Here is a 204,525-nt window from a genome sequence, read left to right as displayed (position 1 = left end):
TTCTTCCAAAGAAAGCAGTCGGGCTTGGGAAACACCAGTCACTCCTGACCAAGTGCCAGTGCTGACCAGTAGGACATTCTACTGAAGGGGATCTATGTTGCTCAGGATTCTACAGCTTTATCCAGAGGTCAGGAGTGCTGGGATCAACTGGTGATGTCTGCTTGGCACTCAGGACGGAGTGGGCAGACCAGGTGCCACCTACCCAAGTTACAACCTACCTGCCACCAATGATCAGAGAATCCACGTGTCTACAAGATGCTCTAACACTGGATTCTGTGAAATGTCATGAAACAGAAGTTACCAACGGGAAACTTGAGAACTCTTCAATAGAAAGCTGATCCAGGGGAACAAGTCGCCTCCCCTAAAGGATGGAAAACAGGAAGAGGACTTTGGGTCCCAGTCATGCCAGTGAGGGTAAATTTTAAGATGAGAGACGTTCTAGATATTCAGAGCTTTTGAGGTGACCTCAATACCCAGAATCATCAAAGGACCACTGGATGCAGCCATTCCCTTTCCTGTGACATAGCAGCCATTGTGTAAGGCTGCCTCATCTGGAGCAAGAATCCAAAAGGAAAGGAGCAGGTTCAGCCTCCAGCATCTATACCAGAAGATGCATGTGGGATGGAAGCCCTGGTAGGTGCTGCCTCAGGGTGAGGCCTGCTTTCCTCTTCCAGTTGATCTGTTTACTTGATGCCCCTCTCACACATCCCACTGCCCTAGGTGTACCTCTCCTACACTGCAAACCCATGGTTCCCTTCTAAGGTCCCTTTCTCTGTTGATCCCTCTTATATCCCATGCCAACAATTCTTTCCTCTGTTATTCTATTGTAGTGTCCTCCACTCTCCTTTCCTTTCAAATCAACCCCCTGCCTCAGCCTGGGCTCTCTCCCTCCCCCTGCAGATGGTCCCAATGACAAGAAAGCCAGAGAGAGGGAAAGAGCCTTCTTGAGAACTTGAGAAGAGTTACTTTGTAAAATTGACCCATCTCTCCTACTTCTCAGCCCCGCCCTAAACTCATCAAAGATGCAAACCGGGTTAGGTGACCCCAGGGTGAGGAAACAGGGTTCAGGGGTTCCAGAGCAACTTGGCCAGTACCAGGCTGTCCAACTGCGCCCTTCATGTACCTCTGGGCATATCCCTAAGGATAAGGACTTCAAGATGGACATCGTACCAGGTGTGACCGCACACTTGTGTGATCCCAACACTTAGGAGACAGAGGCAGGAGGACCACTGCAAAGTTTGAGGCCAGCCTGGCCTACATGGCAACTTCCAGCCCAGCCAACAGAACCCTATCTTAAACAAAACTGAAGTAAAACCTAAAACCAGGAAACAGTTCAATTTGTTATGAAAGTAATTTTAAATCTATAAGTTGATCTTAATAGTATCCCATGACTCAGCAACCGGGACAGTGTTCAGAGTTTCAGCTAAACCCCTTCTTTTCTCAGTCTCATTTCACTCAGGTGGCCTCTGACTCCCTGTGTAGCCAAGGATGACTTTGAAATTCTGATCTTCTGCCTTCCCCTCTCAAGCTCTAGGATTACAGGTATGTATCACCACATCTGGTTTTTTTTTGTTTTGTTTTGTTTTAAGATTTATTTATTTCATGTATGTGGGTACACTGTAGCTCTCTTCAGGCATACCAGAAGAGGGCATCAGATCCAATCACAGATGGTTGAATTGAACTCAAGACCTCTTGGAGAGCAGTCAGTGCTCTTAACTGCTGAGCCATCTCTCCAACCTCTCCCCCACAATCCTCCAGCCCCCCCCCCATATACTTTTATTCTAAATAAATTTACTCTTTATTTGGGAGGGTTATTATTTGTTGTCTGTTTTTGCCTTTTTACTGGAAGAAGGGCAGACAGGGACTCACTACATAGCTCAGGCTAACTCAAAACTTACTATGGAGCCCAGGCTGGTCACAAACTCCTACCTTAGCCTCCCTAAAGCTAGGATCACAAACCACAAACCGAGGTTCTTTCCTTGTTTGGTTGTTCGCTTGTCTTGAGAAAGGGTCTTATACAATCAAAGCTGGCCTCAAACGGGCTTTGTAGTCAAGGCTGGCCTTGAACTCCTGATCCTCCAGACTCCCTCTCCCAACCATTAATCATCCACACCACAGCTGATTCGTGTGGTGTAAGAGATGGAGCTCACTGAGTCCTAGGCCAGCACTGCACTAACTGAGCTGCACTGCCAGTCCCACACGACTCCCTTTAACTTCACTCAGTATCCACTCCCCGTTTGAGTTTCCTTGATTCTGAAATTCCTTTAAAAGGCTACAATGGAGCCCAATGGCACAGTGCTTGACAGCATGTGTGAGGCCTGGGGCTTGAGCCCCAGTGCTGAAAATAAAGCAAAGTGGTTTTTTAACCATTCAAATTGTGAGTTGGGCTCTAGAGTATGCCCATATCTACAACATGTTTGCTGGTTCCTAAGACATTTTGTAGATAAGTCTCCATTTTATGCCACTTCAGAGATGATCTATGGTTAAGAGCACTGGCTGTTCTTGCAGAGAAACCAGGTTCAATTCCCAGCACCCACGTGGTGGCTCACAGATGTCTGTAACTCCAATTCTCAGGGGTCCAACACTCTCTCTGGCTTCCATAGGCACCAGGTATATACATGGTACATAGACATACATATAGGCAAAACACCCATATATATATAAAATAATAATATAACATTTTTTAAAGTGTCTAGTGTGAGTGGGGCTGAGCAGATGGCTCAATGGTTAATTGTGCCTGTGGATCTTACAGAAGACCCCAGCATCAATACTGAGTGGCTCACGGCCACTTGTAACTTCAGCTTTGGGAGAGCCAACACTCTTTTCTGGCATCCACCCACATGAATCTACCCACACATAAATACGTGAACAAGCACACATGCACACACACAGACACACACACACACACACACACACACACACACACGCCTAAATTTTTTAAGTTTTGGGGGACAGTAAGATGATGATGGCTCAGCAGGAAACAACATTTCCTGCTAAATCCTCATCCTGTCTCCAGGACCCACATAGTGGAAAGAGAGAATGAGCTTCCACTGTGACTTCCATACAACCCTGCCCTTCCATGCAACATATACCTACATACGTAAATAGTATAATTCTTAAAACGTGTGCCTAGAGGCTGGAGATGTGACTTGGTTAGCAGAGTATACGGAGCATGCTCGGAGCCCTGGGCTCCATCCCCTGCAATACTCTGCATAAACCCGGCAAGGTGACTCACACTCAAAACCCAAGCACTCAGGGGACAGAGGCAGGAAGATCAGAATTTCAAAGCACACTGGGTATATACCAAGGCCAGCCAGGGATAGAGGAGATGCTGCCTCAAAAATAAAAGGTATTTGGACCACCAAAATCCAGAGTATCAATGGAAGCACATTTGTCATGGCAAGGACCTGGGACCACAATGGCTCTCATTAGTGACTAGCAATGGATAGATTAGCATAGCTACTTGGGAAGATGGCTTGACAGGTCAAAGTGCAAAAGGGAGGCATAAGAGGTGGGGCTCCAATTCCACAACTCCACCTACCACCCAAGTCGTGAGGTCAGACCACACTGTCACTGTTGACTCCTGTGGGGAGAAGAGTATTATTCTGTAGTCTATGCTGTAGTGCCAGTTTAAGGAGGTAAACATGTGTCTCCTAGGCCAAAGGCTCCCAGGGGTGTTTTTCTGACAAGATGATTAAAAAGAATATTTATTTGCATGTCTGGATGGGCAGACCAACCTGGGTCCTATCAGGGGAGCTGTAATAGGTGCTCATCACGTGGGAATTTTGTTTGAAGTCATTGCTTTGTCTCACCTGCAGGCTGCCTCAGATTCCACAGCTAGGCTCAGCCCAGACTGCACCATGCTCTAGATGTCAGCCCACAGCCATATGCGAGTTCTCCATAACTCTCTCCAACTGGATATAAGTCAGGGTTCCTGAGAGCCCTCCTTCAGTTTGGATCATTTGTTTGAGTGGCTCAGAGCTTGGGGGAACATTTCCATTGTGTGTGTTCACTCATTTGCTGTGGGGGCCATGGGGGTGGGGATGGGGGTGGGTTGGAGAGATGGCTCAGCTGTTCCCAGCACTGGCTGCTCTTCTAGAGGTACTGGGTTCAATTCTGAGCAACCACATGGTGGCTCACAACCATCTTTAATGGGATGGGGGTGGGGGGAAACACCCTTGGAGGCCAGAAGAGTGCACTGGATCCCCTGGAATTGGAGGGCTTCCAGGTCTGCAGCACTATAGGGACCCGCATCAGTTGGTAAGTTCCCCGTCCCCAAACTCTGTCCATTTGCTTTTCTTTTTTTTTTTTTTTTTTTTTTTTTTTTTTTTTTTTTTTTTTTCCGGAGCTGGGGACCAAACCCAGGGCCTTGCGCTTGCTAGGCAAGCGCTCTTCCACTGAGCTAAATCCCCAACCCCCCATTTGCTTTTCTAAGGAGACTTTGTCACAGCTTCCTCAACAAGAACGTCAAAATGTGGCAGAACAGAAAGGGTAAAAGCTAAGGTTAACAGATTCTGCGTGGTGTCCTGCTGTACCCTCTAGGATGAAGAGTGTCTTCCCACTTGCAGGGAGGGGCTTAGGAGCCAGGGACAGTTTGTGAAGTACCTGCATCATAATATCCGAGCTGCTAACATTTAAAGAGCAGGAATTTCACATAAAAAAAAAAATCCAGGCTTTGACTTCTCTCGAAAATGTGGCCAATTTGGCACCATGGCTTCCTTCCAGCCTGGCATTGGCAAGTCAGAGCTGGCTCGAGACTGCCTCCTTGTGGTAAGACAATGTAGCACCATGCCCACCATGGCCACCCAGACTACCCACTTTGCCTCCTAGGTCCTGAGCAGGCCCATCTTGCCCCAGATTGAAAAGTCCATGAAGGCAGGGACTAACTGCCTATCTGTTGGTTTCTGAAGAAAAATAAAATGTTTAAAAGTCTTCCATTTATCATGGATACATTTTTACATTTACTGATCTATTTGTGTGTTTGTTTTATGTGGGTGGGTGGGTGCCTCTGAACTACCACGGAGGTGTATGGAGGTTAAAAATTGCTTAAACAAGTCAGTTCTATCTTCCCACCACGTGGGCCCTGGATAGCAAACTCAGGTTGTCAGACCAGGCCTTCTGTACCTCCCAGTAACCCACTCTCTAATGAGGACAGCAGAGTACACTTCACAGGCCACTTAGTAACTGGTGGGATCTGACCAGCAGAGAGGCACCTAGCACTTACCTTTGTCACTTTATCCACAGGGTCTTTATCACCAAGATAGCAGGCGTCTCCCCACTCTGTAAAATCAGGTGACTTGGTGCTACGTTCACAACCACAAAAACTCCCTAGATTCTGAGAAAGTTTAGCCCTTTACTCTCCTGACCAGGGTAAAGATGTTATCGGGGAGGTTTGCATTTCTTATCAGGCCCCATTAGTGGCCCTCCAGGGTCTGATTAGAGCAGGCCAGACGTACTTAATAAGCAGTTCTCCACACAGCTTCAGGCCCAGAGCTTCTCCCTAGCACCTTAGCCTGGGAAAGGATCATGAAATGGCTTTGGGTCCTCGGGCTTGTGGCCCTCTCAGAGTGCTTGGTCAAGTAAGTATAAACTGAGTGCTATCAGCCTGGCCTCTTTCTCACTCCTGTAAAACTGTCTGACCCTCTTATCCCATGCCTATCCTACAGTGAAGAAGGAAATGAAATCCCCCGCTGGCCTTCATAACCTTCAGATGTCCATTCATCAGTGATAGTTTGCCAGGAACACCGGAAGGCCCAGAAGTCTTGGGGCAGGCATACAGGGTCACCCAACTCCAAGAGCACAAGTCACATCATGGTCTGTGTGACGTCTCTCACCAAAATCCTTCAGTGCAGCTTTAGGGGTATAGCTTCTATGTTGTCTTTTAGACCTCTCTCAGCATGTCTGTCTGTCCATCCATCCATCTGTCCACCACCACCTCTCTGAGAGTCTCTGTGTCCACAGACCTCTCTCTCTCTCTCTCTCTCTCTCTCTCTCTCTCTCTCTCTCTCTCTCTCTCTTTGGGCTCAGGCCTCATCATTTCTCACTTTAGCTCCCTGGCATTTCCCATTTTTCTCTCATCCCTCACCTCTGATTGAAACAAGGTGGGTTTGAGGGCTGCTTCCACCTGCGTGCAGTGGTATCTGCTTGTAATGTCAGCTTTTGAAAGATAGAGACCAGATGATAAGAAGTGTAAGGTCATCCTCAGTTATATATCAAGTCTGATGCTGCCCAGAATACATAAGACCCTGTCTCAAAATGAAAAGTCAAAAGGGGGTGGGGCTTCTTCCTAGGCGTAGCTTTGATTGGTAACCATCATGGTGACCAAAGCTGAGTCACAAGGAAAGGGGCTTTGGGGTAGAAATGTCCCATCTTCCACCCTTCCTCTCTGGCTACTTTGAGAAAGACAATACTGGGAAGAGTGTTAGGACAGATGGTAGATGTTCCATCACCGGCGGTCCATCACCGCCACCCTGAGCAGTCAACGTGAAGCGAGTTATTTTCCCATCTTCTTTACAGAAAGGGAAGCTGAAAGGTTCAGAACGGCCCCGTGGCCGGCTCGAAAGCGAATACCAGAGCCTGGAAACCAGGCACCCTGCCATTGTCTTCTCACTGTGATCTATCTTCTTTGGAAAACCCACTGTGCAGTTGCAATGCAAGGTGTGGTCCCCCGGAGTCGCCTCTTGGCGCCCCACGGCTCCTTGATCTCTCACTTAATTTCCTTCCGGATGCTCATTTAAAGAATCCCTCTGATGAAGATTAAGTCCATGCGAGAAAACCTGCGGGAAAGCCACATGCTGAAGGATTACCTGGAGAAGTACCCTCGCAGCCGTGCCCACGTGCTTCTTGAGCAGCGCAGGAACCCATCAGTAACTTATGAGCCTATGAGGAACTACCTAGACGTAAGTGTGACGGGAACTGGAGCTCCCGAGCGCCCCCTAGGGCTTTTGCCTAGCACTGTGGCCCCTCTGAGGAATCCTGAATTGGGGCTGAGGTTCCTAAAGTCAGAAAGGGTAGAGAGCAGGGGCTGAGGTGGCTCAGCAGCTAAGAGCACCTGCTGCTCAAGTGTGAGGACCTCAGTTCAAATCCCTAACATTCACATAAAAATCACATAAAATACGAACTGGATGTAGACACACACACACACACACACACACACACACACACACACACACACACACACACCCCTCTGTGTCACCTGCTGTGGGAGCAGAAACAGGAGAGTAGCTGGGGTTTGTAGCCTGCCAGCCTAGCTCCATGCTCAGTGAGAGAGCCTATCCCAAAAGAATAAGGTGGAGAGTCACAGATCAGGATGCCCAGTGTCCTCCTCTGGCCTCTATTTGCACCTGCACATACACAACACAGACACACACACACACACACACACACACACACACACACACACACACACGAAAGGAAAATGGGTGAGGAACAGGGACCTGTGTCCCCCACCGTTCCTCATCCCTACTCCATCTGGAGCTGTGCTGACAGGTTGAACCCAGCAATGACCAGTTACTACCACACAGACATCCTGTCCTGTTCTATGCCAAAGGAAGTCACTGAGTACCTGGACTATTATTGTGTTTTGTTTTTTTTTCTGAGATGAATCCCTAGGCCCCAAGCAAGGATGAGCTGTATCTAACCCAAGACCAGCAAATCCAATTGCAAGTCAAGTTAGGTATCCCACTGGCAGACTCAGATTTCAACCAATGAGCAGAGTGAGTTCTGAGATGGGCTGGACGCTGGGCCAACCAGCAAGATGCTGTCATGTCTGACGAGCAGAACCTAGTTTCTTTCTTTCTTTGGGTTTTTTTTTTTTTTCAAGGCTGTGTAACTCTAGCTGGCCTGGAATTTGCTATGTGGCTGTCCTCCCACTCACAGAGATCCACCCGCTCTACCTCCTGCATGCCTGTATCAGAAGTGTGCACTACCACACCTGACTAAGCCTAGCTTCTTACAGCAAGCCAGAGAAACAGGCAAAGAGCAAATGTCCGCTGGGCATGGTAGTGCAAGCCAATAATCCAAGCAATCAGAAGACTGAGGCAGGAGAATCATGAGTTTGAGGCTAGCCCGAGCTACATAGTGAGACCTATCAAAAAGAAAGGGGGGAGAAAAGGCAATAGGTGGGGAAGTGTAAACAAATGCCCAATGAAAGGACTGACGGGCTGGAGAGATGTCTCAGGGGTTAAGAGCACTGACTGCTCTTCCAGAGGTCCTGAGTTCAATTCCCAGCAACCACATAGTGGCTCATAACCATCTATAAAGGGCTCCTGTGTTTATATAAATAAAATAAATGTATCTTTATTTTAAAAAAAAAAGGACTGAGTGGTCTTGATAGTAACTATTTTGACTTTGTAGAAAGCAAAGAGCACAGGGGCCTGGAGTGACCCAGAAGGGCTGCCTGGTGGAGGCACTCAAGCTGGACTCTCACAGGTGGAAAGAATTTAAGACGTTTGGGAGAGGATGAAGTGTTCCTAAAAGGTTTGAGCAGAGGCTTAGCAGTGCGGAGAATGCTCTGGAGACAGGCACCCCAGAATCCAGGAGACAGGCAAAGCAGCTAGGCTGGCCTGGCCCTAGCCGCAGCCCTTTTTCCTGCAGCTGGTCTACATCGGCACCATCAGCATTGGCACGCCCCCTCAGGAGTTCAAGGTTGTCTTGGATACTGGTTCTTCAGACCTGTGGGTACCATCCATCTACTGCTCCAGCCCAGCCTGCGGTGAGCACTCTGATCTGACCTCCCCCACCCATGCCCTGCCTTCGGTCACCTCATATCCCAGCATGCCTAAGGGTCCCCTCCTGTCCATGTCCTGCAGCTCATCACAAAGTCTTCAACCCTCTTCAGTCTTCCACTTTCCTGGTCTCAGGCCGACCTGTGAATGTTGCCTATGGCTCAGGAGAGATGTCTGGATTTCTTGCCTATGACACTGTCAAGGTAAGCCGGGAAGCAGAGGCTGCCATGCGGCTGGCTCTGGGAGAGAACACTGCTGAAGGGTCAGCTGGGAGGACCCTTCTGCTCCATCTGGCCACACACCTGGTGGATCCTCCACAAGTGAATCCTTCCAGCTACACAGGTGTCCGAGGCTCCCAAAGAGGAGTACAAGTTGATCCTGCCAGTAGCAAGGAGAAAGAGTTGTGTAAAAAATAATGCACATTCTTCAAAATAACTCCATTAGTCTTCCCAATAAGCCCAAGGCAGATATTGCTAGAGCTTCATTCCACAGGCAAGTGAACAGAGGGAGCCAATGCCTTGTCCAAGGTCACACAGCTGGTCATCCAAAGAGCTGGAAAGTGACTTAGAATAAGTAGGCAGGTGGGAAGTGCTCTCAGGGGACAGCCAGTGGTTTAGGCCTCTGGGAGCAACCAACGGGCCTTGAGCTCCCAAGCAGAAAAAGCAGAGCACAGATTCAGGAGAGCCATGTTCCATCAAAAGACAGTTACCTGAGAGGCCTTGGAGGCTTTTGAGAATGAACACACATGTGTGTGCGCACACACACACACACACACACACACACACACACACACACACACACACATTTTCCCAGTCCGAATATTTCTAAGAACCCTGGTAGCTTAATCAGGCATAGTGGCACAGGCCTTTAATGCTAGCATTCCAAAAGGCAGAGGCAGGCAGAGCTCTGTGAATTTAAAGCCAGCCTGGTCCACATAGCAAGTTCCAGGCCAGCTAAGGACACTTAGTGATCCCAGTTCTGCCTGGGATTCATATTCAAGCAGCCTCAGGCAGGGCCAGGACTCAGTCATACCTGTCAGGTCAGACCATCTTCCCACCCCAAGCCCAGCCATACTATAGCTCCGGTCTCAGAGCCTTATCTGAGGACACCCTCTTCTCTCACAGATTGGAGACCTCACGGTTGTGGCCCAGGCATTTGGCCTGAGCCTGGAAGAACCTGGCCGTTTCATGGAACATGCTGTCTTTGATGGTATCCTGGGACTGGGATACCCCAACCTTGGTCTTCAGGGAGTCACACCTGTCTTTGACAACCTATGGATACAAGGCCTCATCCCCCAGAATCTCTTTGCCTTCTACTTGAGCAGGTGAGCCTGTGCCAGATCAGCCCTTTTTCTAGCCCAATTTCTAAACATTGTTGACCCTCAGATCTGAAGGTTCTTTAGACATAGTCTAGTCTAGGTGTCTGCTTGCTATGGCCTGGACACCAAATCTGGCCCATCATCTGTTTCTGTAAATAAAGTTTCATTGGCGCATTTGTTTCCATCTTGCCTGAGGCTGCTTTTGCACAGTAGCAGTGGCATTTAGCCATCAGTAAAGAGAATGTCTCCCAGTGTGCACAGCCTCCAGTGCTGACTGCCAGACCCTCTAAGGAGAACTTGCTGACTCCTTTAGTCCCATCCCTTCAGTCAGAGATAAAGAAACCAAGACTCTGAGAAGGGCTTTGCCCAAGATGACCCAGTCTAGTGCTGAGAGAAGCAGACTCAAGTTCAGCCTTCAGGATTCTTCCCCATGATGGTCATCGGTCCATCATCTCTTCGCTACACTGAATCGCTGAGGGACTGAGGATCTGGAAGACAAGGGGGAAGGCAAAACACAGGAGACAGGGTCCTGTTGATACTTGTCTCTTCCCCACCAAAAATGGGAGTTGATCCCACATGTGAGAATGGGATCTGTCTGTGTCTGTGTCTGTGTCTGTGTCTGTGTCTGTGTCTGTGTCTGTGTCTGTGTCTGTGTCTGTCTGTGTCTGTGTCTGTGTCTGTGTCTGTGCCTGTGCCTGTGCCTGTGCCTGTGCCTGTGCCTGTGTCTGTGTCTGTGTCTGTGTCTGTGTCTGTGTCTGTGCCTGTGCCTGTGCCTGTGCCTGTGTCTGTGTCTGTGCCTGTGCCTGTGCCTGTGCCTGTGCCTGTGCCTGTGCCTGTGCCTGTGCCTGTGCCTGTGCCTGTGCCTGTGCCTGTGCCTGTGCCTGTGTCTGTGTCTGTGTCTGTGCCTGTGCCTGTGCCTGTGCCTGTGCCTGTGTCTGTCTGTGTCTGTGCCTGTGCCTGTGCCTGTGCCTGTGCCTGTGCCTGTGCCTGTGCCTGTGCCTGTGCCTGTGTCTGTGTCTGTGTCTGTGTCTGTGTCTGTGTCTGTGTCTGTGCCTGTGCCTGTGCCTGTGTCTGTGTCTGTGCCTGTCTATGACTATGTCTATGTCTATATCTGTGTCTATGTCTGTGTCTGTCTGTATATGTTTATGGCTCTGGGCTCTTCAGGAACCTGAGTCCTAGGAATCCCAGCACTCTAGCATGACTAAACAGCTCTAGCATTAAGCAAGTGGGTCAGTCTTTCTCTGGCCCTTGGGAACACTTGAGTCTGCTCCACAATGATTCCTTCAACTATTTCTTACTAAACAGCTGTTAAGCCCTGAGTGCCACTCTGTATACAGTTTGTGGGAGGATACACAAAAAGGGGTGTGTGTATACAGAAGACAAGAAGGTAGTAAACAAAGGAAAAGAGACTTCAGCTAGTAATTGTGTCTGTGACAGCAATGTATCAGGCAGAGAGAACCAACAGGCCTGAGGTGGGGGCAGGGCTCGCTGAGATGAGGCTAGCCCAGAGTGAGCTGGAAAGCACATCCTTAGGTACCCTAGGCCTCAGTATTCTGGAAAAATAACAACCTAGACAAGTGGAATCCACACCCTTCTGGGCGCAATCATAAAGTCGCTCTAGTTTCCAGGGCGCCCGAGCCTGAGTGTTCCACAGAATGGTTGGGTATCCAGAGTTCAACTCTGTAGCCAATTATCCACATTGGGACCTTGACTTTGCCACTCATGAGCTGTGTAACATGGTCCTTCTTCCCTCACTTTCCCTGTCCATGAATAATGGAGCACCTGAGGAGGGCTGCTGGGCGGGGCTGTGTGGGTGTGGCCGGGCACACCAGGAATGCCAAGCAGTGACAGCAGCAGCAGGTGTGTTGATCTGTCTCCATCGGGTGGTAAGCCTTCCTCCTCCTCTTCCCTCCAGCAAGGATGAAAAGGGCAGCGTGCTGATGCTAGGTGGGGTGGACCCCTCCTATTACCATGGAGAGCTTCACTGGGTACCAGTGTCCAAGCCCAGCTACTGGCAGTTAGCTGTGGACAGGTAAGCACATGCCTGATTCCTGCCCCTGGAGGCTACCTCCAACATGTACACACACACACACACACACAGAGAGAGAGAGAGAGAGAGAGAGAGAGAGAGAGAGAGTGAGAGACAGAGAGAGAGACAGAGAAAGAGACAGAGACAGAGACAGAGACAGAGACAGACAGACAGAGAGAGAAACAGAGACAGAGACACAGAAACAGAAACATAGACCCATGTCCATATATGACAGCATCTACACATATAATCACACACAAGGTCTCTGACATGTACTGACACATGGAATTACAAGACAGTCACACAGAAACACACCTGCACATGACATGTAGACACACAGACATCCATTCTCTGACACCATAGATATAGCCTTGGAAGCCACACTTGTAACCCGTCAAGGTCACCTCAGCAGAATCGCCACCAGAGCAGGTCAGGCCTGGGTCTCCAGTGCTAATTGAAGGGCAGGGAATTTACAGACCTGGATGGTCAGGAATCTCTGGAAAAGGCCTGTGTAGAGTGGGATGGGTGGGAAGTGTGGTCTGAAAACCCTAAAGTGAGACTGGGGCCAGGGGTTGGTGTTCTAAGACTGAACAGAGGCAGCAGAGTGAGCACCACCGTGGTTTGCCCAGGACTTGAGGCTTCCTGTCCAAAGCAGGTGAAGTCCTGGGCCCACAGTAAGTTATCACACCAGAGAACAGACAGAAGCAGACGCAAGCCCCCCATCTGCTGATCTGAAAGCCACGAGTACATGTCTTAGCCAAGCAGCAGGCGAGTACCTGGGGACCTGGCGTACCTGAACACGTGAGGGTAAAAACTGAACAGACTCTTACAGAGTCACCAGATGGAAGCTTAAACGTCCTTCAAGGACATCAGCAGCCTGTCCATCCGCGTGGGCTTCCTGGGGTGCTGCCTGGACAGAAGCATCAACATCGAGACAGTCTGCTAGAGAGATGGCCTCTTCTGCAGCAAATGGCTGCTCTTCTCCTTGCTGCAGTGTCTGATGCCCACAGGCACCTACCCTCATTCCAAAGCTGTGGAGTCGGTCAGGCACAAATGTCCCTTGTTGTCCCTTGTTCATTTCATTCCTCAATTAATTAATTCATTCATTCACACGTTTCTTGAGGATCATTGTACGACGTGCCTGAGGGAGGCACTCAGTGACCACACCGTCCAGTAGTGCGTGTGTGGATACATAACCAGGGAGTCCAATAGTGAGTCACCACCCCACTGCTTGCTAGAAATGAGTATAGGAACCAAGAGAGGGACTGAATTGAATCTGCAGCTGGAAAAGGTGATAATTCGGCTGGAACTTAGGAGATGATAAGAAACCAGCCAAGCAAAGGACAATACACAAAGGCCCTGAGGCTAGAAACAGCCCAGTTCATTCGATTACTGAAAGGATGGCACTGGGGACACAGCGCAGCCCATAGGCTGCTTGACTAGTATGTGGGAGACCCTGGGTTTGACCTCCAGCATCCAATAAACAGGTGTGTATGATGGGGCCTCCCCTCTAATCCCAGCACCTGAGAAGCAAAGGTCATCCTTCACTAGAAATGAGTTTGACGCCAGCCTGGACTACGTAAGACCTTGTCTCAAAACAGACAGACAAACAGACAAACAAGCAGAAAGGAAAGCTAAATGTGGTGGTATCCAGCTGCAGTCCCAGCAATTAGGGAGGCTGAAACAGAGGAGTCATCTGAGCTCAGACATTGGAGATCAGCTCAGAAAACCTGCTAGGAACCTTTGGTCTAAACAAATAAATCAGAAAGGGTAAAGCGGCCATGCGAGAGGGTGGGTGTGGAGAAGGTGGCCGGCTGTTTGGAAGTCAGGGAAGGGGAGAGTGTTACTTCGTGGTGGTGATCCTGCTGTTTATTTTGGCCCCTGCCTCTCAGCATCTCCATGAACGGGGAGATCATTGCCTGTGATGGTGGCTGCCAAGGTATCATGGATACAGGGACCTCCTTGGTGACCGGCCCACGAAGCTCAATCCTTAACATCCAGAACCTCATTGGTGCCAAGGCTTCTGGTGATGGCGAGGTAAAGAAAGGGTCATATGAGAAGGCCACTCTGGGTTTTCCCCACAGTACTAACCAGCAGCCAACCCCTCTTTGACAGTACTTCCTCAAGTGTGACACCATCAACACCCTACCTGACATTGTCTTCACCATCGACAGTGTGACCTACCCAGTGCCAGCCAGTGCCTACATCCGGAAGGTGAGGAGTCCTGTAGTGGGGATGTTCTTTACCAGGTTTGGCTTCTGTGGGAGAGGAAGGTGCACCCTGGTGGTGAGGATGTGCAATTTCAGGTGCTGCTGATTCCCACCAACTGGGCAAGCCAGGCCCACACAACCATCTTCGAAATCCAGAGTGGTGTTTCTTCCTCCTCCCATAAACATCGAGGGATCAGCAAGGCACCACTGTTTCCCAGGTTGCAGTGGAAAGATGAGGGTAGCTTGAATTACAGGGTGGTCTGGTAAATAGGACCTGATGGCCCATGCAGAGACAGCTAGATGGATCTGCAGATAAGGGACATGGAGGAGGGTGTGCCAGCAGGCAAATGGATGGAACTAGAAAATATCATCCTGAGTGAATAACCCAGACGTAAAAGGACATGCATGGAATGTTCTCACTTATAAGTGGACATTAGCCATAAAGTACAGGATAACCATGATATAACCCACAGACCCAAAGAGGCTAAATAACAAGGAGGATCTAAGGGTGGGTTCTTGACTCTCACTGAGAAAGGGAAATAATCGGAGGTGGATGGAGGGAGGAAAAGGTGGGAGAGGGTGGGGAGAGGCATGGGTTGGCATGGAGATCAGGCACGGTAAAAGCTGGGCAGAGAGGCCTGAAGAGAATGAATGGAAGTCAGTGGCTGTGTGGGATGGGGTTCTCTAGGATGTGCCAGAGACCTGGGATGGGGCAGGCTCCAGGGAGTCTATGAGGGTGACTCTAGCAGAGACTCTAGCAGTAGGGGCAACAGTAGTTCTTATCCAGGCCATATAAGCCACTTCTGCAGCAGCCGAAAGAGCCATGAAAGGAGGACCACAGCTAAGTGGCAGGACTGGGAGTGCAGCTCAGCCGGTAGAATGCTTGCCTGGAATATAGGAAACCCTGAGGTCAGTCCCCAACACTACATAAACCGTTGGGAGGCCGAGGTAGAAAGATTAGAAATTCAAGGTCATCCTCAGCTCCAGCTCAAAAGGGAAAAAGGAAGAAGCTGGACAGCAGGGGCTGAGTTCATCTGTTGCCCTTCTTTTCTAGGATCATTCACACAATTGCCGAAGCAACTTTGAAGAAAGCACAGATGACCCGTCAGACCCTGAGTTGTGGGTGCTGGGGGATGTTTTCCTGAGGCTGTACTTCACCGTGTTCGATCGGGCAAATAACAGGATTGGTCTGGCTTCTGCTGCATGAGTGCTGGGCCTCCTTCAGGGAATGGCCAGGCACACCCCTCAACACGGAATTGAGTATGGGTCATTTCATCCAGGAAGCTGACCCCAGGCTAGGAGGAGCTCTGCAAGACCCTGTTCTGTGTAAGAAATAAAGATTGCATTCGCAAAGCCATTGATACTAATGTCTCTCTCTCTCTCTCTCTCTCTCTCTCTCTCTCTCTCTCTCTCTCTGGGTTAATGAGATATGTTGGAATTAGTTTTTGAGTCAGGGTCTCTCACTCTGTAGCTCAGGCTAGCCTAGAACTCACTACTGATCTAGGTAGATCTCAAACTTTCAGCATGCTTCCTGCCTCAGTCTTCAGAATGTTAGGAAGCATGACTCCACCATGAAGTATCCATGGTGAGAGAAGCCGGCATGAATGAAGAGAGAGCCTTTAGGACTGATTCAAGGAAGGTGCAGAAGAGAACAGAGAATAGCCAGAGGCCTGAAAGCCAACGTATATGTGCCCTCCTCTCTTCCCCTTTGATTCTCTGCCTCCCGGCTTCCTTCTGTTGTGCTTTGAGGTCATTGAGTACCAGGATTCCACATCCAAAGGATTCTGATCAGGAAAGACACAGGTGACTTTAAAAAAAATTCCTAGCATAGCAAGAGGACTCTTGGTTGGTCCACCTGGAGTGGTGTATCCATCCTGGACCAAATATCTTGGGCAGTGGAGAAAGAGATTCTGTGATTGGCTCTGCTTGGTCAGATGGTCTCATCTATGACCTGGAAGTAGATTGACAGTGTTCTTTAGAGCCATGGGTCTGGGATAAAGAGTAATCACAGATAAAAGTGGTACCCAACTGTGCTTCCCAGGTTGCAGAGGAAAGATGAGAGTAGCTTGAATTGTAGGGTGGTCTAGATGACCTCACGTAAATAGGACCTGGCAGCCCATGCAGGGACAGCTAAATGGATCTGCAGATAAGGGACATGGAGGAGAATGTGCCAGCAGGCAAATGGATGGAACTAGAAAATATCATCCTGAGTGAGTAACCCAGACGTAAAAGGACATGCATGGAATGTTCTCACTTATAAGTGGACATTAGCCATAAAGTATGAGATGTTCTAGACAGATAAGAGGATTTGAACTGACTCTTCCTCTATCCCCCTCCTTGCTCAGAAAGATGGTTAAAGTATAATTAAAAACAGGTTCTGGATGTTGGGCCTGGTGGCACAGGCCAGGCACCTGGAGATGCTGAGGCAGGAGAATACACAAGCTGAAGGCCTGCCTGGGCTACATAGCGAGTTCAAGACCTGCATGGGTAACCTAGTGATAACCTGTCTCCAGGTAAGAGGTAAAAGAGAAGCTGGAGAGATGGCTCAGCTTACTGTTCTGTCAGAGGACCAGAATTCAGATCCCAGCACACAAACAACTGAATTCCACCTCCAAGGGATCTGATATCTGCACATACACACACACACATACACACACACACACACACACACACACACACACACTCACAGAAATAAAACCTTTAAAGACAAGGGTAAAAGGAGGACTGGGGCTGGGACTTTGGCTGGGATAAGCAAACCACCAGGTTCAATCCCCAGTCCTTACCCCAAATAAAGAAAAAGGTTGTTAGTTTCTTGGGGGCACGGCTATTAGAACTGTTGATTTGGACCATCAACTTTTGGCATAAGTATATGGGCTGGAGAGCAATTAAAAGCCCCTGTTGCTCTTACAGAGGACCTGGGTTTGGTTCCCAGCACCCACATGGTAGCTCACAACCATCTGTAACTCTAATTCCTGAGGCTCCAATATCTTCCTCTGACCTCTGTAGGCACCACGTACGTACACCATGTGTACACACACAGACAAAACACTTAAGTAGATCTTGTAAAATTCTTTTTTAAAACAAAAGAGGATATGTTTGGTTTGGGATAGCTTTTCCCACAAGCCCAGAATGGGCAGAGAACAGAAGGAGCAAGAAGAGTAAAGTCACAATCAGAGCCCATTTCATCACACTGCAAAAGCAGCTGCTCATACAGCCCAGAGGCACTGGCCATCTACACGTCAAGCCTGTGGTGCACCCTGGGTAGAGGCACCCTGGGTAGAGCTTGCCTATGAGTCACAGAGACAGATCAAGGAACAGGTACAGGGGAGACTAAACAAAACCAAGAGGGATGTTACTGGAAGATACCGAGGCAGGGAAGGGCTTCCAGGCCACACACAGTGTGCATAAAGGCTACAAGTTCTGAAAGGACAATCCAAGAGGGTCACCTGGTCCCATGTCCTGCCTCCCTATGATGGTCCCAGAGATCACCTGTCCTTTGCCCCTATTTCCCACTTCCAGTGTCGTGACAGCAGGTGGCCATCACAGGAACAGAGTTGTCATCCTCTATGCTGTCATCCTCTATGCTTATGTGAAGACCGTGAATTAATCATATACGACCTTCAGAACACAGCCTGTCAGGTAGCATGAACTATTGCTATTTAAAACCAGCACCTGGAGGAGACAGGAGACTGAGAGAGGGGTTGAGAAGCCATGGCAGGACAAGATGGCAGGTGATGTTAAGATTCTGCTCTGTGTATTTACAGGTTGTTATCAATGTTCCTAAGGGATGGATGGTACTGGGCTTTGTATGTTTAAGTGGGCAATTATATCTTACCAATTGGGTCAAAAAAAAAAAACAAAACAGCACCGGACAGAAGCTAGACGGGCAGTGACTCTCAGTGTACAGCAGGGGTTCCAGAGAAGACAGTTCTCCTGGGGACTTTTATTCTACTTTTCTTAGTCATCATGAAACCCCACCCGTACTACCCCCAACTCCTGTTCCCCCCTCCAATGGCCAAGGCTAAGATAATGGGGGAAGTTAAACATCTATGCTTGGCTTTGGGTGTTGTTTTGGGGGAGGGGTGTTTGTTTCTTGGGGTAGGTTTGTTTGTTTGTTGGTTGTTGAGGGGATTGGTGTTGTTTTCGAGACAGGACCCTGGCTCTCTTGGAACTCACTATGTAGACAAGGCTGGCCTAGTACTCATAGAGACCCACCTGCTACTACCTCCCAAACTAGGCATTTAAGGTATATATCATTGACACTCAGTCTTGTTTTTTATTTTCTAGATATCATATAGCCTAGGACAGCCTTGAACTCCTGATCATCCACCCTCAGCATCCTCAGTTCTGCAATTACAGGTATGAACCACCATGCCCTAAGTTACATTACTTTACAAAAGCTAAAGACCTCTCATAAAAAGGAGGGAGATCTTACTACCTTTGCTGAACTCTTTCTGGATTGAATTGCTCTGCATACAGACAGCCACAGGTGTGGCTCAGCTGAGTGCTGACACCTGCTGGCCACTGTGGGTGCTACACACAGACACTTGTGTAGTTACCACTCTATCTTATCTTACCCACTTCTGCTTGAGTAGTTACTTAGCAACACAAAGCTATTATCCTATAGCCTCCCTGCCTTTAGACCTATTAATCCCACGGCAACAAATACATTTATTTACTCATTTATTAGCTATAAATTATTTGACTGTAATGATTTTCCCAGGGAATCTAATATAACAATCCCTATCCCCACCCAGATTCTAAAAGTAGGGAATTAGAAAGGAGAAGGCATCTACTGCTGTAAAAATGGTAAGGGTAAGCTCTGGCCCTCCCTCACCCGTCCCTGCCCCCACCTTCACTGGCCTCTGACATCCCGACCTCACGCTCAAAAGTGCACTTGTCTTCTGAGCACCTGTCCCTCGCCCTGGGCTGTGAACTTGTGAGGAGTGAGGTTTTAGCAGCCCAGTGTTTAAATTAGAGATGGGGGATATAACACATGCTCTGAACACATCTTGAGGTGAGTATTACATGAAGTCAGTGTTGAAAATAAAGCACAATGACAGACAACAGACCCTCCAAAAACATTTCTAGGATAGATGTTATATGACGTCAATGTCAAGAGTATGCACTGACAGGCTCACCCTAGGCATAGCTCTGTCTGAGTGAGGGTGGGCACTGTTATTGGCTTAGTATGCCAGGGCCACTGGAATCAACACAGACAAGGACGGGGGCCAAATGGAAATTTATGTTCTCACAATTCTGGAGACTAAAAGTCCAAAGCCAGGGTTGGGGATTTAGCTCAGTGGTAGAGCGCTTGCCTAGGAAGCGCAAGGCCCTGGGTTCGGTCCCCAGCTCTGAAAAAAAAAAAAGAACCAAAAAAAAAAAAAAAAGTCCAAATCCAGGGGTGGGTTATTTCTTCTGGTGCCTCTCTCTTTGACTTATAATGGAATATCTTATTCTAATGTCTTCTCTGCACACCCCACCAATTTTACCCCTGTGACCATGCACATACTAGGCCATCAGCAGAGACCTCTATCTGGCATGTCCCAGACATTGTGATACACTCAGATGGTAGATTCCTCCTCCTTCAAGGTGTCTGCTGTGGACTGTTGGGGAACAGGGTTAGGGGTGTCCAGGAGAGTTGCAGAGAGTCTTTGAGGCCTCGAGGAGGTGGCAAGGGTCTCTGAGAGGTCAGTGTCAGTCACTGAAGGTGTTTCTGCCTCAGTCAAGCGGGTGGTAGACAGAGGCCACTGAAATGCTGTCCGAACCCTGAAGGTTGAAGAAGAGCTTTCTGGAGTGACAGTTGATGAGGGAGTCCCCAGAATGGCTGGAGGTAGAGTGGGCAGTCCAGGAGAGACAGGTGCCCCTCCTGAGGGCTCACTGGGCCGGGAGGCTCCAGGCTTCCCAAGGACTGTGCCCTGTGGATCCAGCAGGAGTGAGGATGAGGCCTGGGCTACTGGAGGGCCTGGGGATGCAGACTGAACATTAGACAGGTTTGTTCTTAAGAGCAGCTTCAGGAGCTGGGACGTGGGCCTTGCAGGTGATGCTGATGGGGGCCCTGGGCAGGAGCTACAATTGACAGGGACTTCAGTGTCTCCACGGGGGTTCCGTGCAGCTTTGGCAAGATCTCCATGAGGGGAGGGTTGCTGCTTTTCTTCTTGAGGAAACAGGGAATCTGGGGAGAGGTGGGAAAGCAGGGTCACAAGGGTTCCCCTAGTTGAAAGGAGCCATTCCAGGGATAGACACCATTCTCTATTCTCAGAGGAGACTCAGCACCTAGTGAGGACCATTGTAAGCTGCCTCCAACCTCCATGGACAGAAGGCTGTGAAGAGACCATGAATGGAAGAGGGCAGTTCACCAAAGCAGCCCTCCCAGAAACTTGTAGTGTGACTTTTGGAAAGCACATGGCTCAGCATGTCTCCTCTTTGGGTCTTAGTTTCCCCCACACAGGAGTGCCAGGGAGCAAAGGATACAGAAAGAGTATATTGCTAGGACTCTGTTTTCCCACTTGCAAAATGGGCATCCCAACAGACTGAGGGCCAGAAGCAAGACTACACAGGATGGTTTAGCCTAAACCTCTGGCCAGCAGGCATCGATGACAGGTCACTATGGGTGCACCAATAACCACACGTGTATGTCACTGCACTGTGGCTAGTGGGAGAAATGGAATCAGAAAACAGAGGAACGCTGTATGTTCCATTCAATTTTACTATAAGCCTAACACTATCTAAAAAATTGGTATTCCATATGATTTATTGACTTGTTTGTTTGCCTGTTTGCTTGTTTTGTAGACACGATCTCTCTATGTAACCTTGGCTGTCCTAGAACTTGAAAGGAAAATTATTGGCTCAGGATCCCAAGACCAAGTTCTCAGCACAAAGGAAATTTATTTGCCCAAGAGGAACAGTGGGCAGGCAATAAGAGACAAAGACAGGAGATAGAGAATGAGGGAGAGGGGGAGTGAACTAGGGAGAGGGAAAAGAGGTATTTGTCTTAGAGGAGAAAGGACTGACTCTGGTAGAAAAGAGACAAACTTGGCATATAGGGAAATGGATGTTTATAACGGTAAAAGGGGAAACTCCATGTCAGGATGAGCTGTTTAACTTTAATTGACATCTTAGTTAGGGCAGCCAAAGGGGACTTTTGATTGCTGGACTTCACTACTTTGATAGCTCGACCTTGGTGGTCAGCCTCAGGAGGAGGAATTGGCCAAATAAGGGACTAGACCTTGGTGGCTATAAGGAATGTAATCTAATGGTTTTCAGCAAAACAGAGGAAATTAAGGAGAAAAAGGAGGCCTGCCACACTCAAGCTTGCCAGAGTCCCTTCAGAACTTAGTATGTTGTTCAGGCTGGCCTTGAATTCACAGAGCTCTGCTTGCCTCCTGGGATTAAAGGTGTGTGCCTCCTAGCCCAGTAGACTTGAACTTTTAGATCCTCCTGCTCTGGGACTATAGGCAAGTACGACTACACTTAATTTATGTGATGCTGGGGACTGATCCAGGCTTCATGCCCACAAGACAAGTGCAGTGAACTAGGGGCTATCCACCAGTGCCAAATGAATAACAGCCCCAGCCCACCACCTCTCACACTGTAAGGGTGTGCTTCACAGAGGGAAAGGAAGCTAAGCACAAAGAGAAGAGCTGGTGGACAGCAAAGGAGAAATGAACATTAGGAAAGGGTCACCTGAGGAAGGTCGATACAGCTGTGCCCACCGGAAGGCTTTGAAAGTCCTCCAGAGGACAGCTGCACATAGCTAAAAGTCAGTAAGGCACATGTTTAAGTATGTGAACCGGGTGGTATGTGAATTGTGTCTGAAGAAATTATTTTTATTACACTGCATGTGCGTGTACCTGTGTGTGTGTGCGTGTGCATGTGTGTGTCGCAACATACTTGTGGAAATCAGAGGACAAATTTCAAGATACCAGAGGGGAGGGCATCGACCTCCTTTGGGTGAGCCTTTCTTTTTTTTCTTTTCTTTTCTTTTTTTCAGAGCTGGGAATCGAACCCAGGGCCTTGCGCTTCCTAGGCAAGCGCTCTACCACTGAGCTAAATCCCCAACCCCTGGGTGAGCCTTTCATTCTGTTCATTTCTCCTTTGCTGTCCTCCAGCTCTTTCCTTTGCTCTTATCTTCCTTTCCCCCTGTGAACCACACCCTTACGTATGTTCTGGAGACCAAACTTGTATCATCAAGCTCTGAAGCAAGTGCCTTATCTCCCCTGTCCCTTCTGGGTTTTGGTGATGGTGTGTTTTTGAGTTTGGCATTAACGGATTCACCATCACCACCACCGCCATTGCCACCGCCATCGCCACCACCACCACCACCACCACCACCACCACCACCACCACCCAGCTTCTTTGTATTATTTTTAAGTCTTCAGATGAAAGCAAGTCCCATTCTCTTTGGATGAAGTGGTGGTATTCTGTAGGATGATGTCATTATGCAGCAAGGCAGGTCCAGGATAAGGCAAAGCCTAACGTTGGATGAGAAGGAAGGGCAGGCAAGGGTGGGGAGTCTAGGAAGGAGGGGGAGAAGTGGCAGAAATCGAGATGGAGCAGGCTGACCCAGATCAGGTGGACCAGGTCAATTTTGCCATGTCTAGGTGGGCGGTTTCTATCTTTATTAACTGGCAGTGAATTGATTCTGTGGATGTATTGTAGATTGAGAATTTAACTTATAAATCTGATTGCTGCGTTGCAGTTTGTTGAGTCTTGATTTTACTGGGTAGCTGGGACCAGAGTTCCTGGCTGGCCAGGGCTGGCCAGGGCAACTAGCAATGGGAGCAGAGAGACCGCTGGGGCTAGAAGATAGCTAGGCTAATGTGGCATGGCGCCACACTGGAACCAGCCGCCGCTGAGATAAACTAAGGTTAGTTTTATATGGCCCTAGGGTGCCAGTACTAACACCAGGGAGTCCGAGAGTACCAGGGGCCCAGCATGAAGCAGAGATGAGAGGAAACCAGTTGTGTCCCTTTTTTATTTTTACCGAAACAGTATTCCATTTAGTTACTTATTTGTTTAATGTATAAGTGATCGATCTGCATATAGGCCAGCATGCCAGAAGATGGCATCAGATCCTATTTAGATGGTTGTGAGCCGCTGTGTGGTTGCTAGGAATTGAACTCAGGACTTCTGATAGAGCATCCAGTGCTCTTAACCACTGAGTCATCTCTCTAGCCTGGTGGTATTCCTTTTACAGAGAGCTATGTGTTGGGGGAACAGGGTGGGGTGAGCCGAGCTGAGACAATGTCCGGAAAAGAGGTTGGCTCAGCATGCGTCCACTTTGGGTCTCGGTTTTTGCACACAGAGGAATGCCGGAGAGCAAAGGATAAAGAAAGAAAGGGAACTCCCTTCCCCCAGGCTCTACAACCCCCTCTGGAAAGCAGAGCTAACACCCTTGAGGTGAAGCACTCTGGCAGGGTCCCTCAATGAGTGTTTCCAGCAAATTCTTAGTAGCTGTCAAGTGTGCTGGCAACAGAGTTTCTGGAAACCTGAGGGCATAGTATCTGTCCATTGTAGAGGAGACTGTGGTGGATAAGTCCCCAGAGGTTCCCAGCACTGTTCCCAGTCCTGTACTTTCCCAGAGCAGACCAGATCTTGGAAAACAGACACTTCCCAGGAAGCAGTGTTGGCCATAAGACAGTGGGGAAATCCAACATCTTTCTAAATGTTGAAAGCATAAAAAAAAAATCTGTGCACCAAGTAAACTGGAAACATTAGAACTGTGAAGTTTTGGAGACTGTCCTGACACAGCCCACAAGATTTGAAAAAATAGAAGTTGCCCCAGGATTTTCCACAGGAGGTGCACTACAGGTGTGTGGAAGGAAGGGAAAGAGACACAAAGAAAGAGAAGAAAGGGGGCCCATGGAGATAGGAATACCCGGAAGAAAGAAGAGAGGAATGGAGGGATATAGGGAGGGAGCTTGAGGTAGGAAAATGTGCCCTAGGGAATAGGGTGGTTCCCCCTTAACCGACATTTTGTTTTCTGCCACTTCAGTTACAGTGATCAATTGCTGTTTTCAGAAGTAAACAACTCATATGTTGATTGTGTGCCTTTGTGAGTAGCATGGTGGCATACACCATCCCACCCTGTCCTGCGCAGGCTGCAACTCACGCTCTGTCCAGTGCATCCGTATGTCTGTGTTACCAGTCAGTCAGTCACCTAGGAACCTCTCTGTCGTTGCTCTGACAGTGCTATCATACAGGGGTCCGTTCTACCCACAAGTTGAGACACATCTGAGGTCTCACAGATAAAGGGCAGCTTTCCTGGATAACCAGCTGTGGTCCACATCGAGACTTCAGAGCTATACCACAGATCACTGCGTCCTGTCTAACTGTGCAATAAAGAACCACGTGGTCTAGCCAAGTCTGGTGGCACGTGATTGCAGTCTCAGCACTTGCAAGGCTGAAGCAGGAGGACGGCTTATATCAAGAGTTTAAGGGCAGCCTTGGCAACAAAGAACTCCTATCTCAAAAGGGGGCTGAGGAAGGGCTGAGGCTAGGGATGATCACTCAGGGCCTAGCCTTTGGTACTGAACTTGATCCATAGCACCACACACAAAGAAGAAGGGGGATGGATAGAGTTGCCAGGCAACACAACACATTGTGTTATTTCCTAATAAACAGCTCAGAACTAGCAGCCCACCACACCTGTGTGACCTTCAGCAACTCTGTCTGAGCCTGGGCTCCCCGGCACGGCCTATGTTTCTGACAAGTTTTGCAGTGGAAGACAAAAAGGGAAGCTCAGGCTCAAGGCTTGCTTACCTGGGCAGGAGGAGTCAGTACAGACTGGCTGGCAAGGGACCGTCTCGCAGCTCACCTCTCCCAGCTGAAGATGCAGAAAGACACAGGTGAGGAAACCCAGAGTATCCCAACAACCAGTAGTAGAGCTCTCTGGGGCCTCTTGTGCCAGTAGTGGGGCACGCAGAAAAGTGTTGTTGGGGAGAGGCCCAAATACCTGGGCCCTGCTCTGGATGACACACAATGCCAGCCAGCAAGACACCTGCATCTGAACTTCCAAAGAGGGATGGGTGACCAGAGACAAAGGAACTTTGACAGCTCATGAAACGTGAACAGCAGAAAGATGGGCAGGTCGGCTTGGGGTCCCATGTACAACATGCAGGCCTGACAGGCAGCCCCAGGCCCTCAGGCCAGCTCACCTGGCAGACACACCGGGTACAAGGCTCATCATCCAAGGTAAACACCTGACCATTCACCACCTTTCTCCCCTCGAAGTTACAGTCTACAGAGGCAGAGACGGGACAATGAGACCCAGGTCCACCTGGGAGACTTGGGCACAGATGGCTTCTCCCACTCACCGTGGCATACAGGGCAGCACTCGCCATCCGGGTGGAAGGGGTAGGTACAGGTGATGGGACAGTCCACAGGTGAGCAGGCCACCGAGCCCAGCTGTAGGACACAGAGCACACATGGCCCCTCACTCAGGACAGCTAATCCAAGGCTAGGTAAGGCACGAGACACAGAGCAAAGCAGACCCATCTAGAGAGCAGCATCGGCCATCCATGGTGGGATGGGGATACAGGGGTGACGCTTTCTTAGTTAGGGTCCTTCCTAACCTCTCAGGAACAAGGCTGAGTTATCCAAGAGCTCACGTGACAGTAGTGACCCATTGACCAGAAAAGCTCAGCAGCATAAAATGAGGGAGAGAGCTGCGGTGCTGCTCTGGAGTGCACCCCCCTAGGCTCCATCTCCAGAATCATTAAAAAAAGAAGGAAGGAAGGAAGGAAGGAAGGAAAGGAGGGAGGGAGGGAGGGAGGGAGGGAGGGAGGGAGGGAGGGAGGAAGGAAGGAAACAAAGGAAGAAACAAACAAACAAAGAAACAAAAAAAAAGAAGAAACCAAGGAGAAAGGACGTAGAAGCAACATTTCCCAAAGCACGTGACGGAGAATATACAGGGCCAGTGGGCAACAGGTCACTCAGAGGCCAAAGAAATGTTTACCCTGCATTTCTCAATCCATGTGTTCACACATGACTGGGGCTGAGGCTCACTGACACCCCAAGGGCATACTGCCACCATACACAGGAGCTCCCACCACGCAGTAACTGTATCAGCATAATAAGCAGTGCCACTCTGTCCTTTATTTTCCAAATATGAAAATTCAATATGTACTAACCTAACACTCTTTTTAGACTGAGCAGTGGGTTGGCTCTGGGGTGCAAGTGTGGACCCAGGAGTATGTACACTAAGGCTCACTAGCCATGAAGTGAGGAGAAATGACTTGGTCTCCGCTGGCTACTTCTCTCAAGAGACATGGTGAGATGCACTGAGTTCAGTAACCCTGAAGCAGAGCTACTGAACTAGCTGGCGTTTTCCAGTGACTCCCTGATCCTGGCTAAAGAATCCTGCTAGACGGACGGCAGGGAGGTGGTTTCCATCAGGACCAGGGGTGACCCTTCTCCAGAGTTCAGGAGCTGATGCTGGGGATTGGGGTCGGGTTGGGTGGTGCGTACCAGGCAGATGCAGCTCAGACAGGGGTCAAGCACTGACGGGAAGGTTTCATTGTTGTAGAAGATTCTGCCTGTGTAGGTGCAGCCTGCCAAACAGAGCATGTGGTGAGCAGCAGCCTGAAGGGTGGCTGGCGGTGGTCAGGTGCCTGGCCAGGGCAAAGGTTGAAAGTTTATCTGGAGAGCAAAGGTCAGGCCCGGCACCTCCCCAAGCAGCTCAGAGGTTAGGTAAGCGATAAGCATCCTCGGAATGGGTGCTGACTGTTTTCTGTGGCTGGATTGAGCAAGAACATTGCAGAGTCTTGCTTCGGTGTCTTCATACCGTGGAGTGGGGGTGTCACTGAGGACCTTGGGGGAAGTGCAGGCAGATGACCCATGAGGCTCACAGTGGTGCTGGAGACACACAAGGTTTCTGTCCCTCTCCAGTTAGTCAACCACAAACTCCATCTGTCCAGACCAGTCCCACCCCCCACCACCACCACCTCTGCCTCAGCCCCTGCCATGGCTCATATCCCTAATCCCTGATGTCCCCAAAAACTCTATGTAAATAAGACCACTTTGATGAAATTGTTCACATACTGGTAACTACAAAAGCACATGGTGGCACAAGCCTGTGAATCCCAGTATTCAAAAGCTGAGGCAGGAGCATGGAATTCCAGAACAGCTTGGGCTAAAAAGCAGATTCTAGGTTATGCTAGGTTATAGAGTGAAACATTGACTCAAAGGGGAAAAAAATGTGTATATATATATAAACATATATATATGCATATATGCACATATATATTCTTACATATATATAATAAAATCAGGTGAGGCAGTAGGGAAATATTTTAACATTTATTTTACCTGTTTTCTTGTCGGTTGTCTGTATTTGGAGCTCCGGGGATGGTGCCCAGAGTCTCATGCATTCTAAGCAAGCACTCTCCCTCTGAACTACACACCTTCCAACATAATACGGTTGATATTATTTTACCTCATCTTATTTTTTGAGACTGAATCTTGCTGTGTGGCCCATGCTTGAGCCTCTTTCTCCTAAGAACTGGGGTTTCAGGCATGTGCCAACAAGCCCAGCCCTTAAGAAAAGATTATTTTTAATAACAAAATGCCCATGACACACATATATAAAAAGCGGTGCATGTCAAAAACAGAGATGAGCCTTTTAAATTTATGGCTTTATGGCTTTTCTATGACAAACTTAATTTTTAAATTGTAGAAAAGGTAAAAATAACTTTTGGGGGGAAAAAAACCTAGCCTTATTTGTGTTCTCTCACTGGCCCAGTTTTCTATGTCTGGTTTCTATGTCACCCCACAAGGACTGTGACCTCTGGATTTGCCTATGTGAGTCTAGCATCGAGGCCCTGTCTCGGGCAAGCCACTTTGCTTCTCTGAGCTGTGGGAGCTGTGCGGGTGGCCGGGAGCGTGCGTGAGATGAGATTCCAGGGGTGCTCAGTGCCGAAGGCCTGAGGCTAGGCAGGCAGGGGCTCCGGGAGCCCCGAGAATGGCTTCAGAGGGTGAGGTGGGGCCTGGCCCTGGTTACCTGCTGAACAGTCAGGGCAGCACTGTCCTGGGACCCGGATGGGGTGAGGGCAAGAATCCACGCAGTCTGTCCTCTTACAACTCACGGAGCCATCTGCCTAAAGGAAGAAGAGACTTCACCAAGACTTGGGACAGTAGGCCCTCCTTTTCCACACCACAGGAAAGACAGTGCTGCCTGCTGTCCAAGGCTTGCCCTCAAAGGATGCCAGGAAGAGGCTTTGGTGTGGCGGGTCCTCCCCACCCCTCCCCCATGACAATGAAGAGCAGCTGCTTAGCACAGGTGATAGAAACCTCCAGAAGGTTCTGCCTATCTCAAGAGAGGGAAGTCAGAGCTGGGTTTTTGCCTTGTCTGCTTCCTATCCTGTCCTGTTGCAGCAGCCACAGCCATACCATCACCCCCTCCACATCACCCCCTCCACATCTCCCCCTCCACATTCTTCTCAGCATTTCCCTGCAACCCTGGCTCACCCCAAACCTATGGAGAACAATAAAATCCTATTTTTATAGAAAACTATTCCACCGGAAATGCCTGTTTCAGAAGACCAAAATGCCATACGGGGTTTCTCCCACCCCCCACCCCTTCTCAAGAATTTGAACGTTCATGGCCTCTTATTTCACTCTCTTGTAAAATGAGGGCCAGGATCAGTCATGAAGGAGAGGATCAGCAGAGGGTGGCTTGTTCCCTCCCGTCTCCCTGCAGCAAACATGCTCAGGCTGGCTTCTCACAAAGGCCCCTGAGTGTCAATCATCTAGAGATTAATACGTGGGGTCTGGAGATCCTGCATGACTGAGAGGGGGCCCCTAAGGATATACCCCCTGCCCTGCTTTACTGGATAAACACAGCCCTCAGGGACCCAGATACTCAGAGTGGAAGGGGATGCACTATCGAGTTTCTTAGTAAACACCCATACTTGACTTTTAAATGCACACACTCTTATTTAGCTATGACAAGGTGCAGGTCAAGATGAAACATAGGAGACAGGAAAGGCAGACCAGCTCCCAGAGCTAGCCACACCCTAAGCCACCCTCTCGGAGGCCTCCCAAGGCCCCTGAGGCAGACCCTCATGGCAGCAGCTCCCTGCCCAAGCAGAGTAAACCCACGGTATCTAAGGCCGCCACCACACTCTACTGTTCTCGGTCACCCACTGAAAGCGGAACAAGTGGATCCTAGCCCTGCCTAGGAGGGAGACTGAGGCCAGGCTGCCAGTGGTCCTGCCTCTGTCAGGGAGGCAGAGGGGACAGCCCAGTAAAGCAGCTGAAGACGAGCAGGTTGTCATTCACCTGGCAGACGCATAACTCACAGGGATCACCAGGCGACCAGATCTGTCCAATCGGAAACTCAACCCCGTTGTCATCGAGAGAGCAGCCTGGCAAGAGAGGGCAGCAAAGGGAGAAAACGCTTGGCAGGGAGCCAAGATGCAGCTCAGTGGCAAGGCCTGCTCAATGGACCCACAACGGCACAAAAACAAACAAGCAAACAAACAAAAAACACGATAGGCAGGAATGCCCCCCCCCAACTACAGCACCACACTTCTAAAGAGGAAACCCCAAGCTCACAGGCATACACAACACACAAACCACGCAGACCAGTGTGTGCTTAAAATGTATGCACACTTCTAAAGCTGGATGTGGCGGCACTCTCCTTTCATCCCAACACTCAGGAGGCAGAGAGAGGCGGGAGGATCTCTGTGAGTTCCTGGCCTACATAGTGAGTTCCAGGCCAGCCGGTGCTACACAGTGAGCTCCAGCTCGAAAAATAAGATGCATGCGAAGTTTTACACAAAGTTAACAGACAAACAAACACACACATTCCCACCCCCCAAAAATGACCTATATTCAGTCATATACTTAGCTACACACATACTTACACACAAATTTGTGCTGGCAAAACAAAACCCACAGACAAAATACAAATGTATATTTGCATATACACAGATGGATACACACATACATGCATCACACACACACAGTCACACTCACAGACACACTCAGAGACCACAGAGTTGCACACACTTACACAATCAAACACAGACACTCACTTGCACAAAAACCTATACATCAAATTACACACACATCACAGGGAACTGGCACAAACACGCAGTGACATGCATTTGCAGGTGTATCACATAAAACATAGGCACATTCATACACAGATATCACTCATACACCAACACTTAAGGGCATGTACAGCTATACATACCTACAGGTAGACTCATATAAAGCACCCTTCAAAGTGAGGACACACACAAACATATATACTTATATAGTCACAGCTCACACACAATGCTATATAAAATACATATGCTCATCTCACAAACACACACACACACACACACACACCATCAGTCCAAGTGCACTTGAGCCCTGGGTTGGGGGCCACATAGCTGGGCCTTACCTGTGGTGGGTGTGGGTTCCCGACAGGTAAAACAGCATTGTCCTGGGCCCAGCAACCACTCCTCTCGAGGGCACTCCAGTTCTGGACATGGTGTGAAGGAACACTCTACCTCCCCATTCTGGAAGAGAGAGAAGAACATCAGTGAAGGGGACTCCCCAGCCCTGGGCCACCGAGAGCTGAAGAGAAGAATGGTGGGCAGCTATCCTCCAAACCCTCAAGTAAAAGTGACAAAGAAATGTCCAGGGAGACAGAGGAGCAGAGAAGGGGGAGTCCTTTTGGGAAGCTGAAAGAAGGTCCTGGGGTGATCTTCCTGCCCTAGCTGGATCTCTACCATCTCTCGTCCTCCCTATTAGCCATAGTTCCATCGAGACTTCTCCTACCACCTTCCACTCCCACCCTCCAATCGACTCTGCTCCATGGTTAGGAAACTGCCAGGCATCAACCTTACCTTGCCATCCCCACTCCAAGCCTTAGCTCTCAGCCTGGTCCACAGTGTCTGCTTTTTGGGAGCCCTCCCCACCTTACAGTCACAGATTCCTTCCTGGGGCAGCAAGAGTGCTTGGCCCCTTATGCCCAGACATGTCTGATACACAGCTGTGAGAGCCCAGCTCCCTCCTCTAAACTAGCACTCTCTACAGTACAGAACGGACCATGGTGTGAGCTGAAAAGATGTCTTCCTAGCATCCTCTCTGCCTTCTACTACTTCCCATTCCTCCTGAGGACACTCACAAGCTAGTAAATTACTGATAACAACCGCCTCTCCCAGCCTGCTTCCCCGGGAACACCTCCCAAGACACATTCCAGAAAAGCCCACCTGCCTCCAGTCTCCTCTGCTCCAACCAGAGGGCACAGCACCCTCGGAATTTCACCTGACTGATCTTAGTCCCCTCAAGTCTCCACTGTTAACAATGCAAGAGGATCCTGTGCCCAGCCATGCCCACCAAGGCCATTGGCTGCCAGTCAGAGGGGACTGGTGCTCTTCTGGGCTGAGGATGTGTGCTCCTAGATCACGGTAAGTGCTCTGCCAATACAGAGCTGAAGATGAGTGATTAAACCTCATGGAGACCGTGGGAAGGCATGGGAGATTCCCTACAGGGACTACTGCTTCAGTCTCTTCCTTTTGCTATGCAACAGGTTATCTTCTCCACAGCAAAGTATCCTGGGTCAACTCCTATGCTGCCCACCCTACGTTTTTTTCCCCATCTTCCACTGAGTCAACAGGGGCAGGAACCTCACACCCTACCTGGCAGACACAGGTGGTACAGTCGTCACCACCCCCACTGAACACAGCCCCGTCCGTGTACCACCGACCATGGAAATAGCATCTCCCTGCAGGAGACAAAGGCAGAAGGGCTCAGGGCTTTCCAGACGGAGAAGCTAGAAGAGTGGATAGATGGGCAGGGAGGGGTGGGGCTTGTCAGAGTGCTTGTCAACTTCTAAATCCCAGACCCCACACAAGTTACTACCTAAAAACCTACAAAAGAGGTCATTACCCAAGAGGCAGAGGGAGCCCCAACAGCTACAGAATAAGAATCTCAAGAAGAGCTGTGCCAGACACTGGACCAAGATAATCTGAAGATCTTCCTTAGGGTAAAACCAGCCCCAATGTCTGGAAAAGTGTATCTATTCAGGCAAGCTTGGGTTCAAGTCCAAGCTACACATCTCAGAGCTGATTAGGGCAAAATATGTGACTCCCTTGAAGAGCTGACAGTTCACACCTCACAGGTATCACACTGACTGTAGGAAAAGAAAATGAAAAACAAAAACAAAAAACAAAAACACAAAGCCCAACATGATATTTCCTGCCTTTTATCCCAGCACTAGGGAGGCGGAAGCAGGTAGAACTCTTATGAGTTGGAGGCCAGCCTGGTCTACATAGTGAGTTCCAGGACAGACAGAGCTACATAGTAAGACCCTGGCCCCCCGAAAACAAAAACAAGACAAAAAGGGAAAAATAACAGCCAGATGGTAGTGACACACACCTTCAATTCCAGCACTGGGAAGGCAGAGGCAGGTGAATCTCTGTGAGTGCAAGGCCAGCCTGGTTTACAGAGTGAATTCTAGGATAGTCAAGGCTACATGGAGAAATCCTGTCTGGAAAAACCAACAAGAAAAGAAAAAGAACGTAATGTCTCAAGTAGCCTGCATTCCCCAGCTACTCAGGAGGCTGAGGCAGGAAGACAGAAAGCTCAAAGCCTAATGAGGTGATGAAGGGAGTCCTAGGCCAGCTCAGGCCACATAGTGAGACCTCGTCTCAAAAGAAAAATTATAAAATGGGCTGGGGACGTAGCTCAGCGGTAAAGTACTCGCCTAGGGTACACAGATCCTTGGGTCCAATCTCTGGTGCCATGAAAAAAAAAAGTTTAAAATTCATTTACTTGTTGGGGGAGGGGCGTGACATGGAAATAAGAGGTCAACTTGCAGAAGTCGGTTCCCTCCTACCATAGTTATTGGATACCTTCACAGCCAGGCCATCCCACTGGCCCAAGATGATACAGTTTTTCAAATGTCAGCTTTGAAATCAGGCAAATTTGAGCTCACGTTTGGCGCCATCACTAACTGTTGTGTGTCTCTAGACAGCGACTTAACTTCTCTGAATCTGTCTTTTCATGAAAAGGCAGCAGTGAGCAGATTTCCCTCACTGTGATGACTCAAGAATTCAACAGACCAAGAGGTGCCAGTTACCCCAAACAGTCAGGGGCACCTACTGGTGGGGAACATCCCCTCCTGCAGATGAGGTCCCCGCTAGGCTTAACTTGGAAACAGAAAGGAAGAAAGTAGATAAGATTGGAGGAGACGTTAAGACAGGTTTGTCCTTCCAGGTGGGGGTGGTGGGTGTTAAGACAAGTCGTCCTTCAAGAGAGAGCTTTATTAGGGGAGTTATAAATGCCACAGGCAAACAGGCAGCCCCTGTGCAGCAGGGTTCCACAGAGAGACAGAGAGGTGTCCATTCTTCAGAAAAGAAGAATGTGTTCATTCTGAGGAAAGGGAGGATGCCCATCCCACAATGGGCTTAGTGAGTGAGTAACTGTGCTAAGAGTCAAGGGTCTGGCTGCTTCCACCCTGCAGTAACCTTATCCCTGTGGGGCTTGGTTGTGCTGGTTAGCAGAAAGGCCTGGGATCCTAACAGTTTCTGTTGGTTAAAAGATATTCCTTCTCACCCAGGAGCAGATCAATGTCAGGACTGGGCCCACAGCCCCTCTGCCTATACCCAAGATGTGCTGTAGAGGCAGGGACAGGGGAAGCCCAAGCCATGAGCATAGTTTGGCCAAGGTGCACAGAGGAGACACTAAAAATGATTGAGATCTATCATTACCACTTTTCTAAGGCAGGAGTAGGTCTCCCCTCTCCTGCCTCAATACACACTCCAAAGGTACTTCTCCCCGTACCCCAAACAACATCTCCCCAGAGTCACCTACCTGGAGCACAGGTACAGCAATCTGACTGTGGGGAAGCCTTGCATGGGCCAGGGGGACACTCGGGAGAGATACAAGAAACATTTCCAGCCTGAGGAGGCAAAAGATGGTGATGGGGACTGCCAGCCATGCCTTTAATCTCAGCGTTTAGCACGGAGGAGGCAGAGGAGGGCAGATCTCTGTGAGCTTGAGGCCACCCAGGTCTACATTACAAGTCTCTACCTAATAAGACTTGATTCACAAAAATAAATAAATAGATGTCAAGTTAGGAGCTGGAGAGATGGGTCTGTGGTTAAAAACCTTTTTAACTCCTAAAAGGAACAGGAGTTCCCAGCACCCACATCAGACAGCTCACAATAGCCTGTAACTCTAGCTCTAAGAGATCTGATACCGGGACTGGAGAGATGGCTCAGTGACTGGAGAGATGGCTCAGTGGTTGAGAGCACTGAATGCTCTTCCAGAGGTCCTGAGTTCAATTCTCAGCAACCACATGGTGGCTCACAACCATCTGTAATGGCATCCAAAGCCCTCTTCTAGTGTGTCTGAAGACAGCTACAGAACTCATATACACAAAATAAACAGATCTTAAAGAGAGAGGGAGAGGAGAGAGGTTAAAAAGGGAGAGGAGAGGGAGGGGGGAAAGGAGGAGGGAGGGAGGTCCTCTACGAGCACCTCTACACACATACACATATAAGTTAGTTCGGGATATGACTTAGAGTTGAGAGCACTTTTTGGTTGAGAGCACTTCTTGCTCCTGTAGAAGAACCAGGTTCAGTTCCCAGGCACCCACAGGGTACCTCACAGCCATCTGTAACTCCAGTTCCAGGGTATCTGACGCTCTCTCTTCTGGCCTCTGAGGGCACCAGCACATAAACAAATGCATAGATACACATGCAGGCAAAACACTTATACACATGAAAACATATCAATAAATCTTTTAAAAATAAATAACTAAAAAGTCAAAATAATAAAGTACTTTTTTTTTCGAGAAAGAGTCTCATTATGTAGCCCTAACTGTCCTGTTCTGGAACTCAACATGTGGACCAGGTTGGCCTCAAGCTCAAAAAGAAATGCTTGCCTGTCTTCCAAGTGCTGAGATTAAAGACATGCGACTATACCCAGTACACATCTTTAAAAGTAATTTTTAAGTTAAAATTTTAAAAGTGCCCAACATTAGAATCATCTAGACCTGAGTTTCCACTCTCTATGCATCTCCTAACAAGACTTTAGGCAAGGGGATGTCGCATCTCCGGGAGCTTGTCACACAGGTGGATTCAGTGCCCATCTTACTACGTAAAATTGGGAGAATGCAAACAAATTCCTCTTCTCTGCATGCTTAACACACAGTTAGAGATAGAAGAATGATGCTGCCATTCTCTGTGTCCTTGATCATAGACCACCCCATTCACAATTGTGGCCAGCCCGGGAGCCGTGTTTAAAGGTAGCCAGGGTAGGGCAGCAAGGATCGGCAGACAATGCCTGTAACAGATCTCAGTTCAAACCCCAGCTCCACCAGCTCCCAGCCTCCATCTTTGAATCTACAGATGCAGGACAGCATCACCCACCCTGCATTTGCTGGGAGCAAATTTGTTAAGAAACAGGGGAAGGGCACTAAGCTTGTGCCTGATACAGTGAGTGCTCAGAATCAAATTCACACAGACAGCATCTGGCACAGCTCATGATTACTCTCTGAGGGGTGTGAACTTGCCAGAAGCAAAAATACTCAAAGAAGGCCAGGGCTTAATGAGGCTGCTCTCTCCCTGATGTGGACACCTTTGTTGTGGTAGTAAATATTTTGCCTGGAGAAAACAGCCTCCCTGGGGAAGTTCCTGAGAGAGTTCTACTCTTCCCCTTCCCAAACAGATGGACCCTGTTCTGCTCTGGCTCTCACATGCACAGCAGATGCCTCCCACAGCCATTGGCCAGAGTTTGGATGCTTCTAATGACCTTCTCAAGCTCTAAAGTTTTAGATCCAAAGCCCTAAAGCAAGCTTCCTTCCAAGAAGAAGTTCATCTTCAACATCCAGTCTGTTCCCCTCCTTGACAACTCCCAAAGGTTAAGAAAACATGCGGTGGCAAATCCTGGGTTGCTTACCAGACAGACACACACAGTACAGTTCTCCTCAGGAGGTGAAAACACATCTCCTTCAGCTCGGATAACACCACTGTGAAAGCAGCCTTTGAAAGACAAACAGGAGGTGGGGACATCAGCCTCCTCAAAGGAGAGGAAAGCAGGTCTCTACTTTTCCAGGCGTAATACTTCTGGAACCTTCTCTCACCACCCTGGATGCACCAGTAGTGGCAGACATAGGTCCCTTGAACTGAGTGGTCCTAGGACCACTGGGAAACAGCACAGGAGACACATGCAGGATTCGCTGCAGTGGCCTTGAGAGTGTTCCTTGAAGTGTGTCCTAAGAAAGCCACATCTTAATCCCATCACACTGGACGCATTGGAACCTGGAATTCTAGCTCCATTTACCCAGACAGCCCAAGTCACATTGCCTCTCTGAGACTCAGCCATTCTCACCATAAAACAGAAACATCACTGTGTACCCAGCAGGAGGCCTGAAAGGACCCAAAATCTTGGTTATAAAGAGAACCCAGCTCTTTCCATCAGGGTCCCATATGCAGGTGGATCATGGTAGAAAACGGAAATAATCTCTAGACAGCAATTTAGGCACTTCCTCAGCAAACCCTGGAACGATTTTTGGTTTTACAGTGCTGCACATTGAATTAGGACTTACCTCACACACACACTAGGCAAGCACAAAGCCCCAGCCCCAGCCCCAGCCCCAGCCCCAGCCCCAGCCCCAGCCCCAGCCCCAGCCCCAGCCCCAGCCCCAGCCCCAGCCCCAGCCCCAGCCCCAGCCCCAGCCTATGGGAGGGAAGTAAAATGACTGTCTTCCAGCAATGTAGGACAGGGGAAAGAAACAATCAACAGAATGCATGTACACTCAGTGGAAGGAAGGAAGGAAGGGAGGGAGGAAGGAAGGAAGGAAGGAAGGAAGGAGAGAAGGAGAGAAGGAGGGAGGGAGGGAAGGAGGGAAGGAAGGAAGAAAGGAAGGTAGGAAGGAGGGAAGGAGGGAGGGAAAGAGGGAGGGAGGGAAGAAAAGAGGGAGGGGAGGAAGGAGGGAAGGAAGGAAGGAGGGAAGCAAGGAAGAAGGAAGGAAGGAGGGAAGGAGGAAGGGAAGGAAGGATGAATGGAAGGAGGGAAGGAGGGAGGGAAGGATGAAGGAAGGAGTGAAACAACAAAGGAAGGATGGGAAGAAAGAAAGAAAGAAAGAAAGAAAGAAAGAAAGAAAGAAAGAAAGAAAGAAAGCAAGCAAGCAAGCAAGCAAGCAGGCAGGGCAAGCCAAGAAAAGTGGCCTGATGTATGGTTCTCTTTGAAGAGTATTTCAGCATAGACAAGCGGTTCTCAAAGTGAGATTCCAAATCAGCAGCAGCAGCACAAGGAGCTTAGTAGAGTTCCATGTTCTCAGGCCCCACCCATGAACCTCCAACCAGAATCAGCCTTCCTGATCGCGGGAGAAGTTGAATAATAGCCCTTGGGCTTCAAGAGGCTAGAGGAAGAAAGAGCAGGGCTGAATTCCTCCCCATCAACTCTTACCAGTGCAAGAGGGGCAGCACCCTCCTTCGCTCGGGGGAATTGGATGGGAACAGGTAGAGTCACACCTTACTTCTCCACAGGTCACCTCTCCATCCTGGATGCACAAGCAGGAGTTGCAGCCATGGGCAGAGCCTAGATACTCCCCCGGGGCAGCCTGGGGGCTTCGTACCTACCTGACATAAGCACTGAGAACACCCGGGCTGCCTCCAGCGGCTCCCTGATTCATATGTGGCTCCTAGGTGCCGGCAGGAAGAGGGCCCTGCTCCCAGCTTTGGGCTTTCAGGACCCCTAGGTGAGGAAGGGGTCCCTACAACCTCCCTGTGGAGAAGTGAGGGTGGTCCAAGGGTCCCCAGTGGGGAGGAACTTGGCAATGGGGTGGATGTCAACTGTGTGGCAAAGAATGTGGGTGGGGCCTGGGTGGCAGATGGCTGACTGATGGTTCTAACTCCAGTGGGGTATCCTGGGGCCCCTGGAGGAGGGCTGTGTCCTGGGGACAGGGCAGGCCGGCCTGCCTCAGGAAGGAGCAGGGACATCTTAGCAGGCTGCTGCCGGGGCTGCAGGATGGCAGATGGGGCCAGAACGGCCTTCGGGAAAGCTGAAATGGAAGCACAGGGTCTCCTGAGGAAGGCAACAGGGGCAGGAAGTGGGGTTCCAGAGTCCTAAATAGGTCTACGGGTTTCCTCTGCAACATAATGTAACTGACCGTGAACTACTGAGGCCACAGTGACAGCCACAAGGGAAGAAGGCTGGGAAAGCACTAATGGGCAAGAAAAGATCCTAAGCCAGTGACAAGGAGGTCCGACAGCCCCCAAGATTCGGCTGCTCTTCCTTAACAGCTACAAGGGAACACAAGTTTTCCTGAGGCTAGAAGACCTCAAGGGTCCATCCTGGAAACAGTTCTCCCCAACTGCTATGGGCTGGGCTTCCCGCCTAGCTGTGGCTTCCCTACAGAGGAGCTAGGGCTCAGGATAAGGGGTCAGCAGAGGTTTCCCTCCAGCGGCACTATAGACAGTCAGTCACCTTCGGGGAGGAGGCTCCTGCCCCCACATAAATACCTGGAGACTGAACGGGCATTTTCCCTACAGATGAACATCCACTGCCCCTCATCACAAAGACAGAGAATCCCCTTATTAATATTTTGTTTTTGTTTTTGTTTTTCCTTTTTACCATTTGTAGGCAATGGCTGGGAACAGTGAAAGGAGAAAGGACTGGATAAAGTCGAAGGGTGGGGCTGGAGAGCCATCTCAGAGGTTATGAGCACTGGCTTCTCCTGCAAAGGACCCGGTTCAGGTCCCAGCAGCTACATACACTCCATAGCACCCCCGCCCAGGGGAATCCCTTCTGACCCTTCTGGAGCATGTGGTATACATATTAATAAGCAGGCAAAACACTTATAATACAGATAAAATAAATCTTTTTTAAAACCCCAAACTTCTTATTTAAAAAAAAAAAAAAAAAAAGCCAGGATGGAGAAATGACTCAGTAGTTAAGAACACGTGTTGCTATTGCAGAGAACCCAGGTTTGGCTCCCAGCACCCACATGGTACTGTAACCCCAGTTCTAGGGGATCTAACAGCCTCTTCTGACCTACACAGGCACCAGACACACACATATAAATATGCAAAAATAGTCATATGCATAAAAATTTTTCATAAATAAATTTTTAAAAAGTAAGGAAACAGGGAAAGTGAGAAAGTGGGGTATTGAATGTAACAAACAAAAAGAACTGGAAAAAAAAAGCAAAAAAGGGAGGATTTAAAGAACAAGTTTGGTGTGGGCGTGTGGGGCTGTGGTTAGAGGTGAAGTCTGTTACCACAGGATCTATAGGGTATGGTTTCGGGCCAGGAGAACAAGATCTATGGAGTGGGCTCTTGTAGTGAGAAGGCCGAATTAAGAGCTAGAAGGCAGGGCTGGGGCCTGGAGCTCACCTTCACAAGACACACGGTCAGCTTGAAGCCTGAAACCCGGTCTACAGGTGCATAGGAAGCTGCCCACAGTGTTATGGCAGGTGTGGTGACAGATTCTTCTCTCCTGCGGTCGCCGACACTCGTTTATATCTGTGGGAGAGCCTTGCTGCCTTACCTTCGCCATGGAGCCCTTTCTCCTCCCATTCCTGAACTCAAAAGACTGGGAGAGTTCTCTTACAGAGTCCATCCAGGCTACAAGATGTGACTCAGAGTGCTAGGGATGGGGCTGGTATCTATTGACAGTATTCTTGGGAGCTCCATGCATTCAGGGGGCGGGTGTACATCTCATCCCAGGACCATTAAAAGCTCAACCCTGGTGGGAATCTCATTTCCAAATCTTCGGCTGTCTGGCATTTCTTTGTAAACAGTGTCTCATTACTCACTGTGCTGCCCAAAGCAGGTTCAAGACAAATCCTGAACCCACTAGTACAAGGTCTTTTTCAAGCTCATGGGACCCCACTTTTGGTTATAGGGATTACCAAACATCTGGAAATTTCTAATGGGCTGAGAAAACAGTAGTCTCCTTCTAAACCAAAGGAACCAAAACATAAAGTACTTTCTTTACCCCGAGAAGCAAAGGCAGCCAAGAAAATGGATGAGCTGAAAACCTTGATCTGTATCTGGGAGCAGGTTGAAAATGGAGACGGCTAGGAAAGGCCCAGCTTGGGGTCTTCCAGGCAAAGAGACACCAACCACGGGATGGGAACACTCTGAGCGAAGGTTCCATGGGACTGGAAGATCCAAATGTTGGTCTTCCTAGGCTCCAGCCTGACCTGTCCGTCTTCCTGATTGGCATCCTAAGTGTACCACCCACAGGCCGAAGCTCTCACCTATGCAGGAGTGTCGGTTGCCATGGAGGTGGAAGCCAGCCCGGCAGGAGCACTTATAACTGCCAATGCTGTTCTTACATCTCTGCTGGCAGGGTGTTCCCAGGCACTCATCAGTGTCTGTGAGGGGAGAAGGCAAAGCTGGCAGCCATCTCTCCATGGGACTTGGAATCCTCTCATCCCTCTCTCTCACCCAACTCAGGGTGATGATGGTCTCCACCCCCACCATCTTACCCCAGCCCAGGCTGAGGAACAGACACAGCCTCCCGGTGCCCTCTACCCGTGTTGTGTTCCTCCGGAACCATCTTCGTATGATCTCCAGAAGGTCCTCACCCAAGGCTCCCTGGGATAGACCAATCTCTGCTCAAACCTCTCAGGGCCCTCCCTCCATAACAGCACTTGTGGGACCTTTAAACATAGCCACGGGAGCCAGTGAAATGGCTCAGCAGGTAAAGGTGACTCCTTCAAAGCCTGTACAATCCCTCGGACCCACGTGATGGAAGAGCCCCCAAAAGCTGTTCTCTGACCCCCCCACATGCACACTTAAATGCAAGAAAAATAAATTACACAGACAAAGGTGTGTGCAGTCATTCCCAGCCCTTAGCTTCACTCTTCCTTAGTTCCCCACATCATCTAAGCAAATCCTGTTCTTATAAGACTGCTTGGGTTCATGCTCTGTCTACCCTGAATGTCCTTCTCTCTTGTCTGGATATAAAAGAAATATATGGGGGTTGGGGATTTAGCTCAGTGGTAGAGCGCTTGCCTAGGAAGCGCAAGGCCCTGGGTTCGATCCCCAGCTCCGAAAAAATAAATAAATAAATAAATAAATAAATAAATAAATAAATAAATAAATAAATAAAAGAAATATATGTAAAAATATATATTTATAAAAGAAATATTCTTTAAAACTTTCTTCCTCAGAACCTCTTATGTAGAAAATCACCCAAGCTGTTGTTTGAAGCTGCAAGAGAACTAGAAATAACCCCACCCCCACCCCACCCCCAGCCCCACTCATCAGCAGAAGAACCCATAAAATGTGGAACACTTGCTCCACAGAGAACCAAGCAGCCGTTAAAACAAAATCAGGTCTGTTTACCTGATGTGGGAAAATCCTTAAGTCCAATCAACTGTTTGTGGGAAAGAAATGTGTGGAACTGGAGAAGAAACTGGGACCAGACTCCCAGCTCCAATGTGATTGTGGGTAAATTATTTAATTTTGTTAAGCCTCAGTGCTCTTATCAATAAAATGGAGATAAACAGTAGCAACTTTAAAACTGTGCAGATAGGATGAGAAAACACGTGGAAAGTGCTTAGCCTGGTACCCAGCCTGTGCATTTGGTAATTGATGTGCCTGTATATATGCATATGTAAGAACATGTGGTTAAGGGAGATAAAGGGACAGAGGGACAGATGTCCAGACTGAAAACCCATGCTGAAAGCAAACTTCCCAAGGTGCTTTGAGATATAGGATTAGATGACATCACAAAGGTGGGGCCTTAACGAATTAATGACCTTAGAAGAGTCACCAGAGCACCCTCTGCCCCTCTGTCTTGCCCATCTTGTGAGACACAACAAGACCATCTTCTTCAAGCCAGAAAAATTCACAGCAAAGCCAGTCAGTACCTTGCCCTCGGACTTTGGCTGACCGGGGACTGAGAGAACAAATTCCTGTGGTCTAAGCTGCATTGTGTTAGGGCAACTCAAGCAGACTGGGAAAGCAGGGTTCTCTAGGACGGGCAGAGAATGGTGGTGAGAGAGGGGACCTCAGCTCAAGCTTCTTGTGTTTTGTGGAACTTCCCGTGCAGAGGCAATAAGAATTAAGGGGCTTACTTTGTCTCCTCTGCCTTGTTGCATGAGACTGTGATAAGAAGCATCCTCACTTGGAAAGGATGAGTGTTGTAAAAGATGTCACCCTGTCAGGCGTGGTGGGGTATACAATTTTAATCCTCGTACTTGGGAGCGAAAGGCAGGAGAGTGACAGGTGGAAGTCAGACTAGGCTGCACAGTAACACTCTGTCTGCAGAGAAGAGACCAAAGGAAGCCATCTTCTCCCTGGGCACCCATTCTTTCCCAAACCACCAGACTGGAGGGAGGTCCTACAGATACCCACCGAACCTGGACTAGTACCAGAGCAGGAGGACACCTCAAACACACTATGTGACAGAGACCATCACAGGCTCCTCTCATAGTTCCAATGGAACCACCCACAGCCTGTGGCCTTCCCTTCTCCATCTTGATACCCCTTCCCCTGGGTTCACTTGCCCCTTGTGCTCCCTGAGACCATTCCTTCATCCCAACCTTCCCTGTGATGCAAACAGAAGAGTTTACAGTGTCTTAGTTCAGAGCAAGTCCACCATGAATGCTGGCCATGGGCATAGTGGCACATGCCTCTGATCCCAGCACTTGGGAGTCAGACAGGTGAGCCTCTGTGAGTTTGAGGATAATGTGGTCTAGGACAGCCATGGATGTGTAGGGAGATTCTGTCTCTAAGAAACAAACCTAAGAGTCCACTATGCTGGATTCAAAGCCTAACTCTACCTCTTCCTAAAAGAATGGATGCAAGTAGACCTGTTTTCCCCAGTAGAGCATGAGTGACACAGCATCCTTCCCAGAGGACTATGGCTGGAGAATGTATCTTAAGGGAGCTGGCAGGGCATAGAAACCATCCCCAACACCTCTACCCACTCACCTTGGCAGCTATGACGATCAGCGGACAGTTGCATGCCTGGCCCACATTCACATACGAAGCCACCTTCTGTGTTCACACAGTGGCCCTCACAAGATGAGCTTAAACACTCGTCAATGTCTGGGAAAAGAAAACCCTTCGAACAGCCCATTCTAACCATGGCCATGACTCTGGGGAAAGTGACCCCACATGAAACTTATATGAGGAAGATGCAGCATCAATCCGCAAAGTGCCTTGCCCATGAGCCATCTTTATCCCAGAAAGAGGAGACAAAAAGGACAGAGGTACTAGCTCTTACTCTTGACCCATGCAGGCAAGTTGGGGGAGTGGGGAGAGCAGGACTGAAGCAGAACCATTTTGATGGCCTCTGTGTGACAACCTTCAGGTCCCCAAAATGACAGGGCCCAGTGAACTATGTCATTCTGATAGATGTTCACCAAACACCAGGTGTGAGCAGGAGACTCAGAGAGGGGCTACTGACTGTCAGACATTGTGTGGCCACTCTAAAGCCCAGCAAGGATGACATATGTGCTGCTCGGAAATGACCTGCCACAACAGGTGCGTCCTGAGAGAGTGTGAGACCAGGAAAGCCAGGAGCATCAGCAGAGGCCTGTGTGGGTGAGGAAGGATCTGAGGGTTTAGGGATAGCAGCTGGGCTCCAGTCCCCCACATGCACTTCAGGGCACACATGCATGTAAGTAAATGGGGGAGGAGGGATAGTTGAAACCCATTGCTAAGCTAAAATTCAGTTTTAAAATCTAGGAACCGTAGCTGGTCTTCGTTATTTTGTGGGTCCTTCTTTTTCCCACCCATTATCCCCTAGGTTTTATCCCCCAACACAAGATAGGAGACAAAGAAGAATAGAAGAGGAGAGAGAGAGAGAGAGAGAGAGAGAGAGAGAGAGAGAGAGAGAGAGAGAGAGAGAGAGAGATCTGAATCTAATTTCTTTCCCAGCCATTCCTCCCAGTCTCCAGCCCAGTCCCTTCTCCCAGCCATTCCTCCCACAGTTCCTCAAGAGTCTGCCTCAATCGTCCTTCCTCCCCGTTTCCCCCACATTAGCAGCTCCTCACTATAACAACTATTCTAGCCTCTGCTCAGCTCAGCTTCTCCTGAGTCAACCATTTCCTAACTGCACCTTCAGAACCAGCTGCCTCCTCTCACTGTGCTAGTGCAATTCCCTTCCACATCTTCCTCCGCTTTTGAAAGAGACTCGCTTCTGGGCCAGCTCTGACTCCAGGTGGTCACCTTGTCTCTGGTTCAGTCCCTGGGAATGAACCTATTTGTTCTCCCTTTTCTTGACATTTTTCTTCCACTTTTTGATTCTCAAGCTTCTCCATTTCCACCCATATTTTTTTTTCCAGTTTTCCAGCCAGTCTTTCAATGTTTTTATAAACAAAATAGCCCAAAATGTAGAAAAGGAAAGAAAGGGGGGTGGGGGGACCCTGCTGTTGAAAACCACGTGGGTCACATCCCAGAAACAGCCTCAGCAAACACCCTGAGTGAGAGGCACAGGCAGCTGGAAGAGAGTTGGGCTAGCAGAGTGAGAGCAGGCAGCTGGGGCAGAAAATACAGTTAGGAGACAGGTGAGGCAGGAGAAGCTGACCTAAGCAGATAGGCTGGAACAGTTGTTACAGTGAAAGAAATTAGATTCAGGGATCTCATTCTCTCTCTCTCTCTCTCTCTCTCTCTCTCTCTCTCTCTCTCTCTGTGTGTGTGTGTGTGTCTGTCTGTCTCTCTCTGTCTCTCTGTCTCTCTGTCTCTCTCTCTGTCTCTCTCTCTCTCCTTTTTCCTTCTTTGTCTCCTATCTAGTGTTAAAGAATGAAATCAGGGGATAAAGAGTGGGGAAAAAAAAGAACTCACACAGTAGCAAAGACCAGCTACAAGGAGTCATTACCTCATTTTATAAAGCACACATAGCCTTCTGTACACATTTATACACAGGACCATTACAGACCCAGATAAAGGAACAGAGAAAACATTTCATTATTAGTAACACACTGGTTAGGACTCCAGAAAAATACTCATTTTCAACATCCTGTTTACTTTCAAATGCTTCCAGATGAATTCTCACTCACTTCAGTCTTCACTGAGAGAAAGTGAAGTTTGCTGTTAAAACTTCAAAAAGGGCAGGTGGGGTGGCTCACGCCTTTAAATCCCAGCACTTGGGAGGCAGAGGCAGGCAGATCTGTGAGTTTGAGACCAACCTATCTGGTCTACTGAGTTTAATATTCTCTCAAAACAAACAAAAAAAAAACCTTCAAAAGGGGACAAGGGAGATGGCTCAGTTGATAAAGTGGCTGCTGTATAAACAAGAGCTCAGACACCCCAGCAGCACATAAAAGGCATGGGGGTTCAGGGCATGGAGACCATTGAATCCCTGGAACTCATTAGCCGGCCCAGGCAAATCAATGCGCTGTAGGTTTAACGAGAGACCCCTGACTCCAAAACTAAGGCAGAAGGCAATGGAGGAATCCAATGTTCATTCTGGCCTCCACATGCCTGGGGTCATACATACATGCACATGTGTACACTGCACATACAAAAACAAACAAAAGACCAAAACCACCTACAACCAGGCTTTGCCTCTAAAGAAATGGACAAGAAACTGGTCACAGTAACCACCTCTGGTAAAAGTCACAGGCTCTGTGTAGAGTGACTTTTAAAACCAAGAAAACAAATCATAGGGGCTGGAAAGGTGGTTCAGCTGTTTAGAGTACTTGTTCTTGCAGAAGACCCAGGTTCAATTCCCACCACCCACAGGGCAGCCTCAGTTCCAAGGGATCTGACGACTTCGTCTGGCCTCTTAGGGCACAGCACACATATGGTACATGTGGTAGGTAAAATACCATACACATAAAATAATTTTTAAAAACTTAAGCCATCCCAATACTTAAAAGGACAAAACAAATAACACCTTGACAACATAATTACTGACTTTTAGTTCCCTCAGCTTCCAAATGTCAGCTGACTCTGATCCTGGTTCCATGCCCCTCTGTGAGCCCAGCACTGTGGACTTTCCTACTCAATGCCCCTGTTTTATTGGAGCTCTCTTTGTCCTTGTCTCTCTGCCCCGTATCTGGAAACTCCCTGATAACAGCCACTATTGGATCACCTGTAACCCCAATCCCAGCTCTGCTCCTGTCCATGAGTGCATGTGTGATACCAGGAGGAATAGATCCTCAGGGTGCATGCCTCCCGGCCCCTCTCTTCCAGGCGCTGGACTCTAGCTGGCTCAGGGAGGAGATACCATCCCATTCCCCCTTCCCCCACCTCCAGGCCTCTCACCCGCACACCGGATACCAACAGCTGTCTCGGTCATCAAGAAACCCACAGGGCACACTCGGGCAACCTCCTGGCAGCCACCATGGTTACAGGTGAGGTCACAGCCATACTCCCCGCAGGATCCGTGGGCTTCTAAAACAAACAGGGTATGTGTGGATACAGCTGCAGAGCAGGTGTCAGCCTGACGTCTCAGATGTCCTGAGAACCTCCTGCAGAGTTCCGCTGCAGCGGCTTCCCACCCACTTCTACGAGGCACTAGCCATGCTGATGGTTAATTCAACTTCACAAGATCTTCAATTAAATAGGAGAGAACCTCCAGTCCTGTCTCTGAAGGAGTTTCTAGACTGGGCTGAGATGGGGAGATACACAAACTGTGGAAGGCAAGATTCCATAGATTGGGAGCCGATCTAATAGGAAAGAGAGCGGGCACCAGGGTTCAAATCTTTCTGCTTCCTGCCTGTGCAGTGTGAACAGCTGCCTCCCTCTTCTGGCACCGTGCCTTCTCCACCCTGATAGACTGTTCTCTTGAACTCTGAGCCAAAATTAACCTTTCCTCCTTTAAATCGCTTTTTCAGTTATTTTATCACAGTGGCAACACATGCAGCTAATATATCACTGGGACCCAGAAAAAGCCAAAATGTCTCAGTGGTCAGATAGGTATGAGAATGCCTACCAAACAAGGTGCCTTGAAGATGCCAAGCTAGAACCTATCTCAAGTCCCCAGTGCCGGGCACAGAACCTTCATGTTATTTTGGTGGTCCCCCAGCAGCCATTGTCCATTCCAGTTACCTGGGCAAGTGGCCCCTTGCTCTCCATCCTGGCAGGAGCAGACATTGGGGGCGATGCAGATGCCCCTCCCACAGCCAAAGGAGCAGAGGGCTAAAAGGAAAGAGGTAGGTGAGGGAGCAGGCACTGGTGTGTGCTGAGAAGGCTCGGGTCGCGGGGATGGATGGGTACTTACGCAGGGTACAATGCCCACTGCCCATGGAAGGGGCCCAGCCAGGGCAGCAGCCACTCCCAAAGCCAGAGAGGCAAACATGGGGACCCAGACGACGCCTGCGAGAAAAGAGAGCACTCACCACAATTTGTATGAAGAGAGCAAGAGATGCTCCCAACTCATCCACTGGTCTACATGGCCGGCAATCGCCCCGGGGGCAGGCCAGACAAACGTGTAAGAGAACAGATATAAGCTATGAACACGGAGCGAAGGAAATCAAGGAGAGGCAGGAAGAAAAGAAGAAGGGAGACTGTAGCCGAGCAGTATGGGGACCTGTCCTCTCAGCACTCAGATGGCTGAGACAGGAGGATCACAAGTCTGAGGCCTGTCTGGGCTACCTAATGTGTTCAAAGCTATCTTGGGCTATATAACTATATTTTTTGTTATTCTTGTTTTGGTTTGCTGGTCTGGGACTTGCTATACAGACCAGGCTAGTCTAGAACTCAGAGGGATCCACCTGCCTTTGCTCTCTCCTGAGTGCTGGGTTTGAAGGTGTGCACACCACACCCAGAAATAAAACGTCTAACACACTCATTCTCATCCCTCACTCAGGTTGTTCACATCTCCTTCCCCAAAGCCTCTCTCGCTGACCTTAGCCTGCTCTGCTATTCTCTACAGTCCTTTCTAGGATACTCGTTTACTTGCTAATTTCATGACATCTTCCCTGTCCATATCCTCTTTACTCCCCGAGAACAAGGGCTTCTTATCTACGTCTAAAGTACCTCAGGACTGCTCAATTGGTAAGAGAGAAAGCAGGTCTGAGTGGCATCCCCCTAGGATGTCAATAAGGTACCCAGGCTGGACCGCACCCTCTGGAGCTTCAGGTGATCTGGAGCCAGTGTCTAACGGTCAGTCCGTAAGGCCATGTTACTGACCTCACTTTCAAAGGACAGCCAGGACCCAGGTGATGGGAACTGAGCTTAAGGGGGACTCTTGTGGAGCCTTGAAGAGAGTCAGGGAAGGGTCACTGGAAGGACCGTTCCCCTGCTGCATGAGAAGGAAGACCAGAGACTTAGTATGAAAAGGAGGAAGGAGAGGGCAATAAAGACAGGCGGAACAGCCTGAGCATAGGCTAGAGGGGAGATTAACCAGGGCTAGACCTCCTGGAGCCCTGGAGCAAGGACTACAAATCCAGGCAAATCGATAGGCTCCAGATGACTTTGACCACATACTCAGAGCTGATGGGAATGTCGTCCCACTAACAGTACACCCTTTATGCCTGTCCATGTATCAGACACAATTGATATAGGACAAGACAAATTTGCCTGGCTCTTAGGGTTAATAATCTGTGACAAATGTGGAAACCTAGGGGGAACCATGGCAATACAGAAAAGTTTGCTGGGGATGTCCCTGGGGCCAAGTTCTTTTCCCTCTTAGAAGTCAAAACCAATCAAGACAAACCAGACCGACAGTGACGACACACATAGAAATGGCAACAGCCGAGGAAGAGAGGAGGAGGAGGAGGAGGAGGAGGAGGAGGAGGAGGAGGAGGAGGAGGAGGAGGAGGAGGAGGAGGAGGAGGAGGAGGAGGAGGAGGAGGAGGAGGAGGAGGAGGAGGAGGAGGAGAGTCTGGCTGCAGGGATCCACAGAAAACTAAATAGCTAAGCCTAAAGGGGCTCTGAAAGGGACATGAGGCGCCATCGAAGTGATAAATGGTAGGGTGCCTGTGGAAACTGGAGGCGTTCCACCCTCAGACAAGCAGGGGTAGGGTGCCCACCAGAAAGCCCCAAGGAGCTTTTCGTGTGTGGCATGGTGATGCCAGGGAGACAGGTGGTGGGAAACTGAGCCTGCAGGAACTGCAAGAGATTGCAGAACCCACGTGCTGAGCTGTAAACCCTTCCTTCAGGGCTGCCCCTGCTGTGCGCCCCTGGGAAGATGGTGGCTGTGGGCCAGACCACCCGCTGACACCGTGTTCCCTTGCTATAAGCATCACGCGCACGATCACCACTCCCTCACCACCCCTGTATAGTAGAGGACTAAGTCGCACTTAGGGAAAACACTGGGTTTGGAAAGACACGCCTCCTGCCTGCTGCCTCTGGCCTCCCCGGCCTGTGTACACATGCGCAGATAGCAAAGTGTAACCCTGAGCCACCGGTAGCTCCAAGGTCCACCGGGTGCAGAGAGCAAGAGACACTAAGAAAACCCCCAACCCCAAAGCAACCTGTGCAGAAGCGGAGGAGGCCCCGCACCACCAAGGAAGAAAGCCAGGCAGTTGAGACCAAATGGCATATGCTGGGGTCTCCTAGCCAGAAGGTCAGCGCACTCCCTTAGTACAAGATTCACTTGGAGCCGGGAATCTCCATCTCCCAGATTCCCTAGCCAGAGCAGTCCCCCAGCAGGGCCACCCAACTGGCACAAACTACTGTCTCTTTGTCCAGACCCCTGGTGCGCCCACGCCACTGAGGATACAGGTCCAGCAGCTGCCCTCTGCCAGTGCCTTCCAGCTCCACGCCGTGGCGCTCGAAGGCTGGGCCGCTGAGAGGCACCAGGCTCTTACCTCTCCGCAGAGTAGTGCCCTGACGCCTTCCTCCCGGTGTGGCCTCGGGCCGAAGACCCCAGCAACGGAATCAAGATGTAGGCAATGTGGAGCAACAGTCTAGCCCACATGACTGGCAGCAGAGGTCCTGGACTCTACTGGGCTCAGGCCCCGCACCAGGGAGGGGGCTACGGACCTTGTCCCTCCTCCTGGAAGCGATCTGATTCCCCCACAGCTGGCAGGGGGCTGAGGACGACGAGGAGAGGGCTGGTGTTTAGGGGAGGACTGCCTAAGCGGTTGGGGGTGGGGGGTACTTGCACCTTGGAAAGAAACACACAAAAGGAGCGCCGCCCGCCGGTGCCTCTCCGGGAGGCGTGGAGCCTGGGGCGGGAGCAAAGATCAGGGACCCCGAAGGCGGGGTTTCACCCTCGGCCCACACCCCCAGCCTGGATTTGGGAGTAGCTTTCCACAGAATGACTGAAGGCTTCGCACCAAGTTGGAAAGAAACTTCAGGAACCAGGTTTTTGGGTTTCTGTGGAGTCCAATCCATCTGTATTCTCAGTAGGTGAGACTTATGGGCACTCAAACCCGTGGCACTGAAGCTAGGCAGTTTCGACTGTCCCCAAACCTAGCAGATGGTCAGGATAGTGTACTGGTGGTGGTTTTGTCTGCTTCCTTGCCAAAGGACACTAGCCTGTTTTGAACCCACAGGCTACCTGGTGCGAGTCACATGGTTGCGCTGACAGCTTCCTGGCTCACATGGGAGGGAAGAAAGCAGTGGGCAGTTGGCATGGGAGCCAGGGACACAGAACTAGAAGACTCCATTTTGACCTCCTTCGAAGTTGGCCCAGGGTAGAAAGAGGTTTTAGGCTGAAGACTGTAAAGTGACAGAACTGAGAAAGATCTAGCTGGGAGGAAGCTGAAAGAAGGGTCAAGTTTTACCTTGTTCTGGTAGCAAGGGTCCTGCATAAACCTACCCAGATGGGATTAGTCAAGCTTTTGTGTAAAGACTCCTAGGAATAAGAAACTCACTACCTTTAAAAACCAACTAAGCTAGTTTTTAAAAACTACATTTTCAGACTACTTCCCAAACAAGCTTAAGTCCTTCGGTTCTGACTCAGGCTGCTGTGACCTGGATGCTAGGTGCTTTCCCACAGACACTTGCCTTTTAGTGGCTGAGCAAATGTTAACTTAGGTGTTTGATGCTTGTTGGTCCTGGACCCTTAATTTGCAATAAGAAGAAAACTTCAAGTACTTTTGGATGTTGAAGTGCCATGGCTAATTGTTATTTCCAACTTGAATGGCTTTAGAAGCACCGAGTTATGAATAAGCCTTTGTGTGTGTCAGAGCTGTTTCCAGAATGATTGAACTGAGTTGTGAAGACCCATCCTAAACGTGAGTGGTATTATCACATGGACTGAACCAACTACCAAGACCATAGACTGAGTGCCAACATTCATCTGTTTCCTGACTGTGGCCCCATGCTCCTGGCTCTATGCTTTCCCTACCAAGACGGCTGCACCTGTGAGAAAAATAACCCCTTACTTGCTTGCTTGCTTGCTTTTATGGGCGGTATTCTGCCATAACTAGCTGTTATCCTAACAAATTGCCAGCTGTCTCTCTACCTGAACCCATGTGGCTAAACCCAAGCTTACATTTGGGCCCATAGCTCATCTTGTTTGGGCCTATTTATTCTATTTTCTAGTCAACCTCATAGCAAGTGCACTGCCAAAAATGAATGTGACATCTCTGTATGTACACATTCAGAGTCCTAAGGACCTTCAGACTCCTTAGGACATCTTTCTTGCCTGGAGAAGGCAAAGGCTGTGCTTGCTACTGTCCCAAGACAGGTGTTTTTCCTTCCCATCCCTGGGAAGCTACCTCTGAAGCCACTACACATAGAATAAATCCCCTTAACAGCCCTCAGGGCTCATGACATCCGTTGCTTAGCCCAGCATTACCTCTACCAATTCCATTGTTCATTGTCACAGCCCCACACTCTCCTCTGCGGAACTCACTCACTCCCTAGCAGGTGTAAGATCAAAATCCTCACCTCCCCAGTGCAGACTTTGGATATAGCAAAGTAGGAAGTTCTGCCGGGAGGACCCCTAAGCCCTTTTCTGAGCTGGCCCAGCCTTTCATCTCCCTACAGTGTCTTCAACCTCCTGGTGTCTACCTTCCCATCAAATCAGCTGTTGGGTCCTTCAGTTTCATTTGCTCTTCCTTCCCTGTTTGGTTCCGGGGCTTCCGCTGAGTCTTCCATGTAACTGCTCATCTTCAAGGACTAATATTTGTTCACTCAGTGCTTCTTCCCTAGTTCTGTGGCTTAACAAGAGACCCTTCCAAGACGTTGGCTGCAGAATTCAGGCCTCTGGTTTGAGACCCTTCCATATGGTCATGTGATATGAATCAGTGTTTCTAGTACTTTCTTCAACGATTCTTCCTTTGGAGGCTTGGGAGTAAAGCTAGCTCATCAGTGCCTGCATGGAAGGGCAGCTGGTTGGAGATCTCTGAAGACGGTGATCTTTCACCAAGAAATGATAAATGGTGTTTAAGAGGGGACTCTGGGTGTGTGCAGGCAGAAAGCGAGCTCCCAAGGGTTTCTGGAATTAAGCCTCAAGTGAATATATACAATACATGCACACAGACTGGAGATGTAGCCCAACAGTCAAGCTTTCATGTGTGACATAGCCATGTTCAGTCCATTCTCATCCCCAAATAAAGCATCTTTACCACTTCCTCTTCTGTCTCTTAAGGGACACAAGTGTCCACAAATAGGACAGACAGCATATTACTCAGACTTGGATGTGGAACCTTGGTGGAATGAGTTTGACTCTGCATGAGGATAAAGTGGTAACAATCCAGTCTACGGATCCAGAACCTGAGCAGGATGACTATAGAAAACGGAACAGTAATGAAGCAGTGACTCTAGGGACAAACACTTGCCGGCATGCCCCAGTGCTGAGATGCTTGCTTGCCCTTTGTAAGCTAGAATCTCTCAAAATCATAGCTTAACTTAGATGCCCAATTCTCCAAACATCTTATCAAAGCCTGCCTGGTCTTTGTTTTGTTGGCTGTCCTGGCACTCACTATGTAGACCAGGATGGCCTCAAACTCAAGAGATCCAAGTGCCTCTGCTGGGATTAATGGTGTGTGCCACTACCACATAGGTTGGTCTTAAAGAAGCCACTGAGTGTGTTCAGGATCATACCTGTACTATTGGGACAGAACATTCCTTATTCCCTAAGGAAGAATAGAGGCTCAATCCATACAGGGCCAAAGGTGACTCTCGAACATGTACTATTCCTGTATAGCCAGGCCAAAGGCACTGCAAGCTCTATTCAACCAACTAGAGAAATAAAATAAGATGCGACATAAGGAGTTGGAGAGAAGCTCGGCCGAAAGAGCGTTCATTGCTTTTGCCGAGGACCAGTTTGCTTCTCAGCAACTGTATCAGGCAGCTCACAACCACCTATCATTCAGCTCCAGAATCTGACGCCCTCTTCTGGCCTTCACAGACACCTGCTCTAATATGTATAAATCCACATATAGTCAGACATATATACACACATGCAGAGAGGTTAAAATAGAATCTTAGCTGTGTGCGGTAGAGCATGCCTTTATACCAACACTTGGGAGACAAAGGCAGGTGGATCTCTTGAGTTCAACACCAGCCAGAGGTACACAGTAAAATCCTATCTCAACAAAATGCAACAGGAAGTAGGGGGTTCTGGCTCAGAAAAGAATAGCACCTGGGGCTGGCTGTGCATTATACACAGTGGTCTGTACAATGAAGACAGTAAAGGCAGCCTACATGGCTTCAAGACTGCCTCACTGCTAGCAGAAACAACCATGCTGACTCCGGTGCTTCTAGAATCCCACTCAAACCAACATGAACTAAGGAGGGAAAGCATCTACTATCTGAGAAGCAAGCTCTGTTACTGCAGCTACCCCTTCAGTTTGCACCCACTGCACAGTATATGAGGGATGCTGGGAAGCCGGCAGAAGGAGAAAAGCAGAGACAAATACAAGTTTCTTCTTAGATTCTACTTTATTTGGTAAAATTCAGAAACTAACAACCAATTCACAGCCCCCACCTCCTTCTCTGTGAAGAAGGGAGTTCCCCGAGACAGAAGGGCTGTGGCTTGGGAATTATCCACCATCCAAGGTTTCCACTCAGGCAGCCCACGGCCTGACAGACCTCCAGGCTGATGTTCTCAGAGGCAAGAGAAGAAAGCAAAGGAAGCCCTCAAGACAATGAACCCTCCCGACCCTCTTCCCTACCTCGACCTCCCCACACCCACAACCTACATAAGACAGCAGAGGACAGAGCATGAGTGTGAGACACCACACACAGGTGCACAGAGCTGCTTCTTGGCCGAAGAGTGACAAAAGTCCTCCCCAGGAGGAGCCAACTGGCAACACCATTCAAGGCTTGGTGGTCCAAGGTGATGGCTGGTAAAAATCCAGGGAGAAAATATTCCACTTTCAGCCCATTCCTAGGTCTCTAGTGAACTGGTTTTAGTTATAAAAAGCCCTGTTTCCACACAGGTCATCTGTGGTTCTAGGGGCAGGTGGCTTAGGGAAAAGCCTCCCATGCCAAGAAAACAAGGGTGGGAAAAGGAGGGGAGGACAGGAGGGCAGCGCCTTTAGGGAGGGCCAGGAAAAGAAATCCTGTTCCTTGGCTAATGGATCCGAGTTAGCTCCTCCACGACTTTGATGAGGTCATCTGCAGTTGCCTCCCGCTTCATACCACTGCCATCATCATACTGAAAAGAGACAGGGAGAAGGGCCATGTAGACAAGAAGGTACTCTTACCTCAGCAGGCTAAGAGATACCTACTGGCCACCACTGCTACAGCAAGGAAAAGGATTTCAACAAAAACCTGGCTGTAGTCCTTAGGGACTTGGTCAGTCGAGCTAGCTTTGTGTTGTCACTGCTGAATATTCCCTCCCAGGAATACCTTCCCCAGCTAAACTGCAGAACTGGGAAAGGTTACTTCCTGTAGGAGCCTAACTCTACCTTCTAGTCTTACTAGAGAGCCCAGGACTCTTGCTAAAGTGAAAGTAGTAACTCAGGAACAGTTCCCAGCGTGTAAAATCCAGAAAGTCCCCACAAGCCTCAAGTACACCACCTTTCCCGTAGATTCCTCTTTATGTGATAAGCATTATGGAAGGCCACAAAGGGCCACTGGCCCCATGAGTTCTAGGAGGAAAACCTGGAGTCATCAAGTCTCCAGGAATGACTTCCATTTTAAAAGGCCTAGCACAAATACAGCACAGCTCACCTGCAAGTTTGCCACAACCTCCTGCATCTTGGGGCGGCTGATATCTAGGAAACTTTCAATCAGGTCACCATCGATGAAGCCTGTGGCTGGTTCTGTCTTTCGCTCAGTGTGAAAGGATCTCCAGGTGAACAGGTGAGTTAAAGAACACAGCTTATCTGCAAACACCCCTGGCTCTCACTCATCTCCACACCTCTGAGCAAGAGGGAGTCAGTCAGAAGGAAATAAGGAAACAATCTGTTTCTACTAAAACTCATACTACTTTTGAACAGTTTTGGAATTGAAAGAAAGTCCTGCTCAATCCAATGGTTCTCAATTAGGGTAACCTTTAAAAAGTTATGACAAAGCCCAGACAAATAGGGAGACTCAAAAAATGTTCCAGGTAAATTCGATGTCCGTATCACCACCCACCCAAGTCTAGCCTTGGAGTCCTGAATAAACTAATGCCTAGGAGAGTGCAGGCTACCCAACGCCCTACAAGTGAGCAAGACACTCAAGAGTGCTCTTCCTGGGACAGTCACATAGGCAGGAGCTCTCCCAGGCCTTGTCTGGGAGGGCTTGAACTGCTCCTGTATAGGAATGGATGGCTGATCTTTATAGTGTTTGGAGTTTCAGCTTCTCCACATGATAAAGCTCTCCACATGCCCTGGAATGAGCTTCCCAACAGACAGGTGCTCTGGGAAGAAAGGATATAAGGAGTGCTCAATCTTGCCCACACTTTTGATGACCTTATTGAGTCGGTTCTGCATGTCCAACAGGAGGTTGTACCAGCTCTCCGACAGTGAGGTCACCAGCCCTGAAGAAGGAAAGGGGCAGTTAGCTACAGAGCACTTCAAAACCCAGACAAGCCAGGGATGAGCCTGCTGCAGCCGAGCACGCCCTACAGGAGTGACCTTACCTATCATGCCGTTGACTGTGCCAAAGAGCACCGAGCCCTGGGTAGGGGTAGAAGTCTCGCCCAGATTCTGCATAACTAGGGAGCCATGGCAGAACACATTGACAAACTCGCCCAGGTGGAAGAGACCAACCTCCTGTAGGTGCTGCCGCTCCTCATCAGTGGTGGCAGCACTGAAAGACACGAGATGTCACTTTCTGAACCCATCTCCCTAAGGAGACCTCAACATAGGGCCATATTTGACGGAGGTCAGTCTACAAAGCCTCTCAATCTTACAAATAAAACCTCTACCAGGGTTGGGAATTCAGTTCAGTGGTAGAGCCCTTGCCTAGGAAGCGCCAAGGCCCTGGGTTCGGTCCCCAGCTCCGAAAAAAAGAACCCCCCCCAAAAAAAACAAAACCTCTACCCATCAAGGGGCATGCATAAGCCCACACAGCACTCAACACGCTCAACCCCACAGACCCAGAGGCCTACCTCTAGCCGTGCTGCTACAGCAGACAACTCACCTGTCCTTCTGACACACAAACAAGTTAAAGGCATTCTCAGCTCCCAGAAAATTGTCATCATCCAAGATCTCCACTGCACTCATCCAGTTGGGATTAAAGTCTCGGGCAATCTGAAAACAGACAAGGAACAAGTATAGTATGCAGTGTGGAATCCAGTTCTGAAATTAATCAAGCTTTTGGTTAGAAGCCAAGGCCTCACCTGCAGAAGGTGCAGCCCTGTATGCAATAATGGCCACCATAAGACATTTCATCTCAGTCCCACCCCACTCTAAAACTAGCCAACAAAGGCCATTTGGTTGTAATTTCCCAGAGATGGGAAAGAGGGGCAAGGTGGGGAGGAGAATGTCTAAAAAACTTAATGGACACAGAATGTGGCTCAGGGAGGACCCTCACCATCAGCAAGGGGTTACACTGTATACAAGTCTGCACTACCTCTTCAAAGTTTCCTTCCATAGGCTTGTAGGCAAGCAGTAGCACTGATCGCATGAGGTCGCCCACCAGGATGAAGTCGCCCTTGGTCTTCAGGTACAGGGCCATGATGTTGTTGTAGTGATTGCACTCAGTGCGAAGTTCCTTTTCTGTGGTCCATTCATAGAGCCGCACCTAAAAAGGCACAATGTGTGAGGCTGGGGATCCCAGCCTTTGAGGAATGTCTGTCCCCCATTCAACCCTCCACTCCCTACAGAGCACGGGGGGTTGGAAAGTGGTCTATATGGTATGAGTGATCAGTTATTTTGGAATCACACACTGCTGAATTAGAAAATTAAAAACGAGGGGTTGGGGATTTAGCTCAGTGGTAGAGCGCTTGCCTAGCAAGCGCAAGGCCCTGGGTTCAGTCCCCAGCTCCGGAGAAAAAAAAAAAAAAGAAAGAAAATTAAAAATGTTGGGGATTTAGCTCAGTGGTAGAGCGCTTGCCTACCAAGCGCAAGGCCCTGGGTTCGGTCCCCAGCTCCGAAGGAAAAAAAAAAAAAAAGAAAATTAAAAATATATATAAAGTGGCAGAGCGCTTGCCTAGGAAGCACAAGGCCCTGGATTCGGTCCCCAGCTCCGAAAAAAAAAAAAAAAAAAATATATATATATATATATATTATTATATTAGGAATGGAATTGTTTTTAAGCATAAAAGGAGTTCAAATAAAGGAGACAACAACGTAAATGTAACACTATACTCATCCTTTTGTAAGTAAAGTCTAGTAACTAAGCTGCAGAAATATCCCTAGAAAGAGAAAATCCACCTACACAATTTGATAATCAGAAAGGAAAAAAATTACCTATCAACAATCTGCCTTTTCTGAATACTTCTTAAACTTGTTCACTCTTGAAATTTTTTGAATGAATCCAATGAGCAAACAATGGAAAAATCCAACAAAAATACTGGTGCTGGTTTCCATAAGCAGTGCTCAGCATGGCCCGGACTGCATAGCAGAACCTCAGCTAAGGTGACAGACCTCCCTAGCAGATCCTTCATGGTACAGATATCTCGCCACAGCCTCTGCACATCGACAGACTCCCTGGCAGAATGTACAAAGCCATGATCTGTTAAGGATTTTTCAAAGAGTGCTAGTCCTCCCACACCTGCTCTCTTAAGACTCTTTAGAGACTAATCAATGACTAGCATACAAGCCCCAGCCAGATCATTAATTGCATCCCCTTCACTTCTTACTCTAACCAAAACGAGGCCCTCCTTCCTTATTAGTACTGAAGGACCACCTTCCAGCTGCCCCTCAGCTGCTTGTTCAGATGTGCTCCCAGTGCTGAAGCTCACATCCTCTGACACACTTTCAAACAGTTACCTAATTCTCACCCAACCCTATACAATAGGGCTATAATTCTTGGTGACTTAAATATTCATAGAAAATGTCCTTCCAATATTTACCACCAAGTTACACATCTTTCCTAATTATATACTAGATTTAAAGGATGCTAAGGAAAACATGGGTTGGTTCATTTTGTTTAAATGAAATATTCTTTTGACATGGGACACACCTCACTAAAGAGGCCATAACCCTAACCTCTGTTTAACCTCCACAGCACTCAAAAAATCTAATACATGCCTTTAATTCAAACACTCTGGAGAAGACAGACAGATCTATGTGAATTCAAGGCCAGCCTGGTCTACATAGTGAGTTCCGGGACAGCATGAACTAGAGACCCTGTCTCGAAAAAAGAAAAAAAAAAGAAAAAAAAACAAAAAAAAAACAAAAAACAAAACAAAACAAAACAACAAAAAAAACCAAACCAAAACAAAAATCCAAAAACAAGCCAAACCTTGGGGGTTCTAAAGCCAAGTCCACCCAAAGTCCAGTTCAACTTCAGTTCCTTAAGTTCCAGCTTAGAGTCCATTCTCTACTCCCACTATTCTGTTATCCCTAAAATAAACTCCTCTAGCATCGTTAAGGGAGAGACATTCTGGGGCTGGAGAGATGGCTCAGTGGTTAAGAGCACTGACTGCTCTTACAGAGGTCCTGAGTTCAATTCCCAGCAACCACATGGTGGCTCACAACCATCTGTAATGGGATCTAATGCCCTCTTCCCTCTTCAGGCAGAAAGCTGTATGGTGTATACATAATAAAAAAGGGAGATACTCTACAAGTCCACAGGCCTCACCGTGCTGTTGATGCTAGCAAGCAGCTTCCCATTAAACTCCACCATAGAGTACACAGCCCCCTTTACTTCCTTTTCGGCCACAGTCTGTAGTTTTCCTGGGGGAAAGAAGGAGAGATACTCTTTAGTCTTTTTTATAAGCCCAAATTTAACCTAGTCAAGAGCATCCACCTGGTTGCCCCAGTGGCTTAAATTTTGCCCCTAATCTTCTGGAAAACCCAAGAAGAACTGGGAGAAGTAGAAAGAGGATAAATTGCAGTCAGAATGTAATGTATGAGAAAAGAATAAGTCTTAAAAAAAGAGAGTCAGCACATGCTGAGATGAAGCACAAGTCCCAAAGCAATGAAGGGGATGCCTCTAATGGGTACCAAGATCTGTCTCCTATTCTAAAGTCATCCTGTTTAGGCTCTGAGACCTTAAGAGGTTAACTGCTTCTCCAGGATTTCATAGTCTTTATAATCCAGACTCTCCACTCACCATCCGAATACTGGAAGACCACAATACGACCCTGTTTGGGCTCCGCCTCTTCAGGATATACCATGGCTGTGCCCACAATGAAGTATGTGTTGGGGTCTTTACCCAATTTGCAGGAGACCAGGCTGAGGGCATACTCATTTTGTAGAAACTGATGGGCATGAAGCACTAGGGGAGGAGAAAGATGACTGATTAAAGATACTTGCCTCCATCCACTGCCCCCCACAATATCACATGCTTCTGTGAGGCTGCGGCTTAGGCAGTATAACACCACCAGCCACTCGCTGCCCCTGCCTTTTCAGACAGTCCATCCCACCAGCCTGTGCTAATGAGACGATGCCCAATGCTGTAGATTTACTGCAACTGACAGGTGTCAGTAGTGTCTTCTCTGCCCCAATCCCAATTTGGCTTTTCCTCTTAGGAGAGCCTACCACCTTCTCAGGCTCCAGAACATTTTGGACCTCAGAACAGGCCAGGATGTAAGTGACAAGGACAGAAGCACTTGTCTGCACCTTCAAAAGTATGCTGGTCAATGATGAGGAGGTTGTGCACTTCCACCTCTTCTCCAAAGGAGGTCTCGTGAGGAGCCGTACTACTAGAGAAGAGCTTGCTGGAGCTGACGCTGCTGGACAGGGCCTGCCGACAGAGAAAAGGCATGCCATCCCTCTTAAAGCAGAACAGGGACTAGAGGTACATAAGGCTGAGTGTGAACAAGAAGGCCGATGCTGGCAGAGCAGCAGAGTCTGATGAACAGAGTGCTTAGGAGAGTACACTGGAACCTGAAGGAGCCAGATCACACAAGCAACTGACATGTCACAAGTCACATGTCACAGATCATAGCAATGTCACAAGTCAATCAAGCAAAACCAAAAACATGAACTCAAGAAACCTACAGGGATTGACTATACCATCAACAGAAAGTCATTTCAAATAAATATGGAGAGATGGCTAAGCAGTTAAGAATACTTGCTGCTCTTATAGAGGATCCAGCACACACATAAAAGCTCATAACCGCCTACAACTCCCATTCCAGGGGATCTGACATACTCATTGGTCCCCTCAGGCACTACAGAAGCACAGCACACACATCCATGTTCAGGCAAACACTCATACACATACATAAGACCTCTGTACTCTGGATTAAAGGAGCTAATTCCAACAGATGTGTATACCAGGAATGAAAGAAAACAGCCCACACCCTATCTCTATGAAATTAATTATGTAGCTCTGAAGGTTACATTATTATAACCTTTGTTTCACAGACCAAAACAAAACAAAAAAAACCCCAAAGGCTAGTTTTGTCCAACTAAGGTCACACCATTATCAATAAACCTTAAAACCAATTCCACTGGATCTCAATTATCATACTGTTGTCTATTATACTTTTCTACTGTCAACTATACACACTGTACAGAGAGCATTCAAACTCACAGGAGAAACTGCTGAGGCTGTGAGGTCACCAAGGATTAGCTGTGAAGTTTGGGATGAGGGTTGTTCCAAGTTGTTTATGTGATTCTGGGCATGGAACCCAGTATCTGTTCAATGTAGTCAAGTATTCTACCACTGAATTACATGCCCCTTCTCTACGTAAAGTTTTACCGCAACTTGGCTAAATGCACCCTTTGAGGCTACAATAGCAAAGGTGGGTAGTTCAGACAGAGTCCATTCAGCCTGAGAAGTCAGATCATTTCCTATTTCACCCTATGAAGAGAGTTTGCTTATTCCTACTGCCATCCTTCTTTGCTCACTGTGCTCACCTGGGTGCTAGCACTGGGCCTCAAAGCAGTAGTGCCTCCACTGGTATCTTGAACTTCAATGCGGCTGGAAAGGACCCCAAAGCACTGAGACACTTCCTGATAACAGATCTTCCTGCAAAACAAGCATGACACAACGGTGCCACTCAGAAAAGTCTAAGACACTATGTACCAGCTCCCTCTGCAGCTTCTCTGGTCTACACTCACCTGGGAGATTCATAGAGAGGAACCGTGCGAATATGGAGTTTCTGGATCTCATCGATGGTGCCAATGGTGAGAGTGCTGTTATTGGCCAATGCCAGACTGAAAAGAAGGGCTGCAGTTTAGAGTGACCTAACAAGGAAGGATTCTCCCAAGACACAATGACACCGGCTTGCTCTAAAGCAGGGTTTTAACCCCACGTCATACCAAAATTCATTTGAGAAGACCTAACTCTGGTGCCAAGATCCACTAATGAAGACAGTCTTATATAACTGGTCTGGGTAGGCCCAACAGCTTTTGCTAAGTAAGGTGCAGCCAAGGTTGAGAATCACAACTCTAGGTCAAAGAGTGAATCTAACATACCAAGGATTCACTGGATGGTATTTTTAGAAATGCATTTCTATCAAGCACCTTCCCCCCTATGGATACTGAGTACAACTAGGGAGTACATAATAATCACTAAATCTAGGGTTCTAAATTAAATGCCAAGTGGCACATACTTTTAAGCACAGCATTTAGGAGGTAGAGACAGGTGACTGTGAGTTCCCTGCCAGCCAATGTTACAGTGAAACTTTTCCATACCCTACACTATACCCACAAAAACGACCCTGTCTAAAGCTTAACTATTCATGTGATTCATCTGAAAAATTCTTGAAATATACAGATCCTAGAGTCTAATAACCCCAGAATCTGAGGAAATAAAACCTCTATGCTATTCTTTTCAGAATACCTTAAGTCATCTACTTTCAGCCTTGCAAAAGCTTTCAGATGTTTCTAATAAAAATCCCTGTACCATACTTCCCATCACATTGACTTATTGACTTTGACACTTGGGGGAAACCTAGGCTGGGGGGTGTGGTGGGATGGGATGGGGTGGGGAAAAGAGTGAGGGAGGCAAAAGAAGCACTATTATGTCCCCAGTTAGTAACTCCTGCTTAAAGAAAACAGGCTTACCTGTCAGGATAGCCATCTGAGTTGAGAGGACACATATAGTTCACCTCCTTGAGGTTAACATTGGAGAAGACCAACTTATGATTGCTGCTATAGATGACAGTGGGCCGGTCTGAGCAAGCAAAGACGTTGGTGGTAGAAAGAGAACGGAATGTCCTCAACACCGTGGGCTGGGTACCCAAAGTCACCTTTTTACGGTCACTCAGTAAGCCTACGGAAAGAATAGCGTGAGAAGAAGGAAAGAAAACAGGACAAGAGCTGCGGAGTTAAGGCTCAAGTTCACATTCCAAAGCCACCAACACTCCATTTCTGAAAGAACCCACACTCAACTGTTTTTCCTCACCTGTCTCTATGTTGAGCCCAAAGTAGAAGAGAGCCCCATCTCCCAAGGCACAAAGGAGGTAGTGGCTGCTCTCAAAAGTGGTCATCAGGATAGATCGAGGGATGATCTCTGTGGGAAAGAGGGGCTTTAAAACTCGTTCCACATCCTGACTGGAATCCAAACTCAAAATACCAACAGCACATACCTCCACCCAGCATCTCCTTGTGCAGTAGTTCAAAGGATGGGAGCTTCAAGATACGAGCTGAAATATCTGTCCAGAGACCAATGGCACAAAGTGGGGACAGGCCATTGCTCTCTCCTAGTGGGGTGATATCCAAGCAAGCCACTTCATGTTCCATCTCTGTGTGGCTGAACAAAGAGGAATGGATATGGCAGAGGAAGAAACCCAGGGACCAAAGATGCCCCATAGAACAGAGGATATTAAGCAAACATAAAGACACTAATGCACCTGATTTGCCGGAGCTCCTGAGGATGGATCTGAAGATAGTATAGTGCCCTTCCCACAGCAACTACCACCTGGCTGCTGTTACAGGAGGCCACACTGATGTTCTTGCCCTGGGGCTCCTTCCACTCGCTGACCAAAGCTTTGGGCTCTTGAGAGACCAACCTTACAGACGCTGAGGTGATCTACAGGAAGAAGAGAAGTCTCTAAGCAACTGCAAGCATCTTTTCAGAAATGCAAAAGTGCTTCCCCTCCCTACCCCCATTAGGACAGGAATAAACTACAGTTCTACCATACAGTCAAGCCTCTGGTTCCAGGACCCTCAAGAATACCAAAATCAGCAGATGCCCAAATCCATCGTATAGTGGCATATTTGCATATAACCTACACGTATCTTTCTATATTCTATATATCATCTCTGAATTACTTGTTCTGGAGCTGAGGATTAAACCCAGGGCCTTCCTAAACTGTGTTCCTTCTCTAGCCCTTTGGATTACTTTTTAAGACCTAAGACTATGTGAATGCTGTATACATAGTTCCTATACTACACTGCTGAGGGAATAATGACACCATCACCACACCCCACCCCCGCCCACCCCCACCCAGACACACATCTGGTATAAACACAATTCACATAATCCACAGTTGGTTCAATACATAGATGTGACTCATTGGCACGAAGAGCAAAATCCATGTTCTTTCCCCCAAAGTCTCTCAAAAATTAACTACAATAAACATCATTTTTACTGAAGGAACTGGGCCTAAAACTACTCAATATGCTTTTGTGTGGTGTATGTCCATTTCACAAGCTTGCTGGGGCAATAACTGCAACCCTCATAAGGTATCAATGGGACCACCATGCTCACAGTTTTTTTTTAAACCCTAAAATCAGATCACTAATCCATGGTCTTTATGGGGCATGAGTCATTAAATTATTTAAAGTCCTTAGCAATGGCTGCATGCTGACGTACACAGTAATCCCTAAAATGTTACATAAACTTATTCTACTATTGAAACAAAAAGCAAGATGATACTACTACTATTAATTCATCTTACCCATCACGCCTAGGTAATAAAGGCCTTTTTTTTTTTTTTTTTTGAGACAGGGTTTCTCTTTGTGTAGCCCTGGAACTCTCTGTAGAATAGGCTGGACTTGAACTCAAAGAGAGCCCTCCATCTCTGCTCCAAAGTGCTGGGATTAAAGGGATGTGCTACCACAGCCCTGCTCTAGGTTTTTACCAATCTACTACTGCCAGCTGGGTAAAGATGAACAGCTGTTTACTACTAAGGCATTCAAATATCTTGTCCACCAATGGAAAGACCTCTGAGAATGGCAAAGAGGACAGTACAAAAATTGGAAGGGCATTAATTAGGTCACAACTTGAAAAGATGGATGAGGGTTGGGGATTTAGCTCAGCGGAAGAGCGCTTGCCTAGCGAGCGCAAGGCCCTGGGTTCGGTCCCCAGCTCCGGAAAAAAAAAAAAAAAAAAAAGATGGATGAGTGTTGTGTTAGGAAGCTGCTCTGAAACCAAATTCTCAAGGAAAACAAAAGAGTAAAGATTAGCCTTCTAAAGACCTATGTCAAGCAAGGACTAGCATAGACCAAATGGGTGTTAATGTATGATTAATTGTTTTTTGTCATTCATTGTGTTTTGCTATTTCCCTCTTTTTTTCCCCCAAATATTCTTGTGTAGAGCTGAGAAGGGTGGCCTCTAAGCCTAGCACTTGAGAGGCAAGGGGATCTCTGTGAATTCAAGGACAGTCTGGCCTACATACTGAGTTCCAGGATAGCCAGGGCTATGTAGAGAGACCCTGTCTCAAACAAACAAAAATATTTCTGTGTTAGTGTTAAAATGAAAGGGATAACAGTGTCTCAAAAGACACGATATAATTAATGCGACAAACAAAGCTATATATTTCTTAAATATCTGAGCAGTGTTGTAGCAGCCCATGGCTTTTTAAAGATTTATTTATTATTATATTTATATGAGTACTCTGTAGCTGTCTTCAGACACACCAGAAGAGGGCACTGGATTTCATTATAGATGGTTGTGAGCCATCTCTCTAGCCCCATAAATTATATTTATCATAATCCCAGTGTATAAAAAATGTTAAATTAATATCCAGGTGCTGATGAGAGGAAAATAAAGCTAATAGGATCTACTTCAAAGTTAAACAGTTACCTCTGCATAACAAGAAAATAGCACCTTCCCTCTAAGAACTTAATTTAAAATCTAGCAACAGCATAGCGGGGCAAAGTAAAGTCATGGTCATTTGACCCCTCAAACCCTTTACCTGGATAAGCTGCTGATGAGCCACATTGCCGCAAAAGAAAGTCTGCTGATCGTCCACAAAGCCCATCAATTCTGTTTCTTCCACTTCCTCTCCATTTAGCATGAGAACTCTAGCAGAATAAAAGGGAAGGGTCAGGTCAGCCTAGGACCAGGTTCCCCACCTTGTACCTTCATCCCTTAAGTACCGCAGGACCAGACCTGCCCTTACCTTGTCTGGCCCACAAAAGAGAGTACCAAAGTGTCATCAGTCTCCCGACTTGGGTCAGACCGCAGTGGCCATAAACCTGAACAAGGAGTAAAACATAAAGAAGTACACCATGAACCAGCACCCAAGATGTGCTCTCATTCTAAGCCAGAGCATCAGAAATCCTTGGGTTGAAATCTCTTCTGTTCCTTCCTGGTATTTACACTCTGAAGAAGTCAGATTTTAAAATTTGTTTGAAACTGATGTTTTCTATTTTTACCTTGACTCTAGATAGAGGATCATTTCCATGACTCAAACTTAAAGTTTTATATTTTAGGCTGTGAAATGAAGCTCAATGGTAGACTATTCACCTAGAATATGAAGTCCCAGTTAAATCCCCAGCACCAAATAATTTTCAAATATACAGTTTCACTTTACACCTCTTCTGACCTATCCCCCAAATTAGTAATCAGGAGGAATATTGTTCAACTGTTTTTATTAGAGAAATAGGATTTGTATTTCAAGCAAATACAAATGTGAAAATGTATTTGGCTTTTAACAATATATGCATGCTACAGCTCTACCAAAGACTGTCTACTTTTCTGTACCCAGACTATTCAGTTATTACAAGTAAGGATTACAAGTTTGCATTTCTCACTGTATGCATATGAAGGGCATGGAGAAGCTGTGGAGAATCACAAAACTCCGTTTGGTGAGAACAGTCTCTAAGGAGCGTGTTTACTTCCCAATGCTGTTTCTTTTGGGAAGAGCCTGTGCATAGCAGGGACTAGACCTTACTGTGGAGCCTAGGCTGGTCTCACAATCTGCACCATTATGCCACACCTAGCTCATTTACTTTTATTTATATTTTTCTTTTATTGTGAGTGAAGACTGTTAGCCATCTTTTGGAAATTTGGGGACAAGAATTTGATGTTCTTTATTGCAGGTTTTAAATTAGGGAGACAGGACTTCTAAGATGAAGTTCAACTATTTTATCTAGGCTGTCATTTCTACTTAGCAAATGTTTTTGTTTTGCTTCTGAACAAGTCTTAATGTTTCACAGAGCTGAATTTATCAGTTTTTGTTTCTGCATTTGTTGAACATGTGCACACTTGCAGGGATGCAAGCACATGGGTATGTAGAGGCCAGAGGTCCATACAAGGTGCTTTCCTCAGTCACTCTCCAACTTGTTTTTTGAGACAGTATCTTCCAAGACTGAGAATACAACCAAGGGGTAGAACATTTATCTAGTATTATAGGTGAAACCCGAGATTCAATTTCCAGTATTGCAAACAATAATCTTTCCCACTCCAAAATTACAAAGAAATCCATAAACTTTTCCTAGCTCTTCATAATAGACCCAAACTTATCTTTCCCAAATGCCTGCAGCCATCACAGTCATATCTATTAAGTGTCAATCATGGATGTCACATTTCAGAGGAATGACACCACTGAGAATGTTTTCATATGGAATTGTGTCTGTTTCTAGACCTTTGAATCACAACAAGCTGCCTATCCAACAACTATTTTAATGGTTCTGCAATTTGCCCAGGCTAGCTCTGATAACCCAAAAATCAAGCAATCCTGTGAGGGAGCCTCCAAGTAGCTAAGGCACTGTAGGTGCGTATCATCTTTTGCAGTACCAGGGGTCAAAACTAAGGCCTCATCCATGCTAGTAAATGCTCTACTAATGAGTTGCATCCACCACCAGGCTCCCACCTACAATTTTGTTTTTAACTTTTTTTTAAAGACTTTATTACAGATGGTTGTGATGTGGTTGCTGGGATTTGAACTCAGGACCTCTGGAAGAGCAGTCAGTGCTCTTAACTACTGAGCCACCTCTCCAGCCCCCACCTACACTTTCAATCAGGACTTAGCAACATGTTTTAGTGTGTGAGAGTGCTAGCCTTCTCTCACTAGTCTTTTTAAGTTCTTCCTCACTGATCTTTTTTTCTTTTTCAATGTATTTATTTTATGTATGAGAGTACACTACAGCTGTCTTCAGACACACCATAAGAGGGCATCACATCTCCTTAGATGGTTGTGAGCCACCATGTGGGTACTAGGAATTGAACTCAGGACCTCTGGAAGAGCAACCAGTGCTCTTAACCACTAAGACATCTCTCAGAACCCCACTATTCTTTTTCTTTGTGGACTAATTTAGGTCAAAAAAAAAAAAAAAAAAAAAGCTATAGGTATTTCTATTAAGACACATGAAGGAAAACATAAGTCAAAAGAACACTTTCTTAATTTTTTTGTAGACTAGGCCTGTCTTTTTATTTGATAACTCTCTTTTTTAAGTGTGTATGTGTGTATAAAAGAAGAGTACTTGTGCATCCTTGTGCCTTTGGAGGAATAAAGTTGACACTGGTATGTTTCTTAATAGCTCTCCACCTAATTTACTGAGGCAGTCTCTGTTGAATCTGGAGCTGGCCAATTCCAGGTTTTCTTGTTTTTTTTTTTTTTTTTAATTTTTTTTAATTAATTTTTATTTATATGAGTACAGTGTAGCTGTCTTCAGATGCACCAGAAGAGGGCACCAGATCCCATTACAGATGGTTGTGAGCCACCATGTGGTTGCTGGGATTTGAACTCAGGACCTCTGGAAGAGCAGTCAGTGCTCTTAACCGCTGAGCCATCTCTCCAGCCCCCCAATTCCAGGTTTTCTAACTAGCCAGCTTGCCTGGGAATCCTGACTGCCTCCTGTCACACATGCCTTTTGCATGGGTCCTGAGGATCTAATGCAGGACAAATGCTTTACTGAGCATTTGTACCACTGAGCTACCTACGCAGTCCTTTGACCAATCTACTTTTACATCCTTTAGGATTCTAAAGTTCTCCTTGTAACAAAATCTACGTGTTCCTTGGGTTTGGAGATGTTTTTGCTGGGGTGCGGGGGGTGGGGGGGATATGACATTTTGTTATTGCCGATTGCCTTTTTTCTCAAATCTATTTCTAATTAACTGCTCACATACAAGCTGTTATCTCAGCCTGTTTCTCTCATAGCCTATTTCCTTAATGCATTTGAATTGTCGATAGTGTTTCTGTTGACTCTTGAGTTCTGCAGTTAAATGTTCACTTTCTTTCAATGCACATAGCTGTTTAGAGTCTGACTTGCTTTTCTTTTATTTATCTGTTTATTTTATGTATATGAGTACAATGTAGCTATCTTCAGACACACCAGAAGAGGGCGTTGGATCTCATTACAGATGGTTGTGAGCCACCATGTGGTTACTGGAAATTGAACTCAGGACCTCTGGAAGAACATCCAGTGCTCTTAACCTCTGAGCCATCTCTCCAGCCTCTGACTTGCTTTCCTAAAGCTGTGCCACCTGCACACAAATCTGAGCTGGTTTTGCTGTATAAGGTTTAGTGTTACCGTTTTTCCTTCAGAACAGGTGAGGTTAGCTCACTCACACCTGCTGATGAGACAGCTGTTTACTATCATTCCTGTCATGGTTCTAGGTTAGTGTCTCTGTCTCTATCTACAGGGTTTCTCTACATAGCCCTGGCTGTCCTGAACTCTTTGTAGAGCAGGCTGACCTTGAACACAGATCCACCTGCCTCTGCCTCTCAAATGCTGGGACTAAAGGCGTGCATCGCTATGTCGAACCTATTTATACTTAAAAAGGCTCACTATATACCTTTTTCTTTTTCCATCAATTCCCTTACATTTAGTGTCTGCTTCCACATTCCTCTAAACTAGTACCCAATTTTGATCACTAAAGTTTTCATTTGTCCTTTAAACATGCACCTCTATGCATGTTCTGTCATTATGGCTTTCTTACTCCTCCCTCATTTGATGTTTTCTTCTAGCTCTCACCAAAATGCCTTCACAACATGTAATGAAGCCAAAGGCCAAAGTCACTCAAGTAAGAGCTGCATCCTTTGTCCACCAGAGGCTACCTTTGATGCCTGGTAAGTCAATGCTGGCATGCTCATGGATTCCAATTCCGTTCCGGATGATCCGCAAGGAACCTTCCTTGAAAGCTCCAGAGCAAGTGACCAGCTGCAAGTAGAGAAAAGGTTTCTCAAGAACCCCTCAAGAGACTTGGGCAGTTACACCATGCCAGCTCTTAAATCCCATGACCCATACTGTGGAATCAACTTGAGGCTGCAAACCTAAGCTGTTCATCTCCAGAGCCCCTCGAATCTACTATTCAGATAAGATATCCTAGTCCAAAATGCAAAAAACTTCCTATCATTTTTCCTGGCGTGCTTGCTTAGATGCTGGAACCTAGTTTCCTAAAAAGAACTAGAGTCAGACATAACTTGCTTACTTACAAGGTGACCTTGGGCAAATTAATCCATCTTTTTCCATCCTAAGTTTTCCCACTTCTAGGATCTAACAAGGTGCTAATAAAATGACAGGAAATGAATATACAATGTCTGGCACATCAAAATATGCACACTATAATGGTAGGTATTGTTACCTCACCAGGATTAGTAAAGAGGCTCTTAATAGTATTCGTCAGTGCACACTCCTCATTCTAGATAAGCAAGCAAGGGCAGCTGAAGAGGCAAGCAAGCCTCTATTCCCAGGACTCCCCCTTACCTGACCCTGTCCCTGCCTCTCCAGGTCCACCACACACATATCCACAATGGGTCCTAAGTTGGTAAAGGTTTCCATAGCCACTACATAGGAGCCTTGTTCATTGCTGTCGACATTGAGCTAAAAGGAAAGAACAATGTTAGTCCCAGAACATCCCTAATAGAGCCACATTATCTGAAAAGAAACTTTAATCTGGCTTTTGTGCTCCAAATGATACTTCTAGAACAGGATTGCTGCCACACAGAGCTTTGAAGTGGAATCCCATGCACAGGCAGAGAAGCAGTAAACTTTAAAACACTTAAAACATTTAGGCCAGATGTTGTTGTGCATGCCTTTAATTAATCCCAGCACTCAGGAGGCAGAGTTCCAGGTAGCCTCGTCTACAGAGTGAGTTCCAGGACAGCCAGGACTACCTAGAGAGACCCTTTCTCAAAAAAAGGCAAAACAAAACCAAATGAACAAGCATATAAATTAAGTTAGAATATTTAAAAGCATTTTTCTAGGAGGAATATCCAAAGTTTACATATGACAGAAGGGAACAATTACATTAGACCCTTACCCACTTGAGGGTGAAAGCTGGGTCTTGTTCATCATTAAATGCACAGGACTTTCATTCTGCCAGACATATTTACTAAAGAACCATCTAGACACAGGTAAGAAGTTAATAAAGCAGAGAAGTGGATAGCAGAGATGTGAAGAAACAAAATCTGGATGGGATGTTGCCCATCCAGACAACAAGCAAGCTTAATGAAGATGATAATGAACATAGTGAAGAGAAGCCAGAAAGCTGCTGTTTTCTCACCTTTACGAGCTGGGAATCACCCAGGCGAGACCCGACAAACACAACACCGTTATCAAGATATGTTAGGCACTCTGCAATGGAGGTCTAGAAGAAAGCCAGCACATCAAGGACATTAGGATTAACCCTTTAGGGTTAATATTACCCTACTCAACCAAGTGACACCTGAGACCATCCCCACAAGCCAAATTCAGCCAACAACTACTGAACTGTTCAGTATCCCCAGGACACATGATCCCCATGTCTTTACATCCTGACCTTGGTGACTCCTCACCATTCCACCATAAACCCCACAACTTACTTTTTTTTTGTAGGTGCTAGTTCCAAACAGTAACTTTAACTCAACACCTCTAGTCTGCACAATGTCATTAAAAACCTCTCACAGTCACTGCTTAAGTATTAAGTTTTGCCAGAAGAGAGGCTGAACGGCAAGGCGCAATGACACATATGAATTTGCCACTATCTTGCCTTAGCCTAAGTGCTAGGATCTCAGGCTTACAAAACCACATCCAGCTGTCTCACTTTCTCTTTATGCTTCAGATGTCATATAACAACATGTGAAATTCTCCAATAGCTAACTCATTCAGAAACCAACTTCTTGCTGGATGGTGGTAGTACACATTTTTAATCCCAGCACTCAGGAGGCAGAAGCAGGCAGATATCTGTGAGTTAAGGCCAGCCTGGTACACAAGAGTATTTCTAGGACAGCCAGAACTACATAGAGAAATCCTGTCTGAAAACAACAAAATCAACTTCTACAGTAGAACTGACAACTCCTTCTAAAGATGTTGTATATCCTAATTCCCAAAATACAAGTGCAGAAGCATACACATCTGGACTAAGCACCAAACAGAGTAAGACAGGAGCAGACAAAGTCCTACCTCTCCAAGGAGTTCCACTCGAAGGTCCTTGAGGGTGACGGTGCCATCCATCTGCTCCTCCTTCTCTAAGAGCAGCATGAAAAGCCGTCCTTCCATATCTCCCAGAAGGTACCGTGAGCCATTAGGATCCACCCGGTTATGGCACACAATAGTGCTTTGCTGCCAACCAGGAGGAAGCAGCCATTAGTCAGGATCTTCCAAACCAGAAACCCTTACTTAATATGCCTTCCAAACCTGTTGGGCCACTGCATTATCCAAACTCGGACATTTAATCCCCAAATAAAATCAGTCAGATTATAAAACAGGCATCCTTTGAAGATAATTTTCTAACAAGTTCAATCAATATACCTTAAATATTACTCATATTTTATGGAGAAGAGAAACTACCCTTGAGTATACTCTAGACCTGGAACAGAACAGAAGGTCTAACTCGGTGCAGCTGGGATATGTAACATGTACTGGTTCAACCCCAGCACACAAGAGGGAAAAACAAAAACAAAAATAAAAAACCCCACACATGTACACAGAAAGATACAATAATAAACAGTTACAAGTACTCACTCACAATAAATACTGACACAGCTTTCTCAAAAAGTAAATAAAATTTAGATCTTATGCTGTAAGTGTAAGTTTGTCTCTTAAAGTGTTAAGACCTAAAATTTATATAATTTGAGTTTTTAATTTTATGAGTATGGGTATTTTGCCAACATGCACGTATGTCACCTGCACATTACATATGTGCCACACCCCGTAAAAGCGTGAAGAGGCATCATGAGCTGGAATTATAGGCAACTGTAAACTGCCATGTGTGTGCTGGGAATGAAAACCTGCCTCTCCTGGAATAGTAGCCAGTGCTCTCAAACCACTGAGCCAGGTCTCCAGCCCCCTTTATTACTCATTTTTAAAAGTCTATATAATTTATCAATTTGTATTTGAGCCCGAAAATACTACATTCAGTAGAATTTGCTAAAATTGTTTTTCCTTTTCCTTGGTGGCTGGAATTAAACATGCTAGGGATTAAACAGAGCCTCATACATGCTAGGCATGCATTCTACCACTCAGTACACTCTAGACCTCAAACCTTCCTCTTAAAGTTGTCATGTTTCAAAAGAGTAAACAGTATTCCTCCTAGTTAGCAAGCAGGTTAAACAAAACCAAGCTGCTCTCGTACACTGTATTTCCCAAGAGTAACTAATGTCTTATGTGCAGTGATCACAGTGATAGATGTGTAAGAACAAGGAAGTGAAGATGCAAGGAAGAGAAAGGTAAAACACTGCTCACCTTAATGATAGGAGGAGCGATTGCCAGGTATTTATCACCATTGTGATAGGTAATTGACTCCTGTCCAATGATGATGGCACCTCCAAAAGGCTCCGGGACTGCAGAAGAAAATCAGCACCATTAATAAACAGGGTTCAGGGGTTGGGGATTTGGCTGAGTGGTAGAGCACTTGCCTAGCAAGCGCAAGGCCCTGGGTTCGGTCCCCAGCTCCGAAAAAAAAAAAAAGAAAAGAAATAAATAAACAGGGTTCAACACTTAGAGACTACCACTCAGCTACATTCCTATTCCTGGAACTCATTTTTGTGTTTTGAGATGGGAATCTTACTCTACTGCCCAGACTTGTCCAAACTCCTAGGTTCGGGTGATCCTCCAGTCTCAGTCTACTGAATAAGGGATCTACAGGCACTTGGTACCCCCCCATTCTTGGTGCTTTGTAGTTCAGAAGGGTAGGAATATTCTCACTGCTCTTCCACATGTACTCCTACCCCTGTCCAGTTTCTCTCCTACACTTCTAAGCTTTTCTAACAAAGGCTTTACTTGCTTCCTTGTCTCTACTCTTAGCTTGATTGCAAATACTCCCTACATCAAGGCCACTTTTTTTTTCTCTTTTTTTCTGGAGCTGGGGACTGAACCCAGGGCCTTGCACTTCCTAGGCAAGCGCTCTACCACTGAGCTAAATCCCCAACCCCTCAAGGCCACTTTTAAGAAGTTAATATTGTTTTAGGGTTTTAAACTTTCCTATTGGGTACAATGGACATTGTAGCATAAGAGAGAGAGAATAAAATGAAGCCCACTATTTCTATGAAAGAAGCCAGATTAAATAAGCTTCACTGGCTCCCTTCAGTTGCGAAATGTAAAAATGAGACATTTTCACATGAAACTCTGCAAATCCTTCTCTATGTTTTAGTTGTCAATGCCTACACCCCCCAAAAATAGTTATACTTTTGGGGGAAGGAACAAAAGCAGAAAATCCCCAAGTCAGAATTCTAAGAGCCATTCAGAAAGCATACTTAGGGGAGACAAAGCTACACAGGCTTAATACTATGCTCTGAAATGGAGGATGGAGATGAGGAAGAGAACCAGATCACACAGGGAACATAACCTCCCCCAAACCCACCAACCTGCGATCACCATTGAAGCTTCGGCTTCTACATTCTCCTGCTTCCAAGGGCCCTTGTTGAACTCCTTCTCCCGAAGAGACACCTCATAGGTTTTCACGTGCCGCCCCTGAGGATCCTTGGGTGGAAAGAGTAGAATGATTGGTTAAGGTGACCCAGACTGCAGGGGTTCTATAAGGGTCAAACCACCACCACCCACGATTTGACAATCCTGTCACCAACTTTCCTGTCTTTGTCAGAATACCAACAGTCACCTGCTGAGCCTGTGATTACTTTCTGAGTAGACTACAGGGTCTAATGTGCTGTTTCTAATAATTCAAACAACCAACAAAGTTTAAATAAAAATTGAACCTGTCATACTAGCATATATGAGAGATATACCCTGCATGCTCTTCACATTATCAAATAACCAAAATAACCAAAGAGGGAGAGGCACCAAAGCTTAAGCTAAAAGATTAAATTGTTTTGGTGATTCCTTTTCCCTCATTTTCCATGTGTGTGCAGGGTGTGTGTGCAGGGTGTGTGTGCAAGAGCACGTGGAGGCTCAAGGCTGATGTTGGGAAACATCCCATCCTCGATTCCAGGGTCTCTCAATCAAACCCAGATTGTGCCTATGTAACTACTCTGGCTAGCCAGCTTCTGGGGAGCCTGACTCCGCCTTCTAAGGCTGGAATTACAGGCAAGTTGCCACACCCACCACTTTAAGTGGGGTCTGGGGATAAGAACTCTGGTCTTCATGTTTACATAGCAAGCTCTTTAACCACTAAGCCAGCTACCCAGACCCTGTTTGACACAATTCTCAAGAGTACTCTGAAGAGGTGACCACAGAGACAATACAACTTATTGCTCCCTTAAAGGTAGTCAAAAATGCTCCAGTCCCGCCACTGTCAACTCCATCTTCCTCTCCTTTTTCTGAATCGTGACTCTTCCCCTCCTTTTTTGGAATCATGACTCACATCAGTCTTGGGGCTGCCAAAGTCACCTTTAAGAGGCTAAAGAGCAGGGGAGAAAACGACATTCAGCCAACAGAAGATGGCTTCAATCAAGCTCAGACCAAAGTCTAAGACATCACGGAAGGAATTTAATCACGTGTTTCAAGAAGCACATCTCGGCCACTGTGACAGCCCATGAAGTGCTTTGCTGGAACACCTTTCACATACAAGGGGATTAATTATCAAATTAAACTGTTGGCATAAAGCAGTCACTTGTGGTTGATAAAAACCTTTTCATCAACAAATAAGGGAAAAGACCATCTTCACAAAAAGTTCGAGTGAACATGGATGTGGGACCCACAGAGGAATGAAGAGCAATCCTAACTGGCAGCCCTGCTCTGGGAACAGACAGAGCCAGAGCCAGCCCCATGCAGTCAACACCACTGTTTTAATGATCTAATAATTATAAAACTAAAAAAGGGAAAGAAATTCAAAGTTTTTTATTTCAGTTCTGATAGCTAATAAGATCAAATAAAATCATCCTCAACTAGTTTTGACTTTAACTTTTATGTTAACCAGTCTCAGGACTATAGCATTTATGGTGATCAAAAATACACAAAACCCACCACATACATTTCCATTACTCTGTAGGTGTTCCCAGGCCTACACGCTACCATTCTATATAGCAAGGGAGCATCATTTATTTGACTACAGGCAAGTAACCTGACCTCACACAGTCTGGCCCTTTGTTAAAGGCTGAGACTTTACCAAGATGTTGGCATGTTAGTCTGGATCTCTGTGCCCCGCCCCCACTTAACAAATCTGAACCAGAGAACAGCTGCCCAGGATCAGCTTTGCTAAAATTTTAGGCTCAGACTAAAATAGAAGTCAAGAGCCAGCAAGTCACCAGAAAGTGAGTGCTAGACAAAACATGGACAGCTTTTTCAAAGACTAAAGTAAAGCACTACCATGATATTTTCTCTTGGCTTATAAAGGCAAGTTATGAATCATTTCTCTACAGCTAAGTTTTTATAATCCTCTAGGCATGCTAGTAAGAGACTCAAACAAAGGATAAACTAGGTCACCCTATAAAATCCCCAAGGCCTACTACTGGAGCATAATCTCAGGATTAAAACCTGCTATAAACCTGACAGCATTTGCTGCCCCCAAACAAGTACTAGTACACCCAAAAAGTGGGGGGCGGGGGTGGATCTGACCCTTATTAACAGTTTTGTTCAAAATGTTTTAAAAGTAGTCAACACTTCTCCCTAGCCTGCTACCAAATCCAGACCGACATTCCTTTGGCAAAAATCCCACTCCCACCATTCTAAACCATCTTTTCCTCCCTCTCTTCTCAGATCATGTACCTGGTAGACAAAGCAAATGGTAGGCGCTTGACAACCATACAGGAACTTGACATCGATGACATGCAATTCTTCTAGGCGGATGTTAAAGGCCTTGAGCTCTTTATTGTCTCGGTCTAGTGGAATGACCTTGAAAAGGCCATCGTAGAGTCGGAGGCCAATCATACGGCACTCAGGGTCAATGATGCCAATGATGCCAGTCTCTGAGGGGCGACCAATACGGTCCTGAGAGGGGAAACACTGGAATTAGGGAAGAAGCTCATTCAAAGAAGCAGAAGATACTGGGTACAATGATTTCCCAGGCAGAGGTTATAAGGGTTATAAGAGGTTGTTTTTTTCCCCCATGAGTGAATTATTCACTTTCCCTTGGAAAATCAAAACAATTCAAGCCATGAGGGCTTTCTCCATTTCTCTGATTACATAGAGTGCCACCCTGACAGTTCACTGCCCATCACTACATCCTGACAACAGCCCTAACAGAAAAACTGATTTCCTGAAGCAGCCACCTCCTCACCTGGACATTGCCATGGGCCCTTGTAATGATATCAATGCTTTCACCACTCTGCTTATACTCCAGGATGCAGGCATTGTACTTAGCAGTCAAGATGAACAGCAGGTCTTTACTCTCCCCCTGGAATCCAACATCATATCAAAAGAGGTTCTTTGAAAGACAGGAACAACCTGTTCAGCTTTTTAAACATCATTCTTCAAGTATGCTAAGCTTTTAAAGAATCTTCCAAGGTCTACTCTCCACACAGGAAATACTAAGCAAGCCTCTAACACATACTAAGCTCACACAAGACCCTAAGGGGATATACAAAAGGCCAGGACTGAGGCTGGTAAACATCTAGGCCTTGCAATCGCAGTTTCTTATCTCTCGCTTCTACACGCAAAGTCCTTTTAAATTCACCCCATTCTATTCAAGTTTTGAAAAAAGAATGAAATGTTTCTCCTTCGGCTGAGTATATGGAAAGAAAATGAGGGAAAATAATCTGTAGTAATATCAATGAAAGCTACAATAGATCTTTAATCTTACTAACAGTCCCAAGTACATTCACAGGGTTTTGTTTTTGGTTTAGGACTCAGCTGAACAACAGTTGTTCTAATTGCAATGGTGAAACTGTTAAGCTAACAGGCCGTGCTTATTGTGTGCTAAGCTCTGTGCAAATGAATCACTTCATCTTCACAGTAATCTACCAGAGTGGTCACCCCCACTTGTAAACAGGGAAATCAAAGCTTGCAAAGGTGCTTTAAGTGAGATGACTAAGAAATAAAGCTAGGACTAACACTACAACCTACCCTCTGCATCACTAACAATGTAGTGACCCACATTCAAACTCCTTCAAGTTCTCTTCCCTAAAAACTCTCCCCTTCTGGAAAACTTGTTAGGTCGCCATTCCCAAAGAAGAGTTTCTCTACTTAAACTTTCATCCGCCCCATATAAGAGATGGGCCCAAGGGTCCTTCACTGCCCCTCCCAACTAGGACACTCACCTTGGGTCTGAAGAGCTCCATAACTGCGATCTTCCCATACATCCCCACCTCTTTGACTGGCCGTAGGCCTTCTGCGGTGACCACATAGATCTCTAATCTTGTGTTTTTAGCAATCAACAGGTTCAAGTCTTCCGCTGAAGTAAAGTGTCCTGAAAGAAGAGAGCCTCTAACTGTTGAAGCTGGAGGGACAGGCCTTTCATGGACCTCTAATAAGGCTGCCTAAGTACCTTGCCTCCTCACCAAATGCAGCACCTCAATGTCTTGCTTCACGCATCATTCAACAAAGTTATAATCTCAATCAGACTTTTAAAAATGTCCTAACAACAGACTGTCCTTTGACAAACTATGACTGTGAAAACTCTTTCGATAGTTGTTGGGTTTTCCTTTCCAAATTACAACAGCAGACTGTAATTGATGCTAATGGAGAAAGCCTGTGTTTCCTTGAGTTCCCATCCAATGCCTCCCAGAACTTTCACCAGAAAGATAAAAGGTTAGGAAATTTCCCAGGGCCTTCAGTGTTGTCCCTTCACCTCCCAAGCAATCTACCAATACCACTCAGCCCTCTGCAGCTCTCTCTGAACAAGAAACTTTTGTTCTGAAATGATTAGCATTTACGTAAATACACGAGTTTAAGTAACTGAAAATATGAGTTCAAGATGAACGTTCTTTGGTTTGGGATGTAACTGGCGATAAAGAGCCATGCACACAAACAAGGCAAAGCTTGCTCACTGACCGGCCAACCAAACCTTGTTCTCCAGCAGCGGCCTGGAGTAAACAACAGCCCCAGGCAAAAGGGTGGGTCTGGAGACGGCCTGGGGGGAGGGGGGGGGTTGCAGACATTGCTCAAATTCCTCAACCTCCTGGACACCCACCGGAAAATTATGACCCCAAACTTGCCTCATTATCAGCTCCCCTTTCTCCCCTGACCACATGGGGCCAGTTTAGAGACTCAACCAACCATGCACATAACTCATACTTCGCTCTCTGTCCCACCAGGCCTGGACCAATCCTCAATAACAAGTGACCTCCTATGAGCAAAAAAGACCCTGAATAGCAGCTTCCGCTGCCCAAAAGGCGCGTGGTGGAACAGCTCCTTTGAGACCGCGAGCTAAGGGGGACGTTCCGCGGCTGCCAGCGCCTTCCATTCCCGGAGCTCAAGTTTTTGCTCCTGCCGCCCCTGGGGCCGCTGGCCTCCCTAGGCCTGGGATCCCTCCCTTGTCCGGTTCTCCGGCCCGGGCAATCTCACCGGTCACACAGCCGTTCACTGCGGTAGGCTTCTGCGCCGTTACGACGTAGTTGTACGACATATTGAGGTCCTTGGGCCGGCCCGTGGGGCGCCTAGAGCGACGACAGGGAGATGGGCACGAGCGAAGAGACTGAGAACCCCCACCCTCACGCAGCCAACTCCGTGGCTGTTGCCTCCGCCCCTAAGACACGTTGCAGGCCAGAGAGGCCAGGCGCAGAGGATCACGGGACAGCCTCACCTGGCCTCTTGGAGGACTTACGGAGCCCGAGGCGGCCAACCAAGCGAGGCCCCGCCCCTGAGGCCCCGCCTTTTCCTAACCGCCAGAGGCCTCAGTACCCGGATGAGAGCGAGAGTTCGGGTACGCAGACTAAACCGGCCTCCACTTTGGTCAATTACGCCCTAAGAGGCCGCCTGCTGGTCCCCCTGCCACGGTCCGCGCCCCTTTCCTTCCTCAGATTCTGCCGCCTTCCCTCCTCTATAGCTCCAGGCGTCCTCAAGGTTTTCCCTCTTTTAGAACAGGAAGAACTGCAGAGGACTAGACCGGGGAGAGAGGTGACCAATGCCGACTAGAAACATGCTTTTCTTTGCTTAACTCTTCGAGCTCCTCCTGATCCATCGAATGCCCTCAGCTGACTTTAGAACAATCATCCCAGCCTCACACACCCCCGGGGGTCTGATTGCTCACCTCTTTTAGTTTCTTCAAAGGCTCCCTACTAAATTACTTGCTAGCTTAGTGTGTGTGTGTCCCCCCCCACCCCCTGCAAATTCTGAGCTCAAACACACACTGGAATTTCACAAAAAGAGCCCTAAACACCCAGGTGATTAGTGCAATCAGCCCTGCAGATCCAGGCCCCAGGCTTCATCAGACAGCCTCCGTGCCCCAGCTGAAGCCCTTAGCAAATCTGCAGCATGCCAGAGGGGAGCTAACTCCCTATTTTACAAATGCAGCTGAGGCCTAAGGGGGTCAGTTTAAAAGTCTCCCAGGAAAGCTGAGGCAGAGATGGGTGGAGCAAGGTCTAAACCAAGATCTAAGAGCTAGGTCTGAACCAGGTGAAACTGAAGAACGATTATAGCTCCCCAGCTGGGACTCTGCTTGACTCTGGAGAACTAATGGGAACATTAGGCATTGCAGCAAAACTACACTTGGTCTGACTCTTACCAACACAATCTTAGACATTCACTAGAGTTTTCAGTCTGTGTTCCAGAAGTAAAATAGAATTACTGAGTTAACTCACTATTAGGGTGGCCAGCCAGAAAGGTAAAAATCTTTGTACATTTTCTCCTTCCCAGCTTTAAGCTGGACATGATTCCAGACCCTGCCCTCTGGCCAAGTGTGGGTGTGAACTTTGGTCAGCCCCACGCTATTCTCCATTCCTAGCCCACGAACTAGAGTTTGGACTTGGATCAAAGTCTGAGGCAGCTCCCTAATTCTTAAGGCACAGGAGGCATGATACTGCCAATCAGTTGCCCATACCTTCAGCTGCTCAAGTCCTTTCCACCCCTGCAGGTGCTGCTGCCGTCTCTACTTCAGACCAGTTAGCAGCAGTCAGGACTGTCAACCCTGCAGCAACTCAGAGCAGAAGTGTGAGCTCGACTTGTTTCGAAGCTTTCCCACCATGGTGAGTCCTGTGGGGGCCACAGTAGAGGAAGGACCACGGGGATCCCCACTCTAAACTCCTGTAACCTCTCTGTTCCGCACCTGAGTCAATGAGGCTTTCTGGGGTTCCAAAGACTAGAGTTTCATTTTGTATCTCCAGGCATAATCCTTCTTCCCTTTCCTGTGGCCTGGGCCAAGTCAGGTCTGAGGTTGACCTGAGGCACGCTGAAACCCCTATGGCTAGGATCTCAGTCATGCATTTAGATCAGAACAAGTCACTTGCTGTGTCATAAGTCACTTTGCTAGTTAAGGAGGAACCGGGGAAGAATGATCTGGTGCTTGTTCCTCGGCCTAAGATTGTGTGGGCTGCTCTCAGAGCAGGGAACTGCAGTGTGGGAGGCTCTGGTCCCCAGGCTTCGCTTTAAAACTAATCTTGAACATATCTGGGCTGGATTTCAGCCTCATTCCCACCACTGTGTTACTACTATGCCAAAGGCTTGACTCTCTGAGCCTCTCCTCTCCCCACCCCCATCTATAATATGGCAGATTAAGACCTGCTAGCATGTGGCCATGCGGTGTTGATCATACTAGAATCCTAGTGGCCACGCATAGTACCTCTCTCTTCTTGCCTTTCCTTCCCCTTGTGTTACTGGGAAACAGGAATGGCTCTGGTGCAGGAATGGTTGAGAATCTCTTGGGGGCTGTTGGTCCTGGAGGTGAGGCTTGGAATTGACACCAACACCAAGTACCAGTGATCCCTCTTTCCCCACCCTGTGCCTGTGGCTTCAGCCACTCCGGGAAACAGCACGTCGCTGGGATGAACCTGGCGGGTCTAGGCACTGGCTGGCTGTGTGACTTTGCGCACAGTCATTTGTTGTGCTTCAGTTTTATGTTGTTTTACTAATCTTACCTCCAAAGGGTTTTTGGGAAAATTAAATTAGACATGTTCATAAGTATTTAGAAATGGATCTGGCTCTTGGTGTTTAAGAAATGGAGCTCATGTCATTCTGCTTGTTGTCTGTTGACCAGGGCTACTCTTGCCATCCTTAAGAGGTGTTTTATGGCCTTAGTCCTTGTTAAATGGCAGGAAGACACCAGCTCTTCATTTTGCTTAAAGGCTCGGAAAAGAGGCAGGAAGCGTGTTTCGCCCAGACCTGGGTCAGCTGCAACCACTAGATGGCGCCAGCAGTCTCCTCTGGATCCGTTTTGAGGCTCACTCTTCCTGTCTCCTGAGGACAAAGGCGGCCCGCTGCATCCCAGACCACAACAGTTGTTTAGCTAGCTCCAGCTTTTCCAAGCTGTTCACAAAAGGGACTATAGCACCTTTTTAGTGAGCTTTTCCCATAACACTGGTATAAGCTCTAGTAAATCACTGTTTCCCAGAGGAAGAGCTGAGCCCAAAACAGATGTTTGTTCTCTGAGTTCTCTCATAGCTAAAGACAGGCAGGCATGGTGTTTGATACCAAGTCCCACTGACTCTAGAGCCAAATCTCGCAACTACTCTGGTCCCACATAGCTCCCCTCTGACTACACACCTTGTAAAGACTCAGCTGACCCCAGAGGTATTCTCCAGTGTTCTCTGCCAGCCTTCGCACACCCTCTTCTCCTAAGAGAGGCCCCGCAGTTCACAGTGTAACTGCCCTGCAAAGTGCAGACATTTTAAAGAGAGATTTCACCCCTTCCTATCGGCTATCAGACTGCTGAAACAATGCCTGTAAGAAACTGGAAGTTTTCCCAGGAATCTCCTGCTGGGAGAGGTAAAGACAGAAGCCCTGACACTAGCCAGGAGAAACAACCAGGAAGAGTTTCACGTGTTTGTTTCTCACAATGTTTTAGCTGCCTACAAGAAAGGGATGGGTCTGTGTCAGGCAGAACCACACCTTGTCCAAGACTGGCTAGGCTTTTTATTTGTTTCGGTGTTTTATTTTTTATATTTATTTATATGTTTGTTTTGTTTCTGCCTTCTGAGTTCTGGAATTAAAGGCATACACTACCAACAACTCGGCTTGTTTCAGTTTTTATGAGACACATGGGCTTCCTGTAGCTTAGGCTGGCCTCCAACTTTCTGTGTAACTGATGCTAACCTTGAACTCCCAACCCTCCAGCCTCTACCTCCCAAGGCCTGTGCTACCATACCCAGCTAGAACTACTAGATTACACAAAGCTCTTGCTCTCGGTTTAAACCTAAACCTCATATCAGTGCCCCGAAGATGGCCTTGGACATGGGGTACTATCCCTGAACCTCTTTATTAGTTCCTCTTCCCAATGAGAACATATTGATAAATTCATAAATAATAAACAATTTGATAATTTAATAAATTATTATAAAACATAAATTATAAGTAAATTGACAAATCTCCTTTCTCTGCCTTTTACTGTTGTGTCTTTTATGCCTATTGAGGACATGTGGCTGAGAATAGTAGTTTATTAGGCTGGTAGAGCTGAGGCTTTGGCCCTAACAATTCCTTTAACAAGATTCCTCCTGTGGCTTGTGAGGCCCCTGCCTACCTCTTCCTGACAGCCACATTGCTTGCAACACTATGTCACCCTGATGCTTCCGGAGCCACTATTCTGTTATATATCCCATATCTTGGCTTATGCTTCCTTCTGCCCAGAATACCTCTCATCTCCTTCCCAATGCCTACATGTCTCTTACTAGTTCTTCATGGGCTTCCCAGGTCCCTTCAGGAGACTGAGGTCCCTTTCTTCTGTGCTGTTATGCACATGTATTTCCCACTCACATAGCATGTAAGAATGATACCTGTATTCCCATGGAGGACAGGAATAACATCCTACTCTCTGTGAACATGTGTGAACATGCAGGCCCTAGCCCTGGACCCCACCACCCTGCAGGAGCAGTCTAGCTCTAGCCCATGAAGATCAGTTGTGGTATCAACTGGGTGGGTGTGGGGCCTGCTCAGACTCTTCCTCTATCATAGGAGCCTCAACCTAAAACCTACCTCCTCTAACAGAAACAGACAGGGCCCCAATTTCATTTTTTTAGTCTAGTGAGGACACCAACTTCCCCATTTGCATTACATTGAAGCTGTTTTTCAGACTACATAGAAATCATGGCATAAAGGCCTATTAGATAAATAAGCATTGAATAAAAGGTTGAATGTTGAGTAGCCATAGGCACATTCCCCTGGTGATGACACGAGTTAAGACACCTCTGTGTCGGGGTTGGGGATTTAGCTCAGTGGTAGAGCGCTTGCCTAGGAAGCGCAAGGCCCTGGGTTCGGTCCCCAGCTCCGAAAAAAAGAACCAAAAAAAATAAATAAATAAATAAATAAATAAATAAATAAATAAATAAATAAGACACCTCTGTGTCCTTAGAACTCCTTGGTGGCTTCTGTAATTCCTTTCCCCTGGCATGAAATTCCTGGGGAAATTGGCACAGTATTGTTGCTGGGCAGGCAGGATGGGGATCCCTGCTGCCCACACTCTGAACCTCTTGTTTCTTGCTCTTCCTCCACAGAGCTCCAAGAAGATGGTGAATTCTGTGGAAGGGTGTGCTGGTGATGCCCTTGCTGGGTTTGTTGCCTGTAACCCTGACTTGCAGCTCCTGCAAGGGTACCGTGTAGCCCTACGTTCTGACCTGGACAGCCTCAAGGGCCGGGTGGCACTTCTGTCAGGTGGAGGCTCAGGCCATGAGCCTGCCCATGCCGGTGAGTATCTTGTGTTAATTGTGAGGGGTGCTGGCCAGAACAGAGTAGGGATCCTAGGAGATCTTCAATGCTAGTGTGATGATGTACCAGACAGGCAATGCTAAGGCCAGAGTTAGGAATGAGCCACGTCTCATCCTCCACTGTCCCAGCTACTCCATGCCCAGTCACAGCCTGTCTCTGCACCTGGATTTTTACAGCTCTAGAAATGCAGGGTTGAGCCAGATAACCCCGGAGGCTCTCCCAGCCTCAAGAGTTGGTGATTTCAAAAGTCTTCCTGGCCTGTTTTTCCAGTTCAGCTGACCCAACACCTCTTGACCGTGCAAGCACAAATTAGGACCCCTCTTCTGTAATCCTATCATGCCTTTCCCACAGCTGAACCATCCTAGCTGGTTTCCTGTGTGATGCTAGGGATAGGATCTTTGATAGGAGATCCTACAGCAGGCCTCAGACTTTGTGTCAGTTCACTTTTCCTATCCACCCTCAGTATTCTGTTTCTTCATTCAGCACATACTAGTGAGCCCACCGTATACTTGGCCCTGTGCAGAGCACACGTGTGAATCAGGCAAGATTCTCTCCTGTAGAACTTTTATGCCCCACTCTGGGAAGACATGTGAGCAGTTCAGAGAGCCGTTCAGTTTATAACAGACACTAGAATAAACAGTGAGGAGTAGGAGAGATGACTCAGCTCTTAAAAGTACTTGTTCTCACAGAAGACCTGGTTCAGTTCCCAGCAGCTCACAACCATCTGTAACTCCAGTTTCAGGGGAACCACTGCCCCCTCCGACCTCTACAGGCACTAGGCACACATGGTGCACATATATACACACTTGAAAAACATTCAAATAAAGCAAAACAATCTTTTATCAAAAGCTTTGTGTAAAAAAAGAACAGGAGGGAGGGAGAACAGAAAATGGTGGGAGTAGACAGAGTTCAGGGTGAGAAGCCAGGGGAAGCTCCATCAAGATGACTCCTGTGTGGGGGTTAGCCATAGCACAAGGATACATAGTAGGGCTTACCTAAACTTGGATCTCAGATATGTGGGAAGCCCCAGGGATAACAGACATAGATTCTACCCAGTGTCTTTATTTCTCTTTCTCAGGTTTTATCGGGAAAGGAATGCTGACAGGTGTCATTGCAGGAGCAGTGTTTGCCTCTCCTGCTGTGGGCAGCATCCTGGCAGCCATTAGAGCTGTGGCCCAGGCAGGCACAGGTCAGGCTTGCATGTGGGAGAGAACACTGTGGGTGGGCACTGTGGGGGAGGGCAAGGGCAAGTCTTAGTGACACCATGCTACTGCTCCCCACAGCCGGCACCCTCCTCATCGTGAAGAACTACACTGGGGATCGGCTCAACTTTGGACTTGCCATGGAGCAGGCCAAGGCCGAGGGCATCTCTGTGGAGATGGTGGTAATTGAGGATGACAGCGCCTTCACTGTCCTGAAGAAGGCAGGCCGGCGTGGCCTGTGTGGCACAATACTTATCCACAAGGTTAGCCTCCCCACCCTGGGACACTGAATCACCAGCCATTTCTTTTCCCTGACCCACTGAGTCTCCACCATTACAACAGCCATTAGCCCTAGAATGCAGGCATTCTCCTAAACCAGTTCTCTTCCCTTCACTCGGGAGATGTAGTCAGTTGCCCCTTCTGAGCTCTTCTTCCAGGGCAGGACAGGTCCTCCTATCCTGCCCTAACTACCTTCCCATTGGGTCACAGCTGCACTTACCTTCTTCTCATTAGGCTACCATGTTTGCGTCCTGCATTCCTGCCTTGCCAGTCAGTTGCCCACACTAACCCCAGAGGTATCTTTATAAAATACAGAAGACTGAGACTAGAGGGTTTTAAATTTGAACCTAGCTTGGACGACATAGTGAGGCCGTGTCAAAACAACAAAGATAGTATATATGCCCCATTTTCATCTCACTGAGAATACATTGGGTTCCCACAGTCAGCTCAAGCCCCTTGGTTGGGGGTGCCCACCACACTCTTTTTATTTATTTGAGGGCTGGAAAACTGGTCCAGCAGTTAAAGTCACTGGCTGCTCTTGCAGAGAATCTGGGTTCAATTCCTATCACTTACTGGTAGGTCACCATTGTAACTCCAGTTCCAAGGGAGGCCAGAAGAGAGTGTAAGATCCCCTGGAACTGGAGTTAGAGATAGTTGTGAGCGGCCATGTGGGTGCTGGGAACCAAACCTGAAATCCTCTATGAGAGCAGCAAGAGCTTTAACTGCTGAGCCACCTCTCCAGCCACCCCACCACCTCCACACTCCTGTCTCACCTCACTAACCCCTGGCTTTGCCACCCAGCATCTTCCCCTCTCCTAATGCTCCATAAACATCAGATCCCTCCCTGTACCTGTTGGGCTGGAGTCACCTCTGTGATTTTATGGATGTCACAATCCTTTGTTTGTCCAGCCTCTGTGGCCTGGCTCACTCCTGCCATTCTGTAGAGGCTGAGTTCCTGGAAAGCAGGACTGTAATTCAGTCACCCTTCTCCTTTCCAGCTCAGTAGAGTTGGTGAAAACAGAGTAACAGGGTGGATAAATGAATGGAATAAGAGAAAGTCAAGCTATGGGAGAAAGCTCTACAAATCAGAAAAAGATCAGCAATGCACTGTCTGACACGGAACAAATAACCTCCTTCTCCAGGCCCATTTCTCTCTCTTAAAAGTCCATTCCAGCTCTACTAGACTAGAGGGATGGAGAAAAGGGAGTGGAGTGGAAGGGGAGATGGGAAAGGAGGAAAGAAAGAGAGAATGAATGACAGTGTCTGTGTGTGTGGGGTGTACATGTGTGGTGTACATGTGTCTGGTGTGTGTATATGCATGTGTGTATATGTGTGGTGTGTGTGTGTGTGTGTGTGTGTGTGTGTGTGTGTGCGCGTGTGGTGTGGTATTGCTAGAAATGGGTTTTATGCATGCTAGGCAAGCCTTCTGTCATGGAGCCACACACCCATTTCCAAACAGAAACTCTTGAAGACTTCTCTAAGTAGGTATGTTGTGAATAAGGAGAGGACATTCTTCTACCTTAAAGATTTATTTTATTTATGTGAGTACCCTGTAGCTGTCTTCAGACACACCAGGAGAGGACATCGGATCCCATTACAGATGGTTGTGAGCCACCATGTGGTGGCTGGGATTTGAACTCAGGTCCTCTGGAAGAGCAACCACTGCTCTTAACCACTGAGCCATCTCTCCAGCCCATTCTTCTACCTTAAACATGATGGACCAGGTTTAGGGTAGAAATCCTGATATTCTCCCAACAAGAAAGTTCTTCCAAACCTCTCTTCTCTCACTGATCCAGTGAGTCCTCCACCCATGATTCCCTTCTCTCTGGGTGGCTACAGGTAGCAGGTGCTCTAGCTGAGGAAGGTATGGGGCTGGAGGAGATCACAAAGAAGGTGAGCGTGATCGCCAAGGCCATAGGTGAGTGCCAGCCCCCAGGGATGGGAGGATTGTGGCAGACATGGGGACTCAGAGCAGGCTCCTACCAGCAGCACTAGGAGCCTTTCCAAGTTATTCCTTGGAGGCTGGGGGAAGGTCCTCTGGAGAGAGCCTGCAGCCTTGTGTATCAGAGTTTAGACTTTCTTCCTAAGATGAGTTGGGCAGTGTGCTTAAAGAAGAGGATGCCCATAGCCAGGGCATCCTGCCACCTGCTGCCAACAACAGAACCATCTCTCTTATGCTTCGTTTTCTTAGGTACTCTGGGGGTGAGCTTGTCTCCCTGCAGTGTCCCTGGTACCAAACCCACCTTTGAGCTTGCAGCTGATGAAATGGAGCTAGGCCTGGGTAAGCCTGTGGCCATTATGCCCCTGCCATGACTGTTCTTCGCCTTGAATTTTGCCTGCCTCAGAAGTCTTGGAGTTGTCTAGCTAGTCCTCCCTGTTTATTTGATATCCCCAGGTGGTCTCTGGACTCATAGGTGTGCACTTGAGGCATAGCCTGGACTTTATCCTGCTTGACTTTATCCAGTTCGCCATCTGTGCCCAGGCTGTGGAACAGAGAGAGCCATGTTCCTCCTATCTCACTCTTACCCATATCATTCCAACCCCAATGCACAGGACCCTTTTGGTCCAAAGGACACCTTTTCTGTGACTGCCATGTCCCACTTCTTCCCATGTGTTTCTAACACAATAGGTATTGGTGTCCTTCAGCTTCTGTAACTTCTCAGCTAGCTCTACTCCACACCATCTGCTGCCGTGTTTCATTACTCGTTTCCCTCCCACTGTCCACACCCATTGTGCCTAGTCTGGTGCTGAACACTTGGTGTGTCATTGATAAAAGCATGGAAAGACAACTAGCAGGCTGTGAGCCAGCCAGTAATGACTATGTCTCTCCACAGGGATCCATGGGGAAGCCGGTGTTCGTCGGATAAAGGTAAATGACTCCCTGCTCAGCCTAGCCCAGCCCCAAGGGCTCCCTCCCAAACATGGCTCACTACTGCTTCTTCTGACAGCTGGTACCTGTTGATCAGATTGTCACTCTTATGCTTGACCACATGACAGACACCTCCAATATATCCCATGTGCCTGTGAAGTCAGGTGAGTAGCCTGTTGTTCCCAATCTCCGAACCTTTTATGTCCCCTTTCACAGAAGCCAGCAAAGGTATCACTGAGGTGTCACATCTATCAACAGGCTCTTCAGTGGTGCTGATGGTCAACAATCTGGGTGGCCTGTCTTTCCTGGAACTGGGCATCATAGCTGATGCTGCCATACGCCTGCTGGGTGAGCCTACCATTCAAGAGGACGTTAGCCCTTTGTTTTTCTTTGAAACAATGTTTCACTATGTAGCCCTGGCTGGCCTGAGTTTACTTACTATGTAGATCAGATCCTCTTACCGCTGTCTCCATGCCAAACTCCCTTAACTCTTCCAACCTGGTTTGAAACTGGGCATAAGAAAAGCAGCTGAGGTAGTGTCCTGTCATGGCCCAGAACATCAGCTGAGTAGTCAGCCACACAAGCTTAAGTTAAATTGTCACTTTTGCCACTAAATGGCTGGGGTCCCAAGTCTGGAAGTAATAATAGCAACACCTGCCTTATAGGGTGGTTATGAGAATTAAATGAGATTAAGTATAGGTAAGACACCTGGCACCTCTAAGAACTTAATAAATGACAGCTATGTAGTAATGGGCTGTCTTTTTTCTTTTCTTTTTTGGTAAGATTTATTTGTATATATTCTAGGTCCTTGTTTTGCTGTTTGGTTTCTTTTTAGGATGCTCTGGGTAGTTTCCTTCCCCACTCACAGGCTTCTTCACTTGGCATTGCAGAGGGCCGTGGGGTGAAGGTCGCCCGTGCCCTGGTGGGTACCTTCATGTCAGCACTAGAGATGCGTGGTGTTTCCCTTACTTTGATGCTTGTGGATGAACCCCTGCTGAAGCTGATAGGTGAGAGCTGGACCGTGGAAGCATTGCTAGAAGGAGTCATTACCCACCCACAGGTTCTATCCTAGAGACCACTGTGGGGCTCATGGTGAAAGTCTGGGCTCTAGACCTCTGAAGAGGCCTTTTCTGGTTTTTCAGCCTTCAGCTCTCAGTGAACTCTGAGAAGTTGGTGTTAGTGTCTTCCTTACATCTGCCTTACCCTCTCCCCAGGGCATACCTCCACCTCAGTGTGCCATGCACACTTAGTCTATCCTTATCAGTTTGGACCCACTTCTTGTAGAGACCTTAGGGAGCCAGTATTCAGGGTTGGTGAGGAGTCTAGGCCCCACTTGATCTTGTCTAGAAATGTTCTGTGGCTGCCTCTAGATGCTGAAACTAATGCAAAAGCCTGGCCTCACATGTCCAAGGTCTCTGTGACTGGAAGGAATCGGATTCGGGCAGCTCCCACAGAGCCTGCAGAAGCCCCTGAAGCCACTGCAGCAGGAGGTACTGGGGCCTGCTGAGGAGGAGGGGCAATCACCCTGGGTGGTCAAGGCTCTGCCTTGAGTGCAGAGTACAGAAACCTTGGCACCCATACTCCCCACATTGGTGAAGGTTAGCATACTGTCCCCTCTCTAGGTGTAGCATCAAAGCAGATGACACTTGTGCTGGATCGGATATCCACCACGCTCATCGGACTGGAGGAGCACCTGAATGCCCTGGACAGGGCTGCTGGTGATGGGGACTGTGGTTCTACCCATAGCCGTGCTGCCAAAGGTTGGCCTCTTTGGGACACTCGGGCTAATATGGCATACTAGCTCTTAGATTTGGACATTCCATGAAGCAATTTCAAGAACATTTAGGAGCTTTCATGGAGTTGCTGCTTTCCTTCACCAAGTGAGCCATTTGCCACACCTTGGCACACCCCTCACCTTGTTTTCCCATACTATAAGTTGGGAGAGCGGTTGCAGAAAGAAACTCCATTCTGCTGCCCTCAGCACTCTGAATTGCCCAGACCACCAAAAATCCCTGTTTGTCCAGCTGTCCAAGAAAGATGTATTCATCTGGGCAATGGTGGCACACAAACTTTAATCCCAGCACTCAGGAGGCAAAGGCTGGTGGATCTCTGAGTTCAAGGCCAACCTGGTCTACAGAGTTGAGTTCCAGGACAGCCAGAGAAACTGTGTCATGAAAAAAAGTCAGCACCTACCTGAAGCCAAGCAGCACTCCTCATCTCCGTGGTTACAAACGTGAATGAAGCCAGGCAATGGTGGCTCATAAGGATTTCCAAGCCTACTTAGGGTGATAGGAAAGAAGAGAAACAAACAAGCAGACAGAAAATGTGTTCTTCAGGAAGTAAGAGCAATCAGGAAAATACTAGCAAAGACCAGGGAGAGAAAAGGAAGTGGATAGCACCTCTGAAGGGTCACCTGTCTCTACTTGCAGCCATTCAGGGGTGGTTAAAGGAAGGCCCAACTCCAGCCAGCCCTGCCCAGGTGCTCTCCAAACTGTCTGTCCTGCTGCTGGAGAAGATGGGAGGCTCATCTGGGGCGGTGAGTAGAAGCAGATCCTGAAGGAACAGACTGATGGGGAGGGATGCAGGCTTGGCTGGGTGCCGGCCAGCTCCATGTAATCAGCATTTTGGTCTTCCCCAGCTCTACGGCCTGTTCCTGACTGCAGCTGCCCAGCCTCTCAAGGCCAACACTGACCTCCCAGCCTGGTCTGCTGCTATGGATGCCGGCCTAAAGGCCATGCAGAAGTGAGGCAGCACCTCATATCTTAACACCAGGGGTGTGCTGGGGAGGAGATTGATAGATGGTTCAGCTCCCAGCTAGACCCTTTCCTTACACCTAAAGTAACTCACCTTGCTTATTCTCTCAGGTATGGAAAGGCTGCACCAGGAGACAGGACAATGGTATGTATGCAGGATGTAGCTCCCTTCCCCTTCAGTGCCTACAAGCCCTAAAGCTACCCTCAGTGTGGGGCTTCTTAACTCCCCTTTCTCTGACCTTGTCCAGCTGGATTCTCTGTGGGCAGCAGCACAGGAGCTCCAAGCCTGGAAGAGCCCAGGGGCCAGTCTCCTCCCAGTCCTGACTAAAGCAGTCAAAGTGAGTGACACAGCTGGACAGTCAAGGAGCCACCAAGCTCCAATCTCTAGGTGGCCTAAAGCAAGTCAATGGCCTCTTTTCATTGTCTTTTCTACCTTTATAAAACGGGTGAGCGCCTATCTCAGAAAGCACTTATGTTGCTAGGAAGATACATTGAGTCTAGCCAGTACCTGGGCTGAGGCTCAGAACATATAGGTCCCTTTCCTGGCTAGAAGCAGGTAAGAGGTGACCTTTCCACTGGAAAATGGTACAGAGATTGCTGGCAGAATGGGACAAAGGATCTAAGCTCAGATTTCCAGGCCCAGGGGCCCTACTATCGTGTTCTGAAGCCAACTTCCACTGTCCTCAGAGTGCCGAAGCTGCAGCCGAGGCCACCAAGAACATGGAAGCTGGTGCTGGGAGAGCGAGTTACATCAGCTCTGCACAACTAGATCAGCCAGACCCTGGAGCAGTTGCGGCTGCAGCCATCTTCCGTGCCATCCTGGAGGTCTTGCAGACGAAGGCAGCTTAACTGCTTTCCTCCTCCTCCGCTCCTCTCAGTTTGTTACTTCCTCTTGCCTTCTGATAATCTCCTCCCTTCCTCCCCTGACACCCATCCCTGCATGGAGCAGGACATCCTTCACCACACCCTCCAGAACTGTTCTGTGAAGAGTGTCTGGCTGGGTGGGTCACATGCCTCAGCAGCACTGTTCGTTCCCTCCTCCAGAAGAGGAATCGCTCAGATCTTGTCCATCCCACCCTAACCAGCTCTGGGTGTCAGTGATTTGGCTTCTCCTGAGCCTCTAACTTGCAGGCCTCTTCCTCTGGAAGGCCTCCTATACCCAGTCAGTACATGAAAGAAGGCTAATAAAATCCATTGAAGCCACAGGACTTTATCCCTGGTTACAGTGACCATGACCATCTCTTGGCAGGCAGTTCATCACCTGTGCTCCATACAAGTTCTGCTCAGCTGGGCTTCTCTGGGAGCTGCTTCTCCCAGCTCCCCATCCTTCTCCAGCACACAGCATGTCAATGTACAAGAGTGGCAAAGAGGCTTTTCTCTGCATCAGACCAACACCTGAGAATCTTCAGAAATTACACAGGCATTGGGTTCCCAGAGACATGTGTTTTGAGGCTCTGGTTTAGCTCAGAAACTGTAGTCATGTCAGTTCCAAGGTCTCTCTAGAGCAATTATTGCCTATGTCCTGACCAGCTGAAAGGCAGATGGCTGGTGCCTGGTGCAGACACCACACATAACAGCTCATACCAGGTGGGCATGGGATCCTCAGTATAAGGAGGTGATTCTAGGCACCAGCAGGTCCTGTCCAGTTCTGTTTTAAGCCAGCTATGGGAACTCATGCCCATATTTGGCCAGTAGAGATCTGTAAAACTGAATAATCCCCATTACTCACTGGTTAGTAACCTAAAGGCCTAACAACTTGAATTTGATCACCAAATCCCATTAGGTGCCAGGAGATAAAGTTGCTTCTGGCCTCTACATGTGGCCTCATGCTGTGGCATGAATGTGCCTACACACACAGAGTAAGATTTTGGTTTTCAGAATGGTAAACATCTCAGGGATATAAAACAGCTAAGGAGAGGATCCTAAGCAGCCTAGTAGTGTAGAGCTGTCACCAGAACAGGTGTTAGCATTGGTGCCAGGCACACACACTCCCACTGTGTCACCTTCTATAACTGATCATACTAAGAAAGGGACCTCATCATCTGTTTTACTTAGATTAGACACTGGGGTTCCTTGGCCTCTAGAGTCCTCTCTTAATCTGCACCATCAAAAGTCCCTGGCAATAAAACCGGGTGTCAGCATATACAGATAACTATGCCCAGCAAAGGAAAAGGCTGATGTCAAATACTGACTTGTGGATCCGAACTCTGTCACCCAGCAGAGTGATATCAGGTACTTGCCTGCCCCACTCCATTCCTTTTGGAGTCTCATTTTCCAGACTTTAAGGCAGAAAACACTCCTTTTTTCCTATTGAAAGATGTGTCCTGGGCTGGAGAGATGGCTCAGCGGTTAAGAGCACTGACTGCTCTTCCAGAGGTCCTGAGTTCAATTCCCAGCAACCACATGGTGGCTCACAACCATCTGTAATGAGATCTGGTGCCCTCTTCTGGCCTGCAGCCACATATGCAGGCAGAATGCTGTACATAAAATAAATAAATAAATAAAAAGATGTGTCCTATAGCCATTCATTATGAAGGACACCCAAACAGATTTAAACATCATGCAATTCCAGGAACACAATCATGGATTTCTAGTTGGCCTCTCTGCTTCTGTAAGGGTCAAACTTGTCCTGAGCCCTTTGTAAATTGTCAAAATGCTGATTTAACCACAATGTAGTGTCAGCAAAGAATGTTTGTGTTCCAACAGAACTCCTATCCATGAAACTTCATCCCTAATGTGATAGAATTAAGGAGTAGGACCTTGAGCCCAGCCTAGTGGCTCACAACTTTAGTCTGAGCACTCTGGCAGCAGAGGACAGGCAGATCGGTGAGTTCAAGGCCAGCCTGGTCTACATAGCAGGTTCTAGCTCCATAGTGAGACCCTGTCTCAAAAATAAAAAAGAGGTTAGACCTTTGCTAAGTAATTAGGGGTGATAGTGGGACCAGGCCCTTCTAAATGAGATGCAATCATCCTTTATAAGGGGCTGGGAGCAACTTGTACTCTGTACCATGTGAACCCACAGTTCAAAGATGGTAGGGAGTGCCCTTACCAGATGCATGTTATTTTCTTGATCTTTGACATGTAGCCTCCAAAAGTATGAGAAATAAGTGTTTTTGTTTAAAATTATTTTTTAGAAAGTCTGAACAAACAACACCTTTAATGTTTAAAAACATTTAATAAGAGTCAGATTCATGAGGTAAAATACCCACTCATGAGTGAAGCAGGAAGATGCTCATGAAGGTGCCAGCAGTTATCCCAATGGAATTCAGGCTTCATCTGGTCAGCAAGTCCATGCCAGCCCTCCTCCCAACTTCTGGCAGTCGGGTTGAAGTTCAGCCTGGTCACTATCTGCAGAGAGTGCAGGAACCCAACTCTTCCTACTTGCCTGCTGAGGGACCTGGCAGGGCTTGCCTGAAGAAGGCACGAAGTGCCACAGGCTAACACAAAGGAATGGGACAAGACTCCTCCTTCGCTACCCACTTGTTATTCAGGAGAAGAGCAAAGCCATTCACTGCTGCTGCCTTTAGGGTGTTCCTTATTAAGTAGTGGGTGCTTCTGTTCCCCAAAAGGTCACCTAGTCCCCTCATGACTGATAAACCAGAATGTGAGCTTTGCCCAGCAAATTGCTTCATAATGCTGGTTTCAAATTCATAGTGAGCTGGGGCCCTGTCAGGGGAAAGCATAACTATAGGAGGCAGGAAAGCCCATACCCACAAGGGGACAGAAAGGAAGCCCAAAGAAACCGCTCACTGATCACTGGGACTCTAGGGGCAGGACGTCTGTTCTTGGGAGAACTGTTTAACAGGGCTCATAGGGCTACCTGAGGGGTACAGGCATGTAAGTCACAGGTAAAGGGCGGGATCCAGGTAGCAGCTGGAGCAGCAACTAGAAGAAGGGGAACCACATGGTCACAATACACACAATACAGCACATCAAAGTGAACAAGCAGCGTGTCGGGCACCTAACTTACAGCAAAGGCTTCTCCTACTGCCCCTGTCCCAGGAGTTACCCCTCAATGCCACTGCCCACCCAAATGCACATCCAGGACAGAGCAGAAGAGAAAACCTGCCTAACGGAGACAAATGCTCCCACAGAGAGCAGATTTTATATTTTACATGTGTGGGCTACATTTGAACCCCAGCTTTGGTTTCTACCACATCCCTAGGAGTGGTAAGGAAAGCAGGCTGAAATCTGCAGACCAACAGAAGAGACAAGAGTGACCAAGGCAAGGAGATCCTTGTGCAAATGGAGAACCTGAAAAAATGGCAACAAGTCAAAGCCACCAAGAAAAGCAGATGAACAGCAAGTGGCTGGAGAGCAAGCCTGGAACTGGAGTAGCAAGTTTGGTCTCTGGCCCAAGAGAAGTCTGTTGCTGAAACCAGCCGGGAGCCCCAGTACAGCAGAGCTTCTGAGGGAGCAGACTGCATCTCCAACTGTTCCCGGGAGCCCTGCCGGCTTCACTCCCTGTCATGCAACAGGGGCTGGAAAGAAGGAAGATGCACAGGGGTTAAAGACATGGCCTCAAAAGCCTGAGCTTCAGGAGGAACACCAGGCCTGAGTTGCTCAGATAGACCCTCAACCTGCAGGGTGAACCCAGCCAAGCCACCAGATCTTTCAGGGAAGCCCAAAAGTTCCTGAGAGATTGGTCCATAGCATATCTTCCCACATCTGCCAGACAACTCAGTAGCAAGAACAGGCAAGACCTGCTTTAAGCACTTGAGTATCACTAAGCCCTTGTCCCAGTAGTCTTGTCACAGAGCTCAAGCCCTTCAGAGCCAAGGAACCTTGTAGGGGGGTTGGGGGGAACCTTGGGAAGTCACTCCCAGGCTAGGCACTCTGTTACCAGATTTCCCATTGACCCACTCAATCTGCACCTTCGAGCTGGTTGACTTCCCACGTGGCTACAGGGTCAATCTTAGCAAGGTGCAAAGCAAGCCTTCTTGGCCTTATCCCACCTATAATGGGAGACAAGCAGCCATACCTGTCTGTCAGTCAGAGCTCCTGGATCTGGACGTCTCCATGAAGAAGCCAGAAGAATATAGAGAACCAGCAAGCCAAAAGACACTACCAAGATCCCTGTGCTGTTGGCAAAGACAGCCTCACCAGGAAGGCTGGAGTAAGGCCTGGTGGCATTTTTCCTGGAAATAACAAAAAATAACAAAATAATGTGGGTCTTTGGAAGAATTGTCTTCTTCTTCTTCTTTTTTTTTTTTTTTTTTTTTTTTTTGCCTAGCAAGAGACTAGATTCCTACAACCTGGAATTAACATACTAAGTCCCTATCACAATGACAGGCAGGAACTGTGTAATGTTTTACCCAGGGGAAAAACATGAGTCACCTTTACAAAACTGGTACATAGTACAACCAAGATCTAAACCCCAGAGCTGATTTCCAATCTCATTTGCTGTTCACTCTACCAAGCTGCCTCAAAACCCAGACAACAGTGGCTAGATGTACACACTCTGGAGGCAGACAGCCTAACTCAGTTCCCCCTTCTGCCATTTACTGGTTCTGTGTGCTTAGGTAAGTTACTCTGAGCCTCAGTGCACCTTTTCTTTTCTGACAGAGTCTCAGTATGTAGTCCCGCCAGGCTTGGAACCCACTATGTGGAGGAAGTTGGCCTTGGCTCAGAGACCAGCCTGCCTATGCTGTCAGGATGAAAGGCAGGCAGCCGCTAAGCCTAGACCATTTGTCTCATGTGCACCAGCACCAGATGTTGTTGAGTGCTTAAGAGGATTAAAGGTGTGGTACTGTGAGTAGTTTCTGAAAAACAAAAGGTGCTGCATCATCTGGTGCTCAGTAAGTATTGCGTTTACCAATTTCAACCTAAAGACCAGCTAATTCTGTCACCTTCCTGATCAAGAACTGGACTCAAGCTCTCAATTGACTGTGCTATGAGTATATGACGGATCTCCTGAAGCCCCCACTCCCTCCCATATGCCTTAGTGTTAGAGGCCCCTTGAAACTTACAAAACAAAGAAGAGCTTCTCATTGATGCCAGAAATAACAGAGGCGATGGACAGGGAAAGGATGCAGGCTCCAAAGAAGACATGCACAGGCTTCAGGAGGCTTCGCAGCCACTGGGATGCCCAGGGCAGGAGAAAGACGGCAAAGCCCAGGAACCACTGTGGACACAAGGGAAGAAGTCCATGGAGATACGGTGTGACAGTTGTGCCCATTTGCCTACAGTGCCTCCTGCTGGTCACTATCCTATTGCCCCTCTTTTTCTTTTTCTTTTTTTTTTTAAAGATGTATTTTATTTATATATGTACACTGTAGCTGTCAGACACACCAGAAGAGGGCATTAGATCCAAGATGGTTGTGAGCCACCGTGTGGTTGCTGAGATTTGAACTCAGGACCTCTGGAAGAGCAGTCAGTGCTCTTTACTGCTGAGCCATCTCTCCAGCCCCTGCCTCTCTTTTTCAACTCAAATATTCCTACCATACACAGGCCTGACCACACACCACACATTACTATGGTCTGCCTAGTTCTATTACACATACAACAAATGTGTGAAGAAGGGCATGTAGCAAAACACTCAGAACCGTGTTAGCTTTGGTTTCTGGCCAATCCTAGCCCATAAACAATTCAAGTACAGGACCAGCACTGGAATACTGAAATTACTTTTTAGAACTGCTTTTGGTTCAAAGAGGGAAGAGTGGAAAAAGCAGAAAAGAGGCTGCACTGGAGTCAGCATGATGTAAGATAAGTCAGGAGGAGCGACGAGCAGTGTGACAGGTACAAAAAAACAAGATAAAAGTTGGACTCCAACTCTCACAGGACTGAAATAGCAGAGTCTACAGGATTTAAGGCCCTCTCCAGGGAAGAGGCAGAGAGAATACTGGGAGCTGAGGCTAGTGAAGTCGAGCCCCAAACACACAGAACCCACAGGGACTGGGAAGGAGGAGGCAGAGGCACCTACCTGGCAGGCGAAGAGGGCGACAGTGGTGATGCCCAGCCAGCTATGCAGCGAGTAGAGGTGTGTGATTTTTGAATGGTTGTGAAACCCAAAGACGGCAGTCAGCCCCACAACAGTGACGGTGAAGGCCAGCAGGTGCAGTGCTGCATGGAGAACTTTCCAGGGCAGCTTGGGCCCCACCCATGATGCAGGCAGGCGGTACACCAGTGAGGCTGCAGAGAAAACAGTCCCAGAGCTTGGCCACATCACCTTATACTCCCCTGATGTGGCCCTACAGAGCCTCTCAACAGGAAGAAGTGCCAGTACATTGATTCCTGTCCCGATTGGTTTCATGTCAAACTAGTTATCAGAGAAGAGGAAATCTAGTGGAAAAATCACCCCTCGTCAGATTGCCTACAGGCACGTGTGTAGAGCACTGTCTTGATTAGTGATTGCTATGGGAGGGCCAAGATCACTTTAGGTGATATCCCCAGGCTGGTGTCCTATATGGTATAAGAGAGCAGGGCTGGAGAGAGGATGGCTCAGTGGTTAACAACACTAGTTGCTCTGCCAGAGGACTTGAGTTCAATCCACATGGTGGCTCACAGTCATCTGTAACTCCAGTACCAGAGGATACGACACCCTGTTCTGGTCTCCAAAGGCACTGGATACACATAGTACAGAGACATACATGCAAGCAAAACAGCCATAGTCTCAAAAACAACAATTAAAAAGATTTAAAAGAACAAGGAGGGAAGGAAGGAAGGAAGGAAGGAAGGAAGGAAGGAAGGAAGGAAGGAAGGAAGGAAGGAAAGAGGCTGAAGAAGCCAGGAGGAGCAACCCAATAAGCTGCCTTCCTTCCTTCACAGCTTCTGATTTCATTCCTGCCAACCCCTCTTTGATGCTGGACTAAAAGTGTAAGGTGGAATAAATCCTTTCCTCCCACGTTGTTTTATTACAGCAATAGAACCCCTAGTTAAGCCTGCTCGTTACCTGCCACCTCCTGTTATTTGCAGGAGGCAGGTGGCCAGACACAGAAGCAAGAAAGGCACGATAAAATGGGAGAAGTATTTTTTGAACTGCCCTGGCTCAATCCTGAATGTGGCTTTGTGGGCTGATGAGCATTGTCTCTCCAGGTCTCATCACAATGAATGCATCCAGCCAAGGTTGGTTAAGAACCCAGGTATAGGGGTTGGGGATTTAGCTCAGTGGTAGAACTGGTAGAACGCTTGCCTAGCAGGCGCAAGGCCCTGGGTTCGGTCCCCAGCTCCGAAAAAAAGAAAAAAAAAAAAAAAGAAAAAGAAAAAGGAGAAAAAAAAAAAGAACCCAGGTATGAAAACTGAGGGTGTAGCTTATGAAGAGACCCTGTCTCAAAAAACAAAGTGGGGTTCACAAGATAGCTCAGCAGCTAAAAGCACTTGCCATATAAGTCTTAAGAACTTCAGTCTAGGTTGGGGATTTAGCTCAGAGGTAGAGCGCTTGCCTAGCAAGCCCAAGGCCCTGGGTTCGGTCCCCAGCTCCGGGAAAAAAAAAAAAAAACTTTAGTCTAATTCCCGGGACCCACAGTTAAAAGAACTGACTCTTAAAAGTTGTCCTTTGATTTCCACATGCATCCTATGGTATGCCCATGCCCACGTACACACACACACACACACACACACACACACACACACACACACCCCCATCACCACTATACCATAGCAAAGAATTTAGTACACGCCTTTAACCCCAGCACTTGGGAAGCAGAGGCAGGTGGATTTCTGTGAGTTCAAGGCCGACCTGGTAAAGTTACATGTTGACACACATGTGTACATACATATATGCATACATCACAAGAAAATAGTCAAGAACCAGAGGGGATGATGTGTGAAGTTTATGTAGTGTGCAGCTTTTGGCAATGCTATCACCATTCCCATCCTACAACTGGGAAAAACGGGGTTCACCTAGATTTGAATGCATGGGGCAAAGATGGATCCTTGACCCAACTATAATCTAAGAGGCTTTAACTTCTTTTTCTCTAGAGCATGGGCCAAACTGCAGTGCTAGGCCAAATCTAGCCTGCTGCCTAATTCTCTTAATAAAACTTCACTGAGACACAGTTTTGTTCATGCGTTTTACATACTTTCCATAGCTGCTCCTATGATAGGATATCTGTGCACACACACACACACACACACACACACACACACACACACACACACACACACCACCATCACCACCACAGCAATGATAGATAATATAGAAGCAGAGCTGGCTAGCTGCAATATAGATTACAATCATACCGTTACAAAGCTTGACAAATTTATGCTCCAGTCCTTTACACAAAGTTTTGCTGACCCTGTCCCAGAGTATCTGTGGAGCTGTCCCTACACTTTCCACTTCTTCCCCCAAATCATAGCTGCCCCAGGGACAACCCAATTCCCCCTGCCATGGTAGCCTCTTGGAAAGGATAAGTGCTGCCAGGCCTAGGCCACAGCGTGCCGCCCACACTGTGACCTTACTACTCACCGGCTCCATAGAGCACCACCATGCCGGAGACCATGAGCACTGGGTGCCAGTTGAACATGAGCACAGTGCCATCCCAGGCAAAGCCACCGCGCCAGTACTGCATCCAGTAGGTAGTGAAGAGGATGCACATTGATCCCAGGGATCCCAGCACCATGCAGGACATGTAAAACCATCCCGAAGCCATTCTGATCAAGAACTCCTAGAAGATGCAGAAATCGCATGTCCTGGGTGACCACGGTATACCCACATAGCAGCTAAAGGAAGTAACACTGACCTTCTTTTCTGCCTTCGGTATGGAATCTCTTGATTCAGTTCCCCTATCCCCAGATGGCTTCGATGTTGAGGTAAGCTCACACTGAGTGAAGCCCCACCCCTGCACCTGGCAGGCCACAGACCAAGTATAGCACTCTGGTGAGATAACCAGGCCCTGGACTCACAGCCTTGGTACTGATTAGCCTCCCCACGCAGAACCAGAAGGTAAAAAGTGACTGCCACACCCAACCCAGTTAAGGGACAAATATTAAAACCCTAACTGCTTAGACCACAAATTCCCTGGGTTCCAACATAAGGCAGCAAAACCACAATCCAATGGGATAAACATGTTCTAGGCTGGGTATGCCGTGAACAAAATGACTGGGTGCAGAGGCTGGAGAGGCAGCTCAGCAGTTATGAGCATTTTGTTGTTGTTTTGTTTTGATGTTTGAGACAAAGTTTCAGGTGTAGTCCTGACTGCCTAAAACTCTATAGGACAGGCTGGCCTCGAACTCAGAGATCCTCTGCTTCCTGTATGCTGGGATTAAAGGTGCATGCCACCACTACCTGGCCACACATGTAAAAATTTTTTTAAATGATTTGGGGGTGGAAGAGTTGTAAATGGCAAAGGGTTTTGGATTGGGAATATTTGAATGTTATATGCTTTAAGCAATCATTTTGGTGACCAAAAGGTTTTAGGTCTGGCCAGGAATGGTGGCACAAGCCTTTAAGCAGAGCCCTCAGAAGGCAGAGGCAGAAGGATCTCTGTGAGTTTGAGGTCAGCTGGTCTACAAGTTCCTAACACGTTCCAGCACAGCCAGGGTTTCAGAAAGAACATATCTCAACTCTGGCTTAATATAAAACAAAGCAAAACAAAACAAAACAAAACCAGAGGCAGGCAAATCTCTGAGTTCAAAGCCAGCCGGGTCTACAGAGTGAGTTCTAGGACAGCCAGGACTACACAGAAAAATCTTGTCTCAAAAAAACTAATCAGGTTTTAAGTTGCAGAATCTTCTGGACTTTTACCTAGGGATGCTCAATCCCTTCCATTATGTCACCTGACAAAAAGCTCTCTGTGCTCCCACTTCTGTATAAAAAGGTCTTCTTTGCAAAGGATGGATTCCATGGGGTCAGACTTTGATGCCAGACCCTCCACTCCTCTCCATGAACTGAGAGCATCCCTTGGCTGTTTGTACACCTGAAACTTACTTCTGCTTTCTCTTCTCTAGGGAAAGTCCAAAGGACAAAAAGAGGAAGCAAAACCTCATGGTCTAGAAAGTGATTATTTTTAGATTTCCACCAACTCAGCTTTCAGGTTTTTCTCTGGTGAGAATTTATGTCACAAAAAGTTATTTTTCAAACCCAGGCAAGGGGCTACATTTGTAGTTCAATGACAGGGCAGGCATGAGTTAGATTCCATTACCATATACACGCTTAAAAGAACAGGCAAATGGAAAAGACCCAGCCCTGCCTCCATTAAATACATACCAAGAAGATAATAGTATGGCTTCTTGATATTGAGGGCCATCTCTCTGGACCATCTAAAAGGAAGAAGAGCCAATAATGCCCAAGGAGGGATAATACCCAAATCCTCACCTTCAGAACCAGCAGAAGGCTCGCAGAAAGGTGGCCTGATCTCTGACTTTCACTGTCCAAGCAACCTGAGGAAAACACTTAACACTGTAAGACTTGTCTTCTGAAAGAAAAGCATAGAAATAAAGATTATTAATTGCACACCAGCTCAAAGCACTAGAAACTGATATACAGTCCCACTCACTCCCCTTGGTAACTCTGTGAGGACTATCACCCCAATCCTATACATGAGGAAGCTAAAGTTCAGATGCACAGTAACTACTACCAGGACCCAGCAAGTCCACAGAAGTTTCAAACTCTTGTCTATTTAGCTTCAAAGTCTTAGGTCTTTTTCCTTATTCACAGGATATAAGATCACAACAAAAAAAATGCATGGACACACTATTGAGAATCAAGTATTATAACTTCACATTTGCTACTATCATAGTATTTGAAAGAGAGAAAGTGTGTGTGTGTGTGTGTGTGTGTGTGTGTGTGTGTGTGTGTGTGTGTGTGTGTGAAGGTATGCCAAGTGATGTACACATAGGTGTCCACAGAAGCCAGGAAAGGTTGTGGGGTTCTCTGGAGCTGGAATTACGGTCAGTTGTGGACCACACAACTCAAGTGCAGGAAACCAAATCTAGGGCCTGTGAAAGAGCAGCAAGCATTCTTTTTTTTTTTTTTTTTTTTTTTGGTTCTTTTTTTTGGAGCTGGGGACCGAACCCAGGGCCTTGCGCTTCCTAGGCAAGTGCTCTCTACCACTGAGCTAAATCCCCAACCCCAGCAGCAAACATTCTTAACCACTGAGCCATCTCTTTAGCTCCTATTACAGGATTTTATCCTAACCACTAACAAAGCCTAAAGCTAGCCAAGCAAGGTGGTGTCTATGCCACTAGCTATCTGAGTGGCTGAATCAGGATTGTTTGAGGAATTTAACAGTAGCTTGAGTGACATAGTGAGACCAGCTCCCCCAACAAACAAAACCCTGAAGCTCATGGTCCCCATGCCTGCCCAGGCCTCTCTGTGGCCTTGATTACAGCTCATGACATGCCAGATGGTCATCCAACCAGCAGCAGATGCTGGGCTCTCATAGCTGACTCTAGTTAGTAGCAATCTCTGAGGAAGAGTTGAGGGCTAGGGGGAAATCCACGTTTCATGACTGAGCTTCTGGGTCCATGGATTTGTTACCCAGCCTCAGAGCTGCCTCCTTGGTTCATGCAAGAGCCAAACAGGTTTGGGACTATCAAGTGTCCACTGCCTAACACAGCCACCGCCTAACACAGCCTCCGCCTTTCCAGTGAAATGCTCCAGTCATCTGACAATGCTGGTTTCTGCAGTGTGTTTACTTTTTTGCCCACTTTCCACTCTCACCCCTTGAGAGTGAGTTCTATACAATGAACACACTAGACAAGTTCTCTCTGAACACCGTTTACCTCATTTCTGGATCGTGCCCCACCTTCACCTCGTAACAAACTCTACATATCTTCTATCTTGAAACTTAAAAACTGGAGTGGTGGTACATGTCTATAATTCCAGCATTTCAGAGGTAAAATCAGAAGATCGAGGTCATCCTCAGCTCCATGTATATAGCTGAGCCTAGCCAAGGTAAAATAAGACCCTACCCCCCCCCCAAAAAAAAAGGGCAGGAGTGTGGGGATGGCATATGAAAAGAAGGCTCAACAGTTAAGACGTTAGGAGTACATATTGGTCTTGCACAACACCACAGCTGATTTCCCAGCACCTACATCAGCTCACAGCTCCAAGGGACCAAATACTTACTTCTAGCCTCTACAGGAACCTACACACACATAACATTCATATACAGACACATTTGAGGAAAAGGAAAGGCAAAACATTCCAAACGGACCTGCATCACTCCAGTTACAAGCCCTGGACTAGCACTTTGCAGCAGTCTTAGAACAGATGGTTGGGACACTTTTCTGACAGAAGGCAGGGAAGTTTTACATTGTTGTCTACAGTTCACAAATAAGCCCTCTCTTTTCCTAAAATAGCAAAAGCAAGGGAAACACAGGCAAAGGCTGAGATTATGCTCTCACTTACACTGAAAGAGAAGTTTGGACTAAGACTTCCATACATGCTCACCACTGCAGGGTCTCCTGTCCTTGCTTGGCTGAGCACCAGGCTCAGGAAGGGAGTCCACAGACTGTGTGGGCTGTGTAAGCTTATAGCCTCTGTCACAACTATTTTCATTCTTGGCTGGTGTGATATAAGAGAAGCCAGGAAGGATATCTTAACAAATGAACACAACCGTACCTCATTAATACTATGACACTGATGTCTAAGTTTTACATGCTTTTCATAATTCACATAGTATGATCCCCCTGCCCCAATGTGTAAAAGTCACTCAGGGTTAGATGTGGCCTATGGGGTATAGTTTATCTATCCTGATTTTAAAAGTGTACCTAACCTCTAGTTAATGTTTTCCTCACTCCTCTGGCTAAAGGGTTCTCATAGGCTGAACTAAAACAGAATTAGTTCCAGGGTTAAGAAACGAACCTTTCATTACGCTCAGGAAAAGGCTATACTCCAAACTTTTAGAAGTTAGAGCTGCAAACAAACAAGACCAACGGGCAGAGCTTGTTGCTCCCTCCTCAAAGATGGAGTGACAGTAAGAATCCTGGGGACCAGATTTAGAGTGCAAATACTATAAACCCGCATCTTACAATTCCAAACTACTGCAGCGCCGGGATCCAAAGAAGAGAAACTTGGTCAGGCAAATGGCAAGCCTGGTACAGGCACCCAGTTCCTGTGCTCAGTTCCCAGAACTCATTTCCAAAGGCAGCCCCTCCAAATGGCAGGACTCAGGAGTGTGAATAAAGTCCACCTTAGCACAAGTGCTCACAGACCGCTCCTTCGTCCTTCGGACAGTCAGATCTATTTCAGGTGCAAGGGAGTATGACGTTGACTCCTTTAGTCATGTTGGTTCTAGCAAGTCTTAAATATGATGACTTCTGAAAAGCGTGAGAGCCTCTACAAACACCTTCTCCGGTATAGAAGGGGAACGGAAAGTGTCCAATTCTTAAAGGGAAAAATAGGCTGAACGCCGACTTAAGACAAAGCGAAGCAAGGAAGCGGCGGACCCAACCCGGCTCTCCCAGCCCGGGTTCTATTCCAACCTTAACCATACAGTGGGACACCTTGGGGGCAGGTCTCTGCGACCCTCCGGTCGCCGCCAAGTGCGGGAGCTGCCACTCCCTAGGATCGTCGGATAATTGACTTTCCGGCAAGCCTGCAGACCACGGGATCCGCTACAGAGGGCGCTACCTAAGCTTCTAAAGGCTCGGCCACTTCCGGTGGTGAGCTAGGGCGTCTGGGAAATGGGGTTTACAATCTAAGGGGTTCCTGAGCAGATTCTGGTCCGAGTCCTAGGAGCGCTGCGTCCTGTCAGCCTTGTCTCTAACCACAGACCTCCATCCCGAAACAGGCGAAATGCTGGGGTTAACAGCCTCTCGCTAGGGTTAGCCCTCAGCGAGGCAGGATGGAAAAACCGGTCACAGGGAGAGTCTGGGAAAGCGAAAGCCTTAACGTGGCGGGCAATTAGCAATCTACTTCCGGAATTTAAAGTCGGCTTCCGGAAGCCGGTATGGTGTTCCCATGACAACCGACATCGGTTCTTTGAGGTGAGTGTAGATGATGCAGATCGCAGAGTGGCTGGAAGTCAGAATTTTGTGTTGCTGTTGCTTTTGCTATGGGTCTTTTTCCCATTCCGGTGTGTGAACGGATTGGTACGGGTGAGGAAAACCGCGTTACATTGGAGGGTGCTTGTCCGCGTAGCTAGAGCGAGAGGCGTTTCTATCTAACGGATGCCCTTGATGGAGCCTTACAAAGTGGTGCCTTTGGCTCTACACACTTGCAATCTGGAGGAAATGACTCTAACTATCTGTCCTTGCCTGTAGCCAGGGGATAATTCTTTCTTACCTTGCAGATTGTTATGAGGATTAAAGTAAATTCTATTGGTTAACAAGATTATCCTGGCGCTGGTACCTGGGAGAAAGATTGTGTGAAAACTCAAGCCCAGAGAAGCTACATTCACATATCCAAAAAACATGGAGCTTTTCCACCGTGGAAGGTGGACGGGTCCTGGACCCTTCAGAACCTTTGCAAAATGAGGGTTATATGCAGTAAAATGGCTGCTTTTCAAGTCCAGGGATTAAGTTATAAATACGCTCCCTTTGCTTGCGCCTCAGTGTTTCTGTCATAACCTTTATAAAAGATCTTCTAGGAGGAGAGTACTGTGTCCTGTCAACTCTTTCTGTGTGTGACGCTGCCGACTTCTATGAGAACATATTCCTCACCTACTTAGCTCTCTATCAGTTTTGAAATAGGCGGGCTGTATGGTGCTCCATTCGAATACTCCTTTGCCGCCTACCAGCCGTGTCATCTTAGTCGTTAGGTTACTTTGCTGTGCCTCAGTTTTCTCATCTATGAATTGAGGGAAATAAGAGTTTATTTTCTACCTTATGAGGTTATTTTAAAATTAAATAATATCTGTGACTGAAACAGTTCCTAGGGCTGGAGAGATGGCTCAGTGGTTAAGAGCACTGACTGCTCTTCCAGAGGTCCTGAGTTCAAATCCCAGCAACCACATGGTGGCTCACAACCATCTGTAATGAGATCTGATGCCCTCTTCTGGTGTGACTGAAGACAGCTACAGTGTACTTACATATAATAAATAAATAAGTTTAAAAAACAGTTCCTAGAGTGTTGCATGCAATATTTAAGGGTTTTACTTACTACTACTGTGTGACCAGGCTGTCACTTCTCTGTAGTAACCCTAAACATTCTTGCTAAGGGTTGTGCATTTGTCAGGTGTGGGCACATTCCTGTAAAACAGGCGTTCCGGGTAAGGCAGGAGGATCAAGAATTCAAGATGAGCTTGGGCTGCATAGCAAGGTCTGGTTCAAAAAAAAAAAAAAAAAGAAAGAAAAGAAAAGAAGGAGCCATGAATTTAGAAGGATCCAGACATAGAGAAGTCTGCTGTTATTAGTCTCTAGAAAGAATGACAAGTTAAGGTTCAATGGGGTGGAGTTGGGATGGGTTTTGGTTTGGTTTTGTCTTGTCTCAGTCCTCCTGTTTTAGGTTCCTGAACATTGTGATTACAGGTGTGCTCCATATGCCTGGCTTTAGCTGGGTTTTTGTTTTTATAACTGGTTTTAACTAATGTACCCAGATCACCTAGATCTTTTGCATACCAATGCTTAGTAGATGTTTGTTGCTAGACTTCTTTTTTTTTTTTAAAGATTTATTTATTTTATATATATGAGTACACTGTAGCTGTCTTCAGACACACCAGAAGAGGGCATCAGATCCCATTACAGATGGTTGTGATCCACCATGTGGTTGCTGGGATTTGAACTCAGGACCTCTGGAAGAACAGTCAGTGCTCTTAACCACTGAGCCATCCCTCCAGCCCCTGCTAGACTTCTAATATTGCCTTCCTTGTCCTTCCTCCCTTTCTTGCCTCTCTCCCCTCCAAACAGGCCCTTGCATTAGAGCCACGGAAACAGCTCTGAATTGGAAAAACTCTCCCTGAGTTCTGGGCAGGGGGAGAACCAGAAGTTATTTTCTTCAGGACCGTGGAATGTACCCCAGGGAGTCCCAAAAGTCAGACAGAAGATGCTTCAGACCAGTAACTATAGCCTGGTGCTCTCCCTGCAGTTTCTGTTGCTGTGCTATGACCTGTTCGTCAATTCCTTCTCGGAGCTACTACGAATGGCTCCTGTTATCCAGCTCGTGCTGTTCATGTGAGTATGAGAGGGAGACCCGAAAAGCTGGCTCCAAAGAGTGTGAAGGCCCTGACTGCCACAGTGAGCACTTTAACGTTATTAGTGTGTTTAGAAGTCTGTGCTGTCTGGGTTTTGAGGTGACAATATCATAGAGAAGAGCAGATCTCTTGATCCCCCTTAGCACTTAGGGCCATCTCATAAGTCCTCATACAGCCCCATTTGGCTATGCTTTGTTTTATGTGTCTACAGCATCCAGGATATTGCAATCCTCTTCAACATCATCATAATTTTCCTCATGTTCTTCAACACCTTCGTCTTCCAGGCTGGCCTGGTCAACCTCCTGTTCCATAAGTTCAAAGGGACCATCATTCTGACGTCTGTGTACCTCGCCCTCAGCATCTCCCTGCATGTGTGGGTCATGGTAAGAATGAAAGCCCTGCATTTCTACATATTTAATCTTAAAAATTACATAGAGCGATTATGTTATGTCTGCATGTGGGCAGATAGAGGAGTGGGTGTCAAAGGAAAACTTGCCGGAGTCTGTTCTTCCACCGTGCGGGTTCTGGAGATTGAACTGCAGTTTTCAGAAACCAATGAGCTTTCTCAATGGCCCTTTCACATCTTTACTGAGCTACAAGAGTAGCTGGACATGGTGACTAACACATGTAATTCTAGCACCTAGCAGGCCAAGGCAGGAGGATGACAATAAATTCAAGGTCATCCTGGGTCTCCACAGTTAAGTTCTAGGCCAGCCTGGACTATAGTGTAAGACCTGTCTCAAGACGATCTATCTTAGGTCTCTGAAGGCCATGACAAGGTCATCCTGGGCTACATATAAGTTCAACAGCAAGAACCTTGAGGCCAAAATGAATGTGATGGACTGGGAGATGGGTCATCGGCGATGAGCACTTGCAGAGGACCTGGATTTGGCTCCTAGCACCCACAACTCCTTATCATTCCAATCCCAAGGGATCCAGTTCTTCTAGCCTCCGCTGGCACAGGCACGTACATGACACACATATACACACTAAGGCACTCACACACATACATAAAATAAATCAATATACATAGGTGGTACACACCTTTAATCCCAGTACTTGGGGGGCAGAGGCAGGCAGATTTTTGTGAGTTAGAGGCCAGCCTGGTCTAAAAGATAGCTCCAGGCTAGTCAGGACTGCATAATGTTAGAATATGTGTCAAAAATAAATAAATCTTATCTTTTTTCAAGAAGGATATGAAAACTCATGAGATACACAAGAGATGGAAGAATTAGGGAAGCAGAAGCCATGAGAATCAGCTCTGATCTGGGGCGTATGTGAGAGGTGCTTTATATTCAAGCCAATGGTCTGTTACATCCTCCCTGTATGGAGGCTTGACAGAAAACAACAAAATGCCAAAGCAGAACCCCAGAAAGATAACGGTAAGGGCCGGGGGATACAGTGCAGCAGCAGGGCGTTTACCCAGCAGGCTCTGTGCCCTGCGTTTGATCAAACCCTGTCCTATTCAAAGGAAATCCAACTAGACGTTTCTATCCTCTGGAAACGCCGTTATTCCTCCACATGGTTCAGAATCTGGTAAAATGTAGTAAAATGAAGGTGTCCTGTGACAATTGATAAGACACTTTGGCCTAGCAATCTGTGTTTGAGGATCCAGGGACTTTTCTGTTTGTAACAGTTTACCTTTGCCTCAGATAGGCCTAGCAGCGCTGAAACAGGAAGTCGGGTCAGTTTGCCATCAGCTGTGTGGGTAGGTGGGTGTTGACAGAGGGGTATTTTGGTGTCAATGTGCCGTGGTTAATATTACAGGCATTGGGTGTTTTGGGGAACAGCCATGCAAGAGTGTTGCTTTCCTTTATGCCCGGTGCAGAGTGCCCATCTTTATACTGGAAACACAGCCTCCATGCCTCTCTTTAGCTTTCCTGGAAGCCCCAGATCAGATCCAGTCCTCAGGGTTTCAGATTGCTTTTTTAGGAATATGATTTGAAGTTGTGGTGGTACATGCCCTTAATCCCAGCACGAATCTCTGTGAGTTTAAAGCCAGCCCCGGGTCTTCAGGGCAAGTTCCAGGACAGTTACAGCTACACAGAAAAATATCGTCTCTGCACCACTGACCCTCCAAAAAATGATTTGAAAGTGTATGACAGTGTGTGTGTGTGTGTGTGTGTGTGTGTGCGCGCGCGCGCGCGTGCGCGCGCGCGTGCACGTGTGCATGCTCATGCAGGGAGAGGAGGGGTACTCCAGATCTTAGATCTGTAGCTGGAATTACAGAGAGTGTGAAACACCAATGTGGACACTAGGAAGTGAGTGAACTCTTGTTTTTCTAAAAGAGTAGCAAATGCTCTTAACTGTTCTAGGGAAGTCTTGCAGGTCTTTATTGTTTTCCATTTCTTCTGTTTTACAAATTCTTTCATCTCTTTGGGTAGCTCACTCATCTCCTGTATGCTTATTTTGTGTGTGGATCAGGGGTAGAGCTCTTCTCTGGCCTTGGCTCTCAGCACCACCTTCAAAACAGCAGAACTTTGGTCTCTAGTCACTTTCTCACTTTCTTGGGACCCACCGAGCGATTGCTCCCGGTTTGCTGCAGAGTTCAAGGATCAAGGGGCTTCCTCTGTCAGGGCCTGTGCTCCACTTCCTGGAGCCAGGTATGTAAGCCGTTGGTCATTAAGCCTGAGCCAAAGTGCTGAGCCTGAGATTCTGCGAGCTGAATAGGAAGCAGAGACACTGCTGAGATCATTTCCCCTCGACAAATAAACTCTCCAGTTCAGGCTTAGAGGAGACCCCTTTGAAGTAAAAAGTAAAAAGGAGCAGGAGGTGGCTGAGAGCTGGCAAGATGGCTAAGCAGGTTAAGGAGTTTCCTGCCAAGCTTGTCAGTCAGAGCTCGATCCCTGGGACCCACATGATGGAAGGAGGGAACTGACTCCTGCAAGTTGTCTTCTGTGCATATATGCTGTTGCACATTGGAACATATATATGCACACACAAACACAAAGTTTTAAAAAGTTATTTTGAAAAAGAGTCTTACTATACATAGTTCTGACTGGCCTAAACTCACTGTGTAGGCCAGGCTAGCTAGCCTCAGAGTTACAGAGGTCTGCCTACTTCTGCCTCTTGAATGCTGTGATTAAAAGGTATGCACTACCATGGCTAAAAATTAAAAATGTATTAAAAATTAATAATTAAAAATGCTATTTATTTATTTTATGCACATGAGCGTGTTTGCCTGCCTATATGCATCATGTGTGTGCCTAGTGTCCACAGAGGCCAGAAGAGCATTGGATCCCTTGGAACTAGAGTTACAGGAAGCTGTGTGCTATCATGTAGGTCCTAGGAACTGAACCTAGGTCAGTGTGCTCTTAACCACTCAGCCATCTTTTTAGTCCCACAGAGGAAAATTATTTGAGGAGTTTGAAGCTCCCTTGAGAATATGCTCGGAGCTGATGAAAGGAGTGAGGTTAGCATGATTTTCAACCACATGGCTTTGCTGCAGCTAAGCAAGTTGGAGATATAAGAGCCCCATGCGTCCTTTAACCTCTCCCTTGGTACTCTTGTCTCCTCTAGAACGTGCGATGGAAAGACTCCAGCAGCTTCAGATGGACAAACGGCCTGCAGACACTGTTTGTATTCCAGAGACTAGGTGAGGACAGAGCGGCTTCAGGGGCACTCTCAGCCTCGATCCTGCTGCCCCGCTCCTGCTACCCCGCTCCTGCTGCCCCGCCCCACCAGGACAACCTGGGCTGATGAGGACAGCCTCACAGGCAAAGAGGCAGGGCTGCCCTCTGTCCTCTCTGGGAGATAGCTGGAACCCCTGGGGCAGTGCTGGGGCTGGCTGGGCTTAGTTCTCCTCTGAGCACTGAGGACCGCCCCGACGCTTCTCTCTGCTTTTGTCCCAGCCGCAGTGCTGTACTGCTATTTCTACAAAAGGACAGCCGTGAGATTGGGTGACCCCCGCTTCTACCAGGACTCACTGTGGCTGCGCAAGGAGTTCATGCAAGTCCGAAGGTGACCACTTCATCTCACGTTGATGAGCACCTTTCCTTCCTGTTAGAAGGCACCTGGGCTGCTCTCCAGGGAGGGGCAGGCTTTGGCAGCAGGAAACAGATGGACTTCCTGGACACATTTGTGCTAGCTATGCTCAGCACTCAAGAAGGAAGACTCACCAGGCATGGTTGGAAACGGACAGGAGGATTGCTGTGCGTTTGAGGCCACCCTAGGCCTACCTACTGAGTTCTAGGTTAGCCTATAGAGAGAGACCCTACCTAAAAACAACACCAGGAGGACCTTCCCTATTGCAAATTAAAGTGTTCTCCCACAGTACCAAGTCAGTGTTGCCTCATCCTCAGTCCACCCACTTCCTTCTCTACTCTGTACCACTCACTGTCTTTCCCTCGTCCTTCCTGAGGATCTGCAAGCTGGAGTTCCCACTCTTTAAGGCTATGGTTCAGCCTTTAGGTAGCATCGTCTCAGCCCAGGCCCTGTTCTTCTGGTCCCATACTTGAGTGACTGGAGGATGCAGACAATGGTGGCCATGTCCTCCTGACTCACCACACCTTAGTTGTTTAGATTTTATATCCAAAGTACTTTTTTACAGTTCTAAAAGGAAATAAATTGAATTCTTTTCTTAAATAAATGGTAGAGCGTGTCTGTCTGTCTGTCTTGGTGTCTTCATGGTGAAGGGGAATACCAAGTCAGAGCCTCAGCACCTCTTTGACCCCTGCAGCAAACTGAGCTATGAACTAGAAGCTGAAATTGCTTTCAAGAGAAAAAAAAAGCTTCACAGCCTGATTAGCAAAGGGAAGTTTAAGAACATATGTGCTACTTCCTGTTGCTCGACTGTGACGGTCATCAAAACTCAGTAGTATGCATCCCTGTGCCGTCAGCTGGCACATGGTAGGGGTCAGCTGATCTGGGCTGGGCCTCCTCAAGTCTGTCTGTGGTCAGTCACGATAATCTTGGACCTTTAAGTTGACTAACCTAGGATGACCTCAGGAGGAATAGCAGCTGTGGGTCTTATGATTCATCCGCCAGCAGACTACCTGGGTCTCTGCGCATGATGGTGGCCTAGAAGCAGGAGAGAACATGTCCCATTGCATTCACAGATCACCCCTCTGTTTTGTTCCATTGGTCAAAGCAAGTCATGTGACCCAAGACACTCTCAAAGCAGAAAGCAGGCGAAATTTCAAGGCAAACGGTTTGGAAAGGGCTGGGAGCATGGCTCACAGCTAGAGGATGATCGATCGTAGCATGTGCAAGGCCCTGGGTTCAATGCCCAGTACCAAAAGAGAGCGAATACAGAAAAGGACAAAGAACTGACTGTTAATCAAATCAGACCACACCTTACAGTTGTGTGGAACTTACAGAGTGTTACGCACAGGCTAACACATTGAAAAGGCCAGGTAGCAAATACCTAGGACTACTGGACTGTGACACTGGAAGAAGAGCGAAGCCACAGATGCTACAGTACGGGAATAAAAACAGCTGAATTCAGGGAATGGAGAGGAGGCTCAGAGGGCTGGTGTGGCTCATGGCTTAAGAGCTCTGGTTGTTGCCTAGCGAGCGCAAGGCCCTGGGTTCGGTCCCCAGCTCCGAAAGAAAAAAAAAAAAGACCTGGTCTACAGAGCTAGTTCCAGGACAGCCAGGGCTATACAGAGAAATACTTTTTCAAAAAACAAAAACAAAAACAAACAAACAAAAAAAAACAGAACCAAAAAAAAAAAAACCCAAAAAACAAACAAACACAAAACAAAACAAAAAAAAAAAAAAAACAAAAAGAAAAAAATTCCTCTCCTGCAAGATGGTTACAAAACTGTCAAAAGCCATGAACAGTTTCCAGCACCCAAGTCAGGGGGCTCATACGTCTGTCACTCCAGCTCTAGTGGGAGCCAATACTGTTAGGCCTTTGCAGGCACCTGCATGTATGTAGCGCGGAAATTCACACAGGAATATCTATCTATCTATCTATCTATCTATCTATCTATCTATCTATCTATCTATCTATCTATAGCAGAGAACTGATTCCCAAAAAGTTGTTTTGTGACCTTCACACCTGCACACAAAATAAGTCTATTAAATAAATAGGCAGAATGCATAGATAAATGCTAGAAATAAAAACAAACTTGCAGGGGTTGGGGATTTAGCTCAGTGGTAGAGCGCTTGCCTAGGAAGCGCGAGGCCCTGGGTTCGGTCCCCAGCTGGAGGGGGGGGGGGACAAACTTGCTATGCTAATAAACCCTACCTGCCTACTTAGAGCTTGACCCATGTCTTGGAATGCCTTTTCAGAAACATCTAGAGCTTAACACCTAGTGACCCATGGCTTTATCCCAAATATCTCAAGAAATGTAGGGAGCCGTATTGGATTTGGGCCTGGCAGCTTTGTGACTGCATAGCTCAAGGTGACTACGTGACTCTGGGCTGCATGGCCACAGAAGCTCAGGTGGCTGCTGTAAGATTATGAGATTGTTGGACAAAAGCCCCTCCCAGGAAGCCCCCGGGAGCAATCACAGGATGTTTCAGCCTGAGCAAAACACCGGATGTCCCTGAGCAGATTCCTGAGAAGGGTTCAACCTTTTCTTTTTCTTTTTTTTTTTTTGGTTCTTTTTTTCCGGAGCTGGGGACCGAACCCAGGGCCTTGCGCTTCCTAGGTAAGCGCTCTACCACTGAGCTAAATCCCCAGCCCCAGGTTCGACCTTTTCAAAGAACATGTCCCCAGAAGACTGTTGCCTCTTTGTTTAAGGAGGATATCTTGCAGTTTAGTGATTCACCCTATATCCTTGGGCACTTCCCAAACTCCCCCACCCTAAACTTCAGTTCCCACTTCTATTCCTGCCTCAGAGCTTTAAATGCTGTACATTTCTCTCAATAAACAAGACCTTGACAATAGAATCTTGCTTGGTCTCCTTCTTCTCTCGCCCCCCATTGGAACCCTAAATAACTGGACCCGCTGGAAGGGTCAAAGAAAGATAACTGATAATGTAAAATTTACTATTTAACAAGACCAGAAGATATCTACTTACCTCTGTAGACAAGGATCCCACACAAAAGGCAAAAGAGATAAGTCCCAAACAACTCCTCTTTTTTTTTTTTTTTTTTTTTCGGAGCTGGGGATCGAACCCAGGGCCTTGTGCCTGCTAGGCAAGCGCTCTACCGCTGAGCTAAATCCCCAACCCCTGTAGTAAACAATCTTAAATACCACCTGCATTTATCATACCTTTGTCTGTGAGAGGAAAAGAAAGAGAGATGAGAGAATAGCCTGATTTTGAGTCTTCATTATAGCTTGTAGCTCTCCCGGCAAGAAAGGAGAAACTCTATAAAGACAGACAGATAGTTGTTGTTCCTCTCCCATGGGCTATTAAGACAAGGACCCTAAAGAATTAAAATTTCCTCAGGAATCTCAAGCACGGGAAAGAGAAGGGCTGAAGCCAAGAGGAGGGAGACACTTACCTTCTAGGAAGAGATTTCACAGTTTTAAAAACCTACTTGTCAGACCACCTTGGATCAGAGACAATAATGGACCAAACCACACCTTGACCAGGACTGCTTAGTTAAGCATACCTCTTATCCTCTGTTTAAACTAAAACCTTAAATCAGACTTAGGGGTCACTGGACCTTATTTATTCCTTTACTCAGTGGGCCACATTGAGCATTGTTACATATCTGAATGCTCAGGGAGTGGCACTATTTGAAAGAATTAGGAGGTGTGGCCTTGCTGGAGGTACTGTGTCACGAGGGGTAGGCTTTGAGGTTTTGAAAGTCCAAGCCATGTCTTTTCTGCTGCCTGAAGATCCAGCATCCAGCTGAGGTAGAACTCTCAGCTACTTCTCTAGCATCATGTCTGCCTGTGTGACACCATGCTTCCTACCACAACAACACACTAAACCTCTGCGACTGTAAGTAAGCCCATTAAATTCTTTTATAAGAGTTGCATCGGGGCTACAGAGATGGCTCAGTGGTTAAGAACACTGACAGCTCTTCCAGAGGTCCTGAGTTCAATTCCCAGCAACCTCATGGTGGCTCACAACCATCTGTAATGGAATCTGATGCCCTCTTCTGGTGTATCTGAAGACAGCGACAGTGTACTCATATATGTTAAATAAATAAATCTTAAAAAAAAAGAAGAGTTGCCTTGCCTTGGTCAGTGCCTATTCACAACAACAGAACACTGATTAAGACATATATTTCTGGGTTCTTTTTGATGTTTTTGAGATTTAATTTTATTCTATGTGCATGAGTGTTTGGCCTGCATGTATGTCTGTGCACCACGTGTGTGCAGTGCTCACAGAAACCAGAAGGAATACACCACAATCTCCATTATGGTCCCAAAGCCACTTGAGTTTCTTGTCTCCCTTCTACTTGACAATCTATATCTGTTGATGTAACCTCTTCGCCTTTTGTTAAAGACAAATCTTTCTATGTAGTACAAACTGGCCTTGAGCTCAAGATCCTCCTGCCTCAGCCTCATGAGTGTTGTGATGACAGGCATGCACTACCACACCAGCTTTATTTAGAGCCTTCTGATAGCCAATACGACAACAATCAGAACCAGTTTACAAAGAGAAAAAAATGCTACAATGCTACTTCAGTCATTTATTTCAAATCCTTGACACTGCATATTTTATAGACACTTGTGATATAGGGAAGAGTCCAAAAAATAAATTTGTCTCTGCCTGTTTCCTGACACGTAGTTCCTAAAAGCCTTAGAATATTCAAAGTGGTGTCGTTTTGGATGCCACCGAGTTGTGGGTATCTGGGGACTCCTAAGTTGCTTTGAGGGGCTGGCTGCTTGAGGAACTTCAGTGATTAGAGGGTTAGAGCTATAAGCTCTACCCAGACCTCTGAGGAGGAAAGGAGGATGAAGCCAGTCACCGACCACCAATAATTAGTCAGTCATTCACACGTGATGGAACCCCCTCAAAAGCCGTAAAGGATAAGTTAGAGAGCAACTGAAGTGAAAGGCACCAGCCTCACCCCACCACGGACTGAGTTGTGTTGTATTTTGTTTTGTTTTATGACAGAGTCTCTGTAGCCCAAGCCAGCTTGAAACTCACTGTGTTAGTTCAGACTGGCTTCAAAATCATGGTAATTTTCCTGCCTCAGCTTTCTGGGTGCTGGGTGAGTCAACACACCCAGCTTCTGAGCTGTGCCCTTTATTCTAAGCCAGCAACATAAGGAGTCAGCTATTGCCTGAGTTCTATAAAGGCAAGCACACTGTGACCAGGGCAACTCTTATAAAGGACAACATTTAATTGGGGTTGGCTTACAGATCCGGAGGTTCAGTCCATTATCATCAAGGCAGGAAGAATGGCAGCATCCAGGCAGACATGATGCTGGAGAAGGAATTGAGAGTTCTATATCTTGATCCAAAGGTAGAGACTTTCTTCAGGCAGCTAAGAGAATGTTCTCAAAGACCATCCCCACAGTGACACACTTCCTCCAACAAGACCACACCTCCTAGTAGTGCCACTCCCTGGGCCAAGCATATTCAAACCACCACAATAGCACAGCATGTGCCTTGTATACAAAGGGAGTTGTGTGTTCAATCCCAGGGGGGTTCGTGTGCAGGATGCCACCAAAGACAGAGACTGCAGCAGCAGCAGCAGCAGCAGCAGCAGCAGCAGCAGCAGCAGCAGCAGCAACAAACAGGTTGTATCAGAACTCTCTGAGCAGGTACCAGCTGGACAACTCAGAAAAATAAGATTACAGGGACTGGGACACTTATGAGTGAGATAAGGGCTAAACGGAGCCTTTAAGTGACAAGCCACCAGGCCAGCAGGATGGCTCAACAGGTCAACCTGCAGCCAGACATGAAGACCTGAGTTAGAGTAGATCTCCAGGACCTATGTTGTGGAAAGAGAAAACTAACTCCCATAAGCTGTACTTGCCCCCTTGACCCACATACATACAGACATATATACAGTCAGACAGACAGGCAGACAGATAGAAGAGATAGATAATGTTTTGTTTTTTTGGCAGTTCTGTAACTTTATTTGACATTCAGCAGTTAGTTCTCATCCACATTGACCGTCTGTAGATTTTCAAATGTGGTAACAGGCACGTAAGTTTCCAGTGTGTAGAGCTTGTTTGGTGAATCCTCATCCTTGTTACACTTTCTGAACAATCGTACTCAGATGCGATACAGAACATTCCTTATCCCCTTGCTTCAGACCGTTTTATTGAGCCTGGTGTTGATGCGCACATCTGGAGTCCCCATCTCCTTCATGGCCAATTTCCGAGTTTCTTTGAGTGCCCGAGGAGCACGCTTCTTGAAGCCCACTCCATGGATGCGCTTGTGAATGTTGTCTGTGTATTCTTGGGTCACCACCTTGTTGATGGCAGAACGGCCTTTCTTCTCACCACCCTTCTTTTTGGGAGCCATTCTGCCGGGCCCAAGTCGGAAAGGGATAGATAATGTTTAACGTTGTTAAGAAACAACCTGAATACTGTGGTCTAAAGAGACAACAGTAGAGATTCCGGTCTGGAGACGTACCTGAGAGCAGTGCTTGTTGAGCATGCCCAAAGTCCTGGGGTTGATCCTAGCACTGCATAAATTAGGTTTAGCGAGCCGTCGCCTGTAATCCAGTCACTTTGGAGCAAGATCAGAAATTCAAGGTCAACCTCTGTTATATAGTTGGAAGCTAGCCTGGGATACAAGCAGCCCTTTCTTTATAAAAAGAAAAATAGAAGAAAAAAGTATTTATCTAGTTCTATTTTTAGTAGAATGGAGTTGCTTCTAATATGCCAGTGCTCTGGCCAGGAAACAGATAAGACACACAAATAATGCTTTCTCAACAGTCTCAGAGAGAGGCGAGACAATGGCTTGCTGGTAAAGTTGTGCTCAGCATGTACAAGCCCTGGATCATCCTGAAAAGGGACAACATAGTCATAACACACACTTGCACCCTTACCTTTGATTGTCAGATTATTTAAACAATAGCGTCCCAAATACTAAACTTCCCTAGGAACCCTAGGCTGGGGGAGGAGAAAGTCTGTAGTGCTAGTGTCAGCCTGAAAGATTTGCCTCCCTCATGAAGGTTTTGGACAGTCTAATTTGAAGGACAGAACCTGGAAAATGGCCTTTCGACAAGGGAATCACTGGACCTGTTATCTTCACTCCTCTTGCCGATGTAGCCACCCTGAATAAATCTCCTTTTCATTATTTTTTTTATTTATTTATTTATTTATTTATTTATTTATTTATTTATTTATTTTATGTGAGTACACTGTAGCTGTCTTCAGACACACCAGAAGAGGGCATCAGATCCCATTACAGATGGTTGTGAGCCACCATGTGGTTGCTGGGAATTGAACTCATGACCTCTGGAAGAGCAGACAGTGCTCTTAACCGCTGAGCCATCTCTCCAGCCCCCTCCTTTTCATTATTAACTGTCTCTTTAGTTGGGGTATTAAGGATGGATGCCCCAGTGTACCTTGTTGGGATCTCCAGAGCCCAGGCTGTGATCCTAACAACTGCAGTAACATATATGCGTGCAGTCTATGTGCATGTATGTTTCCAGCCAATGCTGAAGTCAGGAGTACCACAGCTTACCCTCGCACAGTGGAACTAACCACAGAAAAGTCATCCCATAATTACAGGAGCTTTTTCATGAGGCTTACTTGCAAGAAGCTAGGAATGAATCTAAGAATGTACCTGGACACCAAACAAAACAGTTGTACTGAGTGACCTCAGGACGCTGGAGAGACAAAACTGGGGACTTGACGAGCTCTGAAACATAACATAATTTGCCTTGAAATATTTCCAAATTCTAAGACTAGAGAAAGGCCAGAGGCTAAAAATATGGAAGCCCCAGTCTCTGAAAAGCAGAGCAGGGTTCAGACTGATGGCACTGATAATTAGAATCCAACACCCATAAGTCAGAGGCGGGTGAAGGCTCAGGTGTCCTTACTGGGACCAAGAGGAAGCATGTAGTGAGGTGGGTTAAAGCCGCAGTGGGCTAGGCAGTAACTCGGGGCTGGTACAGTGCTTGCTAAGCACAAGCATTCATGAGGCCCTTGGCTCAGTGTTTGGAACCATGGCTTAGATGATGTTACAGTCATCTTGTCTAATAGGAGTGGAATACAAAATAAAATCTAGAGACACTAAGGTTTTTGTTTTTGTTTTTTGTTTTTTTTTTGTATCTAATACAACTGTGAGTTTTTATGTATCTAATGAAGTTTTGGAGGCTATGGAGATGGCTCAATGGGTTAAGAGTCCTTTGGGCAGATGGAAACCAGCTTCTGAAAGACCCCCAGACTTGGGGAGACTCTCGCTCCAGTCACGGGTTGAGGTACCCCCAGGAAACACGAGAAGCCGGTCTTGATGTAATCAGCAAGAGGCAGTTTTATTTACGAGATCTCGGGCTGACACGTATCTCACACAGGAGATTGAGTCCAGCCCCGAGCCTCTCTAGGCAGGAGCTTATATAGGGAAAACCAGGGGTTTCGTGTGGATACACGTAATTGGCTAATACAAAGGGTGCACAGTGACTTTTGGCACGGAGTTACATCAACAAAGCATACGTGTAATCTAGCATCTCAGCAATGTGGGCAGGGCAACTCATCTCACTGCAGCAGGGGGATGACCCATCCTCAGGGAGTGAAGGAAGGGGAGGGGGTGGCTCCAGATGGCCAGTGTCCTTGGGAGCTGATAGGGGGCCGGTGAGCCCTGTCTCAAATTCTCTCAGGCATGTCTGGACTTTGTTCATGACTAACTTTTAGAAATTTTAACCCTTCACTTCACATCCTTCTGAGAAAAGCTGGCCTTTATCTAACCACCCGAAACCCTCCTAGAGTCCAGTTTGAGCTTATTTTTGAATATTTGAACAGCTTGAGATCTAATGATTGCCTTTAGCTCCAGCATTCAAGAGGCGAAGGCAGACAGGTCTCTCTTAGTTCAAAACAAACCTGGTCTACAGAGTGAGTTCCAGGATATCCAGGGCTACCTAGTAAAACCCTGTCTTAAAACCAAAGCAAACCTAACAGGAAAAAAAAATGGTGGAGGGTATGGAGATCTGAGTTGGGGCTGTAGCTCCCCGGCAGAGCACTTGCCTGGCATGGGTTCTATTCCCAGCAAAGTAAAACTTAAGACTAGGGGACCTAGTTTATGGTTTATGCGGTTAGTCAAAGAAACTAGTTGTCTAGTAAAGGAAACATTACTTTTTGGAGAAAAATAACAGTGGCCAGAGGACTTAGCATTTAAACCTACTCCCATACAGGGTGACTGGAAGCAGAGGCTAAAATGAATGAGGAAAATAAAGCTTCCATGAAAGCAGGCTCTCAGCAAGTGGAAAGGTGGTACCCTCTAGAGAGAGTAATGGATGATTCTTTTCCTTCTTCCTTCTCTCTCTCTCTCTCTTACTTTTTAAACTGTATATTCTATGGATGATTCTTGATGTCCTGGAAATACAAGTTAGTTACAATGGATGAACAATCATATTTCTTTCTCTCTTAGGGCACAGGGTCTTCCTGCCCTGCCCTATGGTGGCCTAATACCATTAAGCCCACAGTGACCTTGAGCCTTGAGCCTTCTACTTCCACCTCCCAAGTGCTGGACTTACAGGCATTAGACAACACATCTGGTTTTAGGCAGTGTTGGGAACCGAACTTGGGGCTTCCTGTATGTTTAACAAGCACTCTACCACTCTATTAAGCTACATTCACAGCCCTTCTCTTCCCCCTCTTCCTCCCCCTCTTCCTCCTTGTTTTTTTAAAGACAGGGTATCTCTATATATCTCTGGTTGTGCTGGGACTCCATATGTAGACCAGTCTGACCTTGAACTCACGGAGATCTCTACCTTCATTTACTTTTTAATACTCTTCTTTGCAATATCTCTCAGAAAAGGCAGCATGCTTGTTTAGATGTTTTTGCATTCTGGGACTTTCAAATCATGCTTTATTTTCAATTATTTTGAGACAAGGTCTCATGTAGCTCCGACTGGGCTCAAACTCACTCTGTAGGTAAAGGTGACCTTGAACTCTCCATTTTATGCATATGAGTGTTTTGCCTGCATGTGTGTATGCGATCATATTCATTCCTGGTGCCAAAGGTGATCAACAGAGAGCATTGGATCCCATGGGATTGGAGTCGAAGATAGTTGTAAGCCATCATGTGGGTGCTGGGAATCAAACCCAGGTCATCTACAAAATCATCAAGTGCTTTAATCATTGAGCCAGTTCTCTAGCACACATTTGTGCGTTTGTATGTCTGCATTGGGGAGGGGGGAGGTGCATACACATCATGGAGCTCATATGAAGGTCAGAGAACAACTTGGGAGTAGTCAGCTCTCTCCACCCTTTACATAGGTTCCAGGGATGGAATTCATCAGATTGATAGCAAATACCTTTACCTTTTGAGCAATCTCACCAGCCCCTCTTTGGTTGTTTTTTGAGAGTCTAGTGCAGTTCAGGCTAGCCCTAAACTCCAGCTATTCTTATCTTAGCATCCTGAGCTGTGAGATTCCAAGTAGGAGCTACCCTTGGTTAAAGGGGTGTTATGTAGTTGAGTTTCCTTTTTATTCTTTTTCCTTTTTAAAATACATTTTATTTATTGTGTGTGTGTGTATCTCTCTCTCTCTCTCTCTCTATCTCTCTCTCTCTCTCTCTCAGTGTGTGTGTGTGTGTGTGTGTGTGTGTGTGTGTGTGTGTGTGTGTGTGTGAGATGCATGCCACATGAAAAGCAAACAACAACTTGAGAAATTGGTTTTCTTTAATCATGTGGGTCCCAGGGGTGAACTCAGGTGATCAGACTTGGTGAAGAGTCTTTATCCACAGGATCATCATGTGGCCCCTGAATTAACTTTCAATCCTCCTGTCTGCCTTCTGAATGCTGAGTTTACACACAAGCCCACCATGCCAATATTCTCCACCAGATGAGGGTGTGGGTGCAGAGGTCTTTCTCTTCTCATCTCCCCATAGCTTTTTCTTTCTATCCTAGCTCAGATTAAACAGTTAGAGGAGATGTAGTGATAACAAATTATCCAAGCCAAAGAACAAATAGGAGAAAAAGGACAGCCTGGTTTCAGGAACTAATCAGGTAACATCAAGACTGTCTAACATAGGGCTGGAGAGATGGCTCAGCGGTTAAGAGCACTGTCTGCTCTTCCAGAGGTCCTGAGTTCAATTCCCAGCAACCACATGGTGGCTCACAACCATCTGTAATGGGATCTGGTGCCCTCTTCTGGCCTGCAGTCACATATGCATACAGAATGCTGTACATAAAATAAATAAATAAATCTTAAAAAACAAACAAACAAACAAAAAAACTCCGAGGGGGGGGGGAGAAGACTAACATAAATGTAATTAGAACATAGGAGGCAAAGAGAAAGAAAGGAACAGACAGGAATCTTAAAATAAGTAACGGTCAAGGGTGCCCCAGATTTGGTAAAAGATAAGTATATTTGAGATACCTAAAAAGTCCACCACAACAATTAAGTTTATATGTAGTCAGGCACTGTAGCACACACCTCTAACCTCGTCACTCAGGGGGGGGAGAAGGTAAGTGGATCTCTGTGAGTTCATGGCCTGCCTGGTGTACATATTTTTTAGACCAGTTAGGCATACACAGTGAGGAAAAAAAAGACCATATCTTGTATGGAGAGCTTTTGGTGCTGTTCATAGAAATTTTGGCAAATACTTGTCACTGGGCTCAAGGAAGTAGGCTCAGATAAGAATATTCGTGTTTGAGCAAGGGTCAAGGTAAACATGGCCAAGGAATGTGAGACTTCCTTTTTGTCTTGATAATCCTGTTAAGCTCCCAGACCCAGTGACTCCCACGTGATCTCTTTGATCTTTACCTAGCTTGAGCTCTTTGTCTTTGATCTGAGGACTGACTGTATTCTTTGAATGTACCTTGATTGATCTAAAAGCAGGCTGAGAAAAAAAATAAAGCTACTTCAGCCTCAGCACTGGCTGGAGTCATGTTATAGTTTTGTTTAAATCGTCTTTTTTCTTTTCAGTCCTCACTCCGTCCCTCGAGCTGGCTTGGTCAATCTAGGTGTATCGCAGTCATGCTACAAGTACAATAAGAGCAAATGTGTGCTTTATGCTTGGTTTTGGTGCAGGCATCTGACCCAGGGCCTTGCATATGCTGAACACAGTTCTACCCTTTTTACCATAATCCAACCCTGAGAGCAAAAGCCACACAGCACACACAGATGACTTGTGTTGTTGTTTAAATATTGGCCAGCGCCCACCCCGGATAAAACTCACCAAACCAACACGGTTACACGTGGAGTGATTTAATGAGAGAATGAGACAAGGGGAAGGGCGAGAGAAAGAAGAGAAAAGAGGAGAAAGAAGAGAAAAAGAGCGAGGGCAGAAGCTATCTGCCTTTTATTTGGAATATGACATAACTACTCCCAGGTGGGGTTAATTGAGCCAAAAGGTTTACTGGGAATGTATGGCCGTTGCCAGGGCAACAGTGACCAAATGGTGCCATTGTTGGAGGTAAAGGCAATTCTTGATACCAACCACTTGCAACCAGTTCTTCTTGGGAGTCCACTGGCCAGAAGCGAGCTCACAGCAGAGTTGCTATACTGAAGCAGATAGAATAGTCAGACCCCCATGTTCATCAAGAACAGGCCTAAAGCATGAAGCTGAGATTCATTTTCATATACAAGAAATTAGAATTAACTGCATTGGGAGAGAAAACAGGAGGACACTTTTTCATCTTAAAGGGTCTTGGCTTTCACCTTTGTGACAAAAGACAAATCAACCAGATAGTGCACAGCAAGAACACCTGGCCATGGTTTTTTTAGGGCACAAGAGCCTTTGGGTTGGAGACCCAAACTCCCTGATATGATACCAATTATTCCTCTTAAGTGCAACGAAGTAGGGACAGAATGTAGAAACGTGGTGGATTAGATGTAGCAAGTCTGAGTAACAGAAACAGCCTGGGGCAGAAACACAGCAAGACCTCATTCTGAGCGTGTCCACTGCTGCGTTCCTTCTCCCAGCTGTGGAGCAAGGCCTCTGGAGCAAGGGTCCTAACGTCATGACCAGCTGTACAAGGAAAGGCTAGGGGTAGTGAGGAGATTGTTTTTCTGCTTTGTGGCTGACTTTGGGGAAAAGAAGTTCTGCTTTCTGTAATCTATCTCGGGGAAGAACTCTAGTTTCTGTGGCCTGCCTTGGGGAGCACCATGAAGGGTGAGAGAGAGAAGAGCAACATTTTGCTTTCCAGGCCTTCATTTTTTCATTTTGCAGTCTCATTTTCTGATAGCGTTAGTGGCTCTGCCCAGAAGGTTTTGTTTGACCAGACAGGAAATGAGAACTGATAAAATCAGGCAAGGAATGCAGCACACGGAGTCAGCGTGAGGCTCCGTGCTGGGTGACTGTTCTATCCAACTCCAACGGTCATTTATTCAAGTTCATCTTTCTTGTTTGTTTTTAAACAGTGCCTTTCTACTGTAGCTCTGGATACCCCAAAGCCTGTTATGTAGACCAGGCTGGCATTGAACTCAGAGAGATCTGCCTGCCTCTGACTCTTGAGTGCTAAGATTAAAGGCATGTGTCACAATTTTTGGTCCTCAAGTTCATCTTAAATGAAAGGAGTTTATTAAGAATCATCTACGAAGACCTACAGGCAGCTGCATTTTTCTGAAGTCACCAGCCCCCTTTCCTGGAGGAAGCTCTATTTGTTTGTGTTTTTAATTAGTTTACTTCTTTTGTGTTCATGCATGCATACTGTGTATGACTACATGCTACAGGCGTGGGGGCATATCGGGAGCATCTCAAGTATGGTGATGATCAGAGGACAACTTTCAGGAGCTGAATCTCTCCTTTGACCATGCCAGTCTTGGGATTGAACTCAGGCATCAGGCTTGGTACCTTTACCCACTGAACAATCTTGATGGCCCAGAAAGGCCTATTTTATGTGGGTCTAAATGGTGAGATGGCTGAGCAGCTGAGTTGAATCCCCAGGACCACAAGATGGAGAAAACTGACTCCTAAAAGTTGTCCTCTAGCTATGTTAAGACAAGAGAGTGGTTTACAGCCACACCACTCTGAACACACCGATCTCATCTGATCCTGGAAGCTAAGCAGGGTCGGGCCTGGTTAGTACATGGATGGGAGACCACCTGGGATTAACTGGTGCTGTAGGCTTTAAAAAAAAAAAAAGACAAGTGAGAGGCCTGACATGCATTAAACATAGGGGAAGAGAAGGAATAGGAGTTCACCAAGTGTAAAATGAAGATAAGATTAGGAAGCCAGACAAGGATGGTGGGCGGACTTGGGAGGACTGGGAAGCGAATGCGATCAGGGTGTATTATGTGATATCTCCAAGTAATAAAAACATTATGTTAAAAAATCATCACCACATTCTAGTTGTGGTATGGACACCCCTCCCCATCATGCACTCACACACATGATGCAGACACAAACAGGTTTTTAAAAAGTGCAGTAATGGTTGCAAATCTAGGTTCAGAGCGCTACCTAGTGTTAAACTGCCAGAGGTGATTGCCGGCTCAGACAGAACCAGAGACTGGTAAAGTTCTGGGATTCTGCTGTTCCTACTTTGCTGCCCTCTGGCACATGGGGAGTTAAATTGCTGAAAGATGGAGCTACTCTATTAGGATCCATTGGAGTGCCACGAGTCCTGGGTTCAGTTCTCAGTACCTCAAAACAAAACCATTCCAAAACACAAACTGCGTCGGGAAGGAAAACAAGATGTCCCTGTGGTTGTCACAAACAATAAAGACCACAATGACTGCATGGAAAACTCCACAGCCATATTTGGAATTTTATTCTAAAGAATGGGAAGCCCTTGGAAAAACAAGTGTATCTCACCCTTACTCAAAAAGTCGAAAATCTAAACTGTGTTGAATACATTAAAACGATTTAGAGATGTTCACATGAAGAATTCCAGATTTGTCTTCATCAGTGAATTTTTACAAATATTTAAGAAATGATACCTGCCATGCTTAAAGGCATGAGTAGAAAAAGGCGTAACTTTCTTCCACTTTTTTTTTTTAAAGAATTGTCTTTATTGTTATTTTTAATTCTGGATAGGCGTGTGTGTCTGCATGTGGATGTGAGCTACCTGACTGCCCAGCCATCTCTCCAGCCCTCTTCTTGGTTGGTTTTGAGACAAATCATCCCACCTCAGCCTCCCGTGTACTGATATTACAGGCAGGCATTATTCGGCCCAGCGATGCTTCTTCTGTCTTCTCCCTTACCTCGTGCCTTCTTTGTGGCTGAGGATCAAACCCAGGGCTCCACCTGTGCCAGGCAATCACTGTGGCATCACTGAGATGCATTCTTAGAGCCTTGCATCACTCACTTTAGGAAGGTTATACCCTTCCTTAATACACAATTTGACAATGTCCTTACCAGAAAGTAAAGTCATACCCCAGTTTCTCTCATCAACATAAGACCCAATAAAACATTAGGAATGAAATTCATCCATAGATACAGGTCACAACATTTAATGGCTCCTTTGGAGAACCTAGATTCCATTCCCAGCATCCACATGGAAATTCAGAAACATCTGTAACTCCTGTTCCAGGGTATCCAACTGTAGGACCTAAAACCATAACAGGAAGTTTGGTAAGGTGTGCCCAGAGACTCAATGGGCACACACCTGAGCCTTAGGTGACTCCCAGCTCCCTGCCAGACTCCTGACTTATATTTAAGTAAAAGTTGTTTTAAATTAAAGAAAAAATGTGGCAGAAATAGTCTTCCTCATGGAAGAGTACAACAGTTAGTTATTTAATATAAAGCAGTCAGCCCGGAAAAGATACATACAAATACCATTATACAGATTGAGTAGGTTGTAATTAGAAATATATATATATATATATATATATATATATATGCATGTATAAATATTCCTGTAACAATAATCAATGAAAAAGAAGCCATGGGGGTGGGGTGGGGGTGGGGTACTGAGCCATGAGACTGCTCTTCCAGAGGTCCTAAATTCACTTCCCAGCAACCACATGGTAGCTCGTAACCAACTATAATGAAGTCTGGCATCCTCTTCTAGCATGCAGACACATATGTAGGCAAAACACTGTACATAATAAATAAATCTTAAAGGAGGGAAGAAAGAGAAATCAATCAATCAATCAATCAATCATGAATTTGAAAGAGCAAGGAGGGGTATATGGGATGGCTTGGAGGAGTAAAATGGAGAAATGATGTAACTATATTATAATCTCAAAAAATAATAAAAAAAAAGGTAAAAAGGAAGTAGATCTTCCTACTTCAAATGGTTTAATGAAGAAAAAAAATCCATCAAGGCCTTTTGGGTTTTAGTTATTTCAGATGTAGTCAAGTTGCCAATCAAGAACAGCCATCATAATGTGTTATTAGTTTAGCAAGGCCAATGGAGTGGAATAAATTTGCCTTGGGCCCTAAAAGTCCTTGTACTTCCCCGAGAGGCCTTGATACCGAGTACTTAGGCAATTAAACGGGTCAACTTACCACAGTGAAATTTTGTTCCTCTGTAGAGGTAGGGGCTCAGTTTTATTTGTGGCTTACTAAAGAAGAGTGTATAAAAGTACAGCTATAGATAAAGCTCAGGGGAGTATATACCCAGCAGTCCCAGCCTTTGGGTTAGAGCCCCAGAGGGCAGAAGACCAGGCTATGTATTCTGAGGTTCCGGCAGTTTACTGACTCAGTCTGTGCCCACTTTTGGTTGTGGCATCCTGACATGAAGCAGCATCATTTTCTTAACCAGCCAGGTGAAATTAGGGCTACAGACTATATAATCTGTTGACAATGGATAAACTTTTCACTGTAGCATGAGAGCTATCTGTGTACACAATATGTGTAGGCAGGGTGATTTAAGACCCATAATTTAAAAAAAACAAGCAACTGGTCCACCTTCCTTTGCTCTGAGGTTCAGAGCAGGAGGTGTGTAAAGGTAGCACAGTTGGGGTGCAGGAACCAGGGTTCTTTCCATCACCTCATCTTGCCCTGGTTCTTGATAGTGGGGATTAAAATTCCATTTAGGACCTGCCAGAGCGTTGTGACACCCACTTGAAACTCCAGGACTGGACGGGAAGCAGAGGCAGGAGAATTTGAGGCCTGCCTAGCCTACATAGGGAGATCTGTCTAGTCAAACTAAACCAGACCAGAATAAGCCAGTGAAGGAGGCAGGAAAGCAGAGGTGGAGGTGGGGAGTGATAGAAATAGGCTTCTGCTTAAATTATTCTCTCCAGGTGAGGAATTGCTTTAGGTCTTTTTTTTTTTTTTTTTTTTAAATTTGAGTACACTGTAGCTGTCTTCAGACACACCAGAAGAGGGCATCAGATCCCATTACAGATGGTTGGGAGCCACCATGTGGTTGTTGGGAATTGAATTCAGGACCTCTGGAAGAGCAGGCAGTGCTCTTAACCGCTGAGCCATCTCTCCAGCTGCTTTAGGTCTTTGAGAAGCAACAATTACTGCTTTTATTCACTAGGTAGGGAAATAACACTTTCATTACAGGTTAGTTACTCTCTCCAGTTATTTGTTGTCTGACTGCCATACTCTAAGGGCTGACTGCAGAGTCAACCCATGTCTTTTCAGAAGTCTTACTCTTTTACTCTGCGGCCTGCAACAACACGCTCTTGCTTCGAATTGCGGCCAGGATTCTTAACTCAAGCTTGTTGGAAACATCTCTCAATTTCTACCTGGGCATAAACTGTCTCCCTTCAACACCTTTGCACTTTTTGGGTGGCAGGAGAGCCACGTTATAGCACCGCTGTTTACCACATGTCCTAGAAAGGTCATTCTACCTCCAGTGGTTTTGGTGTTTCCACAGGATTTTGTTGCGTCAATGGGCCCTAGGTAAGCCTTGTGCACAGTGGCATGCCGTGCTGCTTTTTTTTTTTTTTCTAAACTAACACATGGCAGTAGAAAGAGAATGGTGGGCCTGGGGCCGCTCCTCCAAGTATTCGGCCGCACCCGGCCAATGAAGCCCAACACCATGACGCCAGGGGTGGAGAGTTCAGTTCGAGAGCTGTTTGGGTCTCCTGGGCTCTTTCTGCCTTCGTATATAACCTTATCCTCTCCCTAGACCACAGTCCGCTGTTGACCGCGGGCGTTGCTCCGTGCAAGGGCGCGGCCGGTGGGGTAACCATAGAGTAGCACTCGCAGGCAGAGCGGCCAGAAAACCCGGGCGCCTCTGTGCCGCGCTTCCGGCAGCGCTGCATTGCCCCGGGCGCTGCAGCGTACGCAGTTTCCATGGGGACTGAACATGGCGCCGCGAGGTGAGACTCTGGAGGTGTGTGTCTCTGCCCCTTATATCCCACTGGTACCTGCCAGGCCCCTCTCCAGAGCTCTACCTAATCCTCCATTTCTAAAAGTTGGGGTCTTACTCTTCACTTGTCCGAATTGGGCTTGGGTTGCTCAGACCACCCCGAGTGGCTGCATGGATACTCGGATACTGTACTCTTAAAAATTCCAGGCTGGCCCTGCTCTGGGATGGCCCAGTTACGAATCCTCCGGCCTTGGACAGAATTAAGCAAATTTCTGTGCTCCAATGTCCTCTTCAGTAGTGACAGGGTTGAATATCTGAGGTGCCTCTCGGCTGTGATTATAGCTTAATTGTCAGAGAAGTCGACCTTAAAGTGATTCCTGGGAAAGGAGGTTGAAGGCAGTTCCCTTCACATCAACACTCTTAGCAACCAGAAGTTTCTCCCTCATTCACAATAACCTTGTGTTTTCTACAGATTACACAGAATCATTACACAGAACGGGGCAGAGCTCCAGCTGCCCTGTCCATTCTTTGTGTTGCTTTTTTTTTTTTTTTTTTTTTTTCCCAGATAAAAGATTGTCCTCAACCCCTCTGGAAATCCTGTTCTTTCTGAATGGGTGGTACTATGCTACCTATTTCCTGCTGGAGCTCCTTATTTTCCTGTACAAAGGTAAGGCTGGGCCTAACTGGCCTGCTTCAGCAGCCCTTTTCTACTTTAGCCTACTCCAAGAACCTTCTATCTTCTGGCCCCTGCAGCATCTCCACTGCAAGGCAGAAGTCTCTCCAACTAGTGGCTTTGGAATGATCAAGTAGGAAGTCTTTCAGCAAGTCTTGAACTTGAGAAATGTGGGCTTCCCCATCCCTCTTTACTGAAATATTCAGATCTGTGTACCGTTATAATTCAGTCATTTGGGAGTCAGGACTTCTAGACTTAAAGCCTGTGGCTGTAACAATCTATACCTTGCTAACTGATTCATGAGAAGTTAAGACTAGTATCCTTGTCCCTGGATGTGTGGCAGCCTTGTGGGGATGTGGGGGCTGTTTACATACTCTGGCTTTTACACTTGTAGGTCTCCTGCTGCCATACCCAACAGCCAACCTAGTCCTAGATGTGGTGATGCTGCTCCTTTATCTTGGCATTGAAGTAATACGATTGTTTTTTGGTGAGTGTTGTTCAGAAAATATTTCCATTGCTTATGAGACATGCTGGAGCCTGAAACTTGATAACCTAGGCTCACTATCAGAGATTGGGTCTGTGTAATGTATACCATTGATTGCTTCCTCCCTAAGGCTTCAAGCTGCTGCTTTGTATTTTAGGTCAAGATTTACCTGTGTGTTTCTAAGTGAGGCTAGAACTGGCAGTAGCATTTGATCTTAGCTCATTCCTTTCCAGTTGCCTGACTACTACAAGAGTGCCTGCTTCTTCTCCTTGCTTTGTTTGAGAGAGTAAAGCAGTACATTCCTAAAGAACTCTAAGGTTCCCTCCACTTCTCTAAACAAGGATTCCTCTAGAAGCTTTTAAACACCAGAGACACAGAGCAAAACTGCTGATTACTTAGAACATATCATCCCAGTGTTAAGATACAAACCCAAGGGAGAAAAATGGTAAGGGACACTAAGAGTCAGTTCACATATAGAAGACCAAAAACCTTGCTAAGGTGAGCATGGTGGCACATGCCTTTAATCCCAGTACCCACTGACAGAGGCAAGAGGATGGCTATGTGTTCCTAGACATAGTGAGTTCCAGACCAGACAGGGATGTATAAGGAGATCCTAGCTCAAAACAAACAAACAAACAAACAAACAAACAAACAAAAAAACCTGCCAATGTGATCAAACTTAGTAAAGAAAAGCAACAAAAACAAGGGAAAAAAAAGCAAAGAAAAACATGGTAACATTTTTTTCTTTTATATATTGGCAATAGTAAGAAAGATTTATACAGTACAGAATCCATATTTGGCTTTTAGAATACATATTTTTTAATTAAAACATTGTTTTATGTCTATGGATACTTTGCCTGTATGTATGCCTGTATAGTACGTGTATGTCTGGTACCCACAGAGGTCAGAAGAAGGTCTTGGGCTAGAGATGGCTCAGAGGTTTAAAAGGACTTTTAAACCTCCTGCTTTTGCAGGAGGACCCCAGTTTAGTTCCCAGCATTCACATTAGATAACTTACAACTGTCTAATTCCAATTCCAGAGGATCCAATGTTGTCTTCTGGGCTTTGTGGGCACATACAAGCACAAGTAAGAATTAAAAGTTATTTAGAGAGAGAGAGAGAGAGAGAGAGAGAGATAGAGAGAGAGAGAGAGAGAGAGAGAGAGAGAGAGAGAGAGAGAGAGGCGTCAGATCCTCTGGAACTGAAGTTACAGAGTGCTGAGCTGCCATTGAGTAAACCTGGTCCTCAGGAAATCAGCAAGTGCTCTTGACCACCCAGTGCTCCTTCTCTGTAGCCCTAAAGAACAGACATTTTTAATGCACTTAAATTATTTTCCATATGAATTGAAGTTTTAACGTACATATACATTTACATACACACATGTATATTATAGCTATACATATTTTACTTTGTTTATAAATTATGTGTATACATGTGGATATAAACATACATGTGTATACACACAGATACGCAGTTTGGTTTTGGTGTTTTGAAGCAAGGAGACCAGGATGAACTTGAATTCTCAATTCTGACCTTAGCCTCGTGCATGCTGGGATTATAAATGTGTACTTCTATGCCTGGCTCATATGTTGCTTTTTTTGTCTTTTTTCTTTTTTGAAACAGGGCCTCTTTGTGTAGCCTTGGCTGTCTTGGAACTCTCAATATAGACTAGGCTGGCCTCAAACTCAAGAGATTTTAACTGTCTCTGCCTCAAACATTTTTTTCTTGATACAGAATCCCATTGTTCCTGGATAGAGTCAGAATGAAAGCAGGGCCTCTGGAGTAAATGACTTTAATCATGTAATGCCCTGAAACCTCAAAGTTTTAGTTCAGTGGGACTTAAATTTTAAATAATATTCCCTGCTAGAGAGATGGCTCAGTGGTTAAGAGCACTGGCTACTTTTCCAGAAATCCAGAGTTCAAAGCCCAGCTTCACATGGTGGCTCACATTCCTCTGCAACTCCAGTTCCAGAGAATATGATTTGTTCTGTCACAGGCACCAGGCCAGGCACACACACAGTGCATACTCATACACAGAAAATAAGCAATAAATTAATAAAATATTTAAATATGATATTCCCACTGAGAGTAATTTTTCTCTGTTCCGTCCATCTGTCACACCAGACACTTTCTGAGGCCAGGAAGAGCAGTCACTATTGGCGGTGACCATGGGGCTGTTTTTTTTTTAGGTACAAAGGGAAACCTCTGCCAGCGAAAGATGCCCCTTGGCATCAGTGTGGCCCTGACCTTCCCTTCTGCCATGATGGCTTCCTATTACCTGCTGCTGCAGACCTACGTGCTCCGCCTAGAAGCTATTATGAACAGTATCTTGCTCTTCTTTTGTGGCTCAGAGCTGCTGCTTGAGATGCTCACGCTGGCCACTTTCTCCAGGTATAACTGCTGAGGGCTGGATTCCCCACCCAGATATGGCTTTTTGAAGGCCTAGAAGATGTAGAAAACTGAATTTAAGGGGGTGTCTATGGGGATGCTTTTCTTACTTCAGTAGATAGAAAGGTTCTGTGTAGTTCTACTTCTGTATACTCACCTCTGTGTATACACAAATGATCAGGAGTTGTGTAGAGCAGAGGCTGATGTCAAGTGTCTTCATAACTTTCCACCTTATTATATATTGGAGAGTCTTTCACTTGAACCCAAAGCTCTTCAATTTGGTTAGAGCAGCTAGCCAGTTTGCTTCAGGAAACCCATTTCCCCATCTATAGATGCTGGTCCTCATGCTTGGGTTGCAAGTACTTTACCCACTGAACCATCTTCCCAGTCCCCAAAGCTTCCTTCCTAAGGAAGATAGTCTTCTGGTTCTGTGGAATCAAGAGGCTTCTAAAATGCAGAGTCCAAGCTTTCAGTTGTTAGACACTGGTCTTATTTTTTTTAATGTCCAGTGGTGTTTGACCTGCCTGTATGAGTCAGATCCACTGGAACTCGAGTTACAGACACTTGTGAGCTGTCATGTGATGCTGGGAATTGAACCCAGGTCCTCTGGAAGAGTAGCCGATGCCCTTAACTGCCTGGTCATCTCTCTAGACCTACTCACTGGTCTTTTAACAGTTTCTTTCTTTTTGCCTTTAGTATGGACAGGATCTGAAGTACAAGAATTCCAGTTGGTAGCCCATCAGGTCACAACCCATATCCGTCTGGTACTTCAGCCACACTTGTGAAAAGTGGTAGGTCGAGCTGACCTGGGAAAGGTTTGTGTGGTTTTTCCTCAGCACAGACATTTGGGCATTGAGCACCTACCTGAGGCCAGTGGCACCATCTTTAAACCGGGATGGATCATCAGCAGGAGACTCTTTCCTTTTGTTGAAGGGGCAAGGCTGTCCCCATCTTGGTGTTTCTAACAGCTTCCTAATGACTTCAAGTTCTCTTTTGTGGTCATTATGGCCAGAGAGAGCTCCTTGTGTGGCCCATCTAGTTTTGTCTGGCTTCCAGCAGAACCTGAGCCACAGTACCCTGTACGTAACACATCTGCCCTACATGACCATGCAAAGAAAGCCTCATAATGGTGGGCTCTTAAGCGGATTCCAATGTGTGTTCCCCGTACCCTCCTCCTCATCCTGCTCAAGGAGATGGTGATCTAGAACCCATTTAGTAGTTCACAGTAGTATTTTTCTAATTCTGATCATGAAGCAAACACAAATTTTTTAAATAAAAAGTATTTTCTGGTATGGGGCTGGTTGTCTTTTCCCTAAGATGCCTCTTTTTTTTTTTTTTCTGACTTAAAAGTGTTATTCATATTATGTTTTATTAGGTTAAGGTTTTGTCTACAGAGCTGTTTGTGGCCATGGGACCGAGGAGGGCCTTACAGCCTCTGGATTATTAGTTACAGGTGGTTAAAAACTCTCCTGTGTGCTGGGAATGTAACCAGAGTTCTCTGAGAACAGTAATTGCTTTTGCAGCTGAGTTCCCACAAACTGAATCTTTACAAATAAAGTCTTCATTTTCTTTTCCTTCTCTGATGAGTAAACATTTGTGTTTGATTTCTCCTTTGCTTTGGGCCTGGTCATCTGTTCTGCTCAGTCCAATGTAGACAGGTCTCCAAAGAAACTTGGTTGGGCTGTGCTTAGGGCCAGCACCTAAATTGAATCTCAGTTTCTAAGTCATCAGAAAAACAAACATACAAGAACATTAACAGGGTAGATGTCAGGCAGATTGTCCCAGGCTCTAGTGCTGCCATTGCCCCACCTGCCATTTTAAATTATTACAGCTGTTTTCAATCCTGAGCCACCATGCCATCTCCTCCCAGATTCAATGTACATCCCTCAGCAATACTATAGTCTAACCAGAAGTCATTGATAAAAACATTGGTTGTGGCTGTTGGAAGACAGGGGTAGGTCATAGTTGTCCAGCTAATAAAATTGCTTTAGGAGTTTGAGTGAGGGCTCCAAGAAAACACTGTGCAGAAGCCAGGGAGTGGAATGCTTCAGCCACCAAGTGGGGATGTGATAACACCACTGACTTCTACCCCAAGGTCTCAGAGACCTCAGAAGCATAAAGTGTAATGTAATCCAGGACCTATGGAGGACAGCCAGTGTGTGTGTGTGTGTGTGTGTGTGTGTGTGTGTGTGTGTGTGTGTGTGTGTGTGTGCAGCATTCTCCACAGAGAGGTTCCTGCAGAGGGCATCCTCACACATGACCTCCAGGCCATACTTATCAGCAGCTGATAGCACACCAGTAGCCATGGAATGGCTGTGGTGTGGTGCCTTCTCTGTGTAAATGAAGCACATCATCTCGAAGACTTGGGGATCCAGGTCATGGATCTCAATACAGTTAGGCTCTTCTGCATTTCATGTTCAAACATGGCTTTGAAAACTGGAGTGAGCTACTAGGATGGCCTTGTAAGCCCTGAATTCATGGCCAGCTACCAACAGGCAGCAGTCTGCGAAGAGGGAACTCTCCCACAGCTCCCCTAGGTCATCTACCAACATGTGCCTTGGATCCTTGATTGCAGGTGTCATGTTTTGTCCAGGCATGCTGAAGAAGGTTCCTACTATGCTTACCTTGCAGAAGAGGGTGAGCTGATCCTCAGGAAGAAGCCAATGTCGATGAGAAAGGAGGAAATTTCAAAGAATGAACTTTTTGAATCCCCAGTGTTGGTTTTGCTGAAAGCTTACAAACTTAGAGAGTTCTTCATACTTAGATGTTTCTCTCCTGGGCATTTGTGATCCAGAACTGGAACGTTGCCCAAACTGGGCTCTCTGGACAGTGGAGCAGCATCAGGTAAACTGACAGGTAATCATGTAATCTTGCTTTCTTCATCAATACTATTTGGTGCTTTCAAACACCATGCCACTTGGTCATTGACCTCTAATGAGAACACTGGGTTTGCAATGTTTTTTGAAATTCCATCCACGCAAAATGCATAGTTGCTAATGGTCCATTTGTAGCAGAGTTTCTGAACACAGATATGTGTATAGCCACAGTTCTTGACTTCCAGGTCCCCTGACATTTCTGCTGGAGGTAGTTTGGAGGTTGATTTAGTCCATGAGGTTTGAAGTTTCAGGTGTTCTTCAGTATATGCCAGAATTCTGAGAAGTAGGTTCTAATGTCAGGGAAGAAATGGGCTTGCTGGTAAGATGAGAGCAAGCAGAAAAAGACAAAGCTTCCTTCTTCTATGTGTTTATATAGACCTCATAGTCTGCATCCTCCACTGGTGAGTTCTATCCTCTTCAGACTTGGAACTACCATGCTTCCTCTGTTGGTCAGGTTCAGAGGCTCAGTCTATCATCATCAAGGTAGGAGCACAGCAGCGTCTAGGCAGGCATGGTGCAGGCAGAGCCCTATGATGCCTCCCTAGGTTTCATCTTTTCTAAGTGAGGGCAGAGGCTACCCCAATAGTGTTCTGAGGCTGTGTTTAGTGTTAAGTAAGCTGTGACACAAAGACTCCTGGGGTATCTCACAAACCCTTTCCTCATGCCCAAGTTGCAGCCCAAATCCCAAAGGCACTGCCATTTTGTCTTCTTCAGTTCTTTGACAAAAGACTGTAAATGTGCTGTCTCTGCAAGTCTCCTTGTGTCTAGATTCTTTTCAGACTATATGTAATTAGAAATTGAAAAGTGTATTCTAAACCTAACCAAGATCTTCAAAGTTAGCTTAAAAGAAACATTTATCGGTCAAAATCTTACTAAGTATTGCCATGTATTTTATCCCAGGAAGCTACAATGAGTCATCAAAGAATCTACTTCAGGAGACTCTGAGGTCAGTCTCTGTGGCAGGAGGATCCTGGAATGTTTTCCTATGCTTTTTTTCCCCTTAAGCTATCATTCTGAGTTGCACAGCCCAAAGCACTGTTTTTGTTTTCTCTGTGTCCTTGCTACTATGGTAGACAGAACAATCACAGAAAATAACAAAAGGGTCTAATAGGTACTTCCCTGGTGTTTCCATCTCCTATCTAATGAACACTGAGATTTTCTGCTTCTCACACTTGCTTTCTCTAGCTTTGCTCTGGTTAGTGGCACAGAATAGGGAGGAACCTACTCTCTGTGACTTCCTGGCTTCATTTTGATGTTTATCAATTTCAACTCCTTTCCCAGGGGCACAAATGAACAGAAAGCACTGTGGTTGCACACTTTAATCCCAGAATTTGGGAGGCCAGTTCCAGGACAGCCAAGGCTACACTGTGAAACCCTGTTTCAAAACAAAACAAAACAAAAAGAACAAAACAAAACAAATGAACAGAAAGCTCTGCTAAGTGGAAGTGACTTATACATCCAATTCTTAAATGCACAGGGGCTTTAGAGACTATACCCCTCCCCCCTTTACAAGCCTTAGGGTGAGGAAGTACAGGCACCTGTGGAAATATAAGCCTGTTGTCCTACAAGTCAATCTAAATGAAGTAAACCCAGCCAGGGCATGGTGTACACCCATGTTGCTTTGATGAGATTTAATGACTGAACTTGCTGCTTACGATAGGATGTCATTTCACCTCAGTTATGTGGAAGTTCAGTCCACTGGTTCCCATGAGTGGCTCCTTGTTCTTGATGTTGCTGGAGTCATTTAGTTATGCACAAGAGAAACTAAGGCAGTGGCTGGATGTGGTGGTGTACTTTAGTCTCAAGCACTTTGGAAGCAGAGGTGAGAGGGTTACAGCTTTGAGATGAGCTTGGAGTTTCAAAACAGCTCCAGAAGCTTTTCCATAGACCAATAATTTTGATGTGATCATGAAGCAAACACTATATATAATACATAAAGTTATTACATTTAAGATAGGGATGTGTCTCATGTTTATGAGTTAGTCTCAAGTGATTCCTGTCTCAAACTCCCAAGTGCTGGGACTGTAGGTATACCACACTATCTGTTTTCTCTTTTTCAGTGTTACGATTATCTGGCCTGGCAAGTGAGTGTGCCTACAAGCTGTGCTTGTAAGAGACAAGCTACTTTACAGACCCGGAGGCACCAACATCCTCAGACAGTACAACTTTGGAGGCATAAAAAGTGGATGGCTGGAATGTTAAATAGATGGAGTAAACCCAGCACTTAGCAAACAGCAGGCAACTAAGATGCAGGTGACTACTGACCCCAGCGTGCAAACACACATCTCAGCAGTAAGGTATAAACGTTCTTGCCCCTTTAAGGAAAACATTTAAGCTTACCTGCTTTTCCTGATATCAATACACACTATCACCTGGACTGCAGTTTTTGTCATATAATTCTACCCTTCACTTTATGCCTATGTACATGCATGGAGACAGACAGACACACAGGCAGGCACTAATCAGTACATGTAAAAACAACTACAACAACAACAACAACAACAAAATCGCCTAGCTGATTGTTTTTATGGATGCATTCAGGACTTAAGAGATGCTGAATCTGATTCCTCCATTCAGGTAGACACAAAGTTGAGTTCTAGGGACCAGATCAGTTCACATCCTTGGGTAGCAGTGACATTTCAGTATTTGAATCCCTTCTGGTTGTTATCTGTCCAAATGATAAATTGGTAAGACGCCACTACTTGGCCAGTGGGTCTTTATGTGTGTTGCTTTAAAAGGAAAGCTCTTCTGGAAATCCCACAGTACTTCTAAGCTTTCTAGTTTCTACTTCTCAAATTTTAGATGGCAATTCTGTCCACAGAACACATCCTTAATATGAAGGGGAACCGCAAGCATTCTCATTTTTGATGGGACTGAGGTCACACTGCTCGTCCATGGTAAAGGAAACGGAAGAGTTAAGTGTTCTTCCCAAACAGGATACTACTAGAACCCCACAGGGTAGGAAACACAATCTGCAATTAAGATTTGGACGACTTGAAAGTGCTCCTTAACTCAGGGAAAGGACAAACTGTGAGACTTACAGGTAAAGTTCATATTGGCCTCCTAGGGGCCTCACCATGTTAGCTACAGCTGTGGAGAAACCACTGCCAATCACCAAGTTGCACACACTTAGGAACCTAAGGTTGTCCTATATCACACAGGACCTCTATTAGTCCATACCCATGCCCAGACACCTCAACAAATCTATTCAATGCAGAATCCGTAAACAGCTCACACCCCATTTATTATTTAAAAATATTTTGTTACAAAAGGAAAAAAATACAATGCAGTATAAAAGATTGACATCGTCATCAAGTTTATTACACAATTCTCAACCTATCAGAAAGACAAACAAATCACCGACAACAGGGGTGGGGCCTTGACCTTTTGAGGACTGGGATGCTTTTCTCCTTTTGCTATGAGGAATAAAACTAAAAATTATGTCACTGAGTAAAAATAAAAGTGGGGAGAAAATAATTCTCTGGGTAAACAGCTTTTCTGATATTTTATATGTTGTTTTTCCTTAACTGTCACTTTCCTTTTTTTTTTTTTTTCATTTTTTTCTTTTTTAAAAAGACACCCGAGTTGCTTTCAAGAATAAGCATATCACTTAACCCTTAGAAAATTAGGCAGGATGCCATGTTGATGGAATAGGGATTGGTTTAGGGGACAGGAAAATAAGCTACAACTTGTAGCCTCTGTCCAAAGGGAATGTGCCTCTCCAACCTTGGGGGCACTCCCTCAGTGACTGAAGGGGTCTGTCAGAAGTGTGCCGAGAAGAGAGAAAGCATCCAATTCAGTCTCCCCTCTGAATCTGAAGAGTCTCCAATGACTCCATGCCTCACACACCAAGTCCCATCTCACATGTTGTGTCTCTCTTCACATTAGATCTCACAGGCCCTGCTGAAGGAACATTACCCTATGGTACTCCAGGACTGTGGCTACCTCCATCAAGAGCAACCTATCACAGTCTGGATGCTGAAAAAAGCAATTCCATTTGCTTGTGCAGAAAATGGCCACTAGTGTGCTGGTCCTTACAACTCTGAGCTCCAATTCTCTGCTCCTTCTTAAAGGCTGGAAGCACCTCCAGGCAAAGTGACGGGGGAAGTATCAGAGCAAAGGAATAAAAACAAAAACAAAAACACCAAAAAAGAAACCCCCAAAAACCAGTCTTGACTTTACCTGCCTATTAGTGCTGAGTTATTCCACAGTTAAGTCAAAGTATGTACCTTGGAAATGCAAGCCTATGCTCACATTAACCTGCAAAAGAGCCCATGTGAGTAGGCTACATACTGCTCAAATTGCTCTCTTCTCCACACTTCTGGTACTTTATTAACTAGGGGTCCTAGTTACTGAGGTCCCATGACATCCCTAAGTCCCAAAGGCAGTACCTTCCTCTAAAACAAGGAAGAAGCCTTCTTGGGGAAGGATTCCATGTTAAATGGAAAGCCTTGGGGAAAGGAAATACCTAAGAGCTGGTTATTGCAACAAACAGACAAGCCTAAAGCAGCAAATGGTGGTATCTGGCTGGCCTAGGCTTCCGGCAGATAGCCGAAGCTTCCTGGGTTCTGTTTCAGAGGGGCAAGTCCACTGAGGAGTCAGATAGTAAGGAGTCAAAAGGATTCAGCCCTCTAGGAGGCCATGGAAATAAACCATCAACACGTGAGGAGAAAACTGAGAACACGTTTCTTGTCACAAGGTAGTTTCTGTTCTCATGGTCCCTCCTCAACTGGCTAGGAAAGTACAGGAGTTGAACAAAGTGGTATGTTAGCAGGGTTTGGACCCTTTTGGCCCCATCAAATCTAGTACTGAGGGCAGAACCCTGGGCATTTTTGGCACACCCAGTCACTTTCCTAAGACCCCACATAGAGGATCCATTTTCTCTGGGAAGGAAATTTTCTCATAGTAACCTCACCACTGACTGCTTCTGGGCAATCAGAAACTCAGGTTTCCTTGGACAAAGCACCATTCTCTATGGAGACTATGGGCTGGACATGTTGCTGTCTTCCTGTATGCCCTCGTTCACTACCCCAGCAAGTCTTTAGGTTCTTCCCCCATGGCAAACAGAAGGTGTGGGATTGGGAGGGCTGCCAAGCCATCTTCAATCCTGCAGGGCAGAGGGTTTTGCCTGGAGGAAGTTAGGGGTTTGGAAGAAGGGGAAGGGGTGGAGCGGCCTCCGTCCTTTAGTCCTGATCAAGGTGAGGAGATGCAAGTCCATTAAAAACAATTTGCTTCCACCCAGACTCCTGCAATAAAAGCACCAGAAGAGAATACCAGTTAGAGGCCACTCTCTCATCAGGGAGGGCTTATATGAGATAAACTGGCAATTTTTGAAATCACAATCTCAGTCAGAATGCTAAGCAAGCTTAGCAAAGTAGAATAATGTGGACTGGTTGGCACAAAGTAATGTGAGGGAGTGGCTGCACAAAGCACAGTGAAGACATTAAAAAAAATCTAAATTGCTGGTATATCACTTTATGGTTAAGAGGAAAAAACAGACAATGGAATAAGGTTTCTGACAGTTTGAGAATAATATAGCTGGGAGAGGTCAGAAACATTTCAAGAAATGATGCTTTAAGGAAATAGGTTCAGAAAATTTATTCTGAGCAAGTCATAGCTTACCTTATAGGTGAGAAAAAGAAAGAAAGGGAGGAAGGAAGGAAAAGAAAGCAAGAAATGGGAGGGATAATAGCAAGAAAACAAGTTGTATATTTAACCAAATTCACCAACCCCTAGTACTCAAGAGGCCCTAGCAAGAAGCATGCACTCCCACTGCAAACTCCTCAATCTGTTTTGTTTTCAAGCAGCCATGGTTAAAATAGACTACAAAACTATACTCCACCCCACACCTCTCCCACCACACACATGCTCCAACCAAAACCCCACAAATCAAACCAGATTCCAAAAACAGTGTACTTATGCATGTGCACATAGACGCACAGCACAAGAGCCAATCCAGGCTATACCGAATAAAATACAAATGATTTTAAGACTTTCCCATATAACAGTTGTGGGTAAGGACTCAAAAATACAAAAACACTAAACTAGAATGACTTGGCCAAGAACAAAAGCAGATCACAAAAGAAGGAAAACAGTAGAAGTCACCATCGAAAACATCTGATAGCTGCTAGGCCTTTTGCCACAGTGCTAATCTTAAGGTCCCTAGCAATCTGAAACATGTAGATGGCAGTATGGTCACTTGATATAAAACAGAACCAAAGGTCAACAGGAAAGAGGAAAATTCAATTCAGGTGTAGCCTACTAAACAGAACCTGGAATTGCAGACACACACAAATGCTTAGCCTTTATAAAAATACCTTTGTAAAGCAGCTTCATAAGCCTGGTGGTGGTGGAGCAAGCCTTTAATCCCAGCACCTGGGAGGCAGGGGCAGGCAGATCTTTGGGAGTTCAAGGCCAGCTCACTCTACAGAGCAAGTTCCAGGACAGGACTGTTACACATAGAAACCCTGTCTTAAGAAAGAAGGGGGTGATCAAGGACCACATCAAACCAGATACATTCTAACAGAAGAAAAAGTGGGGAACAGCTCAAACACATGGGCGCTGGGGAAAATTTCCTGAACAAAACACCAATGGCTTATGCTCTAAGAGCAAATGGGACCTCAAAACTGCAAAGCTTCTGTAAAGCAAAGGACACTGTCACTAGGACAAAATGGCAACCAACAGATTGGGAAAAACCTTTATCAATCCTATATTTGATAGAAGGCCAATATCGAATATATACAAAGAACTCAAGAAGTTATTCTCCAAGAATCAAATAACCCTATTAAAAAATGGGGTACAGAGCTAAACAAAGAATTCTCAGCCGAGGAATGTTGAATGGCTGAGAAGTACCTAAAGAAATGTTCAAAATCCTTAGTCATCAGGGAAATGAAAATCAAAACAACCCTGAGATACCACTTCCCTGGCTAAGATCAAAAACTCAGGTGACAACAGATGCTGGCAAGGATGTGGAGAAAGATGACTTCATAAAATTCATAGGCAAATGGATTGAACTAGAAAATACCATCCTGAGTGAGGTAGCCCAACCACAAAAAGACACACATAGTATGCACTCACTGATGAGTGGATATTAACCCAAAAGCTCAAATTATCCAAGATATAATCCACAGACTACATGAAGCTCAAGAAGAAGGACAACCAAAATGCAGATGCTTCACTCTTTCTTAAAAGGGGGAACAAAAATATTCATAGGAGGGGATATGGAGACAAAGTTTGAAGTAGAGAATGAAGGAATGGCTATTCAGAGCGTGCCCCACCTGGGGATACAGCCCATTTATATATAGCCAACAAAACTAGATAATATCTATGAAGCCAAGAAGTGCATGCTGACAGGAGCCTGATATAGCTGTCTCCTGAGAGGCTCAGCCAGAGCATGACAAATACAGAGGCAAATGCTAGCAGCAAACTATTGAACTGAGAATGGGGTCCCCATTGGAGGAATCAGAGAAAGGATCGAAGGAGCTGAAAGGGTTTGCAACCCCATAAGAACAATATCAACCAACCAGAGCTCCCAGGGACCAAACCACTACCCAAAGACCTATGGCTCCAGCTGCATATGTAGCAGAGATGGCCTTGTTGGGCACCAAAGGGAGGAGATGCCCTTGGTCCTGCCAAGGCTGGAACCCCACCCCCCCAGTACAGGGGAATGTCTGGGGGTGGGAGGAATGGGGGGTGGTTGGGGAGGAGGAACACCCTTATAGAAGGGAAGGGAGATGGGATAGGGAGCTTAAGGCTGGGAAACCAGGAAAGGGAGTAACATTTGAAATGTAAATAAAAAATATCCAACTAAAAAGAAAGGGAGGGAGAGGGGGAGGGAGGGAGAAAGAGAGAGAGAGAAAGAGAGAAAGAGGGCAGGGGGAGAAAGAGCCACCCAACAACTCCCACACATATGCTATGCAGAAGAGCTCTGCATGCTGCCTCCTGAGCTGGCACTGTTCTCAGCTGCTACTCAGAATCAGAAAGAGCTTTACTTTGCTGGCTTCTCTAAACATATGTGTAAGTATTTGTCTCAGTTTCTAGAAAGAAAAACTGAAGCCCTTAGTGTCACCTTTGTTTTCTAATATTCAGACTTAAGCTTGTTTTAAATCATGATCCCACTACCTTGGTTTTCCGAGTGTTGGGAATACTGGTATGTACCATCACAATTGGCTGAATCTTTAATCTCAATCAAACTTGAACAGAAAATTCAGTTTTCAATGGATCAGGAGAATATGGATGAAGGGAGAATGATTCTATTTCAAGTAAGAAATACCCTAAAATAATGGGAGAATTACAGACAGTTGAACATACCTATCACCTAGGTACACCCTCAAACTTCAAAGCATACACATGCATATCTTGAAGAAATGGCAGTTGTAAAGTGTCCTTACAGAATGAGATGCACAGGATAACTGGTACATCAAGGGAACTGGTGTTGGCTGGCAGTAGTGTCTGAATGCATACAGAAGTCAAAGATCCATCACTTCAGTTGGCTCATCAGCCTCAAACCCCAGAGCTGGGGCCCTCTCCTGAGAAATAGAAGAGGATGCTGCTGTTCCATTGAGGCCTCTGCACAAAACATACCTTTCCTCATCAGGGACACATTCACACAGCACAGAAATACAACTGTTTTTAAGTAAAGATGTTGTAAATGCTGTTCAAATAGCTTGGAGGATTAAGTTCTTTACCGAGATCTGTACATCATTTCACCAACATGAAACCTTCCAAGCTACAACTTAGCAAATGAAGATAGAATTCAGACTACCAAGAAAATTTAAGATGATTATTTTCTTCTTTAAAGCGGGAAATCTCTTTAAAGTGTCTGATTCACTTGTACATATATGTTAGGGGAGACCAGGAAAGAAATGATGTAGAAAACTTACCCAAGAGTGAGTTTTCCTTATTTCACCATAGGCCTGTACCAGCCAAATAGATGTTTTCTGTAACTACCAATAGAGGACTTTCAGATGGATCATGAATCTTGCTCGTAATTTCACTACCAAAAGGACAAAGCCACCAGGAATGGCAATAGGCAGTCATCTATGCTAGTAGAGTACACTGAATAAGGCCCTAGAGACTACAACTGCTGCTTTATATAGACCATGTAACAGCTCCCCTTCTAGATGTTTTGTTTTCTTCTTCTTCCTCTTCTTCTTCTTCAAGATAGGGTTATTCAGTGCAATTGGTTATCCTGGAACTTGTTCTGTAGACCAGAGTAGCCCCCAACTCTAAGATCTGCCTGCTTCTGCCTGAGTGTGGGGATTAAGTGTCTATAAGTCCTGGCTCTCCCAGGTCACTCTTATCCTAACCAATTCCAAAAACCAAATACTACATCATGTCAGGTAATTTTTTTTGGAGGGGGCGGGGGAGGGGGAGACAAGGTCCTGCTATGTAGTTCCTTGAACTTGTAATTCTTGTCTAAGCCTCCTGAGTACTAGCATTACAAGTCTGATCATAACACCCAGTACTGGCTGTTTTGGATTTTAAGTAATGCTAATGCTTCAACTGTGCTAGCTCAAAAGATAAGTGATGGTGCTACTTAATGAAGGGATAGACCAAGACACCCATGCTCACCTTGCCCATCCCCAACAAGAAAGAAGGCCAAAGCCACTTGCAGATTCCATCCTCATTAGCCTACATTTGTACAAGCTATACATGTTAATGTGGACACCTTTCAAAACTCAATCTATTATAAAAATCTAGAGAGACAAATACAGAACCCATTCAGAGCTTAACTGCTGGTTCTATGTGGGTTATCCTACATTTGAGAATTCTGTGAGAGGAGATAAGAAGAGAAAGCCTGTTTGTTTTTTAAAGAAGGAGAGAAATAAGGGGTGGGATGGTCTGGGAGGAGACAAAGGAGGGGAAACCATGATCAGAATATACTATGTGAAAAATATTAAAAATATTAAGGAGAAAAAAGAAACATGAAGCTTAAAAGAAAAAAAAGGAAGAGAAAGGTGTAGATTAAAAGCATCAGCAATTTTTATCATTCCATTTACTTTGTGTAGAAGATGACAAAAACACTCTCAGCTATTAAGTCTAAGTGCCAGGCTGCTTTTAATACCGCTTCTTGAGAGGCAGTGGCAGGAGGATTTTTCTGAGTTCCAGGTCAGCCTGGTATACATAATGAGCCCAGGACAGCCAGGACCACATAAAGAGACCCCATCTCAAAAAAACCCAAAGAAGTTAAGGCAGATAACGCTAACTACAATGCAAAGGGCAATCACAAAGGAATGCTTTTTTGTCTATGAGGAGGCTGTCCCTATGCAGAGTTTTACAGACTTAAGGTTTGAGTTTACCAAGACCTATGAAAATGCACAAGAGGTGAGGGTTTTCCCCATCCAGCCATCATTTATAGTTAAGAACTACAGAGCCAAGGCTGGAGAGATGGGTTAGTATTTTAAAACACTGGCTGCTCTTCCTGAGGACCTGGGTTCAATTCCCAGTACCCACATGACAGCTCACAACTGTCCGTGAGGCTGATACCCTCACACAGATACACATGCAGACAAAATACCAATGTACATAAAATAAAAGGAAAAACAACTACAGAGCCTGTTCCAGTGTTCAGAACAATCAATCAGACAGACAACAGACCAGGTAGAGCCTCCTAGCCTATCTGGTCTATTTTATACACCTCCACAGAAGCAGAACCGACACCCATTCTTTCTCACACCATAAACAATCCTTGCTAGCAGCTTTCAGTTGGGATTGCAAAATGGTGGGATAAACTCAAGAGCTACAGGTTAATCCTTCAAGAAGATGGAGACCTTTCTGTGAATGAACATACAGAAAAGCAGAGCTGAGAGACAGAAAGCCCAAGTCCTGCTGAGGTGGTCCTCAAGCCAGAAGAACTGACCTACCTTTTCAATCATCCAAAGCAATTCCTCAAAACTCCCACTTTTAACAAAACTTACTAAAAACAAAAATATCACAAGGTCTGTAAAGTTGTTAAATATTTTTTGGAATGGTTTTCTACTCTAAAGCTTTTAATGGATATCAATCTTGAAGTCACTGATATTTTATCATAAAAAATAAGGTAATAATCTTTTCTGCCTTGATCAGTTTTCCCTTTTAGTTGAAAAGCTGGGATTTAATTGTAATAATACATGATATTATTATTGATGATGACAGTTACAAAGGCTTTCATTTATTAAGAACTTGGAGGGTAGAATATTTCTATTACAAATCTTTTTGTTTTGAGACAGGGTCTTACTCTGTAGTCCAGGCTACCCTTCAACTCATGGCAATCTTCCTGCATTGGTTTCCCAAATGCTGGATTACAGGCATGAGCCACCACACCCAGTTCACATACAATCCACTGGCCAGGAACAGGGCTTCTTTCCCACCTTTCTCAGTGGTGCCGGTCCCGTTCTCTATCCCGGTGTCTCTCATGCTCCCGGTTCCTTTCTTGGAAATAATCATCATGTCGGTCTTCATTATGAAGCAAGTCTCGGTGCCTTCTGCTACTCTCTCGGGACCGGCTGGGTGACCTCTCCCTTGACCGATGTCTTTTCCTGTCAGAAACATCCTTCAGCCTCAACCCTGATGGCCTATGCCACATTCTTTCCACATGAGGTTTTGTCTGCTGGAGGATCTTAGATTCTTGAAGCTTAATCTTTTTTTGGGGGGGAGGGGGGAATGACTGACAAATTTGTCAAGACCTTATTAATGTACTGAACAGAGTATTTAGAATTTTCCAAGTATTATGATTTCACATTTACAACAGGTCTGTAGACAAGAACTAGGACCTTTCCCCTTAAGTTCTCAGAAAGTTGTTAAGTAACTTCTCCTTAAAGATGTGAATGTAAAGGGCTGAAGAGATGGGTCAGCAGTTAAGAGCAGAGACTGCTCTTTGAGAGGTCCTGAGTTTAATTCCCAACAACCACAAGGTGGCTCACAACCATTTGTAATGGGATCTGATACCCTCTTCTGGTGTGCCTGAAGATAGAGACAGTGTATTCATATACATAAAATAAATAAATAATTCTAAAAAAAAAAAAAAAAAAAAAAAGGAAAAAAAAAAGATGTGAATATGAGGTTTTAATCCAAACCCTTTTCAGATACCCTGGATTTCCTCCTTTTCCCAACCAAGCTTCAGGAGAGTGTTGCTCAAGTTCAATCAACCCCAAAGCAATCAACTCACCTAGAAGAGCTTCCACTGGCACCCACACTGTAAGACTTGGCCTCTATGCCATGAAGACAGTCCTTAAGTGAAGAGATGAGGACCCGACAACGCTCATCATTGGCGACTCGGGACTGTTTGATAACTGCAATGGCTGTGAGTAGTGTCTCAATGGCGTCACTGTAATCCCCTGATAGGATGGAGGGAAAGGCCAAGGATGAGCAGAGGCAGTAACCAAACTGGACCAAAAGGAGAATGCAGGACATGAATTGTCAATGACTAGCTGTTTAAAAGAGCTATAGTAAAATAGACAAAGGAGACAAAGCAGGCATAAAACTGAGTAACAGCTATAGTTACTGAAATCTGACATATACTAATGAACCTATAATTAGTGCATACTTGTCCAAGGCCTACTTTATAATACTGATTAAAATAAACTGTCCTAGAGCTGGAAAGATAACTCAGCTGTTAAGATCACTTGTTGCTCTTGCAGAGGACCTGGGTTTGATTCCCAGCATTTACATGACTCACAACCACTCATAACTCTAGTTTCAGGGGGCCATTTGGTTCCCAAGAATGTATGTGGTATATATACATATACACATGTAAAATGCACATAAGTCGAAAAAATAAACTATCCCTCCATTTAAGCCAGCAATTTTAAAAATTTTCTGTTCACAGAACTATGTATGTTTAACCATGTTTTAATAATATTATTTATTGTTTTATCTTTGCTAGGGCCTTTGCTAGGCTACATAAATTAAGGAACAATGGCTCCATAGATTACTAGCTGTTAAAACTCATGAGATAAATCTGTAAGCAAATAAGTCATCATTAAAAGTGTTTAGTGCAATGCTAGATACACAGTAGGCCTCAACAAATAACAGAAGTTAAGCTATACTAATAAGATAGGTGTTCAAAACATAGAAAGCAAAAAAGATAAATATTACTTTTTTTTGCTGTGTGGTAGTGGGTGTTGAACTTGGAGCTTTGAGTACAGTAGGCAACTGAACTATCACCAAGCTACACATAGCTAGCCTTGCTCTAAGGAACAACCAAAATTATGCATATGTTGTGATATGTGTACTCATCCCTGAAAACTGGAGGAATACCCACTATTCAGAAGGTAGTCTTGGTAGTCCTCACAGAAAATTTTCAGTTTTTTTTCTTAAACACAGTATCTTTTTTTCAAGACAGGTTCTTACTGCATAACTCAGAGACCCACCTGCTTCTGCCTCCTAAGTGCTGGGATTAAAGGTGTTTGACACTATGTCTGAATCTACTCATTATTTAAAATTTATAATCAGACAGATATTTATTTTTGTTAAATCATACACCTCTATTATATATATACACACATATATTATATATTATATGTAATATACATATATAATATACATATTCTATTATGTGTATATGAAATTTACAGCTTTCAATGGCAGGGTAACACACTGAGCAATTTGCTGTTGGACAGTTTCATCATTGTTGAAATACCACAAAGTGTACTTACATAAAATCAGGTTTCACCAGATGATATACGCAACACACACAAACACACCATATATATGAGACCATTGTGGTGCACAAACTATCCTCTCTCTCTCTCTCTCTCTCTCTCTCTCTCTCTCTCTCTCTCTCTCTCACACACACACACACACACACACACACACACACACACACACACACACACGTACATTTAAATGTGCACTTGACTCAACAAATCCACACAGAGGTCCGCTGAAAATGATAACTGGGTGGCTTTGTTTATGCAAAGTAGCAAGAATAGAATGGATAGAAAGTATGCAGGAATTGCGGCACTGTGAAGGACCAGGAACAACAACTCTATACTGGCAAGGAAGTTCTGTTTTAGAGGCACAGAGAATAAGTATTATAGTTTCTATGCCTGGAATAAGAAAAAGAGGGGGAGATAAAAGATTTACTTATCTGCCATTCAGGGTGATGAGACTGACATTGAAAAAGGAAAAAAGATGATTTTCTCTAAACTCCTCTGTATATTGTATAACAATGATCATGCACTATTTTTTAATTTAAGAGGTAAAGTTATGTTTTTCTGGTGAGGGAAGAACTGACAAGAACACATCATTTTTTTTTAAACTACTCTGCAGAATCAAATTGAAACCAAAGTTCAGAAATTATGAAAAACAGGTTAACAGTCAATTTGAACTTCCTTCTTTGAGTATTAACAGTCTATATTACATTTAGATCCATATGGTAAACCCCCAGGAAAAAGTGAGAATGACCTGAACTCCAAACCTTTCTATTCTAGTATGCCAAGCCATTGCTCTACCTACTGAGTTACAACCATAAACTTTGCACTCTTCATCCTCTTCTTTTATGTCCAGGGCTTTCAGAATCCTAGGGGCTGACTCTGCATGCACTGCTGAGGGGAGGGCATGTTAGCTGAAAGGGTAATATGCCTTAGGATGACAACAGACTTTCCTTTAGAGGACAGCCTATCCACAGGTCACCAGCTCTGCTCAGACTTCTTTAGTTGAGGTACCACTTCTAAAACCCCAGTGCTTGCCGCACATCTTCTGACCTCTAACAGTGCTCCAACTTAACTTCTAAAGTTTTCCAGATGGAAATGACAAAGGGGAAAAATTTAAGGCAAAAGCAGTAAAGTAAGAGTTAATCACCTGCACTAGCTCCAGACACTGCTTTGGAAATGGCACTGCTGGAAATTGCTCTGTTTCGCTTCATTATCTCTTCAAATTCAGCTTCACTCACTGTAGACGGTAGAGGGCCTGAATCTCGGCTGCAGAGAGACAATTACACAGTTGACTGCCCACAACCTTTCTTATTTTCATCACATTCTACAGTACTATTACTCAATTCTTCTCTAGGTATGTCTTAAATGTTCATTCTCTACTTTAAGGACAGGATTTATAGCATGTGTTCCTAATTTTGGTTTAACTCAACAGTAGTAATCATTGCAGCATTTGCAGCAGCCATTTATGGCACAGAGTTTAAACAAGCTGCTTAAAGGGAGCTAAGAAAGAGATGTTTTGGGTCAAGTAGATAAGCTGAAAACAGAAAACACTCAATTAAAAAAAAAAAAAAAAGAGAGCTGTGGGAAGTAACTTGGCTCATAAAGTGCTTGCCATGTAAGCATGAGGTCCTGAGTTCAATGTCCAGAATCTACATAAAAATATCACACATGGTGGAGCGTGCTTATAACCCAGTGTTGGGAAAGTGGAAGACAAGTGGATCCCTGGGGCCCACTGGCTAGCCAGTTTAATCTACTTGGGTCTGCTCCAGGCCAATGAAAGACTGTCTCAAGCAAGGTGGACAGCATGTTTTTTTTTTTTTTTTTCTTTTTTTTCGGAGCTGGGGACCGAACCCAGGGCCTTGCGGTTGCTAGGCAAGAGCTCTACCACTGAGCCAAATCCCCAACCGACAGCATGTTTGAGAATGACACTAAAAGTCCTTTGGCTACCATATGCAAGTGCACACAAGCACACATGTAGCTGTATACACATGTGTACTTGCACATACAGGCATGTAAAACAAACCTCTGGTAGATACTAATCTATACCCCAGGACTCGACATCACAGTGAGAATACAGAGGAAAACCACCAGCATTCAGTGCTCATTCATGGAAAACAAATGTCTAAAACACTGTTTTTTTTGTTTGTTTCTTTAAAAAAAAAAAAAAGTTACTATTCTGCCGTGTATATATGTCTATGTGAGGGTGCCAAGTCCCCTGAAAATAGGAGTTAAAAGACAGTTGCGAGTTAACTGAGTGCTGGAAACTGAACCCCTGTCCTCTGGAAGAACAGTCAGTGCTCTTAACCACTGAGCCACCTCTCTAGCCCCTTTGTTTTGTTTGAGACAGGGTTTCTCTGTAGCTCTGGCTGTCCTGGAACTCACTCTGTAGACCAAGCTATCCTCAAACTCAAGAGATTCACCCACTCTGCCTCTTGAGTACTGGAACTAAAAACACAAACCATCATCACTGTCTGACAAAACACTGTCTACTATTGCTTGGTGTAATAGTATATGACAGAAATTTAATACCAACATTCAGGAAGCAGAGGCAGGTGAACTGCTGAGTTTGAGGGCGGCAGTCTATATAAGTGAGGCCTTGTCTCAAAAACAAACAAACAAACAAACAAACAAACAAACAAACAACACTATATACTCTACTATCCTGGCTCAAAGCTGCAGGGAAATATAGTTTTTACCTGCCATGGTGGTTATAGGGTGTAGAGGCCTTCATGTAAGTATCTGGTGGAGGCCCCACTGTAGCATTTGGTGGGGGGAAGAAGGCTGGATTGAGGTGAAGGGCTGGTGGGATGGCCCCAGGGGGAGGTACAGCCAGATGAGGAGGTAATCGAGGAGGGGGGGGCATGAGATGCTGGTAGTGGATACCAGGAGGAGGAGGAGGGACACCAAAGCTTGAGGAGAGAGGTGGTGGGGGTGGAATTGGGGGTGGGGGCAGACCCATTAGGGGAAGGGCTGAAGGAGGACGGTTAAAGTAGGGCAACACGCTGGGGGGCTTATCCACACGAGCAGATGAGGGTACAAGATTCTCAGAGGGGGTTGCCCGTCCATCAGCAGAATCACTAGAATCTCGGGAGTGGGCCCGTGGAGGTATTCCTGCAAAGCAAAACAGAGCTTATATTACTGCCCAGGCAGGCTTTGGCTATAGCGATAGGACCAGCTCATCTCTCAGCAAGTCTGGTACCACATAAAAGAATACAAGTAAAGCAGGTAAGAGAAAAGAAACAAATCATTTGGTGCCTTTCCATTGGCCTCAGCAGAAAGATCAGAAGTATTCTGGTTAGGACAACTTCAAAAAGCAACAGAACTCTTAATTTAAGAGAAACCTTGTTTCCTATTTTCAAATAAATACACATGCTCCAACAACCCTTAAGGAAAGGATGTTTAAGCATGCTCAGTGATGTTCTGCTGGATTTTACATGCCTTGAATCCTGTGTTCCCAAGAGTTCAGAGACCCAAGACCACTACAAGTTATATTTTATTGTGCTGAACTCTAGAAACATTCTCTTTGTCATGGAGCTCTAGTCAGGGAACTAAAGAAAGAACAGGAAGAGCAGGAGACAGAGCCATCCTCTACCTACATTTTATTCAAAGAGTTAACTCAGCCTAGTTAAAGTAGACCCCAAGAGAACATGACATGGCCTTGGGAGAGATTTGCAGACAAAAAGATGCTTAGCAAACATGGAGGAGCTTCTTAAACTAGAACTCACATTTAGGGCCAATGCTCAAGGCAAGCTTATGCTGGGATCAACTACCTGACAAACTATCTTGACTGCTTCACTATCAGATATTGCCAGCCTGACTCGGGCCCTGTTCTTCATGTTTCAAACATAAGACTGCCTGTTTCCTTTCTCAAGCTGTTATACACCAAACAGGTTTTAAAAGCAAGTGCAATCCTCTCTAACAGTTAACAATTTTCAATATTGCAATGTTCCAATATTGATATGTATATTTGAATACAAGTCCTCGGAGAAGCAGCCATCTTTAAGCAAATGATTACATCAGCTTTATTCTTTTCAGCAAAGAAAAGTAACATTCACAAGGAAAAAGCTGAGAAAAGGTAGGAATATTACTCTCAGTATAGCTGCAAAGAGATGTATCTTGGGGAAACCAGGAGTGCTGAAGCAGAAGGGATGAGAAAATGTTGAGTTGTCAAGGAAGCTAAGTATGTGCCTTTTAACCGAGGGCAATTATAGAGCATACCTCATCCACCTAGGCTGTCAACACAAAGGACAGTTGTGTTCATTAAAAAGACTATTTCCACAGGAAGGACATACCCCATCAACAGACGGAACTACTGTCTTAGAGCTATGTACAAAGTAGTGACAGCAGGAATGTGATGAAATGCTTCTGCTACTACCTATTCCCTAGTAGTGAAAGAAAAGGAGGCTGATTGTTTCAGGCAGGTCCTTGCAGGGTTTCTCTATCTTGTGAAGTCAGGATAAGCCAAGATTGATCCTCAGGTTTAGAAATCTGATTTTAGTAGTTTACCAGGGTATAATCAGACCCTAGGAGATTGAATTATGCCATCCAAACTGATAAACCAAAATAGTAACTTAGTAGTTGATAATGGTAAGTATTTACTGCCAAGCAAACTGGAATGCCTGTCAGCTGGTCAGTGCACCCTCTTCTCAGGAGAGCCTTAGTAGGAGACCAAGGTAGTAAGAGATTGATGAACAGTCAGATTAAAGGGAATCAGATGAACTTAAGGGAACAAGATAACAGAGTGCTGAATGTTAAAAGAAAAACTAATGTGATATACTTGCCAAGCCACCTAAGTATTCAAAAACTGTAAGTATTCCCCTTTCTCTAGGACAATAATGGAGAAACAATGCTTAACTTTTACTACCTAATACTTTTTACGGTTGATTTTTAGAGTACACCAAATATATACTCATGAAAGGATCATGAAAAGTAGCCACCTTTGCATATCTTTTTTTTTTTCCGTTTTTCTTTTTTTCGGAGCTGGGGGCCTAACTCAGGGCCTTGCGCTTACTAGGCAAGCGCTCTACCACTGAGCTAAATCCCCAACCCACCTTTGCATATCTTAATTACACTTTGGGGTGTCCATTTATGGAAGAACAGAATTGACCAGTGACAGGAACTTCAATCATTTTTTAGTTCAGATGGGAAAAAGGTCCCAAGAAGTGAACTGAATTGTTCAAAAGGCCAAAAGGAAAAGAATCACAGGCAGAACCCATTGATAACCTGAACCTGACTCCCAGCGCTGTCCTCTTTACACAAATCTCATTCTTAGGCCCACCCACTAATCGTGCTACCCAATCATAACTAACAGCAAGTACCCTTGCCCCAAATCCTCCACATCACAGCAACAAGCCCACAACCTCCCCCCATCGTACAGATGGTCTCCACGTACCCCCTCTTGGGACTCGGACGCACTCACGTTTCCGAGCCTGAGCCTCAAATTGTGATAAGTTCTGCCGAGTGGCTGGCCTCACATCTACTTTTTCTCCATTAAGAACTTTTCCTGGTAAGAGTTCCAGCAATTTGTGGACAGAATTTTCAGAGGCTACCACCACCTCAGCATACCTTAAGAAACAAAGTGAAAGAGGAATAAAATATTTAGTAGACACAGGACAAAGGAAAAGGCATCTTGTTAAATTATTTAAACACCCCTCCACACCCACACCCCCACTCCCTATCAGCAACAAGAAGGTGCCACCCTATAGATTTCCTGTTTTTTTCTTACTTTTTGGAATTTAAAATTAACATTCTTTCCCTTCACCAGATGGATGTTCAATTTCATTCCAGCTAGGTCCCAAATCTTTGGCAGTTTGTCAAAACCAAGGTAGTAAGCTAGGCCAGGGTGGAAGGGGGTTAGAATCCAAATTCAAACATATAATAGATCTGTCACCCTAATAGTTACAAACTCAAGGGGGCTCCCCAGCTCTAGATCTCACCCTTTAGACTGGCCATTTGCACGGTTCTCTGCAAATTTCAACTCCACCACATCATAGACTCCTATAGAGCGAATAACCTGGATCAGCTGCTGGTCTGTGGTCCACTGAGGTCGGCAAGATGGAAAAGGGAAAAATGTCAAGAGCTACATGCCTGCTACCCACCCACCCAGATGTTCCAAGTCCTGTTCCCAAATCTAGGACTCCAGCCACAACCATGACCACCCACAGGAAACCCCAAAGCCCAGCAATATTTCAATCACTGCAGGCTTTTCTTATTGTCCCAAACTCTAAACCCATCTAATCCCACAACCCCTATGTTTGGGAATTAAAACTAAAATATATTTTAATTTTGACTGACATGTGGGCTGGTTGATCATCATTTCAAACAGATTGCTAGCAACTTTACAGATCTGACAGGCTAGAGTTGACCATGCCAGGAATATTCCCATTAGTATATACATTTCCTGATTTGGCATCCCCCACCACCAGCCCCAAAACATGTCACACCGTAACTTTTACAGAATGGTCAGCACATATCCCAAATACACTACAGCTATCAAGGTCTTTGATTCCCATCACCCACCATTATCACAGGACCATCTAATGACCACCAAGAGTTCAAGGTGTTCACTCTGATATCTCGTCCCATAGATGACCCTGCTAGACATAAAGCCCCAGGGTCAGGGGCAGTAGTAAGATGGCAGAAAAGGCAACTACCCACTTAATCAATGCTTTCTTCGGCACCAGTACGTCCTCAGGATAGTTCTCTTTCAGAGATCAATCCAACCTGATCCCAGGAAAAAGAAATCCAACCCCATCAGAGCACAAAACAGTGCAACAGTGGTTTCTGAAAATGCCATCACCACCCAGTGCTCTCCCTCCAGCCCACCCTTAAGATTTTTGGTTATCCTTGCTCACCCAGGAGAAACTGCCTACATAGACAGCTGCTCGCCGACTCCGCAGGCCACTGTATGTGTACAGAATTGCAGGGGTCTTGTTGTTTGGTTTGGGAGCTGGCTCCTGGCGGACAGGAGGGGGTGGTTCTGTGCTACTGCTTCTGTCATCCGAGGGCTGTGAGGCCGCCGTCAGCACATCATCATATAGGTCAATCTGATCTGTGTTGTTGAACTCCGAGTCCTAAAAGATGAGGGATAGATAATGGAGCCTTCAGACTTTTCAGTTTGTTTCTTCTGCTTCATTCTAGCTGATTTAGAACCTACAGTCAAATGTTTTGTAGAGCAATGTAATGCACAAGATCTCCTTGTCCCACTCTAGGACAAAGGGTATGTAAGACTTCGGATTTGAAACTCTTAGAATTACTTATGAGATTTCCAAGATTTTATTTGTAATGGGCAAGTTTGAGTTTAGTCTCCTGTGAGGATGAAAGAAATAGTAAATAAGCAAGCAAACCAATATGAATGAGATACACTAAAGAGATACATGAGATCAGTGACGTCAGATCAAAGACCACATCTTAGATATATTAGTAAAAATGTATTTTTAATATCAAGCTATATATTATTGCATTTAATAAGAGTACATTTATCTAGAAATATAAAGCAGAGGAAAGAAAGCAAAAGTGAGTAGGCAACAAAATGAAACAAACAAATCAAAAACTGGGAGTTATCCTTTGGTTTATACAAATGACCTGGGGAAACTTCCAAGCTCACAGAATACAACTTCAGCTTTCTAACAGATATCTAAGAAATATAAAGAGAAAGGAGTAGAGGACTGAGGATATGGCTCAGTGCCTGTCATCCCAGCATATGGGAGGTAGAGGAAGATCAGCAGCTGACAGCTCGCAGAGTTTGAGACCAGCATGGGTTGTACCTGACCATCTTATAGAAAAACCAAAAAGCCAGTGAGGTGACCTGAGTTCAATTATCAGAACTCACATGGTTAAAAAAAAAGTTTTGTCCTCTGACCTCAACACACATACCATATATAAAACAAATGGAAAAATAAAAATAAACCACCGGGGTTGGGGATTTAGCTCAGTGGTAGAGCGCTTGCCTAGCAAGCGCAAGGCTCTGGGTTCGGTCCCCAGCTCCGAAAAAAAGAAAAAAAAAAAAAAAAAAAAAAACAACAACAACAACAAAAAAAACCCACCAAAATCCTGAGCAAATACCCTACCTCCCAAGAGACTTGACGACTCTATCTTGTTCAATACTCTAATCCTCAGAAGCCATTCTTAGCTCTCCATATCTGTCAGTTTCTCAGACCTAACCAGCTGAAAACATCCTTTATAATTTTCTTTAAGATGGGAGCAGGAGAGATAGCTCAGTGGTTAAAAACACTGGCTACAGGCTGGGGATTTAGCTCAGTGGTAGAGCGATTACCTAGGAAGCGCAAGGCCCTGGGTTCGGTCCCCAGCTCCGAAAAAAAGAACCAAAAAAAAAAAAAAAAAAACCAAACCACTGGCTACTCTTCCAGAGGACCTAGGTTTGATTCCAGGCACTACTGTCAGCTTACAAATAATTATAACTCCAGTCTCAGGTGATCTGATGCCCACCTCTGGCTTCTGAAGGCAATACACACACAATGCATAGACATACATACAAGCAAAACACCCAGAACACATAAAATTAAAAATACAAGGGTCAGGGATAGAGATTTTGCCTAGCAAAAGGCAAGCCCTAGATTTTGCTGTTAGCAAAGCCAAAATAAGCATGGTCATTATCCAGAGATTTTTTTTTTAAAGTTTGTGAAAGGAATGCACAAAGATTTTGCATGCAAATACCTCGTCCAAAGGGTATTGCCTAGCATATGAATATGCTAGGCAAGGTCTCTCTTTACCACTGTACTAGAGCCTTTTTTCTTTTTAAATAAAATTTGAGATAGGGTTTGGCTAAGTTATCAAGACTTGCCTTGAACTGGTGATAATTTTTGCTTTACAGCTGGGGTACAGGACTATACCTTCAGGCTCACTAACATTTTTTTAAAAATAGACTTGAAGATTTTGTCACAGAGAAAGATTCTGAGACCAATCCCCTAAGGATATTAAGGATAACTAGACTTTATACCTCCCACCAAGGCTTTTAAAGAGGAAAAAAATTTCAAATGAAACTTAAAGGCAATAAGGAAATAACAATATTTTATATACTCAAAGTTGGCAAACTAAGATTCCTTTTATGCAGTATCTGTGATTCAAAAATGTATCTGAGAGTTATAAGGCAAAAGTCATCACTGAGAACTGGCTAGTTAAAATAAATAAATAAATAAATAAATAAATAAATAAATAAATAAATAAAAGGGTCAGTGAACCAGTATGAAGACTTCAACTTAGGGAGCAAACACATCAGTAGGAACCTTTTTACACTGTTAGCTTAAAGGCAATCAGTGGGCTCTTTGTAGATTACCACTCAAAAAGAAAATCCAATGAATTTGAATGTTCAAAGTTTCAATGGTCCATCCAAGCCATGGAACCTAAAAAACTAGCAGTAGCTGGACATGGTGGCATAATACCAGTACTTAGGAGGCAAAGGCAGGCAGATCTCTTGAGTTCGAGGCCAGCCTACTTTACAGTGAGTTCCAAGATAACCAGGGCTACAGAAAGGAACCTTGTCTTACCTGACGGGACTATAGAAAAAGATTAAAGAACAACAAACAAAAGACCCAAACCCCACCTATCCCACAAAAGAAGCAAAAATCAAATACACACCCATATTTTATAGGTGGCAATGCTAAAATTTTTGTTAAGTTTAAAATGAAAATATGTATTCAATATTGAATAAATAGTTCAGTAAGAATTTTGTTGTCAAGGATACACACAGAAAACTACGTTATATCATGAAACTTCCTAGTAGGAATTTGATTTTGCCCTCCAATAGGTTCAATGTCCCTACCTCATAGCTCCTTCTCAGTATATGACCCAAGGAAGTAACTAACTTGGATATAGTTTTCTCAGTAAAACCATCGTGACTGTTGGTTACCTTTTCTTTGATTTGTAAAAGGCCACATCAATTTTAGGCCTCATACTCACATCTTCACAGCTCTCAATACCTTCTCCTCCATCACAGTTGCCCATTATTCTGCACTGTTACTGTCTGTTGTTGTGTGTTTTCTGACAGTTTGATATTGTAGCCAAGCTGGCCTCTAACTTGTAGCAGTCCTGCCCAGTCTCCAGGGCACTGGGATTATGGGGATGTATCACCATACCCAGCTAACATCACTTTTACTTTTAACCACCACAAATGGCACCTATTTTCCAGCACAGGGATTCACTCTCTCCCAACACCTCACCACCTCTGGCAGTATTAATCCTACAGGAGTAGTTCAAATCCTCCCTGACAGGAATATTCATAAAGCCCATCTTAGCATGAGAAGGAACAAACAGAAAATTCAGGTGAGTAGCAGTTCTCACTCACCCTTTTAGTTTGCCCTTGTCTAACTGAACAGTATGAATCCCATGGCTCCCAATATAACAGCAATAAAATAACTATGCAAAAGGTTTTTGCAGCACATGCTGCCAGGGTTCAGAAGCAAATACCACAGGGTTCCACATAGTAAATGTACTAATTTTCCTTGGGGACAAAAGTACTCTTGAGGGAGTTATATGCTTGCTCAGAACAAACCAGTAACTGTCCTTTAAGGCATTCAAAAACTCAATTCATACAGGTTAACTTCTATCTAAGCCAATGTTTAACAACTCTACTCAGACTTTTAAACAATTTAGCAGCTTCCAGATTACACTAAAACCAGCTTTGTCAAAAATTAACTTATGAGGATAGGGTACCCCTTTTTCAACTTTTAGAATGTAAAATATTCAATCTGTATTTGCTTCATTTTTTTCCCATATTAACATTGCCTGCTTGGTATAAATGTCTACACATTAATTTTGGCTTTAGATTAGAAAATCCTTTTATAAAAAAGTTAATTAATGAACAAATTACTGAGGGTAATAATGTGTATCTTGACAAAGCAGTGACCACTGGACAAGAACGTCTTGTCTATGACCCCTAATTTATAAACCATTTATTACTTTTTCTTTATATCAAATATGGCCAATGTGTCAACGACTGTCTATTCTCCAAAGTGAATTAGTTGCAGTACCAGTCAACAACATATATTTAGAATTGGGGGTATCTTTCAGTAATACAGAACTAAGAGAGTCTTGTTAAAGAAGAAGCCATAAATTTCAAATGATAAAAGACTGACTCACACAAACACATAAAACCCAGAAAAGCCAGACTAGAGAGAGGGCTCAATAGTTAAGAACACTTTCTGTTGGTCCAGAGGACTTGAGTCTGGTTACTAGAATCCACATCAGGTAGTTCACAACTACTTGTAACACCAGCTCCAGGGAACCCCATACTACTAGGCTCCTTGGGTACCTGCAAACCACTCACATCCACAAAATTTAAAATAAAATAATGGGACATATGAGCTTCTTTTGTTGCCTACCAAAGTCAGGCTATAATCTAGGCAGTCTAGACCATTCTTTCCAGGTCCTTATGTGTACCCTTTGGAATACACCAGAACCAGCTAGCTTAAGAATAACAGTACTAAAAAGAACCCAGGTAAGAAAAAAGTTTTAATGGTATGCACTAATAAGTGGATATTAGCCCAAAAGCTCAGAATACCCAAGATACAATCCACAGACCACATGGAGCTCAAGAAGAAGTACCACCAAAGTGTGGATGTTTCAGTCCTTAGAAGGGGGAACAAAAATATTCATAGGAGTGGATATGGAGACAAAGTTTGGAGCAGAGACTGAAGGAATGGCCATTCAGAGCCTGCCCCACCTGGGGATCCAGTCCATATACATACAGCCACCAACCCAGACAATATTGCTGATGCCAAGAAGTGCATGCTGACAGGAGCCTGATATAGCTGTCTCCTGAGAAGCTCTGCCAGAACATGACAAATACAGAGGAGGATCCTCATAGCCAACCACTGAACTGAGATATGGAGGAATTAGAGGAAGGATTGAAGGAGCTTGCACCCCATAAGAACATTAACAACCAATCAGAATTCCCAGGGACTAAATCACTACCCAAAGAGTCCACATTCCCAGTGTAGGGGAATGTCAGGGAGGCGGGAAGGGGTGGGTGGGTGAGGGAACACCCTCACAGAAGAAGGGAGAAGGGGGATGGGATAGGTGGTTTATGGACAGGAAACTGGGAAAGGGGATAACATTTGAAATGTAAATTTAAAAAATCCAACAAAAAATATAACTAAAATTTAAAAAAGATAAAAGTTTTAAATAGAAACTTTTCGTTGAGCTTTGACCTCAAGATCAAAGAACTCAACCTCATAGATTACTTTTTAAGGTGACATTTAAAATGTAAAAACACAAATTCAAACTAGGATGACCAAATCTTTGACTTGCCTTTAAACTAGTTTTATCCAATGGTTTTTACCTTCCTTCCCATCCATACCAAAATGCCCACAGAATTCTCAGTCAAGCGATTTAAAAAGATTGAAAACACCTGGAGTGGAGCTAGAACTCCCATCTTTAACGCAGTTGATATACCGTCTTTCAAAGTTATCTCTCGTACTGTCTATACCATTGGGAGGGGACAAGAAGGGGGAGGGACTAACATGCTGGAGCCGCAAGCTGAAAGAACTGCAAAGTAACAAGTATCAAAATTATCCCCGCAATACTGCAACAAATGTAATTTTCATTTTTAATTATGGTTACTCATCCAACTTTGGAATGACTTGGGGAAACAATTCCACAGGCTGATTCACCATTCTATTACACTTGGGTTTTTATTTGCTCTTAAAGCAAACCCTTTAAAATTGAAGCCTGGAGGTTCAAATTAACATAAAGAGGAATGGTCAGTCGTCTTCAAAGTCTCCGCTAGGGGGAAACGCTTCGATACTAAAAGGAATTATTTTGTGGTGAGAGAGAAACCACTGTCAGTAGATTTGACCGAAGAAAACCCAAAACTGCTGCTAATTCCTCTCACCTGATTGAACTCTTCATCAGCGTATATATCAATCAAATCCACTCCTTCTGACATGGCTCCGGAAACACGCTCTCGAGCCCGGAGAACGGACAAAGTAAGAAAGATGCCACTACGGTATTCAGAAAAGGGTAAAAAATTTTAAGACACAAGGGTCCCAGGCTGGGAGGAGGGCAAGGGTCAACAACCTCTAGTCTCCCGAGAGGCAGCATCCCGGCAGCCCCGAGCCTGGCCCCACCCGCTCCGCCCCGCCCCCAGCCTCGCGCCGCCCCCTGCTCTCCCAGGCCGCTCGGGCTCGCGGGGCTCGCTGCCCATCACCCGCGGGCCCGACCGGAGATGCGCCGAGTCGGCGCCCGTAGCTGCCTATGGCGCCACTGCCAAGTCCAGGCAGGCCTCGACTCTTGAGAGGGCCCTCGGGCCGCGCTGTGAAGAACCACTGCGACCAACGCCGCAAGCTCAGCCCGTCGCACCTGCTAGACCCAGGGGGCGTCCCAAGCCGGAGCCCCCTGCGGGCCCGGAAGCTCCCGCCGCCTCCACTCCAACCCGGCCCGGTCCTCGCTCTCGGCTAGGCCTGCCCTGCTCCCTCCCACAGCTCCAGGATCTCAGCCCCTCCCTCAGAGGCCCGCGCTTCCCTCCACCCGCCGTCTTCCGCCGCCGCCACCCCAACCGACCCCCTCCCCTCCGCGGCGCCAGCCCCGGCCCTCCTTCCGGCCCCGCCGGCCCCCGGCCGCGCGCCCCCGTTACCGGGAATATGGCGGCGGCCGCGGAGAGTCCCGACTAGGCCCGAAGCGCGCGAACCGCTCTCCGCCCCAGGTCCCGCCCCCCCTACCGGCGGCGTCACACGCACCACTACTTCCGCCATACGCTGGGACGCGCCTTCCGGCTTGGGGTCCACCTCCACGGGTGAAGTCCTTAGATCGGCCGCCCGGAGTTCCCGGAAGAGGGTCGGTTGCTAGCTTCCTGTACTATAGGGAGAAATGGCGGTGGTCACCTTGATCCCGACGCTGGCGCGGGTGAGAGAGCCGAAGATTTAGGGTTCGGGGCGGGCGGCAGCTAGGACTGTTTCGTCCTCCTCTGTGCCGTGAAGACTGTAGGGAGAATTCACCCATCCCACAGAACCAGGGAAAGGTCCCCTCAAGGCGAGGCGCATACTGCCGCTGAGCATGCAGGTCATTTTCCATTGGTTACTTAGCCCACGGTGTGTTCGAGTGAGAATACTGGATACTATGTAGTTAAGTGGCCAGTTACCATACGAGACTCAAGGCATATCTCACTTATGTCTCCAGGAAGAGTTACCGAACCTCCCCCGAAAGCCTCCTTTTTTTTTTTTTTTTTTTTTTTTTTTTTTGGTTCTTTTTTTCGGAGCTGGGGACCGAACCCAGGGTCTTGCGCTTCCTAGGTAAGCGCTCTACCACTGAGCTAAATCCCCAACCCCCGTCTCCCTTTTTTAAAAGCCGGTTTTAATTTGTTACTCAGGCTGGCCTGAAGCTCGCCATTCTGTCTCATCCTGATCTTAAATGTCTGTATGTTTGAGAATTTTCAGGTTTTATTCCAGTAGTGTTGAAAGCTAGTTGATATGGTTTATCTTAAACTTATCGACATGTGAGCTCCTGGGCATATTCATCCGTACATTTGAGAGGAATGTATGCTCTCTTGTGTGGAATGTCTGTATACCTCAGCTAGATATACTTAAATTAGTATTGTTCTGGTTGTCTAATATTGATTCCCCCATCTGGATGTTCTATTCCTTATTAAATTGTGGCATTAAAATCTTTGTTTTCACCCCCTTCAGTTCTGTCAGGGTCTCTTTCATATATTTGAGTGCTCTATTAGGTCCACATGTATTTATGATTTTCATTCTTTCTTGCTAACTCTTTAATATATATAATATTCTTTATCTCATATGACAATTTTGTTGTTGGTGCTAAATGCCAAACCCAGAGCCTTGCATGCTAGGCAATTTCATTTTCTTTCTTTATTCATTTTTTTTAAGTTTAAAAAATATGTATTTATGTTTATGTGCCTTTGTGAGTTATGCCCGTGTGTGTAGGTGGCCATGAAGGCCAGATGAGGGTGTTGGGTTTTCTGGAATTGGAGTTACAGGTGGTTTTAAGTGTGTGTGTACAGGTACCACTGAAGCTAAAGAGGGTGCTAGGTGCCCTAGAGTGGGGGAGGGGGATAGGAAGAGTGGGGGCTGGCCTTGTATAGTTTCAGAGGCTTTCTGAAGCCTTTAAGTTGTTTGCTTCCTGAGCTTAAGGAGCATTCCTGTAGGACGGAATATATTTATTACCGTTCTTTAGAGCATCCTATGTATTGGCTGGGTATAGTAGAATAAGGCAGGAGGGTCTCTGAGTTCAAGACCAGCCTGATCTAGATGTCAAGTTCTAGGTCAGCTAGGGCTTTATAAGAAGGAGGAGGAGGAGGAGAGGAAAAAGGAAGAGGAGGGGGAGAAAAAAAAAGAGGAGGGGGAGGAGGAGGATTTTATCTTGGAGGAAATTGCTACACAACACCTATCATGAATGAAAGCCCTGGGTTTGATCTCTAGCATCACATACCACAGAATGTATGGCATGCGTGCCTATAATTCTAGCACTCTGATGTTGGTGGCGGGAGGATGGGAAGTTTAAGGTCATCCTTGGTTCTTTAGCTGGTTCAGGGCCTGCCCATATGCTAGTATGATCAGAAGGGAGCTTGAGACCAGAGAATCCCTGGAAGTTCATAGGCCAGCTAGGCTGGCACACACAACAAGAACAACAAAGAGACTGTCTCAAAGCAAGGTGGAAAGCAAGAACTGGCACCTGAGGTGTTCCTCTCACCTCTCCACATGCACCTATCTTGCACACATAAAGATGTTGTAAAAGTACATTTTCAAGTGCCTTTTCTTAGAGATGCTGGTCCAGAATGCTTAGGCTGTGTGTGGCTTAGGAGACTGCATTTTTACAGCATACTGTATTCATTTACTGGAGCTGCCTTACAATAGAAATTTATATTCTCAAAGTTATGGAGGCCAGAATTCCAGGACAAAGATGCTAGCACCGTTTTCTCTGGTGGTCTCACTCCATGACTTGCAGATAGCCACTTTTCCATTGTGCCCTCATGTGGCTTTATTTGTACCTTCACATTTCTGACTTACTAGACAATTTATGTCTTAGTCAGTCTGGACTTCTTAGGTTTGTGATACTGTTTTTTTTGGGGGGGCTTCTTGAATTTGAATGTCCACTTCTTTTTTCCCAATTTTGGATGTTTCAGTCATTATTTTGTTTGTCTAAAAAGACAGTGCATGCATATGTGTCTGTCTGTGTTCTGGGGATAGAACTTGGCTCCCTAGGCTTGGCAGCAAGCCCCTTTACCTTCCTCTATCAGTTCATAATCAATAACTCCCTAGTGCCAATGTGATGCTACAGTTTCTTTGTAAACACTCGGGTTGTTCAGTGTTGCCTCCCTCCTTCCTGCTCCCCTGTTTATCAGGTACTGTAGCCCCTCAGCTTCATAGTAGTCCTGCTCTTGCCTCACAAGTGCTTGGATTACAGGCATGAGGCACCATGCCCCAGCTGGTTGCTCTGCTTTCTTATTCTTGGTGGCTATCTGGACTTCTTAGAATATGCTGGCTGTGTTAGTGTTGCAAGTTGTTCAAAATAGAAACCAGCCAGTCCCTTGGGCAATGCCAGCCCCCATGTTCCAGAACATTAACCATACAGTTGACTCTTTCTTGAACCATGGGGAAGAGGCTCCTAAACAATACTAGATTTTATCTTACTTTGTCTGCCTTGGTCCTTTGCATCAAAACTAAACACTCCCTTGGTCTCCATGGTCCCTAGGCATCTGGAATGTGCCATGGCCTGTTGTTGCTCTGAGACGAGAGAGATAAAAACCGTAGGCAACCTTTGAGAAGCTGGAGCTTTAGATGGATACCCCAGCTCTGTATCTCCAGGGAAAAGCTGGGAGTTGTGGGATTTTTGTTTTGGTTTTTTCATTCTTCAGTAAGGCAGGATGGGGACCATGGCAAGTGAATGATGTGGTACAAATCATCACCTTTGTTCGCTACAGCTACAGAAACGTGCCCTTTCCTGTAGCACTTAGATTCAGCCAGAGCAGAAGCTGTTTGAATGATATTCCAGGAGTCTTACCTTTCCCTCTCAGGTAGAGGCCTGGTGCTGGGGCTTTCTCCCATCATCTTGTTCTTTGGGGATTTGGGGGAAGACAGGGCTGTGGCATGTGCAGTCCATAGCCTTTCTTATTGGCTTCAGCGCAGCTGGTTTTGAGCTAATCTGGGGAGCAGGAGCCTGTTGTCCAGACTTCTCACGAGGGAATGGATCTGCGAATTGTTGGTCAGTACTGCCCTTTGCTTGTGCTTTCTAAAGCACTCGCTGTTGCACAGATACTTCCTCTCCTCCCTCATAATTTCCTTGTTCTAAGCCTAACCATAAGGCTAAGATCCCTAAAGTCTTTATGCAGTTAAACAATATTGCTATTGACTTTCTCCAATGCTGTGCTTTCTTAGATGGACTTGGTGGCAAGGAAGTCATCACTTAGTTCTTTTCATTGTCTTAGAGTTATAACCTTAGGTTTGGAGTCTGAAGCTGTCTTTTGCTACTTTGCGGGCTCTTCCCCCCTCATCTGTCTCCTCCCCTCTTCTTCTACCCTTTCAATCCCCTGAAACTAGATAGGAGAGAAAAAAGGATAAAAACACTAGATAGGGGGAAGGGGGTGACATTGTTAGACTACTTCTTACTGATTAGGGATGTCAACTTCCTTGGGGCAAATATGATCTTTACCATCAGAATATCTTCTTCTATTTGTCTTTCCCCTCCTCCTTTGCTTCTCTCCTCCTCCTCCTCCTCCTTCCCCTTCCTCTTCTTCCTCATTTCTTCTTTGTGCATGACTACTTAATAAACCATGACCAAAGACAACCAACCAACCAACCAACCAGCCAGCCAACCACACCTATTGAGGCCCTAGCACATACATATTCTCTGAAGAGTCCCCAAATTCCAAAGGTCACACAGTCGCAGAAACTATGTGCAGCTGGCAAAATCACATCCCTAGTAGAGCATGAGGCAAATCATAGTCAGCTGCTGTGGGCATATCCCATATCCCATATCCCATACCTGGGATTAAAACAACACACTCACATAATATTTCTATGTTTTTCAAAGAAACCAAAATTATCACTACATTTCCCCCTTTGTTTTAAGCCATTAATTATGCTAAGTGTAGCGAGAAATTATAAACAGAGACATTTTCAGTGAATTAGGTGTTTTCAGATTAGTGGCCAAAGTTTTCAGGAGACCTCTTCTGCTTACTTTAAGTTGTGATGTATCCACAGCTTTTTATTTCTGTGAAGACATAAGCAAGCCCCTGTCCTCAACACACAACTTTTGTAGGTCTCTTTTGTGATGTTAACACATCCTTATAGGATATAGACTGATTTAATTCTATAGGTTTTTTTTCTGTAACTTGGTGACTCTTGGCTGCCCCTGTGAAACACCTTGTAGTTTTTGCTGCAGAGTCTTGAGGCAGGCCCCCATAACTGTTATCTGATGATAAGAAGTTGCCTTGGTCTCTCTCTTGGATCTACATTCATCACTCCAATGGTAGCCCTTGCCACATTGCCTGCATACCCAGGAAGCCTAGGCCTTATTTCTGGTTTATATTTAGAAAAACTATTGCTTATATGAGAAAAAAGGATAGAGGGGGAAGGGGGAGACATTATTGCTAAACTACTTCCTACCAATTAGGGGTGTCAAGTTCCTTGGGCAAGTTTGATCTTTGAAGTCAGAGTATCTAATTTCTTGTTGTTGTTTCTTCTTTACACACAGACTACTTAACAAACAGCAACCAACCCTGCCTCTTAGGGCTCTAGCCTTTAATACCCTCTGAAAAGTCTCCAGAATCTGAAGCATCATACACTTAGAGAAATCATAGCTGCTCTAGATAATCTGAAGCAGCCCCATATTCCACATCTGGAATTAAAGTGAAAACATGTTCCCATAATGTTTCTGTGTTTTTTTAAAGAAACAAAATTCTCACTTCAGGAGTCTTTAGGGGATGTAGGTATTCTCGGGATTTAACAGGTGAGTGGATGGAGCACAACTGTGCTGCTGTACAGTTTTAAAGGAATGCAAGAGGAGACAGTGTTTCTGCTGTGGTAATTTCTGGAAAGACTGGTTAACACACATCTGGAATACTTACTCTGTTTTCTGTTTAGATGGAGGTGTTGCCTAATTTAGGAACATGTGTCTGGGGTGTTTGGATGACTATCTTCTCTAAGCCTTAGATTCATTGGTTTCCTGTTCCTTGACTATAAAGGGACCAAACTCAGTAGGACTATCTAATGCATTTAGCACCTTATGTGTTGATTAAATAACATTAATAGGGGTTGGGGATTTAGCTCAGTGGTAGAGCACTTGCCTAGCAAGCTCAAGGCCCTGGGTTCAGTCCCCAGCTCCGGAAAAAAAAAAAAAAAAAGAAAAAAAATAACATTAATAGTAATCATTGCCTTATAAAGATGTTTGTGGTTTGTTTGTTTCAGGTATTGTCAAAGCACAGTCTGCTGTCTCCTTTGCTTAGTGTGACATCGTTCAGACGCTTCTACAGAGGTGACAGCCCAACAGATTCTCAAAAAGACATGATTGAAATCCCTTTGCCTCCGTGGCAGGAGAGAACTGATGAATCCATAGAAACCAAAAGAGCCCGCTTACTGTATGAGAGCAGAAAGAGGGGGATGCTGGAGAACTGCATTCTCCTGAGGTAGTAGAGAAGAAGGCTCTGGGTGTTACTTCTCTTTGACAAGGCAGTCATGTCAACCTCATTTTCCTTCTCATTTTAGCCTCTTTGCTAAAGAATATCTGCACAACATGACAGAGAAGCAGCTGAACCTCTACGATCGTCTGATTAATGAGCCTAGCAATGACTGGGATATTTACTACTGGGCCACAGGTATAATATGCACATCATGAGCTGCCTCTTGGGATAATAGGATAGCAAGCCTATTTGAGTCTAAAGTAGCAAGTGTTTTCTTCCTTTTTTTTTTTTTTTTTAAAGATTTATTCATTTATTATATATAAGTACACTGTAGCTGTCTTCACACACACCAGAAGAGGGCATCGGATCTCTTTACAGATGGTTGTGAGCCACCATGTGGTTGCTGGGAATTGAATTCATGACCTCTGGAAGAGCAGTTGGGTGCTCTTAACCGCTGAGCCATCTCTCCAGCCCTTTTTTTTTTTTTTTTTTTAAGTGGACTTTTTGCATAGCCCTGGCTGTCCCGGAACCCTATGTAGACCAGGATGCCCCTGAAATCACAAAAATCTGCCTGCCTCTGCCTCCTGAGTGCTGGGATTAAAGGCCTGTGCCACTAATCTCTTTTTATTCATATAATAGACACCAAACCCAAACACTGTCAAATTTTTCTAGAATATGGAAAATTTGTTTAACCAGTTGTTTCTTTTAAAAATTTTTTAAATTAATGTATTTATTTTGTATGCGTGTTTAATTGAGCATACATGTGCATGGGTATTGAGGACAGAGGACAACTTGGAGGGGTTGGTTTTCTCCTTTTCATCATGTGGGTCCCAGGGATTGAACCAAAGTCATCAAGCCTTGCAGCAGTTGCCCTTTTTGCCCTCCATTAGGGTTTTTGTGAGGCAGATGGAGTACAGTCTACCTTAGGAGAAAAGGGAATGTAGGAGTAAGGTGAAGCTCCTAGGATCAAAGGGAAGGTTGAAGAATAGGTTGAGAACTGGGAAAATGTGCTGGGCTGCTTCCTGCAGGACAAGCCAATTCAGTTGAGAGACAAGGTGTTTAACAATTGGGTTGTTTTTGTCTTTTGAGACAGGATCTCACTCTGTAGCCCACATTGGCCTTGAGCTCACAGAGATCTGCCTACTTCTGCCCCCTATCCCCCAACCCCAAAGTGCTTGGATGAATGGCTAGGCACTTGGTTTGTTTTGAGACAGCAACTCACTGTTTGGATCAGGCTGTTTGAACTCATGATCCTTTCATCCCAGCCTCCTCAGGGCTGGGTTTTTAGAGCATTGGTAATACAGACATGTGCCACCATCCCTAGCTAGGAAAATTACTTTTTATTCTAAAAGTCAGCTTAATGAAAAGATGGAGGGCTCCTATCCACATTTTACCTTGATACTGGGGGTCAGTGAGGAACTCTTAAAGGGAAAGCTTAAGAAAGTTAGAATAGAAGTCTGCAAATAAATCAAGCAGTTTTGAATTGGAGCCCACAGGCATTATGAAGATTAGCTTTTTTCAGGGTAATGCTCTCCAACTTTCTGAGTTGTCTGAATTTAAACAGTTTCATGTTAGAATAATGTCCATGATAAGCTGTGTATAATAGACTGCCTGCTCATAACTGCCTGTAACTCTAGCTTCAGGGAATCCAGGGCCTCTGGCCTTTTATGGACGTGGACACTCACTCACGTGCACAGACTACACAGTCACAATTAACGATAAAGTAAATCTTTTCTTAAAATATAGCTGTCTAGTTGCTTATTTGGTTATTTGAAAACCCAGAAAACCTTAAATATTTACTCTCTGGCCCTGTATAGAACAAGTTCAATGCTGACTTTGGTATAAGGCATTTGAGATTGGCCTTTGTTGCTTATGTCAATAGTTTGTTCTTTTGTATTGTTTAATAATATTCCAGTGTGTGCATTATACAATTTATCCATTGACCAGTAAAGGGATTTTAGGGTTTTATGTTGTAGGCAGTTATAACTAAAGCCTCTATAAACAGATTTTGTGAACAAAGATTTCAGGTTTTGTTTGGATAAATACCCAGAAGAATCATCGGATTCTTGAGTATGTTTGCTTTTATGTCACACTTTATCCATATGGGCAGACAGTAAATATTTTTGGTACTGCAGGCCATATTGTCTCTCATGACTTCATCTGTAGCATCCAATCAACCACAGATAGCAGGTCTACAAATGACTACATTTCAGTATATTTCATGGACACTAGATTTGAACTTCATATACTTTCCAATCAAGAAGTACTATTCTTTTGATTTTTCCTCCTCAACCATTTAAAGATTATTCTTTTTTTTTTTTTTTCTTTTTTTCCAGAGCTGAGGACCGAACCCAGGGCCTTGCGCTTCCTAGGCAAGCGCTCTACCACTGAGCTAAATCCCCAACCCCTAAAGATTATTCTTGCTGAGCATGGTGGCACACACCTTTAATCCTGGTACTTGGGAAGTAGAGTTAGACTGATCTCTGAGTTTGAGGCCAGACTGGTCTACATAGGGAGTTCTAGGCCAACTAAGGCCTATACCCTGTCTCAAAATAAAAAAATAAAATTCAATTTTCACTTTTTTTTTTCTTTTTTTTCGGAGCTGGGGACAGAACCCAGGGCCTTGTGCTTGCTAGGCAAGCGCTCTACCACTGAGCTAAATCCCCAACCCCAATTCTCACTTTTAAGCCATTACAAATACAGGCAGCTGGCCATAATTTCTAATTTTTAAAATATTTTATTTTAAAGATTTATTATATATAAGTACACTGTAGCTGTTTTCAGACACACCAGAAGAGGGTATCAGATGTTATTACAGATGGTTGTGAGCCACCATGTGGTTGCTGGGAATTGAACTCAGGACCTCTGGAAGAGCAGTCAGTGCTCTTAACCACTAAGCCATCTCTCTAGCTCTATTTATTTATTTTTATTTTGTGAGCATTGGTGTTTGCTTGCATATATGTCTATATGAAGGTGATAAATCCCCTGGAACTGTAGTTGCAGACACTGGTGAGCTGCCATGTGGGTGCTGAGAATTGAACCTGGGTCCTCTGGAAGAACGACTAGTGTTCTTAACCACTGAGCCATCTCTCTAGCCCCTAGTTATTATTTATACTAATTATACTATTATCCTAAGATTCAGTGAGTGCCTACTGTGTGCTTCTATTTTTAGGATATTTTGGAAAAGACAAACAACAAGGACAATAGATAGCAGTGATTGCCAAAGACAAGGTATGAAGGGACACATTGTCGTGTCAAAGTGACAGCCTAGTTGGTGAGACTTCAGGGGTGTAGCATCTGACATTACTAGGAGATAAAATCTAATAGCAAACTTCTTGGTCCTCTGGCTCTTGAAATCTTTCTGTCCCTTCTTCACAGTGATCCCTGAATCTTTGGAATAGGAGTTGTGCAATAGCTAGTTGGGACTGGTGTCCAGAACTGCATTTTAACCAGTTGTGTTTTCTGTAATGGTTTCTGTAGCAAAGAGAAATTTCCCTGGTGGAGGGAAGAACTGTCTTTCTGTAATGTAAGGGTGGATGTTTAGGATGTGGTCGGGGAGTGTGCTGGTTCAGCGAGGTGGCAGTGCAGGTTTCTTCTGTGACCTCACTGCCTTTGAGTAGCTGGCTGGGTTTTTAGTACCAGGCATGGTTGCTCTCTCTGAGCAGCTCTTCAGTCCAATTAGAGAACCGTTGGTTACTGCTGAGCTGTGCATGCCAGTACTGCACCTGGACAGTTACCATGCCATGTTGGTTCAAAGACATCATAGATGACTGGGAGTGCTGATTGCCTCCAACCTTGGGAAATTTGAATGGTACCTTCTTCATTCCTTATCTTTCGTGAGGTGACTCCAACCCATGTTTATTAATAGACGTTCCACTGAGTGGTTATTATTTGACTTTCAAGTCTTGTACCAGCTTTATATTGCAGAATGAACAGTAGAGAGTCTTGATTTGTTAACAGTTCAAGACCTTTTTGTCTCCCTGTATATTGGTATATAATATTTCACAGGTTGTCATTTGGTTTTGATCATACAGGTCATGAAGTGCTTTTTCCTCTTCATTTTCTGGATGAATATATGTAGAATTGATGTTATTTCTTCCATAATGATTTGCTAGTAATGTTATCTGGACTCCTGGATATTTTCAACTATGAAACCAGTATTTTTTAGTAGTTACTGAATGATTATAGATAATTCCTCTGGGGTGGGATTCAGTCATTTGTCAGAACATCTGTCATTTCATCTAGCTGTCTGGTATGTAATAGGGTTTTATTTGCAATTACAGGTCCTTTCCTGAACCTGTAGTAGGCTTCAGTTGGCGATGCGGCTTGCTGCTCCAGCCTGGTGACCTGTCCTCTGGGCACCACATGCATTCTGTGGCATTTGTGCTCCTTCCCATTACTAAGAATAAATAATAAGCCAGGCATAGTGGTACACACCTCTGACCACAGTACTTGGGAGGCAAGGCAGGTAGAGTCTGTGAGTTCCAGGCCAGCTTGGTCTACATAGTAAGTTCCTGAACAGCCAGAACTACATAGTGAGACACACCTCCCCCAAATAAATTAATGTATATCTTTTATATCTATCATTGTAATTTGTAATTTTTCTCCTCCCTCATTTTTTTTTCTTGCTCAATATAACCAGAAGTTGCCATCAATTTCATTTTCTCTTTCAGTGGACTTGTCTTTTATTTCATTGGTATTTTGTGTGGCTTCCAGTTTTCAGTTACAGGGTTTCTGTTGTTACTCATGTTCATGTGTACTAAGTGTACTAAGAACTCTTGTGTACTAAGTGTGATTGGCATTTCCTAGTTGTTTGAAGTAAGAGCTAAGCTCATCAGAAACCTTCTTTTCCATAAACATTTAGTCCCTCGAAGCCAATGTTTCTCAACCTTCCTAATGCTATGACTCTTTAATATAGTTCCTCATGTTGTGGTGACCCTGGCCATAAAATTATTTAATTGCTACTTTATGACTGTAATTTTGTCACTGTAATAAATTGTAATATAAATATCTGGTGTGATCCACAAGACGCAATCACTGCTAAAGCACTGTTTTAACTTCCTCTTACATATTTTTACATTTTTTCTTTCTTTTTGATATTTTAAGTATTTATATTTCAAATGTTACCCCCTTTCCTGGCTCCCCCTCTCCCATTCCCTCTCCCCATGCTTCTATGAGGATGCTCCCCCTCCCACTCCCTTACTCCCACCTCACCGCCCTGGCATTCCCCTATACTTTGCTGAAGTTGTTTATCAGGTTTAGGAGTTCTCTGGTGGAATTTTCAGAGTCACTTAGGTATACTATCATATCATCTGCAAATAGTGATATTTTGACTTCTTCCTTTCCAATTTGTATCCCTTTGATCTCCTTTTGTTGTTTAATAGCTAGGACTTTGGGTAATAGAGTGGGCAGCCTTGTCTAGTTCCTGATTTTAGTGGGATTGCTCAAAATTTCTTTCTGTTTAATTTGATGTTGGCTACTGGTTTGCTGTATATTGATTTTACTATGTTTAGGTATGGGCCTTGAATTCCTGATCTTTCCAAGACTTTTAACATGAAGGGGTGTTGAATTTTGTCAAATGATTTCTCAGCATCTAATGAGATGATCATGTGGTTTGTTTTCTTTGAGTTTGTGTATATAGTGGATTACGTTGATGGATTTCCGTATATTGAACCATCCTTGCATCCCTGGGATGAAGCCTACTTGATCATGGTGAATGTTTATTTTGTTGTGTTCTTAGATTCAGTTTGCAAGAATTTTATCGAGTATTTTTGCATCAATATTCATAAGGGAAATTGGTCTGAAGTTCTCTTTCTTTGTAGGGTCTTTGTGTGGTTTAGGTATAAGTGTAATTGTGGCTTCAAAGAACGAATTGGGTATTGTTTCTTCTGTTTCTACATTGAGGAATAGTTTGAAGAGTATTGGTACAAGGTCTTCTTTGAAGATCTGATAGAATTTTGCACTAAATCCATCTGGTCCTGGGCTTTTTGTTGTTGTTGTTGTTGTTGTTGTTGTTGTTGTGAGACTTTTAATGACTGCTTCTATTTCTTTAGGAGTTGTGGGGTTGTTTAGATGGTTTATCTGTTCCTGATTTAACTTTGGTACCTGGTATCTGTCTAGGAAATTGTCCATTCCCTGCTGATTTTCCAGTTTTGTTGAGTATAGGCTTTTGTAGTAGGATCTAATTTTTTGAATTTTTTCAGTGTCTTTTGTTCTGTCTCCCTTTTCATTTCTGATTTTGTTAATTTGGATACTGTTTCTATGCCTTCTGGTTACTCTGGCCAAGAGTTCATCTATCTTGTTGATGGTCTCAAAGAATCAGCTCCTGGTTTTGTTGATTCTTTGTATAATTCTTTTTGTTTCTACTTGGTTGATTTCAGCCCTGAGTTTATTTCCTGCCATCTACTCCTCTTGGGTATATTTGCTTCTTTTTGTCCTAGAGCTTTCAGGTGTGCTGTCAAGTTGTTAGTGTATGCTCTCTCCAATTTCTTTTTGGAGGCACTCAGAGCTATGAGTTTTCCTCTTAGCACTGCTTTCATTGTGTCCCATAAGTTTGGGTATGTGCCTTTATTTTCATTAAATTCTAAAAAGTCTTTCATTTCTTTCTTTATTTCTTCCTTGACCAACTTATTATTGAGTAGAGCATTGTTCTGCTTCCATGTGTATGTGGGCTTTCTGTCATTATTGTTGTTATTGAAGACCAGCCTTAGTCTGTAGTGATCTGAAATGATGCATGGGATTATTTCTATCTTCCTGTATCTGTTGAGGCCTGTTTTGTGACCAGTTATGTGGTCAGTTTTGGAGAAGATACCATGAGGTGGTGAGAAGAAGGTATATCCTTTTGTTTTAGGATGGAATTTCTATAGATATCTATTAAATCCATTTGGTTCCTAACTTCTGTTAGTTTCACTGTGTCTATTTAGTTTCTGTTTCCATGATCTGTCCACTGATGAGAGTGGCGTGTTGAAATCTCCCACTATTATTGTGTGAGGTGCAATGTGTGCTGTGAGCTTTACTAAAGTTTCTTTTATGAATGTAGGTGCCCTTGTATTTGGAGCATAGATGTTCAGGATTGAGAGTTCATCTTGGTAGATTTTTCCTTTGATGACTATGAAGTGCCCTTCCTTATCTTTTTTGATGACTTTTGGTTGGAAATTGATTTTATTTGATATTAGAATGGCTACTCCAGCTTGTTTCTTCGGACCATTTGCTTGGAAAAATTTTTTCCATTCCTTTATTCTGAGGTAGTGTCTGTCTTTGTGTCTGAGGTGCGTTTCCTGTATGCTGTAAAATGCTGGGTCCTGTTTATGTATCCAGTTTGTTAATTTATGTCTTTTTATTGGGGAATTGAGTCCATTGATGTTAAGAGATATTAAGGAAAAGTGACTGTTGCTTCCTGTTATTTTTGTTAGAGGTGGAATTAAGTTTGGGTATCTTTTTTTGGTTTGTTGCAAGAAGGTTACTTTCTTGTTTTTCTAGGGTGTAGTTTCCCTCCTTGTGTTGGAGTTTTCCATTTATTATCCTTTGTAAGGCAGAATTTGTGGAAGGATACTGTGTAAATTTGGTTTTGTCATGGAATATCTTCATTTCTCCATGTTTGGTAGTTGAGAGCTTTGCTGGATATAGTAGCCTGGGCTGGCATTTGTGTTCTCTTTGTATGACATCTGCCCCTAGCTTTCTTTTTCACAGTCTCTGTTGAGAAGTTGATAGATCTACCTTTATATGTTTCTTAACCTTTTTCCCTTACTGCTTTTAATATTCTTTCTTTGTTTTATGCATTTGGTGTTTTGACTATGATATGACGGGAGGAGTTTCTTTTCTGGTCCAATCTATTTGGAGTTCTCTAGGCTTCTTTTTTTTTTTTTTTTTTTTTTTTGGTTCTTTTTTTCGGAGCTGGGGACCGAACCCAGGGCCTTGCGCTTCCTAGGCAAGCGCTCTGCCACTGAGCCAAATCCCCAACCCCGTTCTCTAGGCTTCTTGTATGTTTATGGGCATCTGTTTCCTTAGGTTAGGGAAGTTTTATTCTATAATTTTGTTGAAGATATTCACTGGCTCTTAAAGTTGGGAGTCTTCACTCTCTTCTATACCTATTATCCTTAGGTTGGATATCCTTAGGTTATCCAAAGATCTTCTCATTGTGTCATGGATTTCCTGGATGTTTTGGGCTAGGAGCTTTTTACATTTTGCATTTTCTTTGACAGTTGTGTTCTTTGACATTTTCTATGGTATCTTCTGCCCCCGAGATTCTCTCTTCTTTCTCTCGTATTCTGTTGGTGATACTTGTGTCTATGACTCCTGATCTCTTCCCTAGGTTTTCTATCTTTAGGATTGTCTCCCTTTATGATATCCTGGATGGTTTTGTTCAATTTTGTCACCTGTTCGGTTGTGTTTTCCTGTAATTCTTTAAGGGATTTTTCTGTTTCCTCTTTAAGAGCTTCTGCTTTTTTACCTGTGTTGTCCTATATTTCTTTAAGGGAGTTATTTATGTCCTTCTTAAAGTCCTCTATCATCATCATGAAATATGATTTTAAATCCAAATCTTGCTTTTCTGGTGTGTTGGGATATCCAGTATTTGCTTTGGTGGGAGAACTGGACTCTGATGATGCCAAGCAGTCTTGGTTTCTGTTGCTTAGGTTCCTGTGCTTACCTCTTGCCATCTGGTTGTCTCTGGTGTTAGCTGGTCTTGCTGTCCCTGACAGTGGCTTGACCCTCCTGTAAACCTGTGTGTCAGCACTCCCGGAGATCAGTTTTCTTCTCAAGGGATCTGGGTGCAGAGAGCTGCCAGGTCAGCTCCAGGCGCAGGCAGAAACCAGAAGGGTCCTGTCTCAGACTGCTTCTGGGTTTGTGTGTCCTGATGGCTCCAGGTGGGTCGCTTGGAGCAGAAGGATTGGTCTTACTTCTGCTCTCATGTGTTTCAGCACTCCTGTCGACTGGCCTTCAACTCTGTGTGCAGGTAGAAACCAGAAGGGTCCTGCCCCTGAATGCTCCTAGGTTCTTGTGTCTAGAGGGCACTAGGCGGGTTCCTCTTGGGCCAGGAATGTGAGCAGAAGTAGTGGTCTCCCCTGAGCTCTCAGGATTGTCTGCACTTCTAAGAGTCCAGCTCTTTCCCCGATGGGATTTGGGTACAGAGAGCTGTGGACCAGGTCAGCTCCAGGCACAGGCAGAATCTGGAAATTGTCTTCCTTTTTAAAGGATTACTAATGATTTTTGTCTATATTTAATCATGGAGATTTACTTCCAACAAAATTCCCTTGGCTACATTGGACCTGAGATACTGATAGAATAAGAATTCTCAAGAGTGATTTATTTTAAATAGAAGTAGGGAGACCTAACATGAATGACCGTATGTGAGTTAGCAACTTTCCCTAACAAATAATTTTAATCTTGAACTACATTCCTTGCCATCTTATTGCCTGGCAGACACCAGTATAGTTTTCTGTTCCTCGACAACAGACTAACTGTGAGATTGTAATGCCTTTCCTCAGCTTCAAGTGAGCTCTTTAGAATAACAGTCGTTAAATAGCACAGGGGCTGTGTAATGTGCTTAGTTACAAATATCAATTTGGGCTTAGAATTCTGGTTCTGATACCAGCTGTGTGTTTAGCAAGTTTGTTGAACTTTCTTTGCTATTGTGTTTGCAACACAGTGTTAAAAACAATAAAAGAGTAGCTTCCCCCTAGAGCTATGAGGAGCGATCCCGTGACATGTAAAGAACTGCTGAAACGGGAGCCATGCATTCTGTAGACCCAGTTTCTGAGACTAAATTTTATTCCAGCTCTTTTTAGTCTCCAACCTGGTACTTCACCAACTGTGGTACCTTGAGCAGCTTTCTTAATCAAATTTCTGCTAGTTCCTGTATCTAAGCTGTAAAAGGACAGAGGTTGCCATTTAAGTGGCCCGAATAAAGGTTGAATGATGACAGTTTTCATAAAGCCATTGTAAGAGTTCCCAGCACAGGTCAAGAGCCCTGTGAATGGCGTGACTATCGCGTTATTAGAACCCCAAACCATCTATCGTATTTCAAATAGAGGATGTGTGTCCATTTGGTAAAATGGGTTGAACTTCAAAAGGTCAATGCCAAGAGCAAAGAGAGGGGAGATGGGTGTAGAGTAATAAGTCAGAACAAGGATTTTCCTGGGCTTTAAAAAGTATAGAATTGAATGATTGTCCTATGGGAGGGGAAGGAGAGAAAGGAACACACACACACACACACACACACACACACACACACACACAATACACACACTGTATTTTTTTTTTTTTCCCTGGGGCTGGGGACTGAACCCAGGGCCTTGCGCTTCCTAGGCAAGCGCTCTACCACTGAGCCAAATCCCCAACCCCCACACTGTATTTTTTTGTTTCTGATCATTTTGTTAGGGACAAAGGCTGTTGTACAGCCTTAGCTCTGGGTGCAGATGGAGACCAGCATATTTTTATATTTTCTTTATGTTACATTTATACTTCAGATTATTTTATAATTTCTCTTATGACTGTTCAGCCCATGTTTATTTCATAAATTGCCAGAATTTGTTTAGGTTTTCTTTTGGGCCCAAAGTACCAAATACCTTGGTAAATATTCCATGTACATTTGAATGTGTGTCTTCTGTTCTTAAGGGCAGAACATTCGATGTGTTGGCTAGGACAGGGTGGTTGATGGTGTTTTGTTCTTTCTGGACTTCATTTTCTGAGGGCCTGTTATATCAGTTACCGAGAGAGGAACATTGGAATTACCTAAAATTGCGGATTGCCTGAGATTTCAGTAATCCTCTCCCCTTCCCTTGACCTTCACTTCATATTTTCAAGGGTCAGGTGTTAGGTGCAAACATGTCTGGGATTTTTATTATTATTTATTTATTTATTTATTTATTTATTATTTATTGGTGTGTGTTTGTGAAGGAGGAAGACCTCATTCCACAGTGTACATGTGAAAGTCAGAGGACAACTTGTAGGAGTTGATTCTCTGCTTCCACCTTGTAGGTTCCAAGGACTGAATTCAGGTTCTGGGTTTGAGGTCAAGCACTGTGATCCACTAAGGCAGCTTGCTGGGCCTTCAGATTTCTATGATTTGTTTTTGCCTGGTGTGTAGCTTTCTGTTCAGATTGTTTCCCTCTTACTTTGTAAAAAATTACCAAGTTTTGAAGTTTACTAAACTTGGAGCCACATCAGTTCCTTGGGTCAAAGTTCTGTGGGTGAAAAGCTCTGCCCAGATCTTACATTCTGAAATCAGTGAGTCGGGTGTTCTGTTTCCATCTGGACACTCGGGGAAGAATTTAATTCTAAGCACACTGACATTTTTCTGAGAATTTGTTTTACCATTGGAGGGCTGATTTCCCTAAATAACCTGCCAGCAGTGAGTCTCTTTGAGCTTTGAGGGCCTTGCTGCATACCCTCTCCGTCCGCCTCAGGAAGGGCTCTTTCCTCACATCTGACTTCCTCTTCCATTACCAGCTAGAGGACTTTTGTTATAAAACCACAAGCTGCTTTTGTCTTTATAGCTAAATTGAGGTTTTCTGTAGACAGAATACATGCTCGTTCATTTTACCCAACCTGACAGTCTGTTTTTCACTAATGTGTTTAGGTCTTTCGTACTTGCTGAGTTCTCGATGTGTTTGAATTGAACGCTACCATTTTTGATTGTTTGTTTCTTCCATCTCTTCGTTGTTTCTTTGTCTTGGTGCACGCGTGTGTGTTTGTGGGTTTGTGTGTGTGTGTGTGTGTGTGTGTGTGTATGTGTGTGTGTGTGTGTGTGTGTATGTGTGTGTGTTTAATGCCACTCCTGGTTTATTTTTGTCCTTAACAGGTTTTTATTGATTGCTCATGGGTTCACAGTATACGATGGTAATTAATTAATCAGAGTCTGTCTGCAGGACTCACGAGCCTCATGTGTAATGATGTAAGGCCTTGACAACAGGGTGTGCCAACCCCTGCCCCTACCCTGCCCCTGCCCTCAGCTCTTGTGGCATTCTTCTTACTTTAAGCCTGGAACACATTTCTTCTGTTTTACTGTGGGCAGTAAAGGAGAATGATCAAAATATATGTTCTACTCTCATTAGTTTTGGAGATGGTTGTTTCTTTATATAAATCTGTTCTATTTCACCATAGTCCCTCTGCTGAACTTCCCTCACTATTACACAAATCGGCTGCTTTGAATTCTGTGCCTTGGGTATGAGACTGAAGGCTCATGGGTTTGTTTGTTTTCCAGCAGTTTATGAATATGTACTTCTTTTGCTGGGCTATCAGCATGTAATTCCAATTCAGGGGGCTCTGGCATCCACTTGTATGCTGTGTGGGCACCAGGCACTTACGTGGTATAATACACACACAAGCAAAACACTTACAGACGTAAAATAAATAAACAAATCCAAAATGAAAAAGCCATTTTAAAACTTTAAGAGATGAGATCATACTATGCTGCCCAGGCTGACCCCAAACTCCTAAACTTCCATCAAACCTCATGCTTCATGTCTCCTGAGTAGCTAGAATTACAGACACATGCCACCATGCCCAGTTTAGAAAAGGTTTGTGTGGCTCACAGTTTTGCAGAGTTCAGTCATGAGGTGATAGGCTCCAGTACTGGTGAAGCAGCTATGCAGGTGAGGCAGCACCTGATGCAGCGAGCTCATGATGAGCAGTGTTCATTTGATAGCCAGGAAGCATGTGTCAGGTGTGTGGGGGTAGGAAAGGGAGAGACTCGATCCTGTTATTTCCTGACTGGAAGACTTTCTAGGTCCCCCAAATTTCTACTACCTTCCAATAACAGTAAGCTGGGGATACATGGGGGGCATTGTCCTTGCAGGAACACTCCCTATCCTAACAATAGCAGCATGCCTAGGTCTTTGTTTTGGCATTTACCTGTTTGGGGTTCTCAGTATTTTTATGTCTTTGATTATTATTGGAAAATCCTTCAGTCTCCTTCATGCTCTCTTTTTCTTTTGTAATTCTGATTGCACTTTGAACAATTTGTGTCCACAGTTCTTGGCATCTGTTCTCTGTGCTTTTCTCTTTGTAAATCATTTTGGGTCCTTTGTATTTGGCAACATCTCTTGGCCTGTCTTTCACAGATTCTTGAATTGTGTCAGATGTCACAATGAGCCCCTTGAAGTCATTTTGCATTGCTGCTGCTGTGCTTTTATTTTTAGCATTTCCATATGACATTTAGACTTTCTAGCTCCCCGCTGGAGCTCCTCATCTGTTCTTATATTTGGCTTGCTTTTCCCCCAGAGCTTTTGATATTGTTTAATTACTTTCAGTTCTTACTGAGAGTCCTACACGAGTTATTCCTGCGTCTGTTTATTGCTTTGCTTTCTTGTAGTTTCCCTCCTTTTAGGCTTATTTTATTTTTCATCATGTATATGTATGTGTGTCTGTATGCCACATGTGATGGGTACAGGAGTTAGTGGAGGCCAAAAACATCGGATCCCCTGGAGCAGGAGTACAAGTGGTTGTGAGGCACCTGATACAGGTGCTGGAATCAAACTTAGGTCCTCTGGAAAAGCAGTTCATGCTCCTAACTCCGAGCCATCCCTCTAGACCCTACATCACATTTTTATTCGTTTGCTTTAAGAAAATTGGAGTGTGTGTGTGTGTGTGTGTGTGTGTGTGAGAGAGAGAGAGAGAGAGAGAGAGAGAGAGAGAGACAGAGACAGAGAGACAGAGAGAGAGAAACAGACAGACAGACAGTATATTTATGCATGCTATGCAGTGCACCTGTGGAGGTCTGAGTGTGAATTTAGTTCTCTTTTACCTTAACATGATTTTGGAGATAGAATTCAAACACAGCAAACAGCTGTGCCTAGTGTGCTAGGGCTTCCAGGGACTCTCCTGTCTTGGTGGAGGAGCAGGAGCACTAAGATTACATGTTTGTTCTTCTCTGTGACTTCTGGACATTCTTTTTTTTTTTTTTTTTTTCTTTTTTTCCGGAGCTGGGGACTGAACCCAGGGCCTTGCGCTTCCTAGGCAAGCACTCTACCACTGAGCTAAATCCCCAACCCCGACTTCTGGACATTCTAATGCAGGCCTTCATGCTTGCATGTCAAATACTTTACTTACTGGGGTATTTCCTGAGATAGCTTCTTGAGATGAGGTTTCTTTGTGTATCCTAGGCTAGCTTCAAATTCCTTTCTCTCATGCTCTCTCTCTTTCTCTCTTTCTTCCTCCCTCCCTCCCTCCCTCTCTCCCTCTTTCCTTTTGAGACAGGGTCTCACTGTGCAGCCCTGGATATCCTGGAACTCACAGAGATCTGCCCACTTCTACCTCCAGAGTTCTGAGATTATAAGCAAGTTCCACTTGACCTGGATTTGTTTTTAAATTCTTGATCCTTTTGCCTCAGTTTTGCCAGTGCCAAAATTAGTAGGTATGTGCTAACACTCATGTAAAAAGCACATATAGTGGAGTGTGGTTTTTTTTGTTTTTGTTTTTTTTTTTTTTGGTTCTTTTTTTCGGAGCTGGGGACCGAACCCAGGGCCTTGTGCTTCCTAGGTAAGCGCTCTACCACTGAGCTAAATCCCCAGCCCCGAGTGTGGTTTTTTTAATGTTTGTTGAGACAGGTCTCATGCTGCTATGGCTGGCCTGGCATTCACTCCGTAGATAAGGTGGTCTTGAGCTCACAGAGATCTACTTACTTTTGTGCTAGAATTATAGGCTCATACCACCAATCCAAGTGGTACATATCTGTAATGCCAGCATTCTTATAGTAAGTACTCAGGAAGCTAGTAAGCCAATCAACTTGGAACATCCAACACAAAAACAAGGTGGAAAGAGGGATGTGACTTCCAAAGCCATACTATAGAATGCATGGATGTGCATGTGCAAGTGCACGCACGCGCGCGCGCGCGCGCACACACACACACACACACACACACACACACACTGTTTTAAAAAGTAAAATAGGGGCTGGGGAGATGGCTTCATAATTGAGAGCACTTGCTATTCTTGCAGAAAACCCAGGTTTAGTTTCAAGCACTCACATGGTTGCTTGCAAACAACTATAATCCCAGTTACTGGAGAGCTGATGCTTTCTTCTGGCCTTCACTGGTACCAGTCGTGCACATGATACACATATATACCTGCAGGCAAAACACTCATACACAAAAAATAAATACTAGGAAAAGAATTGTTTTAAAGATTTATTTATTCATTTAACATATATGAGTACACTGTTGCTGTCTTCAGACACACCAGAAGAGGGCATCAGATCCCATTACAGATGGTTGTGAGCCACCATGTGGGTGCTGAGAATTGAACTCAGGACCTCTGGAAGAGCAGTCAGTGCTCTTAACTGCTAAGCCATCTCTCCAGCCCAAGAAAAAAAAATTAACCCTCCCAAATCACAAAACACCCAGAACACTCACTGGGTGCCAGGCTCTGGACAGACAGAATCTGTCTTCTTTTTAGCATTTTATTTAGTTCTCTGGAGACTCACCTAAATTTTGCTGGTAGGAGGCTTTGCTTGTAATTGGCCTCTTAGACAACTATCTCTAGGGTAGAAAGAGAGATTGAAAATGATGAACACTACTGAACTCCTACCACTAGACAAGACTAGCATTCTTGCTTTTTGTCTTCTAGCCCTGTTGCCTGTCTACTAACATCTCATTCCTCAGATTTATCTTCATTCTTTGGGCCTCTCATCTCTTCCCAGAGATTTCCACTGGCTCAAGTTTACAGTAGTTAGTTTCTGTGCCTTGCAACCAAGGGTCTCTAACTGATGAAGAGAAGAAGCAGAGCTTTTGTTTCAGGAAGTTCATAGCTTAGAGTGGGAGATGGAAATAGAGCTCCCAGAACAGGAAAGAATAGGAGACACAGTGCTGTAGTCTCCCTTTATTTGCAGGGAATTTATTCTAAAGTCCTCAGTGGATTCCTAAAACGGAATGATACCAAGCCCATGTAGTTCATGCTTTTCCCATATATGTATGTGCGCGTGCGTATACACACACACACACACACACACACACACACCCTGCAGTGTTACCTGCTACACAGCACCAGAATCAACCTGTCTGTCCATCTCTGTGCCCCAGTGCCTTTTTTGCATTACTACTCTTGTATTTTGGGTCTGTTATTGATTAAAAAGAATATGGTTATACAGTTTTAATCCCAGCACTCAGGAGGCAGAGGCAGGTGGATCTTTATGAGTTTGAGGCCAGCCTGGTCTACCTAGAGGGTTCCAGGACAGCCAGAGCTACATAGAGAGACCCTGTCTCAAAAAATAACTAAACAGTGGTGGCTCACATCTTTAATTTCAATGTTGACACTAGAAGCAGAGGCAAGGAGATCTCTGAGTTCCAGGACAGCCAGGGTTGCAGAAAAACTTTGTCTCAAAAACAAACAAACAAAAATGAAAAATATGGTTACTTAAACATAAACCTGCAATATTTATACATTTACTATATTCCCAAAACAGAAGTGTCTGAGTGACTCACACATGGGTAGCATTTACAGTGTACATACATGGACAAGAATGATGCATACTCAAGACAGAAAGAACAAGATGGCTTAAGATTTTATCAGCTTATGACAAATAGTTTAAATAAAACTCACTAATTATTTCCAGAATTTTATATTTTGTCAAACTACAAGGACCCAAGGTAAATGATATTGTGATGTGAAACCACAGATAAGGGGGAAAACTACTCAGTGTACCCAGAGGACAACTGAGGCCAAATGCAAAGCCAAACAGGACAGCCAGGATCACGCAAGCCAAGGGCCATCAGATTTGTTCCTTATGCACCAGCGAGTAAATATTTCAATCTTAAGGCCGTATGAGCTCTGTTGTGACTCCTTGGCTCTGCCATTGTAATACAAAGTAGCCTGGGTCATAATGCAAGCAAATGAGAGCAGCTGCACTAACAAAGCTACTGACACGTGTAGGCCAACAGTCTGCCAACCCTGGTGTAGCCTAGAGTATTCGGAGGAAGAACAGAGATGGCCTAAGGGCTGTTTATCCATCTGTGGTTCTTGGCATTGCCAGAGTTTCAGTTTGCTTTTTGTTGTTGCTTGCCTTTAGATTAAAAAAAAAAGATTTACTTTTTCTTTAAAAACTATTTTTATGTTGTACAGTGTGTGTGTGTTCAGAGGATTACTTGTGGGAAGTGGTTCTTTCTCCCATGTGGATTCAGAGATTAAACTCAGTTATCAGGCATGGTGGCAAGGCTCTATCCACTGAGCCTTTGAACTGGCTCTTAAGGTTTACCTTATTTTTATTGATACATGTGTGTGGGTGCGCTGTGGGTGGCCAGAAGAGGGCAGGGTATCTCCTGGGATTGGAGTTAAAGGTAATTGTGAGTCCCCTTGAAGAGCAACAAGTGCTCATAACAGCTGAGTCATCTCTCCAGCCCCAGTTTTGTTTTTTGAGATAGGGTTTTTACTCTTGCCCAGGCTAGTCTGGAACTCACTCAGGCCCAGGCTGGTCTTGAACTTGCAATAATCTTCCTGCCTTAGCCTCATAACTGCTGAGATTCCATAGGCATGGACACTGTATGCAGCTTCGTAGCTCCACATCCTTTACATCAACATTGACTGTGCACAATCCTTTCTGCCTACCCTTCTGTTGCAGAAGCAAAACCAGCTCCAGAAATATTTGAAAATGAAGTCATGGAACTACTGAGAGAATTCACCAAAAACAAAAACAAAGAGCAGAGACTGCGTGCCCCAGATCTGGAATATCTCTTTGAAAAGCCTCGTTAAGCCGGGTGCCACTGCCTGTTGTGGTGGTCATTATATGGATAGAAACTGCTTCTGGTACTGACCTTGGCTTCCTGCTTCTCCTTAGACACTTGAACCTCTCCCAGGACAGACATGTAATGTGTAAGATGACTCATCTAACCTGTGCTTGTCTGTAAAACCCAAGTCAGACCCCTTACCTGGCTGATATGTGCTGTGCTGCAGGTCTGCCACAAGAGGGCACTGTAGGGAAGCGAGTCCACTGCCTCAGCGCCAACAATGCAAAAGACACTGCTGCTGTAGGAAGAGCTGACCCCATCCTCCTCCACCCAGTGGCCCTGGACTTTTTTAAGATAAAACCACCCCAACCTGATAGTTCCACCAAAGAATGTCGATTCAGGCCTCTAAACTGAGCCCATCAAAGGTACAGCAAGCTGAATGAGGGCACCAAAGCAGGAATATTGTGGGCATACTGCTTAAGTCAACATCCTCATCAGCTTTTCACAACATACATGTTTTAAACTGAAAGATAGTTGAATGTTGAAGACTATCGAGAAGAAAGTCAACAGTTCACTAACCCTCACAGTTATCTTCATTTTTGTCTGATTCTCTGCTACATATAGTCCTATAATGGGGTTTTACAAGCTTATAGTCATAAGTTTTCTGACCTTCTGGTATTGTGGCAAACTTTCCTCTCATTCTGACAGCCATCAAATTATTTTAGTTGACCAAATAATAATGGCATATAAGAAGTAACATATTAACTGTGTCATAGGTCCTACCCTCGGGGAACTGAGGTAGGAACAGCACTAAGAATTTGAAGCTAGCCTAGATCACACTGTAGAGTGAGGCAGCTAGGAGAGCTGTGCACTCCTGAAGGATTCTTTCTGCAGGAGCTCTGGCTGGTATGTGAAGGTGCTGGCTGGAGAGAAAACTGGCCAGCACTGAGAGACTTGGGTGGGTAACTACAGGAGCTATAGGAAAACGGGAAAGATACCTGTCCAGGGAGGGAAGAGGGGAACCAGCCTTCACTTACCTCAGAGCACTTCCACAGACAGATAGCATTAGGCCTGTTTATGGACAAGAGATTAGCTTGGAAGGAGTCAGTAATACAGCCATGATCAAAAACCAGAATTTGGGCCTGGAGAGATGGCTTGGTGGTTAAGAGCAATGGCTGGCTGTTCTTCCAGAGGACCTGGGTTCAATTTCTAGTACCTACAAAGCAGCTCACAACGGTCTATAGCTCCATTTCAGAGGATCTGACACAGACACAGAAACACCAATGAACATAAAAATATAAACATAAAAAAGTAAATAAAAAGATGAAAGCTGGAATTCATTATTGTTTGATCTACATCCAAAGCTCATGAACGTCCTGCTAGACAACATGGCTTCTCTGTTAACATTTAGTAGCAACCATCACTTCTGGACAATTGAAGGCAAGAATGACAATATTGAGACACAGCTCTGTATTGCTCTATGGTGGGTAGGAGGCCACCAACTACTTCCCAAAGTGAGGAGCTTCCACCCAGAATCACCCAGGCCCCACTGTGGCTCTGGTAAGAAGTGGTGCAGCGTGATGGCTATGAGCTCAAGCCTTTGCTTTATTGCTTTGCTGCTGGAGAAATTTACTGGCCTAAGCTGTGGTTTCTAACTAAGGGTGATAATCACTTAAGTCTCAAGATTGCCAAACGCTATAATAGGTAACACTGGATGGCATCAGCACCCGGGATAGCATAGGAAGACAGGAACCTTTGTTCAAAGCCTCACACTGAGATTTCTGTCTTCTAACAGACCGTCAACTGCACATATACAGACAAGGCAGTCTCATCTGAAAGTCAGGAGGCTGATCCTATTAAAATAACCACAGAGTGCCTTACCAGAATGCAAAGTAGAAGGAAAAAAAAACCCTACCCTGGTGACAAGTCCTTTGATGGAAAAGTTTAGCACTCACTTAGGCAAGGAATAGGGATGAGAGCTACGGAGTAAAAGGAGCTTACAGAGATGCTAGCCCTTTGGGCTTCTGATGTCCTAGGGGTGGTGGGGGTGCTAAACAGGCAGGGTTTATATATAGAAACATCTGGACTATAAGGAGTGCACAGGAATTGCATAGCGCCTTCCCCATTTATCCTGGGCATGTTATACAACAAGCCCCAGAAGCCAAGTATGCACCTCAGTTCTGATCCCTTCTTACCCTCATTTTGTCTTATTTCACATGGTGTTCGGCGTGCACCTGGGAATGGCATGCTTCTAAAGGAACTGTTTCCCTTCATGCTGCTGGCTTGTGTCATCTTTGAAAGGGAAGGATTTTGCTAACTTCAGCTGCTCAGTGTCAAGCCCAAGGGTGCTATGTAAACAGTTTTCTCTTTTATTAGACAGTAAGTAAAACTAGACTGGCCACAGTGCATTTTCAGAAAAATAAACGTATCACCAGGGCCAGCAGCTCCCATGACCCATGAGAAGCAGCAACTAGACTTTTTGTTCTTGGTTTGACATGTCACTGCTCAGTGACCTCATTCAGAGCCTGTACTGGGCACATGAGCATTTGACCTACCCTGTGAGTACCCTTGCACAGGTTCTTCCAGACACATCAAACTAGGTCAAGGCTGCTTCCTGCCCCCTCCCCCTCCCAGTTCTTCTCTTCACTGTTTTAAGTTGAGGCTTCCCATGACAGCTGAGTGTTTCTTGTGGCTGCCGTTAGAGAGGCACCTCATAGTGGCTTGGAGCACCATCTGGAGTTCATCCAGTTTCTTCAGCTCCAGCCAAGGTGACAGTGGCATAACCTGGCTTGTATTTTTAAGCATCAGAGGGGAAGGAGTCTTCTGAGATAGTTGAACTTCACATTTATCTTTCAATCCATCTGCCACTTTGAGGCTAGACAAGGAAAGCTGAAAGCCAGGTATGGTGGCACCGGCCTATAAGCCTAGCATTCAGGAGACTGAGATAGATAGTTACAAGTTCAAGGTTAGCCCAGGCTACACAGTTAATACCAGCCTAACTAGGATTATGGAATAATACCCTGTCAAAAAAATGAGGTGATGAACAACTGAAAAAGACACTAAATGTCAACGTCTGGCCTTCACATACATGTGTACATACCCATTCACACAGACAAAAACACATGTGCATGTACACCAGTACCAATAGCACACCAATTCATAGACCAAATAGCCAAGCAGCCTTATGTGGTAAGCGGGTCAGTGAAACTGGGAAGCAGAAAGTCCCCTTGTTAGTACAGCCCATTACTTATATGATACTGAACTTCCTGCCTTTCAACACTTGATGAGTCTGTTCAGATGTCACCCAAGGCAAGCAAGCTCTCTGGGGATGGGCTATGGAAGCGTCTTTCCTCCGTCTAGTAGAGCAGTGTGAGGGGGTGGGTAGCTTTCGGCAGAGGCGCCCTGGTTTTTTTTGGTTCTTTTTTTTGGAGCTGGGGACTGAACCCAGGGCCTTGTGCTTCCTAGGTAAGCGCTCTACCACTGAGCTAAATCCCCAGCCCCGAGGCGCCCTGGTTTTGAGAAACAAATATCTAGTTATATCTGGTGGTGTGAATCTGTCTTCTTTTCTACTCACCAGACTGAAGGAAGAGAACTGCTGGAGTCTGGGGGTCCTAGGCAATGCAGATCCTGTTTCAACAAAACTTTTAAAAGGCAGTCCATTGATAGAAATGTAGATATCTCTGCTGTGAAAGACAGTGTCAGTCTTGAAGAGTGGAGATGTGCAGAGAATTCGGACCCCAATGATGAGACATTAAAGCCAGGTCCTGGGCTGCTCCTGAGTTTAAAGTAAAATGTGAGCTAGGCATATCAGCTTATGTAACTAGCCAGCACGGCATGCGATTCTTTGTTTTTGTTGCTATTTATTTTTTTAAAATGTGATCTTATGTAGCCCAGGCTAGCCTTGAGCTTGATATAACCTAAACTTCTGATTCTCCTGCCTTTACCTCCCACAGGTTGAGACTACATGTGTGTGTGCTACTAAGCCGGTGTGATGATTCAGCGGATAAGGTGCTTTCCACCAAGCCTTAGAACCTGAGGTCAATCCCTGGGAACCACATGGTAGAAAGAGAGAACTGACTCCTCCAAGTTGTCCTCTGACCTCAATATGCATACTATAGCTCTCACAAAATACAAGGGTGCTACATACCCAGCTTGTTAGTATTTAATAAAGATACTCACCTATGGGGTTGCAGAGATGGCCCAGTACCTACTGCTCTTGTGGTTTCCAGCACCGATGTGCAGATCACACACACACACACACACACACACACACCACAGAGACCCATAATTAAATGTCATAAAAATGTGGGTCAAGAAGGATGGCTCGGGTTAAGAGCGATTGTAGAGGTCCTAAGTTCAGCTTGCAGTTGTCACCAGGCCGTTCATAACCACCTGTAACTAGCTCCAGGGCATCTGACTTCCTCATCTGATGTTAGTCCCTACACAAGTGTGCATGCAAACACACACATCAAAGTTGTTTTTAAACTAAAAGAGGTGCCTATTGCAGTGCCCTGGAACACACGGGAAAGAACAAAGCTGCTAAGAGCAGATATTGGCAGAGGGGGGACAAGGCTATGGCTCTGTGGTTGAGCACTCACCTAGTGTGCATGAAATCTTGGGTTCAATCTCTAGCCCTGCAACAAATCTATAAAGCCGAGGGCAGTTCTCTGGGAGCTCATGCTCGGAGTCCTAGAACTGCCAGTGATCAGCCGGTTGACCCTGGCCACATTTCTTCTCCAGCTTCTCTCCTGTGGAGGTGAACCTTGTGCAGGGATAAGGACTAAAGGAAGGAATGCATGGAAAGTGCTGGCGGTGGTACTTGGCATCCTAGTGACACAGTGGTAGCCATAGTGAATTATTAAATCTGACCATATGCCAGACCGCTAAGGGTTTTATGCGGATCTTAGCGTTTAATCCTTGTTTACCGGTTCCCCCTATTGGTAGGAAATAAGGGTTGGTTGGATGGGTTGCGTGCTCAGAGTCACAGGAAGTGCAGGGACTAGGGTCTGAAAGGAAGCAATAGCCCCAGAGCTACCAAGTGCCACACTGCCCCTCGCCAGCGCTTGCGGAGTCTGTAGGAAGGCTACTGATCCTGATGACTCAGCTGTAGCTACCTCCGGGGCTCCCTGTAGAACTAAATGTTAGTCACTTCTTGTAAAGTAATGCCTGGCACTATTAAAAGGAGGCAAGATTTGTTTTGGCTCGTGTTTTCAAAAGGTACAGTTCACAGTTGGCTGACTGTTGCTTCAGGGCTGTGGAAGCCGAGCACCACAGCAGAAGAATATGGAGGGGCAACATCTCATAGTGACCAGGTAGTAGGGAGAAGCAGAAGGAAGGAACAAGATGTATCCTGGGTATGTCCCCAGGACCTATTTCCTCCTCCTAGGCCCCACCTTCAATTAATGCCACCATATAATAACTCTGTAAGGAATGAGGTCAGAGTCCTCAGGAGCCAGTTACTGCCCCCCAGTTTCCATCAGCTGGCAATGCTGTCCCCCCAGTGTAGGAGCCTGTGGGGGACATTTTATATTCAAACTGTAATGAGTAGCCTGGGGAGTTGATTTTCACAGAGATGGCCACAGCCTTAGCCACTGCAGACTTAATTACTTAAGCCCTCCAAGTAGGACACATGCAGTCAAGCTCCCCCTGACAGTTTGAGCTCAGACTTCCTTTGGGCTTAGGGAGAGGGGAGCAGGAGGGAAGGATTAGTATTCCCATCTTGCTTTGAGTGTTTCCTCCTCTCCTGGGTAACAGAGTTGTCTTGTCACTGGCTGGCTGCTTCCTCCGAGTGGGGAGTGGGGTGCAATGAGTGTTATCAGGAAGCACATAGGGACCTCGTCCCAGGGCCCCCGGATTGGCTTTCACCTCACCACAGCTCCCGCTCCAAGGCTGTCGCTGAAAAGCCAGCACTGGTCCTGAGGCTGGAGACCCTAAGGCCAGCCCTTTTTTGAGCCAGATCCACAGTCCCTGACCCTTGCTGCCCCAGGCTCCCATCTCTCAGCAGTCACTCTGTGGGAGGTTTTAGTGGATGGTGAATTAGATACTGTGTCTCCTGTCTAAGTAGAAGCAGGGTGTGTGATGCTCAGACACATAATTGGAAGGATATACTGTAATGGTTTTCACTAGACACTGGGGATGGGGAAGAATGCGCTTGCTCTTTCCTTGAGGCGTTCACTGTTTCCCTCTGTGCTTTGTCTCATTGATTGTCGAGCAGTGTGCTAGACTCAGTACCAGACACACAGAAAAATCAATGAATGAGTTACAGCTTACACCCCAAGGGATCACTGAAGGACAGCTGAGTAAGAGGCAGGCAAGGCCTCATCTGTGTGCCTCAGCCACTGACCCCCAAAGGCAGCAGCAAGACAAGCTAGCCTTGGGTGGGAGTGGCGATGCAGGCCACAGGGCAGTTGCAGTTACACATAAACTTTCCCTGTTCTGAATTCAGCTCACCAATTGAAATTGCCAGACAGACTCTGAACCCTGGCAGCCTTAGCCTTCGAGGTGCAGCTGTGATGTCAGCCATAGGCCTGAGGTTGGCCACTGCGTTGTTAGTGGTCGTGAAGCATCATGGTGAGTCATGGTCGTGGTGAGTGCTCACTCTAGTTTTCGTGCTTCTGCTGCCATCTGTCAACCTGCCCAGGCCACACTTGTGGAGGAGAGTGAAGGGCTTACATCTAAGCCACCCCCAGTCTCAGCGTGACTCTGGTAAAGACAAGAAGAATTAGGCTGAGCAGCTAAGCACAGTCCCTGCTCTTGAAGAGGACCTGAGTTGGGTTCCCAGCACCCACATGGCAGTTCACAACCGCTTGTAACTCCAGTTCCAGGGGATCTGGTATCTTTCTCTCACTTCCTCAGGAACTATATACACATGGTACATAGACATACTTGTAGGCAAGATACTTAGGCACATAAAATAAAAATAAGGAAATCTTAAAAAAAAAAAAAAGAATTAGCAACATCCAGTCCTCTTTGCTATCCATAGACTCTGGCTTATTAGTCCATCCCACCACGTTTTGGGGTAACTTGTTATGCACCATTATAGCCACAGTTGGTAATTGATGTAGGTGGTAAGTTGGGCTCCCCATGCAGCTTTGCTTACAGGGAGAAAAGTCATTGTGTGTGTGTGTGTGTGTGTGTGTGTGTGTGTGTGTGTGTGTGTGTGTGTGTGGCGTATGACTATCAGAGGATAGTGTGTGGAAGTCAGTTCTCTCCACCATGAGGATTCTGGGCTCAACATTTTGCTGGAGCAGGTACCTTTTCCCATTGAGCTGTTTGCCAGCCCTCATTTTTAAAAAAAGATTTATTTATTTATTATATATAAGTACACTGTAGATGTCTTCAGACACACCAGAAGAGGGCATCAGATCCCATTACAGATGGTTGTGAGCCACCATGTGGTTGCTGGGAATTGAACTCAGAACCTCTGGAAGAGCAGTCAGTGCTCTTAACCACTGAGCCACCTCTCCAGCCCCGCCTCATTTTTTAAAAAGTAGTTACTTAGTATCTCCAACTCTAGTAACAGTACATCAGTCTTACCTGAACACTTAAAATAACAACTAATACTATAGAATATTCACTCCAACCAGACATTGAGCTAGCAGGGGATAATGCCGTTCCTAGGGAAGCTTGCTCTGCCACCCTACTTCCATATAGCCTAGGACCAGTAAGGCAAAGGAAGAGACCCCCTCCATCACCCATCCAGAGAGGCAAGCTTGGCCAATGGGAAGAGTGAGAGAGTCCCAGGAGCCCAGCACCCACTTCCCACCCCCAAGTAGGTGGCCAGGTCTTTGGTGACTGAGTGACTGGACAAAGAGAAGCCATACAGCATGAGATGAAACTATCTCATATCACCATAGACTCTGGACTTTGAGCTGAACATAGGGGCTGGAGTAAAGGATCCTACAGGGGCTACACAAAGCAGAAGGGCAGCCTATATACTCCCAAACCATGAGTGTGAAAGAAACCCCTTTCCCGAGATGACCTGGAGACTTGGCTCAGTACTCACTTTCTTGTCACTGCTTCGGTCTGACTGACACATCTTAGGACAGTTGGCTCATGGTGTGTCACCAGCCCAGCTTAGTAGGACAGACTCATAGTGTGTCACCAGTGCAACTAGGGACAGTAGACTCATGGTGTGTCACCAGCTTTCCACCTCATTACTCTAGGATAGCATCTCTTCCCAAGCATCTCTTTTCAAGTGCACTGTGACCGAGTGGACCCCAGGCATCTCTTGCCATTGCTTCTGTCCAGTAGAAGAAAGCTCTGTCCTTGGCTTTATGATGTGTCATTTCCTTGAGCTTCCTGCTGCTTCTCCAGTCATACCTTTGCCTCTATGAATCCCATCCAAGTCATGGAAAAGGATGCCCCTTATGCTAGTCTCCTTTCTCTGGATGCTGGCAGTGGTGGCCTCATTCATGCCGGGGTCCCTGACCACCTATGTGTGAGTTCTAGCCTGCTAATGTGGCACCTCTGCTGTGCCTTGAAAGCCTTAAAGGCTCAACAGAAAGGAAGAGGGAGAGAGTGGAGGAAAGGAAAAAAGAGAGGAGGGGAAGGAAAACCCTTAAGATGACGTCCAAGAGTTCCTTGCTGTTGGGATGGTTTGGATGGTTATTTCCCAAAGTGATATTAGTCTCTGATACTGACTAAGGTACTGGAAGGAGCTGGAATCAGGGAAAGGTGGAGCCTTGGAGGAGGAAGGACATTAGGTCACTGGGATACTGTACCTCAGCCCTGTCCTTTCTCCCTTTTGCTTCCTGGCTCCTGTGAGGTGTGTGTGCCACCACATGCTGTCCACCTTGAACCTTGCCACATATCCAAGAGCAATAGGGCCAAATGACCAGGGACTGAATCCTATAAAATCAGACATATAGAACTGTGTGTCCCAGGCAACAGAGATAGAAAACTGAGTAAGACAGAGGTTATATGTCATATCCCTTCTTTAGGCTTTACTAAGTTTAAGCTGGCTTTAGCTCTGTAACTCTGTAACTCAGGCAGGCCTTGAACCGAGTGGACCCCAGGCATCTCTTGCCATTGCTTCTGTCCAGTAGAAGAAAGCTCTGTCCTTGGCTTTATGATGTGTCATTTCCTTGAGCTTCCTGCTCAACCCACGTACTTCTTCTTCTGGAATAGTTGGTGTTACAGACCCGTGTCACTGGCTTGCTATACATCTCCATCTTAAACCAATCCCTCTCAGTTTTTGTGCTTCAGCTTCTAAGTTGCACCCAAACCTCTGTGCTTCCTACCACAGGGCCTTTGCACAGGCTCTTCCCTCCTCCTGCCTCATCCTTCTCCTTCAGTTCAGAGTTCAGTGTCAGTCCTTTGGAGACACTTTCCCCCATCTCTCAGGTTTAAATCTATCTAATGATTCTCTGACTAACAAACGCCTGTTTGCCTTTTGGATTTAAACATCACAAAGCAAGGGCTAGGTCTGTTTTGTTGTGTTGTTGTTGTTTGGTTTTGTTCCTTTGTATTATATAGAGCCAGGTTCATCACCTGGCACACAAAAGATATTGTTAATTATTTAAGAAATTACCATTTGAGTCAGTGAAATGACTCAGCAGGCAGAGCCGCATGCTGCCAAGCCTGACGAAGGGCTCTATCCCCAGGTTCCACTGGTGGTAGGAGAGAGCTGACTTCTACGAATTGTCATCTGACTTCTATGTGTATATATATATATATGCACCTACATACATACACAAATATAATTAATTGGTTGATTAAAATGAAATGGCTAGGGGCCATGACTGGCTCCAAGGTTAAGAGCACTTGTTCTTGCAGAGGAGTTTGATTCCTAGCGCCCACATGGCAGCTTACAGTCACCCATAACTCCTTCTATGGGGATGTGACACCCTTTTGTGGCTTCTGTGGGTGAGAGGCTTACATGCGGTGCACCCGTATACAGGCAGGCGGTATGCTCACACATGCTTTTGAAAGATAAAAGAATGAACTGACTGACAGAGAGCTGCAGATGTAGCTCAGGTCATAGAGACATACCTGACATACCAGAGGACGTAGGCTTCACATAAGTAGGGCATGGTGGCACATGCTTATAATCCGAGGGATTAGGGACCTGAGTCAGGAGGGTTTCTAGCTGGAGGCCAGCCTGGGCTACAAAAGGAGACTCCTGTCTAAAACAAAGAAAAAGTACAGATAGGGGGGTCTGACTTGATCCCAAAAGTAAATATCACAGCAGCGAGAATCAAGAGTCTCTCTGGGGCTGCTGGGATGAAGAACCTGACCCTTCTCTAGTTACAGTGGTCCATTGTGGGAAAAGTAGCTCACCGTCTTCTACTTCCATAGGGAGAAGGGCTTTAATGAATGAGACCCATCTCTCTTGCCAAGTAAAGGGCCACATACTTGGTTGCCTCCCTGGCCTCTGAAGATCTGAGACGCTAAAAGAAGACAGCTCTGGGTTCCAGGCATGCTTCAGGAGACAGATGCTACTCCACAAGGCCTGGGAGCAGCCAACCCTGCTGCGGGTAGGCAGGACGCTCCTCAGGTGGACAGAAATGACTGGCTAGCCTAATGACAGGAACACGCACGTGCGCATACACACACACACACACACACACACACACACACACACACACACACACACACACACACACGTACTCCCAGCCTCAGCTGGATGCTTCCCCAGCTTTCCCAGAAGACATGCCCTTGGTCTTTCTCCAAAGGCCAGAAGGAAGGGGCCAAGTACTGCGGCTTCCTATCTGTACTGTCCCCTTTGTACAGCCAGGCAGAGCCCTATGTACAGAGGTGGAGAGAGCAAACGGTTCAAAAGATTTCCATTGTTTGCTCTCACACAAGTATCAGTTTGCCACCAAAGGGAATAAAATGGTGGTCAGTGTCCAGAACTTTTTTGTCTCAGTGACATGTGTGCAGGAATAGTTTCCAGAAAACCAGAACCCCCATCCTCCCCACCCGGTAACAGGCCCCTGTGCAGCTCTTCTGGAGGCTCTGGAGATGGGATCCTGGGTCACATGACCTGCTGCCTGGTCATTGTCAGGACAGCCAAGCAGTGCCTCCTCCCCCTAATTTGGTTACTCAACACCTCAGCCTGAGTCTGAGCCTATAAAGCTGAGAAGTGCTTGCCATGTATGAAGTGAGCTGCTAATAAAGCTCACTCATATCTCATACAGAAGAGCAGGAGCACTTATCAGCCCCACTTAAGCCAAGAGGCAGAGGCAAGGAGATGTCCTGCAGCTTGCCCTCAGTGTCTCTCTGGTTTGTCTATATCGCTTCTAAAACACCAGGGAGCCAATGTTTCCCAGTGGGTGCACCATACTGCTCTTTGGGACCGGCTGCCTGTATCCTGCCAACTCTCTCTTCTCTGAGGCTACTGTTCAAGACCTCAGTCTCCACTGGGTGCTGCAGCTCCCAGGTGAGGGCCCATTGGACCTGGAGACCAGCCTCTTGATCCTTCTGGGAGCTGGTAGCACACAAGATCCCACTTCCTAAATATGGCCTTTACTCCTCCAAACAACACAAACGTAGCTGGAGAGTGATCTCTTATCGTGACTGCCAGAAACCATCAGGAATCTCTGTGCAAGGAGAGACTTTTCAGGTGAGGAAGGGGTGCCCAGCGAGGAGAGGGATTGCAAATGAAGGCATTGGAGGATTTGGGATGTGTTTGCAGAGGGCTGCAGTGTTTATGGCAGGGAGAGAACAGCGGTTGTCTGGTGCATAAGCGATAAATCGGGGCTTCGAGGGAGAATGGCAGATTATATATCAATCCTAAAGTGAAACTGGTTTTAGGTTCTCATTATTATGATGAAACAGCTGAGATAATTAGCTTAGAAATACAAGAAAGCTCTTTGGGCCCCGACTTCAGAGGTTCTTCTAGGACTGGGCAGATCCACTGCTTTGGTTTCTGATGGGGGTTTCTAAGGCAGGAAATGTGTGGTGTCCAGGAGGCAAAAGTCGCCAAATCTCCTCCAAGAACATGCTTCCAATGACCTAAGGGCCTGTGGTGAGGATCTAGTTTTTTTTTAAAAGATTTATTTATTATTTTATGATATGTGTACACTGTAGCTATCTTCAGACACACCAGAACAGGGCATCAGCCCCATTACAAATGGCTGTGAACCACCATGTGGTCACTGGGAATTGAACTCAAGACCTCTGGAAGAGCAGTCAGTGCTCTTAACCTCTGAGCCATCTCTCCAGCCCCGAGGCTCTACTTCTTAAAGGGCCTTAGCACCTCCTAATAGCACCAGTGGGGAGACCAAGGCTTTAATACACTAACATTTGAGAGATACTTAATATGCAAAGTATAGCAGTATATTGTTTAAAAATTATGATGCTTAATCACAGACTTATAATTCAGTGGGAGAGCGCTAGCCTAGCATGCCTGTAAGGCTCCGGGCTCCATCCTTAGAACCATAAAATAAAAGCAAGTAAGTTAAAATTATGGTGTTTGGGCCAGGACATGCCATAATGGGTAAAAGTCCTTATTGGGAAGGCTTGGTGACCTGAATTCAAGTCCTCAGAGCCTGTGTCAAACTGGGTTCAGCGAGGGGACATCTGTAGCCTCAGAATGCCTATAGCAAAACGGGAGGTGGAGGCAGGAGAGTCCCCTAGAAGCTCTCCAGTCAGGAGCCTGGACTGTGGAACACAGGTGCATGATGAGAAAAACTTTGCCTCAAACAAGGCCAGTGTGAAGGGCTGACACCTGAAGCTCTCTGCTTACATGCTGTGGCCCACAGGCATCCTCACACTCAAACATAAGTGTGTTGATGCCTCAATAAATATTGAAGAAAACAATTCATAAAAGCCCAGAGGGCTGAGTTGTGTATAGCGACACTGGAGCTTGGTGGCTACCAACAGCACATATCTCCTTCTTGCTTGTGTCATGTGTCCAGGGCTGATTGTGGGTTTGGCAAGACATCTTTATTACCCTCACCCTGGTCTTCCCCCAGACAGAGCAGTTCATGTGCTCATGTGGGAACACTGCAGGTGACAGACAGGAATGTTCTAGTGGTTTCAGGCTGTGTTTTAGTTCATTTTCTGCTGCTGTCACAGAATACCATAGACTAAAGTCAATTAGAAACAAAAGTTTATTTAGTTCATGTTTCTGGAGACTGGGAAGCCCAGAGTAGGGTGCAACTTTGCACTAGTCGTCCGGTGACAGAGGGACAAGTCAATACCTGCTAGATAGAAGGGGTGTCTGCTCAGGGCTCTCTGCCTCTTCATGTAAAGTCACTAATGCTACCCTCATGGGTCCAACCTCCCTACATCATCAAACTCTAATCGCATCTTTATACTACCAAATGCATGAATTTGGGGGTTAATTTCCAATAGATGGATTTCTGGGAACACATTCAAATCACGGTAAGTTGCCATGACATAGTACCAGGATGCTCCCATCTGCTAGGTCCCACATTTGTTCTCTGCTCTGGAACGTACCCTTGTACACTTCACCAGGAGTGGCACTCTGTAGCTCCTCCCATAGCACCAGCCAATCAACTACAAGGCAGTCTGGGGATGCAGTACTGCCCATCTTATTCCCCAGTCCTGTCAGTGTGGTTTGCTTTGTGCTCAGCGCTTGAACACTGCTTTTTCTGGATCCTCCACTCCATTCTGAACCATTTCTCCATGAATCCGAGGAAACAGGCTTAGGGAGGGGAGGCCTGGGTTTGGGCTACGAACCCAGATCAGATCCCTGGACTCCACCCGACCCTCCCTCCAGCCCCTTACCTGAGTGTCTGTCTTGCTGGTGGCTGTGGAGAATCTCCCTGGCTGTGTGAGGAGGTTAAGACTGGCTCCTGCTTGCTCTTGTATCACGCTGCATCTTCTGAGGGAGTCATAAATTTTTTTTTCTTTTTTTTCGGAGCTGGGGACCGAACCCAGGGCCTTGCGCTTGCTAGGCAAGCGCTCTACCACTGAGCTAAATCCCCAACCCCGGGAGTCATAAAATTTTAAGTCTTGTACAAGACCAACAAATTCACCCGGAGGAGACAGTGAGACAACAGAGCACGCAGAGCCAGAACAGCCATGAAATCAGCGCTGTAGCGTTCTGCTCGGAAATGTTCATGCAGGCTGAAGAGGGAAGCAGAGTTCAGCTCGGAGTGCAGAGTGCAGAGTGCAGAGAGAGCCACTGCCTATCCTGGAAGTCGGTGTCTTTAAGAAGAAAGGAGGGGTTGGGGATTTAGCTCAGTGGTAGAGCGCTTGTCTAGCAAGCAGAAGGCCCTGGGTTCGGTCCCCAACTCCGAAAAAAAGAAAAAAGAAAAAAAAAAAAGAAAAAAGAAGAAAGGAGCGGGGGGGGGAGATTGCATTTAATCTAGTAGTTTCATGCCTATTCAGTTCCCAGTGATGTCACTCTGTGTGTGTGTGTGTGTGTGTGAGAGAGAGAGAGAGTGTGTACACATCTGCAGTTGCATGTGGAAATCAGAGGACAGCTGTAACTATCATTGCTTAGACACTGTCCCTATGTTTATTTTTAATTGTTTTTATGTGTGTGCACGCGTGTTGGGTGTATACATGGGTGTGCACGTGTGTGAAGGTCAGGGGCCAATGCCAGGTTTCTTCCTCATTCACTATCCACCTATATTTTCTAGATGGAGTGTCTCTCACTGAACTTGATTGGCTGACTAGTGAGCCATGGGATCCATCCTCCTGTCTCTTTTCTTTCAGGGCTGAGATTAGAGGTGTGGGCTGCTGTCCCTAGTCTTCATGTGTCTTCTAGGGGACAAGCTCAGCTCCTTCTGCTTACATGGTAAGCACTTCGCTGGTGGAGCTGTTTGCACAGTCGGCCATGTGTTTACCTCACTCCCAGTAGACGGGGCTAGCTGACTAGCAAGTGCCAGCATCCTTTTATCTCTGCCTTCCAAGTGGTTGGATTTCAGGCACATGTTGCTACACCCACCTTTTTTTTTAAATATGTGGAGAGGAGAGAGAGAGACAGAGAGAGAGAGAGAGAGAGAGAGAGAGAGAGAGAGAGAGAATTTATCGTGTAACATAATCTGAGATGGAAGCATTCCATCCCGCAGGGAAGATCCCTAATCAGGATGGTTAAAGGACTCAAAATAGTTTTATGAAGTCCCTAAAACTGACCAGATTCACTAGGCCACTCTCTGCCAGCTATAAAAGCTTAGAGTTCCTCTCAGACAAGCCACGCTGCAAACAAGACTGAGACCAGACCCAGGTTCCTGGAAGAAGCAGAAACTAGCCAAGCCGCCAGGAAGAGGTTTAGACCAATGGAGGCGCTTGGAAAGAACATTCTTCAACTTGAGCTGCCTACAGCCTGTGTGCTGAGCTCCAGGTTCCCAGCTTCTGTGAGCTCTCGCCCATGCTGGGGAGGGCCTTGATGATGCAGCTGTCTTCCAGTCATTTTTGCTCCTGTAAGCAACCCCCCACTCACGCTCCCGTAAGTTACTCTAGTAAAACTCATTGGCTCACCAGGTTGGACTTTGGTGGTAGATACCTATCTGGTACCTTGGTCTGCCTCGGGCTACCTATTTAGGGTATGTCTACCCCTCACCCCAGGAAAAGTTTGGTCACACACGGCTATGATGCCCATGGAGGTCAGATGTCATCAGATCTCCTTGAACTGGAGTAGAGATGGTGGAGAACCATCATGGGAGTACTGGGAACTGAACCTGGGTTCTCTGTAAGAGCAACAAGCCCTGAGCCATGTCTTCAGTCCTCCCCTCCGTCTGAAAGAACGTGGGTTCTGGGAATAGACCTCAGGTCTTTGTGCTTGCCTGGCGAGCATGCTGCTGACTGTCCTGTCACCCCAGGCTCTCAGAGCACCTTTGAAAGGATTGGTCCTGTCTGTCATTCCTGCCTCACTGAGGCTTACTGGTCCTAGTGCCGAGAAACTAAAGATGGAGCCCTGTCCATATGACCAGGCTCTGGACATATGACCAGTCTACCCGAACAGTCACATCATCTGCCACTCCCTAGAGTCCATCATGCGGGGCACTATTCAGACTTCCCTTCCCTCTCTGGCTGTATCATCTCTCTTTCTACAGCCCAGGAAGCAGCCACTTCCCACTGTCCTGATTAGGACAAGTCTCCTTGGCTGGTTCATGACAGATACAAAAGTGTGACCATCAGACCCCAGACCTAGGGCTCTTACAATTTATGTTTATTTTCTTTTTGAATTAAGGACTCATGTCGCCAAAGCTGGCCTTGAACTCGCTA

At 45.7% G+C, this 204,525-nt stretch overlaps 9 protein-coding genes and 2 pseudogenes across 59 annotated transcripts; 6 read left to right on the top strand and 5 right to left on the bottom strand.

The window, feature by feature from the left end:
• Positions 1-4,289: 4,289 nt before the first annotated feature.
• Vwce (von Willebrand factor C and EGF domains) lies at positions 4,290-53,832 on the bottom strand. Of its 8 annotated transcripts, XM_039079819.2 has the most exons (21): positions 49,958-53,832; positions 47,425-47,519; positions 47,253-47,342; positions 46,467-46,595; positions 43,185-43,301; positions 40,499-40,615; positions 39,630-39,758; positions 37,875-38,296; positions 37,702-37,795; positions 36,190-36,272; positions 34,099-34,186; positions 31,923-32,008; positions 30,680-30,797; positions 29,566-29,651; positions 28,286-28,382; positions 26,755-26,837; positions 25,602-25,692; positions 25,443-25,525; positions 25,048-25,111; positions 9,029-9,104; positions 4,290-6,776 (listed from the first exon to the last, which is right to left on the bottom strand). In XM_039079819.2, the coding sequence occupies exons 1-20, from the start codon at positions 50,065-50,067 to the stop codon at positions 9,061-9,063; spliced, it is 2,226 nt and encodes a 741-aa protein (XP_038935747.1). In that variant the 5' UTR covers positions 50,068-53,832; the 3' UTR covers positions 4,290-6,776; positions 9,029-9,060. The 8 variants fall into 8 exon arrangements, 6 of the variants coding, with proteins under 6 accessions (XP_038935747.1, NP_001258240.1, XP_038935734.1 ...); NM_001271311.2 differs by lacking the exons at positions 4,290-6,776; positions 9,029-9,104 and adding an exon at positions 19,237-20,458 and having other exon boundaries at positions 49,958-50,223; XM_039079806.2 differs by lacking the exons at positions 4,290-6,776; positions 9,029-9,104 and adding an exon at positions 19,296-20,458 and having other exon boundaries at positions 28,286-28,378; positions 29,586-29,651.
• Pga5 (pepsinogen A5) lies at positions 5,507-15,639 on the top strand. Its single transcript, NM_021753.1, is given in 9 exon segments — positions 5,507-5,579; positions 6,740-6,899; positions 8,596-8,713; positions 8,811-8,929; positions 9,851-10,050; positions 11,960-12,076; positions 13,966-14,110; positions 14,189-14,287; positions 15,338-15,639. Coding segments are annotated over 9 exon segments (1,164 nt in total). The 5' UTR covers positions 5,507-5,526; the 3' UTR covers positions 15,491-15,639.
• Positions 53,833-53,968: 136 nt separating the features above from the next.
• Ddb1 (damage-specific DNA binding protein 1) lies at positions 53,969-79,764 on the bottom strand. 4 transcript variants are annotated; one of them, XM_063272772.1, is made up of 28 exons: positions 79,535-79,759; positions 78,289-78,437; positions 77,310-77,426; positions 76,799-77,035; positions 75,456-75,491; positions 74,503-74,617; positions 73,382-73,479; positions 72,101-72,259; positions 71,223-71,306; positions 70,424-70,540; positions 69,775-69,877; positions 65,893-65,968; positions 65,686-65,794; positions 63,397-63,575; positions 63,133-63,296; positions 62,949-63,056; positions 62,609-62,816; positions 61,661-61,756; positions 61,457-61,568; positions 60,212-60,335; positions 59,703-59,867; positions 59,229-59,323; positions 57,054-57,224; positions 56,622-56,731; positions 56,119-56,288; positions 55,914-56,016; positions 55,224-55,347; positions 53,969-54,705 (listed from the first exon to the last, which is right to left on the bottom strand). In XM_063272772.1, exons 1-28 carry the CDS (start codon positions 79,593-79,595, stop codon positions 54,622-54,624), a joined length of 3,474 nt encoding a protein of 1,157 aa, XP_063128842.1. In that variant the 5' UTR covers positions 79,596-79,759; the 3' UTR covers positions 53,969-54,621. The 4 variants fall into 4 exon arrangements, with proteins under 4 accessions (XP_063128842.1, XP_063128843.1, NP_741992.2 ...); XM_063272773.1 differs by having other exon boundaries at positions 76,799-77,020; NM_171995.2 differs by lacking the exon at positions 75,456-75,491 and having other exon boundaries at positions 76,799-77,020; positions 79,535-79,764.
• Positions 79,759-93,128, top strand: Tkfc (triokinase and FMN cyclase). 3 transcript variants are annotated; one of them, XM_006231056.5, is made up of 18 exons: positions 79,759-79,892; positions 81,042-81,153; positions 84,610-84,799; positions 85,899-86,009; positions 86,104-86,285; positions 88,141-88,219; positions 88,493-88,582; positions 89,136-89,170; positions 89,250-89,334; positions 89,429-89,518; positions 90,061-90,177; positions 90,541-90,660; positions 90,793-90,930; positions 91,600-91,706; positions 91,809-91,912; positions 92,035-92,068; positions 92,172-92,261; positions 92,611-93,128. In XM_006231056.5, the coding sequence occupies exons 2-18, from the start codon at positions 81,151-81,153 to the stop codon at positions 92,770-92,772; spliced, it is 1,737 nt and encodes a 578-aa protein (XP_006231118.1). In that variant the 5' UTR covers positions 79,759-79,892; positions 81,042-81,150; the 3' UTR covers positions 92,773-93,128. The 3 variants fall into 3 exon arrangements, with proteins under 3 accessions (XP_006231118.1, XP_006231119.3, NP_001034120.1); XM_006231057.4 differs by having other exon boundaries at positions 79,847-79,965; NM_001039031.1 differs by lacking the exon at positions 79,759-79,892 and adding an exon at positions 79,917-80,086 and having other exon boundaries at positions 92,611-93,126.
• A 1,950-nt stretch (positions 93,129-95,078) lies between these two features.
• Cyb561a3 (cytochrome b561 family, member A3) lies at positions 95,079-116,466 on the bottom strand. 10 transcript variants are annotated; one of them, XM_006231049.5, is made up of 7 exons: positions 105,671-106,468; positions 103,178-103,242; positions 101,330-101,528; positions 98,846-99,054; positions 97,893-98,047; positions 96,905-97,061; positions 95,079-96,404 (listed from the first exon to the last, which is right to left on the bottom strand). In XM_006231049.5, the coding sequence occupies exons 1-7, from the start codon at positions 105,675-105,677 to the stop codon at positions 96,381-96,383; spliced, it is 816 nt and encodes a 271-aa protein (XP_006231111.1). In that variant the 5' UTR covers positions 105,678-106,468; the 3' UTR covers positions 95,079-96,380. The 10 variants fall into 10 exon arrangements, with proteins under 10 accessions (XP_006231111.1, XP_038940141.1, XP_006231112.2 ...); XM_039084213.2 differs by having other exon boundaries at positions 95,079-95,808; XM_006231050.5 differs by having other exon boundaries at positions 95,079-95,808; positions 103,178-103,277; positions 105,838-106,468.
• Tmem138 (transmembrane protein 138) lies at positions 106,483-113,527 on the top strand. Of its 5 annotated transcripts, none has more exons than XM_006231047.4 (5): positions 106,483-106,794; positions 108,833-108,918; positions 109,150-109,321; positions 112,458-112,533; positions 112,790-113,526. In XM_006231047.4, the coding sequence occupies exons 2-5, from the start codon at positions 108,887-108,889 to the stop codon at positions 112,900-112,902; spliced, it is 393 nt and encodes a 130-aa protein (XP_006231109.1). In that variant the 5' UTR covers positions 106,483-106,794; positions 108,833-108,886; the 3' UTR covers positions 112,903-113,526. The 5 variants fall into 5 exon arrangements, with proteins under 5 accessions (XP_006231109.1, NP_942072.2, XP_006231108.1 ...); NM_198777.2 differs by having other exon boundaries at positions 106,771-106,794; positions 108,655-108,918; positions 112,790-113,527; XM_006231046.3 differs by having other exon boundaries at positions 106,784-106,905; positions 108,655-108,918.
• A 1,420-nt stretch (positions 116,467-117,886) lies between the features above and the next one.
• Positions 117,887-119,759, bottom strand: Rpl31-ps6 (ribosomal protein L31, pseudogene 6; annotated as a pseudogene).
• A 7,112-nt stretch (positions 119,760-126,871) lies between these two features.
• Positions 126,872-126,989, top strand: LOC120100437 (5S ribosomal RNA; annotated as a pseudogene).
• A 3,087-nt stretch (positions 126,990-130,076) lies between these two features.
• Positions 130,077-136,209, top strand: Tmem216 (transmembrane protein 216). Of its 2 annotated transcripts, none has more exons than XM_006231045.5 (5): positions 130,077-131,097; positions 131,639-131,740; positions 132,141-132,233; positions 134,420-134,621; positions 135,315-136,209. In XM_006231045.5, exons 3-5 carry the CDS (start codon positions 132,188-132,190, stop codon positions 135,328-135,330), a joined length of 264 nt encoding a protein of 87 aa, XP_006231107.1. In that variant the 5' UTR covers positions 130,077-131,097; positions 131,639-131,740; positions 132,141-132,187; the 3' UTR covers positions 135,331-136,209. The 2 variants fall into 2 exon arrangements, with proteins under 2 accessions (XP_006231107.1, NP_001257968.1); NM_001271039.1 differs by having other exon boundaries at positions 131,055-131,083; positions 135,315-136,198.
• A 4,504-nt stretch (positions 136,210-140,713) lies between these two features.
• Positions 140,714-164,829, bottom strand: Cpsf7 (cleavage and polyadenylation specific factor 7). Of its 15 annotated transcripts, none has more exons than XR_010055264.1 (11): positions 164,723-164,829; positions 163,982-164,090; positions 157,986-158,204; positions 157,068-157,171; positions 156,524-156,696; positions 153,828-154,242; positions 152,279-152,397; positions 149,643-149,811; positions 146,377-149,013; positions 145,885-146,022; positions 140,718-142,740 (listed from the first exon to the last, which is right to left on the bottom strand). XR_010055264.1 is itself a non-coding variant. In NM_001399757.1 (10 exons), exons 2-9 carry the CDS (start codon positions 164,033-164,035, stop codon positions 148,851-148,853), a joined length of 1,416 nt encoding a protein of 471 aa, NP_001386686.1. In that variant the 5' UTR covers positions 164,036-164,090; positions 164,723-164,784; the 3' UTR covers positions 140,714-142,740; positions 148,846-148,850. The 15 variants fall into 15 exon arrangements, 8 of the variants coding, with proteins under 8 accessions (NP_001386686.1, NP_001014267.1, XP_038941513.1 ...); XR_010055261.1 differs by having other exon boundaries at positions 148,846-149,013; positions 164,723-164,814; XR_010055266.1 differs by having other exon boundaries at positions 156,551-156,696; positions 164,723-164,814.
• On the top strand, positions 164,697-193,572 carry Sdhaf2 (succinate dehydrogenase complex assembly factor 2). Of its 11 annotated transcripts, none has more exons than XM_063268376.1 (5): positions 164,697-164,991; positions 170,511-170,728; positions 170,808-170,917; positions 173,895-173,953; positions 188,274-188,453. In XM_063268376.1, exons 1-4 carry the CDS (start codon positions 164,956-164,958, stop codon positions 173,927-173,929), a joined length of 399 nt encoding a protein of 132 aa, XP_063124446.1. In that variant the 5' UTR covers positions 164,697-164,955; the 3' UTR covers positions 173,930-173,953; positions 188,274-188,453. The 11 variants fall into 11 exon arrangements, 8 of the variants coding, with proteins under 8 accessions (XP_063124446.1, XP_017444931.1, XP_063124456.1 ...); XR_010055124.1 differs by lacking the exon at positions 173,895-173,953 and adding an exon at positions 192,333-193,572 and having other exon boundaries at positions 164,700-164,991; positions 188,274-188,458; XM_017589442.3 differs by lacking the exon at positions 188,274-188,453 and adding an exon at positions 192,333-193,572 and having other exon boundaries at positions 164,700-164,991.
• Positions 193,573-204,525: the final 10,953 nt, after the last annotated feature.

Source organism: Rattus norvegicus, chromosome 1 (assembly GCF_036323735.1).
Source record: "Rattus norvegicus strain BN/NHsdMcwi chromosome 1, GRCr8, whole genome shotgun sequence".
NCBI classification, from domain to species: domain Eukaryota; kingdom Metazoa; phylum Chordata; class Mammalia; order Rodentia; family Muridae; genus Rattus; species Rattus norvegicus.
The sequence above is the reverse complement of the archived record's forward strand: the minus strand, read 5'-3'. Positions and strand labels throughout refer to the sequence as shown.

What these genes read in the sequence shown, in the direction of transcription:
- Cyb561a3 (XM_039084213.2), bottom strand. An exon ending in TCGCCCTCTTCGCCTGCCAG is followed by an intron (nt 98,048 to 98,845) that starts GTAGGTGCCTCT and finishes TTGTGTCCACAG; the next exon opens with TGGTTCCTGGGCTTTGCCGT. An exon ending in GAGAAGCTCTTCTTTGTTTT is followed by an intron (nt 97,062 to 97,892) that starts GTAAGTTTCAAG and finishes TGTTATTTCCAG; the next exon opens with GAAAAATGCCACCAGGCCTT.
- Tmem138 (NM_198777.2), top strand. Translation starts at nt 108,791, where the DNA reads ATGCTTCAGACCAGTAACTATAGCCTGGTGCTCTCCCTGCAGTTTCTG. An exon ending in ATCCAGCTCGTGCTGTTCAT is followed by an intron (nt 108,919 to 109,149) that starts GTGAGTATGAGA and finishes ATGTGTCTACAG; the next exon opens with CATCCAGGATATTGCAATCC. An exon ending in CCCTGCATGTGTGGGTCATG is followed by an intron (nt 109,322 to 112,457) that starts GTAAGAATGAAA and finishes TGTCTCCTCTAG; the next exon opens with AACGTGCGATGGAAAGACTC.
- Cpsf7 (NM_001399757.1), bottom strand. Translation starts at nt 164,035, where the DNA reads ATGTCAGAAGGAGTGGATTTGATTGATATATACGCTGATGAAGAGTTC. An exon ending in CTGATGAAGAGTTCAATCAG is followed by an intron (nt 158,205 to 163,981) that starts GTGAGAGGAATT and finishes CTCATCTTTTAG; the next exon opens with GACTCGGAGTTCAACAACAC. An exon ending in GCAAATGGCCAGTCTAAAGG is followed by an intron (nt 156,697 to 157,067) that starts GTGAGATCTAGA and finishes TTGTTTCTTAAG; the next exon opens with GTATGCTGAGGTGGTGGTAG.
- Ddb1 (XM_063272772.1), bottom strand. Translation starts at nt 79,595, where the DNA reads ATGTCGTACAACTACGTCGTAACGGCGCAGAAGCCTACCGCAGTGAAC. An exon ending in GGGCCCATGGCAATGTCCAG is followed by an intron (nt 77,036 to 77,309) that starts GTGAGGAGGTGG and finishes CCCTAATTCCAG; the next exon opens with TGTTTCCCCTCTCAGGACCG. An exon ending in GTGATTCCCAGCTCGTAAAG is followed by an intron (nt 70,541 to 71,222) that starts GTGAGAAAACAG and finishes CTTTCCTTTTAG; the next exon opens with CTCAATGTCGACAGCAATGA.
- Vwce (NM_001271311.2), bottom strand. Translation starts at nt 50,067, where the DNA reads ATGTGGGCTAGACTGTTGCTCCACATTGCCTACATCTTGATTCCGTTG. An exon ending in CAGTGGGCATTGTACCCTGC is followed by an intron (nt 47,343 to 47,424) that starts GTAAGTACCCAT and finishes CTTTCCTTTTAG; the next exon opens with CCCTCTGCTCCTTTGGCTGT. An exon ending in GTACTGTGTGTGTCTGTCTG is followed by an intron (nt 34,187 to 36,189) that starts GTAAGCAACCCA and finishes TTGCCTCCTCAG; the next exon opens with GCTGGAAATGTTTCTTGTAT.
- Sdhaf2 (NM_001008371.1), top strand. Translation starts at nt 164,956, where the DNA reads ATGGCGGTGGTCACCTTGATCCCGACGCTGGCGCGG. An exon ending in GAGAACTGCATTCTCCTGAG is followed by an intron (nt 170,729 to 170,807) that starts GTAGTAGAGAAG and finishes TTCTCATTTTAG; the next exon opens with CCTCTTTGCTAAAGAATATC. An exon ending in TATTTACTACTGGGCCACAG is followed by an intron (nt 170,918 to 188,273) that starts GTATAATATGCA and finishes CTTCTGTTGCAG; the next exon opens with AAGCAAAACCAGCTCCAGAA.
- Tmem216 (NM_001271039.1), top strand. An exon ending in CCTTATTTTCCTGTACAAAG is followed by an intron (nt 131,741 to 132,140) that starts GTAAGGCTGGGC and finishes TTACACTTGTAG; the next exon opens with GTCTCCTGCTGCCATACCCA. An exon ending in AGTAATACGATTGTTTTTTG is followed by an intron (nt 132,234 to 134,419) that starts GTGAGTGTTGTT and finishes TTTTTTTTTTAG; the next exon opens with GTACAAAGGGAAACCTCTGC.
- Tkfc (XM_006231056.5), top strand. An exon ending in TGGGAGGCTCATCTGGGGCG is followed by an intron (nt 91,707 to 91,808) that starts GTGAGTAGAAGC and finishes GGTCTTCCCCAG; the next exon opens with CTCTACGGCCTGTTCCTGAC. An exon ending in CACCAGGAGACAGGACAATG is followed by an intron (nt 92,069 to 92,171) that starts GTATGTATGCAG and finishes GACCTTGTCCAG; the next exon opens with CTGGATTCTCTGTGGGCAGC.